The sequence below is a fragment of the Drosophila guanche genome, unplaced genomic scaffold, assembly GCF_900245975.1.
Source record: "Drosophila guanche unplaced genomic scaffold, DGUA_6, whole genome shotgun sequence".
NCBI lineage: Eukaryota > Metazoa > Arthropoda > Insecta > Diptera > Drosophilidae > Drosophila > Drosophila guanche.
This window is the reverse complement of record NW_022995750.1, coordinates 2835216-3090259: the sequence shown is the minus strand read 5'-3', so window position 1 is coordinate 3090259 and position 255044 is coordinate 2835216. Positions and strand designations below refer to the sequence as shown.

Genomic DNA, 255044 nt, shown 5'->3' with positions numbered 1-255044 from the left:
CCCTGCCTGCAGACCCCACCGCCCCAAAGGGGGGGGGGGCCGCCACAACGCCAACACCACCTCCCCCCCCATTCCTCAGGCCTTGGTCCGCCGCCAAAACCCCCCCCCCCCCCCCCCCCCCCAAGTTACCCTTGCTGCAAGAGCTAATTAAAGCGCGCACGCGTGTGTGATATGCCACGCCAGATGTTGTTGATGCTTGTAGATGTCTCAAGACCCCAAACAGCAGAAGCAGCAGCAAACAGAAGCAGAAGGAAGCAGCAACAGCAAACGTAAGCATAAAAGAAGGGTGTGCGCTGAGAGTAGACACAGGAGACACCCTGAAAGACTAAGATATTAGGAATGTGCTTATATTTATGTGTTGCTTAAGTACAGTTGCTCTTGTAATTGAATTTTGTTTGATATTTCTATACAAAATACACTTTTACATTTTGACAAAAAGATAATCTATCCCTTCTTAAATATGTATCATTTAACTGTATATTTGGGAAATAGTTATCCGATTTGTATCATATTGTTAAGCTATATTTTTAGATTATCCGATGTACGAGTATAAACATTTCAGGTCTCAGAACTTTAAAACTTTACAACAGACTCCTTTTTTAAAAATGTATCGCTAATTGTTAAATGCTACTCTTCCTAAATTCAACAAACATCTTCCCATTAACAGGGTATCAAATGCTACATGTCTTAGGGTAAGCCCGTAGGAGAAGCAGTGGCAGTCAGCAGAGTCAGGCACCAGAAACAGAATCCATGCCTCCCTGCGCTTTATTCTAATCTCAACCGCAACATGTTTTAAATTTAGCATAACATTCAGAGGCACAAGCACAAGACAGGGAAGTGGCATGGACACGGGCTCTCCCTCTCTCACTCTCTCTCTCGCTTCGTGGCTCGCTGGAATGGGATGGAGGCTTCTCTCTATGGTTCGTGTGGCAACTTTATGCAAAGGTCGCCTCATCAACAACATCTTGGGGACCTTTCGAGCCTGGGGAATGGAGTATTGGGAGAGGAATCTAGAGTGAAGCCTGGGTCTGGAGTAGGGGAACTGTCTAACCGCGGGGTATTTGAATTGCGCGAAGAAGGCAGCAGAGTGCCTCGCGTGGCATTGAGTGTTGTGTTTTGATTTGATTTTTGTCGCCGCCGCCGCCGACGACGCCATCAAAAAGGTAAACAACAAGAGATTTTTCCCTCTCTTTGTACGTCTTTTTGTTTTTGTTTTTTCTAAGGCTACTAAAAAGTGTAAGCAATATTCTAGTATAAAAAGTACTTGAAATATAAAATAATTTTTGATGGAATGGTTAAATGTAGGTCGAAAATACATCTTATTTGCAGAATATTTATTTTTCCTTTTCAAATTACTTGGAAGAAATATACTATGAAGATAGAACAAATAATTGTTGTTGTCTTCTAAGGACTCTCAACCATTAGGAATAAATTCAGATGACAGTTTTCTTTGACTTTTTGAGTTAAGCTTTAATGTAAGGATAACAATAAAAGTGGCAGAATACGAGTAGGTAGCAGTTTCCTGTTTACTATAAATATTTTACCCTGATTTAATAGATAACATTAAACAAGACAAATGCAAAGAGAAACATGAGGTGAACCCACCCGTACAAGCCATTAGCATATCGTAATCGAGCTACTAAATCATACGAATTTCCACTATTTCCATTACTCCATGCCGCTGGAGTATTCAAATTTCGTTGGAAATATGCTGCTGGATGATATCTTGCTGATGATTTTTCCACATTTAGATGAATGTTTCAAGTTCCACCCCGATGGCAGACGATGCATAAATTTGCAGCCATTTATACCCCATGGGGGGCAAAGGCACGCGGCACTGCTGTTGCTGCCGTAGCGGTTGTTGTAATGATTTCCCAATGATTTTTATTAATAAATGAATGCAATGCAAAATTTGAAATTTGAACAATAATATTCTCAACTATGCAATTTTTCAGTGTTCGAAAGATAAAGTTTGGCCATCGAATGGGAAATCAAAAATGCATTCAAATGGAAAATAACGGTATGAAGGGAACGGAACAGCTCTCAATATGGAATTTCATATGCAATATGCAATTTTTGAACACACAAAGAGACACTTTAGAAATGAATAAAAATATGCGAGAGAGTACGTTTAAACATATTCTGAAATTTCCATGCAATAAAACGCAGGAAATACACTATAGAATATCGAGAGCAGCTTCTACCTTGAGTAGTGTAAGGACATCATTAGATGGTGTTTCAGATGAGCCTGAAAGGGAATATTGATTGAAGAGTAGGGAATGCATTTAATGCTAAGAAAAATAATGCAGGAATGATGTAAAAATATTGATGAATATATGCAGTAGATTCAAGTGTAAGTAGATAAGTAGTAAGGGTCTTATTTATGAAGTTATTTATCAACTGAACCAGATCAGAATTAAGTGGAACATTTTTATTAACGACATCAAAAACTTAGATGTTGGTTGAAATAGTCTCTAAATATATGATGACTGATAAGAGTATGGGGGGAATAGTTAGTTTGGAATAGTATGATTGATTGGTATCAAATCCTACAAAGAACACCCCATAGAGTGTAGACATTAAATAAATACTTTCCCTACTTTTTCCACACTCAATTGGAGAACCATTTGCCCTGGGAAATTCCCCTTTGATTCTCTTTTGATGAAGTAATTCAATGTTGAAACAATTTCTAGCCATAAAGTGACATACGATACGAGTATATGCAAATCTATAATCCTTTTCATTGACACAAAGGGGGAAAGGGCATCCATCGCGTCCTCTGTGCTGTATAATCCTAGTCGTAAACAATCTCCATTCCGCTATTATTGTTAACCAAAAACTGGCAAAACATAAAAAGTGTTTGCCGAGCTGCATAAAATCCATAAAAATGTTTAAATAAAAAAATCTAGAAAAACACGCTACGTGCAACATGCGGGGGTACACAATATTGGCGTATGTTTTTGGAGCAGCAAAAAACGGGAATGTATATTGTATGTATACTACATACATACAAATATGCACATACATATGTACATATATGTATGTAGAGTGTAACCCTCAGATATTGGGGGTGTTCTTTTTGTTTTTTTTTTACGGCCAATTGTTTTGTTGATTACCATTTTCGGGTTTTTTTGCTGCGTTAAATAAATTGCACTGTGAAAAGTGCAGGGAAATAGTTAAGAGATTGATTTAGTGCTGCCTGGCGGCAGTGCCTCCACCCCCTTGGTCCTGCCTGGAGGGAAATAAAGAGTTGCAAACGAAAATTGATTTCAAATTGAGAAATTGGGAACTTGAATTGGGTCGTGGGAGGGTGGTGGGATGTGCCCCCTCCTCTCAACATGGAGTGGGGCATTCCCCATGAATGAATTAAGCTGGAAATTTATTAACAATGATCGGGAGGTGGGTAAAGGAGTACGATTTTCCACTTATTCTGTCTATGGCTTTGACATGCAAACATTTTTGTGGCTATTTTTGTGGGGAAATGAAAATGATTAGAGAAGAGGATGAGGATGAGGAGACACAGGGGGTTTTTGGTTGATTGGAAATTTGCATTTTCTGGGTATATTTTTGGCCAAAAATTGTTGGCTAAATATAGTAGAGTGCTTTGCCATTTGAGCCTGAAATCTATTGTATATCTATGGGTACCATCCAATGTATTCATTGGAGAATGAATCTTAAATGTCTCTCTGGTGTTTACCCAAAGTTTTGGCATTAGTTCCGAGGTGTCTCTGGCTATTACCAGTGCAGTCTTTAAGCCATTTTCTAAGCTCAGAGAACTTTTTGGTTTACATAAAACTTGTCTCGGGTTTGCCTTAAATACTTGATGACTTTTCTTAGGCCGCCGCACTCTGCCGCCTGCCACGCTCCATAGATCTGTGGAGCTGCGTGGCACTTGAGCCGCAAAGCGGCCATTAGGCGACTGATGTAGACAGATGCCAGAGCGACAGCGACACGCAGCAGAGGGAGCGGGGAAAAAGCGCGTGGTACAGGGAAAAGGCCGTTCAAGGAAGTAGGAGTAACTAACGGCATGCAAACTATCTTGCCACTCAGTCGAGCAGCAGAGGGGGGTGGAGGCAGAGAAGCATCATCCACTTGAGTTATGCTAGAAACTGTAGGTGCAGAGGCAGCAGGGGGAGATGGTAATGGAGATGCGCACCGAGGAGTTGCAAGATGAAGATAAAGAGTAGAGAGAGTGTTGTAATATGAAAGGCAGAGGGAGATGTTGCAAGATGAAGCTGCTTTCAAATGAAGATGTAGAAAAGTGGCAGACATAAAGACAAAGAACATGCCAATTGTTGCCTCTCTGCACAGTAGGCAAAAACATATTTTCTCTCCTTCCTTCCAATTAGCCAAAAGGTCATTGTAACATTTAACCTGAGGATAACCTGCTGATATTAACCATTAAGTATTTTCCTATGCAATTTTCCAAGCAATTGGCAACCTCACGTACAGCCTCTTAAATACTTAGATGTGGCACGCGGCAAAATGTCTTGCTATTTTTAATCACATGAAAATTGCGCTAAATCATTTTCTAATTGCCTCCTGTGTCATAAACAGTGACTCTCCAATGACTTTGTGACCCCCAACACCCAGCACACCCGAAAATGATGCCCCCAAAAGATGTTGAGCCATACGTGTATCTGTATCTTCAGTGTCTATCTAAGAGCGAGGCACCCGCACACGTGTCAATAAGAGGAAGAAGTCACTGCGTGTGCAGTGTGTTGAAGAAGAAACAGAAGAATTAGTATCTTTAAAGGTACACTTTGTTAGACAAATAACAAATATCCAACGAAGTAGTGTCTGGAAAATAGCTAGCTGAAAAAAAACGAAATGTATCTTAAAGGAAGGTAAAGATGAAAGGGAAGTAATTTTATCGGATACCAACGAAGTTACCAGAAATAGTACTGTAGTATATGTAGTAGTAGTATATGTAAAAGATTGAGCTTCTTGTTACGACGTACAGCAAGAGTATTAACTGCTCGACTTTCGATGTAAGGGAAAAGCTTCTTTTCAAGAGTCATGTTTGCATATATTGTGTGTATGCCCGGGAGCAGCAGTACAGCAGCAGCAACAGAAGCAGACTGTGTGCTAATTATCCTCAAAATTTTGGGTATTTCATGCTATTCGCCTACATGCTAATCCTCTCAGTTTACTCTCCCTGGACTCTTTGGCCTCTCTGGTGGGCGGCCAACCAAAGTGTCTCCTCTCGGACAGCTTCAGGACAACACATTGTGGGACTTTTGGGGCCCATAATATTGGCATGAGATGTGAACGCTTGAATGGGCCATTAGCTTCCAATTAGTTATTGTTAATTTGTCGTTTTCCACAGGAGCAGAAGCAGGACAGGGGAATGTGGCATGCAGATCCTTGTGGTGGCAAGTGTTGCATCTAAAGGGAGTGCGAGGGCGAGAGATGATTGTGCATAAGGGGGATACAATATTAATTATGGTTTGATGGCATGTGATGGTACGTTTTCCCCTTGACTCCTGCTCCCTGGTGCCACGCCTATCCATTGAGTAGTTTCATAATTGCTTTCCTTATGAATTTTGATTGTGTTTTGCAGGAAAGCCAAGGACAAATATATTATGTGAGTGTGGAGAAAGCAGACGGATGTGAATGATATGAGGGGACGTGAGAGATTTTTGGGGCGAAGAAAGCAAGGAAATAAAAGGAACTTTGATACAGAAAGCTGATTTATTATTTTAAAATAAATTGTATGAAACTAGGATGGAAATGGCTCTACATAGATCAATGCATTTGGATAATGTCCTCTATATATGACATTTTCCGGAGCAAATGGGACAGAAAACAGGTCTGAGACTTTGGCAGCAGTTCTATGCAGCAGAGTGTTGCACTCTTCCTCTAGCCATTACCTTTTCCGCCTAAATTGCCACACTGTCAGAGCTGAAGACAACCCTTACTTTTAGCGAACAAGAGCGATGGCGACATGGTAGATGTTTTGTTTATTTTAGAATCCACGCGCTCGCGGCAAGTGCAGCGCGTAAATGTGGCATCGCATCGACATCAGGCAGCAATAGAAGCGGCAACAGCATGGCACGTATTTCCCCAACCTGCAGCAAAGTGGAGGAGTCACTGCCACTGCCGCAAGGGGCTAAAGGGTTGAAGCAACATCATCATAGAGGAGGAAACTGCATAAATAACAACACGAGAGAGAGAGAGAGAGAGAGGAGAAGTACCACAAAAGAACGACAAAGTTGCCGCAGCGGTGGCAGCAGGGACTATCCCTCTGACGACGATGATGATGATGTTGATTATGTTGCAGGGGCAACATCCATGATCCCCGGCACTAAACGACCCTTGCAGCACTCCTGATTGGGAAACAGTTTGTGGCATGATTGATGCGTTGTGTATGCGTGTGATGTGTGGCTTCAATCAAATATAAAACTGATTTTAAACTGAAGGAAAATGGTTTAGAAAACTTTCGAGTTTTTCCTTTGCTTGTGCAGCGATGTTTACTTGTATTTTCCACGACTTTTCTTGGTTGAAAAATGTCATCCTCCTCGACTTTTGCTTGTTGAAAAATTGCATTTTAATTAAAAAACAGCTCAAGTGCACTTAAGTGTTGTGCTGTCGCTATGTTCTTCCATAGCCACGTCAACAATCGTACAGGGAAAAGCAGGAAAAAAAAGCTGAAACAACACGGGAAACAGTGACTGCAAGTGCACCGTGCAACACCCACACACGCATGTAGTCCATGCAACAATGACAGCAGCAGCAACAATGACAACAACAAGAACAACACGAACAACAATGAATGAACGGGAAAACGCCCAACAACAATTAAGACAACAATACAAGAGAGTCTCGAAGTCCCGAAGTGTAAGAAAAAAGAGCAGCAAAAAGGGGAAAAATTATAAAATATTTACGAAATAAATATTAAAAAAAAAAAAGACGAATTGTGAATGCACTTTAAATGGTAAGCAGTGAGGGAGGATATGAGGATTATTGATTTTAGGTGTATGAATAGTAGATTTAATGTGGATAGAATGTGACTTTCACCCACCGCAAAGCCAATGGACTCTTGCGACCCTTTGGACTACCTCCAAGACGTTGCATTGCAAATAAGCAACGAAATTTATATCATTTTTCGCCGATTTACAAAGGGAGCGCTATGCTGCCTTTGCTTGGTGTACCTGCCAGTAGATGTGAGAATGAGAGTCCTCCCGCTTGACTTACTATTACCGGCAGAGCCAGAGCCGTGTATCTGTGAGATACATTTATGAGAAGATGAGCAAAGGAGATGCAATGCGCTTCCTTTGTGGCACTTGCAACCTGCAACCTGATAAGCTGCTTCTGTTTGGGCGGTGTGTGTGCACTGCCTGCAGGAAACAGGATATGACATATTTTATAATGCGTAACAGATGCGCGCAACATTTCGAGGCATCATGCTTTCCACTGCCTTTCCCCCTTTGCCATGGATATAACAATTTAATTTCATTTTTATCCTCATAAAGCGGAGTGCCTTTCCTGCCTGCAGCTGCCTTTGACGTAATTATGAAAATATTTTGAAGGAATTGGTACAAAATCATTTGCATAGCTCCTCGGAACAGAAAAACCAAAAAACAAGTAGACTAAAAAAATGATCCTAAAATGGAATTTGAATTTGAAAAATGTATAATTATCACGTGTACCACGGGGAAAAAACGTGCCATAATAATAACAAAATTGTTAATTGAATGCAAATGCGGATGGAGACAGCTTAATAAATTAATTATTCAACAGCCAAAAGTGCTCTTACATCTTGAGGGCATTGTGGCTTATTCCCACCTATAATGTAAGGAATAAATTTGCGGAGTCTAAAATCTAAAATCACCAACAAAACTGCTCATTGAAATATCTTCTTTTTTTTTGAGTACAAATCATTGAACAGATATTTATATTTATAGAACAATCGTGTGAAATACACGTATAATACAAAATTCTAATACATTTCAATAAATAGTAAAGGGTATTCATGAATTTATTTTAATTCCATTTTAATGGCAGATTTCAGCTAAAAAATCGCTGCCATTTACATAAAAACAGTGACGGACCACAAGAGCAGTTTTGACCACATTTAATGGAGAGCTTTGACCCAACCTTTCAATGAGAGATGGAGTGGAAAATAACCAACAACTGAGGGATGACTGGAATGGAAAACGCCCGAAGACTAAGAGACGGAGAGTCCTCCCCGACAGATGACAAACACGTAAGCCGCCACGCGTAAGCGAAAACTGATGCAACTTTCCACCACCCCCGTGGCGACTCTTTAACGACGTTTTTTTTCAGATTTTTTACTTTTTTTATAAATGCATAAAAGTGTAACTGGCGTACGTGGCGAGGTTACTGCTGCTCCTGTCAAAAAAAAGAGAAAAGAAAACTTGTTTCATTTTTGCAGTGGAAAAAGTTTGCTGCCGCCACCGCCGCATCGGGCATTAACAACACTTAAAATGCCTGCAGCGTTTTTCCTTTAATACAAGTGGACGACAGACAGGCAGTCCACAGCCCAGTGTTGTCCAGTGTGTGGTATATCCTTCTTTTTTCGGTGTGCGTGTGTGTTTGTGCCCCAAAAACTATCTAGCAGTACGCTTTTAGCCTTTAGTCCTCTCGAAAGCAAAGTTTCTAGGGTCCGGTACAAACTTCCACTTGAAGAGACGGCAGCCGGCCATGCCACTCCAAGGGTCTCTTTTGACTCTCTCTGTCTCTCTCTTTCTCACTTTCGTTTTGATTTAGTCCAACGTTTAGTTTGGTCCTTTTGGGTGCCAGATTTTATTTGGTTAGACATCTCTTTTGGGGCATCTAAAGAGCATCTCTGAAGTGTAAATGAGTATCATTTATTTTTCCCCCCTGAAAGATAGATTTCGAAACGAAGGGCGCACAGGCGGATTTCCGCAACGAATTAAAGCTTCATCTTCATTTGCATAACGAATCCACAGGCCACCCACCACATTTCACATTCCTTTTGGACGCCACAACAACACGCACACAAATCTCTGACTAAATCTGTTAACGGTTTAGTAAAGTTTAGTTAAACGTTCGGTCTCTTCTGTCCCGGCTTCAAAAATCAATAGCCTACTTTACGCCAAATTTACTGCCCAAAAGGCCAACGAGTGAGCATTGCTTGCTGCTGCTTCAGCTGCTGCTTCTACGGGTTCTGTGTTTTCCACTCAATTGAATTCTTGAAGTAGTTTTAGGGGTATATGCTGGTAATTCTCTTTGTCTCTCTCTCTCTCTCTTTTCATTCTGTCTCCTCTGATTAGCGTAAAAAAGTTTTGAGCCCAATGACAATCACCGAAAACTTCGATTACAAGTAGTTTTGCAATAATTCAAATTTGCATATAATCGGATCCAAGGGTTCTGAGCTCTTGTGTTTGGAAAAGGGTATCGTTAGGACAGGTTATTGGGCGTACAAGTAGGTGCCTGAAATATTCCATAGGAGTCTTCATATGATTATAAAATTAATATATTAAAAGAAGAATTCAAGATTATTTCCACTCCCAAATTTGGTAAAAAAAAGTATTCAAAAATTAAGTAGTCTTTCAAATATATGTACAGATTGAAATATTGAATAGTATAGATTCAGTAAGCAATCATCTTAATAGAAGGGTATCCTAAGTTTCGTCTTGTGCACCTTTTATTTTTTGCTTTATTTTCTTGTATTATTCAATTTTTTTTGTGTACCAACTTTTTTTTCGTGGCAAGAGCCAAAAGTTGAGTGCATTTCTTGGGGCATTTCTTGAGCAATTTTTTGGCTAATTTATTTGCACTTCACTCTGCGTGCCGCTGCCTCAAGTTAAACACTTGACTCGGGAAAGACTCTAGGACTGGCTTTTTCTCTATGGGTTTTCTGTTGGTTTTCTGACTGGCTTTTTCTTTGGATTTTCTTTGGCACTGTTCTCTGGCTTTCCACTGGCCTGCGTCCGTCCTGATCTTCTGGTAAATACTTGCATTTTATTAGATATCTTAAGAGGGTCTTAAGGCATTCATAATTTCATTTAATGCTAGACCAGGGACTCACAAATTAAGGTTTATAATTAGCGCTCAAAATATAGTTTTGTACTCGAATTAAATCATCCAAAACAGTGCCTGCTTTTCCTACTATCTGCGGGAAGTTTTGCTTAATTTCTGGTCTCTGTTTTCCGCTACGCTTTTCTTTTAGTCTTTTGGTCATTGCTGACTTAATTAGAGTTGGCTTTCATTTGGGCGCCGTCAGCCGCTTTTTACTCTGCTTTTCCTTTTGAAGGCCTTCGTTTAACTGCTGCCACATGGTGCAAGCATCCCACCAGAGGCGACATGCCACCCCATCCTCTCCTTTCAAAGCAAAACACAATTACATTCGTATTCTCTACTCTCTTTCTTTATTTTGCTTTCGTTTCTATTCTTTTTCGTTAGCCTTTTCGCTTAGAGGCGAACAACTTTCATTTTTAACTTGATTTTTATGTTATCTCTGTTTTTTCGCTTTTTATCTCATTTGAGTGGGCGTGGCATGTGGCAAGAATTATGCGCCACGAAATGCAATTATGCAAAATGTCCTCTGTCTCTCTGCTGGCTTTGCTGCTGCTGCTGTTGCTGCAGTAAGCGGAATCGAAGTTAATTAGATTGCTGGACTCCCAGGGGGGAAGTAGGGAGAGTCCTGCTCTGAATTGGCAGCAAATTAGTGAAGCAAAAAATCGAAAAGGGTTATAAAAACGTAGAGGCCAAATGAGAGTGCTCCTTTTATGAGCTCTAAAATGAGCTTACGCATGAAGAACATGAGTAAAATGAGATTTAAAGAGGGTTAGGATATGAGAAAAGGTTGTGCAGCAGAGGGAATATGACTAACGGGGAAAAAGGGGAGATGAAGAGTAAATGGCAAGAAAATACAATTTTTTGGATGAAAACATGGGGATTATGTCTTAAATTTCTGACTTAAAACCAAAAATAAAACTTCAATCAGAATTGAAGAACATTTTCTGTTGCATTTCCTGTGTGTTCTTTGTGTATTTTCCTTTAGAGTGACCTAAAAAATTTGCCATTGACAGGCATCTCAAGTGTAATGTTCGATTACTTGTTGGCACTTATCAAAAATTTGTATTCAATTTGCATGTACGAAAAATTGGCCACCCAAAGATTGTTTATATAATATATTATGCACCTCAAGCGTCAGCTAGGAAATACTCGAATAAGAAATAGAAACCCAATTTATTTAAATGTAATTATTGGGGAAAACATACATAAAAAACATACAGAGAAACGCACACAGAAACGACAAAAAAAAGAGGGAACCATTTGAGATGAATAATGTATTTTTTTATAAATTGACAGGCAGACAAACAGACAAACTGAATTTTTGTTCGAGTTTAAACCAAAAATAGGCAGAATTTTCATTAAAATTTTAAGTAAATAACGAACATTTCGTTTTCCGCTGTCTGTTACAGCTGCAGTTGCTATTACGAACTTTCATTTTTTTTCTTTTTTTTTATTACCTTTATTTCATTATATATTTTTTATGATGCTTAAGTTTTTATATGCTTAAATTCACGTACATATGTACATATAAATGTGTTTTGCCGCCTCGTTGTCGTCTTGGAGTTTATTTTTGGTTCCTATGCATGTTGGTTTTTTTTCGTTTTTCACTTGGGTATTCAATTTTTTAATTAACTTGCAATTAAAAGGGAAATTTATAGGCGCACTTTGATGCTCGTAAATTAGGAGCTGCCACTCGAAGGCAGTCCCTGCAAAATGGCAGATCGATGGTAAATCAATTTCCCATTGTGAGGGAGACCCGGGAGCCACCTTTGAGATGAAGGTTTTTGCTATGTTTCGGAAAAAAACCAAAGGTGGAACTGACATACCTCTCTCTGACAGGCTCTGAGATTTGTCGGAGTAGGAGTGTGTGCTCGCCTGTGAAAAGGGTGAACATTTGACTTCAAAAACCTTGAGTGTGTGTGAGCTTGAAGTCTGGCTGTAAACGCTTCTACCCACCCAAAAGACTCTACCAAATTGGCGATGAAATGGCAGTAGACACAATGAAGTCAAACAACTCACTTAAGGGGCTTCCATTGGAAGACGAAGAATAGAGATGCAAAACCTTACCTTTCTCCGGAGTAGGAGGTACACCCTTTTCTTCTTTCTCCTGGGTGAAAGAGGGACTCTGCTTTTCTTGCTTCTTCCATGCAAAGTGAGTGGAGTTTTCGTTTGCCGCCTCTTTTTCCTTTGTTTAGGTTTCTCTTAGCCAAAAGCCAAGCTGATTTAAGACTTTAGCCGTTGCCTCCAGCCTCCACAATTGCAGCGACAGGCAGGCACTTAGACCCAAGTGCAAGATTTGTTGCAGGAAGTCGGTGATAAGAGACAAGAGAGAGAAACGGAGCAAGGACTCTTTGCCGTAGGATCAAAGATGAAGTTTAAAGCGGAACTTTTATGGAAGGAAGTTGAGGAAGTGCCTGAGAGATGATACGGAAAAAGATATCATCAAAATGGGAAGGACCATAATGGAAAGCCAATAAAATTCCAATGAAAATTAAATGATTTCCTCAAGAATTTCCCTACAGATAAACAGAAGAGCTGCCAGCCGCCAAGATTTATGCCAGTTTATGCCAAATATGATCTCAAAGAAATGGTTAATCTCTCAAGAGAGAAACGAAAAGCAATTTCTTAAAGAAAGAGAGAAACGCCATCTAGGAGAAACTAGAAAGAGAAGTGGGCTGCCAGATGGAGGAGGAAACAGTTGCAGTTTGAACGTCGATCGTGTCGCATGTGTGGTTCTCGCGCTTGGATCGTGCCCCTCGTTTTGCTGTGGTTACGTTTTCTTTTGGGGGGACATCACAGAAGTGCTCTTATTCTGAACTCAAATAAATCTTGTGCGTGATCCAAAAATAAAACCCCAGTAAAAAGGGGGACAAAAACAACAGAGCGTGCCAAGAAGATTCCCCCTAAAGTCAAAATCGGAAAGTGAAAATGTTTTCGGTTCAAACAGTTAATCAAACATAATGAAAAGTCTAGGGAAACGCTTTTCAATCAACAATAAAGCCAAGTGACAAAGAAAAATATCTGCGAATGTGTTTCAATGCGAAAGTATCCGTCAAAAGCTATCTGCCAATTTGTTATTTCGTAGCAGATCAAAGATTGAAATATCCGTATGGGGGCCATAAAGCAAATCAAGTGGAAATTTATTTGGTAAAAGCCATCGAAAATATTGATGAAAAATCTACAAGGCGAATAATGATGAACCGTGCAGAATGTGTTTACAAGAAAATTCTCGAAATTTCAATGCAGTTTTCATTAATTAAAAAAGAAAACTCTTTCCGGTCTACGCTGAAAAGAATGTGTAAAATAATTATCTGTGGAAGTGTGCAATATTTTCATAAATCAAGAGAATCGTTAAAATTTCATAGTTGATTTTTGCGCAAATGAATTTGAATAGAATGTTGAACATTTCCCGAAGCAAAAGAAGAAAAATCCGTTCAGGAAAATAAAGTGCTGCTGTGTGACGTTCGTAAATATTTCAGCATCTAAACGATACAGCGGGGATAAGTCAGGCAAATAATTTAGATATATTTCATATTTTGGATAAAAAGTGTACTTAAAGAATGTAGACAAAAGGGGATAGAGAAAATAATCCGTGAGAATATATCTCAGATTTATGGAACATATTTTGTACCGAAGACTATCCCAGTATTTTAATGTATTCTTAGCTGTTTTTATTAGCCATTAATTGGTGCTTTTATCGAGTATATTCTCTCATTATTTCTATTTATTTTCTTTTTTTTTTCACTTAAGATGAACACACAACAACAATTGTGCAAACAATTTAGCATTTTTCTCTGTTCTGTTTCGATGATTTATAAATAAACGCTTCAGTTAATTTGCATGATAATACGAGTATGCCATTCCCATTGGCCCCGTAAGCCCACTGTGCCCAAAAAAAACAAAGTGCATACTATACCCTTTTAAGAGGTAAGGGCGTTGTGGTTTTGAGGGGATGTTTATAACAAAAAAATAAACCAAAGCCATCAACCATTCCTTTCGTCAATATTGTAAAAACAATGTTTTCATTGCTTCAGATTAAGCAGATTTTCAAACAAAAATCGTATCAAATGATCTCAATCGGTTTGAGGTATAGTAATAATGTTTAAGGGTGTTACCCTATTCTATACGCAAAACTTTACATTTTTCCGCTAGTTGTAAGTGTGTTTATGTTTTTCATCGAGCGAGTGGGACTCCAAAAATAAATCTCATAATTCTCTCGTCATTCCCCCAATCTTTTGCATTTCGGTTTCTGTTTTCTCTTTTGGGGTTTGTTGAACTTTTTGTCGCCTGTTTTTTTAATTTTCTGTTTTGCATTTGCAGCTAAAATTAGTTGCAACTAATTTGTTATTTGTCGATGGGTTGGTTGGGGTCTCTTTTTCGTTTTATTTCATGTGGCAGAGCCGCGTGTCAAATGTGACAGCGTTTGAATGTTCTATCCGTGCGCTAATTATGCAAATTTTCAATGTACTGTCGAGAGGAGAGTTTTTGTTTTGTTTTGTTCCCAAAAAAAGGGGGAGGCCTCTTTGTGGCCCTTTTCTGTCATTCATTTACATTACAAAGGCATTGGCAAACGATGTTTTCAGGGGGAGAAATACTGAAAGCATACGAATTATGGTTGATTGACAGAGAAATATCAACTATTGATTGGGGAGACCTTTAGTTTCAATTACAAAAAAAAATGTCCGCTTGTTTACAATTTATTTGGAGTGTATTAAAGAGAATCGCGTACCTAGGTTGACCCACAAATTGTGTGTAATAGTGTTGTGTCTTCATCGGAGCTGAAAAGAGTCGCATTTTCCGAATTGTTTTGACCAAAGCCAAGTGGCGGACCCGCTGAATGCCGGATAGCAGCAGAAGTGACTCTCGCGCAGAGACAAAATAATCCAAAATCAAATCACTTTACTTAAATTCCAATTGTAGTTTTTTCCGCCCTGTTTCCTTTTACGCTTGTCCACTCTTTTCATTCTAATTTTCCCACTTATTTTCCTACATTTTTTCATTACGGTCCCCCCAACCTATTTGGCGCTCTCTTCTTTTCCTATCCGCTGCGTTTTCTCTGTCTCTTTTAACAGCTGCCAAATTGCAGAGTATGTCTTGTGATTTTGTTGTCTTTTATTTTCATAGAATTTTCTTTTATATTTATTTATCCACTGCCGCCTTTCGGTGACGACATTTTGTGGATGGAGCAGCGCAATATACGCAAAGTGGAATTCCGTGAATATTTCTGTTCACTCGATTTTATATTTAAACATTTTCGCTGTGCGTATTTTTAATGCTGTTCATTTTTTTAAAGTTTGCATTGGCGCCCCACTCCACACCCTTCCGCTGTGTTCGCCTGTCTATTTATTTTTTATTAGTCGCATTTTTAGTGCACTTTTCAGTTATTCAAGAATTTGCATTTAATGGATGGCTGCTTCTGTCTTAATTTACTTTCACTTAGTGGATGAATACTCGTGTGTTCCTACGACACACATCGATCCCAAAAATAGCATTAAATCTACTTTGAGGTCTATAAATAATCACATAACACCGCATCCTATAGAGAGAAAACACACACTGTCTATCACCATTTTATTGATGTTGACTCAATTAGCTTTTGGTTTTCGTAAATTTATGTGATTTTCTTATGCAAGGAAAGCGCTTTGACGCTTCTGTGTAAGTGCTCGGATAAACTCCACTTCAACACCCATTTTATACCGGTTTTTTTCCCCCTAAGGCCATAAGGTCAATTTTATGTATGTTCACAGTCGATGTACCTTGACATTTATGTGTGTGTTTATTGGTGTGTGTGCTAGCATCACAAATAGACGTTTTCGGATACACCCACACACTCACCCCCACGCACACAGATATTATAAAAAAGGCGAACGCGTTGAAAAAATGTGTAATAAATAACAAAATCATTTAAGAGAATTTTATTTTCTATGTTGGCACATATTTGTTATGCATTTTTGTTAGGGAAGGGTATATGGGTTTTGGGATGAATGAATATGATTTAGTAAGATTTTTGGAAAATGTTGATGATCTTTTGAAAATTTTGTGAAACTTTAGGGTGTGAAAAAATTGTGCAATGTTAGATTATTTCTTCATCTCCGAGGCAATGGAGTGTGCATTTTCCATTAATTTTCTAATTATTTATAATGTTCAATTTTATATAGAATTAAAGTGCCATTTAGTTTATTCACAAATCGCCAATCCTCGAAAGAGCATTAAATCTTCGTCTTTACTTCTCTTCTACCATCATATTTTGTTATTTCTTAGACTTACTTTCAGTTTTATTTAGTCTATCCGTTGTTGTTATTGTGAAAAATGCTTTTAGTGTGCCACAGGGCGTTGTGTTGTGTTTATTTTGATACGAGAACGCGTATATGTACCTACATATGTACATATTTGTACATTCCTATCCGTAGTATTCACGAGGAAAACTGACACACAGAGACTCTGTCACACATGGCGGAGCCAGAGCTCCTCTCCTCTATAGGGGGGCTCGTAAAAAAACATTTAAATTCTTTCGTTTCTATACGTTTCTCTAGAATTGTTGCATTCAGTTTCAGTTTTTATTGCGAAATTAGCTCACATTTTGAGTGCGAGGAAAATAGCGAAACTTAATTGAATATTCATTTGTATTTTCTAAATTTTTATGATTAATCGTCATGGGAAATCTATTGGTTATAGCTTTTCCACATTCATTTTCTGAGATGCTCTTTTGTTTACTTAACGCAAATGTGGAAAAACAACACTGGCACTCAGTTGGCAGATGTCAGATACTCTTGAATGACGGACAGTTGTTGAACGTTTTGGGTTTGTTTTTTGTATACAAAAATTTCACATTTAATGGCAACTTCTTATCGAATATTTATGACTCGCAAGTGTCGGAAGTTTCTTTCATTTTTTCCCAATCAGTTTTCATTCGTTTTCCTTTCAATTGCAAAGATTTGACAAAGTCCCAAAGTCCACTTCTCCACTCGCATAAGTAATGTGGTTCTCTATAAATAAATGACTGCCGCCATTTCGTATGAAAAAAAGTCTTAAAATAATATTTGAAATTCTCGAAAAATGAACAGCGCAGCATAGTGATTGCCCCGAAAGAATTAAGGGCACAAAGCATGGCTGTCAATGAGGAAAATGATTGCATTTTTCAGGCTGAAAGATGACTCAATCAGAAATGAAAACTGAAACAGAACAGAACACTTGATATTGTACGTGTTTTGGGTGGTTATTGTGTAGTGCTAGAACTCGAGTATTTTATGAAATGATTCACAACTGAAAGAATGGGCTAAGAATTCATTAAACGTTTCTATTAAAAACAAACAAAAAAGAACAGATAACCCGAAGAACACCTTTTGAATTATTCAAATAAATGAAGCGAAAAAAAGTTAATTAAGTTAATAAAGTGAATAAATTTGTAATAAATAACAAAAACAATAAAACAATCAAAAACAAGTTTGAAAATTAAGTGGCAAATGAAATTGTTTTCCCATTTTCTCACCTCAATTTTCTTGCTGTTTTAATTTTTCTTCCAAAAGTTAAAGGCACAGAAAGAAAAGACAAATGAAATGCCTGTGGCAAAAAGAAAGAGGAAACTTTTTGTAGCCAAATGAAATGAAATGTACAAAAGAAAAAGTTGCAAGGAGAAAGCGAGTGGACAAAGAAATCCGAATGCTAAAAATTTCAAGTAAATAAACTGAGAAGTAAAACTACTACTATGTATATGACTCAGAAAACTCTAAGGAAAATGTGAGCGATTCGGTTGGACACAACAAACGAACAAAAATAAGAAGAAAAAGTACAATTAACATCACGAGCAAAACGCGCAAAAGACAAACAACCAAACGTAACAACACAAACGGAATGTCCGGAAAAGTTGTAGGAGAAGTAAAAGTAGCTAAAGTGTAAGACTTAAATTAATACGAAAAAAAGCAACAAAAATAGCATCAGCATTAGGCGGAAAATCTCGTGTACCCCAAAAGACTCCGAAAAACAAAGTCATGAAGTTCCGTTTAGCATCATTTTGGCTATTTCTGTTGACAGCTGGAAGCGACTGTGCCAGGGGCAATCACAAGCAATTAAGCCTTGATTGCTGCCAGGGGCATGGCTATGAACCTACATGGGGTGTGGCGGCTGCAGCAGCAGCAGCAGAATCAATCCACCCACAAGACAGCGACAACAACGACAAAGGAAATGAACTGGAAAATGCAATGCAATTGCGTACAACCTCAAAGCAAAAGCAAACGGAAAGGCAAACGCAGTTTATTGGGGACATCACAACGGGGGCCTCAATGGGGGCCCCAACGAGAGTAACAACCGCACACCAATCTGCAGAGGATGTCACAACATTGTCGGCGGCATCCAAATCAATTGGCCATCAGGCAGTGCGACGTGCCAAGGACGCCGCTTCCATAGCTGGAATCCAAAATTTGGAGCTTCATTTAAAGCAGAGTGTGGCAAGGCTCTTCACCAGTGATGAAGAGTCCAGCGAGGGTCCTGACGTTGAGAGTGACAGCAGGACAGCCTCAATATTGGTCACAGATTCAACAGCCACAGCAGCCACAGGCCCAGCTACAGCCGCAGCCACGACGGTGACCACACATCATCCTGGACGGCGACATGTGGTACCCGATAAGCTGCAGTATACCAAAGAGATACAAATCAAGCAGGGTCGCCTCATGGGCATTACACGTCGCTTTCAGGTCACGAGCGGCCTACGGGAGGTGGATCAGTATCTGGGATTGCCCTACGCAGAAGCCCCGACAGGCAATCGAAGGTTTATGCCGCCAGGTGAGTGATGGGAAGGGAAATCTACTTGAATTTTCAAAGTAAATATTGAGAAATATATATATTTTTTTTCATTCCTTAATGAATCCGTATTGATTCTTAAGCTTAAATCGGCTTAGTGGGAAGGTTTTCGCCAGTAATCTGTATTTTTCCAAGTAGTTAGCTTTTCGTTTGGCATAATCCCGCTGTAGAGCGGCCAGCACTGTTTGTAGACCGCAAATATGATGGCAAATTGCCACTTTGCAGCACCCAAAACCACAAAATGAAAAGTGCAGGGTGGACAGGAAGAGCAGGAGTGGCAGGGGAGGCTAAGCAATGTAGGCACTCCTAGAAATTGCCAGAACACATGCTGGCCACACATTTCTCTCCTGTTGGCTGTCCGTGTAAGAATGAACATCCTGCTTCTTCTGGTGCGGCTGATGTTGCTGCTGCCCCCCCTTCTGGATCTCCTGCCTCTTGTGGCACTTAGAATTTAGCCTGCAATTTAAGCAATTATCGTTGAAGCCGTGCCCCTAGCCCCAGCATTAGGCTCTCAAAAGACTGACATGTGCCGCCTGGCTATTTCTCTCTCTCTCTCTCTCTCTCTCTCTCTCTCTCTCTCTCTCGCCGCCTCAGGATATCCCAGGACTTCTCACTGTTATCTGTGTTCTGTCTGCGTGGCCTGTGTTTTCCTGCTTGTATTTTCCTCGACTGGCTATTATTATTGCAGCCCGTTTTTACGTGGAATGCAATGTAAATTATCAAGCCCCTCCCTGCATGTGCTTGCAACATTATCGGGAGATTATTGCCTGAGCGGGGGCCTATGCTTATGAATATTTTCCTTGTGTTTTTCTTACATTTATCTATGTTTAATTAACAGTAGAAATTGCTATTATTATGTGTGCTTACGGGTTTATCATTTGATTTTTATCCCAGCAAAAACCCACAAAAATTTGTGTGAGACTTTGGCGCTGCACTAAGTTTGTGGTAGACAATTTTGTGTGTGTCCTTTTGTCCCAGCTTTCGGGCCCTAAACAGATCGCGGCATTAGCTGTGTGTACTAGGAAAGTCCTCACGACAGCATGTTTGGGCACTGAGAGAATTGGGTTACTATTTTATGGTTCGTTGATTGATAAAAAAGAGAGAAAAGTTTAGGTTGATTTATAGGTCTCTGGAGAAAATGGAAGCGTAAATTAAAGATCAATAGATTGGCAGGAAAACGGAAAATCGAACCCATGGAAGTCTCTCTTTGTTTTCAAAGTGCAGTGGTGGAGGGGGGGGGGGGGGGGGGGGGGGGGGGGGGGGGTTGAAAGTTCTTTCACTCCTTCACAGTGCAGTGTGGATCCCTCTCTTGTGTCTTCTATTGTGTACACAGTGCAGTTCCTCGTTGTCTCCCATTACAGTGTATGCACAGTGTAGTACTAAGCATTCAAGCCGCGTACATTGCATTACGTAAAGACAATAAATTAACACGCGCTAGAGGCTGTTTGTTGGTTGGCAAGTGTTGTGTGTGCCACGATTTGTATATCGGGTTGCAGTTTGCTCCTGCAACAGTTTCGAGTTGCCCCAGAGTTGGTACTGTGGCAGCAGCCTTTCAGTTTGTCGTCGCGTTTGGAGTTTATTGAGCACTTGAGTGCCATGCACTCAATCCAAACGGACAGACCTAAGCGCCCACCGACGACAGCGACAACGACAACGACTCTGCCATATTTGTCAGCGGAAGTTGGTTCGTCGTTTGGTTGTGTCGCTGGATGGCAAACATGGCTCTGTCGCTTGTCGTTTGTTCGGCCTGGAAATTCGCCCGGCAAATATAGGAAGCCAATGCAAATACGCGCCCACGTTCCGTATGTGTAATGTGTACAGAGAGAGAGAGGGTGAAAGAGATGGGACTGTCGTCACAGGGGGACAAAACTCATACACAAACAGGAGCAGGAGGAGTAGGTATATCGTTTGATAGATTTTGTTTGTGATTCTGTGTGTGTGCGCGTACAGAAAATCCAAACAAATATACGATATTTTTCGATTCTACATGTGGGTTGCCTATGTCCCAGGCGCTGCGCCTTCCTTTTATTAATAACAAAATGGAAATAATGCAGTGTACTCCCTTCGAAAATTTCATATGGATCTCGCAAACACAGAGAAGATTATATATTCTCTTCCTTTTTTTTTGTTTATGGCATCCAATAACGCTACGCAAAGAAATGAAATGTTGTGTGTGTCCCTTCGTGTCAGAGTGTAAATATTGTCTTTTTTGTTTGGGACAAAATGGCATTGATTTTTGTGCTTATTGGAATTGAAATTCGTAGACTTTGTATCTATTATGTTTGAAAGTTTTCAATCAACATACACATGCATATGTTTGTAGAGACAGCTAAATGCATTTCCGGTCACTTCATTTGCCTAAGCTTTCGATTTGCAGATTAGTAAAACTATGCCAACATTTGCATATCAATCAATCAATCGATATATTATGGCCACAAGCCACAAAACAATCTCCGTAGCCTCGAAACAATGTGGGTGTCAAAATGTGTAAGCGATTTTGCACAGAGAAAGTGCGGCTATCTATCTATCCATGGATTTGTGCACTGTCTTTCTCCTGTTACTAAACCACACTTCAGGATTTGGGATGCAGAATCCATACTAACTTGACCAAATCGTGGTTACCAATTTACCCAACGATTCTGTGCATCTGCGAGCACAGCTTTGACGTTAACACCAGAAACGTAACCGCAGTCAACTCCGAGTGTCCTTCCTCTTGGTCGTCCTCGTCTTCGTCCTCCTCCTCCTGCTACTCCTTCTTCTGCCACCTCCTGGCACTTGTGTGCAGGAAATCCGGGCATTTTGTGGCGTGTATCAGTGTGTGCAGACGGATATGTGTATGTGTGTGTGTGTCCTGCTGTGGTGTGGCGGGGTGTGGTGCTTGTTTATGGCATTTTCAAGTGCCTGTTGACCGTGTTACATAAATACGAAATTGACTTTTTGGCCAAACACTTGGGGGAAAAGCAGCAATCGAATGGCAAAATCTACGCTGCAAACAGTGGATGGTTGAGACGTACATATGACATCTATAAAGTCCAATCTAAGTGTTTTTTTCCGCTCTCTACTTTCTTCTGTTTTTGCAGGTGCGCCATTGCCATGGCAGGGCCTGAAGATAGCTCGTCATTTGCCCCCAGTTTGCCCACAAAAACTACCGGATCTGACGTCTCATGGCAGCGTCAACATGTCACGGGCCCGTCATAAGTATTTGAGTCGACTCTTGCCTTACCTGCGGTCAGAGGGCGAGGACTGCTTGTATCTGAATCTGTATGTGCCTCATGAGGGTAAGTGTATCTAATTTTTTGTGTCTTTTCCATTATTAATATGCATTTCTCTGTTTTCCAGAACCTTTGGTTGCCCCCAAACAGTATGCAGTGCTGGTCTATCTACACGGCGAATCCTTTGAGTGGAACAGTGGCAATGCCTATGATGGATCCGTCCTCTCCAGCTATGGCGAGGTGATTGTCGTCACAGTAAATTATCGTTTGGGTGTATTAGGTAAGTAAACACTTAAACAAAAGAAACTCCACATACGATGTTAGTCATTGTTTTGTTCTTTCTAATTCGATAGGCTTCCTCCGACCTAGCATTGATGCCCATAATATAGCCAACTATGCGCTACTCGATCAGATAGCGGCTTTGCATTGGATCAAGGAGAACATTGGCTCATTCAATGGCGACAATACGCGGGTGACACTTATGGGTCATGGCACGGGTGCGGCATGTGTCAATTATCTAATGGTGTCGCCAGTGGCCTCAGGTAGGAGTACGAGAATAATGTGATTAGAGGTCATATCCCATAATACCATAATATTTTGCAGGTCTCTTCCATCGCGCCATCCTCATGTCGGGCTCTGCGATGTCCGACTGGGCTTCAAGCAATCAGTCTTTGCAATTGACAATGCAAATCGCCCATGCCCTAGACTGTCCACTGAGCGGCGGCGACGACCATTTCGATGCGGATGATGAGGATGCCCTGCTCGATTGCTTGCGCCAGCGTCGGTGAGTAGTTCGAATTAGTATTGAATTATTTAATAGGCTTCTGGCAGTAGGTTTCTGGTTTGATTGGTTGCTGCGTGTGCGATTTGTGGGAACATTATAACCAGCCATAATGCCATTTAATGCGTTGAATGTGCGTCAACTTCATTAGCGCTGTGTGACATCTTCCGAACAGGAGAATCCTCTGTCTCCTCTGTTCTGTGGCCAGTGTCCTGTCCCCATGGATCCCTGGCTTTGATTCACTCTAGTCCAATAGAACTTCGGCCGCCTTTTGTGGCACGGCCTGACTGCGTCTGCCTAATGATTCGGTAAATTTACGAGTTTCCAGCCAGCACTACGACCTCAATGAGGCGTAAAGTACTCCCATCCTTATCCTCAAAGCCATGACCATGACTAATCACGCGTAATGTCCTTCGGCCTTTTGGGGGCGTGTGTGTGTTCAGGCGGCATTTGCATTCCGATTACTTGTAATCTGTGTTCTGTGGGTGTCTCTCCCTTTATGAGTATTATTCCAAACACTCACTTCTCAATCAACGAGGCGTGTGAGGGTGCGTGGGCGCGGCGGAACATAGGCCGCGTAAATCTGATGAATAGAACAAATTTAAATTAATTGCTAAATAAGTGATACTTTTTTTAAGAGGTTCTTTGTTGCTTTTTCAGAAGTCTGGGGTGAATTTATGTGGTTTATTAAGGGATATGGTTAAGGAGACCTTTTTAAAGTGATTGACAAGTTAAATGTTATCGGAAAATACTCGGAATCGGGATGGAAAATGTGTAAACGAGACTGAAGTTGAACTTTGAGCGACGTATAAAAATGCTTAAACACTACTCCTAAAAAGACCCTTAAAAGGTAATAACTCTCTTGATCTGTTTATATCTGCAATATTCTGGTGTTAATGATGAGTTAAATAATGGAAGAAGCAGATTACATTAAAAAACATATTTCTTTATAGTTTTAAAGAGATTTTGATTAATGAATGTGAATCTAAATATTTACATATCTTTGAAGGGCTCTCGGGAAAAGCAAATATTATAGGAGGCTGCTCCCTTCCATTTGCTACAAACTAAATCCAATAATTTATAACACTATTCTAGTGCCAGATTTTCCCCCTTTTTTACATGGATGTACACATGTACATTTGTTTATACATCGTCACGGCAATTATTTAAATGGCATATTCATTGCAGTTATTTCTGCGGCTATCCAATCAGTGGGTCCACAGAAGGTGTGGACTACAAACACAGATTAAAGCTACATCAACACAAAAAAATTACCACTGAAAAACGAGAAACTTTAATGCTGTAAAAGAATACTTTTTTTGTAAATACCCAGGACTCAAAGAGTATATACAGATTTGTGTGGATGTGTGTAACAGTATTTATTTGTATTTATAATCTGGTTCAGCAATTTCTCCTGGCTATTACTAGATGGCAGTACGAATTTATGCCACGCCACAGCATAAAGGGTATCTTAGTGTCGAGGTGCATTTAATGGATAGTTTTCTATGTGTGAGAACATGTCGTGTGCATGTGTACGGTATGAGTGCACTCGTAGGGGAACGTCTGAGGGGTGAAAAATTAATTTGTAAGATGGTGGGCACATTGGTGCAGAGGAGGCGCACAAAAGAGAAGAAAACTAAAAAACAATTTGCATTCAAATTTAAATAAAAGCGCATGAACACTAAAAATATATGTAAAACTAAATCAACAAACGGCACAATAATAGTAATTATGTTAATTATGCTAGGCATGCACATAATCATACACATACAGAGCAAACACATTCACAGATACTGTCTCATGATGATGCAACATGTGTATGTGTCTTTGGGTACTTGAGAAAGTTTCCGTACTTGCTTTCCTCTGGTTTCTTACTGCGCACAAATTGGCACAGTAGCAACTTGAAGATCCGCCAGAAAACCTGAAATTGCAGAGCAGGAAATGACGTCAAAGTAATGAGGAAAATGGTAATTAGAGCAAAGGGAAGCGAAATCTACTCTAAACGGACCAAACTGAAAGAGAAATCTTCGCATAATTGAAACCTAAACGACCTAAACCTCCTTGTCATTTTTATACGTCACTCAAAGTTCACCTTCAGTCTCGTTTACACATTTTCCATCCCTATTCCGAGTATTTTCCGCTAACATTTAACTTGTCAATCACCTTAACGTTTCTAAACGACAACTCTAAGATAAATGTCTGCTGAAGTTTAAGGAATTTTTTTAAGTTAAACTGATAAACAGAAAAGTATATGTTTTAGAGATCTAAGACACCTATAGACCTATTTACATAAGTAGAGTACAGATCGTTGTTGAAGAGACTTTCAATGTATAGCCTTGAATTACCAGCAGTATATACATTGGAAAAACTATAGGACCCTGAAGATGTTTTAGAAACATAATGATACAGAAAAAAACTATTATTAAAACAGCACAATTTGGAAACTACCTGCATAATTATAAGCCTTTCCAAGCGAGCAAACCTATCTAGAAAGTGTGACAACGCTTTCGCTTAGAAGTGCATTTACGGAATGTTTTAATGAAGGAGCTAAAGCTTTGGTTTTGGGCCTGGGAATTGCAGCCTCGTGTGGCAGCTTACTGAAGTAATGGAACGCAGGGAACGAGTGAAGGAATGACGGTTATGGGTGGGGGAATAAATGGTTAAATGTGTGAACAGGGGAAGGAGTAAGCACAGGATTCAAGTAAGGAGTGAAAGAGTAAGGGAATGAATGAAGCAAAGAGTGAAAGAGTAAGGTAATGAAGTAAGGAACGAGTGTATGAGGGAGTGGAAGAGTGACTGAGTGCTTGTGTTGGTAAGGGGTCACTGCTGTGCGAGTATGAGTGTTCGTAGGAGAAACTGCGAGTGTTAAATGAATGCAATGAATTATGTATGAATTACTGAGCAAATGTGCTCATCGCTTTTGCCTACAAAGGCACCACCACACCACAGCACAGCCACACACATAGACACACATTCTCCCAAAGAAACGCAAACAGGTAACAGAACTACTTGAGCAAACAACGACTTAGTAAAGGCATAGCCACAGTAGCATTTGTTTGCCTGAACCACACAATTCCTACCCTAAGACACTCCCTCTCCCTTTCTCCTTTCTCTCCGATGTACTTTAGGCTTTGTCTTCGAGAAGAATTTAAATAATTAATAGAAGTTAAGTCTTTAGATTCGTATTGATTTCGCTTTGCCCTTTGCCCTTTTTGCATTCCGATCTGCTCTTTTTTCTTAATTTATTCAAATTATTTAACCATTGCCCCTAATGTGTTTGTCCTGCAAACAGGACTTTTGATCTCTGCATATATTTGCTTGATTGCACTTGATTGTTCATTTTGCCTACCTGTAAAGTGAGCATTTTCCCCTCTCTATTTTCGTATACATTCCTTTGTTTTCGTTGATTGTTTTCCATTGTGTAGAAATATTTATTTAAGCTGATTAAAAAGCATAATTTTTGTGCAACCGCATTAAAATCCAATTGTTATACACAAATATACGATTGTCGCTAAGCTGCTTTTAAAATGTAACTAGAAATGGGAAAAACTCTGGGAACATGGAGCACCGAAGAGAGCTTACAAATGTTTCATTATACCCGGTACTCGAAGAGTAAATAGGGTATATTGTATTGTGGGAAATAACGGTTGTATGTAATGCACAGAAGGAAACGTTTCCGACCCCATAAAGTATATATATTCTTGATCAGCATCAATAGCCGAGTCGATTGAGCCATGTCTGTCTGTCCGTCCGTCCGTCCGTCCGTCTGTCCTTATGAGGGCCTGGGTCTCAGAGACTATGAAAGCTAGAGCCACATCCCAAACCTACAATTTTAAAGATAAAAGAAAACTAAACTCCATTCCGTAGGGAATGACCATATCTATCAGATCACCAAATTTGTATGCGATTATTATTATAGCCAGAATGAAGAAACTTTCAGTGTCTAAACCCACCCCGTCTTGCAGGTTATATTTGTTTTTTGCACATTCTCTCATTCACACTCTGCTTCGCGCAGACACGTCTCTGCTTCTTCCTCTGCCGCTAAGGTGCAGATGTAATACTGAGTGCCGGGTATATAAGTAGTGACGCGTAAGAAGCGTCTCACACGTCCCTTCTCGTTTTCATTCGTTTTGTGCGCATTTAATCCTACCAAACTCTTTCCTAGAGGAAAAGAGACGGAGCGAGAGAGAGAGAGACAGAGAAAAATGTCCCCATAGAATAATTTAGAATAATGTAAATATCAAGCATACGCCACGGTGGGCCTTCCACATAGCCCCAGGAGCTGCCACACACAGAAAGCAGCTGTTTTCCTTTTGCGCTCCTAATTGACAGAAATAAAAAGAAAGGTCTAAAGCATATTAAAAATTCATTAAATAGAAAGCAGTAAGACAACAGAAGAATAGCAGACGAAGAAATATATACAGACAGCTTTAGAGCCAAAAACCGAAACTGGAGACAGCTGTAGAGACTATAGACCCCGATAGAGGCAGAGACCAGGCTAAAACTGTTGCAGGATAAATGACAGAGGATTTCTCTGGGGCAGTAAACTCTCTCTGGAGCAGTAGTTCAAGTAGCTCCTTGCAACATGCAACCCATAAGGAATACCATCAATCTTCGTTCTTCTGCCACAAGCACACACACTGACAAATTGTATGTGCAATGTATAGAAGAGGGGGCAGGGATTGGCATTCTGCTTGCTGCGGCAACACAGTACACACTCTGAGCAGATAAAAAGAGAGGAAGAGAATATATTGCAACATATTGTATATCTAAACGAGTTAATCGCAGTTTGCAGCTCAACTTGTGACAGTTTTGTGCTGCAGCCAATAAGAAGCAAGAAACAAGAAGAGCAACAGTGGAATAAAGCTTTTTCTTATTTCAGAAATACCATCATAAATCACAAGTGAAAATGAAGCACGAAAACATACGACTTTTCCCCCAGCAAGTTTAATTCTTCCCGAAGTCTCAAGCAAAAATCAGAAACGAGAAGCTGACGTCAAGTCTGCTACAAACTTTCCCCATCATTTGACCACACACTAAAAGCCATGGGAGACAGTGCAATGGTCTTGCAGCCATCGATTGGAATGCTGCATCCTAAAATGGATTACAGATAATATCATCTTGAAATGGGGGATTTTCTGTAGGTGTTGAGTGAATTAACACACACAGACACATACGACAGACACTCATTGAATTTTAGGGATTTTTCCATGGCTTAGTACTCGAATGGCTTCTCTGAATGGCATCCTTGGAATTTCTCTTTCACTATCTATCTCTTTCAATTGAATTTCCAGCAGAGACTCTGAGACAAAGCGCTGCTTTGACATCATCTGAATATCCATTTAAAGCGTAATGAAAGGATTTTTATTAATACCCAAGCTATACTCTCGTTTAATGGAGGGGAAAACCCTTAACAAATCTATTATGACAATGCCAAAGACGGGAAAAGATGGAAGTTTACACCCAAACATCCCGAAAAGGAATGTTTTATGAACCTTTTCCCACTTCATCCGCCGCCTGAACTCCAACATGCGACTGCTCTTCCTATATTCAGGTTTTGCCTGCATTTCAATGATAAAAATTGTCCAATAGTTTCTAGACTTTTGCTCCTTTTCCTCTCTTAATTTGTTCCAATTTTTGGTGGGTACTTCTGTTGCTGGTGCCTTGTGCCTTGTGGACTTTTATGCAAACTATGCGACAGAAATTGCACCCAACAGAAGCATTTCCATGCCAATGCCACTTCCACTGCCGCACAGCAATTTTGTATCAATATAAAGGCCATAGCGCCACCGCCCCAAAGTATGCAAAAGAGAGAGAGAAAAGCGAGAACTCAAATATTTCCCATCGAATTGAAATGCTTTCCACAGGCAACATCCAACAGAAGCAAAAGTTTTATATGTGTAAGTCTGCTGATTGTATTTCATGTATGTAGTACTTGTTTGTATCGCAAAATGGGGTAAGGTTTCCCTCGTTCCTTCTGGTATTTGTGTTTGTGTAAATCTGTGTGCGTGTGAATTGGTTTGCATTGCGGCTCTATTATGGGTTTTAAAATCAACAAAAGAAAAACGTCATAACTACAGGATGTACAGAAATGCAACTGCCTGCCGATAAGGAGGAAAATGATGTGTATGGAATTGAACCTATTGGACCCATATTGAGGTGAATATTGGAAGGTATTTTCAACGATTATAGCTTTTTTACTGACAATTTAATGGCAGAAATTATGGATTTTATTTAATTTTTATCAAGCTAATGGATTTAAGTTTTTTCCAATGGAAATCCATTTCCTTTATGAATTGTGATCTTAAAGAAATACCAAAATATATACTTTATTCCCTTTCATCTAGACTTGTATCTCAATATTTTTCCCCTAATAAAAAGCATCTCTACTCCATGAAATTCTGTTAATTTTTTGTGTCCCTTTAGACCATATGTGAGTATCTTTATGGGCCACACGTGTGTGGCAAATATGTGTACGTGACAGCCAGTGTGGACACTGTGCAATGTCCAGCCAAGAAATCACACATAAAATTTATTAGAAATTTTCTCAAATCAAAGTGAAAAGTGGGACCGGACCGCTGTCATGATGAACGCCATGAGGCGCCACAAGAACCATTCCCTGGAAAACTCTTCCATATTGTATTTTGAACCTTTTTTCTTAACTCATTTTCTTGACTCATTCTCTCATACTCTATTCGTTTTTCTCTCTTTCTAGGTACCAGGATATCTTGCACATACCAACATCGCTTCAACAATTTTCAACATCATTGGGTCCAATTGTCGATGGACATGTAATACCAAATCAACCGTACAAGGTCATGGGGCATTATACGGAGCATTTCAGCCGGTTTGTTAAGCAAACCCCCCCCCCCATAGCTAACACTAACCTCTGACCACCCGAAACCCCTATGCCGCAGTGCCACAATTCCTTAGCGTTTTGATGCTTTGGGGAGCTGTCAAATATTCCTTTGCTTTCTTTTCCCTTTGGCCTTCAGTCTCTCCCTTCCTCTTTTCGCCAGAGTATTTATTGTGCGTTACTTGATTAGACGTCTGGTATTTCGTTCTTTCTTGCTTTCGTCTGGGGAAAAGGCTTTATTCTGCCCTCAGGTGAAAGTGAAATCGTGTGTAAGGAGCCCGTGAGACGCAAGACCATTTAACACCGTTATTTCTGCGTTGGCGTCTTGGGATATCATCAAGCAAATTACATTTCGAATGTCACTTTTGGGGCACTCAATGGGTCCTTCGCTGCTCAAAAAGGTCCTGCAATTGAGCGTTGAACGCCACAAAATCAATAAGGATATAACAACATACCGCATCAGAGGTAAAAACAAGTAATTTAGGGTACATATCGATCAAAAAGAAGAGAGGCTCCGCACCGGCTCTGCCACATAAATTATGGGCCATCCATCAATCAACTTCTGTTTTGGGGAAAAGCACTCGCGACTGCCCGCCATTGGAGGAGACAGGCATTATCAGGAAGAGGCACGTGCTGCGCAGAGCAGACATAAACCCCAAGGGATAATCTAATAAAATGCGTGATTAATTTGATTTTAATTGTTATCCTTTTTGGCGCGAAAGAGTCAAACGTGTTTCGTTCGAGAATAGAATAATAGCTGCCACAGGAAGAGAGCCATTAATTACGGGCAACAGACAGCCAAACGGAAGGATACATCCTGAGAGGTTAAGGGGTGAACGGGTCTACACAGTACAGGTTTACGGGCAAAGTGAAATGAAAGCACGTTTCACAAGATTGAATATTCGGTTTTGTTGTTGTTGCTGCTTTCGTTAATCACTTTAATCAGCGGATGACCTGAGGATTAAAGCTCTTATAGTAATGAATGGGAGAGCACTCCACTATTCTCCACTCCGCTCTCTGTGGCATTTCTTTTCAATTTAACAAGTTTTGCATTTACTTTTATCGACGGAAGGAAAGTTTTGCTTCTAGAATATAAGTTTTAATGCGCCTCTGAGCTGCCTCTCAGGCTCCCAGGCTCTCTGTCTCTCTCTTCGTCGCTGATATCTAGTGTGAAGCAACAGGACAACAATGGTTAGAGCAGGACTCTCGGGAAGAGGCAGCACTTTTCATAGTTGTAGAGCCATTTATCAGGCGGCAGGCAGCAGCAGCGTAACAAGTTACGCGCCACAGGAAGAGGCAGCAGCAGCACTCGTTTTATTTGTAGTGCTTTTAACTCTGTGCGTTTTATGGGCATTCATTGGGTTGTTCTTTCGATGGCGATGCAGAGTGTGCACTGGCAGAAATTTAGCGTATAGATATGGCAAGGATTAAGGTGGGGGGATTGATGGGACTTTCTGACAGTGCAAAAAGGGAATCTAAAATATCAGACATGTTGACCATCCTGGTATTTCTGGCTGTGGCTCGTACTAAACCTCTGCCTCTCTGTAACACTAACTCTCTCTTTCTCTCCTACTAAGCCTCTGCTCTCTTACTGCTCTCTCTTTCATTCTAGTTATGATTTATTATTCGGCATCACGGAGTCAGAATCCTATCACACACTGGCCGCATTAGCACTCGAGGAAGGATTACGTGAAAATGAACGCGATAATTTATTACGCTTCTATATGCAGAGTCGCTTTGATGTACGCCCCGATTTGGCATTGGCTGCCACGCTAAAGAAGTAAGTGAAATTTATGTATATCCCTTGCCAAACCAAAGCCATTTCCATAGCCAAGGCAGCCATTGCTGAATGGCCTCCAGGCAGCAGGCCAGACCTATTTCTCCTCTCACATTTATAACTTAGTTGCATTTAACATAGTTCCACGGTGTGTGTGTGTGTGTGTGTGTGGAGTGTCATGTGGCGTGCTACTGCTTTGCATATATATGTATGTATTTACGAATGTTCGTACATGGGGGCCATAGCCATATCGTTCATCTCAATTAGAATTGTTTATGTGGGGCAATTTGTTTGCTAAGTGCCGCGGATTAGCGACGCCTGCCACGTCAAATACGTACACTCGCAGGAGGCACTGGCATTGACGTCAATGAAAAGGAGTTTTTGCCTAAATATTTACGTTAAATTGTTATTTATACCGGGAACTTCTTAAAAGATATCCGATTCTGTTTTATTGCGATCTCAGGGGGCTGTGAAAAAGGACTCTAAATTGTTATAAATGATACGAAGATGAAGAGAGTGGGAGAGTGGAAGAGTAGGTCTCTCATGAGTTGGCTACTTATTACTGCCTGGACAGTCTCTTGGGGCATACGGACATTACTCCCTTCATTTCGTTTGAAAACAATGGACTGCCGAGTGCTACTATCTCATTTTCAACAGAAGTTCTTGTCCTTGTGTCAGCCTCTTCAGGGAAAGTTTTGTGTGCAATAAATAAATTGCACAATGAACACAGGACACTCTCCACTGGACACGAGGAGGAAAAGGAAACTCCTTATGCACTGCTCCCCCCACACGCTTTCAGCTCTTGAGGAGAATGTCCAGCAATGGGGTTTCGTATTTCTTTTTGCGTGTCATTCTATAAAACTTATTTTGCACAAAAGATGCAATTGTTTTCCGAAAAGATGCAGAAGCGCGCTAGGATTATAAACGGAATGTCCGAGCCATTCAGTAACACACATGTGGGAATATGGCAAATGGACAAGAAGAGCACAAGTTAGAAGAAACGAACAGAAGCACAGAAACGAATTTTCTATATGCTTCTTATAGCCAGATTCCGAGCTGGACATACATTTTAGAATTTAGGTTTGCCATATTAAAATATAGAAAAATTGCAATTGTGTAGGAAAATATACCCGAAAATCAATAATAAAATAAAAAGGGGCAAGGACTTGTGTATAACCTTTTAATTCCAATTTTTTTGACAAAGAGAATACAGTACAGAAAAAAAAACGAGGAACGACTACATACTCTTTAGTTTTGCTTAAAAAATCTTACGTTATACTGATTGGATATATGTATCTTAAGTTCGACCTTTTTCCATACACTTTCTGATCCTGATCGTTGTGTTTTTCCTTTACATTTTCATTTATATTCTCCTGTATATTTGTATTGCTTTTTCTGACACCAACGGCATGGAAAACTTTCAGTATCCAACATTTTGAGACGGTGAGAGATACTTGCAACCGAAAAAACGTATCTAAGCTTCGGGGCACTGGCACGCCGCCTGAAGCGGCGGATAACTGCAATAACACCACGCAAACAACAAACAACAAAAGCACTACAAAAGCAACAATAACATGCAACAACACCAGTAACAAACAAACAATACAACAAAAACAAGGAAGGGGTTTGGAAAGAGGGGAAAAACGAAGGACAAACAAACGATTGAAAGGAAGTTCACACAATCAACAACAGATGCGCTTTTTCACATACGAAATAACTGGTGGAAAAACAGGGAAAAACTCTCCAGGGGAAATTGTTTTGTATGACGTTGTAAGGATGGTGGTGTCGGCAGCATGTGGCAGGCGGCAGGCTTTGCTTGGAGCAGCAGAAGCACCAGCAGCAGCAGCACATATTTGTAGCACTTCTCTCTCTGTTAACTGCATCCCAGTGGCAAATGCTTTGTTGTGTCCGTCATTGAATTAAATGGCAGCCCGAAACAGCGGACAGAACAGAACAGAATTGACGGACGGACAGACATCACGGACACATTGACGAGCAATGGCATTGCTTTTTGTTTCGTTTCATTTGTCCCTCAGAGGAGACTCTCCCCCTCTTCAGAGGGTAAAAGTAGGGACAATGTGAAATGAACTAGTGCAAACATTCCAGGAATGAATTCCCAGATTGCAACTTGAAGGGAAACATTTCCACATGAAAGGAATTAAGGTTTTGGGGAAACTGAAAAACAGATTTAATCTGGTTTCATGCATCATTCCAACACTGAAAGTATCTTCTGCCTAAGGATATACGCTAGATGAATAGAAATTTCAGGACAATACATCTATTGTCCTCCAATTTGAGTCAAATATTGAGTCTTGCATGGATGCACGTTTTTTTCAGAGCCACCAACAGAAGAACAGATGTTGCATGGATGTGTTGCTCAGAAACTCAATGAAACCGGCCAGTGATAGTTCTTCAATACACCTGTCTGTTTGCTATGACGGTTATTAATGCATTTGCCCTCAGGACTTTCAAGTGTGTTTTAGCACAAAGCAATGCATTAAATTATGTTTTGAAATACTGGCGCCTGTATTCATAATCCTCTAATAATGAGCCTCCTTTAAAGATTTTACTAATGTTGCCTTTTCTAAGCAAAGTTTGAAGGAGGAGGCCTCTTACTCTCTGTCAAATTATACCCCATTGAAGCACATCTTGGAGGACTTTCACTCAAGAAATCACAAGCTAATTTCATTTGCTCATCTTTCAGCCGTAATTTCACTCATAATTCCTTTGGCCTTTGAAACGCCTTAAAGCGTAGGCAATTGCTTCCGCAACTTTGCTTCAAATTTCATTTTGACTGACAAGAGGCAGGCATCAGGGAAAGGCACCGGCACCGGCACCACCACTGGCACCAGCACCTTCGGCGTTCAGCAAAGAGGTTCCTGGGAGAGGACCCTCCAGTGTGCACTCTTTTTGCCATTTTATCTGGGCGGCAGTGCAAGTTTTTAAGGCCAAACATTTGTAACTTTTAGGCATTGCGGGGGCACTTTCAAAAATTGTGTGCTTTATGGCATGCCAGAAGCAGCAGCAGCCGTAGTATCGGTGCAGCAGCAGCAAAAGGTGTAGAAGAGAGACCTGTTATCCGACCCCTTTTAGCATGCTCGAAGCGTGTTTTCTATGGGCTGCATTTAATGGCAGCCTAGATACAGTTACAGATACAACAGGGTGGTGTCCTTGTTTGCCTCCTGCTTGCCTCCTGCTGCTGCACCACCTTCTCCTTTGTTGGAGGGGTTGCCTCTATCGACTCTGCTTGGACTCTCTCTCCTTGCCGTTGGTCCCCTTTGGGGGTGTTTGCCGGACCTCGTCGCACATGTGCGCCCCACAGAAATTAGCTTTTCTAACATCTAAAATTTCCCCAACAACAGCAACAACCAAAAACGGGCCAGACAATGGCTTAAGATTACACTGAAAGATATCTAGACAGATAAGGTGGAAAAAATAAGTACTGTGTCCACTGAAGATTACTGTATTTTGTAAACATGCTCTAAACAAATTTAAATGAGAACACGACAAAATATTTACCAAAAAAATTTGTTTCAAATTTAGAGAAATAATTAAAAATCAATTAACTTAAATCTTTGAAGCATTTCTTTCAGTTTTCTTCCTGCCAAGTACTTATCCTGAAGACAAAAAAATGATATATTTTAATTTTCTCGCCCATTTGGTTTGATTTCAATTTTTTCTTCACCATACAAATATTTCTCTTGTAGTAGAAGATGTCTTGCAGTGCAGGAACCCTGGTCCACAATAGAGGCTCCCAGGCTCTAGTCTCCAAGCCTTGTGGCGCATGCTAATGAGTTGCATGGCAGGCAATTGCTCTAAAATTGTTTTTGTGTGCCAGCCCCTCGTCTAAATAGCTTTGTCCGCTTATGGGGGTTATCCTGAAACTGCCCCTAAGTGTGTGTGCGGGTGTGGATGGATGGTGCCCCTAATTGCAGGTGTTTTTGATTTACACTAGCCATGAAATTGGCCATTTTGGCATGTCTGTCTGTACTTTTAAACGAACGCTAAGCTGACACACATTCACCCTGGTAGCCATCGAGATTTATGACCATTCGAAATTGTCTACCAGTTGCCTGTGGTACTTAGAGACGAGTAGTACGAGAAGCCAAGGATAGCTGCTGGACCATTGAAAATACAATTATTTAGTGCTGGCATTCGTATCCGTATCAAGTAAGGGATTTAGCGCATGAAGAGGTATATCTACTTGCAGTAGGGGGAGTACTCCCCTTGAGGAAGATGAAGCTTTAGCACATTTCACTTGAGCAATCCTCATTGTGTGTTCCGGAGTCTCCCTCTAACCCTCTTTCTCTGCAGACTTTTCTGTGTTTGCCTCCTAGAGAAATTGCAGGTGCAATCACCTTGGCTATTTTGCCATAAAACTGAATTTTCCAAGGGAATTATATTTCTCAACTCAATGCTCAGGAATGAAATGGAGAAAGTAATCTTAAATTGAATATTTTTCTAATGGCTAACACTGCTGTTGACCGCTCAGTTCTTCCTGCTTTCTCTTTCCCAGAGTGCCATAGTAACCATCAAAGACTTTTCCCTACGATTTCAACCACCTCGACACGTTTTTCATTCAGATTTATCTAAAAAAAAAATAAGATTGCTCTCTGTTTTAATTTCATTTACATTGCTCCATCTTTTGGAGGCAACCTTAATCCTTTAGTCTTTCATGGCATTCCCTCATTCTTTCGTTTTCTTTATAAACTGTTGCTTAGTCGCATAATCGTGGAGCTTATCTCTGCCCCCAAACGACACAGAAAATTGACCCAACTCAAAAGTGTCGCTGACAGCTTTATATTGTCGTTTTAATTTCCAGCAATTTATAAACCGCAGCGAGCTCTTTAATTACCGTTCTGGCCACGAAAAGTTGTTGGGCCACGAGACGCCATAGATAACAACAGGGTGCTGGCACCCTGTGGCACATAAAGAGAGAGAGACAGAAGTGGCAGAGAGTGGCAGACAGAGGGTCAACAAGGGAAAAACAACAATGCCAGGGGCGTGTGACCAACCATCTAGCAGACGCTTAATAGCATAAACTTATTTATTATAATATTATTTATAAAAAAAAATATGCAAAACGAAAGCATCGCTTGGGTCATGGATATGCCTCAGCCTCAGACTCAGTTGGGTGTCAGCCACGATCCTCGGCGACAGACGGTTCTCGTTCGTTCGGGGCTGCTTAATTTATTGTCCTATGGCCGTGCTACAGGAAGTTGCATACATTATGAGAGAGGACGGACGGACCCACAAGAGGATTCCTGTGGGGTCTCTGTGGATGTGGATGTGGATGAGGATGATGATAATGTGGGTGGCTATACAAAAGCCATAAACTTTTAAATGGCATCGCTTTTGGCTTTAACATGCATTTGGTTGCATGACTTGCCGCTTCATATCCCACTCTCGGGCACTCTCTGGAAAGGATTGGACCATCTGGAACTAGTTGCTCCACTTTTATTCGTTTCATTTGGGGCCTTCCCCCAAAAACTTCACTCGTAAATATTCTGCTGTGCTCTCCAAAAAGTTTTCTTCTCTTCTGTCTTTTTTTTTGCGTTTTGGAACGTGTTGTTTACACGCTGAAACATCATAAATTACATGCGTGGGGCATGCCACTAGCACACAGAAAAACACGCCTCTTGTGTGTACGCGCGAGTACGCGGTATGACGCTCAAACTCAATCTGGTTTTCGTGAGAATGTATGTTCCCTGCCACACGCATGGAGCATCGGACGCCGCAGACCACCAGACCAGCTGACTCCTGGGATCTCTGCTTCATTCTGTATCTCTGCCACTGACATGCATTTTGTAGAAGTTTCGATTATGCAACGGCCCGAATACACATGTTGGCGCTTCAAGCTTCTGAAAATTATTTATTCTCTTGTGTGTTTCTGTTCTGGCAGCAAGGCATAAAAATATGTAAATTGCAAAACCATTTTTCGAGTGTGGAAATTTTATTCATGAAGTGCAAATGCCTCTTAAGGTGTCAGGATACACAAAAAGTAGGGAGGTTTTTGGGGGTTTCATTCCAGTGCTATTTTTGAGTGTCTGTTGATGATTACAACCCATAGGTTTGGGGACCGATAATAGCTGTTAATATTATATAATTATTTGTTTACAACCTTTAAATAAATTCGGAAGGGTTTATTTCAATATAAATATTACTGTTTTTTTATATACATAAGTATCTGTTGTAACTAAATTCCCTCGTTAGTGAAATATTCGTCTGAAAGATGGAATTTTAATTAAAGCATTTTTGTTTTGAACTGAAACAAATTTATTTTACCCGCATATTTTTTTGACGTTTTTAATGGGTTTTTTTCCTTTTGGTATTGAACTTTAACAATATATTTCTTAGTGCACTCGTAAATCAATGATGTGGTGGTTTAAAGGAGGGCTTTCTGCTGTTTTTACTACTTCCAAAAATGTGTCCATAAAAAATGTGTGAATCAAAAAGAATGTTTTTTTTTGCTGCTGAATTTCTCGTACATTTCCATTTAAGCTTCACTTGGCAATCTGTTCATCTCCAGCTCATCCCTCAGATCATCCCTCAACTTCGTTGTACAGTTTAATAAAATGATGCTTATTGCATATCTGAGTGTCACAGAGCGAGAGAGAGAGAGGTAGAAAGCTGCTGTTGCTTGCTACACCGCTGCCACTCTCATGGTATGGTGTTTGCATTCCACCCAGGGTGTGTGTGTTGCAGCTGCAGTTATTCATAATGGTTTGTCAGTGCCTGCCACATATATGTTTATCTACACAAACAATCCCACCCACACACTCACACACACGCAGAGTGGCCAACACACAAAACAGCCACAGCATGCGGCACAGCAATTTAGGGGCTAAACAGCTTGGGCGAGTGCAAGGGTGCGTATACGCAATATATTACATGAATATTGTATTCCGCAAACACTAACCATAAAAGCCAAAAAATGTGGGGGCTGTTGTAAGCCAACAGCAATCTGCGGCGGTCGCAACAATAAATAATTAAAAATCTGGGGCCATAAATTGTTAAATATCTCAACAATTACCATGTCAACCAAGTGCATTAGTGGAAAGTGTATTAACTCTCATTAGGGATACAGATTGCGTAGAGTGGCGTGTGTATCGCTTTCCCCTTGTAGTGGCTTCGAGCAGCGAGCGAGGCAAAGACACTTGGTGTTCAACTCCTGTGTATATCTCCGGGCGGTTCGAGTGCTGGGTTCATGAACCCATACAGACGTGCCACTACTCGTGAGGCATTAACGCCAGTTAGTGTTCGGTATCCAGGACTCTCGGTTCGCTTTGGCTTTGGCTTTGCTTGTTGTCTGTGTGGCATATCCAGATGTTGCGAGAGGGTTCTGGGTAATTAAATGGATTTTATTTTTCTAGTTTTTCTCTCACTACTAACAGCCAAATGGCCAGACTTTGATTTTAGCGCCATCCAGAAACTATCTGCGTGTGTGTTTTCCTCTAATGATGTTTTGCATATTTGAGGTTCACTGGGAATTGGTGGAACCCATGAGTGAGCACATTGCTTTTAGTGTTAAAGATCTTGAATAGCCCCTACAAAACTTATTCTTAAATAGTTCTTTAATATTTAAGATCCTATATTATTTACAATCAGACTTCGATCAGAATTTGGTAAATATTTAAGAAGAGCTGTACCAGATATCCCTATCTCCTTCTTTCGCTTTTCGAATGTACCCAAGCAGTTAGTTGGACACAGTTCTTGGACACAACTCCCACCCGAATGCTAAAAAAAAAAGGCAAAAGTGGTTCACCACCAATTTGAGGTCTCCAACGAGGTCTCTAAAACAGAAAATTGTCATTAGAAGCTCATTCACATTTGGGTGCCAAATTCAACTTTAATGCAATTCAAAGCTGAATATTGCAGTCTTGAAAGTCTGAACCATTTCGTACTTCATTAGCAAAACTCCTCAACAAATTCATTACAGACTCTCGACTCGACTACATGGCCCCTCCATGCAGCAGCAGCTACCAAATATCTAGGGCACTAGAAAATGCTGTGTACCCAAGTGTGGCAGCCAGACAGAGGAACACACATCCGTATCCGTAGTGTTAGTCGTATCGGTATCTGCATCGAAGTCAGAGTCAGAGTCTCTGCCTGTGGCAGTGTCCTTTCGCTCTCTCTATCGCTTTCTCTCTCTCTCTCTCTCTCTCTCTCTCTCTCCATCGGTCTCGCGCTCTCTCTCTGTCTGGTGGCAAAAGTGTTTGTTTGAGTGCGGAAATATTTAAAGTGTCACATACGCTCTTCGGAAATTAAATGTGAGTGTTGTTCTTCACGCTCCAGAAAGGAGCAACGGATGTCCTGAACTCTCCTCTAAACACTAAACAACCAGGAAAAGACTAAACACTAAACACTTTCGAGTGGTTTAACTGTGGGTAAAGGGTGATTGATTGCTTTGAAGGGTGTTTACACGGAATGAACTCCTAATGATGGCAGCTAGCTGCAAGAAATAAACCATAGAAAATATGTGTTGAATATAAATATTACACTGCAGATCCACTGATCCTTTTATGGAATAACCTTAAAGCTTTTTTTTTTTAATATTTTGTTTTCGGCTCTCCACATATTTGCAGCTTTTGTCAAACAGGGTTGCTGTCAGGTAGCGCTTTCCTGCTAGATTTGATCACACTTCTGTGGGTGTCATGGGCTGGGTTCTCTCTGAATGGTCATTGCTTTGGTGGCCGCTGCTTGCTCCTGTCAAGGTGTATGCTCTTGTGTGTAATGGGAGTGGCTCTGGCCGCAAAGCAAATAACGGTGTCTGCTGTTGTCTTCTTTTCTCTTTATCTTTGTTTTGCCTCAGCTTTTGCTTCTTTTCGTCTCTGCCACTGCTCCCGAGTGTTTTTGTTGTGCATATTTCTGGTGGGGTGACCATTCATGAGTATTTGTTTTGCGTGTATTTCGAGTGTTTTTGCGGTTAGTTTGGCTGGTGTTTTCCAGCATATGCTTTTGGAAGCCTGTCCCTCCTTTGTGGCTGCGTTTTGCGGTGCGTTTACCTAACATTGCCGTACACGTACACGCATTCATATTTATTTAATTAGAGTTGGTTCTCTGTGCCACATATTGTAGTTTTGTTTGTCTGCCGACCGAGTGGTGCATTTTAAATCTGATTTTCCCATGAGATTTTCGAATGTTTTTAGGTCCGCTGGGGCTTCCCCCCATTGCACATTTCGAACAAACTTTTAATTAAGCATTTTTGATGGTTCCCGGTCGGGTCTGGTTGGATATCTTCCGTTTGCCTTTCTCTCCCTTTTTCTGTGGCTGTACATTCAGGAATTTGCGCGATTTCCAAATTATATTTGTCACCAAAGCCAGCCGTCCCATGTTTGATGTCCAACCGAAAAGTTCATGCATTTCATGCATTTTTAATTAATTATGTGTGGGGATACAGCGACCAAAGCAGATTCAATGCGGACTATACGCGTATTGCCATTGTAGCACAAAATTTAATTCAGATCAAAAACTGAGATTTATGATCTGCTTTAAAGTGGAAAAATATTTCTGAGCATCAGAATTCTTTCGGTTTTCCCCTGCATAAATTTGAGATATTTTCGCAGAATGCTTTGGGCGTCTGTCTCTAGCTCTGGCTGTTCAGCATATATGAGATTATATAACAGAAACCGCACATAAATATAAAGCGTTTCCACTACGGGAGGATTTCAGCTTCGATTCCGCTTTGCAAAATGCAAACATGTGTCTCCGCCGAAGAAGCTGCAGCTGCTGGAGAAGAAGGAAAGAAAAATCCTTGCAAAAAGGACACACAGAATCACAGAAGGAAGCCTTCTAAAGAAGTACACACACACACGCAGAAAAGTCAAGCAGCATCAGGGGCTAAACAGTATCGTGGAAGAAGTGCGAGAAAACATCGTCGTCTTTTGAGCCACCACCTGGTGGGTGGCCACCCCCTTCTCGTACATTCACTAGTACCGTACCATTCATGAGTGCCTCCGGACCGTCCTTTCCTTCGCTCTGTTTAGCCCGCGGGGGGGTTCCGTTCTCACTCTACTGCTGTCTGAATGGAGGTCAAAGTGCATAACTTAAGTAGCCGACAATAAAATGCATAACACGGCATACAAAACACAAACAGACAGGCCAGGCAGCCAGGCAGGAGGCAAGAGCCAGACGGACAGACAGGCAGTAGAGGAAAAGCCAAAAGAAAACTAAGTACAAACCCGTACGAAAATGTGGAAAATATGGCTCTATTTATTTGTACATTAGGCCAAGACGTTCGCTGGCCTAACTGCCACACATTTCGTACCTCTTATAGAAATACACATGTATTGGTGTGTATATGTGCGGTGTTTTTGCGAGTGTGTTGTATGCCTCGTGTTGTACCTGCCTCAACAGCTGCTAGCAAAAGGCCAAGTGTTGTGCTTGACATGTACAAGCCCCTGTCCCAGCCCCCAAAGTGAGATCTCTCTCAGTTGTTCTCTGCTGCTGCCTCTCCCGCTGTGCCATAATCATTTCATGCTGAGCTGGACTTACCCCAACTTCACCATGCCACCATAACGTGCCCCATCTAGTGTAGTGTCGTGTCGATTTATCTAATGGAACAGTCGAGTGTCACATGGACCGGTTGCAAAAACAAATTTATTAAAGGGAAACCAAATAGAGGATTCACAATGGGAAAAAGTCAGAAAAACGGAGGGCAAAATTCTGGATGGAATGGAACAAAAAGGTATAGACATAGGTGGCCTACAGGCGGATTAAAAATGTATCATATTAATAACTTTGTATATTGGGTCTATTGGTTGTGAAATTCAAATATATTTTCTATGTTCAATTCGGGTAAATTTAACAGATGTCAGAGGAGTGAGTCAGAGGAAAGTGCAGCCGAGCCAATAAAGTCTATTTATTCTTAATCAGCATCAATAGCCATAGCTAAAGCATTCAAGCACACCCACTCTTAAGTCATATATGTTCACCATTTTTCACAGCCTATTTTAAATGAAACACAGACAAAACCTGCATAAAGGCATAATAAACTGCACAGGAAAAGACTGGGTAAAACGTTCAATTATTCCAAAGACCCACAAATCTCCAATAAAATTACATACCAATCAACGAAAAACCTCCTTTGGTTGCATTAGTTGCTCATTGTTGTCCGGTGGTTGGGTGACGGCGGATACGGCGACTCCCCGCGTGGACTCTCTGGCACAAAAGCCAACCGCGTAATTAAGCTTTACGTTCCACGAGTAAACACAAATACACTCGAAACACACACTACACGAACACTCGAAAGACTCGCACGCAAAACACTCAGACGCATACGGACACGAGAGCCAGGAGCCGCCGACTGTTAACAATGCACATTAAGCATACACCACGTACGCCGAAGCTATGATGCTCCACTTGTTTCATGGTTCTCTCTCTCTCTCTCTCTTTTGCAGATACCAGGACATGTACAACAATCCGATTAAGGCCACTAATTTGGAGCATCGTGATGTGGTGCTGGACATTCTCTCCGATGCCCGTGTCGTTGGGCCTCTACTGCAGACGGGAATGTTCCATGCGGATGTCAATCGGCGCAATTATATGTACGTATTTGGCCATAACAGCGCAACGGGACCGTATGCCAACGTAAGTATTTTCCGAAGGGACTACCATATTCCAAAAAGAGCGACCAAATGGCCTATTCCAATTACGTACTCCATAGCACTTTTAATTTAAACACACGCTTCCGTTCCGCCACCCCTCGTGTCGCTTTGTAAAATAAACTCAGCATGAGGTTGGAGGCATCTAATGAGTTTTCATGATGTACTCCTCTGTTGGTCTGTCGTTCCCAATAATGGACAATAATGCTGAAAAGTTTCAGGCTGAAGTATGGTGCTTTGGGGTTCGAGGGGTTCCTCATTGGCTTGTTTTGGTTTTTGTCGTTCGCCAAAACAATTCACAAGTTTTCAGGCAGCAGCCAGATAGCGAAAGGCCGCGAATGATCGTAATAAAGACAATGAACCCCATAGCAATCGTCGGAAAAAAATGAAAAGCAGAAGGATGGGAGGGTTCTAGATACCCTCGACATTTTTTGATAGCATTCAGACTCACGGAATATTGAAGACTATTAAATATGCTTTCTTAGGGGGTCCCAGTTTACGAAAATTATTTTTGCAGAAAAAAGAAGAGACGGTGTGCTAAAGATGCACAAAGACCGCTTGAGAACTGGCGGGACTATTGCCGCTCTAAAGAGGTTGCTGCTCTAAAAAATATTATAAATCGTTCAAATCTTTCCATATTTGTTCTAAAATAAAACCTTATACCCCTTCCATTGTAAGGGTACCAAAAAACATCATCAATGAAGTTGTCCTTTTGCTTAGTTTGGCTAAACAGGCGGCATGGAATCCCTCTTGACTTAGGGTTCATTTGTGTCCGACGACGGGTCACTCTCATCGCCCAACGAGTGGGTGAAGGAGCCAGGGCGAGTGCAGAGTTATATGTGTCTGACGCTCATAGTCCGCTTGGTTTGGCTTCTGCCAGAGTTTTATGGCTCTGTCATGCTTATGGATTTGTTACTGATTGCCTGGCCAAGATAGCTTTGTGTTGCCATGAAGCCACTGTCCTCTGCCTGTGTGTTCTGTACTCTACAAATAAATGGGCATATTGATTTGTCTTCAAGATGATTAAATTGATAAGCAAATTAGGGCGCACAGAGTATAGCAGTAAAAGTCCACAATTTTTATGGAAAGTATTTGTTTTCATCGAAGCGAAATCCTTTGAGAGGTCTCGATTGTCCCCCTCTCTGGGAAAGAGTCCTTAAAGCATCGTCTATGCTTGAATTTCAGTTGGAAATTGCTTCAGACACTGACATAATGAATTTGAAAAACAACTCATAGGAGAATTCTCAAAAACAAAAGCGACACTCTATATAAAGAATGGCAGACGAAAAAGTTATTATTTTGTATTAAAAATTTATATATATTGTGCTGGAAACTTTTGGCTAAGCGAATTTTTATGGCTATAGTTTTGCGGCAACGGAGTGGGAGCCATAAAACAAAACTGCAACTGAAACTGCAAATAGATGAACAGCTTAGTGTCCTGCAGTCATATCCGGGCGAATGTCCTTTTAAATGCGACAACAGCTTGCGCATAAGCGGGGTGCAACAACTTTTTAATAGCCCCGCAATTAAAGTATCGTCGGCAAAGACGACAGTACGAATAAGTCCTCTGATAAATTGCTGCCATTGAAATGGAAGTAGCCAAATAAGAGGAAAGAACATGTTTATGCCCCTTGCTGTTGGCTGATTCTGGCTGCTGCTTGCTTCTGCCTGATATATGAGCAGATTCCGCCGGCTTGGTTCGCATTAGTTGCAGATAAATTACGAGAAATAAAATTCACTTAAATATTTCATGCTGCCGCTGCTCATGGGCAAAACATGAAAAGAAGGATCTCAGGGATAAGCGGAATGCCGGCGTGCCTACAAATTAACATCGTGTGGGCCTGTCGTGTCGCCAACGCCACCGAAAAGGCGGTCTGCGCCCAGACACAAATACAGAAACCGGCAAAACAAACAGCCAGACAAGTTAAGACTCAGGCGAGCACACACGCGCGCTCGTATCGACTTTATACTACAATGGTGAAATGTTTTTGATATCCCTTAGACAGGGAGTGGGTATTACGAGCTTTGAGTTAAATTTGCCAAAAGGCAATGAGAGCGTCAACTAACTGATCTGTTTCAATGTGTGAGTAATTCCGTGACCTTAGATAGTACCGAGAATCTTAGATAGTATCTGTGGCACCTTCTTGCAGATATCTTTCCTTACTCCCATTTAAACGTATAATCTCTAAGGGTATGCCACACTTTGGTACCCCCAAAGCTTATTATCCTGTTTTCTACAATTCTATGAGTACAATAGTACTCGCTACAATAGTTTTTTTTTTTTTTGTGCAACTTCTCTATCGTCTGTGAGAGAGCGCCGGTTGAATGCGAATGAATTTGTGCATAAACTGCGCTTCTTGCCTGTGGCTGCTGCACTCCATCTCAAGCGTAATGCTTCAAGTAGCAGGCCACTCACTAGCTTTCATAGAATGAACCACGCCTCCATCCCCGACATACATCATATACGTATATCTTGTGGAGCCTTGAGCCGCGGGCATATTGTGAAACTTTTTGGCACATGTCTTGCATGTCTTGCAGTTGAGATGCTCAGACCTCAAACTCAGACACAGACACAGATACAGATACAAAAAGCGTTCTAGCCCAGAAAAATGCCCCAAAGAGACTACTTACATACTTGGGGTGCTTTTGAAGTGTTCTTTCTATTCGCTTGCCTCCATCCCTCTCCGAGCTGCTGTTATTGTGGTCTCATGGCAATTGTTAAAAATAGCGAAAATTTATTCTAAGAAGAGATATTACTACCACCCCCTCACAAAATAAGGGGATTTTCAGCTGTAATGCGATTTGTGGGGAGTATAGCTTAATTGAATTTAATCCCAGAGACAAAAGCAACACACAAAAAAATGTTGAAAGAAGAAACAATCGAAACACACACTGAAAAGTCTGGCTGTTTGGAGATTTAGATTTTCTTTCGATGTTGCGATTTTCCCTTTTTAATTTCCCAAACTCCTCTAAGAGCCATAAACCCAACGAGCCGAAAACTTTTCCACAAAACAAGTTCCAATTTATTTCATCATTTCGGCAGAGCATTGAAGATGTAAGACCATCCATTCGGGTTTTGAGGACAGTTTAATAAGTTTTCCATATTAAATTCAACAATTTACCCAAAAACCACGTAGACAAACGTCATTATCATCGCATTCTAAACGCGGTCAGCATCCCAAGAATTCTGCCACAGACACACACACACACAAAGAAGAGGCAAAATATAATAAAAAAAAAAGAAAAACTTGAAGTATGTCCCGTCTGGTGGGGTTTTCTTGCTGAGAAAGTTTTGCTATTTTTTTGTGGGCCATTTCCTCGTGCCGGCCTCACTCTTGCCTTTTGATAAGAATGCGAAATGGTTGTTTGAGGAAGGAAAATAAATTTATGAAAATAAAATAAATATAAGCCGAAACTAAAGTTTTATTCGTGGAACCACACACAAAAAAGGATGCTGATGATTTGAGTCTTCGGCAAATAGCAACCAAAATATAGAATAAAGCCTTCCTTTAAGAGAGGGAGAGAAAGAGAGAGAGTGAAGGAGAGAGAGAGATTCCTTTGAGAGTAGAAAAAATCTAATTTTAGAACACAAAATACAAAATTATTCAATTAAAGAGCACCTGGGTGGAGCCTTTATCCTAGTGCTAATCCTATCAAATTACATAAAGATGAAAGTAAATTGCGTGGGTGAAACTGTGGGTGCGCGTGCCTTGCCACACTTCAGCACATTCCATAGCCCCAGGGTCCCTTGCCCTAGGCCTCTCTTGTTGAGCCAATTTTAGGGGCAAATATTTTTGGTAATTTTACACGCTGCGAGTGCCATTAACTCCATTAGGTTTATTACGACAAATGGCGCTAAGTCAAATTGTTGCTTCCGACCCTTGGCCGTGCCGCTGAACTGGGGTACAACATTTTTGGGAGCATAAATTACAAAAGTTACGCATTAATTTCAAAATTGAATTTCCTCCTCCGTTCCCGGTTTTTTTTTCCAATGAATTTCCTGCAACTTTAATATACAAAAAATCACCCAGAAATGTGAGATAATTTGTGACAGGATGTGCGCCCACTCGTTTTTGGTCAATGGAAAGAATAAATATTTAAGCAATAAATTTCATTGTGAAATTTATGAATATTCCTTAATTATGCATTTGTTTACAAACTGAATTTTAAATTGTCGTTCATTAAAGCGGAAATAAAATTTTGTGCATGGATGGAAATATATTTATGGGAAATCCATTCAATTATGTGTTAAGCCTAATACTAGTCCTTTAGTCAAAATGATTGATTTGAAAATATTGCTTAGTTTTCGAACCGGTTTTCATACATATTAAACGAAAAAAAAACATGCAGAGTGCGTAAGGAAAATCAATGGAAACAACTTAAAAAGAATCACTCTGATTCGGTCTGGGTTGAAGGGCTATTGAACCGCATATTCCATCAAACGATGTTATGTGTTTTTTTTCGCTCAATAAAAATCCCGAAGCGTAAGCCTTCTTGTGTCATGAAAAACCAATATTGAATTCCGTCGTTTTGCTCATTTTATCAAATTCTCACACAATTGACAGACAAATGAAAATGAAAATCAAAAGCGAAAATTCATCATTCATAAATGCCATAAAAAGAACGAAGGACCGACAGGGCGGGCAGGCAGGCAGTCCGAAAGCACATTGAAAGGACAGTCTCAGACAGCCGGCGAGCGAAATGCTTTGCAACTTTGTTACATTTTTCATGGCGCAACAATAAAAAACTTGGCTTTATTACCTACTTACAAACAGAGAGCCATTCTAGCCGGTTTCTTCTGCCGTCCTGGCTGTTTGTCTGTTGCTTTTGTCCATGTCTGTTCGCTTGGCTAAATATTTATGCATTCCGTCTAAGAAGATTGATGCTTTGGTTTTGTGCTGGTCACAATGTCACAAAAAACGAAAGCAAAAAACAAATTTTTTACCGATCGGAAGACTAACAGAGGGAAAGTTATTTGCACCGATTTTTAGTTTATTTTTGAAGGGTCCATCGGTTTAGGGATGTTAGTTCAAAATGTACTTAAAATCCTTTCGCCTTACTTTAATTTCCCGCCGTAACTATGATTAATTGATTTTCCTTTCATCTATGGACTACAAATTGCCGCCACTTTAACCGCACCTTTCAACAGCTTAGAGCTGGAGGAGCTTGATTTATTGATGATTTTATGCACAAAATGTATATACGAGTATATTTCACTTACAGCTACCGCATAGCATTATGGGCGAGGAATTGGCATTTATCTTTGGTGCGCCTTTGGCTCCCGCAGGTCCTTTTCCCAGCCATAACTATACGATGCAGGAAAAGCTGCTTTCCGAGGCGGTAATGGCATATTGGACGAATTTCGTAAAGACAGGGTGAGTACTGGTCTACAGTGAAAAGAGTGCATTTTGGGCAGAAAGTTGAGGGAAATGAAGTGGTGAAGTAAGAGAGGAACATCAACATGAGCAGAGTCACAGTTCTGCATGCAAATGCAGAGTACGACGGGTCTACGGGTCTGCGGTTCTACGGGTAAACGGGTGTACGGATGAGGATGCGGATGCAATGTGGGATATTCATGAATTTTTGGAATGACTTTGGCTTTCGCTGTGGCGCCGTGTGGCACGTTTTGCAATCTGCAACGCTTGGACAGTGAAATGAATAGAATTTTTACTGCCGCTTTTATTATTATTCCCGCAGTGAAAACATCGGCAATGAGAGAACTGGGTGGGGCGATTTGTAGATAGATGCATGCAAATAATATTAGTGGTGGTGGAAATAAAAACCATATCTGAAAATCAGAGCTCTAATCGTAAGCCAGGATATTTTGCCGCCAGAATAAGTGGCAATCTCAGCGCTAAGGCACGGCGCCATAACCATGTCATTTGAATGAGAAAATAAATGTTTGAATTATGCCCATAAAATGGAATTGTTTGGTGTAGAGAGACACTATTCCCCCTCATTAGTTGGTTGAGGGTATATATCTTCAGCTATAATTGGAAATTGACAAACATCCGAATTTTCCACACAGCAATCCAAAGGCGCCATGGAAGGGTATCTTCTTGAATTCTCATGCCCTCGAGTGGGATCGCTATGACCTCGACTGGCCAGAGTTTAATAAGCGAGCACAGGCCTATCTCAATATTGGTAAGTTCTTGTCTCATAATGGAAACCATTCCGTAGGAGAGAACTCCTTATCCTGTGGACTGTTTTATTTACATTTACATTTTCCATGCAGGAATCCCACCAACAGTGGGCTACAAGTATCGACAGATTTATATGAACTTCTGGAACAAAGAGCTGCCCGATGAACTCAATCAAATTGCAGCATTGCAGGAGCAGCTGCATCCCGGAAATGAGGTGATTACGGGTCACATGAGCAAGTACGGGCCACGGGACAATGGCGCAGAGGATCCAGTGCGTACGCTGAAGCTCCTGCTCCAGGAGCCCAGTCTGGCCAACAGTGCGGACTCTACGGAAACGGCAGCGGAAAATATGTACAATGCACCGCCCACCTTCGGACATGTCATGCACAAGCAGCAGCCGCATCAGACACAGCAGGAGGAGGACTTGGAAGTTACTTCCGCCACAAATCCAATGGAGGACCAACCGGAGACGGTGGCCAAATCGGAGACAACGTTTCAGCTACTAATTGCATTGATAGCCTTGATTATTGCACTGAATGTGATCATCTACGGGACTTTTCTGATTCGACAGCGTCGCAAGAGAGCCAAAATGTTGCCGTTTCCAGCCCCTAAACTGAACGGGAATATACTCAGCTACGACGGAGCCAACGATGATGAGCTGAAGCGTTGCAGCAAGTCGCGGGATGGGGATGACAGCTACATTATGGACATGGCACGCAAATCCAACACTTATGAGGCCATCAAAACCGGTCAGCGGTCGCCCATCAATGGGTATGCGATTCAGCGGCAGCTCAGCTGCTCGACGGTCGATACCCACACGAAGGTGTGCGAGTGGATGTCGGGACAGGAGCTGCCAAAGTCCGGCAGCTTTGCCACCCCCACTGTGACGACACCTCCTGCATTGCTGGCTGATGGCAGGATGATCATCTGCCAGGATATTGAAGTGGCGGATGCGGCCCTTCTGATCCCTCAGCACATGCACGAACCGCAGCACTACGAAATGCTGCTCCAGCGACAGCATTCGGCACTCACCGAGCCGAGCGACGACATCCTTCAGCAGCAGTTGCAGCAGATGCCACTGCACCGGCACACCCACTCGGATCCTGTGGACATGATTCTGGCAGCCGATGAGCAGGTGACAAGCTTCGTGCATGCCGACGATGTCGACATTAATGTGACGAGTCGCGATGAGAATTGTGGCCTGGAAGTGGCACCCCTGACGGCGGCCCAACAGCTGGAGCTCCTACGGCAGCGTAACTATCCCAAGGTGCTGCCCACTGCCCAGGACCTAAGGGACAGCCGCGGAAGCTATAAGCGGAACTCTCTGCCGCCGCAGAACTTCAGTGCCCCAATGCCACCGCCGCGCACTATTAGCAGCACTTTGGGGCGACGGCGACGTGACAGCAGCAACATTACCACATCGCCTCTGCAACTGGCGCAAGATCTGGCCGGGGAGGAGGAGCCCGGAGAGCCGCAGATTACCCAGAATACACTAATCTTCGGTCCCATTGTGCCCAAGTCGCCGGCGACCTCGTTAAAGCGACAGAGACGGGTGCCTGAAGCGACAGTAACGACGACAGCAGCAGCAGCAGCAGCAGCAGGAGCAGGAACAGCGGCAGCGACGGCTGCGGCGATGACAGCACTAAGCGGATCCTTCCAATCCTTTGAGTCGGTGCCGCCGACTCATGAGACCACACCGCCGCAGGGCGGTGAGCGTACCGAATGCATTTACTCGATTGAGGCGAGTCCTGGGGCGTGTCCAGGGAACGATGGGACGAGCTGGTCAGCGCCCAATGGCGATTTGTATGCGCAGCCGATGAAATCTCCCTCCAGGACATCACTCATCCCTCGCCTTACCCAGCAGCAGCAGCAGCAGCCGTCGCCACATCATCATCATCAACAGGGAGTAGCTTCAGAAGGAGAAGAGACAGCAGCAGTGCCTGGAGGAACATCATCAATGCCCACCGTAACACCAACCCGCATACCTCAATTGCTGCAGCGTCAGGCTTCCGGCAAGGATTTGCGAACAGCAAACACCGCAAATCCCCTGGCAAGCCAACAACAACAACAACAACAGCAGCGAACGGACTCAACCATATCATCTGGTTCGTCGGCTTCGGCGGCATCATCAGCATCATCCACAGACTCAGCCTCCACATCGGCATCATCTTCCACATCCTCATCCTCATCCACGAACACGGTTCGCACCGAATTGCAGCAGCATTGCCAGCAGACTGGCAAAAGTATTACGACCAATATATAGAAAAACCAAACACCCAGGAGAAAGCAGGGACCACCAGCCAACAGCCACCAGCCAGCAGCCAGCAGCCAAGAAGTTCTTCAATTTAACGCCAGAGAGAAAGAGTGAGAGACAGTGTTAGAAAGGATGAAGGTCCCGCTGTGGCCGCATTGCGGCGGACGAGGAGCATCTACTCCGACAGCTGCCTGCCAAATGCCTGCCCTGGCCAGGCCCTCTCCGAATCTCCGTCTCTCCATTGGGGTCCACGCACACAGGCTGTCGGAATTTTACAGAGCTTGCGTAAATTTAATAATACATTTTGGTATAAAGTTTATCTTTGACTTGTCGGTGGTGGCGGCGATGGTGGTTAGGAGCTTCGACTGCAGTTCTGTGTGCCACGAAAAGAAAGTTTTCTCCCATCGTAAATTAGTTCCGAGAATTGCAGACAATTTTGCAGCAAAATGTTGCAGTAGCAAAAGCATATCGATATAAGTGGAGAGAGTCTCATCAAATCAGAGTAACTTTCGAGTGATGAAAGGAGCATCGAAATGGGAAATATCCCTGATAGATGGCAAATAGATTGGTTTATGGATTCATGTGGAAATTATAAATTAGAAAATAAGTCATAATTTTATACATTACAAGTCACAGTCATTATTCTGATGTAAACCAAAGCAAGGCATCCATAAAGTGTACAGCGTGGAGCCACTCAGCAAGTATTATAAGTTAAATGTTCTTTCTATTAAATAAAATTAGGTTTCTTGCTATAAGATAACACACACGAAAACACATACAAAATACTCATCGATGAAGCCAATTTGCATATAGCTGATTTTTGCATTTGTTTCCCCTGACAACCGACAGAGCCAGAAATTGCCAATAACAATGCCTGCATTTTGGCACTTCCACTCCACTCCACGCCACACCACACACACAAAAGTTGTGTCAACTATTGTTGCCGGCAATTTACCAAACAAAAGCTGCTTACGAAAAGGCAGTTCTGCTTGGGAAATACACTTCGAGAGGATGCTCTGATTTTGAGGAGATGAATGCAACTGTCAAGGGGCTACATGATTGATTATTTTAATTTGGTATCCCCACATCATATACTATTGGCTTTATTTCCAATCTGATGATCGCTCTATACAAACTTCAATGAACAATGAATGCATCTTCGAAGTGTATGTGTAACTTCTGCTTCTAAGTCTAGTCTTTTTTTTCTGCTTTCCTTTTATGTGTAGCTTCCTCTATTCTTAGTGCTTCTGCCTCCATTACTCTCTCAGGAGCAGAGCCAAGGCAATTTCGTGGTGACTGCCAACTTAATTTGCCACAAAATTTTAACAGCAGCCACTACCCACTGGAGCACTCCCTGTAGCTCTGTTGCTCTGGAGTCTGGGAGTCGCATCAAAATCAGTTGAAATGTCAACATTTCTGTAGCTACACATATTTCGAATATTTGCCATTTCCCGCATAGTTGTTAACTCTTTCTCCACTTGGCTGTTTCTGTTTCTGACTCGGCCACCCCGCCATGACATCAAAGTTGTCGCCGCCGCAGAATAGTTGTGCGTTTTGTTGGTCCAAGCTTTAGACCATATCCTGCAGGATTTACTGCCTCTGCCTCTGCCGTTGCCATAGATGAAAGTTTTCGGGTTTTATGCCTTATTCCCTTTGTGGCACATTACGGTTTCTTTTTTTTTTTTTGACGGTTTGTTTTTTTTTTGTTGGTTTTTGCTCAGAGATTGAGTTATTGTGTCGTTTCGCTTTTGGGTCCCTTATGCAAATTGTTGTGTCTTCAAGTTGTTTCCTGCTTGTTTTGTTGTTGTTGATTCTATAACATTTTTATTGTCCCTTTACGCAGGTTTTGGCAAGGCACAAAACATCGAATGGCAAAGTTTGTCGCGAACTAAAATTGAAAATTCTACTGCCCCCAAGAAATGTTTCCCCAGAGAGAAAGAGAGAGAGTGAAAGCGAGTGCGGGGGCGCTTCGAAAGTCGTAATTAAATTGTTTGCCCCATTGGATTGTTTTTACGCTTTTATTTTGGCTCTCTCTTAGTTGGCCCTCTGTTGGTCCTTTTTGTACGAATATTTGTTTGCATAAATATTTTTTTAGGGAATGAGAACAGACCCTTTGAGCAAGCGGAACATCGCTTACTTAATTATGAGAAAAGACCCCGTCTGGAGCCAACTAATTGAGCAGCATAACACCCGAAAAGTACTTTGCATGCGGGGTGCTCCTATCAGGGTTATTTGATCGGAATGTTCAGAACATAAATTGATATAATGGCCTCGATACGAATGGCCTCGATACCCACTGCAAAAAGTGTCGGCATTTGTGTGCACTTCAAAGGCAAAACCTTATATGAGATCTCCATGCGTCCAGCACTCGCTCCCGCCTCCCGCTTGTCAGCCTGTCTGTCCATCACAGATTGTTTTCCCACTCAAGTCTGGGCATGCTGTTTGTAATTTTCCTCAATTGAAAAATGCCTTGCGGCGCTTTACTCTTTTCTCAAGTTCTTCCCTCTGTGCTTTTCTTTCTCTTTCTCTTTCGCTTTTCTTTTTTGTACTTTCATGCCATGTACTCGTATCGTTTGGTGTATTTTCTTTTGTGGCAGGCATTCCGTGCCGTCTGCTGAAAAGTGTATTAAATAGTCCTTAAATTGAATAAAACCAGAGATAACTTTTGTGGCAAGTTATAAAGTGCTAAATGGAAGTTTGTTAGCTTGATATGCCGTGTAATGGAATTGCCATTCCCCGTTCCCCACTTTGATACAAGTGAAAATTCTGGGGAAAATGAAAAGCAAACGATAGCAATTGAAAAGACAACAAATCTGTTTGCTTTTAATGCAATCCACGAGGGCATGGCTAATTCCAAAGACTTAATCACTTCACCTCAGGGCAAAACACTTATACACCATTAAATATGTAACTTTCGAATCAATTTGGTAGATATCCACAGGGCTGAATAATTCATAAACTACTAACAGAAACTATATTACAGACATACTTGTGCTTGCAGAATCAACCGCACAGGCCAAATAGTTTGGACCCAACAAATCAAAAGCCACAGCCACAGTAAAACCAAAACAAAAATGAAGAAAAACCAAACTACGAGTGCGAGGAAATTCCCAAAAGCAGCTCCACACAGTCTGCTCCTCTAAATATTTCCGTAAATTTGCTGACAACCACAAATTAGAGCAACTCAAGAGTATATTAAAGTCAAATATGCAGAGGGCTGTACTGGAACTTTCATAACCCGAATGTAAGAGACAACTACTCCTCGTACTGTGAATGCCTCCATGGAGTATGAAATTTCCAGAAGACTCCGACTGGCAACAATTCATGCATTAATACATAACGTTCTGGTCTCTGATTTGATTTACTGTTTGGGGACTCTTGTTGTTTGGGTCAAATAAGGAAAGGAAAAGGCAGAAACAAATGAAAACTTGTGACAGGAAAACCAAAAAGCAAAAAAGAAACACATAAAATATTTGTGTCCAATATTTTATATATGATTATTTTTGTAAATATTAAAACTTTTGTACAATTACGGCAAATTGACAACGACATGCATATGTGTTATGTATGTATAGCGCCTCGAAACACGTTTTTTTTTATTGGTAATTAAGCAGCTTAAATGCATCATCACTAATTAATGTACTTAATAATTAGTATTATACATACGTTTATTTATACATTTCCGCACCACAATGACCATGAAACGAAAGGATTTGCTTGCTCTCCAATAGCCTTAAACAATAAACTGGTTAAACATTCCACAAACCAAACAGATGGGAGAACCAACAAATAAATGTATGCAAATTATGTTTCGTTATTTTTATCCCCTTGACGTTTGTTTGACTTTTTAATGAAAATTTTAATAATTTAATAGGTGCCAGACGAAAAACACAATGGACACACAGCAAGTGTAAATAATTTATAATCCAAACAATTATTGTAGCAATGTAACATTTCAAAAATAAAAGGGAAAAGGGAAAAGAAAAAGGTTAACTTTTGCAAAAACAATATGTGGGGGAAAAGTTAAATAAATGTTGGGGCTGGGCTTACATTTCCGACTGGCGGTTAAGGGTTTAAGTTAGCTCTCTGACCCTTTCGGTTGGGTATGGTTAACCCGCTGAGAAATGTGTATTAATTATAGTTGGGATTACATTTAAAGAGTTTTGACCATACCAAAAATTGCTGCTGTCAAATTACAAACAACATTTCATTTGATTTCGTGGCACATTTTCATAAATTTCATCCGCACAAATATCAATTTTATAGCCCGCCAAAATGAAAAGTTCTGCGCAAAAACAAAAATGCTCAATTAATTGTATTTTGGGAGACCAGACACAGCGCAAAAACTAGTGGAAGAACAACAAATGTCATTAGGGACATCAACTGCATAAACGGATTTGTTTGGTTGATAATATTCCAGACTGCCTGCCGGCCTGCGAGAATTAAATGTAATTTTGCGGTGAAGCCCTCTCTGCGCACACGTTTTATGCAAATTATTTGCATCGAGACTTCAATGAATATAAATTCGCAAATGAACAGCAATCGCACCTCGGAATATTGGACAATGGTTCGAGCATAATAAAATAAATATTTAATTAAATATATTTAGTTTTGTGTACATGTGGTGCGTGCGACCTTAGTTCTTTTTATATATATTTGTATGATATTATTCAGCTGCTCTGTTTATTTGTTTGTTTTTGCGGTTCAATGTTCAATGGGCTATTAAATTTTAACGACATGAAGCCCATAAAATAATATGCAGAAATTTGATTCAAGGTGCAGTTTGTTGTTTTTGCAAATAGTGCATAATATTCTGGCTTGCTTTTAGTTACATATCTGATCAAATCGTCAAGAGTGAAAGTGTTAAAAGTGTCGAAGCAAACCCCTTTCTTGAGTGTTAATATTTCTCAATTTAAAGAGCACTCTGCAAACAAAATTCGTGCAGAAATGCTCTCCATTAGATTTGGGAAAACAGATTTAAGTGGCAAAACATTTTGCTGCATATATTTTTCAGCATTTTCCATCGGCTTGTGGCTGCAGTAACACATTGTCTGGGAGTTAGACATGTAAACAAGCAACCCATTTGCATTCACATTTTTCATAGTTTCTGTTCTTTTATTAAATTTATAAATTGTGTGCTGCTCCACAGCACAGATCCCCCTCTGTTCCTGGCCCTGTGGCTGGTGCTGGTCCTCGGCACGAGCACGCTTCTTTCTAGCAGACCCTCCTCACACGTATGAGATTTATGGCAAAGCGCATTTTATTTATATATTTTTTATGACTTTTGTTGTTTTCATACTACTCATACTATTTTTGCTCTTTCGCTTTCGCTGGCTTTCTGCCTGCAAACATTTCCATCATAAATATTTTTCCCGTTCTGCTGGGCGCCCAAGAAAACCCGAAAGGAAAACTACAATTACGATGTTGGGAAACGAGGGGGGAGAGAGAGTGGGAAAATATCTTCTAAAAGTAAATAAAAGTGTGGAAAAGCGCAGGAAACTTTGTAGAACGTGACCTGCACAAGAAGCAGTGAGGCGATGCCATTGAGCTTGCCCAGTAACCACACTCGCACTCACACCCTCACCGCCACCCTACCCTCTTTGAGTAGCAATTAACGCTCATGATATTGCCGTTCGGTTGCATGTGGCAGCATATGGCAAGGTTTGTCTGGAGCAGAGGCTGATGCCAGTGCACTGGGGTGTTAATGCGGCAAGTCACTCGATTGGCAGTCGTCTGACTTTTTATTGTAGCATACTTTCCAGGGCCTTTCCGCCTTTTCGTATTTCCTTAACGTTTAATTTGCTTATTACCAAGTTTTCGCACAGACAATGTGCCGTCGCCTCAGCCATCGCTGCTCCACTTTCATTCAAGTTTGTTGCAATTTGCAATTTGGGTCGTCGGTCGCTGTCTGCCCCACGCTTCTGAAGCCAGTCAGTCCCCAGCCTGCCGCCACACATTTGTCGCTAATTTGGCGAGAAAAGTCATCTGCTTCCGCCTTTGAACACAAACGCTGGCTCCGTCGGAGTAGGCATTCCCCTCCCGCCATCGTAGTTGTTTGGCATCAATTGTTTTAAATGCTCGTCGAGCGTTTCACAAATTGTTTCCCAGGCGTCACCACCGTCCCACGCAGAGATAGAGAGATGTGGGCACAGAGATGGGCTGAGTGCACTCTACACTCTCCGACTGTCAAGAATATTCGAACGGAATCGAGTTATGAAAGTTTAATTGAAGCAACCACAAAGTAAACACACACAGATACTATTTGAGTTTACTTTTCGTAATATTTTCTTTAATTTGCAAATATTTATTTTAAGTTCTGGTATCACCCCAAGCCACAATCCACAAGTTGTGTGTGTTGCATAGTGTTGCCTTTGCAGTGGCACGCAGCAAGAAATAGCAAATGTTTTTATTACAAACAAAGAGCATGCGTTCGCATGTGTGAGCATGAATGTTGGGTGAACTTTTGCCGTTTTCAAGTCGAAATCGATGCGCGTCAATATTCAATATGTTGCTTTTACTCGCGCCATGCTCGAATGGTGGAAAAAGAGTGCGAAAGGAGGGAAAGCAGCCACAAGGAGTGGCAGGAAGAGCAGCAGCATCAGCATCGGCATCAATGGGGAGCAAGAACATCCGCGGAAGTGAGAGGGAGTAGAGAAGGAGCGGTAGCAAACCCAATCATGCAACGCAACCAACGCCATCTGATGTTTGCTTTACGTAATGGAATTGTGCGGTGAATGCCGCGTGCCACATTTTCGCCTTGTCTTGCCACGCCCTGCGCCCTGTACGCTGCTACCACACGCTCTTTGTGACTTTCCCCATGTCTGTGACGGTTTCTGTGAATTTTCCTTGGGATCCCTCCATCGCCATATGGCTCTGTGTGTGTCGAATTCCTACCCAAGGATTTTGCCTTTCAATTGCTAGTCTCTTTTGCTTTCCGTTTTTGCGCTGGCGATTGTCAACATTCCTTGGGCACTGCAATTTACTTTCGATTATTTTAATTAAATAAAAATATGCACATGAGTTGGGAAATTAATGGAAACTGCATTGACATAAGCTGATTATAATTTGAGCAGCTGCTGGCAGAGACACACAGGCAGGACAGCTCATTGGAGGAGCCCTGAGCGAATGCTTTGCTCTTATTTCCATTTAGAAACCATTTCACTGCGAAGTTGATTAAGAGCAGAAATTTCCAATTACCCAAGCATTATAATCAGAAATTGAATGCGGTTCGAGATGGTTTGTGAGTTTGTTTTATTGAATCACTCTAGAAGGATGCTCTGCTGCACTCTCTCTCTCTCTACCCCTCTGCCACTCTCTGCCTGCCTCGCTGTCTGTTGTGCAACAAAGGAGAACACGTGCTCGTATTAGCAACCGACTAAGTGCTGTTATTCTACAGTTTTACACCACAATTACCAGCTCCCGCGCACTCGCACCCAAACACACCCACACACGCACACACTCACCCACTGCGAACGTGTCAAAATCGACACCAGCACATGGTGCATGCTCCTGCGACCCCAATAAGCCATCGTACCTCGTAACTCGTCTCCACCGCCGGATCACACCCGCCCTACGTGCCTCCAGGACCCATGGCTACGTGTCGAATTCCAAATAGCAGCGCCAGTCATAACTGTAAGACAATGTCTGCATGTGATGTGATGACGGGAACGTTGTCACGCAGTCGGTTCGGGGTGCTCTAAGGATCTCCGGAATGAGATTCCTGCTAAATCTAAGCAAGGGGCATAGTCGGAGGCGGGGGTGGACGTGAAGGTGATGCAAAGCAGCCCTAGTTAGTATGTCATGTGCATGTTGTCATGGCATATTTCGTTCAAGACTTACCTTCAGTTTTGCACTCTCACACAGTTTTAGGGGGAATATTTGTTAGGATGGATACCCTTTTAGGGGGTTATTACAGAAATGTTTACAGACATTTCCAAGGCAATAAAAGTAGAGTTATTGAGCATTAAATAACCATATATGTACATGGGACACCTATTTGCAATCTCTGTACAATTGTTGGGACCAGAAACCAATCCTCTTTGATGTGCACATGGCCCTATAGTCATGCTTAAATTTCAATTTCAGTTGTACATAATATTAAGTAACACCAGGGTATCTTTATCTCGGCTACTTCAAATGGATTTTGTTCTTTCTTGTTTTTTTCATGGCCTTGCAGAAAACTTCTGCCTGCCGTCGTCGTCAGACTACGTCGTAATCATATCAGGGCTACATTCTAGCATCCTCTCTGCCTCCTGCCTACTGCCTCCTCCCTACAGGCAAGTGTTTTCTCATGTTAAGCAGAAGCGCTACAACGTTGCCTATCCTTGGTATGGAGCAGATTCACTCTCGTTGTTTTGCTTGTATCTCACTTGGCCTTGTCTGCAGGCCGTATACGAAAAAAGGATTATGAAAACAACTTAGCATGCAAAAACAGGGCCAAAAAGAAAAACCAAAACTGAATTTCAAATCATCTACAATCTGCCCTAGAGCTAATCGCTATGAATCAAGCACCTTAGCCACAACCAATTAAGGAAAGAAATCTGAAAAATTGAAAGCTTCAATTCAAGGGTTTTCCAACCATCCACCCATCCATCCATCCAACCATCCATTTATCTATCAATCTGTATGTAGAGAGTTTTTTCACTCTCATGTTGCAGTATGTCTTTCTGTGTTAATAAAGTGAGGACAGATTGTGGAACATGTGTCACTCACACAGATACATAGATGCAGATATGAGTACAGACACCATTTTGTTGTCAATTATTTTTCCGCCAGCAGTCAACATGTTTTGAATGTAGTCTGCCACCCACATAAACCAGAAACGACCAAACGAACGAAAAGGAACCCTGCTCTTGTGTCAAGGCACTCAACCTTTGACACACTTGCAGTTGTGTGGCCCAGGATGACTTCGAACTCCTCCGAGAGGAGGATATCCCCATCTTTGGGGCATGCCGCCATAATGAACACAACTGGCGCCAACAGCACCATCAGCACAGAGCGCGAGAGTACTGCATGATAATTGCCAAAAATAAAATAAAGCCAGCAGCGAAAACAATTCCGAAACGGAATGAATGCGTCGTCGCTTTTTTTTTACTTCACTTTGGTACAAAAGTATTTTAATTACTTCGAGCAGTCGGCGGTGGTTGGTTGGGAGGAAGAGGATATTAAGCTAACGACTGAATGTTCTCCGTTCGTATTGTATAAATAAATTTAGGGAATTTCCTACAAATTAAATTTATAATCATACCATATAAGTCAGAGATAAGCAACACTGGAGTATAGTTTACTTAAGAGTTGCCACCCATGCAGCAGTGTTGGCTAACACTTTTTGAGACAGAGTTGCTTTGCCCAGCACAACCGACACAACCCGACAACCAATGACATTTTCTTTTGCCTTCAAATTTCTACTAACATTTGGTATTCAGACTGAAGCTCTTGACGAACTACTACTATCATGTCTAAGGAAGAAACAGGAGCGGGTACTACAGAGGCCACCAAAGATAACAACATAAGGAAGGCCGAAGAGAAGCCCAAGAAGCAGCTGAACGATCCACGCTTCCGCATCCGACCGCTGCAGCAGGTGGTCTCCGCCTGCACGGGTGCCATGATTACGGCCCTCTTCATGACGCCGCTGGACGTGCTAAAGACGCGCATGCAGATGCAGCAGTCGCCCTCGAACAAGTCCTTCTTCTACAGCAACGGCCTGATGGATCACCTCTTGCCCTCCCGCCCCGATGGGCCACAGCAGACGCCGAAGCTGTTGTTCACCAACTCCTTTGACGCCTTGTTCAAGATCAGTCGGAACGAGGGACTCAGTGCTTTGTGGTCGGGCCTGGGACCCACTCTAATATCGGCATTGCCCTCGACCATCATCTACTTTGTGGCCTACGAGCAGTTCAAGGCAAGGTACATCAACATCCATGAGAAGTACTTCAAGAGGACCATCGATCTGGAGACGATGTCCTCCTTTAAGCCAGGGGAACAGCCATTACCTGTGGTAGTGCCCATGCTTTCCGGTGTGACGGCACGGGTCTGTGCCGTGACTGTCATCAGTCCCATCGAGCTGGTGCGCACCAAGATGCAGGCCCATCCCATGAGCTATATCCAGATGTTTGGCTTCGTGAGGAACGTGGTGGCCTTGCAGGGATTCTGGGGACTCTGGCGAGGACTACCACCCACAATACTCAGAGATGTGCCCTTCTCTGGCATCTATTGGCCTATCTACGAGCACACGAAGCGGCGTTTTGGCAGCAGCACGCAGCCCTCCTTCGGTCTGAGCTTCGTGTCTGGAGTGCTGGCGGGATCAGTGGCTGCTCTGGTCACCACGCCCTTTGATGTGGTGAAGACCCACGAACAGATCGAGTTTGGGGACCGTGTGATCTTCACGAACTCACCAGCGAAGGAGATGCAAAAGCGATCCACCTTTGGCTGGCTGATTTACATATATCGCACGCAGGGATTTGCCGGACTCTTCGCTGGCTACGGACCCAGGCTGTTCAAGGTGGCCCCCGCCTGTGCCATAATGATATCCACCTTCGAGTACAGCAAGTCCTTCTTCTTCTACTACAATGTGCGGCAGCACAACGAGGCTCTGCTGCTGAACAACCCCGATGCTAAGCTGGTGGAGGAGGACGACATTGAGTAGCAGTTGTCTCCATGGGAATCCATCCCTATTGTAAATAAACTGCGCATATTTTATGTAAACCCAATACCGAGGCAGAATTCAATATCCCAATTAAGTTGCGTGACGCTTTACGTGTTACGTCAATCAGTCGCGGGGTCGGCGGGAAATCAATTTGCATTTTCACAGCCTAAAGACTCCGGAATCCAAAGGATCCTTTGGCCTGTTGCTTCCTGTTGCCGCTGTTGACGCTTCTCCTCGGTTGACTTTTAATGGAATATTCATTCATTTGCATTAACTGCAATTTAAGCGAGTGCCAAAGAAATTAAATGAAATTTCCAGCGAATGGGTGGGAAGCAGAAACAAAGTTGTGGAAGCACAACGAATCCCTAGAGAATTTAAAACTTTTTCCACACATCTCGAGCCTGCTCCAAATGCATTTTCCACTTGAAGTTTTTCCCTTAGCTATAATCGAATCGTGAAACACTTTGTGTGCGCGAGGCATTCAATTGTTTGCCCGGTCACGTTTCACCACAGCACTTTTCCCGGGCCCTCTCCCGCGCTGCAAACACAATTCGTGCACTCCACGGACGGCCCCACGAGTAACCTAAACTACTCGTATATTTCTGTGATTGAGTGGAACGGACGGCTTATACTCTATAAATCACAATCGAGAAATTGTATCAAAACTAAGCAGGCGTAATTAAGGGGTATTTTATTCTGGTCAGGAAAACTTAATTGCATTTCAGTGGCAGGTCTCTCTCTCTCTCTCTCTCTGCCCCTGGCTGTTCCACGCCGCAAGCAACTTCCCAAATAATTCGCCTACAAAAAAACTGTCCAAGCGAATATTTCATGGCATTTTTTCATTATTCTCTTTTGTTTTTATTAAAGAGCAAACACATAGAAAGAGGAGAGAGAGGGAGTGAACAAAGCATAGCCAAGCACAATAAACCAAACCAGGCAGTGCAAAAAAAAATGAGAAAAGAAAAAGAAAATATATATTTTCTTATTTCCTGCTATTCTTTTCTGTTGCTCAACCGAAAAAACAAAAAATATGAAGAATTCCCCAGCCCGTGATGAGTGCGGGACTCGCTGGACAGTGACTTTCACAAAGATAATAATCGTACGAGAGAGTACTATACACATAATTTGTATTGAATATTCTTACTGTTTTCGTTATATGAAGAGAACTAACAATGAAAATGTGGTACTATGTGTTTCATTCATTTTGCAGTCAAGGATCAGATCTCTCTGCCATCTGTGTGTCATAATTCATTATAGTCGCATGATTCCAAGTACCATTTGACATTCAGTCCTAGACAAAAATGATCTTTTAATGGCTTCCCATTAGGCAATTCACAAAAGAATCGTAATGTCGTGAAAAGTGCTTGTCTTCCCCTGTCTTTTTGTGCAGTTAATTTTCCATGAAAATCACATAATTATTATTAAAAAATACTTTAACATCCACAAGCTGTGGTGTCCCGAGGCCCTGGGGGGCATCATTTAATGTTTTACATTTTATTCCCCCTTTTCTTTTTTTTCGTATTTCCTTTATTGGTCTTCTTGTTATTCTCTTGTTCTGCTGCTCCACGAAAATTGCCAATAAAGAAAATTAAAATATGCTTTCATAAAAATAATTGAAATTAAATTTAAGTGAATATCTCATTTGTGTTTGTGTGTGTGTGTGTTCCACCGGTGTGGGTCTGGAGATGGCCCTGGCTGTGTGCGTGGGGGAATTTTTCACTTAACCATACACATGCACAAGGACCTCTTTGCAGTCCTTTTCTCATAGTTTTTCCCGCCGGCTTCCACTTACTTTAGCCCATTGTTGTAGCTGTAGTTGTAGCTGTATTCCTGGTGTCGGTTAAGGGGGCGTGGCACTTGTCTATATATTTTCTGCAGGCTGTTGCTTGCCACCGCTGCCATTGCTTCATGCTGTATTTTTTTGTTGTCAGCATCAAAAATATTTTCCCTGCCAGAAACAAGAAAAAGAAGAGAAGTATAGAGAAAACAGACAGGAAAAAAGCTGTTGATAGGAAGAGCCCGTCCATCCTGCCGTCTGGTTGTCCGTCAGCTGTCCCTCGGCCATCCTTCAACATTGGGCCCGTTGTCAGTGGAGCACCCAGGACCAGATTCAGCCCCAGAGTTTCATTCCCTACTTTTTGTTATGCCCTCCCTCCTTCTCTCTTGTTGTATTGTATTTGCATTTAATTGTGGCATTAAAAATACACGAGAATACACCCGAATGCTCGTACAGCAGCAACAGCAGTGGCAGGGCCGGGTCGGGATCTTTATTTATGGCCCATGGTCTATCTCATTCTGGCCATGTTTTTTATACGCTTCAGCCACTGGACATTGTGTGGGCGTGGCCTTGCGAATGTATATTCGATTTATACGCGAACTGTGGAGTGGACAGCAGTGGCGGTGGTGGAACGCAATGAAAATGATTTAAGATTGGATTATTGGGTGACAAAGTGTGAAGATATTAAGGCATTGAGTCGCTTCGTTCTGTCCCCGATTGACGACTAATGAACTGTTAATTGACTAATCAAATCAAAGCGACTAAGCAGCTGGAAATAGTCTTTCGTCCTTGTCTCCTTGGCTCCTGGCTTTAAGATCCAGTTTAAATGTGCCTGATTCCAGTGCCAGCTTAGCGCAGTTTTCCATTTGGCATCAACTGCATTCCCCTTGAAGTTTCCGCAACTATTTGCTTAATTGTTTAATTTTATGCGTAGAGTTTTGCTGGCTGAAACTTTATTAAAACGCGCCATTCTATGACTTTCATTGGGCAACCAACCGGAAAGCCTTCCCGCCCTTCAGTTAGTTAACATTTCCCACGAATTTTCTATTTCGCCTTTTCTGTTTGTTTTTTGTGTTTCTTTTGCTTCTTGGCCAAACATCCGTTTTGGACGGAGTTCGGGTCTTCTTGAAGGCTTCTAATTGTTGGCACTTCCAGTGCATGAAAAAGAAAACAATTTCCAAGCGCCTCGCGGCTGACCTTGCCACCCCCAAAAACCTCCTGCGAGTGTTTAATTAATTTTTAGAAAAGAGCCAAATAAATGGCAGAAGGTGCCCCTTTCCTTTTTGGAGAGTCAAGAATCTGCAGAATACAAAAATGAAATAATGGTACAGTGGACCAGCCCAAGTCTATTTAAAAATGGGGCAGAATTTTTCACACCTCATGGCCTTCATGCGTCACAGGAATCCATCCCATTCCTTAGATGTTCAGATGTTCAGGAGTCGTGGGCTTCCACTGCCACTACCAGCATTCTTAAAGGTAGAAAAAACATTCTATTTTTTTAATTAACGAACCCTTTGAATGCGGGGCTGATGTGGGCCGGCGTGTTTGCACTGTACCTGGAACACGCTGGATTTTTAATTAAAAAATACAGGATCAAAATTGACAGGATGAAAAAATAATGTTTACCTTGTTTGCCACCGTTGTGTCAGCGCGTTGGCCTTGCTCCACCCTTTCGTCATGGATTTATTTTTGCCACTTGATTATTCAGATTTCACATGCTGAAAACGGTTAATTGTAATCATTGTGGGGTACTTTCCTCTGACCGCTTTTCCCAAACTCTAATTGCGGTTAATTTGGCTCTTTATAAATGCAGACTTTTTCCCTCTCTTTTACTCTTTTTAGTCCCTCCCTCCCTGCGAAGACCACAAGTTATGCGAGGATATTTATTTTTTCTTCTCTTATTTCTAGCAATTTTCCCTTTTTCGTGTTGTTTTCGTTTCTTTTGGCCGACTAAATTATTTAAGCGATAATGGGGCGTAAAAGTCATAACTTTAGAGGTTTCCTTGAAGGTCTCTCGACCAGCGACCGGCAGACGGAGTTCTGGCACTGTCAAGTGCATTAAACATGAGCCAAGAGTTCTCTGTTCATTGTTCATTTCAGGGCCACAGTTAATTTGCTTAGCCATTTGTTGTAGAACAGAGCAGAATGCTTTAACCATTTTCCCTATTTCAATTGTAATTTATGGTAATCGCTGTCTTAATAACAAACCAATTAGAAACTTTGCCATAATTTAATCTGATTTTCGTATTTGCTAAAGGCTTCCTCCAGCAAACTTGTCCTTCCATCTCGAGTGTTTTCCTAGAAAGAAGGCAAAACTTAACGATTTTTCCCTTTTATTTTTCTTCTTCTTTTACTTTTTTGTGCTGCTTGTCTTACTTTACGCTACGTCTGCTCTGTTTATGAATAATTCATGAGGTAACTTTATAAAAATAACGCACAAATGGCACTAAAACAAACGTGGAGGGCGGAAGGGCCTTTCCGACCTTTGAGCAGAATTTGAAATGCCCTAAAAGTCTTTTAGGTGCAAGCGGAATGAATTGAATTGTAATGCCAAGTCATCTATTTATATTAGGGTATAGCCACCTAAATGTTTTCTCTAATGCATGACAAATTACCATGAAGTGTAGCCAAACTAATGTGCCATGTCCTTCCCTCTCTTCTCTAGAACTACTACAAGTACGAATTTTCCAGCGAAATTCTTTGTCTTTTGTCTCTTCAACCTGAGAAAATTATGTTTAACATTTTCTAGATGCGTATGTGGTATGTCTAGCAACAAAAATATCGTTTATTATGAACAGAGAAATACATATGTACATACATGTATTTGAACAAGAAGAACATTGTACTGCCAGCGGGCATGTGGGGGTAGGTCATAGGAAGGCAAATCTGAAAGCAGCTTAAAGCTTTAAATAATGTAATAAATTATTAAATTTAGTTAAGAGCGTAAGAGAGAGAAAAACAAAAAAGTTTCGCTATGGAAATTGTCATAAATGGTCACTGGCAATCGTTTAAGTGCAATTTGCATATTCAACAGATTTTTGAACAGAAACCAACAAGGTTCCTAGCATTTCATATCACATCAAGAGCAGAGTATGTGTTTCGGGCGGGGCACGGCTACAGCAAACTTTTGAGTTTCACCTTTTTTGTTTTCTGTATTTTTATGTTGTTGTTATTTTATTTTATTCGGGGCTCATCAAGAACTTTGCTGCGGTTTGACTGTGTCTGTATAATTTGCATAACAGCCTGGGAGATACGGAGAGAATTGTTACATTTTTATTTTGATATCACCTCATATGCAAATGAGTCTGACAGGAAGTGGAGGTTGAGAATTTGAATGGACTTCCTTCCTTTCTAGAACAAGTTGCTTCATTATGTCAGAATGAGGAAATTAATCAAATTAAGATCAGAGAATTCTGATGAATATTCCGAGATTTCCATTAGAATAATGCATAAACTTTGGCACGTTTTGCGTTTGCTAGCAATCTAATTGTGGTAATGGACTAATAAATCTACCGAATGATTTCCCATTTTCCCATCTCTGGATTCGATGCTTTTCGTGGAATCATACGCAGAAGATTCAACTTCAACCTCCCCCCCCNCCCCCCCCCCCCCCCCCCCCCCCTAATTAGATGGAATTGTATAATCTGCCAAAAATGCGGTAAGCTGCTTATAATTCATGATAATAACCATCATCAGCATTGCTCAAAGTCGGTGCATAATTATGTAAGCGGCTTTGAAAAATGTGTCATTGTCGTAAGGGAAATACGTCAGTAAGCTGATATTAATTTCGCTTGCTCATTTTAATTGTAATTTTCCTTTCGCGCATACACACAGAAACACGCTACATGCTACACGCCACATGGCATACGTGGTAGGAGTGCCGCTCCCACTCCTGGTTCTGGTTCTGTGTTTTGTGGCTTAATTTCATATCGTTTACCTTGACAACAGGGCATGGGTACATCACCGCCAAGCACACACCAAAGAAGAAGGTGACTGGGAGACAACATGATGACGATGATGGGCAATGACAGGGAACAGCGACACCACCATGGACACGGCTCTGGCAATGGCAGGCAATGTCTGCTGACAGTCAGCTTTCGCCATGCCAGAGAGCCCTGCCGGACCCCACGATGTGAAGACTGACATGAACAGGCCATGGAGCGATAGAGAGAGATGAAGCTCTGGCATCAGGGCCGGATATAAAATATGTTGAGCACTGTAAAGCGTGTCAGCACTAAGTTGCTTTTATTTTTAAACATATTTCCAGCTAGCTTTAGCTACAGTCTGCTCTATAAATATTACATGTCGACTGAATCAAGTTAAAATTAAATTTCCTAAGGCAAAAGTTGTCAACACCCGCACCCTCTAATCTTTTTTGCAGTCCCTGTAATTTAGTTTGCACTGTTTTTTTGCATCTCTGCAGCTGGGGGACTACGACTAATGACTTGGAATTTGTTGCCCGCCAGCCAAATGAGCATGTGTGTGCTCTGGCCTGTCTCTCGGGCAGATGTTGTCGCCATTAACGCCTCGCACAGGCCAAAAAATAGAGAAAGCAGCAACTTAAGTGCAACAGAAGCGTAAAAATCATTAAGCTCCAGCTGCTGCTGCTGCCCCCGCAAAACACACGGACCGACACAGAGCCACATACAGAGAGAATGAGAGACTCCCAAAGAGACAAGCTAACTGACAGAGACAGAGAAAAGAACAGAGGCGAGAGGCGAGAGAACTCTAGCAGCTGTATCCTTTTGCATGCCGTCCAACATGACGTATGAGTTATGCAGATAAATTGCATGCCACATCACTCATACAAACCTTCAGCTTTAATTACATCAAGCGCACACGAGGTACAATTTAATTCGAAAATGTTGTAATTTTATAATAAAAGTCACAGTCGGTTGGCCCAGCGGATAAGGATATATTTGAACATAATATGTTCCTGAAAGAAATGAAAGAGGGAAAACCTGCCCATGGCCTGCCAATGAAATTACTAAACTCTTTCATATTTCGGTAGTTTAGGTACGACATTTGTTATGGCATTGCGTATCGAGTTCCATAAATTCCCGAACCAATCTTTGATCCGCTTGCTCCTAGGAGGTCTTTTGGATTCTCTCAAAAGTTGCAGCACCATTTTCTCCAGCTCTTCTTCTCGGCAATCTGGGAGGAATATCATAGGTTTTAAACGTCCTTTAAAAGGATTATGTTGTGAACTTACTTTTTGGCGATTCATCTGTACAATTGGACTTATAAACATCTAAGGAAGAATTAGAATCTACAGTATAATTCGGGACGAGGGTTGGTTTAGTCGCAGGGCCTGTAGAGAAATGTTTATATCTGAAATGTCATATATCAAAATCGTGTGTTCTAGTCGCCTTGCGTCATGTAATTATTGGAAATTCATCCTTCTCAATAAAATGTGTGGAAACTTTTACGAAAACAGTTGAAAAAGCGAGGACGGCAAGGAGATATGGTCTCAACATCTTGAAATCTCTGGTGGAACTAAACCAAGAAGGAGCAGTCAAGTCAAGTGAATCAAAATGATATTTTCTGATTAATTTTTTAAGATTTCAAAACTCCCGCACTTAATTCGTTGGTTCTGCTCTTTTTTCACAATTAATTTCCGCAATTTTCACGCCTGCACACAAAAGAAGCGACCATAATCATGGCCATAAAAGGGCAAACCGCAAAGCCAACGCGTTTGTTTGTTGCACAATGCCCCTTAATGAACAACGGAAATTGCTGGCCACTAAAGTGCAGTCCCACTAAAATCGTATAAAAATAAATCAAACGAATAGCCACCAAAAACGAGGATGGGGATAGACTTTTTTGTTGATACTCTCCACTAATTGATGATACTTCGGCGGAAACACTTACGAAAGCACTGTACTCATTCATTTCTCCATAGTCGTATATGCCCATTTTTTTGTAGGGTAGTGTTGGAATGAACACAAAGAGGAACAAGCGTCGTCGACACATGCAATTGTCAATTTCATTTGTTGTGGCACTTTTCATAACGTGACTAAGAGCGGGGCCATGCCACAGAACCCCATTGTGCAACGCTTCGAAAAGGACAATGTTCTGACATTCCTGCTGCTACTGGTGTTGTCAGACACCATATATGCAGATACAGATACAGTTTCAGGATACAGAAGTCTCGTAAATTTGTGCTGACTGATAAATAACGATGCAATTGACTTGAAATCGTGGCCGCATTTATTGTACAATGAGTGAAGGATTCTCTGATATGGAAAATAAAATTCTAGAGATGGGTGACCTTAAAATGGGTTATAAAGATTGCTTTAATGAGTGTTTTAACCCCCTGAATTAATCCTTTCGAGAACGTTTTAATGCATTAATTATCCAATATGAAATTTTACTCGTAAATCTCATCATTGATTTCGGCATTGTTCATCTCCAAGGACACCTTTTACATTAATTGATAAGATATCCATTACGATACTTCCGTTATCACGCTGTCATCCCTGGATCTCTCTCGCGTCCCTCGGGTCCCTGGGACGTGCCTTATTGTTGCCTTTTCACACACACTTTATTTATTTATATATTTTCCCTTTGCTGCTCGTCTCTTTTCAGGGTTTCCTCCCCAGTTTTCTCGCCATCCTTTTAAACCGTAAGCTGTATTCATTTTTTGTTTATCAATATTTGCTTTTTGTATTGATATGGAAAAAATGAAACTTTTATTAATGACCAATATGCGCAGATTTCTTTTTCGCAGCCTTGTATTTAGTTGCCTCTCAACGCGATTTTCCCGAGAGTTTTCCTCTTTTCGAAAATGATGCAATGCAAATTTTCATTTTAAAAGCTTTTTTCATGCCTTTAAGTGCGTGTCTGCGTGTTTTTTAGGTGTACAAAAATATTGTTGCACAGTGACATTGAAAGGCTGTCAAATATTTATGTATATTGTATATATTTTCACGATTTTTTATCGCGCGCTCTTTTTTCGACGCTCTCGCTCTCTGTCGATTGTTTGGAATATTATGCATTGTCCAATTTGGCATTAATTTAAATGATTTATTTTGTTTCATTCCATTTTACGGATATGTTGCCAGCCACACAAAAGACTCTTGGGATCATGATTGATGGTCAAATGGGTCGTCAACATTTTCCAGGCAGCAGCAACAGCAGCGGCATCGACAGCAGGCGTACGGATTTAATTTGATTGAAAAGCAAACCGAAAAATCAATTCAAGCTAATGGATTTTCCAGCACCGCACTAGGCCATAGATATCTACTCCAGCCTCCGCTCTCAAATTTCAGAGGGAGTCTCTTTTTTTTTTTAGTCTTGGGTTCTGCAGTCATTTTGCATCAACAGCTCGACAATCGAGGGTGGTGGTGGGCTAAGCAATTTTTCAATAAACAATTTACAAAGAAAAAATGTTTGGCATGCCCTTGGGGATATGATGGGGGGGTGGATACGAGCATTCTTTGCTTATTTGATGCCTGATCTGTTGGCGTGTTGCAGGCAGTAAATATCTCGGGGGCAAACCCGAGGAAAATCCTTTTCTGGGGAACAGCACAGCACAGCAGTTATTCATGGCTCATTTGAATAATATTCAAGGCTCGTTCCATTGGTGTCGTTGACAGTGACGTCTGCAAATATTCGGCCTTGGCTCTTGGGCTTCATGTTAATTAGTTGTCTGCGCATTTAAAACTTAATTAAACACTGCCCCCGGCTCTTAATTAACAGTATTGGCAGCTGGTATTCTGCCAGAAATAGACCAGTGGCATGTGGCACACGGGGCAACGGAGTGTGAAGTGTGTTGCCACCTAACTGTCGGGCTTCATTAACATTCAGTCGGTTCAATGGAGCTGTGGCATTGACAGCCCGTCTAGCAGGATTGGCAGCTTCAAATCAGATCAAAGGATGGGGAAATTATATTCTTTCCTTGACTCACATATAGGTTTGGCTACAGCCAGGGCAAATGGCTTTAACTTTAGAGGAGCGTTCCCCATGGAGCCCGGAGTGGATGCCTGTCGCTGGCAATTAACCATAAAGCTGTTGTCATTCCTTCGCACCATTGTTTGTGCCTCAACTTGTGGATGGTGATGGGTTTTTTCTGTGCAACACTGTTGCTCCTCTGCTGTTGCTTCTCTGCTGTAGCTGGTTGCTGGTGAAAAATGCATGAGATAGCCGGAAGCGGCAACCACCAGCTGCGTTTGGCTCCTGCCCTCTGCCCCCTGCCAAAGGGTCTTGTGGTATGGACGTTGGCATGGAGCTGCCGCCTGGTCCCTATCCCCTGTGTTGGCGTGCATCTCTCGCTCTCTTCCCCCCTCTCTGTGGAGTGTGCATAGCTGTGTGTGGAGGGAAGGAATGTTGGAAATTTATACAATAAACGCTTGGCAGGTTCAGCACGGTTGCCTCATGCATCAGTCGGTCCCAACTTCACTTCACTGTTGTCCCTGGCTTGTCTTTTCTCCGCTTAGCTTTTTCCTGCACTATTTTCCTCTTGTTGCTCAATTTTCCTGATTTTTCCTCCAGTTTGCCTGCGTCTTTGCTGCAGTTTCCTCTGACTCCTACATTCACATTTCTCTTTTGCTTTGCTGCACAACAAAAAACATAATTAATTTTTATGGTTTTGTCTTTGCGTTGGCACCTTTTTGATGCGCTTTTGTGGTGTGGTCAGCAGGGGACGTGTGGGTGGGGAGTTGATTCCCTGGCGATACCTACTAAAACAATATAAAAATAGCACTGGATGTGGTGTTCGCACCTGTTTTATGACATCGTAAGTATTCCTTTGGCTGGATAAAGAAAATCAACAGACAGAAAGTGGAAAAGGCATCCAATGCAAGAGTGCCGGCCCTTTTATTAACATTTATTTTCATATCCTGAATATTATTCATTGAGTTTACACCCGGTTAACCACATTTGATGGCCGTTAGAGGCAGCCTATAAACATTTACTGCCGCCCCACAATAATAACTACTTGCGGCCCCATAAAAAGAGTCAACCTCAACTCTTCTGGTGACTGGCCCGTAAAGAGTAAGTCCGAGGCAGGGCCCAGAGCCCAAAGCCCAGAGTCCACTGTGCATTGTGCACAGTCCAGAGCACTGACCTAGTGGTTGGCCATTTAATCCAGGCTCTCGCAAGAGCGCATCCTCTGGGTTTCTTTTGCGCAATGATGTTATTGCTGCTGCTTGGTCATCCATTGCTGTGGCAAGCAGGTGAGAAGTCGAGCATGGCACACACTTTACGTGGCAGCCACAGGAGCTGCAGCCATGCAGAACCGCAGCAGCAGTAGCAGCAGCATCAGCACCCCCACCCCATCATACCACACTCACAGAGAGCCACCCCCCACTCACTTACTCATTCCTTGTTGGCACTTCAGTTACAGCTTCAGTTTGAGTTCCTTTGTCTTGCCTTTCATAACAGTAAAACAGTAATAAGAATAATAAAATAAAGGAAAACACGCAGGGAAACAACAACGCGAAGGGGCCGAAGCTTTAGATACACTTAAAGATTGCTTTTTACTATTATCTATTGATGGTCATTCATGGAACTTCATGGCCGTTTATTGAACGGTGATATATACATATAACCTGTAGGACGAGGCAGAGTTTTGCATATTTATTAACAATTTTAAACTTTATTGACACAAGCATTGATGACGATCATAAATATATGTTTGTATATTTTTCAGTCTCTTAAATGTATTCTTCGCTGAGTCTCAACTACCTTAAGGTAGGCAAAATCCAATAAAAGATTAAACTAAAAGAGCAGCAGAGAAAAAGTGTAGTAAATATTTTATTGTTTAATTCGTGTAGTTGTATGTGTGTGTTTGTGTGTGCCTTGTGCGAAAAGTTTAATGGCCTGCAACGCTTCGCTTCACATTATCATTACAATTACGAGTATTCCGCTTGAGTTTTCCCCATTGGAAAATAGCCTCTCCAACCTTTGCCCACTCCATAATTTTCGCCAGAATTTTTGCTCTATCTCTCCATCTCTCTCTTTTTCTGTCAGTTCGAGCAGGTATTAATTATAAAGCCCAATGGGGTCTTGGTCATAAACACAGAGCATCTTGCGTATTGCAGTTCATTTTCAGCTTGGATTGTGGTCCATTAACCGTGGGTTTCCGCGTAACCGCGGATCACACAGATACTTACGCACCCACAAAACCACACACACTCACACGAATCCGTGGATACGCACTCACACTCATATGCACTTATAAATACTTATGTGGAGAACAATAAAGTGCAATTATAATGCGTTATCTGGGAGCGGAACTGTACGTCTGAAATAAGCATTTTAATTAATATTTTTTCTGCGAGTTTCTGTTCTTTCTTTAAGAGGAAAATGCTGCTGATTCTGGCATTTTCCAAGGCAATACGATCATGGTTTAACTCAAGGTAAATCTTGATGACTCAGCGGATTTCTTTGTATAAAACTCTTTAAATTTGTAACTAGCAACTAATATTCCCAATAATCAAGCTTCAATTATTAGGTCACAGTCAGTTGAACTCCCCGGAGGCTATCGACTTTTCACACACAAGCACTCGTGGCTTTCCACTCCACTTTTAGCTTCAAGTTTTCCATTTCCGCTTTGGCGCCTTCTTCCTGTCTGCAGCCTCAGTGCCCATTTCCACTTCCACTTCCACAGTGCCAGTGCCATTTCCAGTCCCAGTTGCATAATATTTTATTATCCCCAACGCCTATCTGCATTGTCCTGGCTCTGGCAGTGTCTGCACTGCCCCCATCTTTCCAGGATATCTGTGAATACCCTTATAGTTATTTTGGCGCTATGTAGCAGAATTATAATCTTACAGCGGCTCTAACAAGTGCAAGTGCGGCTCGAATTTAATATTCCTCGCACTCATACTCGCTCTGGTTCTCTCTCCTCTCACCCTTTGCTGGTTGTCCTTGCTGTTTTGTTGGTTTTAAGTTTTTGTGTTTTTCATTGTATGGGAAGAGAAGGGCTCTGGAGATTTGGTTTCTGGGGGATTGGATTGGGCTGCTTCGTTGCTTGTGTGTGCCTCTTGCCACATTCAGCAGACGCTTAAATCCTTTACACAAGCTGTTTGCCGCGCATAACGAAATAAAATAAATAATCCCGTTTAATGGAAAGCCACCGAGTATGAGCAGCGTCAGACTCAGAGAGGCAGAAACGCACAGAGAGAGGGCGAGAGGCACAATGGTCGCCGAGGTTGAGTCAGAGGCAGAGGCACACTGGGAATAGTGGCAACAACAATGCCGCAAAGCAGCGCATTTCCTTTCCAATTTTCACTGCTGCCTGAGCTCCTTTTCACCATCTTTTCCTGCTTCTGCTGATGCTCCTTCAGCTCCTTCTGCTCCTGCCGCTTCCTGATGCTGTGTGTATTGTGCACACGTACGCGGCTTAAGATTTTCGCCATTCATATCGTGTTCTGTTGCCTGGTGCTGATTTAAAGGAAGAAAGGAAGGACCTTCTCGACTCCCTACCACACACACATCACCATCGACATCCTGTTCAATATGCATTTGGCTGTAGTTAATGCCATCTTGGGAGTAACTGATTGCCACAGTCGGCCCTGGGACCGCTCCCTGGGATTCCGTATTATGCATTCAAATTGATGCACGTTCGCTACTTTTTCTACCTCCAACTCTGCCACTGAATGCAGCACATGTGCTGGGCGCTGATTACAGTCTGCCACATACACGTAATGCGAGGACTTGAGTCTTGCTTTCCTGACTCTCTCGCACACAGCAACCCACTAACTTAACGAGCACTTAAGTGGCTTTGGGAGCTCCGTTGCCCTTCTGGCACAGCGCTGCCTTTGGTGTCAGCTTAGCTCTAAATATTAGGTTTAATTAAATATGAGCTCATAATCGAGTGGATGTCCTGTGCCCGGAACATCTGGCCTTTTGCGCTCTCTCTCTCTCTCTCTCTCTCTATCATTTTATGGGGGCACTTTATCTGTTTAATTAAAAGGTTGACTCTTAATTGAAATCGCTTCTGATATTTGAGCTGTCACAATTGCCAGCTGACTGACCCTCGGCAGAGGACAACACAGAGCAGAGCCGCTATAGAGGCGAATGATTTGTGTAATTGCTTTGGGGAGGCATTCCTGGAAATTATCATTCGATATATGTGGGAATTAACTTGTAGCAGGTAGAAATATATTGAAGCATTGCCTGGGGCTTAAATATCAGGCATGCCATTGAATAAATTATGTACGTCTGGCTAAGAAAATCTTCCCCGATTGCTACTACCAATCGCAATCGTTTTATTGGCCAATTCCCATTTGACCTAACACAAGACCTCCAATGTCACATTGTATTTGATTTGGCTTTTCCCGGGAAAACATATTTATCAAACACGAAGGCGTTGCTGTCGCCCTCTCTCTCACACACACTTTGTGTGCCAAAGACTTTTCAATTTGAATAAACGAAAATGTTGGGTAAATATTTGATTTATTTTAGGGTGACCTTTGTCAAATAGACACAATCCGGCAGATTCCCAACATTCCCACAGACAACAGACACACAGCACATTTGTCTCTTTTTATCTGTTTGACATATTCTGCATAGAAAAGTGCCGGCCCGAAATTCAATTTTCGCATTTCCTTCTCTCCTCTGTTTGTGTGTTTTTTGAGGCTTTATAAAAGTTGATAATTTTCATTTGTGACAAGCAATTTTCGCTTTATAACTTCATTGCCTAACAAGGTCAGAACCCCCTGAAAGTGGATTGTGGAAACCAATAAGGAATAATCTAAGCCAATTACTGCCAACGCTCTAGAGTCGAGTCGAGTCCCATCTCTGGCTCCAGCAAGGTCATCCCAGTCATTCCGGGAATACGAGCAAACGATTATTACTGCATTAGGAGCTCCTCCGTTCCTTTCCGTCCGGGTGGGACGGAGCTACAAACGCACATGTGAGTCGCATGCAGATAAGCAAACGTAATAGAAACAGATTACGGGCAACCTCCCCCTACCCAGACATCACTAGGGAACCCCCCCCCCCCTTTCCACCGTCACCACTCCTCCACATTTATCCGTAACATAATCGTAAAAGTCAAAGCTTAGCTCAATGCGAGATTGCAGCGTTTTGTGGGTGGACATTTTTTAAGAGCAAACTGTCAGAGATTCTCTTTCTGGGAAGCATGAACATGTGACTGCTTGACAAAAGTCATTAGAAATTCCATAAAGAGTGGTACGGGGAGCATCTGTATGGAAGTGTGTGTGTGTGTGTGTGTGGCCATAAGCTGACATCGTTTGAGCAATTTTGTATTAGAAAAGATTAACTCCACGGCAAATGTGGGTCGTGCTTTGAAGGCAATGCAAATTGCCAAGCGAAATCTTATCCAAAACGAAACAAACTTCTATCGTCTATGTAGTAGATAGTTCTGGTTGCTCGGCTTGGGGCTTGCTTTTCGTTTTCTTTTTCAGTTGGCAACTCAATTGAGTGTAAAACAATTTCATTAAATTGGCAGTCGCACTGGGTGTGTGCTCCCACACACAACACTCTGTTCGTTTGTCTGGGTCTCTGTCGTTTTGCCTCTGGGGCATGTGTTTGTTTTGTGGAACAGAGACGCCCTCCATTTGGCCACATTCATTTATTGAACAGTCGAACAGTCGCAGAAACCGAATGGAAACCCAGAACTAAACCCAGAACTGAACCCAACGGAATCACACTCAACCTCATCATTGTCGATGTCGTCTGCTCTCCCAGCTTTGTTCTATTTTTATTATTATTTTATTGTCTGGCTGCAGCAGAAGCCATCGTAGCCATCGTTTCCATCGTGGGACATGTGGCAGAGACCCTGACCAAGGACGAGGCAAGTAGGACGTACGAGAATAGACCGAGGACCTCCATTGCCATTGCAATTTATCGCATACGCTCGGAAAACATGTTCGCAGGCATTTTTATCATTTCCGCATTTATATGGTTTCCGCTCGAGCTGCAAGCAAACTAAGAAGTGGCTTTCTGCTTTATTGCCCAGCGTCCTCTTACTTCCCGCCCCAATGCATTACCTTCTCCTACTCATCCTTCTCCTTCTCTGGGGGAATATGTCCTCTGATGAAGCTCGCAGCTGAAACAGAGACAACATGGACCTACGATTACTCGTGCCGAGGAGCCGAGGAGCCGAATGAATTGTTTAGGTTTAATTTATTGTACTGAGATTGGTTATGGGCTTTTGGACCGGGTCAGGTCCGGAGCCCACTGCACTGCTCGAAACTGCCCATTCCCGAGGGGTCCTGGGGCACAGGTCGAAGGTCGACAAAGTTGTCGGTTTCGGTTTTTGCTTTGATGACATCAATTTATTCTTATGAAGATAAATGTTAGTTTCTGCACACATTTGCATGTGTAAAGAAATATTTTAGGCAACCAGAAAACTATGAAAAATATACCCAAAGGAAAGGCAATTAAGTAAAGCCAAAATCAATATTCACTTTTCTTTGATTTTATTTTGGTTTTTTTTTGGTTTTTTTTGGTTTGGTTATGCCAACGAAACATTTTTGTTCTTTTTTCTAGCACTCCATCTAAAGTTCTTCCTGTGTAATTTTCAATAAAAAAATATAACACTTGAAAGGACAGACGGCTACAAAGGAAAAAGTACATCTCTTATATGGTGGCCTGCCTCCACCTCTTCTTTGGGGGCCACGCACAAAAAAATGGTGAAAGCTCTCAGAGGAAAGGACACAAAAAGGGGCATGCAACCAGCCGGACAACGGAGACTTGTTAAGGGTCAGTAATAAATCTCGGCAGCTTGTGCTGTAACTTAAATTAAATGCTGCAAAATCGGCTGGGCTGGACCCTTGTACGAGAGAGGCAACGAAAAAGAGGAAAAGGCGAGGCTAAAAACCATTCCGCTGCACGCAGCACAGATGAAAAATGAGAGGCAATGAGGAAGGGGCACGTCACACACAAAAAAGTGCACTGAGACGTGAGCAAACCGAAAAACGAGAACGAAACAAAGAACAACTGAAATTAAATAGAGTTTTCACAAAACACGCGGGTAAATATGCTGCAATTGCTGCCTAGGTTGCCTGTCATGGGAGGATCAGAACTTCCGCTTTGGTGGTATGCAAACACACACATACAGGGGACAGGAAGTGGATTGGATTCAAGTGGAGTGAAGCCCAGAAGCCCTCCCCTGATGGCATGTGTAAAAAGTCAGAGAGCCAAAAACGAGACTGCACGTGGCAAACAAACCTGCTGGCCATTTTTTAGCACAAAAGCACGCTCAAATTTATGACTGCCAGCATTTGCGTGTTGGCAAGTTTTTTGCCCGCCCATCGAGCGAAAAAAGCACCTGGAAAAAGATGAAAATATTACATTTCACGCACGTATCACATAGAAGTTAGAGTTAAATTGCCAAACAAAAATTGGGATGAGTACAAATGAAATTTTTGGGCTATTAAAGGGGTTTACGTGTGACCCCCGTGCATCATATTGAGGACTGTTATGCGACTATTCAATTTGCGTTAATGGCCGCCGACCAGCTGGAAATTATTTGTAAAGGTCAATTGACGTCCTCAATTTGGCATAAATATTTCAATGGGATGCCTAAGTATTTTGCGATGCAAAGCGGCTTACACTTAATTTGATATCGTGCCCACCCCGCAAATTCCACATATATTCCCCCCACGGAATGGCTGACTAGGGGAAACATCAATTTTGTTTGATTTATTTCATGGGGGTGGACCTCATACTTACGATATAAATTATGTGCCACAAAATACTTAAAACGGACTTTAGTTTCTCTCGCTCCTATTTCGGTGGAAATTAATTTTCAAATGCCCGCCCTGAAACTTTTATGCCCCCGTGCGGGCAAAAACCAATCAAAAATTCTCCACCCAAAAATGCATTACCTGGAAACGATTTTTGGGGTGCGCAAAAGTTTCGGCATTCAACATAAATTAAATACTAGCGAAACTATAAAATTGAAATTATGGCAACTGCCAACTAATGAACAGCAATAAAAATAAATACATTCGAGGCATGGTGCACGGGGCACGCGGCAGGAACTTTCTCCTCTCAACGCTTCTATTGCACCTGAATGACTTTGAAGCCGGCGAGCAACTATCTGAAGCTGAAACTATGTCAATACATTCTCGGCACAAAGTCAGAGTCAGGGCGCGTCCATAGACTCCACCAGTTTTGAAGTAACCATTTTTTCGCAAAAAGTTTTCCAACTTTTTCAGAGAAGAAACAAAAGAAGGGATGGCATTATTTGGTGCGCGACTGGCAGTCCTTCGACTGCCTCACAGCAAAGGACGAGCCACACTGAATACGAAGCTGCAGTCGGCACCCGATGGGGTTCGGGCGTTCGGAACTCGGCTGACAGAGCTTTCGTTCTCTTAGCCCTTGCAGAACTCTCTTTAGCGTGCGTGAGGGATGGCGATATATTGCTTGCGCGGCCAAAACGAGAAGGGTATAGGCTATGCTATCCCGCTTGCACCGCGGAAGCTGTGTGAGGCGAGTGCCACTTGTGACGCTTGGGAATCCCAAATGTTAATAAAGCATGCAACGGCGGCAGGGGCGGCAGAGACACGTCGACTCGACTTTCTCGCTGACTTTGGTCCTGTTTGTCCAGGCAGGAGAGGAGAGTCTGCCATGTTTGTGCTTGCGTGTGCACGGCTGTGCCACATGCAACATTTGGTGGCATTGTTGTTAGGCCTTGTTGACTTGTTTCCTAGTCGCCGCTTGCTGTTTAGGGATTTGCGTCAGTCGAACGCTGGGCCTGTAGGGGCGACAATGAAATGCATTTCAAGTCTACGAGTACTAGTAAGTGGGACGCTGTAACTGCAGCCCCATTGTTGTTCTTGCTGCTGCCACTGGTGGATTGTTTGTTGCCTGAACACACACACACACACACACTCACAGAGAAAGTCATAAAGACACACTGAGACTGCTAGCAATGGAGACAGAAAAATGGATAGACAGTTGAATGGGTCACGTCTGAGCATTTAAGCGGTACAAAAATGTGGGTCAATGGGTTTTCAGTTGCGCTTTTCATAATGCCACTGCACAAATTGTTTTGTTTACATCACATAATTGCTAATTCAATTAGTTTCCATGCGCATAAAGGCACTGAAGGATCTGTAGGGGATTCTTGAGCTACTTCAGACAAAATGGAATGGAGAGCTTTAAGGGATTACTAAATCAGTTCAGGCATAAGGTGCTATATATCTTTAAGAGACTCTTATATCCAGTAATGGGAGGAGATAATTACACAAGAGGTTAATAACGCAGGATTTAGTTCTTCTTGCAAAATAGTTCTAAATTGATTTTGTATATTACTCAACTTGCATACCCATTTAATAATTCATACTCGCACAAAACAGCTTCTAAATATAGATGGCCAATACATTAGGGATAACAGATCCTATGCCAACTTTTAGGAAACTTAAGCCAAAGCCATTGATTCCCTATATACCATCCTGTGCATCCTCGAAAGGTTCTGGCTAATGCACAAGAGGTAGGTGCTTAGGTCACCTAGCGTTAAACAAAGTTTAAACAAAGTTTTGGAGCACCTTAAGCCAGGCAAACATTTTACCACCACCAAAATCATTAGGTGGCCGGGAGCTGGCGAGGGATGGCATCACGAAAGCAACAACAAAAGCCAAAATCCACGAAATCCCTGACAAAGTTTCTGGCCAATGCGGCCACATAATAATGGCAACAGTTTCGTTTCACACGCTCCACTGATTAACATGGCCAAAACACACACCCTCTCCACTCTGACATGTGTACGTGTGTATGGCTAATTGAAATTTAATTTAATGAGCGGCGGGCAAACTCTGTGTGCTGGAAAAAGTGTGTAGGGCAACGCTTTTGGAGCGTTTCCCAGCTCTAATTAAATTGCTGGCGATTTATGAATTGCATTTCCCCCAACATAAAAAAGAGAGTGCAGCAGAACATAGAATGGTGCACTGACCAAACCATAAAAATGCCACACAAAACTGGCATTTAGCTAATTGAACATGTGTTCTACTGCACACAGTGTACACTCGTTGGTGTATTTGTGTGTGCTTTAACCCTTTTGCATTTGTTTGAGTTTCGTTTTTGTTTTTGCGTTTCAACCCCTTTACAGTTCATTAATATTGAAGGGGAGCGTCCGGGCTTCACACGGAGGAGGGTCAATTGCAAATTAAAAGCCAACTTGTATGTGTGGGTTCCCTCCACGGTTATTCTCCCTCTCTCACCTCTTTTATCTGTATATTTTCCACATTTCCCCATTTCCACATTTCCCGAGTGCCAGCTAATTTAAATTTTTTGCTAGTTTCCTGCGGAATTTATGCTTGACAGCAGCAGGTACAGCAGAAAGCCACACAAATTGAGGCATAAATTTCGGTGCATTTCTATGCATTCGCTCTTTCCTTGTTGCCCATTTTTTTGCTTATTTTGTTTAATTAAAACAGTGTTATGGCTGCACCAAAAAATACATACATACTCTACGTCTAATAAATTATTAAAGCCTGGGACATTCTCACAGGCAAACCAATTTCAGTAATGGCCATGAAATTCTTATAACTTTTGATTACTTTTGGATTGAATTCTGTTATAATTACCAGCATGAGTCGTCGTCCCCGTGATTGGACACTCGAAAGTGTTTTCAATTTCAATTAATATACAAGCCACTCGACCAACCCATCCGCATCCCTATTGGCATCCACATCCACACACAAACAATTGAGTGCGAGGAGCACTACTTCAGCTCGATGACTTCTTGGACCGGAAATCAACTGAAGTGCTGTCTGCCTTTGATGGCTGTCTAGCTTCTGCAGTATGCCGATGCTGCTGCTGCTGCTGTGGATGCTGCTTCTCCTTCGCCATTGAAGATGCCTAAGTAAATGCCTTAAACTTTGTTTAAACTTTTGCCCCAACTGCCGGATGCTGGCTGGATGGCTCTGCAAGGGCAGTGGCCAAGAAAATTAGCAATGATACCCTATCATCGGCTTTGGAGCTTCGCTCTGTATTTCTTCATAATGCCAGCATTATGGGGCGCACAGAGGAAAAGTTAAAGTTTAGTAGCAACAGCTTCTGTTGAGGAAAAAATTCCAACAAGACTTTTTGTGCGACGCCACCGGTGGCTGGAATTTCCGGCATGCTGCCGTAAAAGCCCAGGTCTAAGCAGCAAAATTATTAAACAATGCCCGAGAGGACACGCAATGACGGACGGACTGCAATGACGATGGAAGATGGAATGACGACAATGGGAGCCATGGTGCATGCGCTATGAAAATGGCAAAATGGCAAAGTGCTGACCTAAGCCAGAGCTTAGACAGAACGCAAAAATGGCCCAGTCAGAAGTCAGTCAGGATGGAATAGCCCAGCCCAGGAATAGGCACACAAAACGACCAAATGACCAACAACACAAAGACAACAAAAAATGTAGTGACACTGCCACTCAACACAGAACTAGAACTCGAACTCGTCTGAGACTCAAACTGGTCCTAAAAATGGTACGGTACCCGGAGCAAGTGTCCGACTGGCAGGCAGCAGGAAGAGGACGAGGGCGAGGACGAGGACATGACGAAGTGTCACAGGCTGTGAGAGCGAGAGTTCCTCTTTGGCTACAAAATCCCAATGTAGCTGGTGATAAGGCCAACTAGAGGGGGCCTAGCCACGTGTTTGCTTTTCAATTTGTGCAGCCATAGCCATAGTCCGGGGATGGATAGGGTGGGGTTTAGGACGAGTAGAATTATGAATAGACCAGCAAAAAACAAAGCTACCCAGCAAGAAGAGATAGGCATCAGGGAATGAGGAAGGAGTCATGCCAGGAACGGAGTGGAACGGAGCGTTGGAGCATTCATTGAAGCTAAACAGGCTGAAGGCGGACGTGAGGTAGAGGTGGATGTGGAGATTGTTCTGGATGGGTCTACGCTTCGATGCCAAAAGGCAAAAGAAAAACAAGTTTTCCGCACAAAGTTGTACTCGATTTTTGCTCTACTTTAGTTTCCGCTGGCTTGTTTTCCATGCTCTGGGGTTCTTTTGTTTCCATCTGTAACAAGATGCATCGAATGAAATTAAAATGTAAATTCCTTGCTACACGCTTAAGGTGAAGCAAGAGAGATTTTTCAATTTGTCAGGAATATGCAGCATACTCCTTCTTATACGATAAATAAATATCTACATATAAAGAGGAAAGCAGCCATATGTTGACTTTCTGACCCATAAACTTCAGTTTGCCATCCAGAGAGTAGTCGAGTCTAAAACAGCAGGCCAAGACGCCCAGAGAGTGTGTGTGGCAGCAGAACGACCAAGGCGCCCAGAGAGTGTGTGTGACAGCAAAAGGACCAAGACGCCCAGGGAGCGTACTGTGGCAGCAAAAAAGCCAAGCACTGGCAGGAAATGCGGCAGAAGTGCAAACTGATTTGGCTCCCGTTGCGAGAGAAATTGAAGGATGAATGCTGATGGCTCGCTTGTAAAACAAAACAAAAGAAATATATTTTATTGCAACATAATCTGAATAGATTCATTGTATTCCCGTAGACATTATCTTGTCATAGCGCGTCTTCTCCTTTTTTGTGAGTTGAAAGAACTTGGCATCCGTGTACTTCAGCTCGGCATGGTTATGCATCGGTGGCCACAGAGTGCAGTACGCCATGTTCCTTTAAAGAAAAAAACGTATTCATCATGTTTATTAAGCTCTGTTTAAGCACTAACCAAATAGTATAGTATAACTATATTATTTGGTTAGTGGTTTAAGCCACTGATCACCTAATCAGGCTGACCATCTCCACGGCAGAGCACTGAAAATCAATCATGTTAGCGATCTCCCGCTGAAATTGTGCCTCATAGTCCCTACAGGCCTTTGAATAGCGTTGACGGCAAACAAAAGAACTGCAAGTAAAAATTGTTTAAGCTATTTCGTCGTGGAGTATAAAGGAATACTAACTAATTAACATTAAACTTTGCGTAGCTGGGAAAACGACTCATAACATCAGCATCATCGCCGCGTCGCACCTTCGTTCTCTCCTGTATCTCAAATCTCTCATTCGAGCTCCTTGCTTTGAATTGCGTGAGTTGCATTGATGTATCCAGGTTGGGGAAGTTAAGGGACCCAGTATCACGCAAAAATCCCGACATTCGCATCGTAGAGTGATGATCAAAGTTCATGGTTTTCCGCATTGCAGTCACTCTGCTCTTCCTGTCAATAGGTTTATTGTCCTCCATTTCGATGGGTATTTTGTGTACAAAATAGATCTGATATAATGCTATTATATCGATGTAGGTTCTATATCTATTTGTATTTATATAGATTATATTATATTCTATTTATTTAGTGTATGGATTCCGAGTTAAGGTGCAAGGTGACTTCGATAAAGAGCATCTACTCAGATCAGAGTAGGCAAGGGGAAGTTCAATTCCATTATTCCACACTCATATATACTCGTATACCGTTAACAATATATCCAAATAGCTCACACATAAACAGAAAAATACATTTATTTGCCGCTAAAATGGATTCCAGAGAGACCATTGTTGTTAGAAAGACAATGGGAGTGAGACAGACCATGGACCCCGTATCTTTGCGATACTCTCGTCTCTGGTCCTCCACATTCACAATCGATGAAAACGTTACGTGTGGTTTTCCGTACATGGCTCACCGTCATCCGCAGGACAAGCTACTCATTGTGCCGGGGTTCCAGGACGTGCCTGAAGAAGTTTTTGATCCAAAATTTACACCACCCTATTGCGATGATAGGGAAATGTTCATCGATCCCAATTATGAAACATTTCCTGTGCCACTGTAAGTTTCAACGCCAAGTAGAAGTTCATCTCAAACTGTGTATCTTTTCGTCTAGGAATGTTCGCTGTCTGGAGCGTTATGGCGAGGCCAAGCGACTTTATAATAGGCAACTCAATCGAGAGCTCAAAAAACTTATAGAGAATCAACCAACGGCAGATTGTGCCTGGCAGTTTGTGAGGTAAGAAATGAAATGTTTTGCCATAAAAATATATACATATAAATATTAATTTGTTTCGATTCAGAACATTGTCTTATTCCTCACTCTGGCCACCACTGCACACCAGGGAGGAGCTAAAGCTGTTTGAAAGGGAATTCTGCAAGCTGTCACCTGAGGAAAAGCGCAACTATGATCAGATAATGAAGACCACTTTTACTTAACACCAGTTAGCTAAATAGTTAAAGTTTTTTGGTTGATTCATGCAGGGCAAAACAGTAAAAATTGTCTGGTTTTTTAACGACCGGTAACAGGAAAACACTAAAGCAATGTAACTAACACCCATAAACAATACAAGAAACACACAAAATAAAAAAATAAAATAAACCCAAAAATAAGCTCTTAAAAGTGTGCCTTGCTCTGAAGCTCTCCCCTTTGAAGCTTTTAACTCCCGCTCAAAAGCTTTGCTTTTTGACTTATTCTCTCCCAATCGCAATGTTGCTCAACTGGCTTTACTTTTCTGATGTGTGAAATAAATATCTCTCACGCTCTCCCAAAACCCTGATCAGTATTATCTCCCCGAATCGCGTGGCGGTATTTAAAGGCCTCTCGGAGACGACTTGGCAATCAGTTGACCAGCGTCTCAGCGCGTTCGTTCTGTCCCCATCTGAGTCTCCCGTTCGAGGCCACAGTGCGTAGTCGAGAGTGCTTTTTGATTTGATTTGATTTGATTTACTTCGTGTGCTTGTGCAAATTGTGGGAAATATCCCCATAATGAAGTCAACATTCCAATCGCTGGGGGTTTTTGCTACCTGTCTCCTGGCATTCACCGACGTTCTAGTGGAAGCCCAAGAAAGTTAGTAACTGAATGTCATAATTTATTCATTGACTCATGCACTGTGCTTGGGGATAACCATACGTCAATGAGATGGGTGTGAGAACAATGTGAATGACTCGAATTAATCACAGAAAAAGCCATTCAATTCATTTTTTGAGCTCGCTGCAAAGCTGATTACTTTGTTGAACCTAAAAAAATTGTATTATCGCAGATCGAAATTTGTACGTGCACGGCAATGAAGCTGTTTTTTTTGTTATCAATTAAATTCTTGCTGGAGTAATTAATTAATCTTACGGCAATGACTTCTCGTGCGAAACCAATAGCGATAACAAACTAGTTTCGACTCAAACAAGTTGTCATATAAATGATCAAGTGTGCACTACTCGTATTACAATTTGAAATTATTACTACTTGCAGGCTGTAGAAACCCCAATCAAAGGCAGGGCACCTGCCTCTCGATCTATGACTGTCCGAGTCTGCTGGCTGTCGTCCAGCAAAGTTCTCTGAGCAACGATGATCGCTCTTTTCTGTTAAACTCCCAATGCTACAATGGCTTTGGTCGTCAGCCACATGTCTGTTGCACCAATGACAGGGCATTTGGATCTCCAGATACAACTACTCAGCGAGCTGTGGTTATGAGCAGCAGGCCCACAGAGAGTAGTGGCGAACAGGGGTCGGGTAATGGTAATCTACTGCCGGTGCCTCCCAAGTGTGGTCCTCATTCCTTCAGCGATAAGGTCTACAATGGCAATGACACGGCTTTGGATGAGTTCACCTGGATGGCTCTCTTGGAGTATGTCGATCGTAAGTCCACACTGACATATATCCATTAAAAATCTTTGCCTGATCTTTACTCTCTTGCAGGTAAAGGCCAGCGACAGCTAAGTTGTGGTGGCAGTCTAATCAACAATCGCTATGTTTTGACAGCTGCACATTGTGTCACCGGAGATGTGGCAGCACAAGTTGGGCAATTGTAAGTAGCTTCTACTTTTCTTCTTAAGCCCCTCATTTATATCTTTTATATATTCATTTTTAGAACTACAGTTCGCCTGGGTGAATACGACACAAGCAAGGATATAGATTGTATAGCCGGAGATTGCAATCCCCCTTACATAGAGCGCTCCATTGATCAGGCTATTGTACATCCGGAGTACGATGCCACAAGTCGGCATCGCTACCATGACATTGCCCTGCTGCGTCTGGCAGAGCCTGTGACACTCAACGAGTACATTCAGCCAGTGTGCCTGCCCTTGGCTAGAACCCGCCAGGCAATCAATGTGGGTGAACAGCTGGTGGTCAGCGGCTGGGGAAGAACAACCACAGGTGCGTCCAATAAAGGAAATCTTGGAATGTTTATACTATAACAGAATCCCTCAATCTTTTCAGCACGCAAGAGCAACATCAAGCAGAGACTCTCCCTGCCCCTGAACGATCACGATTCCTGCGTCCGGAAGTTTGCCACGCGGCAGATCAATCTGATCGGCGCACAGATCTGTGCTGGTGGGGAGTTCTATCGCGACAGCTGCGATGGCGACTCCGGGGGCCCACTGATGCGAAGGGGCTTGGAGCAGGCCTGGTACCAGGAGGGCATCGTATCTTTTGGCAATCGATGTGGTCTCGAGGGTTGGCCGGGCGTTTACACCGCTGTGGGAGACTACATGGACTGGATCGAGAGCACACTACGACCCTGAAGAGAAAACGGCGCGAGGATTGTGTATCTTTTGTTCAAATTAAGTTTTAATTAAAGTCAAGTCAAGTCGAGTCGCGTGTTTTTTTGCCATTGCGCACCGCGTCTTTTAATTAACTTGCATTCAATGCGATTTTATCAGCTGCTGCTCCTGCAACGCTGCGTACACGTAATGCGCTTACAGCCGCGCAGTTTGCGGTAATTAAAATCGTTGTTCACGCTGGAAAGCATCAAGGGAGAGTACAGGCAATGGAATGGAGTGCCTTGGTGAATAACTTGCAAGATGCTGCCAACTTGCCCGTCGGCACCTTCTTTGCACCCTTAACGATTTTCTATGTAATTTGGCAATGAATTTCTATTATTCAAGACCCTTTCCCCACAGCCCTCGCACCCTTTTGCAATCTTGTTTTCAGGCTGATTGCATTTTGGGGCCGGAGCAGAGTAGACAATGGCCAGAGCCACTCATTATTTGTGTGCTCAGAAAGGTTAATGATGCCTGCAGGACCCCAGCAGGAAGACAAAAGTATTTAAGAATCCTTTGTGGCTTGGGTTGCATTTTGACCGAAGCCCTCATGTGCTCTGCAGATACTTTTCAGCCCCCTTAAAATCTAATTTAATGTTCAAGTAAATACTCAATTTTAATGACAAACTGCAGCTCTAAGCTCTGCTTCTCTTTTTTACTTATCTTTTGCCAGAAACTTTGTTCAACTTGTGCCAACAAAAAAAAGAAAAAGAAAAGTTATTTATACCAACTTCTCTTTGGTCATGTATGAGTGTGTGTGTTTGGGGATAAATGCGGCAAATGAATACAAAAAACACTTTGGCTAAATGCAACCGAAAAACTTGTAATTCAATTTTGAATGGGGGGTGGGGGGGAACTTCCGAACTTTTGCCCAAAATGCCAGCCAAATGTAATTAACACGCACACAGAGACACAATCGGAGGGAGAGAAGTGAAGGGAATTTCCCAACACCAACACAAACACCAGCAAAGAGAAAATGGTTGCAATGGAGTGGCAAAACGACTTGTCCACCTTCCAGACAGGGCAGACAGGTGTGGTGAACGCCCCACTGACTGCCCCGTCAATTGGCCCTGGAGTGGGGAAATAGTCCAGCGACCAGGACTCTGAAACGATGCAAATTTCTGGTAGGTAGGGCTCGACACGGATACGGACACCAACACCAACATTTTACCTCCACTCAGTTAAAGGCTTAATTGAGTTGTGTTGCCAGCATTTAAAATGGCCAGCAGCGCTAACGATCCCAGCAAATACCATGGGGAAATGGCAAAACCAACGGCCAACGGCCAAAAGAAATAAATTGCATACAATTCATATTTCACTTGAATACAAATCTCCAACTCTCTCTCTCTCTCTCCCTACAGATGAATGCCATACTCAATCTCGTTTTAACAACATTTTATATGCTACCACATTGTATGCACAACGAAGAGAGCGAACTCTTATTTAGCAAACTCAAATATAATCTTTCAAAAGTTTCCACAGCGCCAGCCAATGCAGTACACAAAATTGGATTAAATGCCGACGATTTGCAACCGGAAAATATGAAAAAATAATCCACTTCTCAACTGCTTTCCACGCCCCATCGGAGAGTGAAAACAAAAACATAATTTAAGCTTAAGTGGCCAAAAGAATTGTAGACTTCTAAGAGAAACCATATGAAGAGAATAAATAAACAAAGCAGCAAGTTGTTGTACGCATAGGGCAAAAAATACCTATATATCGCAGCCTTTTGGGTAGTTGTCGCATAAATCTAATCCATTTTAGGGAAAAATATACATAGTACGAGAAATGGGAGAGAAATTCGGTGATTGATGAATTGGGTAAACGTTACGCATACGCCATGTGGAGTTGCTCTGGAAAAAAAGTAGCAATAATTTCATTTAACATGCATAGCAAAGCTGCCACTGTCACAGCCACTGCCACTGCCACCAAAAATCCCAAATCCGTAGCTGAAACTGAAACTCGCTTCTGATTTGCAGGCATCGCCTCAAACCATTCCATTTTCCCAATTTCTGTGCAATTTATGACTTTGGACCGAGTACACTCATTGCCAGGGCCCGTCACAAATGCCAAAGTCGATTCTGCAGCAATTTTCATGTTGACCCCCCACCATCAACTCCTCGCTTTTGAATTGCTTTTTGCAACGAGGAAATCTCCATGGGTCTGGAGGGAGATGTATAAATGTATGCATGCATCTATAAAAAGGACAAGGTACTTTTCGAATTTAAAGAACTCTCCTTTTATTTGTTGAATAGTGTACATGGAATGTGTGTGCATTTGATTACCGCTTTAGCAAAGAGATGGAGGGGTCGACACACAAACAGGGAAGGGGTCATGGAGGCCAGCGTAATGCGATTTGAGCATGGTTGGCTGGCTGATTGTTACCGCTACTGCTTTTGCTACTGAGCAGAGTCCGCCACATCATCAGTTGCCGTTTTGTCGTTTGCCATTTTTCCATTTGTGCCGCTTTCGCAATGACGTTATTTACTTAGCATTGCCATTTGAATTTCGAATTTGCATTTGAAATTTTGCATTTTGTGCATTGCATTGCCAATCGACAGTGCACACAGCACACACAACATACACACACACACTCACTCTCTCAGCAATGGAACGGTTGATTTTTACAGTCGCTGATTGCGTGTGGATACACATGTATGGATATATGTATACTCCATAATGTTTATTCGGTTGGGAACCATATAGATGACACAATTAATTTAACAGAAATGAAAAGTAAGTACCTACTAAAAGCCAATTGAGGTAAAGAAAATCTGAAAAATTAAAGGGCAAATAACACAGCCGTCGAATTACAAAGGACAAAGGTTCTCAGATTGCTTCCATCTTCCTTCTAGCGCTGTTGTTAAATTCAATTTAATTTCCCTGTTTATTTTGTGTTCATGTAGATTTTTCTATGTACAAATAGAATGGCTTGAAAAATATACCGAAAACATTTTTAGCTGATGAAAACCCTCTGATGAAAAATTTGAGAGTTGTTCACATTTTTAAATTGTAAAATATGGGATTAAAACTTCATGCTCATCAGTGGAAAGTTCTCGGGTTACACAAAGCACTTTCCATGAGCATTACAACAGGGCCATTCGCGTAATGAAAAGTTTCGAATCATTTCGGCTTGAAAAATGGCTCAAAGGTAAAATGCGATGATGAGGCCATTTATTTGTGTTTATTTTGCAGCCTTCTTTTTCCCGTTTCCTTTCTTTTGTCGATATTTTACAGGAATCATGCACTCGAGCCGTGCGACCCATTCAGATGATTAAGTGTTTGCCGGCAGGGAAAATATTAATAAACTTGTAGCGCCGCACTCTCTTCCAGGAGTGGGAGGGAAAGGGAGAGTGAGGGTGAAAGTGAAAGAGAAAGTGAGGGTAAGTGTAAGGCAAAGAAATGACCAACGAGCAGAAAACGGAGTGTAAAGGGAGCGACAATACTCGTATAATTTAAATTTATTTAACAACCAACTTGTTAAAATCGTAAACTGAGAGGAGTTCACATCCACACCCACACACACAAGTTGAAATAAAGCAAGCCAAATTGCAGCTCCGAACAGTCGCAACAACAACATTAAGTAGCTCATTAAATTTCCTTAACCAACAGAGAACACCACCAAGCAGAACAGGATAGAAGCGAAAGGAAAGGAACTAGAGAAACGGAGAACTGCAAAACTGCACAGCTCTGGTACTCACCACAAATACAAACAAGCCACTGGCAGACCCCGAACAAACTGACTTTTCGTTTTTATTTTGTAAGTAGGAAATATTATAGTAGAAAAACGGCGCCAAAAGAAATGAAATCGCCCAGCGAGAGGGCGGGCGGACAAACTCAAAGCGAGCGAGCTGTAAAAAATCCCGTAAGTGTATTTTTATTGCGTATAAAATGCATTTTGCAATGCCACACAAAACTCAAGTGGTGTGCGTCCTGAGCGGAAGTTACGACCAGTGGGCAGGACCCAGGACTGAGGACCACAGGGCCACAGCCAGCAGCACCACAGGAACCACAGCGTCGTGCAAACACATAAGATATGTGTTATTTGTGTGTGTAAGGCAAAGAATGTTGATGATAAAAATTATGGACTACGGAAATTAGTGTGGAAATACAGGAAGTTTCTTGGATACACTTACATGTGCGATTTTGGAATTATATTAATTGAGAAATTTAAAGTAACCCTCATAAAAAATCATAAAACCCTCGTTGATATTGAAGCAGAAGCCCCCAATAAACTGGGGTAATAACTTCGCATACTTTCCAGCTCTTTGAATCTCCCAATTTAAAGAAACCCCGAATGGGGGCCCCACAAATATCTGCACAAATTGAAATATCATTCAACTGTCTCGCATGACTGCATCCGATACGAGTTTACCCTTACAAAAGCAAACTTCTGCTGGCAACTCAAATACCCCACTCAAGGATTGTATAACAAACGAGCTACCAGGCAATGATTGCTCAGGATAGCTACTCCGTACTTGTTGTTAAATATTATGTAAGGCAAACAAACAACATTCATTTCACAAATGGGGTGGGGAAAAAGCAGGAGGAGCAGCAGAAGGGATCCTGAGGAATCAGTCAGCGTTTATGAGTGGCTGGGAAATTGGCTGTGACGCATAAAAAACGAAGGTGTTGTCGACAAGGCGAAACTTGCAGATGGGTTCTTCAGAAAGATATACTGTTCATAAATTTTAAGGGTTCATCACATTGTTCTTAAATTATCCTAGGGTAAACTTTGAGTATGAGTGATACGAACTACCAGTTTACTGTGCATGCGAAAGCGCGCATTAGTGATGTTAACTATTTATAGAATGGAATTTATCCCCAGGCAAATACTGTGTATGGGTAGCATCAACTATTCATGGAAGGAATTGTTATCCTAATTGGTCATACGAGCACAGCCCCCTTCCTTGGGCACATACTGTGTATGAGAGATATGAACAATTTTGCTGGTGATTTCAGTTTGTGGTTTAACCTGCTTTAAAACTATGCAGGCATTAGTTTTTCTTGTATACTTTTTCAAGCGCAATTAATTATAATTTTCGTGCCAGCGTCTCCTCTGGCAACATGTGTATGCATGAGTCCGGTCAGAGAATCCACCGACACGAATACCTGTGTAGAAGCCAAACATACTTTTTTGTTCAAAAAAATTATATATAAAAGTACGCAGACACTGACACCGAGACCGACACCGACACAAACACAGACACTTTCACATATGCCGGAAATTGGCGCACACCTTGCAGCCATGCACCAACAAGGAATTTGTTTCCATAAGCATCATAAAACCGGAGAATGACCGACCGGACGATGGACCGATGGGATGACGATGGTGGTCCGCAGAGAGGTGTGTGGTGTGGGCGAGAGAGAGAGAGAGAGAGAGAGAGAGAGAGAGCTCAGCATGCGGAAATTATAATTTATAGCTCAAAGCTGCGGATGCCAGAGCACCTACTGTGATTTTATTTTTTCATCCAAAGTTGACTTTAAAATTGGTGGAACTTGAGCCTTAATTGAAGCTGACTGCTGGAAATGGTTTGGCTTGGGTTTGGGTCTGGGTGTAGGTTGGGGTTTGGTTTGGGTGTCTGTTTGGAGTTGGAGTTTCCCCTGACCACTGAAGCATGAATCATTTTCTATGGGACTTTCAAAGTGTCAAAGAAAGAACACAAAAAAAGGAGATACAGGCAAAGTTTTTTGTTTCATTGCATGAATTGGGGCGGAATATTTTCTTTTATGGTGCTAAAACCCCACTCTGGCTGCTGGACTAATTGTGTGAAACTTTTCAGCTGCACTCCCCCCAATGAGGCTTACAATAGTTTCAAATATTATTTGAAATACCTTAAGCTTATCAAATTTACTGGAATTATGGCATGATTAAAATTTACTGAACTAAGCAATACTCAAATGCCCTCTGAACTCTATTTTCTATCGTAATTATTCATCACATTGTTTGTTTAATAAAACAATAAATTGTAAAGCTAATTGATGAGTTTCATATAGAGAATTCTGAGCCTGGGCCTTGAGGCCAACATTAAATTAAAGTGCAACATTTACATTCCCCCACTACGTGCCTTTTGTCCATTATTTCGTTGTGCAAACATTTGTAAAGTTGACCTTTTTCAGGTGTTTACGCAGCGCAAACAAAAGACCACTTGGCCCAGCTGGAAAGCTGGCAAAAAAAACTGCCCATAAAGTAGTATTTGACAAATGACGTACTTCCTGTCAGCATACATATACACACAAGCACATACAATACACGGGCATCAATATGAGTACACATGCAGCGGCCAAACATTTGTCGCTTATCGGAAATGTATGTGTGACAAGCAACAAAAGTTAAAAAAAGGTCGAGCAACTGAGAAAAACACTCAAACATTCTCATAAAATTTCGCACATTGTTATACACAGTTCAGCAATGAAATAATTCATTTATTTTATGGAATTTATTGAATTTATTTATGAATGCAAATCAAATATTTAACTTGTCCAAATGGATAAAAGTTTACCTAAATTACATTTGATAAATGCAAACAATTTAAATGGAAGATAATTTTCGTATTCAATTTATTTAAATTACAGCTGGGAAATGGTATGAAACCTTAACTATTTAATGAAGTGGTAAATATGACATTTAAGACCTAACTCTTGAAAGGAAATATATTTATTTAGACCCATTTTTCCTGACCCTCTTTCCAAGCAATGTGTACAAAATTTCTTTTGCAAATTATACATTAAAGTAATCACTTTTCAATGGCTGACATAAGCTTCACACATTTGAGTATATATGTTTAGAGTAATATAGTTAACTTATATCATAAATGAAACCAGCTTTTCCCCTTGCTTTCCGAATTTTAATTATTTGAAATGATTTTCCTTTTAACCTTTTTTTTCGTATCGAAATCTCTGCAATCCATTTAAAAAACCAAATTAAATGTAGCATATTCAATGGGAATTAAATTTATTGTTTGTGAAGCCAAGCTTTTTTTCAAAGACTAATTAGCTGGAAATTGCATAACATAATTGCGAATGCAAATGTGCTAATTAAACAATAGTCATTTCGAGTAATCAGCACGATTGCATTTGTAATTGTATCAACGCTTTCTACGTGCTATCCGTTTGCTCTCTTGAGGGTCTACGATCCCAAACTCAGATCGGTTTTCATGAGATAATTCAGGCGAGCCTTTTGTTTGGGTGTCAGCTGAAAGAACTTTGTAACAAATCGGTTCAGTTCCCGATTTGTGTGCAGTGGCGGCCAAAGACTGTTGTAGCAGAAAACACTGTGTGGGAAAATCAATGTAGAAGAGCTACTTCTGGCGATTGTTTATGTTTACCCACCGCCTTAGAACAAACTGATTGATGGCCTTGGATTGAGAGGCTATAAAGAATTGCATTTCCCGGTGGAACTGCCTGTCATACTTCTCCTTTGCCTCCAAATATCTCACATAGCAATTAAGATCGCTGTTTTGCCAGAGAAAACCTTTTGAATTCATCTCAGGTAGAAGATTTTTTGAACTTACTAAGAGAACGTCTTAATGTTGTAGCTGGGGTGTTGACTGACATCCGCCTCGTCTCTGAAGTTTTTTGAACGCAACACCCATTCCTCGTGGTCCATAAGAGTGGGATCCATATAGCGTCTATTCGTAGTGCTCTGACGGAACACACTGGACATGGACTTGGCTAGCGACTGCTCCACTTCCGTTTTAAAACCAGAGACGTGGTCCATGTTCTCGAGGGCTGGGGCTCGATATACAGGTATTGTGTGTCCGCGCAGAATGGAGGCAGCCGAATTGGTGGACCTCTTACTGAGACCTCCCACGCTGCCTCGACTGTCGCGGTGGGAGGGCCGGGGTTCAAAATCATCAACCGACATACTGGCAATTTTTCCTGTATTGATTCTGTATTAATAAAACTTTAAACAACTTTGTGGCATCCCGAGATATTCTCCCAGGCACACTTCACACTGATTGTTTTTAATAAAAAAAACACTTAAATCAACACAAGTATCAAAGTCCCAGTGGCCAGTCGTACATCATTGGCGGATGCCTTTAAGCAGCGGGTGTTAATTAATAATATTGGTAGAAAAAAACAACGAAATTCCGACCATGATTTACCCACAGAGATCTGGAGTTGAAAGTGCTTCAGCATGCAGCGTGCGCTCTTTATTTGCAGAGCCATCCACATGGGCATTCCAAAAATCATGCATTAATTTTTAATTTCAACAATCAGGCGCACACTGGATCCACTCTGTACGTTAAAAATGCAAAAATTGCTGTAAAAATATCGCACACAATTAAAGGCAGAGTAGCGGCAGGGGCAGAGGAAACAAAAATCAACGTCAAAATCATTCCACACATTTTTGCCCCATTAAATATGTATTCACGCGTTTAATTTCATTTTGCGGGCAATATTATGGAGCTGAATAGCACAGAACACAGCCATCACAGAGTCCGACCACAAAAGTGGCTCATTGACAGGCGCAGGAGCAGGAGCAGGACCGACTCCACTCCATGCCAAATGTTTGCCAAGCAAAAACATGGCCACAAATGTTGAGTCTATTAACCAAAAGCCCAACGAGATGCCTGATGCCTGATGCCTGGTGCCTGGGCACGTGTGCAATGAAAACAAACGAGCCCATTATTGTTACACTTTCTTTGACTCTACAGAGTCGTACGTATACAGCCCATTAACGATGTGTTTTGGTCTCAAGATGCCGCTCCTAGACGGGCCTTGAACTTTGACCAGCCGATGGTCCAACTGAATTGAACTCTAATTGCACATAATGAATTGCACACATTAGTTCAATGAACAGACCTTCCTTCGGACCTGAGCGAAATTGATAGAGATGGAGAGAGATTGGCTAATGGAAATGCAATGAACTATTTATGAGCAGAGGGCAGGCACTTACTCTAGAGAATGCCAGCGATTGAGTAGCCAAAGTTTGATCACGAATACAAATTATTAAAGCAGGGCAATGGCACCTGAATTCCCTTTAAATTCACCTGGCTTTGGGCCAACCCATGCCCTGGCAAGTTACTGACTAAAATGTTAACAACAAATCCAATTTATTACAACGAACGCCCGGCCAGGCCGGTCCGATGCTCCGATGGTGCGATGTGCCGATGGACATTAATTAGCAGGCCGGACACGTAAAAGGTATTAAGTGCAAACTCAATTGGCCAAAAAGGTGGAGGGCATGGTCATTCCGATCAAATTTGATGACACACCGCAGGCCAAAACAATTGGCAAAACCCTGCAGGAGAATGGGTGGAAATATATCACAATTTTTTGCTGCAACCTTAAACACTGTTCTGTCTATTTTAAAGCGCATTTAATGCAATGTCCGTCAAACAATTTAACAAACAAACAAACAAAAAACATAACACTGGATAATCAATGCAAATGTAAACGAAATTAAGTGATATATGCCAGGGGATTACGAGTGTAATTAAACACAATTCTGCCATTAGTCAGATAGCAAAGTTCTGCAGAAAAAAACAGAATGTTTAACCTGAAGAGTAGAGTGCATACCAGAATGTGCTTTGATATCCATTAAGGTATTAAGTTTACTTTCCACTTATGCTGAATATTAATAAAGTATATGGCATTCCAAATTGGGTTTTCAATGACAAAGTAAAACAATTTCACATATGCGAGAGATATTTCATTTTGTCGCAAACAATAAATGCATGCTAAGCCCTCAACTTCAATGTCGCCTAAGCTCAGACACACACACTCACTCACAGCTGGACAAATGTTTGAACAACTCAAGGGAGGAGTAAGCAGTTAGTAGGACAGTGAGTCCATGGTCAAGTCAAGTTTTAATTTATTTGATAACTGGAAAATTGCACACCTTCTCGAGTAGAAGAATGAAGATGACTTTTGTGTATAGTTTCGCAGGCAATTAATTTCAGCCATAGCTATGCATAGCGTCGGTAATAGCTCTGTGCAGCTCCCCATTATTTACGTCAGGGCGAACATATTTTAATTTGATGAAGACCTTATAGTGTTCAGCAGCATATGTGCCCTTTGCAGAACTTGTGAAATGGGGATAACTTTGAATGCAAATGAGTTTGCATATTGCGAGTGGGTGGGGAAAAACTTCAAGTTGAACAACAGAAACGACACGACACACACACAAAATGCAGGCGATTCCCATGGGGATTTACTTCCCAACAAAGCATCTGCCGAGATTCTAGGATATAAAAGTTGGCCCGTTTCGTGGCGAAAAGATTTGAGGGAACAACGGCTGGCATTCCACTGAGTCATCAGGTTAATTCAATTTGAGTTGTAAGCAAATTTTGCACAAATTAAATGCATAAACTTTTGCCATTGACATAGACATACTCGCACACCACACACAATGAGAGACTGAGGAGGATAAAGAGACGAGCAATAAATTTCAGAAAAGTGTTTATGTAAACGACTCTGATGCTGATTGTGTCAGAGAGCGAGAGAGTGCCAGAAAGAGCCATGGTATCGTCTGGTTGCACTCTGTCACCAGGGAACCGGAACATAAAGCCGATTTTTTCGCCTGGAAAATGGCAAAGCGATAATAAATCTTCCGCTCGAAACAAATCACAGCAATTCCATTATATACACATTTAATGATGTTGAGGGGCCAACCGCCGCATAGAAAGGCAAGCGGCAGGCAGCAGGCAGCAGGCTACTGGCGGCTTTCTATGCGAATCCCAAATCCAAATCCGAATCCCGAGCCAACGAGCCAGAGACAATTACTTGCAGCCCGCGAGCAATTTGTACGACTTCTTCTTCTCCGACCGACAATGGCTGTGTGAAGCAGCGAGTGTTCAGCGAATGGTCGCCGCCTGCAACATGGCCAAGTTGTTAAAATAATCACAAGAAATGGCATTGCACAAGGGAACACGGGGATGAACAGGGACAAAGTTTGTGCAGCCTTTTGCTATTGCTATTGCCATTATTTTTAATTAGCAAAATTTCTTTATGCATTGACACTGGCCTGCCAGCCCGAGAGAAAGGTAGTAGAAAGTATTTCATTAATTAGTGCGCACAGCCGCAAAGTGTGCAGCGTTTCTGTGTTGTTCTTTGCATTACTCACACAGCTGCAACCGCCTGGCATTTCCTTTGCCAACGAGACACTGCGAAGTCAGGAGCACAGGAAAGGAGTGCCACATATACTCTTATATGTGAACACTAAACTTTTTGTCACCTGCGCTGCCTCAGAGTGTCATCACCTTTTCTTTTACCCATAAATCTGCACCACGAAATTAAAAAGTAGCAGCAGCAGCAGCGTAGGAGTTTTACCCACTCAATCCCCGGGGAGAAAGCTGCTTATTAGCTTTGACATTCGAGTGCAATGCACTGCCACTCCTCCTTCTCTGTCAGCCAGAGAGGTGTTCGCTTGATGGCTGGCAATCTGCATTTTTATCATCAAAATATACAGATTTTTCTTTTTTACTGTCTCATGAAGCCAGCATAACGTGGAGCAACAGCCGGAGGACTGACATAATTTATTAGAGGGTTCCATGCAATTTTTAAAGTTGTGCCAGAAAAGTTTACCTTTCTCCTTTTTTTGATGACCACGACCACCCTTTGCCTGTGTTGCTTTGTCAGCGAAACATTTTGTGTCTGGTCTGGTCTGGACTGGAAATTGTTGGCCAAACAACACTTCTGACTCCTGACCATTATGGGACATGGTTTTTCGGTGCAACTTCAGTACTTCAGTACTCCTCCAAAAATATAGGTCACCCTTTACTGCTGTGCCAGTGGCTGGCCATAACCTCAAGCAACGACGCATCGAATAGCTAGTGTATAGTTACCAACAGAAAAGGGAAGAATATCATAAAACTTTTCAACTTTTCCAATGGTGGTCACTAAATGGACAAAAAAGAAGGCAAGAGTACAGTGAGAGAGAGAGGGAGAGGGAGTGAGAGAGATAGCTGGTGTTCTGGACCCTGTCCAAAATGCCACGCTCACGTTGCGATGTTGACCGCATCACGCTCCAGCGCATAAAGCAATTACAGCATCGTGCATGGAATCCAGGAATCCATCCACACGCACCTCCTGAAGGCACTTTGATTTATGAAATTTGCCGAGCATCAACCCAGGACTCACGACACCGTGGAGCAGCAGCAGCAGCCACTCATCCAAAGGGTTTGTGTGGCAGCATCGGAGAGGATAAGAAGATTTGATTTTACGCTAGTCATTGACTTTGTCTAACCAACTTTCTGACACTACGCCCTCCACGCTGCTCCATGTGTGTACGTAAGAGTACCTGCAGTCAATTGAATAGAAGAACTGAACCCTCATGCCGAACTGCATTTTCGGAGGGAAATTCTCAGTGAAAAACTTTGCAACTGCAGCAGCAGCTGCAGCTATCTGGCTGGCTGTCCTCATCCTCATCTGCTTTGTGGCTCTGGAAAAGTAGCTTAGACTGTCGTCGGCACACTGAAAACTTCAGTAAGGGCAACGGCTTAAATCTTGTCAATTGCCATTTTCGTATGGGGGCTTTCATCTAGTTTTTTTCCACTCTCTGTTCATTTTTCTTTTGTGTTTTTTTTTGTTGAGTTTGTGTGTGTTTTCTTTCTATTTTGGTAGGAAGTGACAATAAAGTTTTTAGTTTTTGACTGAGAGTGCGTGACGAGTTTCTGCCATTAGCAGTAAGTTAGGCAGAACTTTTCTGGTTTATAGAGACACCGCAGCAGAAGCAGTAGCAGCAGAGAGAGAGAGAGAGAGAGAGAGACAAACCAGAGCAAACCATAGTGTTAATGAAGCTATAATGAGGCTGAGGCTTTGCAAAGTTGTATGAGTTGTAGCACATCCCAAAGAAAAATTGCAAAGGAGTGGAATTTCTCAAGGATTTTCTTAAAGGCAAAGGCAGTGGCATATCCCTTGTAGTTCTTCAACAAAATTGGTTTTCTTTTTAAGCGGAGAGGCAAACAACAGGACCAGGCATACCACCACTAATCACAAGTGCCCAATCATCTTTATGGCTCGAGTCAAACACAAACAAACAAACACAAACACCCGAATATACTGTTGTCGATGTCGATGGCGATGCCAGCGGAGCGACCTCCGCAAGATTGCTGCCATCAAAGCCGCTGAAAATCGTTTGTTTGAGAGAAATTCACTTGCGATTGTTGTGCAGAGCAGTGTGTGTGTGTGTTTTTGTGTGTGTGGCTGGTGCCACCAATATCAATGCAGCAACAACATGGAACACAAGAATATAGGATTGTTGAAGTGCCAGCCAGAACCTACAACAGTCAGGATATGGCAGGGATATAGCGGTATGGCAGGGTGGTAGGAAGTTGCATGGTTGTCGGGATGCTGTAAGTGTGGCACAGGCAGTGCGCACCGAGCAGTGAAATACCCGTGAAAGCCGCAGCACACACAGCCGCAGAGTCAGAGCTAAGTAAAGGAACAAAACTGTAGGACTCGCACTCGTATGAACGCCCTCTGTGGCACGGCGCAAAGGTGCAAAGCATCGGGATAAACAAAAAACACGTTGAGAGTGAAGCACGAAACAAAAACCCAGCCAACAGGAAACGGAAGCCAACGGAAAAAGATGTAGCCAAGCCCCAAACGAACACCAATCGAATATACGAAGCAAAAAATGCTAATTTTGTTTCGCTTTTTTCTCTGGGTTATGTGCTGTGTCTGCTCCATGTAACCCCAAAGAGTGGAACGCACACTTGGACAGCAGCAAATTGGTCCCGAAACATGTCTATCTGTATTGCTATATGGCCACGTAAAGCAAAAGTATCTATAATCCATTAGATGCGGCAAAATAAGCGAAAGCAGCTCAAACGAGCGGCAGAATCAATTGCTGGCACTTGACACATGAATAAATGGCTTTTAAAACAGACATTTCAAATAAATTAAATTATAAAATAAAAAAGAACTTAGCATTGCCGAGGGATTTGCTCATGGCACAAAACTTGCCAATGTTTCGTGTGCCAGAACCCTTAAAATTGTTATTTATTTTTTCAAACATTTCCTATAACGATTCTGTATGTTATTCCATTCCCTTTGCCGCCTTGGGGCATAATCTCAACTAATTTGCTTTTTCTGTTTTTCCAGTTTCCACACAAACCGAAAAACAAGCAAACGACAGAAATGTAGCTAGAGAGCTGTTAATGCCATGGAAAATACATTTACAGCAACAGAATCCCGCACACTGGTTATGCATTTAGTTTAGCCCTGAGTTTGGCACTCGGACATGCCAAAGCCAAATGCCAATTACCACGAAAATGCCATTGAGTAAGCCATTTAAATGCAAGAGGGCCGACAGAGTAGAGCAGAGCAAACCAGACCAGACCAGACCAGCCAGGCCAGACAGAGGAGCGCCGTTGGGGCTCCTCCGCCGATGGGGCATTCGGCGCGTTGGAAATTACTTAATGCCGCCATTAGGGTACAGCGTATTTGCTTAACTCGATTTGACTTCCGCTACAACCTGGTAACGTGGCCAAAACACGCATACCAACCTCGAGTATCCACTATTCCCCTCCCTTTGGTATGTCTGAGATCCCTTCCTGCGAAACTGTAGTTAGCGTTAACCTCGGGCTTAACGAATGACTAAGGGCATGTATAATACTCACAGTTTGCATAAAGCTGATTAATAAGTTGGCAAAACTGTTTCCAATATTTAATGCCCAAGTGTCAATTGCATTAAATCCGCTTACACTTCAGGTGCGAATACTTTCTCCGTGCAATGAAGGAAGAGCAGAGGTAGGGGTTTAGCGGTACCAGCAGCAAACAAATGAGAGGTTACGAGAGGGAGCATTCAAACAGATTACCAACTGCAAAGTCGTGTGTGGGAAAACAGGAAAAACAGGGAGTTGGCGGATAGCGGACGGGTAAGTACGGGTCTGCTAACAAATGCGCGAATGATAAAAACTAAACATGTCCGTGGCTCTCTTTTCGGGCGGTCCTTTATTTCTCGTTGCCCGGAATATTGTTATTGTCCCCGGTGGATGGTTGATGGCTTTTTGAGCGTGCCTGGGGCTAAATTTAAGCATTTGCACTAAACACAATAAGGGTAGGTGGGAGTGGGAATATAATCATGATATGTCCCTGAACTTTTGGAACTTTCTAAGGGTACTATCTGATTTTAAATTCCTCTTTTTTTTTGCTTGTAAGAGAATTCCGTCTGATGTTTACTGCCGTTACAAAGCAGTTCATTTTTAACAGTAATTTTTGGGACAAAGTGTTATGTGATTTTACTTACAATCAACAGATATACAAGTTTATATAAAAGTTTACTTTTCCATACAAAACCTAAGTCTATGGCTACAATAAATATAACAATTTTAAACGTTATAACTTCATGTAGTACAAATATAACACTTTTAACGAAACCAATTCTATGAACGTTGCTATAACTGAGTCTTAGCAACAAAATATAAATGTTTCAACCCCTATAACTTCTGTTATACCAGACACGCATTCTGTACTAAATATGCCACATGGAATACACCCCCATAAAAATTCTAAAGCATCAATAACAGTGTAAGGCAGCAGGCTGTGGTACCCTAACAGTGCAAGCTTAACAGTGAACGATGTTCATGGCAAGCAGTTCACTGCTTGGCTGTGCTGTTACTTCTCATAGCTCTGATTTACGATTCCTGCATTCCCCGCATTCGCTGAGCTTGTTGGCGTGGGACTTGGTATGCTGTACACTGGATACAAGGGAGCAAATTCGTTGATGCCAAAGGCATGGATCTCCTCCTCGTTGATATTTCCGCGCGGGGTGTGACGGGACTCCTCATATTTCGGAGCGACTGAGGAGATAAACGAATATAAGTAAAGGAATCATTATGATGTTTTCATTGCACTCACATGTGTCCCCCTCTCTGGGTGTCAAATCGTTGGGCACACTCCCCAGGGCCGTGACCACAGGCAATTCATCTGCAGGACTATCATAGCGAGCACTTCGGCGTGGCGGCTGCTGGACAACAATCCCCGATACGGCCAGGGGCATGGTGCCAATCGTTACTGGCATGATCATCAGCTGTTCCTCGCGGAGACTCTTGACCAGCGCCTCCACCTCCACCTGGTAGGCAATCTGTATGAGATTGCTCAACTCCACACAGGTGGGTGGCGTGGACGGTACGGGCAGGTCAATGGTCAGGGAGCGGGTGCACTGCTTCAGCACGGCATCTCCTTTCGCCCTGGAAATGATGATGCGTTCGACGCGTGCGTGATCGGGACTGAGGCTGAAGTAGCGGATGAGCATAACCAGTGAGAGACGCAGCTCGGAGACGGCCACACTGCTGTTGTTCACCACCACAACGGTGACAGGGATCTTCTGTCCGGGCACATAACCTGCTTGGGGAAGATTCAGCTCCAGCTTCAAGGGATCCGTCTTGCAGGGACCGCAGCAAAAGGTGCGATATCCCTCGCTGTGTGCCGCCAACTGGGGAAGGGGCAGTAGAAATTGAATTTCCCCGTCACAATCATCATGACTTACCCGAAGCTGGGGGGTTTCAAAGTTCAGATCCATCATCTTGAGCACCGTGAATCCCGTGGTATAAGCCTGATCGTATTTCCAGGGTCGAATTAGCAATACTTTCACTATGTATCGTATGCAGCCATAGCGACCCTCGAAGGAGGAAGGACACTGATAGGGCAGCTGGCAGGAAAAATTGTAGTTATGCACCCCGGCCTGTATGATGTGTCTGTTGTTGTCTATCGGAGGATATGTAGATATAAGTTGATCTAGATCTGATTGTTTTATGACTCACTTTGCTCTGATCCCAGCAAGTAGGTATTGGATGATAGATAGTCTTCTCTGCCAGCATACTGCTTGGTGGATCCCAGACTCTTTTCACTCCATTTCGTGATGGAGTAGCCGACTACCTTGAGTAAGATAGCTACAAAGAGAATAGAGAGACAGAGAATATAAGTGTTTATCTTGACAACTAGTTTATAATCTGTTGAGAGAGAGAGATTAACTTAGTTTCAATCGTAAGTTTGTTACCATGCCCCACCTATGTACTCAATTGAGTCTTTATATAACAAATATTCAAATTTGGATATGGTTAAAGTTCTTTCTATTAATATGGGAGTTTCCTCCTTGCCAAAACGAAAAGTATTTCCGCTCTAATCTTATAATTTGGATATTCCGTTTGGCGTCTTATCAATCAACTTCTCACATTCCCCAGACCAAAAGAATTCCACAAGTAAAGTCAATGTCGTCATAAAAACACTCAATCCATATTATATATATACATCGCCAGTACATACTATATATACCCGTATCGTTATCGGGGAAATATTTATAATGCCCTTACTAATCAGCACTAAAATTAAACAATGGAAACACTTTCAGTGCAAACAACTCTCGCAATTAGGCTTGGCCCACTTGGACTCGTACTCCTATTATTATATTTTTAATTAATGTGTTGATGGATCTTTTATGTACCTTGAACTTCCTTGGGTTTGTCGGACTTCAGTGTTACACAGCCACCCACCAGCTGTCCGGCATAGAAGGTGCCATGTCTATTATTGTCGAAGCTGATCTCGCACGTAACAACCATTTTAGCTTGAGGCAACCGATCCGCGCCACTCTGTCGAAACAACGGCTGCGACTAAATTAAATGCACAACTTCTGGACAGGGTCTTGGTGCTTGGTCGTGGTGCGACCGCCTCGTAAGATAAGCGATAAGACATCCATAGCCGAAGGCGCGAATCGTACTTCTGAGCACGATATGTGACCGTTTGAGAGTGCTCACATGCTCACACCGGAATGGAAATCGTATAAGAGTTTAAGCACTAAGCGAATTGTTAGCATTTTGTTGTGTTGAGGGTGTAAGGGGAAACGACTGGAGAAGTGGATGTTTGCGTTGCTATCGCATTTGGACAGTTAGACCTTGGCAGTGGACACATTTCTAAAAGTATCTTTCATCTTGAAGTGATTTTGATAAGAATTTAGCATTAAAATTAATGTAGAAGCCCAAAAGCGTTGAAGTGCGAGCGTAGAACAGAGACGTGGAATAATATTTCGATATGTATACAATGTTTGAATTGCTTACTTTTCATATTTTTCAATTATAAGTGTTGCAGAGTCACAATCGTGGTAAGCCACGAGTAGAGTTTCTATGGAAACAAAAATTCATTTTGCTACAAATTTAAATCGAAAACAATTTTTAAATATTTTGTATGGACACTAATGGCAATTATTTTCTTTTTTTTCGTTTTATTAACATAGTGCGGCACATATATGTATAAATATCTAATATATGCTTTTGAATGATCGTTTTCTTTTCTTTTCGTTATCTTCTTTTCAAAGCCAAGTTCCCTTTTCTTTGTCCGCATCCGCAGCTGGATTCACAAAGGCCCTTTCGGCCATATAGTTCTGTGTCCAATCGGAAGGAGGTGGAGCCGTGGGACTTGGTATATCGAAGACCGGATAGAGCGGCTGGTAGACGCTGCCATCGGGATTGAGAGTATTTGGCTGTACTGGCTCTGGATCGTCGTCTGTGTCGTCTTTCTTGCTGCTAGAAGCAGCAGATCGCATATGGATAGCCTCCTGGTAGTTGGGAGGAGCTGAAATGGAAAGTCTTACCAGTAAAACTCCATCAAAGATGGTATTTTCTTTGAGAAACTTACGTATGGAATCATCGACAGCCCAGGGATTGGCGGGGCTTACTGGCGGAGCGGAGGCCAGTCCCTGAGCATCAAGTGGCTGTTGTGGCATGCCACGTGGCTGAATGTGAACGTGCTGCGACAAGGGCACACTTCCTATGGTCAATGGAACGCTGACCTGCTCGTTCGTGTGGCATCCCTTGACCTGGGCCTCCACCTCCACTTGGTAGGCGATCTGGATGAGGCCGCACAGATTGAAGCACGTCGGAGGAGTGGCAGGAACTCTGAGCTCGTAGTTGAACAGCTTCTTGCAGTTCCTTGCCACGGTATCCCCCTTGACGGTGTTCAGGATGAACCGCTCGAAGGTGGAGTTCGGCATCGATGGGGGCTTGCTGTGATACGTGACCAACATGACTAGGGTGACCATCAGTTGCTCCACTGGAATGTGACTGTCGTTGGTCACCAGCACGCTCAGGGGTACATTCTGTCCGGGCACAAATCCTGTCTGCGGAAGAGTAAGCTGCAGAGCCAGCGGATCCGAGGTACACGGCCAGCAGCAGTAGGTCTTCGAGGTCTCACTGTGTGCAGGCACCCTCAGCAAGGGACTGTCAAAGTTCAGATCCATCACTTTGAGTACAGTGAAGCAGCGCGTGTAATTCTGATCATATTTCCATGGCCTGACCAGCATGACGTTCGTCATGTAGCGAACTCGTCCATGGGTTCCCTCAAAGGAAGAGGGACACTCTGTGGGTATCTGGCAGGCGAAGTTGTAGACATGTACACCGGGTTCAATGGAGCATTGGCCTGGCGAAAAGGATGTTCTTAGTAGGCAATATTTGCAGACAGATCTGTGATCACTTACTGCTCAAATTGGAACCCACAAGGAACGTCTTGGATGCTATATAATCCTCACGGCCATAGAATGTGCGTCGTGCCTTGCGGCGCCTGGTATTTCCACCACTCCTCTCGCGCCAACGGGTCTCCGAGTAACCATTTATATTCAATGTGACGGCTGCAAAAAATGGGTAAAAATTCAAATTTAATTCCAATTAATGCGAGTTCATTGATTATTTAAAAATAAATTTTAATCTTATCGCATGCAAATATTTATCAGATATCAGAACAGCCCTGTTTTTGCTCTATATTTCGCACGTGTGGTCGATCATCTCAAACAGAATTACTACCATAAATAATATGATTCATAGGTTGCTCTTGAATCTCTGGTGTTAAAAGCGTTAGACTGCACTTCAAATATTCCGGAGATAAGATAAACGATCCATGAGTCATGAGTTAAATTCAAAGAAATGCCATGCCTACCTTTCACCAGCTTCACTCTGTCCAACTTCAGAGTAACTCTACCCGTAAGAACTTGGCCCCCGAAATACGTTCCATGGGGATTGTTATCGAACTCGATTTCACAGGTTACAGTCATAATGGAGTAACCTCGAAGTATCTGTATCTGCGTATCTTTGTTTTTTTATTGCCTTGTGGCCAGCATGTAACACAACTGATTTGATTTTAATGCCAACTTATGTATGTTCTTTCCACAATATTTGCTCTCCGCAAGCGGTTCTCCCCCGCAATAGATCGGTTTGGCACGCTCTCTGGTTTTGGCACAGCAGCGATAAGAGTGGAGGGAACCCGCCCGGTTGGCTGCCAGAAACAAACTGAGAATGAAACAAATACTGCGCTGGGGTTATAGTCGTATTGTATCATATATTGGTAGCCGCAATGGCCAGGCCAGGCCAGGCCAGGCCATTCCATTTCTTTATCTTATCTCTGTCACAATTTTGAATTATTCTCTTACACATTTCATACAAAGAGACCCTGTTCAAGGTGTGCAAAATACACAATCCTTCATGGGGGGCTACCCTTGAAATATTTTAGAATTTGGTGTATCAGATTTCCAGTTTTCTTCATCTGAAAAGTGGCTTCTTCACTTCTTTTTCTCTTCGGAATATCCTGCGGGGTCTTCCTTCTTCTCTTCTCCCTGATATTCCTGCTTCTCCTTTGTTGGAGTTGTTGAATCAAAAACAGGGTACAAAGGCTTATAGGGCAATCCATCCAAGGGTTCGGCATCTTCTAACATAAGCTTGGACTTCTCTGCATCAGGACGTATGTGCATGGCCTCTGAATAGCTAGGAGGAGCTGTAGAAGAAAAAATATCAATAAAGTTATCTCAATAGCAAACAAATGTCATATTGAAGCGTACCAATTGAAGGATCCTCCTCCCACGGACTGACAGGAGCACTTGGACCTGCAGCACCTTCCACACATTCCTGGCAATCGCTGGGAATCAAGGTCAATGCTCCTGGATCTGGCACCAGGGGCTTCTCCTCGTCCTCCTTCTCCTGTGTCAGTGCATGCCGTGCATGCGCTGATTGGGGCGCACCACAGATGGTCACAGGCACGTAGAGTGTGGCATTGACATGCATTCCCTTGACTTTCGCCACCACTTCGATCTGGTAGGCAATCTTGATGATTTGACAAAGATGGAAGCACGTGGCCGGAGTTGAGGGCACTTGCAGCTGGAATTCGAATTGCTTTCGGGTGTTTCTCAACACGCCATCGGACCTCATTTTCACAACGGAGAAGCGCTCCATGTTCGTGCCACAACCCAAGTCGCTGAAGTAAGTGACGATCATGGCCAGGCTCACTTTTAGCTCCTGCACCTTGATGCTGCTGTCATTACCCACCAAAAGAGACAGGGGCACCATTTGGCCAGGATAAAAGATCGATTGAGGCAGTGTTAGCTCCAGACTCAAGGGATCCGACTTGAAGGGCCAGAAGCCAAAGGTCTTTGCGGACTTTGCCTGCACTGGAACCTAAGTAAAAAGTTGATAGAAACTAAGTAAACGTTTCTTTATGTAAAACTCACGTGTGCCACAGAATTATAGGTGAACAAATCCTTTGTTTGCAGAACAGTGAAAGCGCGAGAGAACAAACTGTCGTACTTCCAGGATTGGACTATATTCACACCAATCCTATAGCTAATACGACCAATGTTACCCTCGAACGAAGAGGGACAATGGGAGGGTATTTTGCAAGCAAATTGGTATGTCCTAGTACCGGGCTCAAAGGGGGACTCTGTCAACGGTTAAATGCACATGAAGTTAAGAGTTTTGACTGTCAAGCTTTAATCTTACCAGCGCTGGTACTCGAACCAAAGAGATACACCTTGCTGGACATAAATTTTTCGAATCCACTGTACGACTCTGAGGTGGATTTGTTGTTCGAGTCCGTTCTGCTCTCTGTCCAGTGGGTCTCGGCAAATCCTCTGACCTTTAGAAAAATTCCTGATAAGGGGGTTGGCAATTATTTAGGAATCTAATGTGAAGTACTCATTGCTCCCACACTCACCCTTGACTTGTCTCAATGTATCCGTGCTGAGCGTCACCTGACCAAAAATAGTTTGTCCGGCATAATAAACCCCATGAGTATTGTTATGAAATAGAATTTGGCAAATGATTCCCATGATTTAATATAAAGATATCGTTGATTTATAATATTAGATTTAGAATCGAGCTGGCTAGATTTTAGGGCTGTGTTCTCTTCGATGGCTAATAGCGAACTGACGATAGCTACCCTCTGTCTAGTTCTTTTGTGTTTTTTTATGGTGGATTTGAATTATCTTATCGAAGCGATCATAAATATAATTCTTGGTAAATAAAATATCAAATTTCTTTTACATTGAACACCCACTCGCTTACAGCAACAAACAAAAGTGTACGAAACATTATCAGTTGTACCCATAATAATGATAAGAACAGATAACCAAATTACCAACTCAGGGGGTTTTTGGCTTTTCGAATGAAAAATGCTTTATTTCTGGGGGAAGGATTGAGTCATTTGAAGGCACAGCACTTCACTCCACTCAAACAACATTAGAGAGGAACCTGCTTCACCGATAGAAATATTGTTAACGTCATGAATCCCCTTGTCTGTGAGTAAAAATCTAGCAACGAACGCATAAAGTTGCTTTGTTTATTAGGTATATCATAATTTTATTTTATTACACAAATATTCCTTACAACCAAGTGCTCCTATCGATATCCTCGTTGACAAATCCTCCTTCAGTCTGAAAGCCTTTTGGTCTCTCAATTGCATTTTCCATTTCACTGTTCAGTTCAAATACGGCATACAAAGGCGTGTACACAATTTCCTCAGAGTGTTCCTTCTTCTGGGATTTTTTCTTTGACTTGGAAGACCTTTGTCGATCTGGTCGTATGTGTTTGGCCTCTTTGAAGTTTGGCGGAGCTATAAACACACAAAAATGACTAGAATTTGAAATCACCCAAACAGCTACTCACTTATGGAAGGATCAGCTGCCCAGGGACTGGGTGGACAAGCTGCGGCTTCAACTGCTTCTTCCTGCAACAATATGAGAGCCTTGGCATCCACTTCTGGTGGCAATGTATCTCCCTCCCAGGTTCTGGGCTGCTTCTGCAGCTGTTTGGTCAGCGGTACGCTGCCTATGGTCACTGGCATATGAACACTTTGGCCCGAATGACAGCCCTTGACCTTAACCTCAGCCTCCACCTGATAACCGATCTGAATGATGCTGCAAAGGTTGAAGCAGGTCGGCGGTGTGGCTGGGACTTGCAGATCAAACGTGAATTGTTTTCGACTATTTTTCGAGACACCCTCCCCCGTTTTCTCAGCTACCACAAAGCGATCCTTGTTGGTGTCCGCACACGGGGGCCGACTGTAGTAGATCACCACCATGGCCAATCGAACGGTGATATCCTCAATCTGTATGTGACTGTCATTGGAGACGAGGACACCCATGGGTATAGTTTGTCCTGGCACAAAGCCACCTTGGGGCAAGGAGAGGCGAAGACTCAGTGGCTTCGAGGTGCAGGGAATACAGCAGTACGTCCTCTGGGACTCGACTTGAGTGGGAACCTAAAAGGCAGAAGAGATCTGAACCTAAGGGAGATTTCTACACCGATATGTACGTACCCTCAACATCAGGCTCTCCGTATTCAAGTCCATCACTTTGAGCACAGTGAAACAACGATTAAAGTTCTGATCAAACTTCCAGGGACGTAGAAACATAACATTTACAATGTAACGCACACGACCATAAGTGCCCTCGAAAGATGAGGGACATGTCAAGGGTATTTGGCAGGCAAATCGGTATGTACTAGTTCCAGGATCAATTTGCACTTCTAAAGTGGATAGATTATACTCCAAATGATATATTTTCTGTCTCTTTTGAGTCTTACCAACACTTGAAGACGATCCATGGAGATACGCCTTTGTGGCTAGATAATCCACATGTCCATTGAACGACGAGCCACTCGATTGGTCTGCCGAATCGTACTCTGGATCTGTCCAATGTGTTTCAGCATACCCTTTGATTGTAAGAACCACAGCTAAATATAGAAAAGACATTTATCAGTGGATTATTTTGTTAAATATTTTTGGAAACCCACCAAAAGTTCCCCTTCAAAGAGATGTGACTCACCTTTTACCTGTTTCACCTTGTCCGTTTGGATCACCACTTGGCCAGAGATCACCTGCCCGGCATAGTAAATACCCTGGGTATTGTTATTAAACTGTATCTCACAGATTACCATACTTTGGATTGATTTCTAGCGATGATCACGCAACGAGTAAAATATTTTCTGTGGCCTTTCTGTATCGTCGTCAACCTGCAAACTGAAGACAACCTCTGGCATTATTTATATTTCACTTTTTGGCCAACATATTTTGTCTGTGTTTTTTTATCTTATCAATGCGATAATTATTTATGTATTTAAACAGTTATTTTATTATACTTCCATAGAAGTATTTACATGTGTAACTGCTGGACATGAAATGATATGAGGAAAAAGATTGATGGTGCCTCCCGAGATAGCCATATAAATATATATATAAATTATCAGGGGGCTTAGTTCACCCTCATTGAGTCTATTCAATTTTCCCAGACAAATTTCCACTCAAAACTTAACTCTCACTCTCTCTGACTCTCTGTATTTTTGCACTCCCCTAGGCAGAACATTTTTGTGTGGGCTTTGTAGAGAGTTAGTGGGCTCGATAAGATAATGCCAAGCCCCAGTCAATATTTGTTACGGGTGCGCATAGGCCAGGCTAAAAGCAGAGATAGCCTCAGTCTTCGCTGAGCAACGAGCGTGTGCGGATTTCTCACAAGGAAAACCGGATAGCTGGCGGAACACCATCGTCGAAATGTCCAAAAACTGCATGATAACATTCGATCAGAATGAGCATGGTACCTACTTCACCGGACAGGTGATAACCGGAAAAGTAATTGTCAATCTGACAAAAACCAAGAAACTGCGTGGTAAGTAGATCAGGATGGAATCAGGACTCGATCCCTACCCTTTGCACATTTTATTAACAAGTTCTAGTGGCTGTTACTTATCTGTGGTGGGCGTATCTTATCTCCTTGGATAATGTGGCGTTTCGCCAAACCATTTCTAAAAAGCATTCAAATGGGTAATTTAATGATAACCACAGTGGAGAATGTATAAATGTTTGATAATTGATGATTCCACACATCAGGGTGTGTGCGTAGGGGGCTATACCTACAAAAGTGATTTAATTTTATTGAAATTCAGTTCAGGAAATGCCAGGCAGTGTTAGTCATTTTTTTTTTTTTTTTTTGTGGAATCCATTAAGTGCAGTATTCTGACACTGCCTTTTATCTTTAAGATAAAGTGAAAACATTTCGTTTTAATGCAGTTCCTTCTTTTTGCCAGGAATCAAACTGCAAATCAGCGGCTATGCCTTGGCCCAGTGGAGGGTTCGAAGACGTGGCAAAGCCATGCCTATACAGAATCCCAAAAAGAGAACCAAACACTTGTTCAGTGGACGTGAGGATTACATTGCCTCCACCACATATCTAATGGGATCGGAGCAGGGCAGCTGCTTCAACATCGACGCCGGCACATACACCTACACCTTTGCCTGTCCCATACCCAGCCATTGCCCATCCTCCTTCGAGGGATCCTATGGACATATACGGTACCTGGCAAAGGTCACATTTCTGAAGGCAGGCGCCTCCAATCGCACCCACAATGTGGGCTTCACTGTACTCAAGCTGTTGGATCTGAATCAGGAGAGCAAGATGCTCCGTGAACCGGCGAGCAATGAGGCCCTCGAATACTTCTGCATGTTGCACACACATCCGGTCGAACTGAAGGTGACACTGCAGCAGCAGGGCTATGTCCCGGGACAGTTTATGCTGATCCACGCCCAGGTGCGCAACGACTCCAGCTCCGATTGCAAGAAGCTGTTGATTATGATCCATCTGCGGGCCACCTACACGGCGGATCAGCCCTCGCTGCGCACCACATCCGAGAAGATCATGTTGGTCAAGCGCGAGTGTGGACCCGTGGCGCATCATTCCCAGAAGATCTACACGGAGACGCTGCGCATTCCGGCCACGGCCCCCACCTGCGAGCACCTCAGCAAGGTGGTCAGAGTGTCCTATGAGGTGCGGGTGGTGGCCGTAATGAACTGGTTGATGTCCAACCCAAGGGTCGTAATACCCATTACCATTGGGAATGTCCCTCTGTCCACAGCGGGTCCTTCGTTCCCAGAGACTCCGCTTCCATCGGATTTGCCCTGCACATCCACCCGAGCAATGGAACTCGCACAAATGGGAATGGGAGGAGTCAATAATTCTGGATACGAGCGGAGCGAGTCACTGGAAGATTTCGAACTGCCAGAGGATGGCGATGATGAGCTGGACACATCAGATGAATTTGTCGCCGATTTACGTAGGTCCCATTGAACGATTCCCAAAAATATCTTCATTCATTTGTTATCCCCACAGCTCCTCCAACATACGAACAGGCGATTTTTATGTCCACCGATATCGCCGACACAGATGCCAATACCGTCAGCGAAGCCTCTCAGTTTACGCCACGTTATCCCGTCTTCGACGTGGACACCTTCCAGACGCCACCACCAAATCCGCCCCAGAAGAAACGGCGTCGTCGTCGCCGGAGACCCGCCGAACCGGGCCATCAAAACACAGCAAATCCGGAGAAGCAACAGCTGGAGAAGCAGCCAGTCGAGTCTCCCGTGCAGATTTGACGGGGCCGCTTATCACGGGAAATCACAACGATATCTTATCTCTTCAGCAGTATTTTGCTTCGTATTTCGGTGTCCCAAGACCCAAGAACTAACCACTCTGTTAACTTACACATACTATATATACTATATATACCAAAAGATACCCCCACCTATGAAATGTTAAATAAACAAACAAGGGTATAAACGTGTCTACCACGACTGCGATAAAATAATTCTTTCTTCAGAAGCAAAAATATTAAAGCTTATCGAAGCGTTGAAAAAATATTTGCATTATATCAAAATTATGGAACTTTAACGTTTGAATTATACGGAGAATATACAAGCTCCTAGGGCTTATAAAATCCATTGATATCATTTTTTTCTTTAATCTCAAATAAAGTTGTATAATTGAATTCCAGGGCAACCCTAGAAGAGCGAACACACAATTTTGCGCAGCTGTTTCTGATAGTTGAGCTTTTGACAGCTTAAAATATCATTTTTTTGTTGAGATATTTTGTTTTTTTATATCTTGACCTCGAAATTCGTAACAAAAACTAAAGAATATCAGTGTAAAAACAAAAAACAAACTACACAATGTGACGTTGCTTTGAAAAAGCACACGCCCCAAAGCTGCGTGACATCATCAGTAGCGGAAAGAGAGAGAGAGAGAAAGCTCCAGCACTCTCTCTCCTCTCTCAGAGATTCGTTCTGAATCCGCTCCAATATCTCTTTTTCATTTTTAATTTCATTTTCGTTTCGTTTGCGTCGGTTGTTTGGTCGGGTTTTTTGCGTGCATGCAGAATAAATATAATCCAAACATGTGCCTTTAAAATTTTAACAATTTGTAATTAGTTTGCGACACGCCATTAGAAAATTAAGTTTAGTTGAATTTAAAGGCCAAAATGCCATCAGTGTGCACATTCGACCTGGATCACCGTGATCCAATTTACTATAGCGGAGAGGTAATCAATGGACGCATTAATCTCCATACAGACTCCAACAAGTCGGTGAATGGTAAGACGATAACTATTATGAGTCAAGACAACAAACAAACCCTGATTTAATGGTGTTCTGCCTTATCGTTAAAGTGATAAGAATAGTTTCTATGAAGCTTGTGTGTAAAAAGCTATAAAAACCGGTTTAAAAGAATGTTAACAAGTGAAAACCCGTTACCAGATTACGATATGAATGATTACGTTTCTATGTCTATAGGGAATTCCTTATAGTTTTATGACTTTGTGAGCCTAGGGAGCACCCTATTACACATCAAAATACTTTCTATTTCCGAAAAAGCTTAGAATAAATGTATGTATGTACATACATATGTATGTATTTACAAAGATAATTATTATTCGAAATTGCTCAAGCAACAAGTTGAAATGTGTCATGGTACAGTGGGATTGATGAAAGCTCTAACCACTTATAATTGGTTCCTTGGCTTGAATGCAAAGTTTATTGACATTCATCCCACTGTTTGCATGTCGACGCACGAAACGAAACGAATCAAACAGAACGCCAGCCGGCGGAATAGGAAGCACAAAGAGGAACAGTCAATAAAAATTTGTGTACAGTGTTGCCTCGCGCAAGGGAAAACACCAAAGCAAGAACATTTGATTTTACTTGTTGCTCTTCATTTTGCGAAAACCAACTGGAAACATGCTTCAAATTAGTTTTAATCCCGTTATCGAATGTGCCCTGTGTATGTGTTGATTTAATTTGATTTACTTTTCTCTCTCTTACAGAGGTCTATATACTCTTTCGTGGCGAGGCAAAAGTGAGTTGGAACGAACACAAGACGAGGACCAGCAATGGCAAGACGCAACATTACACTGAGAATTATCGGGGCAAGCAAACGTATTTGAGAACCCGCACCCAAGTGTTCGGATCGGGGGATCTGCCTTCTGGCGACCACCAGTACACCTTCTGCATACCCCTGCCACTGGATTGCCCGACATCGTGCGATATGAAATACGGAAAGATCTTCTATGAGATCTCGTTAGTCATCGACAAGCAGTGGGGCTTCAATAAGGACTTTAAGCAGCCACTGACGGTGATTCAAACCTACAACCTAAATATTTCCCCAGATTTGTTGGTGAGAATATGCATTTAGAGATCTGATCAATCCACTAATGCATTCCTGCATTCTGTAGATACCCCTAGTTCGCGAGGATGTTAAGTATTTCTGCTGTTGGCCCTGCACATCAGGACCGGTTCTGTCCACCCTCACCATACCGTTTGGTGGCTATGCGCCCGGCCAGAAGATTCACTATAGCCTGGAGATAGACAACAAGTCGGGTGCCTATGATTTGGATGGCTTCGAGCTGCAGCTGAAACAAGTAAGCCTGTTCAAGGCCCAAACTCCGCATTACAAGACGCGCGATATCGACAAGAGACTCTATGGCTGCTGCAAAGGAGAGCGAGTGCTGCGTTTCTCCAAGCGCGTCATCAGTGGCACCTTGCTCATTCCGTCAGTGCCGCCCACCACTAGGACTGACTCCATCATAGCCATCAGCTACAGGGTACTCTTTTCAATCAAAATGGGCGACTGCCACATGGACTCTGAGTTCGATGTTCCCATTGTGATTGGCACCATACCACTAGCGCAGAGCGCTGAGGATCCCACACATGTGGCCGAATGGATACCGCATACGCCCGACACACCAGCGGGAGCGACTGGTGGGGATATGCCACCTAGCTATGAGAATTGCAGTAAGTTCCGATTGATTCCTTGTTTTTCTGATATTTTTGTAGCTAATTCTTTTTTTTTTTGTCCTCAGAGCCGCCCACCTTTGAAGAGGCCACAAACCTTGGCGACAGGTTCATCGACACGGACGTGGACGAGCAAAATCCTACGAATGACTTCATACCCCGCTATCCCATGTACACGAACTTTGCCCAGCCCACGGCACCGCCAGAATCGAACGAATCCCCGCTCTCCTCTGATGTACCTATTCTGTCCCTGCCCCATGGCGCGACTGCCCCACCTAATGCAGAGAGCTCGAATGGAGCCACAGAAAGTGGTACATCTTATGGTTGGACTGCCAATACATAGGAGCCTACCTCAGTCAGAATTTGTGATAAATAAGAATCTTGATTGTCGGGCGATCCATTTTAAGATATTTTTTTTAGCCTTTAATACGCCCTTAGGTATGCAAAAAAACGCTTTAAACGCTCTCAATTATAATGTTTATTTTGTTTTAGTTTAAATGATTTTATGTACTTATAAGAACATTTGTATGCACTATGATCAATGATAATTAAGACCAATTAAGACTCACAACACGTGTCAGGAAAAGATATACTCCCACAAAATGCTAAAAAAGCAACATTTCATATTGTTTAGGTATATTTTGGAATACGAACACTCTCAAATATAAGCACATATATTTGTACGAGTAATCACAATTTCAAATGAATTTCCTTATTGTTAAAATAAATTATATGTGAATAAGTACACTCCCCACTCAATGGGCTGCAACTTCTTCCTGGGCCTGGTTCTGGTCCAGTTCATAGTACAGATAGCGTGGCCTAAAGTCCAGATTCTCCCCGGACAGAGCATGCTTGTTGGTTTTGTTTAAATTGGTGGCCGTCATAAATTCCGCTTCGCGAAAATTGGAGGCTATAAAAAGGTAGTGTGAAGAGGGTGAACATTAACATGCCTTAAATCAATCAAAATCAAAATAGACAACATACCCAATGAGGTCATGGAAACGCTAAAGTCGGGAGCCAATTTCGTGGCTGTGCCCGGCGTGGGCGACTGTTCCGGGGCTGAGTCTACCAGGGGATCCATTGACCGGATGGCGTTCGGACAGGGTGGCGTCACATTGCCGATGGTAAGGGGAATTTGTGCCATGATGGAGCGCTTCTCCTGCTGCGTGCGCACCAGGACTTCTACCTCGTAGTTGATCTGCAGGCAGGCGCAGGCCGCCGAGGATAATGTGGCCGGCGTCTGTGGCACTTGGAGCATATGAAGATGTTGGAAATGCTCCAGTTCGCTGCGGGGCAGGCTGACCAGCTCGTGGCCGCTGCTCAGAAGGGTTTGCCTCTCTACTTTGATATCGCGGCGCTTTGGCTTGTTCCTCTGCAGGCCCACATAGGTGCTGACCATATTGAGCTTGTAGACGACCTCCTTGAGCGGCAGCTGCTGGGGATTGTGCAGCTTCACATGCACTGATATACCCGCCCCAGGGGAATATCCCTGGCGAGGGATCTGCAGATGCAGCTGCAGGGGTCTCTGCCAGAACTTCATCCGTGGCGTCTGCTCCAGGCACTGTACCTCGCCTCTTCTAGACTCCTTGCACAGTTCGCTCTCGGAGTACACCTGCAGCTGGCGAGTGTGAATCACATCTATGGGTCGATCCGCACTGCTGTGAATGAGCAGCTGCAAAGTGTATCGAATGTGTCCATGGGGCCCCTCGTAGCTGCTGGGGCAATTCTTGGGCAGCTTCACATGGAAACCATAGCTGTAGGTGCCGGCCTCCATGAGCTGTGGCTGGGCCGCCTCCGATCCCACAAAGTAATCGATTTTGGCAAAATAGTCCACACGATTCTCAAAAGCTAGAGGCTGCTTTTCCACCTGAACATTTTTCTGGTCGGACTTCTTGGGTTTTCCTGCCTTTTGGGCCTTCAGCCATTCAATGAGTGCAAATCCATTTGCCTCCAGGGAAACGGCTGCAAAATTAATACAACAAAACTAAGCACTTTGATAGACTCGGCGCTAAACAATGATAAGGTTATCAACCTTGATAATCAATATATAAAGCCACTTTCACTCTTTATCAGCCATGGAACTTGATCTTGATCCACGGTGACTCACAACGCACTTGACGGGTCTTATCATTGGAGGAGTACCCCCATGAGTCACCCAGAATGGGTTCTTACCTTTTATTAGGGCACGCTCCGTTAGGGTTAGGTATATGTGGCCATTAACTGTCTCCCCGGCTCGATAGACCCCACTGGGGCTATCCAATTGCATGTCACAGCGGTGGTTCATTCTGTCTGTCTATTGACTCTCTTGACTCGACGACTGTTCGGTGATGTCTGCCACTTGTCGACAATATGTTCGCCCATTAAATCAGCCGAACTATTCAGGTCTTATCGGTTATACTATACGAGGTGTGAATGCTACCAGAGATACCATGGTTATTATCGCCTCTATCTAATCACCAACGCGGAGTCTTGGACTCCACTGTCATTCCCTTATCGCTTTTGGCCAACAATTTATAATTTAATTAAAATGCATTACATCGAGTGTCAGGTGTAGCATACATACGGGGCGAGAGTCCCGCTTCCACTAACGATTCAAGGACGATCCAATTAACAAATTGATTTGTAGGTAAAGGTTTGCATATATATATATATCTATATATTTATTGTCCATTTGCTGAACGATTTAGTCTGTACTTAGGATAATTATTGTGGTAAATGTAATAAATCGAATATACTTGGATGTAAAAAAGCAATGAGTATACTATGCTAGAAAAATGTATGTTTTTGGCACTTTAATTAAGTTCGATTCGCTCTCTAATCCTAGTACGACTTACTCGGATACACCCTAAAAAATAGATTTATGGTTTAAGCCTTTTGGTTTGAACACTTATGTTACTTAGGATGTTAATACGTATATCGCTATGTACGATCTATTGATCCAATGATCATTTTAAGACACTTTTATTCCTAAAACAGATGCTCATCCTGAATGGCCTCTATCTGCCGTGGGCGTGGACGTGGCTGATGAACTTGTGCTGGCTCCACCTCCACCTCCACCTGCACTTCGTTTGCATGCTCAGCCTCTAGTTCTACTTGTTCGGACAGTGGACCACACAGGGAGCCAAAGGTGTCCAGACTGCGACCCGTTTGATCGGTGTTCAATGAGCCATACGACCGATACAGCTGCATGTCCAGACCGGAATCCTCCATGCCCTGTGCCGGGGCTGGACCTATGAAGGTGCTGAATCCTGGAAATTTGGGCAGATGGATTTGATGGAGGACCACATGCTGGCCACCATGACTTTCCAAGGTCTGTTGACTGCCTGCAAGAGTGGCAAAGCTGAAGGATGGTGGCACTGCATGGGAAATAGAGAGGAAAGTTAGATACGAAAACCACTCTTCGATTGCTTCATACTCACAGCAACTATCGTACGACGGCGGCTCATCATCATCTATTCCCTGATGTGGATCCGAAGCCGCCTCCGGGATCGTTTCCTCTTCCTCGGCCAGCACTGGCGGACGGGGTGACACTCGCTCTATCAGTCGCTGCCTCTCCGGGGTCGTTGTCCTCGCCGTCGGTTGTGTGGTGTGGACAGAGCTACGCAAGTGCTGCAGCGATGTGGTGCCCACAATAATGGGCACGGACAAATCCGTGTCGTAGTGAAAGCAGCCTGTCTTTAGCTTCACCTGCAGTGTGTAGTGCAGAAAGACAATGTAATTGGGATTCAGGGTGGAACGGGGCGTATCCATGGGCACACAGATGTTGGACTCATACTGCCGCTTGGACAGCCGCAGGGTGCGATCCGTGATCAGTTCCTTGGTCAGAGTTTTGGTAAAGAAGTTTCGCTTCACGGGTTTGCGAGAGAGAAAGACAAAGTGCTGCTTGATGGATACCTCCACGCCGATGATGTCGTAGTGCGGCGATTGATTGTCCACTTCCAGGCGGAAGGGCACCTCCTGCAAGGGCGTAAACCCAGAGGCAGGTAGTGCCAGGGTGGAGCAAATCGGACCCGAAACGCAGGGCCAATGACAAAGATATTTGACGTTCTCATCCTTGACGGGTAGCTGCAGACAAATGGAGTTTTAGATGTTACAGAAAACACTCCAGAGTTCAATGAACCCACCGCAAATTCTGTATTGAAGTTAAGGTCCAGTGTCTGCACCACTGTGATTGGCTTGCGAAAGACCTCATCGAATCCCCAGGGCTTGTCGATAGTCAGGGAGATGGTATAGGCAATGTAGCCATAGGGACCCTTGCAGCTGCTCGGACAGTCGGGTGGGATGCGCAGTGTCAGGACATAGACATGGACGCCAGCACGGAACAGGGTGTTGTCAAAGACATTGGTGCGGGAGTGTAAGTATTGCTGATGGCCCGAATAGTTGGCCGTTTCACTCTTCCCGCTCATTGTCCATTGAACCTTGGCCTCGCCCTCCAGTGTCACATGAACCGCTGGGAAGTTAATGTAGTTTATTGTAGAGCCTTTATGTGCCTTTTATATTCCTTTATGATATGTGTACGGCTCACCATTGACACGCTTCACCTTGTCCGTTCGTAGCAGAATGCGTCCGCTTATGTACTCGCCGCTGTTGTAGATGGGATTCAGGCGATCCAGCTGAAAAACACAGGTGGTGGGCATGGCTATGGCTGCGCTTCACAATTTTCACTTCCACTGCATTCGAAAGGAAATCAACAAAAGAAAAAGCCGCAGAGAGACGAACCCAACTTCCACACAGCCAGACGCGCACTGAACTCTCTCTCCGGCACGGACCTCTTTGTGTTGGCATACAGCATCCGCCACTGCCGCCACCACCATCGTCTTTCGGGCTTTCTCTTTTTCGGGGGTTTGGGGCAGGATTGGCGGACTGGTGGCGGAGACACAACGAATCAATAAGTTGGCGCCTTGCGTCTGTGCAGCCTGTGTCTACTGTCTGCTTCTGGTCTAATATTTCAACGCGAATCGCTCGGAAATGGCTCTTTCTCTGTCTCTGTCTCTCCTTTCGGTTTCCTTTGTTGAGCCACATGGCCCAAAACGCAACGGGGCGGATACTGGCGAGGTCAGGAGCCAATATCTGCCTACATGCGACGAGCATTACCATACATCAACTCTTGACCAAACACAAAAGCAATCAAAGTGCGTCACAACAAAGTACTTTACTGGGATGTTTGGGTGTTGGCTCTCAACCCGTTCGACCATTTTGTTGTCACATTATGTGGCACAATTAAGACCTCGCCATCTTTTTGGGTGGTTTGCTCCATTAATTTTGCATGCATAATTGTGATAATGAAGTGGAGAGGGGATTAAGGCGTGGGTTTGATGCTGGGAGAGGTGTAAAAGACAAGCAACGGATGAAAGATGAGATACGTGATTATCTCTAAGGGGAGTATGAGATGCTGGTTACTTTTATAGACTGTTAATGGAGTGACAATAAGATTCATTACGAAGTAGAGAATGAGATTCTGAGTTAAATGGGAAACTCCACAGTCGATTCCCCATTCTTTGGTTATTCCCTCACTTTGGCTCAATTTAAATTCCATTAATTTGCAAACGTTTATCACTATAAGCATGGAAATTCCGAGACATTCAACATTTAATAAAATTATTAGTGATATTGTCCAGTCAGGCACGTGCTAGGGCAGCAATCTTTTATAGCAATACCGCATCAACAATTGCACATACGAGCGTTTCTTGTGGCATTTCAGTAATTTAATCCGTTCACAGTGTTTGCCCATTGCCAGAGCGCCACTTTCATGGGAGTAGCAGCTGTGGGCCAGCAGCTGGTTAATTGGCTCAAACAATTCACTTTGACTCAAGGCTTAAATTAGACCAGGCTTAATGATATCATTACACAAGTGGTGTGGGGTGAATACTCACCCAAATTCACAAAACAAAGACGCGACGATTCAATGGTAGAAATGGCAGGTGGTGCTGAAGTTCCCACACTAATTGGCTGCCTTAGAGGTTTTTTTAGGTGGCTCTCAAGAGTCTCAATGTAATAGCTGATTTCTATGGACTGTGGCTGCCTTTCATCAGTCATAATTGGAGAGGTCAAAGGCAGACGAAGTTCGGCTTGAAGCTCAGAGCACTCTGATAGGCAACGTATCACTTGTTTTGTCTTTCTTTGAGGAGTGTGACTCTCATATTTGATACACTGGCACAAGCGTGTGATGGCAGCAGAGCCATCCTTTGATGTAACTTCATAGGCAACACTTTGACCTGGCACAAAGACACTTCTTGGTATGGAAAGTCTCAGTAGTGAATCCTGTTTCATTTTCGGTTTGAGATCTGTAAATGCAAGGCTTCTTCGAATGACCAAACGCTGCGTGAAGCACTTGAAATGTTTGCTTCTTCGTTCGATAATCACTTGGAGGGTATACTCGACAGAGCCATGACCCACTCGACAAGTGGCTGGCAGACTGTCGGGAAGTTCAAAGTCAAAGTTCCACAGTTGAGTTGTGCCCGGAAGTAGGCGTTGTACACCAGTCAACTTCTTTACTTGATTTATGTGAACTTTTCTGGCTTTGTAGTCCACTTTGGTTGGCTCCACGCAGCTCCTGGAGCTGTCATTATGTTCAATTTGTGGTGGTCCACCCAGGGACTCCAGCCAGTGCACATTGCTAATGCCACAGAGGGTGATGCTGATACCTGCGAAAGGTAGGCGATCAGTACGGACGATGGCCTCCAATTATCTGTTCTTATCTAATCACTCACGAAAGCAGCAAATCTCAACAGAAATAAAACAAACTAATTTGCCTAATGGCAGCTGCCACTTACCCTCCACGGGAACAGGCTTCTTGCCTTCCACTTTAATTGTGAGGGAGCCCGAAATTTGTTCGCCAGTGTAGTACACGGCAGCGGCACGCGATAAATGAAATACACAAATTATTGGCATTTTCCTGGTCAATCGCTTGGAAAATTTCATTTCATTAACAAACGAACTGTAAGTTATTTTTGCCACACGCGATTGAGAATGTTCGGAGAGAATATTGTGGCGAATCGAAGTGCGGCCGCGTCGACAGGCGGCTGACAAGTGACTGCGACAACTTGGGGCCTCTGATGGAGCTCTGAAAACACTATCCACATGTCACAATTGTACTTACGCGTACAACAGATTTTGTTGTTACTTTTTGTGATTTTGTGGGTCGACGTCTGTTTTGGCTGGACTGGAAATAAAGATAAATTACGTTTACGACTTGGCTTAGGGTTTGAGATATCTGTCTCTGGCGCTACAAATGAAATGATTGCCCCCCCCAAAAACACGAAGGAGAATCCAACGAACTCTAGGAATACAATTTTCTCTTGTTTAGGGTATAGTACATATACATATATGTATGTATGTGTGTTGCTTTATTGACTTTGGATTTAATCGAATTGAAGACAGATAAGACTTAGAAATATACTTATATGATTTCTGGTTAGGCAGGCTTTTGAAAATCAAGGGAAGTACAAAGTATATATTGTGTACGGAGTCACACAATCGAAATATAAAGGTAGAGCAAAAGACACTTCACTTTCTGTATACATATTTTATATTTTCTCAATAATGTGTATAATATTTATGTTTAGACACCCAAAAGGTTATGATGATGCTACAACTAAAAATTCTTCATGAGAAATTATAAATAAACGTTGAAGAATTTGGCTAAATTTTGTGTAAATTTCTCATATATATTTCTTTTGTTAATATTCGTTAAATTGAATATTTGGAAAATGTTAATTTCGTATATTATTTGTAGTTTTTTCTTCGGTTTTGGGTTCTGGTTTATCGATTAGCTTAGGCCTAGAAAGAGTGTTTTGTTCTATGATTTGACTACGTTTTTTCATTCATATATATTTGTGGCCAGTGCTCACTGTATATCAATATTTTTTGACATTTTTGACATCTTGTATTTAATTTGATAAAAGAAATGCATGAGAAACGCCATTCTTTATGTTGAGACAAGAAAGAAAAGGAAGACAAGAATCGAGGTGTAATGTGCAATTTAAGCATACTTTAAAGTCAAGGTTAGAAAGCATAGTTAGAATATATAGATTAAATAATTTAGGAAAATAAAAATCATATTCAAATTGGTTTATTCTAGATAGATTTTACTGCTGCAAAATATATTTATATACTATATTTCTTCTATTTGATTTTGATTCTATAAAAATGTTCGTTTTTCATCTCCGATCTCCAATCTGATCCGTTTTCTTTTATATTATTTTGATTACGAGTAAATATGTAATTGTTGTTTGGTGTTTCCTTTTGTTTATTCATTTCTTTTCATAGCTAAAGGATAGCTCTGCTCCCGCCGGTGTGCTGGTGTTCACCTCCTCATCCATCATTGCTGCTGTCGCCATCTCCGTTGCCGAATCCGGGTTCAGGGCGAGGCGCAGCTGAGCATTGGCCTCATCGTAAAGCGTCTCTGTATTAGGATCAGGATCATATATCAGAGTTCAGAAGCAGACGTTGAGGTGTCGTTGAGGGTGTGGTCGTGGTCGGTTAAGGACGGTACAAAAATTGTTGCATGTTGTGGGGAGCGGTAACAAGAGAACAAATTTACAAGTTAAGCACATTTTTGAAAAACCCTTGCAGTTGGCTTACATCTAATTATTAGAAAAATGCATAGTAAGAAAAGATGAAAGTTGAGTAAAAAGATATATAAATATATGTATGTTGCAATTCTTATATCATAAATCGGTTATTATATATTCAGCTTAAGGTTTTAACAATGCTCAAAGAAAGCATCGCTCTCACTATAATGATAGTTGTTTTTTTTTAAATATATATATATATATATATATTTGATATCAATTTAAATTCAAATTTAAATCTTTAAACTAAAATGTTTAATATTTAAGTATTTGTCATTGAAATATATGTAATGGAAATAATGGAAACATTTGAAGCAAATGCACAATAATTTGTTGTTAATTGAAGGGAATAAATACTTGGACAATTGTATATTTAAATGTAATTATAAATATGATAATACGTGCAATTTAATGTATTACAGAATTTCATTTGTAATAAGAAGACGAATAAATATTAAATATGATATTTGAGTAAGTAATATTCTGATAAGTAAAGAGATTACAATACAGGAAGATTTTGGACAGGACAGGACGGAAAAAGGGCTCGGAAGAAAGCACTCTGAAGGTCTACAAAAATATAGGAAGCAATAGCAAAGCAGACGGACAGATGAGGTTCTTGTAGAAAGAATAGATAAGAGCTAGACAAATCACCTCATAAATGTTTGTGAATATCAGACAAATATAGACAGTTGGAAAGATGTTCAAGCAGACAAGGATAACTGACTGTCAAAAGACCATTTCAGATGGACATTCTCTTTCTCAATACTTTAACAGAATACAAAAGATTAACGAACAATTTTCTAACTACTTTTGAGAAGTGGAATAAAATAAGAATTTGCTGTAGAAAATGCCACTCAGCCATTCATTCAATTGTTTTCGTTTTCTTTTTTTTTTTCTTTTGCTTTGGTTCTTTTTGCAGTTTTTTGTAAACAATTTGGTTTTTGGTTTTTGTTTTTTGGAGGGGATGTTTTATGTGTCGGATTCATTGGAATCATCACTACCGGGCGGTATGGTCGGTGTCTCATATTCGTAATAGACCGGATAACGCGGCTTAAAGGGCTCACTTGTGGTAACATCAGCCTGAGCGGACATAATGCTGCTCATGCTAACGTTTGTTAAGAACTCAGTATCATCGCTGAATTTCTCACTCAGAGCCATGGCATCTTCATACGAGGGAGGCACTAAAACAAAGATATTTCCCATTAAAAATTGAATATCTATGCAGGTTTAAGGAACTTACTCATTGGTATATAATCGGGAGGATTATCGCTATCGCTGGTCACCAATATCGCAGGCAGCATGGAGGCCATTTGAGGCCTAAGGGCGGCAGTTGTTGGCGTTGATGACGGCGTGGAGCTCGTGGGCGTTGGACTGACATTTACTATCATATTCATATTGCTATTGGTCGGCAGTAGTCCACCCACTAGACGTCCATGATTGTTGTTAATATTCGTAATGCTACTCAAATGTTGTCTCTGCTGTGCGGTTGGCGTCCTCTGATTCTGATCCCGATCCCGATCCCTATCACGATCGCGATCCCTATCCCGATCTCTGTGTCGCGGCCTTTGTTGTTGCGTTGACATTTGTAAATTTTGACTAACTACTTGGTGCTGTTGCTGCTGTCGATTGAAGCGCAGCAGGGCCTCCGGTCCATCCATGATCGGTATGCTGCCAATGGTCAGGGGAATCTTTAGCTTCAGCTTCCAGTGGAACTCCGTTGGATTGACAATGATCTTAATCGAATAGTTAACACTAATGGGGCATGTGGGCTTCACCGATGTTGGCGGTATTGACGGCAGATCCAAGAATCCCCTGTACACCTTCCTCGACCAGCGCAGGACATTCCCGAACTGCTTTCGTGCTATCAGATGCTTGTCGTAGCGATACTCGTGATGTGGATCGTGCGACTCATAGCTGACTTCCTGTTTCAGCTTCACCTCACATTCGGTGATGTCGATGGAGGACTCGTTGTTGATGTACAGCACAAAGTGGATCTTCTGGCCGGGGGCATAGCCGCAGTAGGGTGTTGAGAACTTCACAGTCAGCGGTCCCGTGGGGCAGCAAAAGCTCCAGAAACGCTTACGATCGAGTATCTCCAAGGGCACCTAAAGCACAGAAACAGATACAATAAGAAATATACAATAATTATCCCACAGAGACTACACTCACTCTGTATATAGCATCGGCATTCAGGTCTAGTGGTTGTATCACGGTAAATGGCAGCTTGAAGACCTTTGGATATCGGCCGGCCCGCTCGATCGTCGTTATGATCTCGTAGTGTATCTGTCCATACTTGCCATCGAACGATGTGGGCAGATTGTCGGGCAGGATGACATGGAATGTGTACGAGTATTCGCCGGCGGGCCAGTCGATAAACGAGTTGCTCGCGCACGATCCCAGCACATACGATCTCGATGACAGATACGATCGATAGGCACGGCACATGGCGCGCTCGCTATCGCGCGGATATCCCTTTTTTATCCAGCGTATCTTGGCATAACCGCTGACAGTGACGTGGATGCCTTGAAAGAGAAAAATACGTAGCGACAGAGAGAAAACCAGGTCAAAAACAGTGCCCAAAAACTATGACTAAGGTTGCTCCCAAATTAAATTGCAATCCGGCAAACAACATCATCATCATTATCATCGTCATCGTCATGAGTAGTCATCGCCGTAGACACTCCAGCCACGCCTTTAACGAGTTCATGGATAAATAAAAATGGCGGCCTGCCAAAATGAAAACTCACAGCACATAAACGAACCGAAAAGTACCACAAGCTCTGACTAAGCAGTGGGATGGGGTGTCATAGCCATAGCCGTAGCCCGTAGCCCGTAGCCCGAAACCGTAAACCCTCTCTCTTGTTCCGGCAGGAGCCACGATTAATTGCATGGCACATACAAAATGGCGTTGGTGGGGCTCCCCAGATACATTTTAATAATAGCATTAGTTCGTGTCCTTCGTGCATTTAAATGCAACTAAAATGTTAAGTGCTTTTCCGCATCACTCATACACCGCCCCGTGAGTCATGAAAGTTATGAAATTATAAAGAATTTAAAATTAAATTAATTTCAATTCAAGAATTAATATTGAAGGAATTTATGGATGCACATCAAGACAAGGGAAACCCCTAACCGAATCATCATTCCCTTTTTGTACTGCTCACCTTTGATCCGCTTGGTGGCATCGACGCTGAGATCAACAACGCCAGATAGCTCCTGTCCGGCATAGTAGACACCTTGTGGATTATTATCAAATGATATAAGGCACTCAATTGGCATATATTGCTATATAGTTATCGTGTGTGTGGGTGGTGTGGGTTGTGTGGGGTCTGTGTCAGTTCCCTACCCCTCTATTTTGTGTGTTTGTGTTTTTTGTACTGTGCAAAAATCAAGCCACAGTCGTAGAAAATATCACTTTTGTTGTTGTTGTTGGATTTTGGTTAGAGAATATAAATTGAAATGTTTAGAAATACGAAGTTCATTTGCTATTTGATATCAAGCCATTTGCATTTCGCTTTTGTTGTCGCCTTTGTTGTTGCTGTTGTTGCACTCGCACTGCATCTGCAGTTTCTCTTGCCCCTGCGGCATACACACATGCAGCTCCAGCCACAGAAACTACCAACCCGACCAACCGACCGACACCGACCTCCAAAATGTGGCTAAAGGGAAAGCCAAAAAAAATTTCCTCTGCTTTCTCACTGACTTTTGCTGCCTTGCGTGGCCCCCTTGCACCGCTTTAACCTACTTTGCCCCTGCCTGTGGGTCCTAGAACTTTTCACAGCCACACGAAAACACTTAACACTGCACTGATTTCTTCTTAGCGGCGATATCTATAAATATCCTTGTTAATTTTAACTTTTTTTCTCGGAATTATAATGCTCCTTGCCCCGCTCTTCCTGTCGTCTGGCCTTTCTCTATAATTTCTCGCTTGCGCTCCGCACTCGTTTCGCACACGGCACACGTCCAGCAGCCGTTCGTGTTGAATTTACTCTATCCGTATGGCATCATCGTCGCAGGACTCCAAGCCCCCGATAGTGGCAACAACCCCTGCAAAAAAGACGCAGAGAGAAAGAAATTTCAACAGAAAGAGTACAAAATATAGAGAGAATCACTCTCTCGCACGTGTTGTTTGTTTTTGTACAGATTTTTTGACATTTCTTTTGGACCTTTTTCGTGGCTTTCTTTATTTTAAAATAACTACACTTTAAGCTTGTAAAATAAAATGTTATACACTACTTTCAATCAAATAGGGGTTCGAATAACTGAAACATCAATTTGCAAGCAATCATTCATTTTTAGATTTACTTTATTCCAAAGCTTTTCCCGTATTTATAATTTAATCAGAATCAGTTTCCCACAAAAATTAAAATTTGACATCCATTTTACACAATTTAAGCTTCAGTGGCGCCTGTAGATAATCTCTCACATTGTACTTTTTGTGAACTAAAAAATTGTATCTTTTTCAAGTGGCAACTCTGCTCAGCAATCAGCTGTGCATGGCACTTTCAAGCAGGGTGACTTTTCGGGATATTTTAACCACGGAAATGACTGTAATCGGTATTGCATATTTAATGATTTTCATCCGTCTATTAAAATTAATTTTATAGGTACATTTAAGAATATAGGATATCAAAAGTTCCATACGCATGTATTTCAAATGACTTTCCTTTTCCTCACTTATTTAATATTCCATTACTCTTACGTTTCTTTAACTTTTGCAGAATATATATCCTCAAATTGAGGAATTGTTGGAAATGTCAGTCTCCAATCAATGCAAAAACAAGTCAATCTGTGGGTAGATCCATCTCAACGATATTGTCTAGATTATATGTGGATACCGAGAATGTATCTAGATAGATATATGTACATATACTTACATAGACAAAATATAAACCAAATTAAAACATGTAACTTCAAGAAAAAGTTATTATTATTGTTTAAGAGCAGTTCTGACAACATAATTTAAATATAAATAAATAAAAATATGGTAAACAAAGGCACATAACAAATTATAGTACTGGTTGCAAGCAACACGTTTTCAACTTCTGGTTGTCCCACTCAAGTAACGTTTTATGATATTCTTATTGGTTGACTTTTTTTAATTTTGAACTTAGTTTGGAAACATTAAAATGGAAAGAAGTCATAAAAACTAGCCAATCTTGTGGAGAATTTATTGGTTAATCGGATAAAATTATAGTTTCAACGCTGAAAAGCCTAACGAGCTAGTAATATTAATTAAAACATCAAAATCAAAGAAAATTATTAAAAATGTATGTTATATTTACGGTATATTTTGAAATTGAGAATACATTATTTGGTATATTTTTGAGGGTCGTGCGGTTTGTCTTATCGATAAATCGGTGACAGCTTTTAAGCTAAAGCAATCTAAATGTTGCATTAAATAATCACTTAAGATAACGTTTTAGTAACCATTTATCGTGAGATCTCACCTTCTAACAAGTACGTGACCCTGTGGTCGTAAGCGCTAAAACTAACTAAACCCCCATAACTCCATAAAAAACAGTGCGACTGCTGCAGACAGTGCGAAAGATGAGCCAGGGACTGACAGAAGTGCAGCTTTCAGGTGAGTTTTCTACGGATTTAAGGTCAGAACTGAGAATAATCATACATACTATGGATTCCCCAACCACAGCTTTGCGTCTAAAGTACCGCGAGCGCAAGGATGCCTTTCTGGAGGAGAATATCCAGATAAAGAATCCCTTTTGCGTGTTTCGCGATTGGTTGCAGGTGGCTCTTAAGACGCCGGAGATCCTAGAGCCCAATGCCGCAGCCCTGGCCACTGTAAATCCCGAGGGAAAGCCCTCCAATCGCTTCGTTCTGGTCAAGGAGGCCACGGCCGAGGGATTCACATTTTTCACCAACTACGGGAGTCGCAAGGCCGACGACATTTTGACCAATCCAAATGTGGCCATTTCCTTCTACTGGCTGCCTCTCCGACGCAGTGTTCGCATTGAGGGAGTGGCAGAGAAGATCTCCAAGGAGGATTCCCTCAAGTACTTTCATGAGCGGCCAAGGGCCAGCCAAATCGGAGCCGCTGCCAGCCCACAGAGTCAGCGCATTCCCTCCAGAGGCTATCTGGATGAAAAGGAAGCAGATATCAAAGCCAAACTAGGCCCAGATGCAGAGGTACCCCTGCCCAATTGGGGCGGATATCTGGTGCGTCCCAATCTCATAGAGTTCTGGCAGGGACAGACGGATCGTCTGCACGATCGCATTCGTTTCAGACGCGGCGATGGAGTGGAGGCGGAGGTCGACGGCAAGCTGGTGCATGGCGGAGAGGATGGTTGGATCTACGAGAGATTGGCTCCTTAAAAAGTGAAAACACTATATAATTAAGATTCAAAAGCATTTGCAATGTCTTCCAAAGCGCTTAGAGGTAGAAAGATTGAATTGTTATTAGAAATATAAAGTTAGAAATCAACATGTCATTTCGATTCACATCATTTAGAAAACTCATCATTAAAATTCCAATAATGACCTCAGTTGTGTTACCAAAATTGTGGGAGTCGCTGTCCTCGGGCCCATTGCTGTGCAGCCTGCGGCAGGGCAGTCTATCGTCGGGTCTTCGAAGGGCCAGCACGCTGCCACGCGAGGAGCGCAAGACCATCGAGGAGCCCTACCGGATATTCCTGCAGTGGCTGGCGGCTGTTCAGCATCAGGTGCCACAGCTGCGACCCCGACTGGCGTGCATGGCCACCGTGGACAAGGCCGGCGAACCGGTGACGCGGCTGACCAAAATCGATGCTGTGAACTCCAGTGGGATCACCTTCTACACTAACTTGGGGAGTCGACAGGCGGGCGAGATAAGCAGCAATCCGCACGTGTCGCTGCACTTCAACTGGGCACCGCTTATGCGCAGCGTTCGCATTTCTGGCACCGCCCGGCAGCTAAGCGCTGAGCAGGCGTTGCACCAGTTTCACAGGTATCCGCGCCACGTCCAACTCTGCCTTGCCTATGGCCCACAGGCGTCGCAGGCACCGACCTCCCGCATATCAGGCGCCTTGCAGTGGCTGGCCGAGCGAATGGGCTCGCTGTTTGGACAGCAGCATTTGGATATACCCATGCCTGCCAATTGGGGCGGCTTTCTGCTCACGCCATGTCTCTACGAGTTTGGCATGGACAAAGGCGGGCCAAACGGAAGGACATGCATGAGGTTCAGGCGCTGCCTGACGATGCCAAGGGTAGGTGTGCTTTCATTCTCAATTTAAGCTCCAAAGTTATTCCAATATCTCTTTTAGGGCGCTAGAGATAAGAACATAAATGGGGAAAGACATGACTGGGTCTATGACTCTTGCGTGGAGCACGATAGCTGAGGCTGAGGTCAATTCTTTTCAATATTAATATTTGGCATTCATACATTCATTGCGGCATGCATCATTCGTCATCTGTTGGCATGCAATCTACTAAAAACTTTCTATGAACTCCATTAAATAAACTTTTGATGGGAGTTTGAGTATTTTACTAATGGATATTCCTTAAATCTCTTAAATGAAAAAACTTTTTGAAGGGTGAAATGCATCCAATTATCGCCACTAAATTATTTGGAGCCCCCTCCCCCGTTGCTAATGAAAACTTTCGTTCATTCAATTACATGAAAATAATGCCCCAAAAGGTCAGAGAGCTCTGTTCTGAAAGTGAATGCATTTAATGGCCTGTCAATCCGGAAATTGAATTAATAGTTTAACGGAGGGAGCTTATGGCAATTCCGGATTGTTGCCAGATTCAATTTTGAGATTAATATAAGCATGAAGTCCGTTCGCTGGTGACTCAATCGCATTTAAAATGCATTAAGAACTCAGCTGGCAGTTTTCCTAATTGGCGGAAACGGAAAATAAGGCAAATATGGTTGCTTCATCTATTTGTTGTGTGTGTGTGGGTGTGTGTTTGTGTGCATGGGAGCCACGTGAAAATGTAATAAAATAAATAGGGAACTGCAGTCAAGCGTAAAGAGTAATGCCCGCCGGGATGTGTGGGCTGGTTGCCGGGAAACACACACAGGACAGGTGAGAAGGGGGCGTCAGCGACAGCAGACAACAAATAGTGAAAGCCAAAGCGCAAGGCCGGAAAAGCACACACCCCTTTGGCGTTTGAACCACCCATCCACCCCACTGGGGTTGCCACTCAACAAATTTGCTTTTGCACTCTTTTGTAATTGTGGCCCATCGCACTGTCGGGACTTTGCTTCTGTTCCGCCGACATTTGTGCCTCTCCATTTTCATTTTTCGGCTTTCCTGTTTACTTTGTCCTCGTCTGCGCTTTGGTCCTAGCTTTCGCTCTCCAGCGTTTTGTTTTGCTCGGCCTATTTGCGTGGGTGTGTACGCTCTCTTTCCTCGTTTACCTCTCTATTCTTGGGTAAGAGCCTCTCTCACACGAATGTGGGCAACAAAGTGAAGAGCACAAAAACTTGTTGGCCAGGATAATGAATTTTGCCTTTGCTGTTTTATGCAGCAGAGTTGCCAGCGTTTCTGAAGTGAGAGATAAGTAAAAAGAGAACATCAGAAATGTATAAAAGGGGTGAACTTTTTGGCTTCATAAAGAGCATAAAACAACTAAATGCAATGCAAAAAAAATTAGCTATAAAACTAAAATTTAAAACTAAACTAGACTCAAGTTACTTTAAGACCCTGTCAACCCTAGTTAGCCAACAAGGAGAAACAGAGTGTGCCGTTTGGTTAGCGTTTGGGGCCAAGCTCTGTGCCACACTCGGCGGCAGCTGACAGTGAGGGTTGCGGTCTCGTACAGTACGCCGCGCGGCTCCGACTCATCCAGTCCAGAGCAGAGCAGAGCAGAACACAGGCTTCACGCAACACACCAAAGAAAAGCGGATGGAGAAAGGGAAAACCAAACCAGAAAATAAAAATAGAAAAAAAGAAGAGAAAGGAACAATAGCGTCAGGCCTCAGGCGTCGGTGCTAGAGAGTAGAATATTTTTTATAAACCGGAGTTGGGGGAGGGGAATAATTAAGGGAAAATTTCAATTATTGTAAACGTAATCGTGAATTTGTATACTCGAAAATGTGAATCTGTGTAAACTGTGAGTGTTTTTTGTGTACGATAATTTTTTGCTAGACAATTTTCTATGTTTATGTTTAATGTTGACGGTGTACTCGCGACTCGAACTCGTACTCGTGAACTTATTGAATTGAATTGATTAACCTTATTTCCAATTGCAAAATTAGTTAGTGTTGCTTAAAGAAATATATACAAAAACATATACGTATACATATACATAAATATATAAATATATAGATATTGGACGGTATATACATGTGTTTATGTGCAAGTATTTTTGCTAAATTTATTAATATTGAGTGTATACACTTTTTGTGCTACGGCGAAAGGACAGACGGACATTGATCTACTCGTATGTAATATCAATTATTGTAATACCATAAGCCACTCTTGGACCAGAAAAGTGCGACCATTAAGCAACCGAACAAAGGGCATAGAAACTCACTCAGATCCTAGAGGTTGGGGTGTATATCCATTGTGTGTGTTGTGTCCTGGCAACTTTTTACATAAGCACGGAAAGTCACTGGGGGACTGCCACCTGCGGCTACTGGTGCGTCCACTCTAAGCAAGGTTCCCGTCTTTATTTTTATTCAACGCTCTGCGTGCTGTTTTGCGTGTCCTTGCAACGTGACAGTTGCCCCAAGGAAGCCGTCGAGACCCGCCTGAAAGTATGCAAAGGAATTTCACAACGCCAAGAAGAGAAAACGTAGACGTAGACGTAAAAGTAAACGTGAACGTGAACGTAAATGTAAGCGAAGCCCGACAATGGCCCACTTAAAATTGGACACCCTCCACGTGGCCAGTCCCCGCAGCCCGAGGAGTGGACGCAGCCTCTCCAGTGGCAGGAGCAGTGCCTGCAGCTCTGGCAGCCTCTCGCCAGTGCCCATCATACCGATCATTTCGATTAGTCGAGATGGCGACGACACCGAGTCGGAGTCGGAAATTGAAACGGAGCCGGCACGCCTCTTCCAGCGTCGCATGTCCACCAAGCGCAACAATAATCTGGTGAGTATTGCTAGTTTCCTTTCCCTCTGGCAGGGTTTTGTGTCGCTGTTTCCCGCTGGCAGTGTTTCCTCTGACAGGAGCTTTTTTCTGGGAGTTTCCCTCATCACAGTCTGTTCGCTGGAATTGTGCCTCTGACAGGTTTCCCTTTGGTAGAGATTCTCCTGGTTGTAATCCCCTGGAAGTTTCTCTTTTCGAAGTCTCACTCAGAAAGTCTTCCTTTTGGAAGAGAACTTCCTGACAGTTTTCCTCTGACATAGTAGCTCTGGCAGCAGTGTTCCTGCGTCAGTTGCCAGACCCAATTTCCCTTTCGCGCTTTCCCTTTGGCACACAGACAGCCAGCACTTGGCCGCTGTGAAAAGAGTCATCCATGGCTTTGTCAGCCATGCAGCGATGCAGCAGAGCGTTAGCTCCAAAGTTTCTGGAGCGGAAGTTGCATGCCACGCAAAAGAGTGCGGTGGGTGGAGGGCAGCCATAGGGCGTTGCGTGCGTGTGCCAGAGGGTTTATGTTGCAAGTGGCGCCAGCGCCGCTGGCAGTGGCGTTTGCCAAAGGTCAGAGGCGCAGTTCAAGAAGTTGCTGAATATTTTAATGCCGCATTTCAAGTGTCATCCGTCGCATAGATTAAGGGACGCCCAAAGCTGCTGCCAAAATTATCATAATTTGCATCGAACATGAGACTTTCAGGCGCTGCCACAGAGTATCACCTCAACCATAAAGTCCACAGCAAAAACAAAAGAAAATAAGGCCATTAAACCATTCATATATTTTAATTAAATGTTGCCATAGTTGCCCAGCGGCTCTCTCAAATGAAAGAATAAAGCAAAGAAAAAGAAAGACTGAAAGGAAAGCCCCTAAAAAACTCCGCCAAAATGTTGGAGCAAAGAGGAAGCCTGAGGAAAGCTTCAATTAAGTTCTTTATGGTTTTGGTGTCACTTTGAAGCATTCGACGCACTTCCTCACAAAAGCCTTCCCTCCTTTCCACCCATCATTATCCCCGCAGACCACGCGTCGTATGAATAATTTGTTCAGGGGCAAAAGTTCAAACCCCCGCCCCATATCCTTGTCGAGGCGATGGGATTTCCGCCGCGTTGCTCTGGCCATTTGATGTTAATTATACGCATCGCTGCACCGTGGCCTTTTGGAAAAGGATTTTGATTGTATTTTTAGTCCAGTTGCCCAGGCCGTCTCTTGACCTCTCCTGGTAACACTCGAATGTATGAGAGCAAATAAATAAATTCTAGCAAATATTTTTTCCTCCATTTTATACGTTTGCAATTTGTGCTTTAAGTGCAGCCATTTATTATTTGTGATTTATTTCGTTTGACGGCTGAACAAAACACATTTTCCTGATTATGACAGACAAGCAACATTCAAGTACCACCCTATAGAGATGGAGGCGTATTCCCCATCACCACACACACACACGTACATGTGGCGTGTGTGTGGTGAAGGGGGAGGTTACATATGTCAAACCGCAAAACAATAAGCAAAACGTTAAACAAAAGCTTCTTAGTGCTTGAGCTGGATGGCAGGCGTTTTTGGTTAGCGCACAAAACACCGGCAGAGAATAACGAATACTCGTAGAACAATAGGGATGGCAAAGAGAAGAGAAAGCAGACTGGCAGGAAAAACCTCAACAGTTGTCAGACAGTGCGGTTCATAACCACAGAAAACCTGTAAATTTGCACATCTCCACACAAAGAATAGTTTCTGCTCTATCTGAATTAAAATTGTAGTAAAATTAAATCTACATTAAATATTCCAAGGAAATGTGATTTAAATTAAATGCTTCTATTAGCTTTAATTCCTTACCCAATGCCAGGCCAATTACTGCAGCCCTCAGCTCTCAACAATACAGAAAAACGTACAAAATAAACAAAGCCAAAAGTCCGGGATTGGCATTGTCTGTCGACTGCTTTTATTTGGACCCCTACCCTTGCGGACTTTTGCCGCAATATCCTCGAGTCCCATTCAACTCACTCCTTCCGGTGCCACGTGCTTGGCGAAGAAGAACTTTTGAATTATTTACGACTATTTACACAGACAATTGGCCAACTGTTTCTTGATCACGTGAGCCTGCCAAGGATGAGCTCTTCGCTCCTTCGCCCATCCAACAGCTAATTTCTATAAACTTCAGGCACCAAAATAAAATCAAAAAGTCAGAGCAAAGGCAAACGAAAGAGTCGATATCCGAGAAAACAGAGCATAATCCTAATACATAATGTGGCAAAAGCGGCAATAAAAGAAGGAGCAGCTAAGGAAACCCAAAGGAAAGGCAAAACAAAAGCTAACGAAATCAAAGGAAAAGTAAAGTAAAAGCAAAACCCAATAAAAAAGGGTGTGGGAAATTTGTACGTATTCTTTGGGCTGCGTGACTGAGAGACCAACAAGGGAAACTCATATCCATATCTATGCATCCTGAACCGGTCTTTTATTTATCTTGTATCTTTTTACCTCTAAAAAAATGTGACAGAGAAAAAGAAAAAAATACAGAAATGTGGGGGTTGTAGGGGCAAGGGACCAATAGGTAATATTAAATCAAAATCAATACCCGGCTTACGAAAAATTTCAAACTTGCTTATCATCATCTTTTGGTCTTTTGCCCCTGATGGACGCTGCCTTTGTCGGCTTTCGGCCGGGGCCACTTTGGCGTATACTTGATGTGTAGCCATGGCCACGCACACAGAATGATTGATTGACGATGATTGATCTTGATATGATAGCACCGTAACTTTGATTTTTAGTCACAGTTTGCAAGGCGGGAGGAGTAAATTTCCAATTGAATTTTCCTTTTTTTTGTACGGGTTCGGGCTCGGTCATTCAACCTAAGTTCAAGTTGAAATTCTTTCGAATTTAGTGCTAACTTTTAAGTACAATTAAAGTCAGAGCTGACTATTAAAGAGCTCTTCCTAACTGTGCAAACCTTTCCGCTTTTATGTCTTCGATTTTGCTGCACAAACAGAATGGAGAAAATGAAATCAAATGGAATTTTCTACAACTTGATTCGTTGCAATTTCTTCTAAAGATTTTCCAATATTATTTGACGTTGAATTTCCTTTTCGCTCCCAAGGATACGGAATGCGAGAATGTACACGGGTGGCTGAAAAAGGAGAGGGAGTAAATTGCGCTTGATCCGGTTCAAACGAAACTTAAACGGATTGCAATTGTGCGCTTTTCAGCCAGCGGCATGGCCATTCTCATTTCCATTCTCATCGATTCCTGAAGTGCTCTGAGAAAGAAGTTGACCAAGTCCCACAATTTGCTCAAATCAAAAGGTTTATTTGTAGTATAATTGGCCCAGATTATTGTCACTTTAGACGCCTTCTGGCGCCGATGCATATTTACACTTTTATATTTCGCTTTCACCCTCGCAACACTTTCCCCCTTCGTCCTGTGGCATTCGCTTTTGTCCGCGACTCGCAAATAACTGTGAATGGGGGAGAAAAATGTGGCTGTGGTTGAGTGTGATTGGCCTTTGTTTGCACAATTGATTGCTGACCATATTGTTGCCCCCACATACATGCACACCACAGAGCCACAGATCCATAAAGCAACACTTGCCATTGGCCTTTGTTAGCCTGCAGCCAATTATGGTTGACATCCAGCTGGAGATTGCAATTGACGGGTGGCACCACAGAGCGAACCGGACCGGACCGGGCCGGAATGGGTTCATGTACAGTTCCATGTCCAGGTCTAATGTCCCTCTGAGCGCAGTGACATGCCATGTCATTCATTATTATTGACTCTCTAGTGTGAAGTGCAGTTTCAGCGCAATCAATGGCTAATTGCCATTGGAATAAATGTTGTTCTAACCAAGTGGAAACGTCTACTTCTACTCAGTGTTTTAATAATCGTATCTATTTTCTGTACTTTCTCTAGTCTGCCATCATTAAAGAGGGTTTCCTGCTGAAGCACACCTGGTCCTTTCAGCGCTGGCGACGCCGCTACTTTCGACTGAAGCGAAATAACTTATTCTATGCCAAGGATGAGAAGGTAAGTTTTAAGATGAATGCAAGAATTATACGGCAAGCGTTGCTACGCTGCTAATCAAAGCTCATCAAATGGCAACGTAAATGAGAGAAACCTGACATCTGATTACACTGCGTATAGATACATAATGCCAAGGTCCCCCTACTGCATGACGATGTTGTTGTTCACGGGTTCCGATTCCAGGTAACTTAATTCTCATTGGGGTCGATGATGGAGAGCCCCTAGGGAGGGAGTTGCGGATAAAGGGCCCCTCCATGGCGGGAAACGCAGATTATAGAATCCTCTGTATAGCGAGCCAGAGATGATAAGATTCATTTACAGGAAAACTGCTTTCCCTTTTAGTGATTTCACCGGAGATGATAAGTGCTTTTAATTTGCCATTTTCCGCTAATGAATTCTATGCTATCTGCGTTCCAAATGCAGTTTGATGGATGCCATGCTGGATCTGTCTCTGCCTCCCACTCATTGTGCCCTCTTTCCCTGTGCCTGGGTGCTACAGCTCCCTCCACTCTATGACCTTTAGCATTTTACAGCTGCGGGCTGGGTTTTTTCTCCATCAAATTGCCCCCAGAGCAAAAGCAAATTGCAGGATACAATTACCAAATGAAATTACCGCGCAACTTGAAAGCAAAACAATGAAAGGTTCAATGTGGCATGGATAGATAGAGCTAGAGCGGTGCTGCACGGAAGCAACAGCTTGAGCAAGGGGTAGCGGAAAATAGTAAGAGTCAGGGACAGGTGAGACAGACGCCGAAATTGGTTTATTGCGTGCACTACCCTCTCTCTATGGCAGTCATAATGAATGCTTTTAAAATTCAGCCCCCACATACAATGCCATCCTGTAATAGAATCAGAGAGGCAGAGAGCGAGAGCGGGGGGCGCGCGAGCTACAATTTTGGGTTACCTAAAGGTTATGGGGCTGATGCAATGGCTTTTACTTTTAGTGACTTAATAAATGGAGGGGGAAATTCCAACGGCCGCTCCGGCCTGAGCCAGAGGCTCTTGTTTCAATGTCAAATTGATTCAATTGTGGGTCTAGCATGCCCAGGCTCGGGCTCCACCCCCATCATTAATCACATTAACGAGACTAATTGACCAGACAAATCAATAATTTATGGTCAAGGCTGAAGTTAAAGTCGAGGTTTATACAAGAATACTTTTGCTGTAGACAACACAAGACCTCTTAAGCGGATTACCCAACACAAACTAAACACCAATACTTAAATCCTCATTCGTTAACCAATCTTACAGTGAAGAGGGCTCCATTTATGGCGAAACCCCAAGACTGACGTCAATAGTTCATCATCAGAACATGCAACATTCAACCCGCATATACCAAACTCTCGCAAATGCAATTATTTTGCAAACTTTCGTAACAAACAGCGAAGCACTTGAGCATTTCAGCGGCTTGGTTATGAAGAGAGTCCCCCACAAATATTGCGTATGCGTCATGTACGGCTTTTATGTTTATACAATCTTATGCGGTGTTTGCTGTTGGGGGATGTGGGGGGTAAAATGCATGTTGCTGTGTCTTCGCTGACGCATTTCTATTATGCAATAGGACAGGAATAAATCCTGCTGCTGCCCCCTCAGATCGCTTGAAACAACCGCAGAGCAGAGTAGAACAGAGCAGAGCTCAGGTGGGCGCAAAAAGTTACATTGTTGCCATGATAACGGCCCCATTGCCACTGGCATTTCACGCCTCAAGGAACCACCAAGGAACCACACTCAGGAACCACCAAGGAACCACCTTACAGCGTCAGTTATTTTGATTAAAAATTCCGTTTGATGCTCGATAAATAGACCTTAAGGTGGCTCTTTATTAAAAGGTTAATAACACCGTTTAGACATTTACGTCCAAGGGCTATGCCAAGGAGAGAACTCATTAACTGTAGGCACGAAATTTCAATTATAATTACGCATACGCCATGTTGCGCCCAAGTGGCTTAAACGGCTGGCAATTTGTTGCCTACAGCTGCTGCTGCTGCTGCTCCTGCCTCCATACTAAACTCTAATAAAAATAAAGAAAATGCGGAGAAAACTACGAGTGTAAGCGTGCCAGACAAATACGCAAGGCGTGAGAAAAGCAGCCAAAGGTCCAACTTTTGGGTTCGGTTCTAAGTTGAGGAAAAAGAAAGGATAAGACACGATGCCCGCTAAAAAGGAAAGAATGACGACCGGTAATTTCAGGGGAGGTGCTGGGATGCTGGGATGCGAATGGATGTTGATGCTCATGTTGATGATGGTTGCTTTGCTCGTAAAAGCGCAAATTTTTGTTTGCATTGTTTTCATCGTAGTCTTCTCCTACGCTTTCTCTCTCTCTCTCTGTGTCTATCAACTAGCACTTTTCTCTCCTTGTTTTGGCTTAAGCCGCTGCCGAAGGTTCTTTGGGTGGACTCTTCTTCTTTTAGCCCACTCGCACGCGACGTGTTGTTAGTGGGGAATGGGCAGGGAAACTCACCACAGTTGTAAAGTTGTAGAACTCGGCATCCGGCCATGTGCCCGCTCCCCATACGAGAGTATGGTGATGCTGTGTGGGTGGTTTGTTTTGAAACGTGAAAGCTTCGCTTCATAAAGAGAGAGCAGAGGAAAGCTTTTTCCTTTCAGGGTTGTCAGATTATCAGAAAAAGGAGAAATCAATGGAAAATACTTAGAGGATACCTTTGGATAACCAATTTTATATGTTCTTAAATGTATCTTTACCATAATTTATCCCATAGTTTAAATATTCCATGCAAAAGTACATCGATATATGTATTAACATTTCCATTTTCTAATGGCATACATCTTTACGAAGCTATAACTGTTCTGAATATAAATTTCTCTTGTCATTTCCAAATGTTCCAAGTTGCCTCACAAAATTTCTCTCAGTGGAAACGCACACATCTTGTAAAAATGAGAGCTTTTAGTGACCTGCCGCCTTTCAGCTAAGCCCAGACCCAGAGCAGACCCCAATGGCAGACCCCGTCTCATTCCCAAACAGGCACCTGTAAATATTTGTTTCCTTTCGGGGCGCATGGCAGGCAGTCGGCCAGGCAGGCAGTAGCGGCAACGGCAGCCCCTCAGTCTGTCACGTTATTTCGTGGTGGGTTTCCTTCTGGCGGCCAATAAAAGCGAGTGCCAGGCAGGACTTGAGCTCAGTTCAAACTCAACGAAGCAGTGTGCCACAACTCAGCGGCAAAAGCAGCAGCAGCATCCGCCAAAGAGGAGACACACCAAATAAACTCAAGCCAAATAATTAATAATTCATCCAAAACTCAAATATTCATCATAGACAAAAGAATAATTTAAATTTTAAGTGAAGCAATAAACACAGAAAAAAATTCCTATACAAAATCCCTTTAAGTTATTTTGTTTTGAGGCGACGGCAATGACGTCTTTGCCCAAGCCTCCAGCACTCAAGTTTTAAAAGATGTGAACTCCAGAAATTACCCAAGAAACGAAGCCATAAACTGAAGAAGCAACAGTGCCAAAACCATAAACTAAAAGCCTAAATCACCGCTAAATCAATATTCGGTTTGTGTGCCTGCGTGTGTTTTTGGGGTAAGTTCCACAGCTTTTATGCCTATTTCATTTTGAATAATCGTCGCTCCGCTATGCCCCGGCATAAGTGATTTGCTTTGGGGGATTACAGTAAAAGTTTCCGTCGGCTTTTGGCATTGATGCTGGAACAAACATATTCATCCGGAGATTTGTAGGCTGGCCCTAAAACTTTTAATTGGCTAATTTAATTAATGTTCGCTAGTTCGCCTTCTGCGAATGTCCTCCTGACGGATGTCTGATTAAGACTCGACTGCCTTCATTAATTTAAACTTTTGGCGTTGATGAATATATTTTCAGGGAAGGAAAAGCAGTTCTTAGTTATTAACTGTTTTGCCAGACACATTTACCTACGCTCGTCCTTTTCCTACCCCTCCTCGTACCCATAGTCTTGATATGTTTATTTCATATACAATTGACTCTTGTCAGACACACACAATGGGTGAAAGAGAGAGAGAGAGTGCCGCATCAATTCAGCAACAGAGCAGTGACCTCTTGTCTGTACCTGAAAGCAGTAGCAGTAACAGTGGCAGTATCGGTGTCTGTGTCTGTCTGGTTGGAGTCTGACTACTTCTCATTAAACGGTTCTTCCTCCTAATGGCAACAGCAGCACTTTCTGGCTAATTACTAGCCCACACACAGACACATCGGCCAAGACACACACACAAACGATAAAGAGAAACAAAGTGTGAGCATAGGTGTTGTTTTTGAGGCCATCAAGAGGCTGCCAAACAATCAGACAAAGTGAAATTGAATGTAAAGATAATTATACGCATATTTATGAAGAGAATAGGCATATGGGCAAAAAAGTGCAAATTAACATGGGGTAGACGAAGAACCCAATGAAAACGATACCAGAATAAGCCCTGTGGCCGATAATGGACTGAACAGGACTTCTACCTGAAGGATATTGTCCTCGTGCTGCCGCCTGTGGCACAAATGGTTGCGTGCCTCGAATGCCATGCCATCCATGGCCATGTGCGTGTCCCAGGATGTCCCAGGCACACACGCGCACATACAGTGTCACACCCATGAAGAGGATGTTATCCTGCGGCCATGTGCAAATGTTTATTGTGCCCACTGTGTTGAAAAATTTACATGCCCCCTTCTGGCCCATCCGCTCCAGTCAAGTACGTGTAGCAGCTTCCTCTCTTCTACTGCTCCTAAAAGCTTGTAATGTAACCGTCGGACAATGAGCATATTGCCATGTCGTTGGCCCCCTTCGTGTCCTGTGGCCAGGTGTTTTGTCGAAGCCGATTAGATTCCCTCTTTCAGGCAGGACTTACGTGCATGTGTGCCGCTTACATCTCGCTCTCTGACTCTCTCTCTCTTCCTCTGTGGGAGTTGGCTAATTTTTGTTGGGATCTCTTAGCAATAAAATTTGCAAATCATTTTTGGATTCTATTGTTATCCCCAAAAGCATGAAGAGAAAAATGAAATGAAACATCCGGACAATCCCTGGAGAAATTTCCTGAAACAATGGCACAAGGGATGAGTAAAGGGATTTTATATCCAAAGAGTAAAGCGTTGAAAAATTCATTAGAATTCCCATATTCCAATGAATAATGGATCAAACTTCATGGTCAATGTTTTGAATCATAATTCTATGCACAAATATTCTCTTGTTTCTACAAAATAGCTAGGAAAATTCATTCGCTCCAGTTAAGTGTTAAAAGTTATGCAAAACATGCAATGTATTGGCATTTTATACCAAACATTTATCCAATTGCATTCAATGCCAAACAGTAACTAAATATTTAAGAAGCAATAAATTATAAATTATTCATGAAACCATTTTATGTAATGCAATCAGTGAAACAAAAGCTATTTCCGAATAAGAGAACTATTGTTTAGCTGCATAATTTATACGCAACATCCAGCCATTGCATTCAATGATTTTTCAATCGCAAAAAATTGAACAGTAGAATAATCATAAATTAGTATTTATCCTGTTGTTGCAACGGCTTATAACGTTCCATTTTGTAATTGAATTATTTAATGAACATGTAACAGGCGAAATTTTAATCAGTGGCAATCGTTACACAATTAAAAATGCAATAGCGAATTCCCACAAAAATACATTCAATGAAAACGAAATGAAAATAGTACGAACATTTCCGAATGACGTCAGTCTGACAATTTTACCTCTCAGTACTGTTTCTGTTTTTTTGGGGCAGAGGCGATTAAGTTTTCATAAGCTGAAAAAGCGGTGGATAACATGTTTTGCCTTGGCAATCCTCACCGACTTTTCGTGTGGCTCTAAAATTAGCCACAAGGTCAAATATACGATGGCTTGCAATGGAGGTCGAAAAACACAGACGCATATGCATGTATTAGAGGGCTGTCAGTTACATGTTATCCAAAGTGTGTGCATCATCAGTACCATAAGTAGCTGCAGATATCTCGAGCACTTTATATTAATCTCCAAGCTAATAATTGCAATGAATTGAAGATAGTTACCAATTTGTATTCATTTGCAGAACACATTGAGCAACATTTTAATTAAATGTTGGGCAGCTACCACTGCTGCAGACAGTGGACTAAACGGACTGAAAATCAACTAAATAAACCAGAGATTGCACAATTGTTGAACACACTTTTCGTATATGCCCAATTTGCATATTATTTGCACATGTTCTGTGGAAGGCGTTCTTCTCGTACGCTCTCAGCTGGCCATAGCTGATGCATAATTTGCAGGCTTAGTTTTTCGAAAAGGTTCTTTCTTTTGGTTAAGTTATGAACACATGAGTCCGCCGCCCTCGAGCAACCCGAAATCAAACACAAATGAGGTCACACATGGGCTCCAGGGCTACAAAGTCACGTGCCAAATACAACACAAAAGAAGGCGCAGGGCGGGGCAACTTTTTAGGATTCGGTTATTTCGCCAGAAAGGGCAAAATCAATATTCTGATTTGGGTCTGCAAAATGTTGTCTGTAAAACAATAAAAGCGGCCACATGCGATACTATTTTGACAAACTGCATAAACCAAAAACTAGTGGGGGGATTATGTGTGCACAAAAAGTGACAATAAATTCAAATTAATTCTGCTCAAGTGATTTTGAATAAACATTTACCTTCGGACGCTCAGTTTTAGTTTTATTAAACATTTCAATTGAACAATATCCAACAATTGACGGGCTCAGAAGCCAAGGCCGGGCAGGCATTAATAAAGTATCTGCTGCGAGTGTGTAACCATGACATTCAACAACAACATCCAACTGTCACTCAGAAGAAGAGAGCATTGCCAGTGCGTTGCCATGAAAGGCTGCAGCCAAATGAAAAGTGTCAACCAGATGGAAGAGGATGTAGGCGCTGGGATTCCCAGGACCCTCGGCAGGCGCAGCCCCATTCCCTTTGTTCTCATCAGGCATCCTGGCACTGATGTGGATGTCAGTCTCGAATGATGCCTTCCAGTTGCCGGGGACGGCAGCTGGCGCTAGTTTAATCAACATAAATGTGGCGTCGCCGCTCGCATGCGTTCTTCTGGGCCTCTCGTCTTCTCCTCCTGGGCCTACTCATTTTGCATATGCGCCGTAGACCTCTTTATTGACTTTAATGACTGCATAAACATCGACGCTCAGCGGCACTAGCACTGCTCCGGCTCCCGCTCCTTATACAACATCCTGCACTTAATGAACTTGTTCATTTGTTGCACGTGAACGGAATAAAGGCCTTGGGAGTACATCTATTTCTACATTTCTTCCGTCATTGAGTGCTACGTGACAAGAGATAGTAGGTTCTTTACTCGGCGAAAAAGATGATGATGTTTGCAATTTTCCATGGAAGGGTCGGTGTTTGGTGCCTTGTGTTCTTATCTTAATTTCATATTTGTCGTGGGTGATTTTACAACTGAATTGAAAAGGAAGTGGCTGAGCTATTCGGTTGGCAGAAACACATGAATGGATGCGACAGAGCACCTTTTCTCTTCTCGTGTCAAATGTATTATTTTAATCAAAGGAACAAATGAATTCAAGCGCAAATGAAACAAATCAGCAGAATAAAACAAGAGTCTGAGATGACGTGCCAGTGGCAGAGCTTGTCGAATTAATGTGATCTCCATCAAATAAATAAGTACGACACGAAAATTGAGCATTGAGCATTGGATATTGTGGACACTGGACACAAAGCAATTTAATGCCCCATTTGAAATATTACGCATACCACACGTTGTTTCGTCAATGCCAACACAATGGGAAACACTCATCCACCCACCCTCACGCACATATATTGTCAAAGAAATGATATTAATTCTTGGGTCCGGTCAATTGCCATGGCCCCTGGTCATGCTACTTCCACTTTTCCTCCTCTTATCCTCCCTTTTCTGGCCGTCATAATGTCTTAGGAGGCTTAGCCGTCATTTATGTCGTCAACATCTGCGTCTGAGGCCTCACGCCAAATGCCTCAGGTCGCCTAATCTCCTGTTTGTATGCAGCACGCAAGACCAACTTGGGAAAACTTTTCTATTTCCTGGAACAGAATACATACAGTCCTCTAGGAACGAAAGAAGTCTGCGAGTCTGAGTTTTATTGGGGAGGCAAACAGCAGTTACTAAGCAGCGTTATCTTGAGAGTAAACTCATAGAATTTCTTCTCTAAAATGTGCTCCTATTTATGCATTAACAATCGATTATCAATTGCTTTAAGTGACTAAGCTTTCAAAAATTTGTGTGTTTCATATGCCAATTTAAGACGGGGAATTTTTCAACGAAATAAATTTCAACGAACACGTTAGTGCAAATCTTCGAGCTTGGCTGCGTCTCAAGCCAGCAGCTTCCTGCGCTTATAAATTTATTTAAATGAAATGCATACGACGGGAACGTCAGCGGTGATGATATCTAATAGAAGTAGGAGGAGGACAAGTCTATGGGGGTTTGCCCCTCACGAAGGAGGAGCAAGAGGACGCCTCAGGCCTCAAGGGTGCATTAAGCTAACAAGCGTACTAAATGTAGTACAAAACGTGGCTGGAACCAAACCCACAGAGACACCGTGACGTTGATGTTGAAGTGTTGCCAACACTCTCTATGCATGTGTTTCTGTGTGCGAGGAAAAGTGGTGGGGAAAAGTGCTGAGGAAAAACTTATACAATATCCACGATGCCACAAACTAAATTGAAACCAAATGCGGTCATAGCATAACCCATGCACTACTTAGTTCCCTGCCAACCAGCGAGAAATTCATTTGTTCCACTCAAGTATCCAGCGCATCATTCACTGCAATTAGAAGCCGAAATGCCAACTGGAGACCGCCGCGGCAAATGCCATCAGCAGACCAGAGAGGACCCTGGGCCAAGCACCAGCCAAAGGCCAACAAGGGGATGGAAGGAAATGTAAGAGAGCCATCACCTGGTGGCTAAAACGGAAATGGAAACGTTCTCGCAGCCACCGCAAAAGCCACAGCCCCACCAAATGCACTTTCTTAAATGCGAGACTTCCGGCGCCATGGCCCCACGTAACATTCAAGGTTGCTTGGGCCAAAGTCAGAGGTGTTCTATTAACATTTCCGTCGGAGCAAGCGACTACCATTCCCGACATTCCCATTACCAATCGCATTTCGAGTTATGTTCGACCAAATTGACATTTCACCTTGATTAATGGCCAACGGGGAGAGCCCAAAGCAACTCAATCATCGGTGTCGTTCCGGTTCTGATCACGGGGCTGGCCCAGCCATCTCCAATCCGAGGTCATTGTCTTTTGTGCGGGTCTTAAATTTATTTTGGCGAATTAGTTCGCTGTCCACCAATCCCAGGCGGGCAGGCACCCAACCAAAGCCCGCAGCGGATAAGAATCTACGTAAATGGAAAGCAATTACGGCCAGTGAATCTTTTGTTGTCAGAGAACCATTCCATATTTGATTCATTTGGAAACCAAAAGGGCTAAGTCTGGCGCATGAATATTTAATTGATAGCCAGAGCGTAGCCTCCGGGCGCAAAAGGTGCCGCGAATTGTTCACAAATAATTTCTGCTACACCCAAAAAAACATTCCCAGAAAATTCAATTCAATGAGTGGGAGAGAGATGGTACTGCCTCAGGCGCCAAGGCTAATAGCTCATCCGTAAAGAGATATTACTTTCAAAGGGTTCGTCTTATTTTATTTATTTCCTTTTATGAAATTAATGTATCATAATTGTTTGTGCAGTTTTCGCTGGGCCCAAAACTGTCTTTGAAATATTCTTTAAAAAAGAATAAGCTTTCAGTCACTCCGTTCCCTCGTTTAAACGAACACAAAAACCGAAATTTTGAATAATGCAAAAGGCATACGAAAAACCCAACAAGATGGAAAGGTTGAAACAACTTTCTTACCCCTCATTTGGCTTGGGGTACCGTCGGGCACTCGTGCGGCAACAAAATGCTTAGGCACAAAAACTTTTCAGCCAAAGACAATTTCCACTGGCTTCTTCCCACCACATGAAAGTTGGCATTCAGCCACCGAAAAGGTAATGAAAGAAATGGGGATACAACAAAGGCGACTTTTCCCTTTTTTTCGGAGAAGTGGAATGGGAATGGGGAATCTTTTGTGTGACATTTGTTAGGCCGGGGGGTTGGAGTTCATGACAGCCGCATGACACGGGGCGTGAGAGAACTGAAAGCCATCTGATATTTCCGGCCAGAGCGTTGCCAAGGAAATCTCCTTTCTAGGCTGTGAAATAAATGATTTAGTAAGTGACACTTGAGACCAGCGTTCGGCCTTCAGGCAGCATTCATCTTTCGGTTCGGTTCAGTTCAGTTCGGTCAATTATACGGCCATTTAGTGCAAGCTACTTTTGGACTAGATTCGATTTATAAATTGTATTAACGAAAGACGAGACCAGACGCTGGCTAACTTTTTGATTGAGCCTTGAGTCCGCAAATCAATCAAATTTCTGTCAACAACATCCAATGAACTGAAGTTGAGCTTGCTGCTGCTTCTTGCAGTTTGAAATTTTATCGACACTCAATTTATTTATTAAATTTATTAGGGGATCGTTGCCCAAACCGAATTTAGCAAGTAATTCATGTCCAGAATCTAATGAAACTTACAGTTTCAAGAGTTCAGAGTTCAACTTTCTGCTTTTGTGGCACACAACTTTGAAAACACCCTAAAAACAAAACTAAAAAATAAACTCACTTTGGCTGCGCTGCCATGGATATTGTAAAACTGGTTTACCATGTAACATGATGCAAGAATTTTAATTTAAAGCTTTCCCACAGCAAAAACAAGCATAGAATAAAATAAAATCAAGATACATAGTCTGAGCAGAGCCAAAGTTTTGCCGCAAAACACAACACACAAAGCTACTGCCAGAGTACATTCAGAAAATGGGGTAAGTTATCATTAACACCTCGCTGATCCTGCCACAGTGGGGGCTCCACTATCTCTCTGGACCTCTGTAAAATGGTAAATGGCTCTGGGTGAAATGGACCTTCTGCGGACCTACATAGAAAGGTGTTGGCAGTCGCTCGGGGGCACGTGATTCCCAAATTGATGTGCGGCTCTCTCTGCTCTGGTTACGTGGCATCAACATTTATGCGAGGATTCACGCTCAAAATATAAATCTTTCAACGGAATTAAGGAGATGCGTGCTCGTCGGTGGGTTTTTAGCCATTACACTGGAAGGCAGGACATAGAATTCTAAGACTAAAATTCAGTTTCCCATTTGAAACGATTGAAAATTGCTTGAAACAAGCATAACTGAAATGTTTCTCTCAGTGTAACAGTACCTTCGGTTTCATGCTCTTTTCTTGCTGATTTCGATTTTGATTATAATTTTGTTTACCGTCCGCCCTTTATTTGAGCTTTTATGAAAATGTCGTCTGGTTTTAAGTGTTTTATGCCTTAGCTGACATTAAAGTTGACCAATTTATTGGCTTGCAAAACACTATCGTTTATTGATAAAGTTCCTGACGTTGAGAAAAGTTCATCCGTTTTTAGTCCCGAGAGCAGGGACCCCAAAAGCATAATTTACTATTATTTCGTATGCTGTCAAAAAGTTGGAGGTCCTCGTGCACGGTTCTGGTCCTTACTTAAACTTTTCCACTTGTCTAGCGAATAATTTATTTGAGTACACAGCGCACCATATAATTTTAACTGTCTGCAAACTATGCATGTTTTGGATTAAGTGGAAGTGGCACAGAACAAACTGTCAACGTAAATTTTTAATTTATAATGTGCAGAGTCGTGCCACAGTCAGCAAGGCACAAAAAGACTCTACCATTTTTTTGTAGTAAAAATTAATTCACATTTATTAGAATGAAGGACTGCAAACTGGCCAAGAGGAGAGCTATGCGAGTGTCCTAGAACATTGGATCACACGAGTAGAAAAGTGTATCAAAGAGGATAAGCCATAGTGGGAGAAAATTGTCCATAAGGATAGACTCCATAGAGGGAGGATATAGTCCATGCGGATAAGGCACAGAGAAAGAGAAACTGGAATGCCTGTACATGAGGATAAGCGTCATATAGGCAGAACACTGTCAGGAAGACCTGCACTGGACACACAGGAAAAAAAAACCTTGTCTCGTTGTCGGGCCGACGGATCTTGTCCGGAAACATTTTTGGTTTTTAGCAAGCTCCCAGTCCCTGTGCCTTTCTTTCCCTCTGTGTGTGTGTGTGTGTGTGCCCCTGTGAAAGAAAACATCATTTTATCAAACCCGAAACGAGGTCATGTGGGTTTTCGGTAGTCAGAACCGGAATCAGGACCAAAAACCAAACCCAGAAGCCCACGAAAAATGTTGTACTTTCCACTCCCTCTCTCATGTATCCTGTGATTTTTTTTCTGAAACATAAAAATGAAACTCATAAATTATGTTGCATAAATCACGACACGGCCTTATGTGTGTGTGTGTGGTTTTGTTGGTGGGGAAATGTTATATGGGAAATATGTAAATGCAAATATGTATGTACATATTGTAAGTAATATATTCAACCCCCTGAAATCAATTAGCAAATTAATGTTGTAAGCTCTTCAATATATTAAATTCGCAGCAAACTCTTTTAGTATTTATTTTGCTTATCCTGGTCTGAAATTCATTTAATAAAACATTTTCTCACATTTTTTATTTTATTGCACACATTGTTAAGCTCTTTAAAACGCAAAATCAAGTGGAATCCTTTTGAGAAATATTATAATGGAAGCATTCGAGCATTTTATTGCATATCAAGAGCCGAAAAGACAAACGAAAAACATATGAGGCACTCGAATGAAAGCTTAAATGTCTTATTTTTCTGGCTGCAGCCTTGCCGGGCACTACTTAAGTGTTATTTATGCAGCATTTTCTGCTGAAACTGAAGAACCAAAAGTTGAATGTACTACAATAGTCCTTATGGGCCACTAGAATGCGAATGCAAATGGATGGAAAACACACTGGCGGTCTGCCAGAGGATAAGCCAATAAATTCCAATAAAAAAGGGATCTGCTGTTCTTTTTTTCCTTTTCTTCTTTGTTGCGAGGCGTATACTTAACGTGTGTGACTGTCATTAATGCCTAAATTTGAGCCACAATACCGCCACTTAGCGAATCGAATCGGAATGACCTCCAAAAAGATATTCGCTGATGACGCCCCTTTGCTATTAATCACAATTATTGTCAGCCAGTCGGTTGTCGGTTGTCGCTTGCCAATGGAGGTGCAGGAACAACTCCTATGTTCCGCCATCTGTGGTCCTGAATCAGGTCACAGCAGTTGTTTCGAGGCCGCCATCGCCGTCTCGTTCTGAGCCCCGTGACAAATTGCTCTCAGGCTCTCAAAGTAGGTTACACAGCTGGCACTGTGCCCTGTACAGGTCCCTCTGTGCCACATACCGCCAGCCAGAACACCCAGTACGTACAACCAGACTAAATGCTTCTAATTGCTGGCTGGGGCTTGGGGCTTTGTTTAAAAAAAAAGAAGGGAAACGCATACAGTGTGGAAAATGTTCATTTCGCAATGAGTGGGTCACAAGTAATTGCTTGTGCGGATGATATGGTAGGCGTGCTGTAAGGCGTGAATATGTGTACACTGAAAGGAATTTGTTGATGAATGCGTTTAAAGTGTTCCCAGAAGGCTCCGAACAATACTTATTGCTATTTTTGATAATTCTCCCTCACTGTATCCCTAGTAAAACAATCAATAATGTATAGCCACTGGATCCACCATGTTTTGATTACAAATTCCAAAATTTCTAATCCCAAATGTTCAGTTTACCCGAAGGCTTAGGGTCTGGCTCTGATTTATGTCCCATATTCTCCATTAAAATAGAATTTTGTCTTGAGATGGTAATTTATGGCACCAGCGGCAATGCTTTATTAAGAATATTGTATATGTATATCAAGGGTAGGCCCAAAAAGGAAGGTGGTATGTAGAAAGGACCAGCCACTTGCAGGACATTAACATTTGCGAGTATTTAAATGTGAGGAGCCTCCGTCGGCAGAACACAGCAGGGGATGGCTGGGATGCCGATGTTATGGCACATTAATAACTAGAATTTGGATCGAGGTCTGGGAAGGCAACAGGAAGTGAATGTGAGTGGATGGGTGTGGTGTATTTGAGTATTTTTGGGGGTGCGGCCGCCAAGTTATGCCATTAAAATGTCAAAATTTTCAAGCTGCTCAACTCCGACACGCCAAATGAAACGTGGCACGCCCCCGCAGACACCTACAACACGACACCGTCCACCTACCCACCAAAAGAGAATCTCGTACCCCATAAAATGTGCCTGGAAGTGTAGCCAAAAGCCATTTAATACAAATTATACCCCGCCATCATTACAATGTCAAAGAGAGGGGGACCATGGCCAGGCCATGTCCCTGTCCCATTTGGGAATCCGCCAGGCAAATGTTTCCCACATTTGTCTTAGAGAAAACTTTTCTCTCGAGTGGAAAGATGCAAAAAGGACTTTGGAAAAGTCACAGCGCAAATGTCTTTAACGTTTGCCTTGTTTTCAGCCGCCTGAAAATAGTTGAAATGCAATTGCGAACAAAACTTTGCCTGAAGTGGCATTTCGAAAGGAACAACTTTATCGACAGAGAGAAAAGGGAACTACGCAGAAAGGCAGAAGTACGGAAGTTTGATGGAAAGGAGATGCGTCTGGAAGACTACCCTTCAATCTGATATATATGTGGAAATGAGGGTTGCTCAAAGATTTTTCAAGACATTTTTCTTGAAGTTTTTATCTGATTTTGTCCTACTTAAAGTTTGAGTAACCTGCACAAATCTGTACAAAGAACGGTGTTCAATTAGTTGGAGGCTTAACGAGTCAGCAGTTTCGCAGGCGCAAATATACTAAATTCTAATGACTGCCAGATCTTTTTTAGCCATTAAGTGATTTGCCGTGCAAAAAATGGCCAAGGGTACCCGTCCCTCCCTCCCCCCTACAAACAAGACGAAAGTAATGCCAAGAAATTGATATGAATGGCCTCCAGCAACAACAGAAAAGTTTTCTGCAAGCTGTACACAAACCAAAAGAAAAGGCAAAAGAAATGAGTAAATAAGCAAGAAAAGGAAAAGTATTTGTGCGCCAGGTGGCAGAGACCCAAACAAAAAATAAAACCCTTGAAAGTGCGCAAATTAATGATTATTTGAGGCAGTTTTTCTTCAACAAAAATCTCTGTATAATGCAATCAAAGTTGGGTTAATGCCTGGGGAACCGAAGCCCGAAGCCGATAACAGAGAAAATTAGCAATTTTCCGTAATGTGATGTCTGTGATTGACCCCCAGAGGAAACCAGACAAACACACAACACGAAAGGGTCTCCCCGAATTCCCCAAATGTGTGTTGTATTTTTCCACTCAAAATTTCAACGGCCTTCTTACAGTTTGCTTTTATAATTATTTTATTGATTTTCCACACTTGAATATAATCAAATGTACAAACAAACATACACGCAGCCGAAGAGAACAGAACAGAGCTGAACAAATATTTCTTTGCGTTTTTTGGGCTTTTAATGAGATCCCGGTAAGGGAAAGACTTGTGCCGCTTGTGCCGGCGGTAGGCTAAAGATTTGAGATATCCTTTCAAGCGGAAAATGTCTGGGACTCACTTAATTTAACAAGTGCGGAAAACGCGGAGCAAACAGGAAAACGAAGAGACTGTTGAGAGCAGATACAGATATTGGAGAGAGTGGCAAGAAAAGAGAATTTGTCGAAGATTTAGATACACTTGAAATAAAGTTCCGAAAGAGTAATCATTCTTTCCATGAGAGCTGGAAGTCATTCCACATTTAATCAGCCATGGGGATACGGCCATTTTTACAATACAGACCTTTGGCTGTTCTATAAAAAAATCACTGAATCCATTGCAAAGTGTATTAAAGCAGCTCAAGCTCAAAATGGAGGAGACCTGGCCAACCATTTGAGTACTGAAAGTACTCGAAATCCTTGCTGATTTTTAACGATTGCTGCCCTGACAGCCACCGCTGCGAAGAAGAAGCACATCATTCAGACGAGAATATGGTTGGTAATATTCCCCCATTTCCTGTGCACGTACGTACAATCAAACGTACTTACATACATATTTACATAAGTGTGTGTGCAAGCCCTTGCGTTTGCTGGTTTGCTTATGTATAAGTTTAATTATTTTAATGCTCACTCTGGCGGATTAAGCTGCTCCCTCCAGCTCGAACAGCAAATGCATGTACACATCCACTCAGGGACTTTGAGTGATGGCTGTGTTTTCAATCAATTATACGCCAAAGCAACTTATTACGGATTTGTGGCAGGTATTAGGGTTCCCTTCCATTCAATGGGAAACCCAGAAACACAGCAGAATAATGCCGCAACCTCGAATACGTGAAACTTCACGAAATGTAGATGGTATTTGAAGTACTTAGGTGTCATAATAAGTCTAGAGACTCGCAATGTTCCACTGACATAATTCCGCAAAAACAGCAGCGCTCCCAGGAAGTCCACACAGCGCCACAGAGCTGCCTTCCCATGAATAAATTATACCAAGGCTGAGCACACAGATATGAAAAACAGAAAAACGGAACAGACAGAGATACCTTGTGCTTAGTGATACTTTTACACGGTGGCAGACAGGCCTTTAAAGTGGAGGTCGACTCACACACACACACATGGCTTTTGCGCAATATTAAATTGATTTTAAACCTCACTTAAAGTTTTTCGTTTTTCTACAAACAATCATCCAATATTAATTGGTATGGGAATTGAGGCGAATAAAATAAATAACAGAAATGTACAAAAATAAGACTAAACTTGTTTGCTTACCTTCGAGTAGTGGCTTGCTGTGGAGGGTCTTCTTCTGTTACCTTGGGGGCCGCAAACAAAATCAAACTTTTTGAATCACTCGACGAGTCAAAAGAAAACCAATTTTCGGCATGTTCAAAAACTACTTGAGCATAGGAGAACCTTGGGGATCGAGGATTTTTTTTTCTGAGTTTTCTGAGGCTATTGGGTTCTGAGTTTCTGTATTGGCATTGCCTTGTTCTCTGGCCTCCCCATTGTCACATTTCTATTATGTGTTTGGGTGCGTCGACAAAAGCAGTTGTTGCTGGCTTTTGTTGCCTCGTAAATATCCATTTATCTGCCGGCCTCTGCAACGCTCTGCTCTGCTGTGTATGTGTATTTGTATTTTTGTGTGTGTGCGTGAAACATTTCAATTTCCTAAAGGACCTGCAAGGCATGATGCCACCATGCTCTGCATACATGTCCAGGGCAGGGAAGGGGAAAAAACAAGGCCGTCAGGGAGCCACATCAAAATAGCCGGCGGCCGGCTTTAATCATTCCATTAAGTCGGAAGACACGACGGAAGATATATACATATTTTTCTTTTCTCAGGGCTTGGCTATGTGCCAGCAGCAGCAGAGAAAGAGAAAGAGAGGAACAAAAATCTAAACAAAGGAGCAGAAACACAAACGAATTTTTTCAACAAAAAATTAAAAACAATATTTTATTATTTGACAAAGGGTTGTAATTTTCTGCCAAAATATTTATAAAACAATTTTTGTATCTAAATATTTTTCATATATTTCTTACAGTGCGATGTTTTCGATGAGATTGACCTATCGGACTTGTGTTATTTTGAGTGTGGAATCAAGAACGTAAATCATAGTTTTCAGGTAAGTGAGAAGTACCGACACAGCAGACTCGCGAAATATTTCTTAGACATAATTTAACAATACAAAGCCATAAAAATGTAATGCGAAAAGTTGGTCCTGGGTCCATCACAACAATTTTTGGCCTTGCGTAAATATTTTATTTGGCTTTAGGTGTTTCGGCCTAATTAGTTTGGCAATTTATTCGGCCCACCTGTTTCACTTCAACTTATTAGCTATTAATTTGGCAAACTTCTACCTGTATTTGCCTGCCGCCGACCTTCGTCAGCATGTTCAAGGGAGTGTGTGTGATAGGCAGGATAAGTAAGCAAAACAAAAGAAAATGTTGCTGTCAAAGACGGTTTATATATATAAACATGTGTGTAAGAATAAAAATATCAGCCACTTCCGGATTTTCATCACTACTCACTCAGGTAAAGCCAGATCAACCTTTAGGTCTACCTTAAGGTTACTTTCTTTATTTATATTTAAACGATATCAATGCAGCCACAACAAAAAAAGGGGGAAAGCCCCGAAAGAAATCGAAGCAAAATTCATTCCAAATTAGCATAAGTAGGAAAACTCCTGCCACGAACAGAGTCTGCTGCTCGTATTCCTTATACATTTATTTAAATTATGTGCCTTTTTTCAGCTTTTCACACGAATGCGCAACATTTGATGCGAAAAATTAGACCATTTGTGTGTCTGTGTGTGGGTGAGGAGAGATCTTCGGGGAAATGTAATGTTTAGCCGCCGAATAGGTGTTTCCGTTGCGTGAACCTGGCCAATAATAAAAATCCTTATATATCTCTTTATAATATAAATAATAAATCTGCCGTACTCAGCGTGTACGCGTGCTCAGGAAATTGCCAAAAGGTTTGCTGTTGCTCTTTCTGATTTTCCTCATTTTTTGGGGAAAATGTTATTAGCTAAAGGCAACGCCCATCATCGTTTTTTATTGTCTTTTATCTGCTGCTCCTAAATCTGAGCAGCCTTCGGGGAATTGGTGAAGGTGTTATCTAAAGGACTCTCCTTTTGAGGGATTCTCTTAAAGCCAGGGAGACTCTTTTTCTGTCCGCACACTGCTTAAAGTTTTATGTGGGAAACTCCCTATCTGGTTGGTGTTGCTTAAAGTTTTATACTCGTAACAGGGAAAAAACCCACAACAATGGGTGGCAAGAGAGGTTTTTTTTCTTTCAATTTTTATGCACAAGAACCGCCCACAAAGAGTGGACGAGTATCCTGTCAATGGCAATGCCTGTCAGAGGCAGTTAACCGCAGCAAACATGAAAATCTATGCCTCGTTGCAGTCGTCAGTATCACGGAAAAAATAACACAAATATACCAATAATCGCAACATTCAATGAAGATATATATATATATGAGGAAAACAGTTCTTAGAAAAACCCCCCACGACGAAAAATAGTATTTCTATGCACTGGAGTGTAAATAGATGACATTTTAGACACTCCTTTCGCGTTCGAAAGCCGTTTAAACTTTGTGTCAGACATTTAAGACCTCACGTAAGCGGCAACTTACCTTCTGGTTGCCACGTGCCGCAAACTTCTGCACGCAGACATACAGAGATACGACACCCATAAGAGGTTTGTCGAGCGGTAAGCGCATTGTTAACAATCCCTTTACCAATGTCGTTTAAGCCTCAAGACGATTGCCAATGTGCTTCACAGTTGTACTTACTTGGCATTGGCAATGGCAATGTTACAATTTTACAACATGTTGTTTACAGATTGCATTAGGATTGGCTTATATGGCTGCAAAACGGCGTTCAACGTGGCGAATATGCATTGTTGGAATGCCTTTGAAGAGCTCTCATAGAAACCCTGCTGAGTGGCAGATGAGGAAATCTAAGAATGGCTCAAAATCTCCTTTTTATTCTGCATTTGCATTGACATTTAATTTTTAAAAAAGCTTCCTTCATTTTGTGAGACTTTGCCCTTTCAATTCATAAAAAAGTATTGTTTGCAATGAAAGTTATTTCTGTTATTCCATTGTCTGGCTTTTGAATGGAAACACATTATAATGACCGTCTTGTTCGAGTGCAAGATCCAATTATTGTTTGCATCTAACAAGTAGATTTTAATGAGCTAATCGGCTTGGGGACACAGAAGGTAACCATTTACCTTGATGTATAAGTGCATTTACGGTTAGTCTAATTAGGTTGCTAATTAACTCAAATTACTGGCACCTTGAGAGAGAGGTTTTGTGTGGGCGGGTGAACATGAACCCACTGAACTATTTGCATATCGAAGGGAGGGTGGCACAGGGTGGAACAGGCGATGGAACAAAGAACATTCTGGCGTGGTAGCAATAATTTACGCACTCCACTTAACGAACAATTTTCAAGTGCTTGCTCCTTTCTTGTTCTTGGTTCATGGAATTTGTAATAGCAATCAACTTGATTGATTGCCTTCACCACGAACATGAAACACATCGAAGCAGTCTCTTCGACATCAATTATGCAAGGAGGCTGTGTGGGGCCCAACTCTTGTTAAGAGGAGCACCACACTGCCAGTCCACAGAGCAGCTGCTGCCGCCGAAACATTACTCGTTCTTTTTACAAATTGCGCAGCATTTTCACTCTGCTCTGCTTGCACACACAACTTAATTGATTTCCAGAGCCCAGAAAGCCAGAGGAGTCAGTAAAAGTTATGGCCACAATCACAAATATTTCCATAATTGAATGGTGGATTCAGCCTTGTTTCTTGTTTGACAAACATCAACTTTGGAGTCAACAATTTTGGATCAGACTTCTACTGATTGCGTGGTCGGGGGATAATGTGTGAAAAGTTTTGAATGCTCTACCAAGAATATAGCCAATTTGTTGAATGTCAAGTGACATTTTCTTTGTCAATTAGTCTTTGTTGGGCTTTGGTTTTAATTAAGGGTTGCCAAATTTATATTTGCAGCAGTTTTGTGGCTTCTATGGATGGGTTAGCTTACAAAGATTGATGAGCATAAGCATAATTAATAAATGAATGTGTATGTGTGTATTGTCATATCTCCTGTTGAAAGCATTTTCAAATTCAATTTCAAAACTAAACAACATATATCGTACACTTTTTACATTCATATTCATTTATTTAGCTTTCCAAGAAACATGTTCAAAAGGAAGCCCAAATGAAAAGCATGCAAAGCCAAGCATTGGATTATTAGTTTTTCTTTTGTTGGTTCGTGGGAAGGCAGGACCTCTTGGGGGCTGGAATATGTATAAAAATTTAAAAACAATCACGAGGACCTTTTGTTGTGTGTGCCAGGTAATTGTAACACACTCTTCCATCCAGTTCTCAGTACTCAGTATTCAGTCGTAAGGTCTGTTGAAGGCTGTCCTGTCCCCTCACATACTGACACACATGCCCTTGAACTTTGAAATTTCTCTTAATACAGAGAGAAAAAAGTCATAATATTTTAGCCATATAAATGTTTCGTGGCAGACAAACAAAAAAAAGCAACTCGGGGTGGAAAAAAGTTGCCAAACAACGAAGCCAAGGGAAATGTGTTGATAGTCTTTGGCAAAGTACTTAGCTTTAGTCGAGTTTATGTGTTCCTGTTCCTGGCCAATTCCTGGAAAAACTCTGAATACTCGTAGATGCGCGGCATGTCTTCAAATCAGACAAAACGTTTAGTATGAGCTCTGCTCGCTCATAAAACATAAATAGAATTTACTTTCGAGTGCTTTTCATTTCAGCAATTAAAAATCATTAGACTTGCAAATTAGGCTGTGACTGTGAGCAGATATAAGTTAATTTGAGAAGCAATAATGCAGTGCTTCTCTTATTCATGGAGTACTTAAGAAGTTGGAACTAAGTACATATATATTTTATCTCAGCCTGCAGCATACAATTCAGACTAAAATTAAGTACATTTTCACCCCAAACTTAAAATTGTACGAAAAACATTTAGGGAAAATAAAATGATGCACTTTTCAATAAAGTACTTCCCTAAAAAGCTAACAACTATTTCCATATGAACAACTATACAAACGAATGATTGAAAAGCTTCCAAGTGTTTTCCCACCCAAAACACTTTCAACTGTCCTTAAAGACAACAATTTTTAATAAAAAAAACGGCAATTTGCAAAATATGTAGAAATTTTAAAAGAACTTTAGAAAAAGTTCCACTGAATTTCCATACTATCCTAAACTTTGGTCAGGCAGCCAAAGGCGTTTCTCCACCAAGGTGGCTATTTAAATTTCAAAAGTAATTTTAAAATTTCTTTTCCTTTGACTCTGCGGTGATAATAAAAAAACTAAGCAAGGGAGCGTGCGTCTGTCTCTCGGGGAGTTTATTCAGAAATAAGCCAAGGAAGATGCATAAATATGTGTACATACATATGTATAGGTAAGTATACACAGATATATGTATAAGTACGTATAAAAAGAAGACGTGTTTCTGACAGAGACACGAAAACGGTTTTGATGTGCTCGCTGGGGGACAATGCGGCGTATGCGTAATTTCTCTGTTGTTGCTTCTTCTTTAGCTGCTGCCGTTCTGTTGCTCCTTGTCATGAATATTTGGGTGGGCGCCACTTCAGTGTTTGGGCCTAATGAATTCTGGCATATGTCGCCTTGGGTTTGAAGTGGTACAGTGGTGCACACTTTTTCCCTAAAAGTACTTTAAAATTGTACACTTCTACCTTGAAAAACACCCATTTAATATTCAGGTATGCTTCAAGGATGTGCGTCAGCTTCTTCAAACTTTAATTCTTTACAGAACATTTCAAATTCGCCCTAGAAATATTTACTTAAAGTTAAACAACTTCTCAGAAACAACTTTTCGCATTGCACCTCAAATATTTCAAGAGGTACTCTTTCGCTTCTTGTTGAAGAAGCGCTTCACCTTTCATTTGACTATCAGCCTGGGCTCTAACCATTTTCTTACATGATAATCCTGGCCACTGTGCATGTGTCTTAGCGGTTTGGTTTCTGTTTGTTTATGTGATTGGAGAGCGCGACCTGCTGAGCCTTCGAGATGAGGCTGCGGCTTGTGTCTATAGCTTTGGGCGATTTACGATTACACATACCAACCGAAAATTTAATGCGATTATTTTCGGTGACACGTTCACAACACAGCCTTCGCACAAGAAATGCTTAATGGCTGAAATTGACAATTGGAAACGGCAAGGGAAACCCGATAAGAACTGGTGAAAGCCTTATTTAATCTGAATTAATTCTGATTTTTCAACACGCAATTAATCGCTCAAAAGTTTTGATCCTTTCTATTTGAATGGCACCCGCTGCGCTTGGTTGAACACCACTTTGCATTTCAGGAGATCATAAATCATTTTATTTATTGGAATATTTGAATATTTTTCCCCGTAAAATGTTAGCTCGAAGTGGGGAATTAGGGACCTGCATTTTGGGTCGCTCCCACTGGCAAAGCAGTTAGCAACAGCTGTCGTTGCCAGTTTTATATTGTTCCGTGTCCTGTTTTTACGGGCACTCTGCCCTATTTTTTTCTCTTTTTCTTTTTGTTTTGCCGTTTGCAAATGGAGACCCGCGGCGATGACGACGAATGCCATGTAGCAGACCCACACACACGTTAGAAAAGCGCAAAATTGCAATCAAACACCGTTGCCGATTGGGTCAACACAAAGGACGAAAAGTCCATACATACAAACAAACGAGAATTTATTACCCCGCAGATTGGTTTCCGACGCCGATAGGTGATGTCCCAAGGTGCCAGACATGGCATAAAAAGTGAAAGCACCATGAATGAAATATGAAAATGTGATTAAAACCCGCAGTTGGAGAAGGGGCAATTTATCCTTTGAATAAAAGATGCCCTGAAGGGACACCTTTTCATTTTGTTGTTAAATTTAAATTTAAATACAGCACTGCGTCCAATAAATTAACTAAAATCCCCACCTTAAGCCAATAAATTCTGCCCCACATTTCAACAAGAATAAACCTCAACTGGCCCCAAAATAAATCGGAAATGAAATGCAGTTGCAGTTCGAATAAATTTTCCAGTTTTCCTGTGGCAAAGGGAAAGGATATATGTATGGGGCTTGGGTAATTGTCGGCCGCACGCGCCGGATTTACGCTTAAAAGCAAATCCATGTTGCAAATGTCAAAGTCAGAGAGAAAGATAGAGAGAGAGAGAGAGAGGATTGTGCCACAGGCAACATCCCAGACCCAAGGCACGTGCTTTGGGAATCACTTAACCATTGCACATTAGACTAATTGAAAAAACAGGAAAAACCGACAGACATGGGCAGAGGCGGCTCCATCATGATGTAGAGGCAGACGTCGCTAAAATGCCACAGGCAGGCGATGAGGTTCGATGGGTGATGGCGTTGCGGCTGTGGTTGCACATTAATTGCAACATTGAAAATGCACACAGGCGGGCGGCATCGGCGGTGGTGGCAACAGAATCCATTCGACCGTGTCGGGCCACTTTTGATTGCAAATTTCAGAAGCAGTGCATGCAGGATGGAGGAGCCCACAAAACCCTCACGCAAGCTCAAAACTCAGACTCAGAGTCGGTGTGTAATTAATGCGTTTAAAATGCAATTAGTGTTGCGGTTAGATTCCGACTTGGGGTTTGGGGTGGAGCATCGGCCACTGGCTTTCCTTTGGCCTGGGCACAAGCATGATATATTGGAGAAAATATGAAAGCCTCAAAGCTATAGAGCTGCTTCCGGCTTGAGTCCGCTTTTGGATTCTGCTTTTGGCTTGTGGCCAAGTCTTGTCGCCACTTTGGCCCCAAGTCGATTGCCCCGGAGAGCTCACTTTGCTGTCACAACAGAGACCGACATTGTGCGGTTTATGACATGAAGGTGGGCCAATTGCACTCGCTCTCTCACTCTGTGTCGTCTCCATTCCACTCGTAACCACTCTCTCTCTTTTTACTCACTGTGAGGTCGTCGGTTGTCGTGTTACAGCTCCTGACATTGGCATATCAACCGGTCATTGTCAGAGCTCTTGGTTAAGTTCACTGCAACTGGAAGCGGCAATACCAGTATTCTGTGGTTCCATGTCATGTGTGTTGATGTGTCGGTTCAAAAAGCACATCCTCTAAATATTTAAAACCGTTTTGTCTCTTCCTCTCACAAACGAAAAAAGTAGAAACTTAATTAAAGCTGAAACTAATGGGTAAAGAAAAAACACAGCCATAAGTTAACCGTGTCTAGACAGCCGAGCTGGCAGAAGTCCATTAAGTCAATAAAATACCTTATTATCCAACAAACTTGACGGCAAAGTGCGATAACTGTGCGAGAGAGTAAAGAGGAAAAAAAAAGTAATGAAAATATCGGTGTTGTGTAAGGTATGCAAGGATATGGCCAGCGGAAGGACATGTACGTCATAAATTTTGCGCAGAGAACAGCCCCATCATAATCCGCTAAGGTAACCCACGGAGCTAAGGTTCCCTTCATCCCGCCTTTGAAGGTCGAAGGTTGGATATATTAATTATGCTTGCGAATCTCGTGTTTGTGGGTTGGGTGGGGCTTTGGTTATGATATGGACACTTGAATGGGCTTATACAGCGGTTTGTCCTACTTAGGGGCTTGGCACTGGAATTCGTGTATGTCTCTGGCTTTCTGGCTGTCTGCGCATTATCCTTTAACAGGAATACAGCATTAGCATATTAATGAGCCCTCCTCCTCTGAAACTACACTAATAAACCCTCATTTGATTACACAACTAATAAGCTGGCCCCATCCAAAGTATACACACCATGTGTGGTATGGTTTATGTACAATATTTATTCCAGTTTCAGTTGCATGTTAAGTGCATATTAGCACTGTTAAATATTTGAATTGTCTTAAAGCCAATGCCATAATAAGAGAACCATCCCGTTGAGGCTACACAGAAATCATTTACATTTACATCTACTTTTATTCATAATATGATTCTACAGTCACTAATCAGATATTCTCTTACAGATAATCACACCCACTCGTTCTCTGGTGCTCTGCGCCGAATCCAGACGGGAAATGGAGGACTGGCTGGGCTCTCTGAAGACGGCCACGGCCCCGCAGCGTCCGCGTGGCGACAGCTTTCTCATCGAACAGCATGACATCCTGTCGAATCACCATCACTGGTATGCCACGTCGCATGCGCGACCCACCTACTGCAATGTGTGCAGGGATGCCCTATCCGGGGTCACATCACACGGCCTCAGCTGTGAGGTGTGCAAGTGTAAGGTGCATAAGCGGTGTGCGGCAAAATCGATTGCGAACTGCAAGTGGACAACGCTGGCGAGTGTCGGAAAGGACATCATTGAGCAGGCCGATGGCATCATTATGCCGCATCAGTGGATGGAGGGGAATCTGCCAGTGTCCGCCGTGTGTGCCGTATGCAAGAAGACATGCGGCTCGGTGTTGCGACTGCAGGATTGGAGGTGCCTCTGGTGCCGGGCCACATGCCATGTGGCCTGTCGACCACAGATGGCGGTGGCCTGTCCCATTGGACCGGCCAAGCTATCCGTGGTCCCGCCGACCAGTGTGCATTCGATCAGCACCGATGATGCCTGGGATGTGGCCAGCCCCAGGGGCAACTTCTCGCCCCTCCTCGTCTTTGTCAACTCCAAGTCCGGCGACAATCAGGGCGTCAAGTTCCTGCGACGCTTCAAGCAGCTTCTTAATCCCGCTCAGGTATTTGATCTGATCTCCACGGGTCCCAGTCTTGGCTTGCGACTTTTTCGTCATTTTGAGATGTTTCGCATTCTGGTGTGCTCGGGCGATGGCTCCGTGGGTTGGGTCTTAAGCGAAATCGATCGTTTCAACATGCATGTGAGTCCCCCAAAAACATAATTTATCCTCGAAAAAAAATCATACCTAAACTGTTCTCTGTAGAAACAATGTCAAGTGGCTGTAATGCCGTTGGGCACTGGCAACGATCTGGCAAGAGTTTTGGGCTGGGGCTCCAGCTGCGACGATGACACCCACTTGCCGCAGATTCTGGAACGCTATGAATCTGCCAGCACCAAAATGCTGGATCGCTGGAGCATTATGGTCTTCGAGAAGGCCATTGCAGTCCCTAAGATACCCAAAATGTCGATCACCACGGAACAGGAGGCCATGCTCACTGGTATGGTCACCTCGGCGAATCACCATCTGCGCTTCATTGTCGAGACGAATGATACCCAGACGCTGATCACTTCGACACGAAACCTTTGCGACACCGTCGACGATCTGGTATCCCGCATTTCAGAGCATCACAAGGAGGACGAACAATTGAGCGTCAAATGCGATATCCTGAAGCAAAAGTTGAATATGTTACTGGATGCCCTGCAGGAGGAGGAGATGGGTGCGCATAGTGGTGATGATTTGATAGCAACCATAAGGAGCCTCATAGCCCGAAGTATACCATCCACTCCGGGCGCCAATCCATCCTTACTGTAAGTCCATTTCATTTGGTTACTACTTTCTCTTCTTTAATTTGATCTAATTTAAATTCAAGTAACCCAAACATATCAATCGAAAAGACCGAAAAGGATCAAATCAACTCAAAGGAACGCCGCAACAGTCGCTCCTTGCGATCCAGTGAGAAGGAGGCGCTCCAATGCCGTGCAAATAGCGTGAAGCGGGCCATCTACAATGTGGTGGAGCATTCGGAGCCAGGACGACCCAAGCGCTATCAGCGTAAGCTTTCGATCACTCCTTTTGAGGCTCTCAAGTTGCCAACAAATACATCTGGCGACTCCACGCCGTGTGGCTCACCATTGCCCATAATACCACCTATCAATATTATATCCCCCACAATGGAGACCTCTCGCCTGACCTGCATCTCTCCGTTGCCGGACACTCGCCGTGATTCGGTGGATGAGAGCTTCTTCAACAGCATCAATCTCCCAGCCCCTCGCCAATTTGCGGACAGTCGAAGGAGCTCAGGCGTGGATGTTATCCAAGAGATGGAGGAGGGACCCAATGGGGAGACAGTCTATCGCATGGCGCGCATGTCGCTTAGTGGCGGGGCCAACATTGACGATGCTGGCAATCGTCTGTCGCCCAACAGCGATGGTGGCGAAAACACGCCCACCGATCGTAAAGTGGACTTCCTGCGAGTGCCCATAATAACAGGCGAGCCCCTGGTGGACCCTCTCTCTGACTATCGTCCCGTAGAGGTATTTGAGCGCACCTATTACATGACCCGGGAGATGGACAACGCCAAAGATAAAGAGAAGGAAAAGGAAAAGGAAAAAGAGAAGGAGAAGCTGTTGAGTCAGGAGAGCAGTATTTTAGATGTGGAAAAAGAGGACAACATGCTTACAGAGAAGCAGGCACTGGTACACACTTGTAATCTGCAGGTACCCGGCATTGTCGTTACCCCCAACTCCCAAAATGTATACTCAAGCGCAAGTTTAACAATCATTGATACCGATGCACAGACCACCACTGTACGTTTGCCATCATCCAGCGGAATGCCATTCGAATCAATCGAAATAAAATTCATTCTTTATTTTCCCCAACTGCTTTCTAGGATCAATCCTCTTCCGATGAGATGGCAGGCGAGGCCAGCGATGTCCTGTCGGCCATAAGCAATGAGGAATGCAGCGTGGCCTCGGAGATATTTGACAAGCAAGATGCTGGTCAGACTTTGGGGGACATTATACAGGTAAAGGATGCCAATGAGCATGATGAACACACATATCCAACTTTCATTGGCTTACCCCGTAATAGAATCTCGATGCGAGCAACTTTACGCACATTGATTCACCCGAAACGAGCGATGAAACGGAGGCCATGCCTGGCGAGAGTATCATGGACGACATCAGCTCAGTGCTGGGCCACGATATAACTTATGCCCTGCAGGACACCATAACCGATGACACCACCACTCTCTGCTCGGAGCACGTGGGTCCCCCGAAACCGCCGCGCAAGAAGTCGCTGAGCGCCTTGACCCACACTCAAACGCATCCAAGGAGACGCAACTCCTCGCCGCCCAGGATGGCAAGACTCGCGCGGATGGATAGCGATGACAATCCGCAACAGTTTGGCTTCGAGAACATTGTCTTTGAGATAGACAATCGATGCGATGATCAGAAGATGAGGGAACCGCCGCGCTACTGCAGTTTGGCGCAGTTCGTGGAAGGTAACGATATAGCGCGTCAGAGCTTCAAGGTATGTCTTAGATCCTAGCCTGGGGGGGGGGGGGGGGGGGGGGGGGGGGGTTTAGTGCGAATTTTAGTGCGTAATTGTAAATAGAGTATAAAGGGTATTTAAGTATATGTAGAGTTATTCTATGGCGTTATCGGAAGTACTCAGACACGGCCACTTATGGTAAAATCTTTGTTGCTCTCCGTTTGCTTCTTTTTTCTTCAACCGTTTTTCTTTTTGTTCGTGTGTAATCGAAACGAAACTTGCCTCAAATCAAACTATAAACAATCCTGCAAAACCACCACCAACATATAAATCCTCCTGTGCCTCCTGTGCTACTATCCTCGATCAACTCTACTCTCTCAATGAAACAAAAAGCGTCCCAAAAAGCGCACTTCACTGAAAAAATCGAAACCAACTACAACCAATGAACAATCCTCCAATCAACAGCAGCTAATGCAAGAACAACGGAGCAACGAAGGCAACAATGCGAATCCAGCCAACGATAAAGAAGACACCGACACCGATATTGCCACAGTACAAACGCCAACGAATGCGCCCCAATGTGTGGTGGCGATGCCGTCGAGCGAGGATGAATTGTCGCCACAAACGGCGATTAAAATAGAAATACACGATGTTGACTCTGTGACAGCTGTGCGCAATTTGACCAGCAACATGAAATCGACATCGCCCACCAAGAAATCGGGCCATGGACAAGATGTAAAGCGCATTACTTTTGATGAGTCGTGTAAGAAAGAATCCTTTGATGATGTAAATCCCAACTATCCACAGATAAGTGTTGTTGTCAGACCGCCGACACCGTTGCGCGGCGACTGCATCAAGCCCGTTGCCGTTGCCATGTTGTCTGCCAGTTCATCTGGTGGCTGTGGCAGTGGCGGTGGCGGTGGCTTGACCATGGCCTGCACGGGGTTGCTCGGCGTTCGCGCCATGAATGCCTCAGAGATCCGTCGGCATTCGAGTCATGCGCCCAGCAGTCTGGCCGTTCGTGAATTCGACAAGGACAAAGATCGCCGTCACTCCGGCTTCAATCCCAATCAATTGGCATTGGATCCGGAGCATGCGCGCTTTCTCAGCAGCTCCCCAGCCGCCAGTCGCAGGATAAGCTGTGGCAGCCTCTTCAAGGTAAGTCTCCCGCCCATTATCCCCATCCTCGACCTTCGACCTTGATCGACCCCCACCCCACAAATACCTCACATATTTGACTTACATTGGCACTGCATCGTCGGCAAAGCTCGGCAAAGCAAAACAAGTTTTGAAGTATGTGAATCGATGGTTGTGTCAGGCGAGAGCAATTGGTGTCAAGTGCAGAGTGCAGTTCTCATACAGCCTAAACACACACTAAAACAACAAGAACAACAACAACAACCGCGACTGTAGGTACTTGTACTTATAAGTAAACGCCACCACCACCCCCAGCCACAAGAGAGATTTCTGTGATTATATCTGCTGGACTTCCAAATTCAATGATTCATCACAACAGGATTTAAGTTTGGATTTTACACGAGTTTTGTTTTCGTTTATATTTTTTTAAATATTTTTATAATTTTTTCTTTTTTTGTGCGATTATATTTTATAGCATATATATTTTTAGCAATACTCGATTTGAAAACATAATTCGTATTTCTGTTTTCCATACTTTCCTTAAAGTATTCTCTCAATTTTTTAACAAGCTGTGCCCCTACAATTTTCAATACAAGAGGTTCTAAAACTTTTTGTTAATCGCACAAAATACATATTAAATAAAAATTAAATATGATTTGCCACATTAGTTCTGAATTAGCCACCGTTCACACGTTTAAGTTAATCGTAAATATATAATCCACAACAAAATTAAAATCGAAAAAAACATCCATTGGGTTTCTAAAAAAACGCACAAAAAAACAATTGGTACGTATCTCAAAATTAAGTCAAAACTATTTAACATATGATTTGGAACATACTTAAATTTCGAACACACAGTCCACAAAAATATATACCTAATAAATAGCCACATAATGTACAATATATGCATATAAACACGAACAATTTTAAAAGCAACATAATACTAAATGCATTTTCTTAGAAGAAAAACCAAAAGGTTGCCACGAAACGGGGCTATGGATTGTTCAGAGTTCGGTTCTTTGTGGTCGCCGAACCAGATATACGCCTGGCCACACTGGCGCTTATCAGGCCACTCATACCTCTGGTAAGCCAGTCCCACATCCGGTGAAAGGGATCTCCCAAAAGTTGATCCCCAATTCTGCGTTCCTTCGTTCGTTCGATATGTAAATCCCCCCAGCAAATGCCGCAACAATACTGATCTATAAAACTAATTGAATGATCATTAAACTTCGGTGTAACCGAGTTGAGAAAACCCTTAACAAAAATGTATCTTAATTTACAAGATGTCCGTTTATTAAAGCCCAGCTTCATTTTCCACCAGCTAACTTTCTATAAATGAATTTTGTAAAGGGTAAATCGAAAAATGTGAAAATCCTCTGTACAAAGCGTCTGTTCCAGTTCCAGTTCCGTTCCAGTTTCCTCAGCACCTGCGTCAGTTTCGTTTTTGAGTAGTGTTGCAAACTAACTAAACAATAAGTAAACAAACTCTGTTAACCAACATTTAAGCAAACAGACAAAAAAACCAACGAAAAACAAGTAGCTTCTGCTTACCCGCTACCTATCCAACCTACAGCTATGATTTGCTTTGTGTTCATAATTTATTTGTTTCCAGTAGTGCGCTATGTCCTCTGTCTCTGTTACTCACTCTCTGTCGCGCTCCTCTCTCTCTCTCTCTCTCTCTCTCTCTTTACGCTCTCTCAAAAAGTACTTACCAACCCTGCGAACAGTAATTGCAAGTCACAAAACACTGGCACACTCACCCACCCAGCAATCACCAATCACCAATCACCAGCCACCACACAGAGTTTCACACTCAAAATCACACCCACTCCACATGTTTCTTTGTATCGTAGTTAGTGCTGACTTTCCAGTTGCTCTTTGACACATGTACTCGATACTTCGCCCTGCAACGAGCCCACCATTTAATCGTTTCCCCTTTCTTGCAGCCGAACGAAGCTCTGCCCAATCTTCAGACACTCAAGGGCTCCAAATCGAGCCTGTTCATGGGGTCAACGTTATTCGGCTTCGATCACTTTGCAGCTGGCGATAAGGACGACAAAGCTGGCAAGGACAAAGAGAAGACTCCTACCGAGGAGACTACTAGAAAGTTACCCATCATCAATCCGTTGGTTCGACTTCCGAATTGGCCAAGTAAGGATAACCTGCCTTTCTTTCTCCCTAAAGCATCGATTTTTCATTGTATTTACTCCTCTTTAGATCTCGCTAATGGGGGTGGCTTCATCTCGAAATGTCTGCTGGCTAATGCCGATACTTTGTGTGCCGCCGTCAGCCCATTGATGGATCCGGATGAGACCCTCCTGGCCGGCTACCATGAGAAGTGCGTAATGAACAACTACTTTGGAATTGGTATCGATGCCAAGATCTCACTGGACTTCCACAACAAGCGCGAGGAGCATCCCGAGAAATGCCGTTCCCGTGCTCGTAATTACATGTGGTACGGAGTCCTTGGCTCCAAGCAGCTGCTCCAGAAGACCTGCAAGAATCTCGAACAACGTGTGCAGCTGGAGTGCGATGGACAAAGGATTCCCCTTCCAGAACTGCAGGGTATTGTTATTTTGAACATACCCAGCTTCATGGGTGGCACCAATTTCTGGGGCAACACCAAGAAGGACGACATCTTTCTCAGCCCCAGCTTTGATGATCGTGTGCTCGAGGTTGTCGCTGTCTTTGGGTCTGTGCAAATGGCCGCCTCTCGACTGATCAATCTGCAGCACCATCGCATTGCCCAGTGCCAAAGCGTGCAGATCAACATCCTGGGCGATGAGGAGATACCCATTCAAGTTGATGGCGAGGCATGGCTACAGCCCCCCGGCATGATTCGCATCCTGCACAAGAATCGGGTTCAGATGTTGTGTCGCAATCGGAGTCTGGAGCTCTCCTTGAAGAGCTGGCAGGAGAAGCAGCGTCAGCACAGCATCTCAATACAGAGGGATGCCTCATCCACCGCTTCTGAGCACGCAGTCTCCACGGATGAGGTGATCTCCGAACGGGAGTGCTATGTCCTCCTCAATTTCATTGAGGCCGTTAGCTCTCTGGTCAAGTGGGTCAAGTTCTTGATCATCTCCCATCCCGCACTGCAACACGATCTCTATTGCGTTGCCTGTCGCGCCAGTGAGGCTTTGGAAAGCATTCATCCGCAGGGAAAACTCCTCGAGGGTCCATCCCTTCGCACTAACTTGGTAGAGGTGATTGATTCCTCGCGACAGCTCTATGACGACGCCTGTACCTTGCTCCGGGATCGTGGACATAGTCTAATCCTAAGAGAAGACCTGGAGACGAAGCTGAGTGCAGCTCTGGCAAACATGGAAATGGAGCTAAAGAAGTGCTCTGTGCAAAAGTGCATTGACGGCAAGCTACGGGCATACTTTAATGTTCTGGCGCCCAATGAAGAGGTGAGTTTCGACCGATATTCAATCGACATATTCATCATAATCTTTCATTTTATCTCCAGCCCGATGGTCGCCGAAAGTCAAGACCATTCTGGGTGCGCCTACGCTCTGGATCGACGGCTGGACAGCAGCAGTTCAAGTCTCCCATCAACAATACACGCGAGGCGGCCAACAATTGGAGTGTAAACGAGGTTGTCACTTGGTTGGAGACCATGCAACTTTCCGAGTATGTGGATAGCTTCCTAAAGAACGACATTCGCGGCAAGGAGCTCCTGACTCTGGGTCGTCGCGATCTCAAGGATCTGGGTGTGGTCAAAGTGGGTCATGTAAAACGTATACTCCAGGCCATCAAGGACCTAAGTGAGAATTAAATATTGCAATATAACGAAAGGTTCCTGTTGTTAAGAGAGTTAAAAATAGTAAAGGTGTACAACCGGCTAGTACAAAGCAAATTAGTCTTCGAAACGTGCTCTTAGAGTTGGAGATAGAGATGAGGTATATGTATGTAAATGGATATGGATATAGCAAAGAGTGTATCAGTGTATAGGGAGTGCTGACGGAGTATATGGGAATGTTAATTTTTGTAGAGGGGAAAACCAATGCATACAACAATCACTAATTTATAGGTTAGCTTAGCTAATGTCATGGGTGTGCAAGCACCAGACCGACAAACGAGCGAAATTACGATAACGATAAGAAGAACGATAGACGTAATTGATTCCGTTTATCGATATTCTTATACATGTTTAGGCATAACTGAGGAACTCTTCAAACAAAATACTTTTGGAAAAGAATTGTAACATTTTTTTCTGCTCTTAGAAATGTAAGTTATACCCCAGATGGAAGAAAAACGGATGTCATTTTGATGTTTTATGTGTACTCATGTCAAATTCAAGGATTACTTACAAAAAAATTGGCAGTTAAACGAATTTAAAAGTAGTGGCACATGCAAATATTTAACAACAAAAACAGCAGTAAGTTTTTAAATGTTTAAAAATTCAACCCCAAAACCTAAGTTTAATCGGAATAGATGAACCTCACAGATAATCCTTACACTTACCTTTTGAATAAAGTCCTAGATAATCCTAGATAATCCTAGATAAACCCAAATACCAAGAGAACCCTAGATAATGCTCTAACCTTATGACTAACACACAATTATGATTCTAAATTTAAAAGCAATTTAAATTTTACACATGCAAAATCCAAAGAAAACCACAAAATCAAAAACCAAACTCATCGCTATATTAAATATACTTATACATATAATTGTACTTGAACTTATATATAGTTATTGGAAACTAAATTTAAATATTTACCCCCTACTGATGCTAACCTTATGGGCATATACGAGAACCATTACTCTCGTAGAAGCTGCAACAAAGAAAAGTCTGTTAAAAGTGTCATTTTTGTGGTAACCGAAAGCAACTCTAACTTTTTTTATTTAAATGAATTTAGTTGTTAAGTCCAGCAACGTTTTTTATGCTTATAAGTTTAGGTAAGAGCCCCCCTGGGCGGGTCCAACTCCCTGGTGCCGGATGCCAGGGAAATCCCCCCAAAAAACAAAATTCATTTTTGGTACTATATACAAGGATATGGTATAGAAATTTAGCTAGCATTGGGAACACGGACATGGGTGTTCGGATAAAACCCTTTTGGTATACCTTTTAATTGTTTAATTTTAAGTGAAACTAAAAAAAACAACACAACTTTTATCAAACAAAATGAAACATTTAACTGTTAAGAACAAAATTGTGCTAAATAATTTGATAAGTCACCCCCTCTTCGATTTGAACCATTGCGTTAAAACCTTTATATTCTCAAAATATGATATATATACTACATATATAGCTGCATAATGAATAAGTTATAGGTAATCCACAGATCTAAATGTCCCCCTACTGTTGCCTTTCAAATGTTTGCTCAGATGCCTCCCATTGAGTGAGTGTTTGAAATGGCATTACCCCAAAGTATCCTTCCGTATAACAAATCACTTGAGCGACGTCTATAATATTATATTTTTTTATATATAAGTATAAATGAGCCCAGACCAACTCGATTGATTTGTTGTAGTCTCAAGAAAAGTCTTTGTTCTATTTCTTGTATCCCCAAAATGCACCACTAGCAATACCCATGATTCTGACACATATTTGTGAAACTATTTACGCTTACGATTAATCTATATAAAACCGAAATCAATTTCAGACCCATGATTAAGATTAAAACAAAAAACTATAACACAAATGAACACTTGATATAATACGAAAATAAACTAAAAATAAAATTAAAAACTAAAGGTGTAAAGCTAATGAAAAAAAACATTTAAACCATTTTTTCGACACATGTATTTTTGATCAAACTTTAAGAAACTTAAAAACAAAATTAAATGCAATCATAATACAATTGAAAAGAGTTATAATTTATATAATGTTATGTATGTCTGATCGGCTTTTAGTATTTTCTTAATGCAAAAACATATAAGTTAGACCCATTATCAAACTCTAATCATTTCTCCTTAATTTTAATTTAAAAATACTGTGATAGCAGCTTTCTATATTCCTGTAACAAAAAAAAAAATCTAAATAACTAATATAAAATAATAGTTCATAAAGTGCAATAATAAACCCAAAGTCTTATAGTTCGTCTACAATCAGTAAAATTAGGTAATGCCTATGAAAACCATTTACCAGCAATAAGTGTCTAACAAACTGTCTAATTATTTAATGGAAACTCAAAAACAAAACCCCAAAACCCGGAAAACAAAAAAAAAACAAAACCGCAAGCAAATGTATATAGCTGTCTCTGCAAAAATACTCTCAGTCCCAGATAACACCAGAACAACACCGATGATATTGTAAAGTTAAAAGTAAAGCCATAATGCAGTTAAATACTACTATTTCCTACCTTCAATAATACAGCAATTATAATAAAGAACATTTTCTTGAAGAAAAACTTAATACCAGCAATAAAAAAAACAAACACAACAAAAAAAATTAAGTTGTTTTATTTAGGAGTTTGGAGCCTATTTTTCGGTAAAACATTAATTAAAGCTTAAATCATAAACTAAAAACTCTTTGAACAAAATTCTGAATTGAATCCTTAAATTACCAGTCCTGTTGACCATTTGTAAATTTCTGTCCAACTCTGGTGCAGGACTACGTTATATTACCAAGGCAGGAACCCGTCGCACACTGCCCCAAGGATTTCAAACTCAAAAGGATTTTCGTTCTTTTCTGCACGCGATAATGAAGCTGGAACCATCAATCCTCCATTATTTTAGATTTTCCGCCTTTAAAATACCATTTTGTAAAACCTTTATATGCATTTTTCATTTATTTGATTCATACAGTTTTTATAATCATTTTTACCATCACTTCTTTTTCTTTTGTTTTTCTTTTATTATATATGTTTTCTGTTATATGATTCTGTTTTTTCTTCGCCCAAGTACATATGTATATAATTATATTATATGTGTTATTTAGCATTTCTATCAAGGCTATTTGGTGTGCCTTTCTTTTATGACAATTTCAGGAAAAAATCATCAATCTGTTTTGCATTTTGTATTAATTTTTCATAATGGGTTTTTTTTAATTTTTTTAATGTAAAACTTGTGGCGCATTGAGGCGTGAAATTCAAATTTAGTTCTCATTCAGGAATATCTCAAACGGAAATATATTTTTAATTGTGAGCCTCATATAAGTAGTTCTAAAAATGTATATTGGTTTTTGAAGAAGCCTTTTTTGTGGTGCGCCTTTGGTTTCGATTTTGTAGGAGTTATATTTTGTTGAAGTTTCAGTGTTTTTTTTTATTATTTCTCATTTTATTTCCTTGGTAAACAAGCTAGAGTATATATCAAGTTTTGTTCTTAAGTAGATTCATATTAAAGTTGCCTAAAATTTGTTAAGTACGATAGTTTAAAACTAAATGAGTGTCAAGTGTTTTCTACTTGTTTTTCTTTATATCCAACTGTAACTGGAAATATTATTCAGTTTTAGTGTGTGCATGTTCCTGTCTTTTATTTTTTGGGTTCTGTTGGATTTTTTTAGAAAATGTCAGAGCATGTCATTAGATTTCTTAATCTTTTGTCTCTAACTAATGCATTTTGGAGTGACTCAAATCGAATGAGAATTAATAAACAATTTTTTCGTGGGTGTGTGGGGGCACTTGTAATATTTTGTAACTATTCATAGGGGTTCTGTAATCAACTCATCATTTCCAGCTAACAAACAGGTCCATTCATGAAAAACATATACAAAATATTCAACTGTTTAATAAATACCATTGAACTGTCTTTCTCAACTTCCGTCTTCTTCTAGTTTTTTGTGATTTTAATTTATTATTAGTATATGCTTTGTTTTAAAAAATATATAGACAAGCAACAATTAAGCTCAATACTGAAGTTAATCACACAACTTATGGGTAATGAAATTTTAACTTCAGCTTACAAAGGTATACCTTTTGTTTTTTCTTTGTTTTTTTGTTTTTCTTTTAGATGTATAACATTTAAGCATTTCCAGTTTATAGCAGCAGATACACATGAGGAAACGAAATCTAACAAAATTCCCATACATCAAACATAATTTCTCAAAGCTATTGCCCTTTGGGAAGCATTTGTTTTCAATAAATTAGCGCTAAACTTTTAATCAAAATCGGAATGAATTTGATAAGGTTTCTCCGTCCTTCATATTTGTCGACTATTAAGACATACATATAGTTATAGTTATATAAGAAATGTACGTATGTCTTAAAGTAGTTTCACAGCTTTCCAAAGCATTGTCCCTCATCTCATCCTTAATTTTTCATTGTTTGTCGTAGTATTTTGGTATGTTTCTGTGTGAGTGTTTTCTTTATTTTTCAAATCATCATTTGCCATTTATTTTCTGTTTTCTTTTAGCCAAAAATGTATCTTAAATTATTGTTAAGTTTTCTTAAGTTTTCTTTTTTTCCCTTTTGTAATTCATGTGCAAAATCTATTATTAACTTTTTATTTTGGTTTTTGAAGGATCAGCGTGGATCACCTTTTATGCATTACCCAAATATATGGCTTGGTTTTTGCTCGATTAATGAAAGTTAAAAAAATGTGAGATATATTTTGTATTCCTGCTTGAATATGGCCTCACTTTTTGGACGGGTCTTTGCGGTGATGTTTGTCCCATTTAATATATAATTGTATGATTTCATGATGTTTTCAAAATATTGCAAAGTTCTCTTGGTTTTGTCAATGGAAAACAACAGTATGATGTTTTTTTTTTTTGTGTTGTGGGAAAAGGCAGTGAAAGTGTTTTGTGGAAATTATTTTAATAGGTTTTCATGCATTTTCATGAAATTGCTATGAAATCAAAAGTTCAAGCATAGTCAAAGTGGGGTTTTGCATAGCTTTTGGGTATTCAAGAGAGTATTATTCATATATGTTTAGGTATTGCATAATGTCATTTTTGGTTGTAGGCTGTTTTACGTATTATAATTGCTTGCACTTTCATGCTTTTCCTGCGAGCGCCTGCTCGTCTGTCGCCTACACACTTTCCTCCTTGCTGGCGCTGCTGCCCCAGAATCGATCGAAACGGTCGCGCGCCTTCTCCAGGACCTCGGCAGCTGTGGTTCGAGCCGTCGAAGCAGTGCCCGTTGACGAGGACGATGACATGACCTGATCCTGCGGTAGATCCACAGTCTGTTGCTGGCGCACAGCCCCACCTGGGGCTACATGGGGCGTTAGGGTCTTGCCATAGACAGCGCCTCCACTGGTCGTAGGACTGGACGACTTCCAGGCTTTGAGGATGGCAGTGGTTTGAGAGGTTTGGATAGGGGAGGGGAGATAGTTTTGGAAATAGTGTTTATGTTACGCAAGGATCTACGTTTATTTTTCGATACGCTATGTGATTGGCTTGCACTTTTTGGGGTTTTGTTTAGGGGTTTACAGAAAGGCGGAACTTTGCATTATATTTACGCTTATTGAGATATTTTGGCTTGATTTTTGCAGGTGTTTTTTTGTTTTGTTTTTGAAGAAGTTAAACGTTTGGCTAACGATGATTTCGATTTTGGTATTTGGATGATGGTTGTGTGAGTAGCGATACATACATATACATATACAGATACATATATAAATACGAGTTGATATATAAATATTTGTAAAAGCGATTCGACTTGGTTTGGTTTTTATGATATTTTTTGTTGGTTGACTTCGTTATTTTTTTTTTGTTTTTGCTGATACTTTTGTTATGGAAGTTTTTTTTGCGTTTTTTATTATTGAAGCGTGCTTAATGGCTTACCGTCCATTTTAGCCTGTTCGGTTAGTTGTGGCGGTGCCGATTGTGGTGGCGGTGGTGGTTTCTCCACCGGAGTAGAGGCTTTTATCTCGCTCTGAGGTCGGCTATAGCTCTCCCCTGAAAACAGGCAACGATTTCAAAAGATTTTCCACCAAAAAATCCTTGTATACTCTACCGTCTTTAACGTTCTGGGTAACCGTGAACGTCTTGCCCGTATCCAAGGGCACGGTCCAGTTCACTGGATCGGGTGAACGCATTATAATCTGCTCCGGGGACTTTACCCTAGTGGGTTCTGGTGGTGACTTCACCAATGGCTCCTCGGGCACCTCGGGCACCACAGGCGGCTGTGGACTGCAGCTGGAAATGGAAATTGCAGTCTCACGACCATCCTCGCCATCGTCTGTTGGTTTTTGCAAAATATCCAGAGAGATATGTTAATTTTGGTTATGAATTCATTTTTGGAACGAGTGAAACTATGAAAATAACTTGATTATAGGCGCATTTGTTTATGTTTGAGTTATTTCTTTATATCGTATATGCTGCTGCAGCTGTTGAACTGTTCTTTTGTCATTCTTTTTTTTTCTTTTTTGTTAAGCAAAATTTGTGATTGAGTTTTTACTGGTTAGTAGTTGTAACAGAAAGTCGAAAATGAACATCATAGATCAAACGAAAAATTTTAAGGGAACTTAGGAGAACTTAGGTATATTAAGCCAGAAGCTTAAAAGGCAACAAAATTGTTAGTATAAATTAATAAACAAATAATAGAACTCTCTTGTTTTTTTTTTTTAGAGTTTTATTAAGCGCACAACATGAAAGAACGGCATGCCACAAATACACAAACAGACACGCAACATTGAAAAGCGTGAAAGTTCTTTAAAATGCAGGGAAATTAGGACGGGAAATAAAGTATACAGTTTTCTTATGGCTGTTGTTTGCTGATTGAAAAATGTAAGTGGCGGCAGAGACGACAGGCAACAACGAAGATATCGACGACAGCTTGGGAAATGATTTACCTCATATAAATAGTAACCATCTATCATATTTGAAACAAACCTTTGAATTTAACCCTTTTTTTAGACTCATTTAAACTCTGTAATTTTTCTGGAATATTGATAAAATCTAGGATCTATAAAGATGGATTTAATGTTATAATGAAAATATTGTTTATCTATGAGAGAATGTAATTCCACTGCTAGGACAATTCAATGTAATTTCTATTAAATTTTCTTGTAGCAGAACATTATCTAAATTCTTCTAGTGAATGTGTCTAGTATTGTGTTTAAGTGTTTCACTGTAGAATTATGGTACTCAAAATCAAATTAGTGTCAGGAATCTCTAGACAAGTATAATCACTACTTTATAAGTACATACGAGTATCAATAAAAAATAAAGTAAAGTAAAGTACACAGAAAAGTACGCATAGAACAGAGAACTATAGCCATATAGAGAACACAATGGAAGACTACAAATGATGAGACGCATAGTAATATATATGAAACGATCTTAATACAATATATACATGGACACACGGCTGGAATACACAACATTTACAAACATTGATGACAACAACAACTAACATTTATTAACAATGCATTTTGCTCTTTGGTTTAACCACAATTGTTTGCAATATAAGAATTTTGGGAATATTACTGAAATTTTCCTTGACTTTCATTTTGGATGGTGATTTTTTTGGGTGTATTAAAAAGAATTTCTTTGGGCCAATGGAATAACGAGGATACAATACATTTTTCAACAAAATTCTATACTACAAAATGTTTGCTACATAATTTCTAATGCCAATCTAAGACACACACATGATTCCACATGGCTCGAGAGTTCAGAACATAAAACATTTTTCGGGGGGTTGTATCTAATTGTGGAGCCCATTCTGATGCCAATTTGTTAAATGATAATATGGTGTACAAACAGTTTTGGCCAAGGTGTAAAATGCTCAATTATTAATAGCTTGGTTTTTAAGATATTTTTTTTCTTTTTTTGTTTAGTTTTACAAAAGTTGCAACACAAACATTTCGCGCATCAGATGTAATTTTACAGCATTATTTTTTGTTTATTTTTTTTTTGGGATTTTTATTTGAAGAGATTTCAAGATTCAAGTTTTCGGTGAAACTTTACTCACTTTCAGCCAATTTTCTATCCTGACCTTGTACCGTAAGCCGTTTGATGTTGATGGTTGCAGGCCGGATGGGATTTTGAGACGAGGATGTTGCTGATTGAGGAGATGCTGATTGAGCTGTTGATTGAACTATTGGTTGAGATGTGCCTGCTGTAGCTGTGGCTGCTGCTACAGTTGTTGATGTTGCCTCTTGTGTTTTGTCTGATGTTGTAGCAATCTTTTGTTGCTGCTGCTGCTGTAGTTGCTGTTGCTTTTGTTTGTTCTGTTGATTTTTGACACTATTCATCTGACTACCGCTACCAGCACCAACAGTACTACCAAAACCAATGCAACTAATATTCGATCTATCTTTGTCTGTCTTACGCATTTGCTGTTGCTGCTCTTTCTGTTGCTGCTGCTGCTGTTGTCCCGGTGTTGCAGATGATTTCTGAATTTTGTTGGATCTGCTGGGTCCATGGGCTGTCTTGGCTTGTGATGTTCGTGATTGACTGGCATGAGGCTGATTAGCATTTAAAGTTGATTTTGTTGCAGATGCTGCTCGGGTTGCTGTTGCTTTTGCAGTTGCTGGCGGCGCAGAGGCTACTCTACCATTAGGCGGTGGCAGGGAACTACTTTTAATGCGGGATTGGAATGTTGTGGATAGGGTGGCTATAAAAACGTAAGCAAGTTTTCGGTTTTTTGTTTTGGATATTTTTCGTAGTTGTTGAATATTTTTTGTATATCATTTTCAAACCGAGAACAAAACGCACATGAAAAAAGTATATTGTTAAATTTATTTTTCATTAGAAAAGTTGTACTTTTTTTGGTAGATGGCGAATCAAGAATGCAATCAAAGCAAAGACTAAAGAAATTACCAGAAAATCAAAGTTTCAAATAAAGGAAAATCTTTAAAAGTTAAACGAAAATTAAATGCTGTTAGTGAGGACACGTTTGAACTTAGTTTTTGATTAATAATTTCTAATTGTTAGTAGTACTTAAATAGGAACATCTATTGGAACGCTGGGGCTTCATTGCTGGCTGAGAATATTTTGTAGATGCTGTGCCCCTTTTTATGTATATTTATATTAATATTATTAACAGAGGTTACACAATATCTAGGGCTGGTTTAAAAGCCAACAAAGTCACACTCTTAAGGCTAGTTTTAGCTTGGGGAAAACGTAATAAAAATGAAAAAACAAAGACAACAACACTCAATTGGAATTTTTAGTATTACTTTAAATTACTTACAGTTAAGTTTAATTGTTTTATTGTTTTAGTTCAGTTAGTTAGTTTTGTTAGTAGTTTTGTTCACTTCAACATGCTAAAAACTATAGATTGTTATTTTAATGTTACTCGAAAGACCAATCAAACGCTTCATTACATAGAGAACAATGAAACAGAACTCACGTAGGGAAAACAAAACGAATATGAAACCATGAAAAACTGCATGACCAAAGACTAAAACTAACAGAAATTTTTTAATAAATTACTGGAAAATGAGTCTCTAATTATGTTAGTTATTAGTTTTGTTAGACACTTATCTAGATTTTCGATTGATTTTTAGAGGAGTTTAGGTGTGTTCCAAAAAACTTACTAAAACTAGTAACAGACCTTGCAAATCAAAATTAAATGAATGCAAAAACCAACGAAAGAAACATAGAATCAACACATGACTTTATGCAAACTAGGTCTAAAGTAAGTTCCAAACTGAAAATAAAGGCATTGAAGGCCTCGTTACGTCGTTTTTTAGGGGGGAAATAGGGAATGTCGGTCTCGGTAGTGCTGCTCTATTTTTGGACTACTTACATGGGCGTGTCTTACGCTCGCTTCCGGCCGCTGTCGTAGCTGAAGTTGGTGTCTTTTTGCGGCTCGCCGGAGGGGCCTGTGAGGCCGACCGTATCTGGCGCTTCGGGGATTCATTCTCAGCAACGCCCGGACCCACTGATTGGGACCGCGCTGCACATACAGCACACACATTCCCAACATGGCAACACCGAACAGATGAGGATGGTTTCGTTTTTGATTTTTTGTTGTTTTTTTTTTAATTTCATTTCGTTAATTTTTGTTGTATTTTTGAACGATTTTTGTTGTATGGTTGGTGGTGGTGGCGGTTTGATTGATGATAAAAGTACGGTTTGGTATGTTTTAATTTCAAAAATTCTCAATTTTTAGTAGAATTTCTTATTGTTAATGTTGCCTTTTTCTCTACTGATGAAGTTTTGTGGTGGTGTGAATTATTGTACAAGATAATGTGGTGTTATTGAATTGTACTACAAATAAATAGTTATTTGATGGTTCAATCTGGCAGAAAGTCAAATGTCTAGTGCGTATTAAAGTTCTAAAACGAATTCTGGCGACCTGTGTTATATTCTTTTAATATCTTTTAACTTCATATTCAAAATATTCATTCAAATTATTTCAAAAATAAAGCCACCATGTATATATATATATATATATATGCCTTAGCTAAGCCTAACAGTCTTAGTCTCATTATAGAAATCATTATGCACAGTTTAATAAACAGAATATATCAGTTTAGCTGACTAGCTAAAATTTCAATTAATTCCTGTTAAGTATCTGAGTCATAATTGAAAATTTTTAACACAGCTCACATTTAAATTAAATAAAACAGCTTATTGTTCCGCTATCTTCAGATATCTTGTTACCAAAAACAACAATAAAGCAATATATACAAAATATACAAGCGATATGAACATGTGGCCACATATCGATCGAAGTAGCCTTAACTTAAAATTAAAAAACATAGGAAAAACTCCATCACTTAAAATGTTCTCTACAAAAATGTCTCTTAAATGTATAACATCATTGGAAAGTATTTTCTCAGAACACAAGATCTCAAAGTAAATGGAAATATAAATACTTAAAGGAAGGAAACTACATACAAGTTTTGTGCAAAAAATCTCATAGCCCAACAAGTAGTCTTCGGTGCACACTCGAAAAGGATGTGAAACAAATCGAATCCTTCGCAAAGAGTGGAATGGAAAATTTATATGCAAATCAAATGATTGAAGCATTTGAGCAAACTATGAAATGAGCAAAAACGGAAATCAGGATAAGGGGGCGTATACTTATTGTTTGGAGCGTGTGTACAATTGTTCTGTGACAGCTTCTATGTTGCTCATATGGATGTGTGTATTTTTTGTGTACTTGTGTCATTATGTTGCTTAGAAAGTAATTTTGTCTTTTTCAGCTATGGTTAATTTTTTTCGGTATTGGATGTGTATATAACTTCTTCTGAATTCGAGAGTATAAATGACGGCAGAGCAAATGAAGAGGGCTACTCACATTTCAGAACCTTTTTAGGACTGCCCTTTTGGGGACTGCCCTTCTGAGGTGATCCATGCCTGGAGAGAGCCGTCTTCTTGGGGCTACCTCTCTGCGATTCCGATTCCCTCTTGGTTATGGCTGGCATTAATTTCTCACGGGTCGGCGAAGGCAGCAAGGCGCCCTCTTCCACATCTGAAAAGATTCAAACATTAGTGGATTAAATATGAAAATCTATGGGATAGACCAACCCGGACCCGTGGTGCGTTCTAAATGATGGCGTATATTACTAAAACGCGCTGGCAGTGCTGAAATCTCATCTTTATTATCAACCAAATAGGCTTGACCAGGAACTCGGGGCTTAAGTGGTGTCTTCGGCAATGGTGCTGATTTCTTATTATTTTCCTGATCCTTCTCCTCCTTTGTAATGGGTCTTTGATGAGGGATTTCAAATGTATGTTCTTATTAGGTTCATTTTAAATTATATTATTAAGTATTACCTATGTACAGTCGAAGCTAAAGATAATGCTGAAAGTGAGCTGCGCCTTGAAACCTGATCCCATAGATCCTTTTGCTTCTTGTACAATTCCGGATCAATTTCCCTGCCCCAACCACGGCTCTACAAAGCAAAATGTTTGAAGAAAAATTAAAGGAATATATTGGGGAATTTATATTAATACTCCTTCCTACCTTATATTCCCCTGCCTTTTTGCGTAGCTCAACCATATCCTTGAACCACAAATCCAAATTCGGTTTAGAGTGCGGAGGATCGGTACCATTCATGACCACCACTTGGCCGGCATCGGCTGAATGTCCATGCTTATTGTCCACCTCATCCTTGAAAGCTGCATCGGCAAAACCAAAGTTCTCCTTTTTCGTAATAAAATGATTCAGACGCTCGTGATCGATGGCCTGCGAGAAAGGTCGTGACTTGCGCTCCACGATGGTCACTTGTCTGATAAAATCAAAAACAAAAGCAAAGGATCATTAGCTTAGAGAAAAAGAATGCAATCTTTAAGAAAAGAAGGGAACGACTGTGCATCTCGATGGCTGTTGACATGCAACACTTTGCAACATGCATGTGGATGAGTGGGAGATTGAGATGTGATGCTGCTGATTTCGGGTTTCGGGTCTACATGAAGAGGACATCATCGAATGAGAATAGCAGAAGTTCTGACTGTCGATTGGGTTTATCTAAAGTGAGGTTAAGCAAACGTGTACATACTTCTCGTGTGTTTTTCTATCATCCGTATCGCTAACCAACGGCTCCAACTCATGAAGAGTAGCTGAAAGCACATAGATATGAAATTTAATGCTGCAATCCACACACGATCGAAAGCTTTATACAGATTCATCCTGCATGTACATTAAGATAATCGAAAATATATATAAGTATATTTATAGGATAACTAAAGGTGGAAATAAAGGAGCTTTTGTAAATGTTAGTTTTTATTTTTTTCTTCATCTTCTTTTGCAATGTGTCTAAGTTTTTGGAACTCAATCGAACAAAGTATTAGGGTGATCATTTATTAATTGTACAGCAAATAAATGAGCCGGAAGCAGCGCCTTGGTGGGTTAGTGGTTTAGTGGTTCAGTGGTTTGGTGGGTGGCTTTTACTCTTCGGGTGTTTATTGGGAAATGCAAAAAGAAAAAAAACTAAAAATAAATGTCAAGTTTGTGTCTTTTGTTTGGGTTGGCATTGAAACAAAACAAATTAAAATTATATGTCGAAAATGACTTGGTTGAAGCGTGTTTGGCATGGGTTATCCTTCAATTTTGGGTTTGCTTTTTTTGTTTTTAGAATATAGAACGAAATTCAAACCAATTTTTTTTGTGTTACATTTAATGTATAAATTCGAGTTGAATGCACCTTATTAGTAATATTTTTTTAGTATCTGTAAGCACTACATCCAATTTTTTGTACACTATTTGAAGCTCGTTTCGCTGTAAGCTCAAGGCGTCGCAAGACCATAAGCAGAACATTTGTTGCATTTTGAAGCCAATAATATTCACTGAGATGCAGATGCACTTAAAGATTTAGCAGATATATAGAGTAGGGGGATAATGGTATTTCTGTTTCCGTTTCCGTTTCGCCTTACCTATGCGCTTGCACTGTAAATTTTATTTTTTTGAGAATATTCATGTTAAAGCCCCCTGCCAATTCCCTAACAGAATGAAATGTGTACAATGTGTATACGATATACATATGTATATGTCATGACTGACTGATGGATTGGATGGTTATTTGTTGTATGATACTCTAGTAATTCCGTTTCACACATGCAACGTAACTAAGGCCAACAACTCCTATTCCTCGAACTGAACTGAAAATACTTATAAAAGGTATCACACAACCTCTGCGGCCACAACATGCTCCGACTACACTTTCGCTAGTTCATCAATTGATCCATTCATCACGTTTAAATTGCATTGACATCCATTGACATTCATAAGTCATTATAGTTGAAGCACGTACTCGTATTCGAGTTCATTTGGGTTCTCATTCAAGGCAATTTAACGCTTAGCATGAATAGAAAATTTATGTGTGTGTTTTTTTTTTTTTTTTTTTTTTGGTTTCGTTAGCACTAATATAAATTAAATTTAGTTCAACACTTACGTCAGCTTTTGGCTAAAAAGATATTCTTGAATGTGTTTTTAACTTTGGTTTATATGTATGTTTAGTTTTCGGTTTTTCTCTTTTTCTTTGTTAAGGAATTTAGCATAATTTCGTTCTATATGAAATAGATTTGAAAGACAGTAAAAGTATTTTGCTAACTGCTTGAAATGAAAAGTAAACATTAGTCCATAAAAGCGTTCAACAAAATATTGGCTTGTATATACAGAAATCATAAAAAAAAAAAATATCAATAAGTTATACTAGGAATAATACGAGTCTCTATCTTAAGGCTGAGAGCACTGTATACATATATATGTATATATATATATAAAGAGATATATATATGATAAAGCATAAATTTACGACGTGTACATAAAAAACTTGATTTGATTCGCATTTTTTCAATAAATTGTATTTTTTGTGGCAGTGCTGAGAGGTAGAGAAAAGTTTTAGCTACATTTACCAACACTATTCAACAAAGATTTCTATTCGATTTTTTGTTTGTTTTTTGATCAATGCTGCTGCCACTGCACAAAATTTTCAGTTCAAAATCATCTTGAAAAATAAACATTTTCGTTTTCCACACACATAAAGGTTAGTAACAAAAGTTAGTTTTGTTTCGTGAATTAGTTGGTTACGTAAAGAAAATGACTAGAAATCAAATGGAAATTCATTTTAGTAGTACGCTCATTCTTTTTTTTTCTTTGATTGTTTTTAGTATTACAAGTAGAGTATTATTTGAAAGAAACTATGCGCTAATAGAAAATGTAATCTTTATCAGATTAATTTTTTTTTTTTTTTTTTTTGGTATTTAATATTTTAAATAAATGCTTAGCGACGACAATTTGTTGTCGCACCTTCTTTCTGATTTGTTGTACGTTTTTTATGCACCGTTGGTAGACCTGCACCCATCACTGAATGATGGGTTTGACTGTGGCCGTGTGTCTGGGTCTGGTTTAGACTCTGATTCTGGCTCTGAGTGTGACTGTGGCTCTGACTGGATCGCAGGGCGCCCAATGAGATACTCTTTCGAGGGTAATCGCCGGCCGCGGCCTTAGACGTCGCCTCGCCGCCGCCCTTAATCCGCCGGACATTCGGCCAAACGAATTGCAGGCGGTACTCTGTGCTCAGTTTTGAGATGGTCTTTCGAAATAGGCCATTTGACTCACCCGCCTGCGAAATATAAGAGCAGAAATAACACATAACGCAAAAGGGGTTGACAAATTAAAGGAGAGACAAGAAAGAGAAAAGAAAGAGCATTGCATTTTCGCATTGAGTGTGAGAATCAGTAATATAAATATTATAGTTTACGTAAATATTTTCATTATTATATAGACGATGATCAGAGCACACATGTAACATAGAGAATATGGAGACGAGACCGTGTGTTAGTCATGGGATAGTCATGGAGAAATGGAAAACGAGAACGAGAAAGAGAAAGAGAAGAAATACACACAATACAAGTATAAATTGTAAATTTTGAATATTTATCACTAATTGATTGTTTAATATTCGGTAAAAAATTATTGATTAATGTGGATATATTTACGTTTATATCAAAATAAAAATTACAATATATTCACACCCTCCAATCAATTTTTAGATTCAGATATCGACATGCACTACACAAATCAGATACAGAACTTCCACAAAGCGATACAAGTATTGAAAAGATATCAAGTATGCACAAATAGGAAGTGCCTGAATGGTTGCAACAAAAAATAAATCGATACACAACTTATGCAAATGTTGAAGAGTTTTACAGATTAAAATTGTACATTCAGGTCGAGTACATGGCTGACTAACTGACAGACGGACTTACTGTCTGACAACTCAATGGCACATCTACACACTGAATGAAAGTACATAAAAATGTTACCCATTGCAGCAAATGGCGAGACGAGTTACAGAATGTTCAACAACATGTTCAGCACATGGAAAATGGCCAATAAAAGGGCCCAGAAAAGTTATAGACAGATATTCAGGCTGATAGACAGGACAGGCGACAGGACTAATAGAAATTGTTGCAGTCCCAGTCGCAGGTCCCGTTTCAATGGTCCGAAGCGCATCCCTCACTGATCGGAAATAAAATACAGTTTTTTCTCGCTTTTTCAAATGTTTTTTTTGTGAGGGTTCTTTATGTGGCGCCACGAAAGAAGTGGCACACAAAGTGATGGGCATTGTCCCAGCAGATGTATTTCCGATAGAAGTCTTCTTCTAATGAGATTCAAAAATGATGTCTGCAAACTGATACCGACATGCATCTCATTCAAAACTCAACCCAAGTATAACTAACAGTCAGATATTCTGATAATGGATGGGAATCCAATCCATTTGACAATTGTGTACCTGTTTTCTTGTGGCTCCATCGATCTCCGTTGCAGCGGGATAGGCACGTCCATTGGGCACAACGGGTGGTCCCTCCGATTTGCTGCGACGCGAAGGTGTCGCGCCCCGCTCCTCCGACTGCAAAAACACATACAACGTACACACACACATAAATATATATGTATATAAACTATATAGTACGATGTATAGTTAATTAGTTGGTCATTAATATTACGAATGCGCCCTGTTGACGTGCGTCATCAGGTGAAACTCAATTAATTATGTATTGTCAGGGTGTGCATGACAAAAGCACACAGACCATATGCTTGGCTACAGCTATTTCGAATGTCCTTGCAGCATGTGCCTCTCGCTGTTTGCCTCATTATTAATTAGTCTACAGAGAAGCAGGAAAGGACTCCCTCCACCACATCTTATATGAGATTTTTTGTACCGTTTTTGTGTGTGTAGGTGTGTGTGCTTTTTATGGCACTTTTGCGAGCACCACACCACGACTTAAACGAATTAACCCTAATGCTAATCCTGGCGTAAAGGCAACCCCCATTCAAATGCAAAAACAAATGCCAGTATACGGAACTCCAACATTAAAAAAACAAACGTATGACTAGAGAATGCTCTTTAATAGCTAATTAAAATGAAAATGAACAAAATATCACGGATAATTGAATTGAATTGCGTTTCACAAGTGTTTTTTAATGACGGCACATCAAATGGTATTGCGAACCAACCAGCTTATAGAGTATAACAAATAAACTACTCTGTATTGGTCTTTTTCATGCACTTTTCTATTTCGCTCATGGACCTCTTCAAATGTCAAAAGAGCATTAAGTGTGTATGTGGGCCATAAAATGAAAATACCATTATACACCCGTATGTACATATGTGGCAGTCCTTCTCTTAGAATTTTGTTCTAACTCGTTCATGGGCACAGCGAAATGCACAATATTTTTTGCATTTTATGTGCAGACATCCTGAGCTTCGTCTACGGGTATTCCCATTAGGATTTGAATTTAAAAGAATATTACGTGATTGCATTAGGAAAATTAAGCGTGAGGAAATATCTGGGATCCCATAAGGTTAGGTTGTTAATACTAATAAAGAGAATTGTGACAATATAACTGGAGCTGGAACTGGAATAATAAATGGAAAAAGTTGAATATTTGGCTTTCTCCTCTATCTTATGCCTGGAAATACCTTCGATTTTCTTCTTCCGTATTGACAACCTTATTTTATTCGAATTTCTCCACATAATAAATATGAACGATTCCCAAAGATTTTCCCTGCCAATCCACTCCTCATACATAATCTCTGCCTGGATTGCAAGCCCAACGAGTCATCCTCTGTCTCTTAGTGTGCCTCTCTGAGTATAAATATATCTTGCACCTGGCGCATTTTCCGTATGAAAAAGGTCATGGCAAGGTGAAGTGGAGGCTCTGCGAGTCGAGTGAAATATGGATTAAGGGATGAGACACTTACCCTCGCCAGACGATGTGCACTGGGATCTCGTCGTGCATCTGTATATTCCGAACCTATAATAAACTCGTGCGATTTATATGCTAATTCTGGACATTTTTTCCGACGCGGCATTGACGGCTCATTTGTCGGACCTGCAATGGCAGAAAAATCCAAGGAAAGCCAATAAGCAAGAGATCCATAAACAAGACTGTGTGACATGTGCTCCAAGAGAAATCTCTTTCAATATACACACCATCAAATTGACTTTGATTTGGGGCTGGCGCCCGTCGCACAACCTCTGGCCGCGAATTGCCCGTAAATTCATGCCAACGATAAGTGCTCCGATACTCCGAGTGGAGCTGCTGGAAAGAAAAGAAATGGATATACCAGATTAAATCAGGCCTTAAATGGTGTGTTTTATACACGTATTTTTATTAAAGAGTGTCCTTGCCAGTGACAATGGTCGATTTTAACATTTAAAAGCAGGATTTAAGCAATTTTTTTTGCTGCAGCGTCTATTACTAAAAACTAAACCCATTTTAATGTTCTTTTACTTTACATAATTTCAATCCCAGCGCTTTAATGACATCTGCGCAAAACTTACTATCTACATCCTGTCGACTGTTTCCTTCTCTTTATATCATTCATCACGATACCGCATACACCGCCATTAATGGAGGTTTCTCTATTCATACAAATAATTACAAGACCAGCACAGGCATGACAACCAAACAATGGAAACCAAAAGCCACACCACAGTCACATATGCCTGACATGGAAAAATTTTCATTTGCCGTGGTCAGAACCGAGAGAACCCCAAACCCTTCCGGCCAGAACCGAACCAATTGGCCAGTTAGTCAAACTGGTTTCGGGCGCTCGGCCAAACTGCGGTTTGTGTCGCATTTCAATGCAGCAAACAGTCCAAATGTCCTCCCACTTTCTATCCATTGCAACTGCAGCCATTTGATAATTGCGACAACTGCCAGTACAAAGGAAAATCCATATTAATAGCCAATTTTTCCACTAGCACCAACAACAATTACTGGTACATAGAGCCAATGTTTTTATGGCTACGCCAACCGCGTATCGATTCTTAGCCAAAGGACGTTAAGACACTTGCATGTTAGCTGTAAATTGGGTTGAAAACTCCACGGAAAGCCCTTCAAGGCAAGCGACTGTGAGACATTTTCAGGACATTCTAGTGAAGCAGTCAGGACAGCAGTCGATTTAATTATGCCTCCACTTGGAGTGGAGTTTCTTACCCTTTTAATTTCAAAGAAATGTATATCTACAGTGAGCTTAACTTTCGTTGTCTCCTTCGTCGTTTCCTGTTCCACTTTTTGTGTGTTTTGGGGAGCGCAAAATAATTGGCTCTCAACACGCAATGTCAAAAGCTAAAGTACATTACTCATTTACTATTTGGTTTCCTTTTTTCTCTCTAATTTTAATTTTTAAACAGATAGCAAAAGCTTAGCTAATTGGAAGCCATCAACAAAGGTCATGTTAGCTTTTAAATGTACCAAAAAAATCCTCACATTAAATGATTGATCATCTAAAGAGGTTGTCAAGGTTTTTATTGGTGTTGAATATTTATTTATTTTATTTTTTAAAGAGATTTCTAGCAATCATAGGATTTGTTGGCAATTCTGACTCAGTGAAAGATGTTTGCTTAAGTAAATATTGCATTCAAGTGTTTATTTTCTTAGTCGCACTTATTTCAAGTGCGGACTTCTTATCAAGGCTAGAGTATTAAATTGTATGATTAAAAGTCCCTTAATTCACGGCTTAAATAATAAATAATAACCCACCTCCTACGGCACCCAATTAACCATAACTTTAGACATTGTCGTTTTATTATGGAAACACTCACTCTCTCTCTCTCTCTCTATTAGAAACTTCCCATTAATTATTTCTTGTTCTTCAATCAATCACCTCTTGACCAATTAACCCAATTGCTGCCAAAACCTCTTCTTCCGTCTAGACGCAAACACTCCAGTTATCGACAAACGCTTCAACTCCCCATAGTAAAACCAAGTAATTAAAAACTTCATTACAAATCAATTCCTTGGGTAATAAATAAGGATTATTTGGAACGGGTTAAACCATCTTTAAAAGAGGGTGTTAGAGTGGCGCAACCACTCCTAATACCATATTCCTCCCGGCACGCACTTCATGCATAATTTAGTCGTTTGTCGTGTTCCGGTAGCTCACTTTAATCGAGCCTCGACTGAAGGAGTGCTACCATGCCGGTCTATGGAGAGGTCTATCAAGAGGTGAGGCCTACTATGAGGATCGTTTGTCATATGAATTGGCAGTTGATGTCAGGGGCGTCGCCATCGAGCATGATGCTAATGGCTTATACGCTATTCGATGGAGGTCTTTGGCTGAGGTATTGGATGGGTACTCGAGTGAGCCACGTGTCTGGCTCCCACACCTGGCTCACACACATTGTTAGGTACTATATTTATTGGCCATCCAATGTACTCGTATCTCTTCTGCAGCTTCAAGAATTTATTATGTGTATGGAGGGGTGTGACAGCAGAAGAAAAATAACATTATACATATATTTCGCACTCTGATTTATGTTTCGTGGTGGCACCAATTGATTGCGGTTGCACTCTGGCATAAATATTTAAATATGGTTTTACTTTTGGTAGGTCTATTAAAAATGTATGTGCCGGAAACTACATTTATGCCATTCGTTTAAATTGTGTGGGGAAAACATTTTACTTAACATTTTCCAACTTTTATGCTAGAAAAAGGAGACAATCCCACTGCAGGGAGACATTTAGCCGCAGACGCAGTCCGTAGTCGGTCTACGTGTCTGCTCAGTGATGTTGAAGTGCTGATAAGCCTGGTGGCATCTCAACTATCCCACAGAGAGTGCCAGACAGGCCAGAGAGACATGGAAATGAGCAGGGTTGACATATTTTAATTACAATTTTAAATTCTGAAGAGTTTAATATGATTTAAGAGCGGAAAAACTCTCAATCCAAGTGCATTTTTATAGGCGGTTGAAGCTTTTGCCACTTATACAGTACTTGCTTTTGCAAAATAACTATCGTATAATTAAATTAACAATTAATAAGAGTTTATGTAGTGTAGCTGATATAATGTCGACTTAAAATTGTTCAAACCCTAGATCAATGCACCAATTTGTCGTGTTTCCTATTATATAAATAGTCAACGATTCTGTTTACCTTCCCCCACAATCTTAAAGAATGCTTTTCTTGTGTATGACAAATTTATGGGATATGGTATGAAAATATGAGCATGAGTGCAATATTTTTCATAGCATACTTTCCAGCGTCAGTTTACACTGCACCATAATCCGTATAAGCCCCACACACGCACACTGAACACATATTTATAGCAGGCCCTATGTGTGTGTGTGTGTGTGGTTGTCTGTGAGTATTTGAAGAGTATTCGTGTGCGTGTTTAATCTACCCAAAGGGACCTTTCAAGTTTTATGCGGGCCAAAACAAGCAAAATGACACCTTAGAAGCATAGTTATTGCCTCCCAGATCCCCCAGATCCTTGTTTTGCGGTCATACATGGCGCACCGTCTGTGTGTGTGCTTGTGCTGGGGTTTGGTTTCTTTGAAGTAGAAACAAGCATTCCAGGGGAAGCAAAAGAAAATTTTGCAAACCAAAAGGTTTGTTTGAAGACTGTGTGGAAAGTTTGTTATATACATATATGTACGTTCCGGTAATATTCAATCCTTAAGCAGTGAGCACTGTTGCACTCTCACTTCTATCATGAAATTTAATATTGCCTCATTTAAAATGTTGCACTAAAGTTTTTCACAGCTATCAAATAGTAATTTCCCTTATCTTAAATGTATATTTTTCAACAAACTTCCATTGTTTGTGCAACTTTCGGTGCGGCCCTCGTTTAGTTGTTTGTAAAGTTTTTCATTTACATTTAGTTTACGATGCATTTTTGCCATTTGACACCATTTTGACTGGCAGAGACACCACCTGGTCTTAGTATCGTACGACTATCCGTGTGCGCTTTCTTTTATGGTTTCCACCTGGCAAACCCTCCATGGCATGGTGACCAGCTGTGTGGCTGACCGAACGAGCAGGTTGGATGTCTGCCACTGCCACTGCCCCACACACACACACACACTCTTTTATGTGGTGCGTGCCTTTGTGCCACTGTGGTTTAGTTTAGCTCGATTGCTCAACTAACCAGCGCCTTTGGGCCGGACCGGGTGGGGCTGGCTCTGGCTGGTACTTGTAGTTGGCTGCCAAGACTCGATGGATAGGCCTCACTTTATAGCCTCTGTGTCTCTGCTTGTTTGCATTTTGTCTGCAGCAGCAATTAATTCACTCAGGATTGGCCCCTGGCCCTAGGCAGAGGCATGCCACTGCTCCCGGCTTAAATTTAATTGCCTGACTCCTCCCTGTGTCTGCATGGAAATGAGACAGGCCCCAAAAAAGCACCAACACAGCCACCATGATGAGATTGACTTGCAACCGGGGCTCCAGAGCAGCATACAAATGGCCATTTGGAGGTCAGCGCTTAATGAGGTGGTCCCGGGTCGGATGTTGCGTTCATTAAATTAAAGAATGCTGCTTATTTGCATTTGCGACTCTCTCGCCCTCTCTCTGGCATTTTGCCTTCTTTTAGGTTTCTCTCTGAAATGGGAGCAGAACAACCTGCTGACAACATTTAATTAGTTGGAAATTAATTTATACCCATTGCGAGGTTTTTTAATAAACTTGTACACAGAAAATAGTGTACAAGATGTAATGGAAATGAGGAAAATGCATTTGCTTGAACTTTAAATGGAATATGGAAATGAGGGGAAATAAGTTTAGAAAGAGAGAGTTCAAAGAGTCTGTAGTACAAATCAGCAGTCTTGATATGCAATCATCGACTTTCCAAATATTCTTTACTAACAAACCCAGAATATGACTTTAACTTGATTAAAAACTCTCAAAATTCATCTCAACATAAACTAAAACTGATTGCAGTGGCAAAGACTTTACCAAATACTGGCACGTATTTCGTGCTCATCCTTTTATGCGGTTTTTTTTTGCCACAAAACTTTGGTTAAGGCCAATGGGCCACAGCTTTGCAACGAGTTGTGCAACAAAATTTAATGTCAACACACAATTAAGCTCCCGCCAGAAAAAAGCCCAAAAAAATTAAACAGCAACAAGGCGTTGAAAAGTTTCCATTAAATGCAATGCTCGGGGATATTTGCTTGCAGCTAAAAGTCGGAAAAACCACACAAACATATTAAAAAGGGGAAGGAGGGAAAACAGGGAGACAGACAGGAACCGGAACGACTGACGACTGCCATATGGGACGACAGCTGAAAAGTCATTTGTATGCAACCGCAAATCGGAGGACATTAAACTTTTAAGACGCTTTTATTTCACTTGTATCCTACCCTTCAATGGGTGCTCGGTCCTTCGACAGCTCTTCGACTGTGTGTCCTTTTCAATTCTAATCCTTAGAAATGTACCTTTCGACCGTATGGCTCTCGCTCCTGGCAGTGACTGTGGCTCTTGGCTTTGGCTTTGATTTGATGGCTTAGCGGTGACATGTCTGTCGATGTGGGAATGTGCTTGATTTATATGGCCGCACAGGCCATGGGGCTGCATCCCCGCCTGGACTTCATTTCATTTCACTCAGCTGCTGCGAAAATTCAGATAAATTCATGTGCTGCCAGGCATGTTCCTGCAACATACTCGTACCTTTTGTTCCACAGGCATAGAAGCTGGCCACAGTCTCTGGTACATGGAATATGAAATTGGAAAGTTGCAGAAGTTTCTTAAGTGCATTTTTGGGATTTCCATTTGATGTCTCAATTTCCATTCAGTTTCTCTTCTCAATCTAGCAGTTGAACTGCAACCTTTTTGTGGGAATTAAAATCCGTTTAAATTATCAAATTCCCATCCCTAGACAAAAACAAAACAAAAGGCAACTTTTCACACACACTTGAGCTGGAAAATTGCAGCACTTCCTGCAGCAATTTATGCTGGCGCAAACTTTTCACACCTCCCACCGCCGCAGACAGAAGAGAGTCTGGTTTTTCTCCTCTCCCCCATATTTGTGGGTCTCAACTTATGTGCATAGCAGTGCCGCCTCAAGGAAAATGCAGTCTGAGAGGGGGAAGCCATATTTAATTGCATTTTCCTGTCTGTCCCTGAGACAAACTTCAAATGTCTGCAGCCGACAGCAGCAGCAGCAACTTGAATGACGAGTTACTGAGTATCTGCGTATCTGTATCTGCATTCGCATCTGCATTTGCATCATCTGTGCACTGCTCTGCTCTGCTCCGCTAAGCGTTATTCAATGTTAAACAATTAAAATGAAATTCGATGCCATGCCTGCACCCGCCTTTCAGCTCTTAAAAATAAAAAGAAGCAAAAGGAAAAACTATTTTCCGCCGCTTGTGCGTGCTTCGAAGCGTTTTTTGTGTTTTTGTTTTCCTGTGGAGGCGATTACCGCACGAGTGCATCTTGTGTCTGTGTGTGCGGGTGAGTGATTCTTTCAGTGTATACCAGTATATATGTGTGTGTGTGTGTGTGTCTGTGAACTGCTGTGCTTAGTGCACTCATGTGAATAACGACGATGTCGACAAGGCGACATTGCCATCGATGGCACGCGATTAGTTTACGACTTTGTAAGGTGCCCCAATACCCTGCCATGAGGTTGAGGGCAGCAGATGGGAATTTAATTGGGAAGAAGTTTCACAGGAAGAAGGAAGATCACAAATTGGAGTCCATCCAATGGACTTTTCGTTTCCTTAAAAAGAGTTTATAATTTTTTTGGTGAAAGCTGTAACCATATGGCAGCTCATCATGAGGTTCTATAACTCTCTTAATTCCCTTAAATTTCAGCTAACCCACAAAATAGGGCATTGCTAAGTCGTTACAAATCCACCAAATGCACTTTGCTTCCACATCGATTGGTAGCGCCGCCTTTGGAGTCTGTAGCTATCGATGACTTTAATAGAAGACACTGCATTGGACAGCTCATCAAAAGAGTATTAAGACACTCTTCTGCTGACAAGTTTAAAACTAAAAATAGTGTACAACAAATTCGTTTTCAGACCACTGAAAATTTACTTGGATTCTTACTATTTTTGGTGGCTTTTCTCTACTATTTGGGCGGCGTCTTTCCTGTTGGGTGGTCCTTCCTTTGGTGGTATCTTTATCAAGCCGCTGAATCTGCTGGCAATTTACAATTCCTCGGGGCAGCAATCAAAATGCATTCCCCAGGAAAATCTCCACTTATATAAGGACACCATAAACTTGCGTCAGCAAAAGGAAAGGAAAGCAAATGCCCAAAAAATAAACCAAAATATGACGTCAACTTCATCCACTCTTAAGCATCCTCCTTCCACCCGAATGTTTAGTCATCTGCTGCGCATTCTTTTACATTTCCACCAAACAAAGTCGTCATTATGCGATTTTCTCCAACCCAACAGAAAGGAAAACTTTTCGCAGTTTTCAGCGCATTAGGATTATTCTCAGGCTTTGTTCCTCCTTTTGAAACGGAAGTTGGCGCCATAAAATCATAAGCAAAACCAGGAAAAAAGGAAAGAAAAAGCGGAAAAATTATGACTTAAATGCAGATTTTGTTTGTTTTGTTCTTTAGGTGTTTCGTTTCTGGCAGATTGGTATGTGAATGTGCCTCAATTTGGGGCATGGGTGAACTAATTTGATTAATGTAATTGACAATTACAGTTTGAGTTTGTTGGCCAAGCCATAAATTACATCACGTCTTACGTCAATGAACTTCCCGGCAATGAATTCTCTTTAATTCTATGGGTTTCTTTTTCATATAAGCTGAATTCTTATAGCTGAAACTTATATTCAATGCAATCCACACTTTGTTTTCCCTGGCTTTGCCTTTGTGGTGTCTATGAAGGAAGTGGGCAATCGGAAGCGTTTATTTGGCGGTGATTTAGAGGAAGAAGATTGTAGCATAAAACACAAAGGCAGACAATGAGTAATATATGCACTTATGCAATTTTATTTTGGCAACTTATATATTGAAATAAGTAATAAACTTTAAAACCGCTAAAAATAGGAGCTAAATAATATGGAAAACACATAAAATATATTAAGAAGTATAGAAACTTAAATACTTAAAGCATAACAATCAATGGCTAGGGATATATTCTATTTTAAAATTGATATTTATGCAAATCTGCAGTCCATGGAATATACAAATGTTGCCGCCAGTGCACTTCTCCTTAGTTTTTATAAAAGGTCAAAAGAATTTGACAGAGGTCGAATCTCTGGGATTATGTTTTTCTCTTGTCATTTACGATTGGATGGTGCATTGCGCAATCAGCGGAAACTTCAGCAGAACCAGTACTCCGTACTGAGTTGAACTTCGGATAACCTTCCACCGCGAGAGTTGGCTTATCCCTCAATGATGGCTGGCAATTGAAAACAACATGGGATGAACGAGTACGATGGTTGAATACCATTAAGACAATGCAGCATAAAATGGCACTGCAGCATACAGAATAGGAATACGAATAGGTATATAAGTATGTACATATGTATATATTTCTCCCTTCTTGCATGGCTGTGTGCAAATAATTGTCTATTGTGTGCGCTTATTTCCCTTCTTCTTATTTTCCTATTTGTGCAGTGTATTTTCATTTTAGCTGCATATCAAATTGCAGCCAAGACTGAAGGCTGTGGCACAACAATTGTTGTGGCAAATGATCGTAATGCAGCATGGCATTGGGAGGTAAATAATATGAAATTATAGCCAGCCAGCGAATGACAAATTGCCAGACACAAGAAGACATTTTCACAAAGCATTTTCTCTGCAGACTAGATGTAGCTTTTTCTAGGATAAATACTTGCCTTTTATTTTGGAATTTCTTAACTTTTATTGAGATGACAGCAACATTCCTTAGGTTCAGCTGACTCTTGCATTTTTTATACTCAAATTCCTTATGTTAAGCCAACTTCCAGTTGACTCTTCTCTCGGGTTGTTCTGACATCATTCCCAATACTTTGCGAGTCTGCACATCCATATTCGCAGCCAATTGGCAATGGATTCTCTTGACTTTGCCAAGACCCGAAAGCTAACACATTACTTATAAGCAAATAAGGTCAAAATGAGGGGAAGAACATCTACGGGAACCCCACATCTAACCCCTGTCCCCTTCATGGCCACTTAAATATTTTACGCTTTTGTATTGTTGAGTAAAAGTTTTTTGCCCCACCATCGTTTTTGTGCCTTCTGTTGAACGCATAAAAAATGCATACGCACACGGTTTCCTCATATCGTTTATATAATGGGATATCCACACACATACACACAAACTTATATACAGCACATTTTTAGGTTTTTATGTTAAATAAAAGAAAAGCGCAGCAAGAGGCAGTCACCAAGCACTCTAAGCGGAAAGCTGAAAGCTGAAAGCGTTCAACATTTAACTTTTTATGCAAAAGAGTGCATACTTTTTTGTGTGTTTTTTTGTGTTGCCCAAAGGTTGAACAAGTGGGCGTGTGAGGCTGCTGTCAAGGATTTCAAAAAAGAAAGAACATCTGGATTATAAGACTCGTATAAATATGCAGATTTTTGCAGAAAGGTAGAAAGAAGAGATTCAACAATTTATGGCAGATTTAGAAGTGAATTTATTCAGGGAGTTTAATCTTTAATGGGTGGTCTTGAGTCAAGTAATTAGAGCTAAGTGAACAGGAATTCGTTGTAGGAATTATTTTATAGAAAAATGTTCATACTACTCGATTAAATTGCAGCGAAATGATTACAGTTTTAAACTCTATTAAACATAGTCAATCCGGATTATTTTCCCATCATTTGTATTGTTTTAATTAACCCTGATTAAGTCAGTAAATCAATGTCATTAGTGTCATAAACTATTGAAATTGACACTTTTGTCATTACCTGTAAAAAAATATTTATGTAGCATCCTAGTGATTGCTGATTTTCATGCTATTTTAATTTATGATTTTCTCCATTTCTGATATCATATTACACAGTCTGGGAGCAGCCATTACACTTCCATAAACATCACCATTAGAGATTCCTTTTAGAGCTCTCCTTGACGCCTAGAATATCCCCCAAATCCGTCCAATGAAATTACTATCAACGTCAACAGCCGCATGCAACTTGGTCGCCAGCCAAGAGCCCAAACACTTTTGTGGGGAGAGGAGAGCGAGCACCCGAGGACTGCGTCACGGCAGAGCGAGGGCAGCCCCAATGCATAAAGCACCTGGCGGGCTGGCAGTCAGGCAGGGGGCCTGGCGACTGGCCCTGTAATCCATTCACTTGCGAAGAGGAAATTATTATAATTGCATTAGTTCCAAAGGCAGAAAATTGAAATTGAAAAACGTTAGACGATGTCGGGCATGGCCGGATGCTGATGGATGGGCAGATGGAAAGATTGGATGAGTGCTCACTGTACAGACGGCCAGATGGAAGGGTTGTGCCCCCAAGTTGACGTAATATCCCCTGGCTGAGGCGTGTCCTGGTTCCATATGGAACCAGTCACACGGTTAATGCTTTCTTTTTTCCTTAAAAATTAATCAAAAATAATATAATCTCTGGTAATTCTTTTTTTTCTCCGGAAGGAGAGATGTTCTTAGTAGGATTAATCAGCTAAGAAGGAAATCATTAGCAAATTGCTTATAATTGGCATTAGATACTCATTAGGTATACAACACGAGGCACCAGGCTTCAGAGGCATCAGCTCTGTCCCTGCGCTTTAATGAGAAAAGTTCTGTTTTATGTGTGTGTTCTCTGTACTCTTTATAATCGCCTAACATTGATGGGGCACGACTTGATAGACATTTCGTGCCTGTTCCGACGTTCGTGCGCAGTATTTTTAATGGTTGTCGATAGAGAAAATCAATACGGAAAATTATTCTTCTGATTAACACGGAATATGCCAGTCAACACCCAGCAGGAATAATGTCCTAATACTCAGTTCGGAAGTCAGAGTCAAGGATCAATGGCCCATGAAAGCAAATTTGATCAATGAAAAGCCAATTGAACGTAAAATACCCTCCCACAAAAGAAACATTTTTAAAGAGCCATAGAAATATTTGCTCTAAAATTCCGAAAAATGTAAACAGCCACAAAAAAAGGAAAAACAAAAATATACAAAAACCTCCGGGAAATGTAAAATTGTTATATGCCCTCCGCATGCGATGCTCTGATTTGCGTTGAAAATATGCAAATATCAAAATGAGTGAGTGACTGACGGAGGAGGAAACCTGAAAATACAATCGAAAGAGCCGGAAAAGCGAACACTGAGATGGAGTGGGGGGAAAACTCTCGTGCGACATGTGTTTCAGCATTTCAACTGTCAGGAGAAGGTTATATAAAGTGCAGGGCAAAAACGTTTGCCATTAGCTGGCACAAAAGTTAAACTCTCTCACAAATGTTTGCACTTTTGAGGTGACCTTACAGGAGTGTAGTTTACATTTTTGATTTCGCACCAAGCGCACCACCGAAAATGATGACCTCAAGTAATTAGAAAAGTTTTGTGCTCCACCGACAGTCTGCTCCATGGAGATTGCTGCACACAAAATGAACTTTTTACTCCTGCCAAATCCTCTAGGATTCAGCTTTCAATTTGCCTTTGATATTCCTCCCAACTTGCCGTTTGGTGTGGATTATGCTGCCTTCTTTAGATGCATTGAAGGGGTGACTGGTCTGGGACTTGCACACTTTGGAGAGACAATTGAAATGCCAAGTTTTTCATTATGAATTCTTTGAGGAAATGCAAAACTCCAGCGGAAAGCTTAAAAAGCAATCGCCTTTGAATAGGAAAATTGTTTGATTAGTTTTTTGTTGCAATTTGGAACTTTATTTAACCTTATCCATATTCTTGGAGACTATTTGGTATAAGAAGGATTCCTGATTCAATCTATTATATTTCTGTTTATTCTTCAATCCATCCATGCTCCCTCTTTAAATTCTTCGATCCATTTTAGTTTATTCTATTTATTTCAATTCGTAAGTGCACTTCAATCTATTCTGTTGTATTCCATTTTTTTATATTCTATTCTGACATCCTTTATTTATTTTCAAATCTAATTTCCTTTTCGAATTTGCAACCATAAAAATACCTAATAGAAACACTTCTCCCACACTTCTCCCACACAAAATGACAACACGTACAAAAATGTGTCCAAAAAATTAAAAAAAAGAAAGAGCAATGAATTTGGTAAGCATTCAAAGTGGAAAGTGGAAACTGTCAGAAAGGACGACTCATCCTCCTGCTTATCCCCACAGTTTCCTGCTCCCATAAGATAAGACGAGGAACAAAAGACAGAAGCAGCAGCAGCCACAGACAATGCTGCCATGGCAACCTCCAACAAGTGCGGATGTGGCTTCGGCTGTGACTGGAGGACTGTAGGAGTGGCGATAAACCCAGCATAAAGTACGAGTAAGTGAAACTACTTATGCAGGAGCAAGCCGGTTCAGCACAACCCTAGTCCTGGGGCCGACGCCCAGCTGACTGCAGGAGCCAGAAGGAGCCAACATATGTGTGCGGGCGAATCGATAGGCGTGTGACTGACGACTGGCTGGCGACACATAGCCGGCACTTGTTGTTGTTGCTGCGACCCAAAAAAAAAGGAGGAGTCCGGTGGTGGGTGATTGGCTGGATGGACGGTTGGTTGGCAGGGTGGTTGGGTGGCAAGGTGTTGCAATAAAAACTTTTGACTTCTGCCCTGGCGCTGATGTAATACCGCAAGACGATTTTCCTTCCCTGCTGTACGTCATATGGTCGAACAAGCGGCTAAAAAAAAAACAAAAAGCAGCAAGAACTTTGAATAAAACGCCGGCTGAAAAGGTGCTCTCTGGGAGATTTTACTCTCTTTTTCTAGAGTTTCTTACTCTCATTCTCCACCTCTCTTTCCCCTAATTTCTGCTTTCGTTTCTCCCTGCCTTTCACTCTCTCACTGTCGCTCTCTCTCCGTTGCACATGCGCGCAATACAATTTGTGTAAAGTTTTTACTTGAAATTAGCCAGCGAATTGCATTTGGCTCCCCGTCTTTTATCTATGGAGTCCCCCTTTCCTCTGACATGTTGATGAATCAGCTGTTCTGCACAGCCATTGGAATGGCCTTAGTGGAACCTTCTTCCAAAGAGAGTGAGTGTCTGTCCATGCCATTCCATTGAGTGAGTGTTCCAGTGAGTGGCGACATTCATTTCGGTGTCGGTGTCGGTGTCTCGGGCCTGCTGCCGGTGGCTCCCTATAGACCAGGGCACCGTGGCACCCCGGCCGGCCACAGCTGGCTAGGTACCCGTGCCCCCGGCCACCGTGTGGGCACCGCTGTCTGTGCCACAAGCCATATGCTATTGATTTTCTGGTGGGCTCCTCTGCCTGCCTTTTTGGCCATTTTTCTTTGCCTTGGGTCTTCTGTTGGCCCGTGTTTCTCGGCTTACTTCGCGTTTTGCTGACGCGCTCGGTGTCGGCCGTAATGTCAGTTAATTTATTTTCAAGCCAGAGAATATTTTTGTTATTTACTTTATGTCTTCATAGTCGCACAACTAAACATACACCTATGTATATATTCTTTTTGGTCTACTTTTTGGTTTGGAGTTGAGTTGTGGCTGCAAAAGTAAGTACAAATAATGTTGCATGACTCTCTGGCTTTGGCTTTGGGGCTGAATGTAATGACACTCCAAGGATTGTAAGGTGATATTGATCAAAGTTATGAAAGAACTGCTAGAAATGTGACCAAAGGGAAATCAAAAGAGATGGATGATGGAACAAAATGGGAAAATAGAAGAGGTGTAAGGAGATTAAAAGTCCATTTCTACGAATCTTCGATGCAGCAAAAATAATTAATCACTTTATGCGACGCTTTAGAATTTAATTAGAAACACCGACAATCATTTTGTTGAATTATGAAAGTCATTATTTACGATTAATTTCACTAATGCTCTGGAAAATATATTTGTAACCTCACACAAAAAAACCCCTTCCCACAAAACGTGGTATAAAATATTCATATATTTTTCGACCGAAATCAAAAATGCACCCTAATCCCACAATTCTTTTTAGTCGAGTCATAACTCAGTCGAGCCCGGCTTCGAGTCACCCCATTTCCGAGGCACTGCATCCGCCATCCCTCACCCACAAACATCCCCATTCCCATTCACTTGTCGCCTGCAAGATTGCAATAAAAATCCATTACAAACGTACACTCTCCAACAAAAGACAGACACAACTGTCGACGATAAATCAAAAGGAAAGGGCTGTGACAATATAAATGCAAATGTTCGCAGCCTCTAAAGTGGGCTAAGAGGCTAGCAGAACGAAACGAAACGAGACCCTTAAAAACAGTCAGACAAATATGGCTTTCAATAGATTATAAAAAAGATAGGACTGGGGGTTAGGTAGGGGTATATGGGGAATACTACTCACCTTGTCGACCGGCATTGATGGGCACGCTCTGCACAGATTCCAGAATGAGCCAATCATAGGGAAATGCTTTTGATGTTGTACCAGAAAATACAAATTAAATTCAACACGCGCACGTAGGCTTATGTATATTCTTCCTTCTTAAAATTTAAGTTTACTTATTTTATTGCTTTTTTTTTGTGTTTTCCTTTTGGGAGCAACAACCAGGGACACACACAGGGAATCACACGCGCTTTCAGTTCGCTTCCGTTTCCACTCTATCTCTCTATATGTATATCTCTCTCTCTCTCTCTCTATGTCTATACCTCTCTTACTCTCTCACTGTCTCTCTCACTCTCTATACGCACACGCACCTGGATAATGCGTAGCGAAGAAAGTGCGTTTGTATTATTGTCATAGGCCGAAAAGTGTATGAGATTTTGCCTGTTTTTTAAAAAAAGTAGAAAAAGGAAGTGAGGAAAGGCATTGCATACCAGCAGGCGCCAGCCAACGGTACTTCTGTATTTTTTACCGTTCCACTGATGATCTCATGCACAAACACGCACACACACACCCCAGGCGCAGAATTTCTTCGAAAATTTTGATAGAAGCCCACTGAATATCCTAGTAATTAGCAAATTAAAGGATTATAGCCAATGTGGAAAAACATTTTTATATCCTATAAAAATCCCATAGACTCGACACCCTCCCCTACCCTACCCCACCGCTAACTCGTTCGTTCGTTCGTTGTATTGCTTTTATTTTTATGCTCTGGCAAATCGATATCTATTTTTCATGACAGCCCTGTGGTATGCAATACTTTCATTTGCCGCCTCGCATTTCGACTGCAATTTTGCGATAATCTCTTGGTTTTTCTTTTCCTCGGATATGGCCACTGGAGCGAGACTTTTTGTGGTTTACTTTACCCAGCGTCTTGAAGGGGGTCTACTGGGCATACAACAACAACAACATATATTAGAGGTTCACAAGAAAACACACTTTTTCAATTTGAATTGAGTTTTGCACTGCTGCTGCTTGTGGACTCTGCTGCTGCTGCCTGCTATGCTTTTCCTTTGGTTATTCTTGGGATTTCTGTTGAGGGGTTTTTTTTCACCGAAAAAACGTTGGTCACTCGACGACGGTACGAACACGAATGAGTCCCCAGCATGAACGTTGTTGAAGCACCCCAGCGCGTCGGCGTTGGAGTTGACGCAGGGCTTGGAAGTTCTCCGTCTCTCTGTCGTGAAAATCCGGTGGATTGCGGGGTGGCTTCCCGCTTTATGGAAATTTTGATTGGAAATGGGAGAGAAAACATATGTTTGCAGGGCCGTCGCAGTGCCCAGTTCAATTTGTTTCCATTTCTCAGCAGAAGCAGCCAAAAGTGGCGAGAATTAAGACATTTTAAATAATTAAACTTTTACTCAACCTGGTAAATTTGTTTAAACATCGATACAAATTATTTGTATCGTATTCCAGCCATCTGGCAGCCCCATATCAGCAAGTCCTGGAAACGAGCCTTTTAAGCTTTAACCTTATTTTGCAAACAATCTAATAAAGATAAGTACTGAAAATTAGCCAACCTTGTGGAGAATTGAATGATTAATTGTATAAAATTATAGTTTTAGCGCGGAGATTCCTAACTAGCTAGTAATATCAAACAGAAGATCAAAGTCGAGGAAAATTATTTACGATTACGTTATTTGTAAGTGTGAACGTATATTATTTTTGGTATATTTGAAACGAACTTTATCTTTTCGAATTTTCTAATTGGTTAAAAGTTGACTTGACCAATAAAATTGAGAGAGTATATACAAATAAAAAGAACGAAATCAAATCAAAGAAACCGGTGATCAGTTAGATGATAATGATGATTTTTTCATCATTATCCGGTGTTCCTTACCAAAGGATAGGAGTAATTCCAATGTATAAGCCAATTTCTAGACTCAATTATTATGTAAAGATAGAAGAACTTCCCAATGCGCGCTGTTTTTCAAATTGTTCAATGTTTTCAGTTAATATACATGTCTCTCTTTAAATAATTTACATACATTTACATACTGAAGACAAAGCTCCCCTGGTTCCATCAGGGGTGATTTTAATAAAAAATTCAATTACAAACTTGTAAAATATAGGGTCATAAAGTATACAATCCAATCAAAGAAGTAGATAAAAATGAGCCATATGTATTCTTCAAACAGATTAAATTATTGTTTTAGTGTTCAAAGTCTTTGCAAGCTAGTAAAATCAAATAGAACATCAAACTCGAGGAATATAATTTTAGATTTTGGTATATTTTATCGATAGTTCCGCTGGAAACCATCCAAATCGTTGCAGCGATTACATACCAAAAATAAAAAATTAAATGAATCGGATTCGTCGAGCTATTTCTGATCAGGTAAGCTTTCAAAACCCTTAAACTTCATTGTGTTAACTCTCCCAAGACTCCTTCCTGTAGCTGCCGCAGCTGAAGAACATTTACCATGCCTTGGAAGTGCCCCTCAAGAATCAGCAGCTGCAAAATGCCCGGCTGCCGACTCTGGAATGGACTGTGCCGGCTGCCGTTGCACAACAGGAACAGGAGCTGCTGGACTCCCTGAGGAGTCATACCTTCGATGCGACGTACATAGAGAAAGTGCGTTTGGTGCCCAGTGCTGGACGCAGTGCCGCCAAAGTAGAGTTTCAGCTGCAGCCGCAGGCATTTGTGGAACAGCTTCTGCGGAAAAGGCAGCCGGAGGCATTGCCGCTTTCGCCAGCTGACGAGCATGTGGTTGTGGAGTACAGTTCCCCCAACATTGCCAAGCCCTTCCATGTGGGCCACCTGCGCTCCACGATTATTGGCAATGTGCTTGCCAATCTCCACCAGCATTTGGGCTACCGCACCACGCGCCTCAATTACCTCGGGGACTGGGGCACACAATTTGGTCTCCTGGCCCTGGGTGTTCAGCTGAACAATGTGAGCGATAAAGATATGCAGAGAGCACCCATTGAGACGCTATATAGATCCTATGTTGCGGCCAATAGAGCGGCTGAGGAGAACCCAGAGATTGCACAACGAGCGAGAGACCTCTTCACTGCTCTGGAGGCAGGAACAGACGACGCTATGGCCCAGCAATGGCAGCAGTATCGAAAGTATACCATTGAGGAACTGTCGGGTGTCTACAATCGACTGGGCGTCCACTTTGACAGCTACGAATGGGAGTCGGAGTATTCGCAACAGCAAATCAGCGATGTGCTGCAGAAGCTACGCTCTGCTGGGATTCTTCAGCGCGAGCTGGATGGCCGCGAAATTGTGGTGGTGGATGATCGACGCATTCCCGTAATCAAGAGCGATGGCTCCACATTGTATCTGGCAAGGGATATTGCTGCGCTCCTAGAGCGTCACTCCCGTTTGCAGTTCTCCCGCATCCTCTACGTGGTGGACAATGGCCAGGCGGATCATTTCAATGCCTTGTTTAAGACAACGGCTGCCTTGAACAAGCGACTGAGTCTGGAGCAGCTGCAGCATGTGAAATTCGGCCGCATTCATGGTATGAGCACGCGCCAGGGCAAGGCTATATTTCTGAGGGATGTCCTAGACGAGGCACGCGACGTGATGAGAGAGAAGCGTAATCAAACTCCTAGTATGTCGATCCATACCATCTATACTTTGTTAATAGCTCATTATTTATAATCTCCATTTTAGCCACCAGAGCGAATAGCTCTCTGGACGATGAAGATGTCTGTGATAGCCTGGGTGTTTCGGCTGTCCTGGTGAATGTCCTCAAGCAGCGACGGCAGCGCGATCATGAATTCAGCTGGCAGCAGGCACTCCAAGTCAATGGAGATACGGGCATTAAACTGCAGTACACACACTGCCGCCTGCATAGCCTTTTGGAGAACTTCAAAGATGTAGAACTGGAGGACACTGTACCCGATTGGCAGCATTACAGCCGGGAGCCAGTGGATGCCTTGGATTTGCTCTATGAGCTGGCCCGTTTTGAGCAATGCATTTGGCAATCCAAGGAGCAATTAGAGGCGTGTGTTCTGGTCAATTATTTGTTTGGTTTGTGGTGCGAATCTCAAGAATTCCAGTTGTCTAGAAACTTGTAATCCTTACTCTGAATATCCTCTAGCAATGCCACAAGTCGTGCCCTGAAACGTTTACCTGTGAAGCTGGAGAGCTGCCCGCTGAAGCAATCACAGCGTTTGCTGCTCTTCCAAGCCGCAAAGCGGACGCTGCAGAAGGGAATGCAGCTGCTGGGCCTCAGGCCGCTCGACCAAATGTAGAGAAAGACTATCTTTAACATAGTTTTATATTTATTAAACATTTTTAAACTGAAATGCAACGTGAGATATGTGCGCCCCCCCTTAGCGCTTCTTCCACGTGTACTTTCGACGTGCTCCTTCCTGTCCGAACTTCTTGCGCTCGCGCCGGCGATAGTCACGTGTCAGCAGACCGACTGTAACATAAATGGCAACAATTAGCGGCAAATATATAGAGCTAAAGAAAAGGCACTTACCCAAACGCATTGACTCAATCATCTCTTGATCAACGAAGCTGCGCAAACACATGGCAATGCCCCAGCGTATGGCACCCGACTGACCGGATGGACCGCCGCCTTCGACATTGGCCTCCACATCGACTTTGCCCAGCAATTCGCTGTAGTTCAGCGGGAATAGCAGCTGCAAAAGACCACAAGAACATCAAAATTAGAGGAAAACGCGAAAAATTCAAACATTGGGCCACCGTTAGATGTCAAGTTCAGATGTCACCCCCGAGGCATCCATTGTACAGAGAATAGAGATAGATCTATATAATAGTTATTGTATTCACCAGAATGTGAATGCGAATGCGATTGCGGTAGCACTTCCTGTACAACAATAGCTAATGGCCAAATCGCTAGCCAAATTAAATGTCTGTTAGCCGCACAGCCACTAAACTGCAACAAATTGTTGCATGTTCGCCCTTGGGGCGGTTCGTCGGGTACGGCTAGTGTGAACTGTGCGATCTCTCTCTAACAGCAGGTGTGAGGCAAATTATAAGTGCATTAGGCAGAGGTCTGGCGATAATTGCAGAGCCGCAGGCCAGACTCAGCAGCACGCGCTGCCCCCTCCCACAATTCATTTGTTAACAGTACGGGGGAAATATAGAACAAGTGTATCCCATAGAACACAAAAGCAATTTTAATTGTGTAACTCTAAATGAAGTAATTGTTTTTAAAACAAAAATTTCTTAAATAAAACCTTAGAAAGGAGTAAAGAATATTTAAGGTCTTTGAAGTAAATGAGAATCAGTTTAGAAGGAAAAATAACAGACGAAGGAGCAGAAATGGCGCTCCTTTGACTATTATAAAGAATTCTCTTGAACAGATCCTGGGTTCAGCCATAAGAAAAGGGATCATTTTATGGATTCTAAGTGTACAGTATGTAATTGTACAGTAATTAATTGCTAATAGAAAAAACTGTTGCCCAAACGACAATAGCAACCAAATGAATGAATGAATCTCATTCGGAATTCATTCCAAAGAACTCCCCCAATCAGCTGCTAAATTCTGGGAATATAGAATATATTCATACAATTAATTACACACATATTTGTTGCATATTAAACACCCAAAAAAAACACACTGTGACGCCAGTTTCAAAGTTCACATAATCCAACAGAACAGATCACAACAAATCGTAATTCAAATTCTGAATTTGGTTTTCAGGTCGTCTGATCTGTCGATCCGATTGCGTGGGAAATAAAGTCCAAGCCCCCCTCGGGGGCACATTGGTCCACGGCACACAGACAATAAACGTTATGATTAAAAAACAATAAACAATAAAAACCTCAACAATCGAACTGGGGAACAGGCAATTTTTTAACTCTTTCTTTTTTGGTAAACCAAATTGACAAACGACAATCAATCAAATCAAAAGATTTTCGAGATGAGAGCGGACAAATTTGTGATTTGTTTAAGCAAATTGCTGGATAGATGACTTCACGCTACAGCGAGAAACATTAAAAGGCTTTAGGATCGCGAACAAGATTTTTAAATTAATGTACACACACAATTAACGACAGAGACAAAATGCGATAAAAATAGCAACCAATTTGCAGAAAATGTGACGAAGCACACGAGAGATAAAAACTGGTTTATAATCCCCTGTATTTAAGGGGTTCCCGCCACACTAAATCAGAACCATTTGCACAGGAATAATTGGGGGTGTTTGGCGGTTATTAATTCCCTATTTCTTTGGGCTTTTTCTTTAAATAACTTAAGGGCCACTTGCCTAAGGTCTTCTCCCAGAAATTTCTACTAGAACACTCTATATCTTTCTCAAGATTATCTATGTAGGGGTGTAAATTCTATAGACAACCCGGCTTTTCGATGCCCACTTCAAGAATATTCGCGGGTACCTTTTATTATGATTTAAATGAATTTTATAGTTTGACACATCCAACGAAGATGTGATCATAGTAAGTACAACAACGACGGCATCTTCGTGGGCTATCGTCGTCGTACAACTGTAAAAGACTGTCGGATTGTGTATAGTATATATACTAAGTGTACTGTATCTACATCTTCATTGACGCGTCTCTCGGGCGCTTAGTTTTGGACACAGACCGGAGACAAACGGAGAGCAGAATATCATTTTGGCGCAGTTCTTTTTATCAGTCGATTCTACGTCGTTGAGCGTCCGCGTCTTAAGTGTCGGAAAACTATCCATAAAAAAAGGAATAAAATGTCGGGTGGATTAATACAGCCACGGCACTGGGCCTGTCATTAAAAGCAGAATTAAAAGACTTGATTAAATGCAAAGTGAAGTTTTATGCCTTAAATATCAAAGAAACAGGACTCTACGATAAATGCAGGAAAATTCTAGAAGGTTTTCCTGAAACAGTACTCTGAAAAAGAGATGAAAGAAAGATCTAATAAAAATACAAATACAAGTTTAAAGATTATGAATCAATAGATCTGTGTTCTACAGAAACCCTTATTCAGTTTTCTTAGCTTTAATAATAAAATTCAATCTGAAATATCTGCACAAATAAAACGCTCGTTAGATCTGCGATAATACAACGAACGATTTAAGAAAAATCTCTGTCAAATGGAAAGCTCCCGCTCATGAATAACAATTGAGATTTGTTTACTACGTTTGTTATCCTTTAATTGGTGCACTATGGCACAGAAATTCAATTGGCAGCTGCATGCACATGACAGATAGATCTAGTAGTGCTTCTATATTCTATGCACTATATCTCTTCATATGTATAGTTGAGGGCGGGCAATGGGGGCATGCGATTCAGGTTCAAGGGCATTATGAAAGCAACGCAACAAATAAAAACTTAACTCGGGCCAATGCGTTTGCTCGTAATGCCTCCCCACCCACCCCCTGGACCCACCCATTGTGTCCACAAAAGAAAAAGTAAGAAAAAGAAACTCAAATTGATTTCAATTATAATTGAATCAACGCTCGAGCGATAAGAAATACACGAGAAAGTAAGCGAACCGACGAGTACAAGTACAATCGTCCGGCTTTCCGTCGTCCGTCGTCCGTCGATGGCGTCGCAGTTTTCCCAAAATGGCCGTCGCCAACAGCAACAGCAAAATGGCGCTTCCGGGCCATCCGTCGATCAGCAATTAAAATCAACAACAAAAGCGTGCCGCCGTTCCGTTCCGTTCTGTTCCACTCTCCGGTAATCGTTTGCTCTATTTAAAGAATACCAGAGAATAGGTTTTGCCTTTTGCCAGTGCGAAAAATTCATCAAAAATTTATTAATTGCTTTTGCAACGAAAAACTGTAATCACACGGGGGCGTTATTCAAACCAATATTTATTTGTGATGTTAGCGACTTTTGGACTTGACTCGACTCGACTCCCCCCCGCCTGAAAGCCACAGAGACGGACGATAACCAACAGACCACAGCAGATCAGATCAGATCTCCACTATGGAGCTCCGAAAACTGGTTTCTCAACTACGCACAGAATTTGATTAATTTGCTCGCATAATTTAGCGCCCAGTCTCCGGTCTTTTGGTATGTTTTAGCCTTGTTTATCACCAGATTTGTCTAATAAGTCAGCAACAATTTTTACGCAAAGAAAGTTTTTCATTCGCGTTTTGTCGCCAGGCAAACAATCTCTTTATTTTTGTTGTATTGTTTATACGACTTTTGTTTATGTTTTTGCAAACAGGTTCGAAAGATTCCCAGAAATTCTTGTGGGGTAATACGATGCCAGAAGTAAAATCCATTAAATGGAACCTAAACAAGCTTGACGCTTCGTTGGGTAATTGAATTTGAGATTTCAGACAACAATTAACTCGACCTGGGCATTCGTTATATAAATAATGGGGGGAAAAACGAGCTGTGAAAAATATTTTTCTTTATCTCTTTTTCTTCTTTCCAGCAGAATAAATGTAAAAATAGTTTTTAGGAGACAATATATATTAAAAGATGAAAATAACTGAACGATAAATACAATTATCTAACAACGAGATAAGAAAAAGAAAAGATTAAGATAATAAACACAAAAAAACAAACAGGAAATAAGAGAAAGATTAAAACAAAAGATTAAAAACCAATAGTATTCAAATTTAAAGAAGGTACTAAGAAGCTCCTTAAAATATATAGAAAACACTTTAGAAACCTCTTATTAAATAGTCTCTTTATACTGAAGCGCTCCTGAACTCCCTTTAGGAATTTGCCAATTTGAGTGAGAATGAATAAGTCTGTAAACTTTGCCTCTCTCAAGTTGACATAAATTGTAAATAATCTGAACACACAAAATCAAGCAAAAAAGTAAGCAAACAAAGTACATGGCTGGGGTCCAGAGAGGGGCTTATATTACTAGAAAAGGGTAGAGAGACATCACCCCTTTTACGAGTACCGGTAGCACTTGAAGTTAAATCTACCCAGATTGTCTGGCTATCACTGTGATTATGATGATGATGCCATGATGATGCTGGTGGGCACTTGGACCTAGGCTTATCAAAGGCTGCGTCAAATGGCAGGCGCTTAGATAACAGACCAACAGTCCCACGAGTGGAGTGGAGTGCCGCATTCAACGCAAATCAGAGCCAAAAACTCTGGGCAGAGTCCACAGGCACAGACTCTTAGTTCTCACAGTCGAAAATAAACCCAAAGAAGCCTCTTTATTTGTGCGGATATTTAGAAGAAAGTAAACCTGAAAGATCTTTGTCATTCAGTTGGGATTCGAAGCTCTGCGGGAGCGATCATTGGGGGGGGGAACAAAAACCAATCTATAAACTTTCCATCTAAACTATCTTTTGCAGAGACAAAATCCAGCATGAGAATTGGGCTATAAATTAACCAACTTCTCTCCGTTTTCTGTGTGTATGTGTCAGTGATATTGGAAAGTAACATTGCCCGTTTATTTATTGGCAATTTACAACACGCTGACAACGGTCTTAGCTAAAGTGCATTGTGCATTGAATTCCGTTGAGTATTTTAGCGCATTTTTGCGCGTTTTGATTCACCAACAAAAAGCAAACGACGGATACAAAGACAGAGACAACGACAACGAGAAGCAACCATCGTCTGGCCATCGTCATCGTCGTCGACACCATGGAGAATCTTGGCTATAAGGAGGGCAGTACGAAACCCCGTCGCATGACACGTTCGATCAGTGTCGTTACCAAGACCGAAGTGGAACAGCCGCTCAATGAGAATAATGCAAATAACCGGTAAGTGCCACCAATTCGAAAATAAAGTTAAAGCCAGCTTCTGTCTCTGCCTCTGCCTCTGCTTCAGACTCTCACTCTGTTGCAGTTTACACTGAAAGTTTACATCTCTTATGTGTAAGACTCCGCAAAAGCTAATAGCATTATAAAATATGAAAATGTGTTCGCCAAACCCCGAACAAAAAAGACACGGAAGCATTTTAATGATTTATGTGACAAATGAATGAATTACTATCAAAAATAAAGTTAAAATACAGCAACCAGATGGTTTCATAATTCTATACAGATATGTATGTATGCATACAAAACAATCCTCTGTCCAGAGAACAACAACCTTTTTTTGTCGGTTGTTTGTGGAAATTTTCACGTGCAAAAATTACATTAGATAATTATTTGAATTACTTCACAAGCCAGCAGTCGAGTTAATTATTAACGAATTATCATTGAATAGCAAATGGAAATAGAAGTACCATAAATAATCTAAATGAAAAAAAGTTAATTTAATTTAAATTAAAGGAGTAGAGATGAAACTTCACATATTTGGAACATAGTTTAATCAAGGTTAAAAGTTTTTTTTCTCTTTAAAGTCAAGTCAGTTTTCCTTACCAATTATTTGGCATTGTTCCCCTTATTTTTTACAAGATTTCACTCACATATTTAATATTATTCACTTTTTGAAGTGCAACTATTTATAACGATCTTCTTCAAAGAAAAAAGAAAGAAATTAAAGGTTTTATGTTTGCAATTTTGTTGAGCAAAATTCCATCAAATCTCAAAGCTTTCTAGAGGTCAATAACACAACACAAATCTTTAAAGCTCAGAATATCTTAAAATATTTTTATTTTGATTTTTTCTCTACAAAAACTAGTTTTCCTCAAAGGATCTTTAGGCAATCTTCCATCTCCGTACAAAGAAAACACCCAAGCACCAACACCTTCCAAATATCAACTCTTAAAAGCCCAAAAAGATTTCCACACCCACTCAAAAAACACAAATAATTCACAGATGATTTTTGGCCATCTCTCTCTCACTCTCCCTCTTATAGGGTTATCTCTCTCTCTGTACCAGATCTCTCCGCGATTCTCTCTGTAGTTTACCTCTCTTTCAATCTCGATTGACGACTTAACCACAACGGCTTATGGTTTTTCATCAAGCGCTCAGTTCGGGCAGTCGGCAGTCGGTTTTGGAACAACAATGCAGGCGGACGCGTTTGTGGCTTGACTGAAAATTCAGACGAAATAAGGCAAATCGAAAAACGCGTTCGTAGTGATTATAAAACCAACAATAAAAAAACACACACAAAAAAGTAGTAAAATAGAAAAGCTGTAGAATAGAAAGAAGGCAACAACAAAACGGAAGTGAAAAATTCGCGTTTTTTCACACAACATTTTTGCATTTTCCGCCCGTTAGAGATGATCACAATTGTATAATCACCACAAAAGGCTTCCATTGTAAGCCACTTGTCCCGTTCCGTTTCGTTCGACTGCAACCAACACCGCCCTCCCCCACCCACCCCTGTCCAATCCGATCCGATCCGGTCCGGTCCGTAGTCCGTATGGCATTCGGCGGTGCTTTGTCTCCCATGTATTTTGGAAATGAAATTAGATATTGAAAATAGCTCATTGGCGAATTGGCATCATCCGTGGATATGGCTGCAAACGGTGTACGTATTTTCAATGTGAGATAAAAATACAAAGAGGGTGAGAGAGTGAACGAGAGAGAGAGTTAAGTGATCAACAAAGAAAAGTCAGGGATTCCCTTACCCACCCAAAAGTTATACAACAAGTGCATGGACAAGGTCTAAAATTATGCAAAAAAAAAATATCAGCCATAAACGAAATCAGCTTTTGGTCTTGGACTTCGCCAGAGATCACAGCCGGCACTCGGACAATAAATCAACGTAAACCAAATAAAAATATTGACAACTTTGCATAACTCCGAAAGCGAGAAAAACAAAATAAAATTATTTCAAATTATTCATGCTCTCGGTAGATGCCAGAGTCAACCAACAAAACAGAGACTCGAACTTTAGTGCTGCTCAGTGCCATTTACAAACAATGAAAAACAGATTTACAAGTCCATAAAAATAGCAGAGATGAAAGCCAGACGACAGCTGCGACTTTATCTAATGATCCAAGTTTTAATTTAAAGTGAATGAATCATTAACCATTACGGGAGCCTCGTAATGGTAGAACTTATGTTTTTATCAGGGCTAAAGACAAAACAGATGGTTGTAAACAGATGGGGAACAAAAATAAGTCAAGGATGATTAACAATTTGGAAAATAATAGTAGAACTTTTTCGATTTAATGGTGACAGAGAAAAGAATATGAAAAAGATTTGACAAAGATCTTTTTGGGTTCAATGTATTTCGTGTCTATTCCTAAGAGTTGTTTCAAACCACTTTAAAAATGCTCAAAACAAACCAACTTTATTCGTTTTCCTAAGATAATCTTTATAGTAAACCAAAGGCATGTTTGGAATAAGTAAAATAAACTTTAGCTTAAATTTCTTTAGACCCCAAACCCACTTAAATGTTTTCTTTAATTACCTAAACGTGTGTGTGTTTGTTAAACTAATTAAATTTCCGAATTCCAAACAATTCAAAACTATCTTTCACTAATCATAGAAAAACATCTCTTCAACATAGCTTCAAATCGATTCCACCCAACCTGATGGTGCGATGGCGGAATAACAACACTGACGCCATGATCGAAGCTCAGTATCCGACAGCTGGAGAATTCGAATACATGGAGTGTGGACCGTCACCGCCGGCGGAGAGCGCACCGTCAATGTACGACAGCTTCGAGGAGCCCACCAGCGAGCTGAGCGTTCAGATCTGCAATGATACGCTTCGCCTAAGTCTCATCGATCAGATGAAGAGTGCCACCGGGCGAGTGCGTTTATTTGAGGACATTGAGCAGGGAAATGTCGTGGCCGAGAGCACGAAGACGCACTTTGAGTCTGCCTCGAAGTTGGAGAAGAATCTCTGCTATTTGTGGGCTGCGTTCCTCAAGCGCTGGGACCTCATCGAGGGCCTGATGGAGGTGGGCGCTGATCTGCACTTTTGTGATCAGAATGGCATCTCCTCCATGCATTTGGCGGCATTCAGCGGATGCCTTGCCACACTGGGATTGCTCGTCTCCAAGGGAATGAATGTGAATCTGCAGTCCAAGTGCTATACCCCACTACACTGTGCCGCCTTTGGCAATGCCGCTGAGGCCGCCAAGTTCCTAATCAACAATGGGGCCGACATTACCAAGGACACCAATAAGCCCAACTGCGAGGAGAGTCTCCTGCACTGTGCCGTGCGTTCGAATGCTCTCGAGTGTCTGCAGATCTTCATCAGCGAGGGAGCCGACGTGAACTCCCTCAAACCAAATGGGACAAATGCTATCCATTTGGCCGCCGATCTGGGCAACATGCAGTGCCTCGAGGCCCTGCTCAATGCCCCCAATGCGGATGCGAATGTAAGGATCTGCATTCGCGAGAAGGAGTCCACTGCCCTACATCTCGCTGCGGATGAGGGCAATGTGGAGTGTGTGGACCTGCTGCTGTCCAAGGGCGCGGATGCCAAGCTAAAGAACCATCGAGGCTTCACCCCGCTCCATCTGGCGGCACGAACTTCGAGTCTGGAGTGTGTGGAGTCGCTGCTGAGAAACGGGAATGCCGATGCCAATGCCGAGGACTTTGACCATCGCACGCCGCTCCATGCGGCGGTGGGAAAGTCCGAGAATGCCTACGACATCATGGAGACGCTCATCCAGTGGGGTGCTAATGTCAATCACAAAGATATATATGGCTTTACGGCTCTCCATTTGGCAGCGCTCGATGGCCTTGTGCAGTGTGTGGAGATGCTGATATTCCATGGGGCAGATGTTACCACCAAATCGAAGAAGGGCACATCCGCATTGAATGTGATCACACGGAAGACACCCTCATCGGTGGCCATGATTCGACAGAAGCTGGATGCAGCCATCACGCTGCATCATTCACAGGTGAGTGGCGGCTTTAACCTTTAGATTGAAAGATTTGTGAACTCTCTTATCATCCCTGTTTTAGGATCCCGTCAATCGTGAGGTGGAGCTGGAGCTGGACTTTCGCCAATTGCTGCAGCATTGTCATCCCCGTGAGATAAGCTATCTGAATACCTTTGTGGATGAGGGCCAAAAGGAGATACTAGAGCATCCCCTCTGCTCCTCTTTTCTGTACATCAAATGGGGAAAAATACGAAAATACTACATTGGACGCCTTATCTTCTGCTTCAGCTTTGTGCTCTTCCTAACGCTCTACGTCCTGACTGCCCTCGCCCACAACTGCTACAATGGCAGCAAGGATGACAATACGACCATTCAGGCCCAGGAACTATGCCAAAAGCAGTCCATCCTTGGGGATATGCTGCGAAACAATCCGTTTGTGATGGAAATGCAATGGTGGGTGTTGGTGGCCATCACCATTGTGGAGATATTTCGAAAGGTTTATGGCATCACGGGCTACTCTTCGTTTCGACATTATGTGACACAAGTGGAGAACATAATGGAGTGGTTTGTGATTACCAGCGTCTTTGTCATCTCCTATATCTACACGAACAAGACGTACACCTTTCAAAATCACATTGGCGCCTTTGCCGTGCTCTTGGGCTGGACAAATCTCATGCTGATGATCGGACAGCTGCCAGTGTTTGATGTCTATGTGGCCATGTATACCAAGGTACAGGGGGAGTTTGCGAAGCTCTTTATGGCCTACTCCTGCATGCTGATTGGCTTTACCATAAGCTTTTGTGTGATCTTTCCCTCGTCATCGTCGTTTGCCAATCCATTTATGGGCTTCATTTCGGTGCTGGTCATGATGATTGGCGAACAGGATTTGTCGCTACTAATCAACGATCCCGATGGCAAAGATCCACCCTTTCTGCTGGAGGTCAGCGCACAGATCACCTTTGTGCTGTTTCTGCTCTTTGTCACCATCATCCTGATGAATCTCCTTGTCGGTATTGCTGTGCATGATATACAGGGTCTCAAAAAGACGGCGGGACTCTCAAAGCTGGTGCGACAGACGAAGCTCATTAGCTACATCGAATCTGCGCTGTTTAACGGGTATCTGCCCACCTGGTTGAGGAATCTGCTGCACTACACGGCCTTGGTATCGCCACAGGCCTATCGCGTGGTCTTGTGCGTCAAACCGTTGAATCCCAGTGAGAAGCGCCTGCCCAGGGACATTCTAATGAAGGCCTATGAGGTAGGCAAGATGCGAAAACAATTCGGACACACCATCTCCTCGAAGAACCCCGCGGAGAACTATCTGTCCTACAAGAACAAGTACAACAACAGCACGAGTAATGGCTGCGCCTCAACGGGCTATGTGCTGGCCGGCGATCCCGATCCAGACGCGGGACAATTCACAACGCTAACGACCAAAATCGATGAGAATGCCGACAGGATTGAGTTTCTCACGCAGGAGATACAGGAACTAAAGCAGGCCCTCATATCGCAGCAACAGCAGGCGAGCAAAGTGATCGATAAGCTGCTGATTGTCATTTCCAACCAACAAAAGCAGAATTTGCGCAAATAGTTGCTAAAAGCATTTAGTAAAATCATCCGAAAATATGTTTAGAATTGAAGAGTTAGATGTTCCCTCCTATAGTTTAAGTGTGTTTGAGCAACCCCAGAAGATTGTTGATATTACCATAGAGGAATTTTTTGATATTTGAAGCGCCTGGCGTTCTGTATTCTATACTATATATATACCACACCCCATATACTACTATTATATATATACAACACTATCTGTAATCTAGAGTTTAGATGTAGTAGAGGAGGCGAGCAGTTTTGATTTGTGGCTGGTTTTAGGCTGTGTCTTTTGTTGTTTCGAAGCAGAATCGTTTAAATCATAATTTATAATCTTAAATAAAACCATATGATATGTATATCTATTGTTACATCCACTCACCTGTTCCCTGCTGTTTTCATCCTCAAAGTACGAGATATCCTGCCCATTGATGGTGATCTTGCCAGTGCCGGGCATTCGCACGGTGACATCAGCACGCGCCGTTTTCCGCAGACACTCATAGGTGGTGATGTACTGACGTCCCTGCTCGTCGATCTTTGGCTTAGGGACCTCAAGTTGCTTGGACTGATCCATCAGTGGCTTCAAGTAGCGCTCAATAAATGCCTTGCTCTTGTATGAGTAAGGGGAGGCAATCAAACGATCCATGGTGTTGGAAAAGTTCGTGAATTCAATGTCCGCAATGCTCTCCACCAACAGCTTCTCTAGTTGATCTTTGGGTAGAACCTGGAAGCCAGCGATTTCTCTGGCAAATAAAAGAAATATCTCATTATAAAACTCTTATGTAATGAGCTCGTGACACCTACAGCTTTTGGTTTTCATCGGGCTTGATGCCACGACGCAGCATGCGTTCCTCCAGTTCGTACAATTTGTTGGTCTCCTCCACAACTTCCTGGAATTTCAGAACATAAATTTGAACTCTCTTTTAATGAACATCAAATTCTATGAACTCACATGCAGAAGCTGGAAGAAATTTGGTTTTCCCGTGTAGAACATGCTATGAAATGGCCTGCCCGTCTCATCGAACTCTGCTGCCTTTCGCGCGGGAAAAACTTCCTCTGGTGTCTTCATGGCGGGCCTTGCTTTTGGATCGTACAACCCAGAGGGAAACAGATACGAGATGGCTTCCTGCAAGTCTTAATTCGTTAGTATCATACTATAACCATTAGAAACCCACTCACATTGATGTCTTCCTGGGTAAAGGTCTCGGCATCGGCACCCATCATATTGGCCAAGTGCCGCTTGCCGATTTGGAACTCCAGGTGCTGCGTTTTCATGAACTCGTCGTGCTCGGTGGCACGTGTCAGATAGGCCTTCATGGCTTTGCTGACCTTTTGCTTCTGGATAGCAGCCGGTGTGGCGTGGACAGTCACTTCTGTGGCAAATGAAGCCGCCGCCACCTGGAAAGGTTATGCAAACGTTTGCCATTATTGAAACAGTCGAATTGAGCTATTGGCAATCTCTGCTTCTGGAGTAGATCTACTTACCGCTTGTCCTGCAGGCATGGCCGTTGGCTTGCATGCATTTTGCAGCAGATTTCTATTAGTTTTTACTAAATTTAAACCAAAAACACGCAGGGCCATCGTTTCCAGTGGGACTGCGGAATTATCGATAAAATATACCGAAAAATACCCTTTCATTTTCAAAAAATACTGTAAATATACCGTAATCGGCATGAGGAAGACAACAACAGCTGTTTGAGCAGCGAAAGTGTGGGAAAGCGGTGATATGTTAAAATGGTGCTGCAAAACGTAAACCCTGCAACGTTTGAAGGGAGCGTAATTGGAAGAGATAAATGAATATAATTTATGCATGACTATGACCAAAAAACACATTTTATTTACCATTGTCCTCCTTTACAAATGCATTCATTAACTAAATTTTAAACACACAACTTCAATGCTGATATTTTTCATATATGGAAAAATGAAACATACACACGAAATCAAAAGGAACAGAAAAATGCAATGAATAACCCTTTTCAACAGCTAATTAGAATTAAATATTTTGTTTGTTGATTTAACGCTATATAATTAATTATAAATAATTGCCTAGGCTTAGCGTTGAGAAAATATGGTTCATCGATTGCATTATTTGGATTTAATGCAGCTACTAGAATTATGTTATGTATATCAATATTCTCATCGCTTCTAATCATCCTTGTTCGCGTCTCTTCATCATCATAATTCTCATCATCCTCATCGATCGTCATCATCATAATCATCATCCCTTGTTGTATTTGGTCGCAGTAAAATTGTATATGTATGTATATAAAGCAATTATTTATCAATAATAATGCCCACCACACGCCACGCCTACTTCCACGCCTGCTTGAGCAATTTACGCGACGCTAAATGCTTAACAATCAACGAGCCCGATGTGAGAGCGACTAGCACTATGGAAATTAGTATATAGTCAAAGTCCTCCTTCAACAAATCGAACGTCTTCGAGGGCGCAACGCGCGTAACGAACAAATCTATAATACAAAAGAATCAAATTTTAGCCATCTAACGAAGGAACATTTAAAATAATCTTCAGAGCATACCTAAACCTGTGGCAACGACTAGACAGGTACTCTCCAGACCACTGGGCGCAGTGTATATGTTACGCAGGCGGGCCACCGTCTGGTTATAGTTAATATGGCTCTCCGTGGGCAAAGGCAACTCGGGTATATAGGGAATGGCCCCCTCCTCGCGTCCCTGGGTCGTGGAAGCAATGGGACGGCGGGGATCCAGCAAATGCCAAGGCATTTCAATAATGGAGCCACTGGCAGTGCCAATTAGCACATGCTTATTGGTAATACCGCGCTCGGTAATTGTCTCGCGAAGCGCTTCGACAATGGCCGGTATGATATAGGACTGACGCTCCACGAGCGGCATGGGTGGCGCCTGCAGGGAGCTCCAGACGCTGCTGTTTGCCTGCGCCTTGCCCTCGTATAGTTCAATAGTGGCTATAAAATGAAAAATTTCGTATCCAAAATTGCATATGAATATCTTGTTTAACTTACTGATCTCTGTGCGTCGCACTTTCTCATTAAAGTACGAATAAGCGAGCCAATTTTCCGAGTGTACAATGGACAATGGAGCGCGCACCTTGCGATGGGTCATCGAGAATATCACGGAGCCCGATACAACATCAACCAAATATAAATTAAGCACGGCTAAAGAAATGGAAATCATTACTATAAGTTTAGCCAAACACCTTTGTCGCTTGTAGACGCAACTTACACTTGTGTGTGGCATCAGGGGCCTGTGTAACGAAGGCCACTAAATTGGGATTGATATATTTGTAGAGCACAGAACGATCGCCCAGCACACGTCCCTGGGAGTGAACATGCTCGATGGGATTTTTGCCGGCAACAGCAATGATTTGTTGCTCTGAATTATGACCGCCCAAACGGGCATTCCAAATGTGTGTGCACGACAGTTGCTGTAGAGGAGAACCATTCAATTAGTGGATGATTCTACGGTTTCAATTTGCAGTACTCACTCCACCCGCATATTTCACAAAGTATCCCTCGAGTTGTGCGCTCTTCACATCAGCTGTATACAGATACATGCCATTGGCCTGCAAAAGATATTCATAGAGGGTCAAAGGTCACTTTTGGGCTAGTTTTGCATTCATTTACCAGTGGCGTGGCATGCTGGGGATACACATGCACCTTATTGGAGGCATCCAGTATGAGTATACCCTTGACAAAGTCCTTTTCCGTCTCGGCCAGCAATGAAAGCTGCTTGATCTTAAAGTCTAGCTGCAGCAGGCCGCCCTCCGTGGCCAGTCCCGTGATGGGATTGAAGCGATAGAGAACACCATTGCCATTGACCTGTAGATCAGGATTTCGAACAATTAAAAGAGTTTCAGTTAAGAGTTCTCTCAGCGACACTTACAGAATTCTTGGCCACAATGGCGCACAGGGGCTGCAGTGGAAAGTGCTTGGCCGTGCGCTGTACAACCAAACGCATTTGCTCGGCATTGTCAAAGCTGTTGACTTTCGGTAGATACAGCTGCCAGTGATGTTTTCCCGAGATGTTGTCGATGCCAAATATCTTGCCATTGCGTGTGAGCAGCACCAGCATTTTATGAAGCCCAAAGGAGTCGCGAACCAAACCCGCCCGCTGTGTATCCGTGGGCGGTGGGCCCAGACCGATGACATGAAGGAATAGGCTTCGGATTTGAACAGCCTGCGTGCTAATGCGACGCAAAAAGGCGCTGGCAATGTCTCCTAATGAGAGAAAAACCATCAATTTAGATAAAAAGGGTTCGTAAAGAAGGAAATTATATAGAGATTTCGGCATATCTTACTGTCAAAACTTGTGGAATCCACTTATGGTAAGCAATTTTCAGGGTTAAACATTAAATAAACTAATTCTTAGCATTGAGAAAAGGTAACCTACCGGCTTTGCCCTTCATTTCGCTCTCTAACGTTCCCTCAGTATCGGCCAGGGGCAGGTCCATGAACTGCGAATCAATCACATTGGCCAGCGACTCCTCTCGTGACCAACGCACCTTTCCCTGCTGCACGGCCACAATGGACTCGGCGCTGGTACTAAACACAAACATACAACTCTTGCCATCGCCATTACGCTTCAGCTTGCAGTCGAAGCTGTTTAACGTGGGAGTGCCAAAGTGCTCGGGGAATTGTAGTGTCTGCTGCAACTCAGGAACGGGCGAGCAGTTATCCAAATAAACGGCACCGATTTTGAGATTCTAAACGAGGAATTTAACTTTTAGCGAGCACTGAGAGTGGAATTTTACAAAAAAGGAACCTACTCCTGATGTGAGACCGGCAGAGACCACAATTTTGCGATAGTTGAAGCTGCCCACTGCATAGCTGGCGCCTTGAAGGGCTGTGCACACTGCTTGATCCTTATTGACGCTCACAAGCTTGCCATCAACAATAACAACGCCGTTGAGACCCTGTTGGGGAATTGAAATTACAAGTTAATTGTTCGCTAATTGTTCCAGTCAGGGTCTTTGGCCCTACCTCTACTGCCTCAATTGTTCCCTGGGGCTCAGTTTCCAGCGCTGTTCTTATCACTTGGGTGCTCTTCGACACCAAATCCAAGCTAATCAACTGCTTGCCGTCCACACAAACGTAGAATGTGCCGCTGAGGGTACAGGTTTCTTTTGTGATCCAGGAGGCCATGATTTTGCTGGTGCTGCCAGTGCTGTGGCCAGAGCTGGCAAAGTAGCCGGTGACCTCTAGGTGGCTTCGCCAAGCCGGGACAATGTGATAGAGAATTGAATTGCTATAGAACCAGACGGCATCCTGAGCCTTCTCGGAATTCAGTGGCATTATGGACCATTCCCATTCGATGGTGCCGATATTGGTATTCCAGCCACGCACCAGAGCCGGCGCATGGCCCTGCACTGTGAGCATATCGAATCCCAAATTTTTGCCAATTGGTGCTGCGGCCGTTTCGCTGCTGTCCACCGAGAAACCGCTCACTTGGAGCAGCTTTATGTCGCCGCGCGGCTTCTGTTCGAGCACCTGTCGCCACATAATTGCGCCGGTTTTCGGGCATAATAAGGCCACGACATCCTCATGAGTGCTGACCAGCAAACGCGGTTGAAAGTGATTCAAGTCGACGCGAGATTGCTTCAGGGCTCCCACATGCACGCTTCGCCTGGTTGTGAATGATGATCATACGATTCGTTACACAGATGATGGTCAATGGTCAATGAGTGGATGTGTTGTGTCACTTACCAGTCGAATTTCTTAATCTGGTCCTCATACAGCGCCGAGCAGGTGCTCAAAAGTAACAGCGCTATGGAGATACCGGCTAAAACATTGATGCCTGGCATTTTCTTTGTCTTGCCGTTATGTTTCCGACTACCACAAGCACAACAAATTTAACTACAAATGCGTTTTTATGTTATAAATTAAAAAAAAATCCACATCAATTCGTGTTTTCCGTCATGGCAAAAGGGGATGAGAAGAAGAAATTGGAGCAGAGCAGGGTTGGTTATCGATAGCACGCAGTGTTGAACAGCAACTGATGGCGAATGCGCTTGGCTTGCAGCACTAAAACCAAACCACAACAAATGCCACAATTTCTGGAAAAATCGAGAAATAAATAAAAAAACGCCTCTAAATGTTTGAAAAGAAGAGCGACAAGGCCAAGGAGAATGAGCGTAAGCCGCGCGACGATGGCATAGAGCTGGAGAGTCATTTTATAATGCGCGTACCGAAGGAATTGGCCGATATTGTCCACGAATCTATTCAGGCGGGGAACGTAAAGGATAGATTATCTATACAACTGGATCAGGATCTCCGATATGGTGAGGTTAGGCTGGATGACCAGCTGCTCTACACGAAGCTTGTGGACCTGCCCACGGTTGTGGAGAGCTACAAGACCATTGACAACAAAAGCTTCTACAAATCGGCGGACATTTGCCAAATTCTGATCTGCAAAGAGGAGCCCGATGAGGAACCCGAGAAGGAGTCGCCCAACAAGAACAAGAAGAAGGATCCTAACAAGGTGGACAAGAAGTATTTGTTTCCACATGGCATAACACCGCCCTGCAAGAATGTTCGCAAGCGTCGCTTCCGCAAGACGCTGAAAAAGAAAAACGTGGAGGCACCCGAAATCGAGAAGGAGGTCAAGCACTTGCTTCGAATCGACAACGAGGCGGTGCGTGTCGACTACGAGATAATCAATGAAGAGGATAAACCCTCCGACGATATGGATCAGTCGGATATCAAGGCATACAACGACGCGGATGATGAAATGCAGGACGACAACACCATGAATGCCAGCGAGAAGGCTATCAACGAGGGTGGCATGCAGCGCGATATCAATGTGGAATCGGATGATGATGATACCAGCAACTTTGCCACTCAACATCGTGCCCCGAACCTGGGCGTGGCAGCCCACGACATCTTCGGCGAGGAAGTATCCACCACAGATGACGAAGACGAGGGTGAACAGCGCAACAGCAAGATGCAGCGACGCGAGCAGGAGGATTCATCCCGTCTTTCAGCTGACGATTCCCGGATGTCTGACTTCTTTGGGGCCAGCACCAGCGGTGCGGGCGGAACCAGCGGCATTAAAATGGAGCAGAACGAGTTCACCAAAGCCATGTTTGGCCAAGAGCCGAGCAGTCCCAAATTGAGTGCAGCTGGCTCCAGCTCGAACCTAGCTGCCCCGAGCGGCTTCTACGACAGCCAAATGCTAACGAAACGGGAAGAGTTTGAGAACATGGAGTTTATGGATGAACCACAGCCCCAGTACACACAACAGCAGGTGCACGAGAAGATCAACCAGCTAACGCGGCAGCTCAGTGAGCTGAAGGCACAGCAGACCCAAAAATCAATGGAAATTGCCTCCATTCAGAACGCCACGCTCAAGCAGCGCATGCAGGAGACTCTCGATAACTTGTATACGCAGGTAATTGAAAGAGAGCTGGAGCTTAAGGACTTTGAGAATATGCTAGAATCTTAAGCTAAATATGTTTTTTAAGTAGATTAAGTTTAAAGTTTAAATAATAGATAAGTTGCTGGTTGTGTCCCTGTGCTGTTTATTGTTCTTTAGATTCGATTTGCATCGAGATCTATTTCAAATATCAGTACAGGGCTGACAATCTACAACTGAAATGATGCATTACAAACATTGACCCAATGGCAGCGGCTGATTGAACACAGAGACCTTGCCATGTGTTCCGATTGCAACTCCTCCATGATGATGATGATATCCGATATGTGGTGACAATTTTGTTTTTTTTTTTAATGATCATAATGTCTTTTATTGGCATTTGCAATTAACAAACGTATATTCAAAAGTAAAGTGCATTTCGCACCGATAGGCAACATAGAAGTCTACATTTTGTACTATGAGTATAGTGGATGTCTTTTAAGAGAGCTCTTTTTCACTTACGACCTAAATAGTTAGTCTCTATAAAAATATGTATTTAAAAGCGGAATGGGTTCTAAATGCATTAATTTGTGACATCAAATTCCGGGCTCTCAATGGCTTTCATACTGTTTGTTGCATGTTCTTGTGTTGGTAGGTCGGTCAGTTTGGTAAACAAATAAGAGGGCTAGGGGGGATGCAAGCTGGTTTCCAAAACCTACATTTTTGAACTACATTTTCCGAAAATATTCCTTCATTGACTTTGCATCAATCCATCGATCACCAGCTGAGTTCGTCGGGTAGGCCGCCTGGATACTCGCCGGTGAGGCAGGCGGTGCAATGACCCATGGCCTTGCCTTTGCCCTTGCCATCTCCATCGCCCACATCGGCCGACTGCTGTTTCAGCTGCACAGCCTGCACCAAACCGGCGACACTCAGATAAGCCAAGCTGTCGGCGCCCACATGGCGGGCCAGTTGATCGGCATTCAGCTTGTTGGCAATCAGCTCCTCGCGCGTGGGTATATTGATACCCATGTAGCAGGGATATTGCAGTGGGGGGCTAGCAATGCGAATGTGTACCTCGCGGGCCCCAGCGTCGCGCAGCAACTTGATAATCGGCCCAATGGTGTTGCCCCTCACAATGGAGTCGTCGATGAGGACCAGGCGCTTTCCGTCCACATTCTCCGACAGAGCACCGAATTTCTTGGCCACTCCCAGCTGGCGAAGTCGTGTGGAGGGCTGAATAAAGGTGCGTCCCACATATCGATTCCTGCAAAGCACTTCGGCAAACTCCAGTCCAGATTCGCGGGCATAGCCATGGGACGCCGCTGTGCCAGACTCTGGCACCGAGCTCACTATATCCGCCTCGACGGGAGCCTCACGCCACAGCTGCCGTCCGCACTGCATGCGCACAGAGTATACCATCTGGCCCTCGAAGATGCTGTCTCCGCGGGCAAAGTAGACGTACTCGAAAATGCAGAATGCCATGCGCTTGAAGTCCGGACGCTCGACAATGTCCACAGTGCGGTAGCCGCTGCGTGTCAGCTCCACGATTTCGCCAGGCTCCACTTCGCGCACATAGCGGGCGCCGATCGAGAGGAAGCCGCAACTTTCGCTCGACACCACCCAGCCATCGGCCGGGGTCTCCGAGCTGTTGCCGTGGCCCGCGTTGATGGGCACAATCTTTCCAATACACAGAGGCCGATTGCCATAGGTGTCGCGCACCGCGTAGATCTTGTCCTTAAGCATGATGACCAGCGAGTAGGAGAGTGGAGCCAGCATCATGAAGTGCCTGATTCTGGCCGGCCAGTTGGGGCCGTCCAGCTCGGACACATCCTCGGGTGCACAGCACAGCGACTGGGCAATCAGCTCGCTGTCGCTGTGGGTGGAAAGACCCACACCACGGGCCAATACCTCGCGCCGCAGAGATTCATTGTTGACCAGCTCACCGTTGTGAGCCAGTGCCATGGCACCATGGGCCGTGTGCACCACAAAGGGCTGGCAGTTGACCACCCCTGAGCCACCGGCGGTGGAGTAGCGAGTGTGCCCAATGCCCAAGTTGCCGCGCAGCTTCTTCATCGAGTCGTCGTTGAAGAGGGTGCTGATCATGCCCATTCCCTTGTGGACGTTGAAGTTTGTTGAGCTCTTTCCCTCGCTGGTGGCGATGCCAGCCGACTCCTGGCCGCGATGCTGCAGCGCCACCAGGCCCAGACAAATCACGTGCGCAATGTCCATCTGCGTGGGCCAATCGCCACAGGCAATGGCCCCAAACACTCCACATTCATGCGTCAAACCGGTTAGCTCCTTGCTCTCAGCAATGGACGTGGGCAGTGCAGTCAATGCCGAGGCAGCTTCCACTTGTTGCGCTGCTTCCCCGCGCACATGTTGTTGCTGCTCTGGTGGCGTCGACATGTTGTTGCTGCCGATGGCTACGAATGCAGATTGATATTATACTCAGTTGGTCAGTTGGATTCGACTGAATCGACGAATGATTTACCTGTTGATTTATGCAACGGTTTTATACACGAAAATTCTTCGCACGCTTCGCACGCGCACCTTATTTGTGGGTGTCCGATCAAGCGCAATATCGATAGGCTTTAATTATCGATACGCGACTTAAAACTTTCCGATCGGCTGAAAATTAATTTACTAAATAAATAAAGGCAAACATCGTACATAAATGAAATCAATTAATGATGTTTCAAAATGAGTAAATAGATAAATGTATGCAGGGGATATTTTAGATATTTCTCAAAAATGCGCACCTATCGATAAGAGCACACGATATTTTATAAGAAAAGAAATGATTAATAAATTAAAGTTGTTCATCGTTTCAATTATGAACATTAACGCTAACGAACTCATGTGTCAGCAGTTTTCTATTCCATTTATTTTCTTGTCATGATGAGAAAACACCCAACTTAAGTACCTGAATCGATATTCGAACTCTCTTATGTACATATTGCTAATTAAACGATAAGATACGCTCTGGAATAATTATTTACATTCACAATCGCTAGGTTTTTTGGCAAAGAACGTAGCCTCTTGTAGTTTCTTATTTTCCGGCGTGTCCAGGTGCGTTTTGGCCTGCTCAATGTCCACTTTGATGGCGGCTATCAGTGCCTCCAGCGAGTCGAAGCTTTTCTCCGGTCGCAGATAGCCCACGATGCATATCTTAAGTAACTGGCCATATAGATCACAGTTGAATTCATGCAGCATATGGGTCTCCACACTCTTCTCTGTGTTGTTGTAGAAGGGATTCCAACCGACACTGAGAACCATTTTGTGCACGGATCCGTTGTCCACATTCGCCCAACCGTAGTAGACGCCTGTGAGCAGGGATTCGGGAAGAGATTTTACCACCTCCAGCGGAAAGTTGGCTATAAATAAAATTGATGAGTGGTTTGGTTATCTATTGGAAACGACCTTCGCGGTCACAGTACAATTCCCACGAACCTGTCGGAATGCCCAGCTCTTTTGAACCGCGGCCAAACCCCCTTACAATCTCTCCGCTGGCATAAAGAGGAAGTTGGTTCAGCATTTGGTTAATCTGGCCGTTGCTTGTCGTGTTGTGGTGACGCTTAAAAGTCTTCCTAGTTTTAGACAAATTCCTAGCCGAGCTGCGGTTGAGAAAAATGCAGTTGCTGATTGTTGGCTTCCACTGGGTGTGGATCACGTTACAGGAAAATTTATTCAGACCAGCAAAATAAAGACGCATCGATCACTGTATCGCTCGCTCTGATTGCCGCAGCGCCACTCGCATAACAATTAATATAATTAATTATTATAAAGCTAGTTTTTCACCGAGCCCAATCAGCTGACATCCGTGGTGGTGCCAACCTGTGTGATGTTTGTTTGGAAAGTGCGCGTGAATTTAAAACTGCAAAATAAAACCAGTGAAAAAATACCAAGAGCTCGGCAGAACTTTGACTCGCTTTACCAGATTACAAGAATTAACTTTACCTTTAAAGTATGACAAAAGTGGGGAAAAGTGCATACTCTCTGGGTACACTGCTTTGAGGTTGATTACAAAATGATATCCGTTCCACCGTGACAGAAATGCAATAAACATGTGTTTTATCTCAGTATAAATTGATAACATGAGTACCGATTATAAGATTAATAAATTATATTATAATCAGTTTTCGTTCGACTGCATAAATAAGCTTTGAATCGTATCCATTTAATGGCCATGTCTTGCCCTTTTTGAGCACCTGAGTAATGGCACTAACCAAATAGTATATTTGGTTAGTGGTACTGGGCTGAACAAAAACAGGGTTGATTTCTTATCGTTTGTATGGGAAAATCATCCCTGATTCTGTCGTAAGAAATTTTAGCGCATTCGAGTACTAGACTTTAATTTGAAAACATTTCGATTAATTGAAATTATAAAAACTAGCTGATCTTGTGAATAATTAAATTAAGATTACAGATTTTTTCTCTTTGCTAGAATGAAGTCTTGAAGATCGATAGTATCGATGGTGAACCGAAACAATCGAAGGTCGGCTTATTTTTCAACCATCGTTACTATCGATGACGCTATTAAGTTTTCTGTACTCGACGCGTTGTTTACCGCCAAAAACTCAACCAAAATGCTTATTAACTAAATTTAGTTTTTTTTAATTAAAACTAAATTATTTAGTTTAAAGCCAACTCATAAGATGGAGAATATGTGCAGAGTGTGTCTGGATGGCTCAGTGACACTGGTCGACATATTTGCGGCGATACGCAATCCAAAAAGTGGACCCGAATTTGGAAAAAATCCCGCTGACCTGCTGAGCCAGTGCTCGCCCACTTATTCTGTGGTGCGTGGCGACGATATGCCGCAGTTTATATGCCTCTCCTGCATTGACGCCGCCCAAAACGCATATCGTTTCCTTCTAAAACTGAAGCAAAGCAAGGCCAAGTATCGTCATCTTAATTTAAAGAAATTGAAATGCGTGGCTCCAACCAAAAGTAGTGTGGAAAATGTGTCGGAGCTCTCAATAGATGGCCATGATATTCAGATAATTAAGCAAATACCAGAGCTGGCTCAGGTGCCAGAAGCGAATTTTCAAAATCTAATATTAGAGGAGGATCACATACCAAATAATTTAGAACCGGAAAAATCACAGGAGCCTTGTTTCAAAGAGAGTTCTCCGGGTTTGATGGATCTACTAATGAGTTTGTCATCAGACTCTGAGAAGGGGGAAAGCGATACCGAGGCACCGAAGCTGACCACATTAATTGGGTGCAGGTGGTGCGGAAAGAAAATCTCGCGAGATCAGGTTCAGTTTCATGAATTGTGAGTATTACGGAGCAGTGCTTAGGCATAAATTCTAATTGATATTGTCCATCAGGTGTTCCTGTCCCAAGCTTCCGGCGTTCGCCTGTAATATTTGTGGCCAGGGATTCAGGACTGAATACCACCTAAATAAACACACGCACAGGCACAATATCAAGCAGACGTCGAAAAGGTATGGTAATTGTCTTAAATCGAACCAGTGCTAATTTTCGTTATTTCTCGCCTTTAAAAAGCAATGGAAAGCCTCCTGAAGGTACAATTTCGAGTTCACCCAAAAATAAGCAACCAGAAGACCACACAAATGATCGTGAGAGGAGCATTTCTCCCAGAAAAGGTCGTAGCACTGAAGAATTTCTATGTCTGGAATGCCATAAGACTTTTGACTCCAAGGAAAAGCTGACATTTCACAGGGATATGATGTGCCATAAATGTCCCCATTGCTCACGCTTTTTGACAAGCGATCGCAGTCTTAAGAGACATCTCAAGGAGAACTGTACAGTGGCAGTCTTTGACTGCCGTCGTTGCCCACGCAAATTCATGCTAAAAGATAACTTGCTGGCGCACCAGAAATCTCACCATAACGATAGCGATGGAACTTTCAATTGCATGAAATGCCATGCAGAATTCAATGATATCGTTTATCTGCGGATCCACGATAAAGAGCACTATCCAGATCAAGGGCAAGTTAAGCATAGCCAAGGAGTTACAGGAGCCTTGCAACTAAAGCATAGCCAAGGAGATACAGGAGCTGATCTGCATAGTAACAGGAAACGTCACATATCGGATCAAGGTCAAGAAAATGGTCAACTGAAGTGTAGCGAAGAAGTTACAGGAGCTACTACCCGTAGTGCCGGGAAACGGAGGTTTAGCCAAGAAGATGCAGGAGTTTCTTCCCGTCGCTTAAGGACTCCATCACTGCTGAAGCGGTAGTTTTTCCAATCGAATGATTAAATAGATCTTAAGTAACTTTTCAATCCCGCCAGGATGCAGAGCTGCGACGACACGGACACTGACACCGACACATCAAGCGATACCGTGAGCCCATCCTTGGCAAAGTACGTCTATCTGCTTGCATATAGTTGCATTTTCTTAACATTTTGATTTATCCTACACCAGAGAAGCGAGTTTTCCCTGCGAGGATTTTTTTGGTAAGAAGTTTGCGACAAATGCTATCCTGCATAATCACAATCGTTTGCACGCTCGTCCCTACAAGTGCGAGCGCTGCACGAAGAAGTTTTCTCGCAAAAGTCAACTGGTTGAGCACAGTCGTTGTCACACGGGCGAACGTCCGTTCAAACACAAGCGTTCCTACAAGTGCTCGGACTGCGGCAAAACATTTGAGAAACAGCAAAGCTTTTTTAGGCACGCTCTTGTTCACACGTTCGAACGTCCCTACTTATGCTTGATTTGCAACTCGCAATTTAAGCGAGAGGCTTCGCTGAAGAGACACGCTCGTACGCACACTGGCGACCGACCGTTCGAGTGCCCGTATTGCGACAAGAAATTTACGCGCAATGAATGTCTGCAAATACACAAGCGCATTCACACGGGCGAACGTCCCTTTGGGTGTACGCAGTGCGACAAAAAATATTATCAAAAGACAAAGCTGGATGAACATATTCTAGATCACACTGGCCAACGTCCCTACGAGTGCTTGATTTGCCAAAAGGTATTCAAGGGTAAAGCTGCTCTGAACAGACATGCTCTTACGCATGCCGCCAAACGTCCTTACGGGTGCTCCGATTGCGACAGGAAATTTACATCCAATTCAAACCTGAAGAGGCACACTCTTATTCACACTGAGGCACGTCGTTTCAAATGCCCTCACTGCGACAATGAATTTCAGGTCAAGCGAGACCTTGATAAGCACTTATTTGTTGTTCACGAAATAAGTGTTTACGAGTGCAAGCAGTGCAACACGAAATATGTTCGCAGAAGCGACCTGACCAGGCACCATCGTCTGCACAATAGCGAGAATTATTTAAAGTGCGAGGATTGCGGCACACATTTTCAGAGCCGTTGTGACATGATTAACCACACTCGCTGCGATAAAGGACCCAACACCTGCTTGCAATGCGGCATACAATTTAAGCAAAGCTGTTTGCTGAATCAGCATGTTGCTCGTACTCACAGTACTCACGAAAGTCTTCCCGAGATGAAATTCAGTGCGAGTACGGATCTTGAGAAACATAAGCTCAAAAGAGCGGCGTCTGACAAGTCAAGCTTTACCAAAGTTAATAAGCCGGAAAAGCGTTTGGTCGTACGTTTGACTCGTGCAAAATTGCCAATGAACTTATAATTTTTTTGTTTCTTTACGTTTTGCAGGAAAACCAGGACGATGAAAGCGATTAGATCTTTATTTTGTTATTGACGTTAATGAATAACTCCTTTGTTTCGTTTATATTTTTGATTTAGCCTAAAAGACTTGAAGTTTTTTCCTATTTTTGTTAACTATTCTTTCATCATACATTATAAAAATCATTTTGGCATATTAAATAAATTTCTTAATTTAGAATGACTGTTAAGTTTGGAAAACTTTATAAAGTGTATAGACATTTTACTTTAAATGAATTATTAAAATTGAATGCATCGATAGGCCCTCTGTGCTCGCGGCGAAGGACTGTATCGATGGACTATCGATAGCAATTATATCAGCTGTGAAAGCATGATTATCTAAACATTTATTTTTTATTTCATGGTAAAATTTATTAAAATGAACGTGAGCAGGGCCATGAGTAAAAGATGGGCGCAACAGTGCGTCTTCAATCGAATCGGTACGTATTCATGAGTTTCCGGACGAAAAATGTACATCCAACTTATTTTTTCAGTCACATTTTCCACAAAACCCACGCAACACGCCGCCGCTGTCTCCGAGCCGGCAGCAGAACAGAAAACAGTTTCGACTCCTGCCGCCGCTGCAGCTCAGCCAGCCACAACCACGCCCGCGCCCACAACGGCACGCAAGCCTATTGTACCTTCAAACTATAGGTTCATTTATCCCGAATTCCTGCCTGATCCCAAAGTGGAATGGCGGAACCCGATCCGTGAGAAGCTTGAACGCTTAGATATGCTAGACCGGCGGCGTCAAATTGATCTGCCAGAGTTCTATGTGGGCTCCATAATGGCAGTGACCAGCTCCGATCCCCATGCTGCGGGCAAGACCAGTCGCTTTGTCGGCATTTGCATCAATCGGGACCGCTGCGGTCTGCGCTCGCGATTCGTGCTGCGGAACGTGATTGATCATCAGGGCATGGAGGTGGTCTACGAGCTGTACGATCCCACCATCCAAAAGGTGGAAGTGCTGCGGCTCGAGAAGCGTCTGGACGACAACCTGTTCTACCTCCGCGACGCTCTGCCGGAGTACAGCACATTTGATGAAAACATGGAAGCAGAACACCTGGAGGAGGGTGCCCCAGTGCCGGTGAATGACATCAAAGTTGTCCTCCGTCCACGACCCTGGCTGGAGCGTTGGGAGCGCCAAAACCTACTCGGTGTTGCAAATATTGATCAGTATATTAAGGACAAGCACCGCAAGTCGGCGGAAAGAGTGCAAAAGCCTTGGGAGAAGTTCGATATGATGAAACAATATCGCTCCACCATACCCGAGGAAGAGCAGAAGGAGGTCTTTGCCGAGGTCCACACAGAACTGCACAGCATGGAGCTGCAGCGCAAACGCAATAAGCGAAAGCGCACCTTTGTGAAGCCCAAGCAGCTTGCATAAAACATTTGCATTTGTTATTCATAGTTTTACCCAAATAAACCTAAAACGTGTTGTATGATTGAAGGACTCTTAAGAACTTTGGATAATGCTAGAACGTCTAGTTTATTAGTCATCATCGTTGAGGGGATGGTGGAGGTGCTTAGCAGCTAACAGCAGAATAAATTACAATGCACGTTGGGCGTTTAATAAACGCGATACTTGTAGAAGTTGACAAAGGATATCGTGGCATTCCAGCCAATGATTGTAACGACCAGATACAACAGGAAAATAATGGGCAGAGCAATGAGTATGAGGCGGGTGTTCTTCAGATGGGGAATGCCTGCAAGAGAAAGTCAAAATCAATATCCTGCATTCCAATATCCTGCATTTACTCACAATTGTAGCCCAGGAAGGTGATATATACATAGTAGCTCATCCCTAAGAGCCAGAAAGTGTTGCCCAGAAACCGCGATATGAACCACGTGTGACTAATCAGCCAGTTGTAGAAGAAGAGCTGGATGCAGTGCAGCAGCATGAGGGGCGGAAAGAAGGCATTCAGGTGCACATCGAACGCATAGCCCCACTCAATGTCTGGCTCCAAGCTGTTGGTGCGCAAAAAGCGATTTGTAATCGCCCAAAAAAATGATGCAATAATAACGCCAGCCAGAAGACAATCCACGCCAATCACATAGAAGATGAAGCCGATGCTCTGCAAGAATCTCAGGCCCAAGACATAGGCAAATCCCAGAGACGTCACTGCAGATAACAGCAGATAAATTAGCACACCGAATGGTGGGGAGACGATGACGAAGACGACGAGTGGGTGGGACGTCGTCACTTACCACATAGACAGACAATCAAGAGCACCAGAAATGCCGGATCGTCTCGGGCGAACTGTGATTTGGTTTGTTTTCTGTAGTTAAAGTTCCTATACACCTTCTGGGGTGCTATTAGCAGATAGATCATTTGCCACAGTGCAAATTCGAAGTCCATTTGATTGAACTTCAGCAGACGTCGCAGATACTTGTAGCTCTTTGTGGTCGCAGACAGGCAATCCTTTCGATGGTTCACTGGGGGTGGCAGGTGCGAGGTGAGCCGAGAGGCGCCCGAGTAGCCCGACACCACGGATGGCGTCGGCGACGTTGTGTACTTAACGTGGCTATATTGGCTCATTTTTGTTTTGTTTTTTTTTTGTGGTTTTATGTGACCGCTCTACCCTTGGGTAGGGGGGGATTCTTTGGCCGCCCGCCTTTACAAGGTGGAAATCGCCACGTCGAGAAATGTAACTTGTTACAGTTTTACTACTTTTTTGTCGATGAACTCGATTAATGTTTGGGACGAGCTAATTTGTTCTTTTTCGAAGAATTTATGGATATTATTATATTTCTTAGCGATGGATAGTTTTGTCTTGTTGTGTTGGTACAATTAAAAATTATATGCGATGCGTTATCGATAGTATCGCAAGTATCACAAATGTTACTTGCGACTACGTGCCTTTGAAAGCAGTATGTTGCCACTCCATGTGGCAACAAATAACGGCAACACCAACGTGTTTGATAACGTTTGATAATGAAAAACCGTTTATAAACTTGTGTTGATCTTTCATATGTTTTATTTAGATGGGCGACAATCGACCATACCACACGATAGTTACGAAGTATCGATAGCAGGCTGACAATATTAAAATTTTGATTTCGTATCATTAATGAACAAGCAACACGGACTGTTGATCCTCTTAGCTTCAATGGCTTTTAGCTTATTTCTATATAAGAACCATGAAACCATAAGAACCTCTGCGTTTAACGCTGGCAAACTCGGCATACTCTCTCTCCCATTCTTCTTTTAGTATTCGGCGTATCTCACATATTGCATCTTTAAGATTCCATTTAAGGACTGTATACTGTATATTTTCCCAGTGTGTGTGCTTCTTTGGCTGCTGAGTCTACTGCCGTGTTCTGAGGGATGTTGGCGTGGTCGGGTATGAAATGGATTTCTACCTTCTTTAGCTATTGGACTTGACGGATCTTTTTCCTGATTTTATAAGCAATACAATTATCCTGAATGCTCTTTGCCCGTATTAGAGCCCTTAGATACGTGAAAAACTTCACGAGATAGCATGGTCCAAGGCCTTTTCGATTGCAAGCAACTCGGCGGACAGAGATTACAGGGTTTTGTGGAGGAAAGGAAAGCTACGCTAGAGTGTCTGTTTGCTTCTGATCCATCAGTGTAGTAGGTCTCGAAGAGACCAGAGGCGGCTGTCGGCTCAATTATGGTCTGGGGGCGAAGATGCCTTGAAGACATTAATATTTAAGATTCTTCCAATTTACTTCCATTTCCGCCAAGTACTTTGAAATTCTATATCGAAAATAAATACTTTTAATACCTTTTCCGACTTTCTACGAGTTTTCAACTTTTAACCAATGAAAAACCTCGAAATTGTTCGAAAAACTAGTTTTTTCGAGGAAACGGTGAGGTTCGTTTTGTATGAAACTTCTTTGTTTTTGATGTTCTGTTTAATATTACTAGCTTTCAAAGTCTTTTAACACTAAATTCTCTCTATTATATAGAACTCAAATGGTGAATTTTGTGTGTTAAGCTGATTATTATCAAATACCTAATTCATGTAACTATCAACAGAGGGCTCTGCCATGGCATTGAGACTAGTGCTAGAAAACGACAATGTGCTCGTACTTAATAGTCGGTAGCACCGTTCAATTCAAATTTGTATTGTCATCGTGTACAATAACTAGTTTCGCTTTGTTATTAGCAATTTACTAAGGACTTGTAATTATAATTATTTATAATGCAAATGTAATCTCGACATCTGTGCGCCAATTTATCAATACTCAAAACTCATTCAATAATACAGTTTTATAGTAATAATTTAGGGATTACATACATACTTATGTACGTGCAGAAATATGGATCGCACAATCAAAAGCGGAAAATGTAAGCCCAGCAAAACATACGTTAAACACCCACAATTGCTGGGCAGTTCAATGGAATCTGTCAGTTTCAGCTGCCGAGCAACAATTAAGGCATCATTCAGCGTACATGGACCCAAACCCAATGATCAGCGATCAACGGTCAGCGATCACCGGGCTGGTCCTAGGGGCAATTTATGGCACGGTCTCCAAGCAATTGCTAGGATAGGGACAAAAAAACAATCTTTATCACATTTATTGCAATGCCCTTTGCCTTTTGTCAACGATGCCAGCGGCCCAAAGACAATGGCAAGCGGGTGCCAAAGTAGAACGGCCAGCAGAAAAGGTCAAACAATGACCCTTCCCAAGGAAGCGGCCGAACAAAACGAGCAGCCAAAGCGCGCGCACGCACTCTTTCTCTCTCCCTCTCTCTCTGCCACCCGACATTGAGGTTGTCTTAGAGGTCAAGTTTGACCTTACTTAGAGGCAACCCCTATTGATGTTTAGAGATCCCAGAGATCCACTCAATTTTTGTGTTGATCTTGCTGCATCTCTCAGGGGTAGATTTCTCTCAGACATAGAGCGCGAGTGAGCGGTTCTCTCTCCCGCAGTTTTGATGCTGCTTGAGTGAAACACTCGGGCGATTGGGCCGTCCCATCGATCCTTGTCCACGCAGGACACTTCCGGATTGCATTCAATTGTAATTCTGCAACAATTGCGCTTTTCTCTCTTTGTCACTGTTTGTGTCTGTTATTGGTTTTTTAGCTCATGTTACCTTCATTGTTAGCGCTGAAACACTTCCAAGATAAATGGCCAAAAATTGGCCGGATAGCACAGCATTCAGCATCCAAAAAGCAACAGCAGCCGTTGGCTGTCTGACAGTTTTTGGCGCCCATAAAAATTAAACGAAAATTAAGCGCAAACATGAGAATTCTGTCACATAAATTGCGCCAGTCCCCTACACCCTCACAGACCATTGCTATCCCTTCAAAACCTGCACCTTGCCTCTCAACTATTTTTAGTCCTTCGGGCAGCTGTTGCCTCCACTTCACTCGACTCAACTCGACTCCAATTCTCGTTGTTACACAAAAATTAGTCCATCTGCGGGGCAGAGAGTTATGCATTGTACGATGCTGCTGAGGTTGCTGCTTGATTAACACATGTCCTGCCCCATGCGGGCGTATCCCTGGCGTATCCGAACAAGCACTTCTCTGCTCCTTCACATGGCACGCAGGCGCAGTAGCTGGCACCAGATATGTTCGTGCTTAGTTTGTTGATGCTCTTAACTCATTCATTATGAATTGGAGGTGTTAAATATGGCACATGCATCATGTTGCGGCTGCTGCAGAAGTTTCAGTTGCCACCGCTGGAAACAGTGCAAAGGGAAAAGGTTTAACCTGGAGATCACATGTGGGAGAGTGACTTTGAGGTCTTGGAGGTCTTTGTCTTTGCCTGCATGATTTGGGCAGTTGTTGATCCCAGGAGAACTCATCTGAATGTTATATATTTTGTTCTTAACTCTCCTTTAACCAAAAGCATAGATAGGATTAACCACTCTACAAATGGCAAGCAATTTCTATACCTACCTAAGCTCTTTCCAAACTCTCTTCATAAACAAATTCAAAATAAATCACTTCGATTTCCCGCTTTCTTTTCTTTCCCATTAGTTCAGCTTTTCTTCGCTTTCCATTCAACCACTAAAAAACTATCAATTCTTTATGCCAAATCATGAATCACTTCAATATTTTGTGAAAAAAACTACGGGAATCTCTCTGTCGAAATCCCTGCCGTTGCAGCCACAAAGAAACATCAAAGATTAATCATGCGTCCATAGAGAGAGAATGCCACAAGATTGTGATCGTGTAACATGGAGAAATCATGGGAATAACAATAAATACAAAACACTGAATCAATCATAAGACGCGAAAATCCTTAAGGATATCAAACAATAGCTCTGAAAACGAACCAAAGAGCGAGGGTCTCGACCCTCGTGAGGCAATGTTGCGCGTGCGCAGCGCACGCTCCCGTTAAATGTTTACGCTATTACGATCCTAAGGGAGCAGGGAGCAAGGAGCAAGGAGCCAAGGAGCAGGCAAGGAAATGAGCCTATTATGGGCGACCCTCCGACCCAACGACCCCCCGACCTCTGAGACTGGCACTGCGACCCCGGAAACACACAAATCTTACGCGCCAATGTCGCGTCTCCGAACACGCGACATTTACATTCCGAAAAGGCGACCCTCGTGGACCTCTTGCCTTTTCATACGCTTTAGGGGTGTCTCACAAATGATTTTCTTATGTCTGCTCCTTTGGGATTTTGGAATTTGTGTTTGTTTTTCCCGGGAAATGCGACTTCTTCCCATTCAAATGAGTTGAGCGAAGGAGCAGCTCCTTCTTTGGCGACGATATTTAGTGTGATCTTTAGCAGATCTTTGACATCTGCCCCTGGCTCTGGCTGGGCTCCCCTCTCTCACCGCGTTATGGAGTTATGCCCTAATTTCTGGTAGTTCTTGGTTAATTTTTCAAGTTATGAAAATTTGTTGCGCTCCAAAATGAATGCTGCTACCATTCGAGATGCTACGGGGGGTCCTTCACTCCTTCAACAGCTGACAAAAATGAATATTATAACCGAAATCGAAGAGAGTTTCCAACTCCATTGAGGCCTTGGCTAAGTGTCAGCTCAGATTTAACGCCAATTGAGAGGACATAAAGAAAGTACTTACCAGAAGAAGGCATTATCAAAGCTGGCCCATCGGCTGAATGGACTCTCATTTCACGGCTGTCCGCTTAGGACCAACTCTCACGGAAGAGAACGCTCCAATTAGCCCAGATAAAAAACTTCACTTCTACTAATCCCTTCAGCGTGTGATTGGCCTCAGACGAAGGCAAAGATCGTCATCGGCCATCAATGGATGCATGGCATACAGATTTAGATCGCCAACAATATGAAAATGTCACGCTTATCGGGGCAGAAAGAGAAACCTGAATGTCGCTCGTATCGGCACAAGGATCAGGTCTTCATCGTCCCTCATCTGTTGTGCGGTTTGGCGGCAGAAAGGAAGTCGAGACCACTGGGCCTCGCCTCGGCTCACCCATTGCCACTGCCAGGGTCCAACTTTGTCCTCGTCATCATCATTGTCGCCTTTGGTTGTTTTTCTAGCCGTCCATCAGCTGAAGCTGAAGCTGAACCAAAACCGGATGGAAGCGGAATATAATAACAATATATGAACACGTATCCTGTGCAGAGGATATTGCTACGCAGCCGCATACAAATCGTATTCGAAAGAGAGAGAGAGAGACATATTTGCCACTGCCTCTGAAATGAGATGCAGGCGTTGCTCCCACTCCAGGCAACGCTCATCCACCTTTTCCTACTTTTCCTGCTATGGGACGTAACTCCCACTCCGAGTGCCAGGACCCGTGCCTCTCCCTGGCGGCCCATTGTGCGCACAGCCGTTATTTGAATGACATTTGAATTTGGGCATTTTTGTGTCCTTCAGCCGTTCGCTTGTTGGATTTCAATTGTTGGCATCTCTCACTCACTCACTCACTCTCTCTCTCTCTCTCTGTCTGGCACTCATTCTGTGGCAATCGACAGGACATGCGATCGGGATCAGCATTTGATGTGATGAATTCATTATAAAGACAAAAGCAGCAGCAGCAGCAACAGCAGATGGATGGCAGAGTTCAAGGAAATGTCATTGAGATTGCTGGAGAACCAGGAGGTTGGTCTTAACAATATTAAAATATTTTAGGAAATTCAGCAGAGTCTCTAAAGAAGTTTAAACGATTCACCAGCCTGATCTACCATACAAATATTAAACTCCTAATCAATAGAACAATTAATAAACTAATTTATTCATTCTCCTACAACCCTCTAGAACCCATAATGACAATTAATAAAAAAGCCAAATATCCGATCATGCCACGCCCATTCCCTTTCCCTTTCCCTACGCTACCCTCAAAAGGTCAATTGCATAATCGTGCCAGCCAGCGGATACACCAATTATGTACCATTTTTGTATTTTTTACCCTCCCCAACTATAAAAAAAAAACACACCCCATCGCACGCGGTATGTAAAAAAAGTGCCCTCCTATTAAGTGGCGCTAAAAATCAAATTAAGGGTGTTTATCCCAACGACGACTCCTCGATTACAACATCATCTAAAAAGTGTATATCGAGGGGCATGCAACAGGCAGTCAAAGGACAAAGGATCGGAGAAAGGGAGCGGATGCGGATCTAGAGGGGAAACACACACAGCAACAACAAAAAAACGGAAGCACTTTTTATGAAGTGTTGCCTTTTTATTGGTGGTTAATTTTCAGAGCTACATACTCGAATGTTTGACGAGGGTAGCACGATCATGCATCATGACGATGCAACAGGCGAGATACAATGGATACAAAAAAGGGTTCCCTTCCGATTCGGGGATGCTGCAAGAATCGGTTTATATTTAGAGGCGAACGGGTGTGTGTTCCAAATGTGTTGAAAGGGTAGAAAGTGTTGGGTGCTGGAAAAACGTGCCTCATCTTCGGCTTCTTTTTCAAGTTCAATGACAAAGATCTTGTGGTGCCACACGCCCAAAAACCATCTAATCCCTTGGCGTTGATTGGCCCCCGCTGCCATCAGACAGGGGTATCCAAAAATAAATGAAAACAATGAAATGGGGGGACAGCGCATTGCCATAAGTTCATTTTGTTTTTATTAGGCGCTGTAAATTGTAGTTGAAAACGCAGGGCATCTGGAGAGGGAGCATCTGAAGTGTGTGAGGAGTGTGGAGTTTGGAGTGGAGTGTGTGTGGCACCAACAAAACTTTTACGAAGTGTGACTGAAGACAGGGGGAAAAAATGGAGTCTCAGACAGCCGAAAAAAGGGTGAGTCTGACTCCAAAATGGCTGCAGATACTCCGAGGAAAAAGTTAATTTAAACTAAGGAAAAAGCAAGAAGCTTTCCTTTAGGTAGTGAAAGGGAAAAGTTGTTATGTCTACAAGGTCATGTTGGATAAACTTTTGAGTGGTTCATTAAATAAAAGACAGTAAAAGAACGTTCTTTGTGCGACTATGAAAACTTGCGAGTTTAATAAGGAATATTTCCTCAGTTTCTATCAAAAACTCGTAACCCTATTTTATTAGCATTTTGTTCTACAGCATTAGCCAATATTTCTATATTCTTTATATCGAAAAACCAGCTGTTCCAATTAGCAACATTTACTTTAGCTAAAAGTTACCACCGAAAAGGAAACATTACTAGATATTTTGAAAAATAAAAGGGTTCTCCCTTGTATGCGAAAATTCAACACCTTTATTCAGATTGCCAAGCCAAGTTCTTCCACACCCTTGGCAGAGGTTACTAAAATATTCCAGTGAAACCCAGTGAGGGGAAAGCAGAGAAGCATAGAGTGAAACCTATTGACTGTTTGTCCCCCTATTGTCAACCACAATGACCAGCTGAAAAATGCAATTTAACCCTTGGCAAATCGAGGCAGAAATGCAGAAATTTATGCACTTCACTTTCGGGAAAATGTGAAATTATTGATGGATGAGCAGGTGGGAAAACTCAAAGGGAAATTCAGAAAGGCTTGGCTTCGGAGCAGCTGAAAGTGCGAGTGAATCATGCAATTGCTAGATGTCATACAGCGAAGGGACACAAGCCAAATTATGGGAGTGGAATCGAACTTGATTTAACTGAAACTGGAGACACCATATCCGCCCATCAACCACGTATGTATCTGCACAATCTGCAATCCGCTGACAACTTGTACACATCCAAAGTATCGGTTGACACCTGTAGACGACCACGGATACACCTCCATCAACATTTACTCCCTGAGTTACTGATACTTCATCTTCATCCTCCTCCGAGGGACTCTCTAATTGCTCACATTACAACGCTCTCTCCCCACAGCTGACATTTGCACTTCGAACCTTTTCACAAAAGACCAATAAGTCGATGTATCCCAAAAAGAAACCAACAACAAAAAAACCCAAACGAAATTCCTTTCAATAGAAAAAACACATGTTGCTAAAAAAAAGTATCTTTTACACGAAGAAAAACCATACCCTTACCTGTTTTTTATTCACATGTCGAAGGCATCCCACCCCTCCCTTAGGCGATATATCGATCCATTGACAATATTTGCCAAATGTTTCTCTGGATTCTTTTTTCATTTTAGTTTTTCTTTTTTTTTCCCCCGTTTTTGCAACCCCTCTTACAGCGGGGTAGTTGCAATTCCCTTACCCACCCCATCGGATGCCCGTATCAAACATTTTTGGGTTGTTTTTCCTTTCAATTTTTTCGCAACGTTTTTTCATTATTTTTGTTTGTATTTTTTTGTGTGAGATCTTTTTATTGGCTGTAATATCGTTTTTTGCATGAAATTTCCTGGAAATCATTTGGATTGTGCAATAGGCGTTGATTTGACTTTTTGACTGGATTTTGATTGGTTTTTATTGGTGTTCTTTAGGGAGCAAATAGTGGAAGAGAGTTCGCGATTGATCGGATAATATGGGAACTTGAGGCTAACTTTAATGAGATTTATGGGCAAATGAGTTTTATTTTATGGAGTTCTTAAAACTTGATCTTTGGAGTAGATAATGCCCCTCCATCCAGCTCAATTCTGTATCCGACACTGCCTCAACTCCTACTACTCCTTTCATTCGCTGTCTCCCAGGCTTCTTTGATTACTCTATTTGACATTCTGTTCGTATATTGGCATCTGGTGTCGCCCAGAACCGAAGGCAAACATAAGGAAAAGGCTGGAGTACGCAGTATATATGTGGAATCTCGCATTCAATCGACTAACCCACACAAAAATTTGTATTGTTTGTAGCAAACTGACCAAATGAAACGCAGCAAACGGCGGCTGGCTGAGGTCCGCATCCAGTGCAAATATACAGAACGGGAAATAGAGGAGGACACTGCCAGGACGACACGCGTATATCTGTGCAACCCCCACACACACACACACACACACATAGAACAGAGGCACACGCTGCTTGTGTCCTGTAGTATATCCACTTCCTTTTTTTTTTTCTCTCTCTGTGTGTCTCGCCATAACGGATGCTGGACATTATCGATGGCAATGGACTGGGCATAGGGCATCGGAGCCGTGCGTCCTCTTCTCTTGCATATATTTTTAACCTTTTGTTGTTTTTCGTTAACTAAAGTGCCATCAGGGGCAGATGTTTTTTCCATACCAGTCAGCGGTTCTCCTCTCTATGATTTCTTCTTTTTTTTTTTGTGAATATACAAAGAGTGGACGCCTGATGGAGGCAGTTCTGTTTGTGGAACTGTAAAAATTGTATCTGCTATCTGCTGTCGCGAGTTTTCTTGGGCCTTTTGTTTATTTCCCTAGTGGGACTAGTGGCTTCCTTTATGTCTTTTATGGATCCCCATCACAAATCATTTATCTATCCATGACTTTAATTCCATACACTTTTGCATATTCATTATTTGAATGCGTTTGCAATTAGTTTTGGTTTTTGGAAAATTTACATAGCATTTTGTGGTCGATGGAGGTTCATCCATGCTGGGCAGCCACTCATGGATATTCCATGGCATGGTTGGGTTTCTGTGTATCAGTTTGGTTTTGGTTTAAAATGCATAACTAGAGCTAAATGCAGATTTGATTTGTTTTCATATTTAGTCATAGTTTTTGGTATGGGTGGGTATACCAGAGAGAGATGGTTGCTTTGTTATTTTCATTGCTGACATTTCTATAGTTTGAATATTTTTCGTGGGTTTTGAATAACTTTTTGAATAGGCTTGCTGCCTTAGAATAATCTAGAAAGTATTTTGAACAAGTTTTTCCTGAAGCAGCGTCTAGCAACGTTTGCTTCAACAAAACTATTCCGATTCTTATTTTTTTACTCCCAAATCCTTTTAGTCCCATTCCAGTCGATTTTTTAACTCGCAACATGTGCATCTATTTATTCCAAAATATTATACAAACGCGTCTAACAAGATCTATGGCCATTAGAGAGCCTGAGCCCATAATTCAGTCAAATGCCAAAACTCAACTGGTCAGCAAAAGATCCTTCAGCCGCTTGTTAACAGCAGCGGCAGTGGCAGCGGTGACCACTTAAGGATTCGATACACCCACCTTAATCCCACATAAAGGACTGGCGGACCTCGGACACTCTGGTCAGCTGTTGGAAGGATCGTAAGGAACTCTTTTGGACGGCACTCTCCCTTTCTGTGCTGCTGCATTTCCAGCGAAAAACTGTTTACAGAAATAAATAATCGACTGTTCAACAAATCCTTGAGGTGGGATCACACATGACGTCACGCTTGAGATGTCCGAAGAAAGGGAAACGACGAATGGATAATTAACCCACACGCACAGATGCTGGTGTGGTCCCTTTGTCGATCCTAACGCGATCCTGAAACGAACCCATAACGATCCTCCAACTCTGGCAATTTTCATAATTAAAATGCGTAAAGTTGTGGAAAAAAGGAATGGAGAGTTTTAAGGATGGAGAGAGATGTGGGCGCCGGGAGAAAATTACTGATGCAATCAACAGCTCATGGAGAGGCGGCGTCTGTTCAATAAGGGAAGGAGGGGTACCTCGATAAGGAGTGTGAGTAGAGAGTTCTCTGGTTAAAGAGTGTAAGCAGAGTTCTCTGGATAATAATGGGGTGTGAGGGTGGTTTGCTAATCATCACCCAACCCAACCCCCAGCAGCGCGTTTCAATCAACTAAACACCCAACCCAGCCGGCCCTCACACGCATCCCTTTTTCGTGTACAACTTTTGGGAAAAACGAGAGTGAAAAACCTTGTAAACCCCTTTCCACATTTCCCCCCCCTCTCTCCTCTCTCTCTCTCTCTCTCTGGAGGATATTTTTGGTGTGTGTTATTTTTAGTTATGAAGCTAAAAATGGCGCACCACAAATCCTTATACCTATAGCCATACGAATCCGTAACTGAAACCATATTCAACCCCATCCCATAATCCATTTCAATATGGCGATGGTGTTGTTAGGGGGAGGGCTTTACCTCGTACATAAATACAGAATTTATGGCACTGTGGGAGATTTCTGTGCAGCGATACCACGATATTAATAATACTTTTTCCTCACTGACGTTTTTACAGAGGAGTAGTTGGATTACTTTTGGCTGTGGGGTGCCCACAAATGATGCATTATATTAGGTGAGAGCGTGCCAGACGCGTGTTCCCTGAGTCAATCACAGATTCTGGGAGCCTCAGTGAGGCAGAGAACAGCTGCACAGGCGCAGAAACCAAAATTACACCTTTCAAATGGTCAGCAAGGGTCCGGCAATTGAAATATTTGAAGAACTGCCAGGGTACAAAGTGGCAGACTCCTCTTTCTGCTACGTTTTTTGTAACCATTCCGCAAACAATGAGACAGCAGCAGCAGCAGGGAAAAAAGAGAGAAGAAAATGCAACAGACAAAGCCACAAGCTGAGGATAAGAACCCGACAAACAAAACCAGAAACTAGGGATCGTTAAGGTCAGGTCAAACAATAAGTTAGGACGGACCGGACCCTCTCTCTTTCATGATAAACATCTTTCGCTTGCTTCAGCCACAAGCCAAGCAAAAATATGAAGGAAACCCAGTGGCCAAAGGACAAAGGCCAACTCCCAAATTGCCAACTTAACTTTGCTCAAATGAGCAAAGGATCTTCGAAAAGTCTGTGATCGCAAAGGGATATACATATGCAAAATCTAATTTGCGATAAGATCTGACGCTAAGACCATCATCTTGGGAGAGAAAGATCCTATGACTTTTAACTAAATTAATATTTGGAAGCACGTCTAAGACTGATGTATAATTTGTGTATGAGATCAGCCCTTAAACCTTTATTTTTGTTAAAAATATTACCCTGACTTTGTAGAAAATTAATTCCAGCAGTGATTCCTATCTCTGAGTTCGAGGTATAGCATTTTCCGATACGATCTGCTTTTTGCCACAGACCCAAAACCATCATGGAACAAATCATAAATCTCCCAGCTTTTATTCAAATTAATTTTCAGCCATAAATATCAATTATTATTTTTAATGATTGAAGTTTTAATGAGGAAAAACGGCATTTAAGTGAAATTTACATGGAAAGAATTTCTAGGGAGCGCATTCCGAACCAAAGAACCTATGAACCAATCAGAGGCCATCCCGAAAGAAAAACTATTTATATAAAATTGAGTGAAAACCCGAATGAACCAACAGAAAATTTCCCTCCAACATCCACGCGCCATTTGGTTGAAGTGCGCTCGACGCATGCGCGCCAACCCCAAGAGCGATCCCAAGTGATCGCAGACGATCCCAAGGCGATCTCAGATGATCGCATGCTGCATCATCTCTTGCATTGTGAGAGGCGTTGCCCCGCCGCCACTCCTCCCTGACAACTCCAACATGCGATGCTCGTGCTCATGAGTTTTTCATTATTATATAATTCTATCCCCCCACCATGCATATGCAATGCGAATTGTTCGTTTTCACGCAAAATGTCAATAATCCATCAAAAATTCTTAGGAAAGAAAGAGCGAAGCCATGGCGATCCCTTGCCAGACCAATTTGTTTGGTTTCGCCCGCACACAAATTTCTCCTCTACATGAATATGTTTTTCTTTTCATTTAATAACTTGGGTATTTAGCAAATGATGGAGCAGTTTTTCCAATAGAAAATATGGAAACATCAATATAATGTTCCGCATTGTTGCTGCTTACCATTTCGTATGATAAATCATATGTCAGAGATCGCATGTTGACAGTCAGGGAAACCATATGGTGGGTTGTGGGTTAACAGTTTTGAAAGTAAAGGATCATAATAATTGAAAAATATAGTTGTAGAAATACAGGAATATTCTTCTTAAAGGGCTACAGAATTATAAACGTTTTCAAGAAGCAAGAAGTATTGAAATGTAAAAAGTAGTTAAATAAATACCAAACACTTTTGTATAATATATTTTGTTTCTTTATTACACAATTACATAAAAACATTTCGTTGCTGAAATTTTGGGCTTACAAATATCTATACTAAAAAAGGAGTACGAGTAAATTCCAAGGATTACACTGGGGGGTGGACTAATGTGCTGAAAGTCCTTTCTTTCGAGTAAAAACTATTTAATTTTGATCCATTTGCTCAGCGGCCTCTTAAAAATCTCTAAATTTGTACTTCATTTTCATCGTTTCATTCGAAAATATTGTCATTTGTGCCGAAGTTGTGCAAAGACTCTAAACAGTATTACTACAAGTTAAAAATCAAAAATAAAAAATTATGTGCAAAATTATATAGAATAAATTGTATTTATTTGATTCGTTTTCGATTCGTGTTTTTTGAATTTCGACTAAAACAAAATACTGAGAGAGAAAGAATACCAGAGAGAGACAGGAAATTATTAAAAATTAAGATTAAATATTTATTTTTTAAAAATATATTCATATATTTATTTTAAACCTAAACATTATTACTCGTAATTTGACTTTGGACTTTTGACTTTTCTTACAAATTATTGTAGAATTTTGGCCTTTTTGTTTCGATTTTTTTGGGATGATAATTTTTTAAACCTTTTTCAGGGTTTGTAGTCGTATATGAAAAATGGAAATCAGCGAAAGGCAGATGGATTCTAGATAGTTAGAGAGAGTTACGAATAGGTTCTACAGATGGATTCTAAACCTAATTCTACGATTTTTGAGGGTATGCATTATTTACAATTCTCGACAACAAAATTAATTGAAAACTTAATACTACGAATATGTACAATTCAGGACAACGATGATGGATAATTATATATATAAATAATAATAACAAGGGTTTGGGTTGGTGTTTTTTTAGGAGTGAGCATTGCGTGCCATGTGAACGAAGAGGCCGACGGGTCCGTCGCACTTCTCGCCACACATGTTGCACTTGAACACATCGTCGCAGCTGTGATAGCCCATGTGGATGGTGTAGAGCACCGCATCCTTGAAGAAGATATCACAGTACTTGCACTCGTAGATGGCCCCTGCTGCTGCGGGTGTGGATGCCACAACGGGTGCCGCTGCTGCACTGTTGGAGCTGCTGTTTCCATTGCTACTGGCACTGGCATTGGAGCTATTCCCCGAGCTGGAGGCCGTCGAACTGGCACTCGTATTGGCCCGAGGTACATGCGCAGTCTCCATCGACTCATCCGCAGAGCTGGCACCCGAACAATGCTCTTCGGGCAGCTGTTTGCGTCCTGCTATGGGCGATGATGCAGTGGGCATTACCTTGACTTGCTCAGGAGAGCTCATAGCCGCAGATTTCAATTGTAGGAGAGTGTCCAGCTTCAATACACGACCCTTGCGTCGTGAGGCATTCGTGCTGCTCATCAGAGGAGTGGCCTCCTCTTCGTGCTTCAGATTCATCACCATCGCCAAGGGTTTCTGCTGCTGCTGCTGCTGTTGCTGTTGATGGTGCTCATCATCTTTCACGGGTGTTCCCTGGGACAGATCCATGGCGGAATCCACCGACTTGCGCTCGTACTCATCATCCTGCTCCTCATCCTCATTGTCGCTGTGCTGCGACTGTGAGTGGTGGTGCTGCTGCTGCTGCTGTTGGAGCTGCTCTCGCATCCGTGGGGAAAGTTGTGCCAAAACTGCGGCCTGCTGCTGTGCGGCCAACATCTGAAGATTGAGATTCCAGTACGGGAAGAAGGCCATGTTGCGATTCTGCTGCAGGAGACTGGCCAGCGGTGGCAGAAGATTAGCAGGTGACTGCTGTTGCTGCTGCTGCTGTTGCTGTTGATGCTGTTGTTGGTGTTGCTGCTGCTGGTCCACTTTGCTGCTGTTGCTTGCCACACTCTTGGCAGGAGAGGCGGGCATTACAGGCGAGGGAGCGGCCACTGAAGTGGTGAATCCTTGGAGAGCGGCACTCAACTGCGAGGTGACTGCTGCTACTGGTGGCTGCTGCTGTTGTTGCTGTGGCGCCACAGCTGCCACATTGCTCTTTCGACTGCTGCTGCTGCTGGTGCCACTGCTGCTGCTTCTGTCAGTGCCACCATTCTTGCTCTTGGGACCACGTCTCGTGCCATAGACATCGATCACCAGCGAAGGATTGGGTGTGCCATCCTCATCCAACACCATGCCAGGCTTGTGGCCATACTTCCTCAGATGCAGCTTGAAGCTGTGGCAGTATTTGGTGGCATAATCACAGTCCGCACAACGATACTGGTACACGGATGAATGCGACTTGCGGTGGGAGTTCAGCATGGATTTGTTGACGCACGTGTAGGAGCACTTGTCGCACTGGAAGGGCTTCTGGTTCTTGTGCTTCCGGATGTGATACTCCAGATGATGCTTGAATTCCGTCACAAAGGGACACTTGGGGCACTGAAGGATCTTGTCGGGTTTCATGTGGGTTCGGGTGTGCGCCCAAAAGTCCACCTTTGTGATGGCCACCACACCGCATGTCTTGCACTTGTAGTTCTTCATCTTTCCATGCGAATTGTAGATGGGCATTCGAATGTTCTGATCATCATCCTCGGACTCTGCCATATACTTCATATCCTCGCTCGAGTTGGACATCTGATCGTGCTCCTTTTCGTGGTGTAGCAGCTCCTTCTCAATGGATTTCGCTGGTGACTTTGGTGGCGTCACATCCATGGGTGGGGTCAAAGCCTGCAGCTTCTCACCCACTTGGGTGGGTGCCACCACCTGTGTTGCTGTTGGCGTTGGCTGTGGACTGGGGCGCCCCAGATTTCCGGCATAGAAATGCTGCATGGGATTGGGCAATCCTGGCGGTGTCAATGGATTGAATCCGCCTAATCCCAAATGATGATGATGGTGGTGTGCCTGCTGCTGCTGTTGCTGAGCTGCCTGAAAGTGCTGCTGGTATTGCTGCTGTTGCAACAACTGTTGCTGCAACGTCACATCAAAGTGTTGCAGACTATTCTGATCATTTTGGCTCGGAGATGGTGTCATTGCTGCTCCACACAGGGTATCCATGGGCTGTTGTTGCATCTGTTGCTGATGCTGTTGCTGCTGCTGTTTGAGGTACTGCTCCAAGTGATTCCCTGGCGAAGGCAGTGGCGACTGCCTCGGGCTGGGGCTGCCACTTGCCACACTGTTGCCGCTGGTCAATCCCGGCTCCTGCTTAATGTTTGCCGCAAACATGCTGCTGTACCATGGATTATGCTGCTCGTAGCTGGCGGCCGGAGTGGTCTCCCAGTTCTGCATCTTGGCGGCAGGGCTCTTCAAAGGCTAAAAGAGAGGAACAAAAAGAGAGGGGATGGTTAGTGATTGTTGCGCCTGCGTCAGGTTTTTATTTCCCTTTTTTCTACATTTATTTTTTCTTCTTTTTTTTGTGCGATTTTTACGAGAGAGAGCCACCCCTAAAGCATGGCTCAGAAGGAAGCACGAATGGGAGGAGGAGGGTGGCTTTTTTGAGTGATTTTTCCACAACAAAATGGTCGCAGTATGGGACACAAATGGTGGCAACAAATATCCATGGGTTGAGGCTTCCACCTACCGTTTTTGTAGCCGCTTTTTCTCGTTCTCGTTCTTTCGCTCTCGAAGATTAATCCAAATATTTCGTAAATTTAAATATATATTTTCCAAAACGAATCGTACGAATGTTGATGTTGCGTGTGCGCTGTGTCGCTTGTGACTGAATGTGCAACTGAAACTGGCATTGGCTTATATCTGCCTCAGGTAGTGGCTGTGTGGCAGGACGCACGCGTCATGGGATTAGAGCGAGATGAAAAGTCAGGTACAGGTCGCGAGTCGCGAATCCTGCCGCGAATCCTCATGGCTTGATCCATTTTTGGATTAGAGCACACAACAAATTTGTTGCAAAAGACAGAAAAATACACGGCACTTGGATTTGGAT

The 255044-nt window shown here is 42.2% G+C and overlaps 31 protein-coding genes and 1 long non-coding RNA gene across 59 annotated transcripts in view; 14 read left to right on the top strand and 18 right to left on the bottom strand.

Moving 5' to 3' along the window:
* Positions 1 to 12697: 12697 nt before the first annotated feature.
* LOC117586002 lies at positions 12698 to 55429 on the top strand. The gene is made up of 12 exons (XM_034275830.1): positions 12698 to 13155; positions 17535 to 18786; positions 21885 to 22082; positions 22144 to 22296; positions 22370 to 22558; positions 22620 to 22800; positions 29513 to 29644; positions 31266 to 31433; positions 42830 to 43019; positions 48257 to 48408; positions 49062 to 49177; positions 49269 to 55429. The coding sequence occupies exons 2-12, from the start codon at positions 17997 to 17999 to the stop codon at positions 51437 to 51439; spliced, it is 4440 nt and encodes a 1479-aa protein (XP_034131721.1). The 5' UTR covers positions 12698 to 13155; positions 17535 to 17996; the 3' UTR covers positions 51440 to 55429.
* Positions 55430 to 60814: 5385 nt separating this feature from the next.
* On the top strand, positions 60815 to 62100 carry LOC117586012 (solute carrier family 25 member 40). The gene has a single exon (XM_034275842.1). The coding sequence runs from the start codon at positions 60885 to 60887 to the stop codon at positions 62073 to 62075; it is 1191 nt and encodes a 396-aa protein (XP_034131733.1). The 5' UTR covers positions 60815 to 60884; the 3' UTR covers positions 62076 to 62100.
* Positions 62101 to 65753: 3653 nt separating this feature from the next.
* Positions 65754 to 66380, bottom strand: LOC117586115. The gene is made up of 2 exons (XR_004573980.1): positions 66207 to 66380; positions 65754 to 66150 (listed from the first exon to the last, which is right to left on the bottom strand). It is a non-coding gene; the product is annotated as an uncharacterized LOC117586115 (long non-coding RNA).
* Positions 66381 to 84217: 17837 nt separating this feature from the next.
* On the bottom strand, positions 84218 to 85025 carry LOC117586264. The gene is made up of 3 exons (XM_034276207.1): positions 84689 to 85025; positions 84511 to 84633; positions 84218 to 84401 (listed from the first exon to the last, which is right to left on the bottom strand). The coding sequence occupies exons 1-3, from the start codon at positions 84964 to 84966 to the stop codon at positions 84266 to 84268; spliced, it is 537 nt and encodes a 178-aa protein (XP_034132098.1). The 5' UTR covers positions 84967 to 85025; the 3' UTR covers positions 84218 to 84265.
* A 192-nt stretch (positions 85026 to 85217) lies between these two features.
* LOC117586161 lies at positions 85218 to 85999 on the top strand. The gene is made up of 3 exons (XM_034276061.1): positions 85218 to 85543; positions 85599 to 85721; positions 85786 to 85999. The coding sequence occupies exons 1-3, from the start codon at positions 85254 to 85256 to the stop codon at positions 85919 to 85921; spliced, it is 549 nt and encodes a 182-aa protein (XP_034131952.1). The 5' UTR covers positions 85218 to 85253; the 3' UTR covers positions 85922 to 85999.
* A 354-nt stretch (positions 86000 to 86353) lies between these two features.
* LOC117586375 (serine protease 7) lies at positions 86354 to 88296 on the top strand. Its single transcript, XM_034276403.1, has 5 exons — positions 86354 to 86553; positions 86953 to 87339; positions 87400 to 87508; positions 87572 to 87858; positions 87922 to 88296. Exons 1-5 carry the CDS (start codon positions 86472 to 86474, stop codon positions 88224 to 88226), a joined length of 1170 nt encoding a protein of 389 aa, XP_034132294.1. The 5' UTR covers positions 86354 to 86471; the 3' UTR covers positions 88227 to 88296.
* Positions 88297 to 95181: 6885 nt separating this feature from the next.
* LOC117586125 lies at positions 95182 to 96195 on the bottom strand. The gene is made up of 3 exons (XM_034275990.1): positions 95759 to 96195; positions 95577 to 95699; positions 95182 to 95518 (listed from the first exon to the last, which is right to left on the bottom strand). Exons 1-3 carry the CDS (start codon positions 96109 to 96111, stop codon positions 95374 to 95376), a joined length of 621 nt encoding a protein of 206 aa, XP_034131881.1. The 5' UTR covers positions 96112 to 96195; the 3' UTR covers positions 95182 to 95373.
* Positions 96196 to 103121: 6926 nt separating this feature from the next.
* Positions 103122 to 105815, bottom strand: LOC117586433 (arrestin domain-containing protein 17). Its single transcript, XM_034276469.1, has 5 exons — positions 105640 to 105815; positions 104960 to 105088; positions 104686 to 104903; positions 104055 to 104631; positions 103122 to 103996 (listed from the first exon to the last, which is right to left on the bottom strand). Exons 1-5 carry the CDS (start codon positions 105752 to 105754, stop codon positions 103812 to 103814), a joined length of 1224 nt encoding a protein of 407 aa, XP_034132360.1. The 5' UTR covers positions 105755 to 105815; the 3' UTR covers positions 103122 to 103811.
* A 627-nt stretch (positions 105816 to 106442) lies between these two features.
* On the bottom strand, positions 106443 to 108444 carry LOC117586301 (arrestin domain-containing protein 3). Its single transcript, XM_034276258.1, has 4 exons — positions 108120 to 108444; positions 107665 to 107814; positions 106827 to 107606; positions 106443 to 106763 (listed from the first exon to the last, which is right to left on the bottom strand). The coding sequence occupies exons 1-4, from the start codon at positions 108232 to 108234 to the stop codon at positions 106501 to 106503; spliced, it is 1308 nt and encodes a 435-aa protein (XP_034132149.1). The 5' UTR covers positions 108235 to 108444; the 3' UTR covers positions 106443 to 106500.
* Positions 108445 to 108498: 54 nt separating this feature from the next.
* LOC117586302 (arrestin domain-containing protein 17) lies at positions 108499 to 110363 on the bottom strand. The gene is made up of 5 exons (XM_034276260.1): positions 110163 to 110363; positions 109949 to 110098; positions 109681 to 109889; positions 109015 to 109627; positions 108499 to 108950 (listed from the first exon to the last, which is right to left on the bottom strand). Exons 1-5 carry the CDS (start codon positions 110275 to 110277, stop codon positions 108739 to 108741), a joined length of 1299 nt encoding a protein of 432 aa, XP_034132151.1. The 5' UTR covers positions 110278 to 110363; the 3' UTR covers positions 108499 to 108738.
* Positions 110364 to 110805: 442 nt separating this feature from the next.
* On the bottom strand, positions 110806 to 112384 carry LOC117586442 (arrestin domain-containing protein 2). Its single transcript, XM_034276479.1, has 5 exons — positions 112273 to 112384; positions 112031 to 112180; positions 111765 to 111973; positions 111113 to 111707; positions 110806 to 111059 (listed from the first exon to the last, which is right to left on the bottom strand). Exons 1-5 carry the CDS (start codon positions 112382 to 112384, stop codon positions 110830 to 110832), a joined length of 1296 nt encoding a protein of 431 aa, XP_034132370.1. The 3' UTR covers positions 110806 to 110829.
* A 535-nt stretch (positions 112385 to 112919) lies between these two features.
* On the top strand, positions 112920 to 115057 carry LOC117586367 (arrestin domain-containing protein 17). The gene is made up of 3 exons (XM_034276393.1): positions 112920 to 113109; positions 113528 to 114550; positions 114607 to 115057. The coding sequence occupies exons 1-3, from the start codon at positions 112995 to 112997 to the stop codon at positions 114867 to 114869; spliced, it is 1401 nt and encodes a 466-aa protein (XP_034132284.1). The 5' UTR covers positions 112920 to 112994; the 3' UTR covers positions 114870 to 115057.
* A 538-nt stretch (positions 115058 to 115595) lies between these two features.
* Positions 115596 to 118240, top strand: LOC117586329 (arrestin domain-containing protein 3). 2 transcript variants are annotated; one of them, XM_034276322.1, is made up of 5 exons: positions 115598 to 115862; positions 116591 to 116940; positions 116999 to 117133; positions 117455 to 117557; positions 117626 to 118240. In XM_034276322.1, exons 1-5 carry the CDS (start codon positions 115751 to 115753, stop codon positions 117898 to 117900), a joined length of 975 nt encoding a protein of 324 aa, XP_034132213.1. In that variant the 5' UTR covers positions 115598 to 115750; the 3' UTR covers positions 117901 to 118240. The 2 variants fall into 2 exon arrangements, with proteins under 2 accessions (XP_034132212.1, XP_034132213.1); XM_034276321.1 differs by having other exon boundaries at positions 115596 to 115862; positions 116999 to 117557.
* On the bottom strand, positions 118177 to 119902 carry LOC117586330 (arrestin domain-containing protein 5). The gene is made up of 3 exons (XM_034276323.1): positions 119730 to 119902; positions 118542 to 119519; positions 118177 to 118467 (listed from the first exon to the last, which is right to left on the bottom strand). Exons 1-3 carry the CDS (start codon positions 119839 to 119841, stop codon positions 118313 to 118315), a joined length of 1245 nt encoding a protein of 414 aa, XP_034132214.1. The 5' UTR covers positions 119842 to 119902; the 3' UTR covers positions 118177 to 118312.
* Positions 119903 to 120249: 347 nt separating this feature from the next.
* Positions 120250 to 122221, bottom strand: LOC117586144 (arrestin domain-containing protein 3). The gene is made up of 4 exons (XM_034276037.1): positions 122083 to 122221; positions 121682 to 122007; positions 120977 to 121622; positions 120250 to 120913 (listed from the first exon to the last, which is right to left on the bottom strand). Exons 1-4 carry the CDS (start codon positions 122192 to 122194, stop codon positions 120525 to 120527), a joined length of 1473 nt encoding a protein of 490 aa, XP_034131928.1. The 5' UTR covers positions 122195 to 122221; the 3' UTR covers positions 120250 to 120524.
* A 934-nt stretch (positions 122222 to 123155) lies between these two features.
* On the bottom strand, positions 123156 to 124605 carry LOC117586145. The gene is made up of 3 exons (XM_034276038.1): positions 124331 to 124605; positions 123431 to 124201; positions 123156 to 123371 (listed from the first exon to the last, which is right to left on the bottom strand). Exons 1-3 carry the CDS (start codon positions 124476 to 124478, stop codon positions 123187 to 123189), a joined length of 1104 nt encoding a protein of 367 aa, XP_034131929.1. The 5' UTR covers positions 124479 to 124605; the 3' UTR covers positions 123156 to 123186.
* Positions 124606 to 124864: 259 nt separating this feature from the next.
* LOC117586143 (arrestin domain-containing protein 17) lies at positions 124865 to 130235 on the bottom strand. 2 transcript variants are annotated; one of them, XM_034276036.1, is made up of 5 exons: positions 129295 to 130235; positions 128300 to 128652; positions 127371 to 128235; positions 127195 to 127311; positions 124865 to 125961 (listed from the first exon to the last, which is right to left on the bottom strand). In XM_034276036.1, exons 1-5 carry the CDS (start codon positions 129407 to 129409, stop codon positions 125810 to 125812), a joined length of 1602 nt encoding a protein of 533 aa, XP_034131927.1. In that variant the 5' UTR covers positions 129410 to 130235; the 3' UTR covers positions 124865 to 125809. The 2 variants fall into 2 exon arrangements, with proteins under 2 accessions (XP_034131927.1, XP_034131926.1); XM_034276035.1 differs by having other exon boundaries at positions 127132 to 127311; positions 129295 to 130233.
* Positions 130236 to 131503: 1268 nt separating this feature from the next.
* LOC117586350 (pyridoxine-5'-phosphate oxidase) lies at positions 131504 to 132584 on the top strand. The gene is made up of 2 exons (XM_034276367.1): positions 131504 to 131714; positions 131784 to 132584. Exons 1-2 carry the CDS (start codon positions 131681 to 131683, stop codon positions 132461 to 132463), a joined length of 714 nt encoding a protein of 237 aa, XP_034132258.1. The 5' UTR covers positions 131504 to 131680; the 3' UTR covers positions 132464 to 132584.
* Positions 132585 to 132600: 16 nt separating this feature from the next.
* On the top strand, positions 132601 to 133598 carry LOC117586349 (pyridoxine/pyridoxamine 5'-phosphate oxidase). Its single transcript, XM_034276366.1, has 2 exons — positions 132601 to 133332; positions 133390 to 133598. The coding sequence occupies exons 1-2, from the start codon at positions 132625 to 132627 to the stop codon at positions 133462 to 133464; spliced, it is 783 nt and encodes a 260-aa protein (XP_034132257.1). The 5' UTR covers positions 132601 to 132624; the 3' UTR covers positions 133465 to 133598.
* A 1578-nt stretch (positions 133599 to 135176) lies between these two features.
* On the top strand, positions 135177 to 175513 carry LOC117586167 (diacylglycerol kinase eta). 8 transcript variants are annotated; one of them, XM_034276069.1, is made up of 14 exons: positions 135178 to 136167; positions 140045 to 140158; positions 157643 to 157723; positions 165606 to 166454; positions 166518 to 167062; positions 167125 to 168061; positions 168145 to 168279; positions 168345 to 168785; positions 169140 to 169481; positions 169554 to 169904; positions 170845 to 170967; positions 171830 to 172034; positions 172101 to 173296; positions 173356 to 175513. In XM_034276069.1, exons 1-14 carry the CDS (start codon positions 135928 to 135930, stop codon positions 173662 to 173664), a joined length of 5868 nt encoding a protein of 1955 aa, XP_034131960.1. In that variant the 5' UTR covers positions 135178 to 135927; the 3' UTR covers positions 173665 to 175513. The 8 variants fall into 8 exon arrangements, with proteins under 8 accessions (XP_034131961.1, XP_034131960.1, XP_034131962.1 ...); XM_034276070.1 differs by having other exon boundaries at positions 135177 to 136167; positions 169212 to 169904; XM_034276071.1 differs by having other exon boundaries at positions 167125 to 167971; positions 169140 to 169904.
* A 1359-nt stretch (positions 175514 to 176872) lies between these two features.
* On the bottom strand, positions 176873 to 206905 carry LOC117586613 (serine/arginine repetitive matrix protein 1). 12 transcript variants are annotated; one of them, XM_034276812.1, is made up of 16 exons: positions 206746 to 206905; positions 205771 to 206190; positions 191626 to 191734; positions 191394 to 191524; positions 189921 to 190037; positions 188429 to 188744; positions 186180 to 186240; positions 185645 to 185909; positions 185455 to 185573; positions 185206 to 185387; positions 184976 to 185149; positions 183476 to 183625; positions 181694 to 182338; positions 179732 to 179956; positions 179560 to 179673; positions 176873 to 177133 (listed from the first exon to the last, which is right to left on the bottom strand). In XM_034276812.1, exons 2-16 carry the CDS (start codon positions 205825 to 205827, stop codon positions 177114 to 177116), a joined length of 2685 nt encoding a protein of 894 aa, XP_034132703.1. In that variant the 5' UTR covers positions 205828 to 206190; positions 206746 to 206905; the 3' UTR covers positions 176873 to 177113. The 12 variants fall into 12 exon arrangements, with proteins under 12 accessions (XP_034132703.1, XP_034132697.1, XP_034132699.1 ...); XM_034276806.1 differs by lacking the exon at positions 176873 to 177133 and adding an exon at positions 178460 to 179059; XM_034276808.1 differs by lacking the exon at positions 176873 to 177133 and adding an exon at positions 178460 to 179059 and having other exon boundaries at positions 191626 to 191731.
* A 1145-nt stretch (positions 206906 to 208050) lies between these two features.
* LOC117586614 (probable arginine--tRNA ligase, mitochondrial) lies at positions 208051 to 210066 on the top strand. The gene is made up of 4 exons (XM_034276819.1): positions 208051 to 208141; positions 208202 to 209366; positions 209429 to 209795; positions 209859 to 210066. Exons 1-4 carry the CDS (start codon positions 208109 to 208111, stop codon positions 210010 to 210012), a joined length of 1719 nt encoding a protein of 572 aa, XP_034132710.1. The 5' UTR covers positions 208051 to 208108; the 3' UTR covers positions 210013 to 210066.
* Positions 210025 to 222582, bottom strand: LOC117586616 (28S ribosomal protein S9, mitochondrial). Its single transcript, XM_034276820.1, has 7 exons — positions 222465 to 222582; positions 222159 to 222377; positions 221932 to 222105; positions 221784 to 221869; positions 221362 to 221722; positions 210246 to 210408; positions 210025 to 210185 (listed from the first exon to the last, which is right to left on the bottom strand). Exons 1-7 carry the CDS (start codon positions 222558 to 222560, stop codon positions 210094 to 210096), a joined length of 1191 nt encoding a protein of 396 aa, XP_034132711.1. The 5' UTR covers positions 222561 to 222582; the 3' UTR covers positions 210025 to 210093.
* On the top strand, positions 214907 to 221356 carry LOC117586612 (transient receptor potential channel pyrexia). 4 transcript variants are annotated; one of them, XM_034276802.1, is made up of 3 exons: positions 214907 to 215415; positions 218042 to 219410; positions 219475 to 221356. In XM_034276802.1, the coding sequence occupies exons 1-3, from the start codon at positions 215297 to 215299 to the stop codon at positions 220981 to 220983; spliced, it is 2997 nt and encodes a 998-aa protein (XP_034132693.1). In that variant the 5' UTR covers positions 214907 to 215296; the 3' UTR covers positions 220984 to 221356. The 4 variants fall into 4 exon arrangements, with proteins under 4 accessions (XP_034132693.1, XP_034132694.1, XP_034132696.1 ...); XM_034276803.1 differs by having other exon boundaries at positions 214910 to 215415; positions 218063 to 219410; XM_034276805.1 differs by lacking the exon at positions 214907 to 215415 and adding an exon at positions 216580 to 217075 and having other exon boundaries at positions 218063 to 219410.
* Positions 222583 to 222872: 290 nt separating the features above from the next.
* On the bottom strand, positions 222873 to 226922 carry LOC117586522 (ER membrane protein complex subunit 1). 2 transcript variants are annotated; one of them, XM_034276655.1, is made up of 12 exons: positions 226685 to 226922; positions 225962 to 226604; positions 225748 to 225894; positions 225372 to 225684; positions 225280 to 225300; positions 224865 to 225199; positions 224606 to 224800; positions 224467 to 224544; positions 224205 to 224406; positions 223985 to 224137; positions 223523 to 223927; positions 222873 to 223453 (listed from the first exon to the last, which is right to left on the bottom strand). In XM_034276655.1, exons 1-12 carry the CDS (start codon positions 226780 to 226782, stop codon positions 223293 to 223295), a joined length of 2751 nt encoding a protein of 916 aa, XP_034132546.1. In that variant the 5' UTR covers positions 226783 to 226922; the 3' UTR covers positions 222873 to 223292. The 2 variants fall into 2 exon arrangements, with proteins under 2 accessions (XP_034132546.1, XP_034132547.1); XM_034276656.1 differs by lacking the exon at positions 225280 to 225300.
* A 69-nt stretch (positions 226923 to 226991) lies between these two features.
* Positions 226992 to 228588, top strand: LOC117586518 (transcription initiation factor TFIID subunit 7). Its single transcript, XM_034276650.1, has one exon. The coding sequence runs from the start codon at positions 227073 to 227075 to the stop codon at positions 228420 to 228422; it is 1350 nt and encodes a 449-aa protein (XP_034132541.1). The 5' UTR covers positions 226992 to 227072; the 3' UTR covers positions 228423 to 228588.
* Positions 228589 to 229100: 512 nt separating this feature from the next.
* Positions 229101 to 230917, bottom strand: LOC117586516 (amidophosphoribosyltransferase). The gene is made up of 2 exons (XM_034276649.1): positions 230827 to 230917; positions 229101 to 230758 (listed from the first exon to the last, which is right to left on the bottom strand). The coding sequence occupies exon 2, from the start codon at positions 230739 to 230741 to the stop codon at positions 229110 to 229112; it is 1632 nt and encodes a 543-aa protein (XP_034132540.1). The 5' UTR covers positions 230742 to 230758; positions 230827 to 230917; the 3' UTR covers positions 229101 to 229109.
* A 276-nt stretch (positions 230918 to 231193) lies between these two features.
* LOC117586521 (putative riboflavin kinase) lies at positions 231194 to 232154 on the bottom strand. Its single transcript, XM_034276654.1, has 2 exons — positions 231786 to 232154; positions 231194 to 231709 (listed from the first exon to the last, which is right to left on the bottom strand). Exons 1-2 carry the CDS (start codon positions 232045 to 232047, stop codon positions 231327 to 231329), a joined length of 645 nt encoding a protein of 214 aa, XP_034132545.1. The 5' UTR covers positions 232048 to 232154; the 3' UTR covers positions 231194 to 231326.
* A 724-nt stretch (positions 232155 to 232878) lies between these two features.
* Positions 232879 to 235930, top strand: LOC117586514 (zinc finger protein 271-like). Of its 3 annotated transcripts, XM_034276646.1 has the most exons (6): positions 232879 to 233613; positions 233669 to 233785; positions 233844 to 234313; positions 234350 to 234539; positions 234597 to 234668; positions 234730 to 235930. In XM_034276646.1, exons 1-6 carry the CDS (start codon positions 232991 to 232993, stop codon positions 235910 to 235912), a joined length of 2655 nt encoding a protein of 884 aa, XP_034132537.1. In that variant the 5' UTR covers positions 232879 to 232990; the 3' UTR covers positions 235913 to 235930. The 3 variants fall into 3 exon arrangements, with proteins under 3 accessions (XP_034132537.1, XP_034132536.1, XP_034132535.1); XM_034276645.1 differs by having other exon boundaries at positions 233847 to 234539; XM_034276644.1 differs by having other exon boundaries at positions 233844 to 234539.
* A 307-nt stretch (positions 235931 to 236237) lies between these two features.
* On the top strand, positions 236238 to 237407 carry LOC117586519 (39S ribosomal protein L19, mitochondrial). Its single transcript, XM_034276651.1, has 2 exons — positions 236238 to 236387; positions 236442 to 237407. Exons 1-2 carry the CDS (start codon positions 236309 to 236311, stop codon positions 237332 to 237334), a joined length of 972 nt encoding a protein of 323 aa, XP_034132542.1. The 5' UTR covers positions 236238 to 236308; the 3' UTR covers positions 237335 to 237407.
* Positions 237408 to 237411: 4 nt separating this feature from the next.
* On the bottom strand, positions 237412 to 238690 carry LOC117586520 (protein unc-50 homolog). Its single transcript, XM_034276652.1, has 3 exons — positions 238156 to 238690; positions 237710 to 238069; positions 237412 to 237653 (listed from the first exon to the last, which is right to left on the bottom strand). Exons 1-3 carry the CDS (start codon positions 238484 to 238486, stop codon positions 237517 to 237519), a joined length of 828 nt encoding a protein of 275 aa, XP_034132543.1. The 5' UTR covers positions 238487 to 238690; the 3' UTR covers positions 237412 to 237516.
* Positions 238691 to 251725: 13035 nt separating this feature from the next.
* Positions 251726 to 255044, bottom strand: part of LOC117586515 (protein hunchback) — a 7510-nt gene continuing 4191 nt past the window's right edge. The window contains exons 2-3 of one of the 2 annotated variants that reach the window (XM_034276648.1): positions 254188 to 254416; positions 251726 to 252990 (exon numbers count right to left, since the gene is read on the bottom strand). In XM_034276648.1, the coding sequence (XP_034132539.1) occupies positions 252029 to 252990; positions 254188 to 254392 (1167 nt within the window). In that variant the 5' untranslated portion in view covers positions 254393 to 254416 and the 3' untranslated portion in view covers positions 251726 to 252028. Of the gene's footprint in view, positions 254417 to 255044 lie in introns of both variants that reach the window. The other variant, XM_034276647.1, reaches the window with a different exon arrangement.

What these genes read in the sequence shown, in the direction of transcription:
- LOC117586518 (XM_034276650.1), top strand. Translation starts at nt 227,073, where the DNA reads ATGTTTGAAAAGAAGAGCGACAAGGCCAAGGAGAATGAGCGTAAGCCG.
- LOC117586012 (XM_034275842.1), top strand. Translation starts at nt 60,885, where the DNA reads ATGTCTAAGGAAGAAACAGGAGCGGGTACTACAGAGGCCACCAAAGAT.
- LOC117586514 (XM_034276644.1), top strand. Translation starts at nt 232,991, where the DNA reads ATGGAGAATATGTGCAGAGTGTGTCTGGATGGCTCAGTGACACTGGTC. An exon ending in ATCAAGCAGACGTCGAAAAG is followed by an intron (nt 233,786 to 233,843) that starts GTATGGTAATTG and finishes CTCGCCTTTAAA; the next exon opens with AAGCAATGGAAAGCCTCCTG. An exon ending in ACTCCATCACTGCTGAAGCG is followed by an intron (nt 234,540 to 234,596) that starts GTAGTTTTTCCA and finishes CAATCCCGCCAG; the next exon opens with GATGCAGAGCTGCGACGACA.
- LOC117586375 (XM_034276403.1), top strand. Translation starts at nt 86,472, where the DNA reads ATGAAGTCAACATTCCAATCGCTGGGGGTTTTTGCTACCTGTCTCCTG. An exon ending in TCTAGTGGAAGCCCAAGAAA is followed by an intron (nt 86,554 to 86,952) that starts GTTAGTAACTGA and finishes TACTACTTGCAG; the next exon opens with GCTGTAGAAACCCCAATCAA. An exon ending in CTGGGGAAGAACAACCACAG is followed by an intron (nt 87,859 to 87,921) that starts GTGCGTCCAATA and finishes CAATCTTTTCAG; the next exon opens with CACGCAAGAGCAACATCAAG.
- LOC117586433 (XM_034276469.1), bottom strand. Translation starts at nt 105,754, where the DNA reads ATGGTTGTTACGTGCGAGATCAGCTTCGACAATAATAGACATGGCACC. An exon ending in CAAACCCAAGGAAGTTCAAG is followed by an intron (nt 105,089 to 105,639) that starts GTACATAAAAGA and finishes TTCTCTTTGTAG; the next exon opens with CTATCTTACTCAAGGTAGTC. An exon ending in CTTGCTGGGATCAGAGCAAA is followed by an intron (nt 104,904 to 104,959) that starts GTGAGTCATAAA and finishes ATCCTCCGATAG; the next exon opens with ACAACAACAGACACATCATA.
- LOC117586442 (XM_034276479.1), bottom strand. Translation starts at nt 112,384, where the DNA reads ATGGTAATCTGTGAGATACAGTTTAATAACAATACCCAGGGTATTTAC. An exon ending in TGGATCGTCTTCAAGTGTTG is followed by an intron (nt 111,974 to 112,030) that starts GTAAGACTCAAA and finishes TATCCACTTTAG; the next exon opens with AAGTGCAAATTGATCCTGGA. An exon ending in CGGAGAGCCTGATGTTGAGG is followed by an intron (nt 111,708 to 111,764) that starts GTACGTACATAT and finishes TCTGCCTTTTAG; the next exon opens with GTTCCCACTCAAGTCGAGTC.
- LOC117586349 (XM_034276366.1), top strand. Translation starts at nt 132,625, where the DNA reads ATGACCTCAGTTGTGTTACCAAAATTGTGGGAGTCGCTGTCCTCGGGC. An exon ending in GCTGCCTGACGATGCCAAGG is followed by an intron (nt 133,333 to 133,389) that starts GTAGGTGTGCTT and finishes TATCTCTTTTAG; the next exon opens with GGCGCTAGAGATAAGAACAT.
- LOC117586329 (XM_034276321.1), top strand. Translation starts at nt 115,751, where the DNA reads ATGCCATCAGTGTGCACATTCGACCTGGATCACCGTGATCCAATTTAC. An exon ending in ATATTTCCCCAGATTTGTTG is followed by an intron (nt 116,941 to 116,998) that starts GTGAGAATATGC and finishes TGCATTCTGTAG; the next exon opens with ATACCCCTAGTTCGCGAGGA. An exon ending in ACCTAGCTATGAGAATTGCA is followed by an intron (nt 117,558 to 117,625) that starts GTAAGTTCCGAT and finishes TTTTGTCCTCAG; the next exon opens with AGCCGCCCACCTTTGAAGAG.
- LOC117586614 (XM_034276819.1), top strand. Translation starts at nt 208,109, where the DNA reads ATGAATCGGATTCGTCGAGCTATTTCTGATCAG. An exon ending in GTCGAGCTATTTCTGATCAG is followed by an intron (nt 208,142 to 208,201) that starts GTAAGCTTTCAA and finishes TCCTTCCTGTAG; the next exon opens with CTGCCGCAGCTGAAGAACAT. An exon ending in AATTATTTGTTTGGTTTGTG is followed by an intron (nt 209,796 to 209,858) that starts GTGCGAATCTCA and finishes AATATCCTCTAG; the next exon opens with CAATGCCACAAGTCGTGCCC.
- LOC117586264 (XM_034276207.1), bottom strand. Translation starts at nt 84,966, where the DNA reads ATGGAGGACAATAAACCTATTGACAGGAAGAGCAGAGTGACTGCAATG. An exon ending in GCAAAGTTTAATGTTAATTA is followed by an intron (nt 84,634 to 84,688) that starts GTTAGTATTCCT and finishes TTTTACTTGCAG; the next exon opens with TTCTTTTGTTTGCCGTCAAC. An exon ending in GAGATGGTCAGCCTGATTAG is followed by an intron (nt 84,402 to 84,510) that starts GTGATCAGTGGC and finishes TTTTCTTTAAAG; the next exon opens with GAACATGGCGTACTGCACTC.
- LOC117586613 (XM_034276806.1), bottom strand. Translation starts at nt 205,827, where the DNA reads ATGATTGGCTCATTCTGGAATCTGTGCAGAGCGTGCCCATCAATGCCG. An exon ending in AAATCAAAGTCAATTTGATG is followed by an intron (nt 191,525 to 191,625) that starts GTGTGTATATTG and finishes CTGCCATTGCAG; the next exon opens with GTCCGACAAATGAGCCGTCA. An exon ending in TACCCAGAACGTTAAAGACG is followed by an intron (nt 179,674 to 179,731) that starts GTAGAGTATACA and finishes GCCTGTTTTCAG; the next exon opens with GGGAGAGCTATAGCCGACCT.
- LOC117586612 (XM_034276802.1), top strand. Translation starts at nt 215,297, where the DNA reads ATGGAGAATCTTGGCTATAAGGAGGGCAGTACGAAACCCCGTCGCATG. An exon ending in GAGAATAATGCAAATAACCG is followed by an intron (nt 215,416 to 218,041) that starts GTAAGTGCCACC and finishes CACTAATCATAG; the next exon opens with AAAAACATCTCTTCAACATA. An exon ending in TCACGCTGCATCATTCACAG is followed by an intron (nt 219,411 to 219,474) that starts GTGAGTGGCGGC and finishes TCCCTGTTTTAG; the next exon opens with GATCCCGTCAATCGTGAGGT.
- LOC117586330 (XM_034276323.1), bottom strand. Translation starts at nt 119,841, where the DNA reads ATGAACCACCGCTGTGACATGCAATTGGATAGCCCCAGTGGGGTCTAT. An exon ending in GGAGCGTGCCCTAATAAAAG is followed by an intron (nt 119,520 to 119,729) that starts GTAAGAACCCAT and finishes TTAATTTTGCAG; the next exon opens with CCGTTTCCCTGGAGGCAAAT. An exon ending in CGTTTCCATGACCTCATTGG is followed by an intron (nt 118,468 to 118,541) that starts GTATGTTGTCTA and finishes ACCTTTTTATAG; the next exon opens with CCTCCAATTTTCGCGAAGCG.
- LOC117586516 (XM_034276649.1), bottom strand. Translation starts at nt 230,741, where the DNA reads ATGTCGACGCCACCAGAGCAGCAACAACATGTGCGCGGGGAAGCAGCG.
- LOC117586167 (XM_034276068.1), top strand. Translation starts at nt 135,928, where the DNA reads ATGGCCCACTTAAAATTGGACACCCTCCACGTGGCCAGTCCCCGCAGC. An exon ending in CTTTGGGGGACATTATACAG is followed by an intron (nt 168,280 to 168,344) that starts GTAAAGGATGCC and finishes ACCCCGTAATAG; the next exon opens with AATCTCGATGCGAGCAACTT. An exon ending in TCAGGCCACTCATACCTCTG is followed by an intron (nt 170,968 to 171,829) that starts GTAAGCCAGTCC and finishes CCTTTCTTGCAG; the next exon opens with CCGAACGAAGCTCTGCCCAA.
- LOC117586301 (XM_034276258.1), bottom strand. Translation starts at nt 108,234, where the DNA reads ATGACTGTAACCTGTGAAATCGAGTTCGATAACAATCCCCATGGAACG. An exon ending in CAGAGTGAAGCTGGTGAAAG is followed by an intron (nt 107,815 to 108,119) that starts GTAGGCATGGCA and finishes CATTTTTTGCAG; the next exon opens with CCGTCACATTGAATATAAAT. An exon ending in GGCTGTCGATGATTCCATAC is followed by an intron (nt 106,764 to 106,826) that starts GTAAGTTTCTCA and finishes TTTCCATTTCAG; the next exon opens with CTCCTCCCAACTACCAGGAG.
- LOC117586125 (XM_034275990.1), bottom strand. Translation starts at nt 96,111, where the DNA reads ATGTCGGTTGATGATTTTGAACCCCGGCCCTCCCACCGCGACAGTCGA. An exon ending in AACATTAAGACGTTCTCTTA is followed by an intron (nt 95,700 to 95,758) that starts GTAAGTTCAAAA and finishes CTGGCAAAACAG; the next exon opens with CGATCTTAATTGCTATGTGA. An exon ending in AATCAGTTTGTTCTAAGGCG is followed by an intron (nt 95,519 to 95,576) that starts GTGGGTAAACAT and finishes TTTCCCACACAG; the next exon opens with TGTTTTCTGCTACAACAGTC.
- LOC117586367 (XM_034276393.1), top strand. Translation starts at nt 112,995, where the DNA reads ATGTCCAAAAACTGCATGATAACATTCGATCAGAATGAGCATGGTACC. An exon ending in AAAAACCAAGAAACTGCGTG is followed by an intron (nt 113,110 to 113,527) that starts GTAAGTAGATCA and finishes TCTTTTTGCCAG; the next exon opens with GAATCAAACTGCAAATCAGC. An exon ending in TGAATTTGTCGCCGATTTAC is followed by an intron (nt 114,551 to 114,606) that starts GTAGGTCCCATT and finishes TTATCCCCACAG; the next exon opens with CTCCTCCAACATACGAACAG.
- LOC117586519 (XM_034276651.1), top strand. Translation starts at nt 236,309, where the DNA reads ATGGTAAAATTTATTAAAATGAACGTGAGCAGGGCCATGAGTAAAAGA. An exon ending in GTGCGTCTTCAATCGAATCG is followed by an intron (nt 236,388 to 236,441) that starts GTACGTATTCAT and finishes TTATTTTTTCAG; the next exon opens with TCACATTTTCCACAAAACCC.
- LOC117586145 (XM_034276038.1), bottom strand. Translation starts at nt 124,478, where the DNA reads ATGAAATTTTCCAAGCGATTGACCAGGAAAATGCCAATAATTTGTGTA. An exon ending in GAAGCCTGTTCCCGTGGAGG is followed by an intron (nt 124,202 to 124,330) that starts GTAAGTGGCAGC and finishes TACCTTTCGCAG; the next exon opens with GTATCAGCATCACCCTCTGT. An exon ending in TCTTTGTTTTGTGAATTTGG is followed by an intron (nt 123,372 to 123,430) that starts GTGAGTATTCAC and finishes GTCTAATTTAAG; the next exon opens with CCTTGAGTCAAAGTGAATTG.
- LOC117586522 (XM_034276655.1), bottom strand. Translation starts at nt 226,782, where the DNA reads ATGCCAGGCATCAATGTTTTAGCCGGTATCTCCATAGCGCTGTTACTT. An exon ending in CAGATTAAGAAATTCGACTG is followed by an intron (nt 226,605 to 226,684) that starts GTAAGTGACACA and finishes ATTCACAACCAG; the next exon opens with GCGAAGCGTGCATGTGGGAG. An exon ending in AGTCGTTGCCACAGGTTTAG is followed by an intron (nt 223,454 to 223,522) that starts GTATGCTCTGAA and finishes TTTGTATTATAG; the next exon opens with ATTTGTTCGTTACGCGCGTT.
- LOC117586520 (XM_034276652.1), bottom strand. Translation starts at nt 238,486, where the DNA reads ATGAGCCAATATAGCCACGTTAAGTACACAACGTCGCCGACGCCATCC. An exon ending in CTTGATTGTCTGTCTATGTG is followed by an intron (nt 238,070 to 238,155) that starts GTAAGTGACGAC and finishes TGTTATCTGCAG; the next exon opens with TGACGTCTCTGGGATTTGCC. An exon ending in CACCTTCCTGGGCTACAATT is followed by an intron (nt 237,654 to 237,709) that starts GTGAGTAAATGC and finishes TTTCTCTTGCAG; the next exon opens with GCATTCCCCATCTGAAGAAC.
- LOC117586521 (XM_034276654.1), bottom strand. Translation starts at nt 232,047, where the DNA reads ATGCGTCTTTATTTTGCTGGTCTGAATAAATTTTCCTGTAACGTGATC. An exon ending in AGAGCTGGGCATTCCGACAG is followed by an intron (nt 231,710 to 231,785) that starts GTTCGTGGGAAT and finishes TTTTATTTATAG; the next exon opens with CCAACTTTCCGCTGGAGGTG.
- LOC117586616 (XM_034276820.1), bottom strand. Translation starts at nt 222,560, where the DNA reads ATGGCCCTGCGTGTTTTTGGTTTAAATTTAGTAAAAACTAATAGAAAT. An exon ending in ATTTCTTCCAGCTTCTGCAT is followed by an intron (nt 221,870 to 221,931) that starts GTGAGTTCATAG and finishes CTGAAATTCCAG; the next exon opens with GAAGTTGTGGAGGAGACCAA. An exon ending in CCCGATGAAAACCAAAAGCT is followed by an intron (nt 221,723 to 221,783) that starts GTAGGTGTCACG and finishes TTTATTTGCCAG; the next exon opens with AGAAATCGCTGGCTTCCAGG.
- LOC117586144 (XM_034276037.1), bottom strand. Translation starts at nt 122,194, where the DNA reads ATGCCCACCACCTGTGTTTTTCAGCTGGATCGCCTGAATCCCATCTAC. An exon ending in ACTTCAATACAGAATTTGCG is followed by an intron (nt 121,623 to 121,681) that starts GTGGGTTCATTG and finishes ATTTGTCTGCAG; the next exon opens with CTACCCGTCAAGGATGAGAA. An exon ending in GCCGTCGTACGATAGTTGCT is followed by an intron (nt 120,914 to 120,976) that starts GTGAGTATGAAG and finishes TTTCCCATGCAG; the next exon opens with TGCCACCATCCTTCAGCTTT.
- LOC117586143 (XM_034276035.1), bottom strand. Translation starts at nt 129,409, where the DNA reads ATGCCAATTGAGTGCCTTATATCATTTGATAATAATCCACAAGGTGTC. An exon ending in TCCCGATTATATACCAATGA is followed by an intron (nt 127,312 to 127,370) that starts GTAAGTTCCTTA and finishes TCTTTGTTTTAG; the next exon opens with TGCCTCCCTCGTATGAAGAT. An exon ending in GACACCGACCATACCGCCCG is followed by an intron (nt 125,962 to 127,131) that starts GTAGTGATGATT and finishes ATCCTAATACAG; the next exon opens with AGACGCTTTACGATGAGGCC.
- LOC117586161 (XM_034276061.1), top strand. Translation starts at nt 85,254, where the DNA reads ATGGATTCCAGAGAGACCATTGTTGTTAGAAAGACAATGGGAGTGAGA. An exon ending in GAAACATTTCCTGTGCCACT is followed by an intron (nt 85,544 to 85,598) that starts GTAAGTTTCAAC and finishes CTTTTCGTCTAG; the next exon opens with GAATGTTCGCTGTCTGGAGC. An exon ending in TGTGCCTGGCAGTTTGTGAG is followed by an intron (nt 85,722 to 85,785) that starts GTAAGAAATGAA and finishes GTTTCGATTCAG; the next exon opens with AACATTGTCTTATTCCTCAC.
- LOC117586002 (XM_034275830.1), top strand. Translation starts at nt 17,997, where the DNA reads ATGAAGTTCCGTTTAGCATCATTTTGGCTATTTCTGTTGACAGCTGGA. An exon ending in CAACGGGACCGTATGCCAAC is followed by an intron (nt 43,020 to 48,256) that starts GTAAGTATTTTC and finishes TTTCACTTACAG; the next exon opens with CTACCGCATAGCATTATGGG. An exon ending in ACGAATTTCGTAAAGACAGG is followed by an intron (nt 48,409 to 49,061) that starts GTGAGTACTGGT and finishes TTTTCCACACAG; the next exon opens with CAATCCAAAGGCGCCATGGA.
- LOC117586302 (XM_034276260.1), bottom strand. Translation starts at nt 110,277, where the DNA reads ATGGGAATCATTTGCCAAATTCTATTTCATAACAATACTCATGGGGTT. An exon ending in TACATTGAGACAAGTCAAGG is followed by an intron (nt 110,099 to 110,162) that starts GTGAGTGTGGGA and finishes CCCCCTTATCAG; the next exon opens with GAATTTTTCTAAAGGTCAGA. An exon ending in CCTATAATTCTGTGGCACAC is followed by an intron (nt 109,628 to 109,680) that starts GTGAGTTTTACA and finishes CTTTTTACTTAG; the next exon opens with GTTCCAGTGCAGGCAAAGTC.
- LOC117586350 (XM_034276367.1), top strand. Translation starts at nt 131,681, where the DNA reads ATGAGCCAGGGACTGACAGAAGTGCAGCTTTCAG. An exon ending in GACAGAAGTGCAGCTTTCAG is followed by an intron (nt 131,715 to 131,783) that starts GTGAGTTTTCTA and finishes CCCCAACCACAG; the next exon opens with CTTTGCGTCTAAAGTACCGC.